The 281,869-nt window shown below is 30.0% G+C and overlaps 41 protein-coding genes, 4 long non-coding RNA genes and 1 other non-coding gene across 90 annotated transcripts in view; 20 read left to right on the top strand and 26 right to left on the bottom strand.

Moving 5' to 3' along the window:
- The window catches only part of LOC122513568, an 84,258-nt gene extending 82,400 nt beyond the window's left edge, over positions 1-1,858 (bottom strand). For 3 of the 12 annotated variants that reach the window (XM_043629973.1, XM_043629975.1, XM_043629972.1), the window contains exons 1-2: positions 1,532-1,858; positions 837-960 (exon numbers count right to left, since the gene is read on the bottom strand). In XM_043629973.1, coding sequence (XP_043485908.1) covers positions 837-960; positions 1,532-1,600 — 193 coding nt within the window. In that variant the 5' untranslated portion in view covers positions 1,601-1,858. The remainder of the gene's footprint in view (positions 1-836; positions 961-1,531) is intronic. The other 9 variants (XR_006302786.1, XM_043629976.1, XR_006302780.1 and 6 more) reach the window with 8 other exon arrangements.
- A 227-nt stretch (positions 1,859-2,085) lies between these two features.
- On the top strand, positions 2,086-5,720 carry LOC122513564 (conserved oligomeric Golgi complex subunit 7). The gene is made up of 11 exons (XM_043629970.1): positions 2,086-2,231; positions 2,596-2,685; positions 2,900-3,085; positions 3,169-3,300; positions 3,378-3,561; positions 3,645-3,838; positions 3,904-4,443; positions 4,518-4,638; positions 4,728-4,901; positions 4,978-5,433; positions 5,510-5,720. Exons 1-11 carry the CDS (start codon positions 2,229-2,231, stop codon positions 5,680-5,682), a joined length of 2,253 nt encoding a protein of 750 aa, XP_043485905.1. The 5' UTR covers positions 2,086-2,228; the 3' UTR covers positions 5,683-5,720.
- LOC122513566 lies at positions 2,203-3,788 on the bottom strand. Its single transcript, XR_006302777.1, has 2 exons — positions 3,633-3,788; positions 2,203-2,413 (listed from the first exon to the last, which is right to left on the bottom strand). It is a non-coding gene; the product is annotated as an uncharacterized LOC122513566 (long non-coding RNA).
- Positions 5,721-5,813: 93 nt separating the features above from the next.
- On the bottom strand, positions 5,814-11,264 carry LOC122513565 (condensin-2 complex subunit G2-like). Its single transcript, XM_043629971.1, has 16 exons — positions 11,074-11,264; positions 10,785-10,913; positions 10,433-10,579; positions 10,200-10,316; positions 9,957-10,124; positions 9,515-9,817; positions 9,243-9,419; positions 8,837-9,163; positions 8,407-8,713; positions 8,132-8,331; positions 7,803-8,039; positions 7,398-7,723; positions 6,944-7,295; positions 6,579-6,863; positions 6,359-6,495; positions 5,814-6,125 (listed from the first exon to the last, which is right to left on the bottom strand). The coding sequence occupies exons 1-16, from the start codon at positions 11,164-11,166 to the stop codon at positions 6,071-6,073; spliced, it is 3,360 nt and encodes a 1,119-aa protein (XP_043485906.1). The 5' UTR covers positions 11,167-11,264; the 3' UTR covers positions 5,814-6,070.
- Positions 11,265-12,000: 736 nt separating this feature from the next.
- On the bottom strand, positions 12,001-15,072 carry LOC122513231 (zinc finger protein 613-like). The gene is made up of 5 exons (XM_043629497.1): positions 13,732-15,072; positions 13,577-13,662; positions 13,183-13,498; positions 12,763-12,866; positions 12,001-12,690 (listed from the first exon to the last, which is right to left on the bottom strand). The coding sequence occupies exons 1-5, from the start codon at positions 14,960-14,962 to the stop codon at positions 12,019-12,021; spliced, it is 2,409 nt and encodes an 802-aa protein (XP_043485432.1). The 5' UTR covers positions 14,963-15,072; the 3' UTR covers positions 12,001-12,018.
- A 480-nt stretch (positions 15,073-15,552) lies between these two features.
- Positions 15,553-16,429, bottom strand: LOC122526772 (follicle cell protein 3C-1). Its single transcript, XM_043650305.1, has 4 exons — positions 16,338-16,429; positions 15,977-16,251; positions 15,811-15,882; positions 15,553-15,685 (listed from the first exon to the last, which is right to left on the bottom strand). Exons 2-4 carry the CDS (start codon positions 16,241-16,243, stop codon positions 15,575-15,577), a joined length of 450 nt encoding a protein of 149 aa, XP_043506240.1. The 5' UTR covers positions 16,244-16,251; positions 16,338-16,429; the 3' UTR covers positions 15,553-15,574.
- A 6-nt stretch (positions 16,430-16,435) lies between these two features.
- Positions 16,436-18,007, bottom strand: LOC122513223. Its single transcript, XM_043629486.1, has 4 exons — positions 17,752-18,007; positions 17,505-17,672; positions 17,151-17,425; positions 16,436-17,068 (listed from the first exon to the last, which is right to left on the bottom strand). Exons 1-4 carry the CDS (start codon positions 17,858-17,860, stop codon positions 16,583-16,585), a joined length of 1,038 nt encoding a protein of 345 aa, XP_043485421.1. The 5' UTR covers positions 17,861-18,007; the 3' UTR covers positions 16,436-16,582.
- Positions 18,008-18,277: 270 nt separating this feature from the next.
- On the top strand, positions 18,278-21,873 carry LOC122513379 (dolichyl-diphosphooligosaccharide--protein glycosyltransferase subunit STT3B). Of its 3 annotated transcripts, none has more exons than XM_043629699.1 (7): positions 18,278-18,831; positions 19,025-19,723; positions 19,831-20,141; positions 20,218-20,755; positions 20,836-21,297; positions 21,387-21,477; positions 21,616-21,873. In XM_043629699.1, the coding sequence occupies exons 1-7, from the start codon at positions 18,611-18,613 to the stop codon at positions 21,634-21,636; spliced, it is 2,343 nt and encodes a 780-aa protein (XP_043485634.1). In that variant the 5' UTR covers positions 18,278-18,610; the 3' UTR covers positions 21,637-21,873. The 3 variants fall into 3 exon arrangements, with proteins under 3 accessions (XP_043485634.1, XP_043485633.1, XP_043485632.1); XM_043629698.1 differs by having other exon boundaries at positions 21,610-21,873; XM_043629697.1 differs by having other exon boundaries at positions 18,279-18,831; positions 21,646-21,873.
- A 3,820-nt stretch (positions 21,874-25,693) lies between these two features.
- Positions 25,694-27,590, top strand: LOC122513291 (INO80 complex subunit D). The gene is made up of 2 exons (XM_043629575.1): positions 25,694-27,259; positions 27,358-27,590. Exons 1-2 carry the CDS (start codon positions 25,906-25,908, stop codon positions 27,522-27,524), a joined length of 1,521 nt encoding a protein of 506 aa, XP_043485510.1. The 5' UTR covers positions 25,694-25,905; the 3' UTR covers positions 27,525-27,590.
- Positions 27,591-31,076: 3,486 nt separating this feature from the next.
- On the bottom strand, positions 31,077-33,506 carry LOC122513289. 3 transcript variants are annotated; one of them, XM_043629573.1, is made up of 7 exons: positions 33,378-33,506; positions 33,157-33,289; positions 32,572-33,076; positions 32,158-32,361; positions 31,772-31,992; positions 31,424-31,665; positions 31,077-31,324 (listed from the first exon to the last, which is right to left on the bottom strand). In XM_043629573.1, exons 1-6 carry the CDS (start codon positions 33,431-33,433, stop codon positions 31,444-31,446), a joined length of 1,341 nt encoding a protein of 446 aa, XP_043485508.1. In that variant the 5' UTR covers positions 33,434-33,506; the 3' UTR covers positions 31,077-31,324; positions 31,424-31,443. The 3 variants fall into 3 exon arrangements, with proteins under 3 accessions (XP_043485508.1, XP_043485507.1, XP_043485509.1); XM_043629574.1 differs by having other exon boundaries at positions 31,210-31,247; XM_043629572.1 differs by having other exon boundaries at positions 31,077-31,665.
- A 365-nt stretch (positions 33,507-33,871) lies between these two features.
- LOC122513449 (39S ribosomal protein L9, mitochondrial) lies at positions 33,872-34,971 on the bottom strand. The gene is made up of 2 exons (XM_043629808.1): positions 34,709-34,971; positions 33,872-34,621 (listed from the first exon to the last, which is right to left on the bottom strand). Exons 1-2 carry the CDS (start codon positions 34,832-34,834, stop codon positions 33,923-33,925), a joined length of 825 nt encoding a protein of 274 aa, XP_043485743.1. The 5' UTR covers positions 34,835-34,971; the 3' UTR covers positions 33,872-33,922.
- A 100-nt stretch (positions 34,972-35,071) lies between these two features.
- LOC122513447 (HSPB1-associated protein 1) lies at positions 35,072-36,705 on the top strand. The gene is made up of 4 exons (XM_043629806.1): positions 35,072-35,378; positions 35,483-35,769; positions 35,861-36,242; positions 36,334-36,705. The coding sequence occupies exons 1-4, from the start codon at positions 35,175-35,177 to the stop codon at positions 36,691-36,693; spliced, it is 1,233 nt and encodes a 410-aa protein (XP_043485741.1). The 5' UTR covers positions 35,072-35,174; the 3' UTR covers positions 36,694-36,705.
- LOC122513448 (THO complex subunit 3) lies at positions 36,554-37,957 on the bottom strand. The gene is made up of 2 exons (XM_043629807.1): positions 37,597-37,957; positions 36,554-37,513 (listed from the first exon to the last, which is right to left on the bottom strand). Exons 1-2 carry the CDS (start codon positions 37,780-37,782, stop codon positions 36,731-36,733), a joined length of 969 nt encoding a protein of 322 aa, XP_043485742.1. The 5' UTR covers positions 37,783-37,957; the 3' UTR covers positions 36,554-36,730.
- Positions 37,958-38,393: 436 nt separating this feature from the next.
- LOC122513477 (protein king tubby) lies at positions 38,394-40,819 on the top strand. 3 transcript variants are annotated; one of them, XM_043629859.1, is made up of 8 exons: positions 38,394-38,645; positions 38,762-38,906; positions 38,981-39,073; positions 39,154-39,326; positions 39,445-39,612; positions 39,679-40,024; positions 40,122-40,274; positions 40,367-40,819. In XM_043629859.1, the coding sequence occupies exons 1-8, from the start codon at positions 38,604-38,606 to the stop codon at positions 40,498-40,500; spliced, it is 1,254 nt and encodes a 417-aa protein (XP_043485794.1). In that variant the 5' UTR covers positions 38,394-38,603; the 3' UTR covers positions 40,501-40,819. The 3 variants fall into 3 exon arrangements, with proteins under 3 accessions (XP_043485794.1, XP_043485793.1, XP_043485795.1); XM_043629858.1 differs by having other exon boundaries at positions 38,395-38,645; positions 39,151-39,326; XM_043629860.1 differs by having other exon boundaries at positions 38,398-38,645; positions 38,762-38,897; positions 39,151-39,326.
- LOC122513479 lies at positions 38,917-40,020 on the bottom strand. The gene is made up of 2 exons (XR_006302762.1): positions 39,959-40,020; positions 38,917-38,992 (listed from the first exon to the last, which is right to left on the bottom strand). It is a non-coding gene; the product is annotated as an uncharacterized LOC122513479 (long non-coding RNA).
- A 4,931-nt stretch (positions 40,820-45,750) lies between the features above and the next one.
- LOC122513453 (putative uncharacterized protein DDB_G0277255) lies at positions 45,751-49,708 on the bottom strand. The gene is made up of 7 exons (XM_043629809.1): positions 49,247-49,708; positions 48,859-48,959; positions 48,633-48,784; positions 46,690-48,499; positions 46,375-46,605; positions 46,238-46,287; positions 45,751-46,126 (listed from the first exon to the last, which is right to left on the bottom strand). The coding sequence occupies exons 1-7, from the start codon at positions 49,369-49,371 to the stop codon at positions 45,923-45,925; spliced, it is 2,673 nt and encodes an 890-aa protein (XP_043485744.1). The 5' UTR covers positions 49,372-49,708; the 3' UTR covers positions 45,751-45,922.
- An 84-nt stretch (positions 49,709-49,792) lies between these two features.
- Positions 49,793-52,367, top strand: LOC122513454 (zinc finger protein 761-like). Of its 2 annotated transcripts, none has more exons than XM_043629811.1 (3): positions 49,793-49,964; positions 50,119-50,244; positions 50,325-52,367. In XM_043629811.1, exons 1-3 carry the CDS (start codon positions 49,881-49,883, stop codon positions 51,954-51,956), a joined length of 1,842 nt encoding a protein of 613 aa, XP_043485746.1. In that variant the 5' UTR covers positions 49,793-49,880; the 3' UTR covers positions 51,957-52,367. The 2 variants fall into 2 exon arrangements, with proteins under 2 accessions (XP_043485746.1, XP_043485745.1); XM_043629810.1 differs by having other exon boundaries at positions 49,793-50,033; positions 50,325-52,366.
- A 16,317-nt stretch (positions 52,368-68,684) lies between these two features.
- On the bottom strand, positions 68,685-70,810 carry LOC122513600 (ornithine aminotransferase, mitochondrial-like). The gene is made up of 5 exons (XM_043630019.1): positions 70,157-70,810; positions 69,744-70,048; positions 69,423-69,623; positions 69,134-69,359; positions 68,685-68,991 (listed from the first exon to the last, which is right to left on the bottom strand). Exons 1-5 carry the CDS (start codon positions 70,536-70,538, stop codon positions 68,828-68,830), a joined length of 1,278 nt encoding a protein of 425 aa, XP_043485954.1. The 5' UTR covers positions 70,539-70,810; the 3' UTR covers positions 68,685-68,827.
- On the top strand, positions 68,940-73,561 carry LOC122513604. Its single transcript, XR_006302798.1, has 3 exons — positions 68,940-69,029; positions 69,122-69,196; positions 73,421-73,561. It is a non-coding gene; the product is annotated as an uncharacterized LOC122513604 (long non-coding RNA).
- On the bottom strand, positions 72,424-75,278 carry LOC122513599 (ornithine aminotransferase, mitochondrial-like). 3 transcript variants are annotated; one of them, XM_043630016.1, is made up of 5 exons: positions 75,168-75,278; positions 74,594-74,702; positions 74,175-74,479; positions 73,386-73,716; positions 72,424-73,155 (listed from the first exon to the last, which is right to left on the bottom strand). In XM_043630016.1, exons 2-5 carry the CDS (start codon positions 74,669-74,671, stop codon positions 72,562-72,564), a joined length of 1,308 nt encoding a protein of 435 aa, XP_043485951.1. In that variant the 5' UTR covers positions 74,672-74,702; positions 75,168-75,278; the 3' UTR covers positions 72,424-72,561. The 3 variants fall into 3 exon arrangements, with proteins under 3 accessions (XP_043485951.1, XP_043485950.1, XP_043485952.1); XM_043630015.1 differs by lacking the exon at positions 75,168-75,278 and adding an exon at positions 74,890-75,152; XM_043630017.1 differs by lacking the exon at positions 75,168-75,278 and adding an exon at positions 75,062-75,138.
- Positions 75,279-76,344: 1,066 nt separating this feature from the next.
- LOC122513602 (cell division cycle-associated protein 7-like) lies at positions 76,345-77,930 on the top strand. The gene is made up of 3 exons (XM_043630022.1): positions 76,345-76,526; positions 76,727-77,473; positions 77,605-77,930. Exons 1-3 carry the CDS (start codon positions 76,473-76,475, stop codon positions 77,791-77,793), a joined length of 990 nt encoding a protein of 329 aa, XP_043485957.1. The 5' UTR covers positions 76,345-76,472; the 3' UTR covers positions 77,794-77,930.
- LOC122513601 (methyltransferase-like protein 25) lies at positions 77,416-79,575 on the bottom strand. 2 transcript variants are annotated; one of them, XM_043630021.1, is made up of 5 exons: positions 78,960-79,575; positions 78,503-78,854; positions 78,279-78,376; positions 77,951-78,180; positions 77,416-77,501 (listed from the first exon to the last, which is right to left on the bottom strand). In XM_043630021.1, the coding sequence occupies exons 1-5, from the start codon at positions 79,536-79,538 to the stop codon at positions 77,498-77,500; spliced, it is 1,263 nt and encodes a 420-aa protein (XP_043485956.1). In that variant the 5' UTR covers positions 79,539-79,575; the 3' UTR covers positions 77,416-77,497. The 2 variants fall into 2 exon arrangements, with proteins under 2 accessions (XP_043485956.1, XP_043485955.1); XM_043630020.1 differs by lacking the exon at positions 77,416-77,501 and having other exon boundaries at positions 77,821-78,180.
- Position 79,576: 1 nt separating this feature from the next.
- On the bottom strand, positions 79,577-80,311 carry LOC122513603. Its single transcript, XM_043630023.1, has 2 exons — positions 80,101-80,311; positions 79,577-80,021 (listed from the first exon to the last, which is right to left on the bottom strand). The coding sequence occupies exon 2, from the start codon at positions 80,004-80,006 to the stop codon at positions 79,599-79,601; it is 408 nt and encodes a 135-aa protein (XP_043485958.1). The 5' UTR covers positions 80,007-80,021; positions 80,101-80,311; the 3' UTR covers positions 79,577-79,598.
- Positions 80,312-80,715: 404 nt separating this feature from the next.
- Positions 80,716-82,847, bottom strand: LOC122513598 (eukaryotic initiation factor 4A-III). Its single transcript, XM_043630014.1, has 5 exons — positions 82,598-82,847; positions 81,870-82,205; positions 81,556-81,778; positions 81,203-81,457; positions 80,716-81,095 (listed from the first exon to the last, which is right to left on the bottom strand). Exons 1-5 carry the CDS (start codon positions 82,740-82,742, stop codon positions 80,843-80,845), a joined length of 1,212 nt encoding a protein of 403 aa, XP_043485949.1. The 5' UTR covers positions 82,743-82,847; the 3' UTR covers positions 80,716-80,842.
- A 479-nt stretch (positions 82,848-83,326) lies between these two features.
- Positions 83,327-85,028, bottom strand: LOC122513596 (meiotic nuclear division protein 1 homolog). The gene is made up of 5 exons (XM_043630013.1): positions 84,532-85,028; positions 83,963-84,402; positions 83,781-83,886; positions 83,547-83,693; positions 83,327-83,488 (listed from the first exon to the last, which is right to left on the bottom strand). The coding sequence occupies exons 2-5, from the start codon at positions 84,187-84,189 to the stop codon at positions 83,351-83,353; spliced, it is 618 nt and encodes a 205-aa protein (XP_043485948.1). The 5' UTR covers positions 84,190-84,402; positions 84,532-85,028; the 3' UTR covers positions 83,327-83,350.
- Positions 85,029-88,109: 3,081 nt separating this feature from the next.
- Positions 88,110-91,642, top strand: LOC122513593 (Hermansky-Pudlak syndrome 5 protein homolog). Its single transcript, XM_043630006.1, has 6 exons — positions 88,110-88,332; positions 88,523-88,633; positions 88,723-88,956; positions 89,092-91,010; positions 91,114-91,231; positions 91,301-91,642. The coding sequence occupies exons 1-6, from the start codon at positions 88,246-88,248 to the stop codon at positions 91,556-91,558; spliced, it is 2,727 nt and encodes a 908-aa protein (XP_043485941.1). The 5' UTR covers positions 88,110-88,245; the 3' UTR covers positions 91,559-91,642.
- A 5,487-nt stretch (positions 91,643-97,129) lies between these two features.
- On the bottom strand, positions 97,130-110,711 carry LOC122513594 (cleavage and polyadenylation specificity factor subunit 6). 4 transcript variants are annotated; one of them, XM_043630008.1, is made up of 13 exons: positions 110,565-110,711; positions 107,370-107,466; positions 107,125-107,278; positions 106,017-106,241; positions 105,699-105,926; positions 105,117-105,602; positions 104,359-104,485; positions 104,006-104,119; positions 103,230-103,507; positions 102,852-103,149; positions 102,452-102,716; positions 99,541-99,621; positions 97,130-98,300 (listed from the first exon to the last, which is right to left on the bottom strand). In XM_043630008.1, the coding sequence occupies exons 3-13, from the start codon at positions 107,179-107,181 to the stop codon at positions 98,132-98,134; spliced, it is 2,328 nt and encodes a 775-aa protein (XP_043485943.1). In that variant the 5' UTR covers positions 107,182-107,278; positions 107,370-107,466; positions 110,565-110,711; the 3' UTR covers positions 97,130-98,131. The 4 variants fall into 4 exon arrangements, with proteins under 4 accessions (XP_043485943.1, XP_043485942.1, XP_043485945.1 ...); XM_043630007.1 differs by lacking the exon at positions 110,565-110,711 and having other exon boundaries at positions 107,370-107,577; XM_043630010.1 differs by lacking the exons at positions 104,006-104,119; positions 110,565-110,711 and having other exon boundaries at positions 107,370-107,577.
- LOC122513595 (vacuolar protein sorting-associated protein 33A) lies at positions 107,680-110,327 on the top strand. 2 transcript variants are annotated; one of them, XM_043630012.1, is made up of 9 exons: positions 107,680-108,049; positions 108,127-108,323; positions 108,402-108,886; positions 108,969-109,089; positions 109,147-109,307; positions 109,380-109,574; positions 109,662-109,925; positions 110,004-110,126; positions 110,196-110,327. In XM_043630012.1, the coding sequence occupies exons 1-9, from the start codon at positions 107,945-107,947 to the stop codon at positions 110,282-110,284; spliced, it is 1,740 nt and encodes a 579-aa protein (XP_043485947.1). In that variant the 5' UTR covers positions 107,680-107,944; the 3' UTR covers positions 110,285-110,327. The 2 variants fall into 2 exon arrangements, with proteins under 2 accessions (XP_043485947.1, XP_043485946.1); XM_043630011.1 differs by having other exon boundaries at positions 109,380-109,925.
- A 436-nt stretch (positions 110,712-111,147) lies between the features above and the next one.
- On the top strand, positions 111,148-117,041 carry LOC122513395 (serine/threonine-protein kinase Tao). Of its 4 annotated transcripts, none has more exons than XM_043629725.1 (12): positions 111,148-111,429; positions 112,802-113,270; positions 113,352-113,700; positions 113,800-113,975; positions 114,132-114,294; positions 114,382-114,731; positions 114,803-115,048; positions 115,155-115,382; positions 115,456-115,695; positions 115,779-116,036; positions 116,161-116,417; positions 116,776-117,041. In XM_043629725.1, the coding sequence occupies exons 2-12, from the start codon at positions 112,965-112,967 to the stop codon at positions 116,894-116,896; spliced, it is 2,694 nt and encodes an 897-aa protein (XP_043485660.1). In that variant the 5' UTR covers positions 111,148-111,429; positions 112,802-112,964; the 3' UTR covers positions 116,897-117,041. The 4 variants fall into 4 exon arrangements, with proteins under 4 accessions (XP_043485660.1, XP_043485657.1, XP_043485658.1 ...); XM_043629722.1 differs by having other exon boundaries at positions 112,798-113,270; XM_043629723.1 differs by having other exon boundaries at positions 111,148-111,480; positions 112,798-113,270.
- Positions 117,042-123,603: 6,562 nt separating this feature from the next.
- Positions 123,604-125,480, bottom strand: LOC122513361 (protein NipSnap). 2 transcript variants are annotated; one of them, XM_043629681.1, is made up of 6 exons: positions 125,245-125,480; positions 124,959-125,171; positions 124,610-124,789; positions 124,214-124,382; positions 123,840-124,107; positions 123,604-123,769 (listed from the first exon to the last, which is right to left on the bottom strand). In XM_043629681.1, the coding sequence occupies exons 2-6, from the start codon at positions 125,039-125,041 to the stop codon at positions 123,621-123,623; spliced, it is 849 nt and encodes a 282-aa protein (XP_043485616.1). In that variant the 5' UTR covers positions 125,042-125,171; positions 125,245-125,480; the 3' UTR covers positions 123,604-123,620. The 2 variants fall into 2 exon arrangements, with proteins under 2 accessions (XP_043485616.1, XP_043485617.1); XM_043629682.1 differs by having other exon boundaries at positions 124,959-125,162.
- A 1,101-nt stretch (positions 125,481-126,581) lies between these two features.
- On the top strand, positions 126,582-131,031 carry LOC122513365 (microprocessor complex subunit DGCR8). Of its 4 annotated transcripts, none has more exons than XM_043629687.1 (7): positions 126,582-126,673; positions 127,813-128,269; positions 128,665-128,748; positions 128,836-129,220; positions 129,312-129,589; positions 129,878-130,311; positions 130,399-131,031. In XM_043629687.1, exons 2-7 carry the CDS (start codon positions 127,813-127,815, stop codon positions 130,729-130,731), a joined length of 1,971 nt encoding a protein of 656 aa, XP_043485622.1. In that variant the 5' UTR covers positions 126,582-126,673; the 3' UTR covers positions 130,732-131,031. The 4 variants fall into 4 exon arrangements, with proteins under 4 accessions (XP_043485622.1, XP_043485621.1, XP_043485623.1 ...); XM_043629686.1 differs by having other exon boundaries at positions 127,803-128,269; XM_043629688.1 differs by having other exon boundaries at positions 126,598-126,716; positions 127,803-128,269.
- A 3,178-nt stretch (positions 131,032-134,209) lies between these two features.
- LOC122513364 (RILP-like protein homolog) lies at positions 134,210-137,079 on the bottom strand. 3 transcript variants are annotated; one of them, XM_043629683.1, is made up of 7 exons: positions 136,832-137,079; positions 136,118-136,469; positions 135,884-136,025; positions 135,660-135,787; positions 135,153-135,523; positions 134,957-135,055; positions 134,210-134,855 (listed from the first exon to the last, which is right to left on the bottom strand). In XM_043629683.1, the coding sequence occupies exons 2-7, from the start codon at positions 136,427-136,429 to the stop codon at positions 134,732-134,734; spliced, it is 1,176 nt and encodes a 391-aa protein (XP_043485618.1). In that variant the 5' UTR covers positions 136,430-136,469; positions 136,832-137,079; the 3' UTR covers positions 134,210-134,731. The 3 variants fall into 3 exon arrangements, with proteins under 3 accessions (XP_043485618.1, XP_043485619.1, XP_043485620.1); XM_043629684.1 differs by having other exon boundaries at positions 135,893-136,025; XM_043629685.1 differs by having other exon boundaries at positions 135,905-136,025.
- Positions 137,080-137,188: 109 nt separating this feature from the next.
- On the top strand, positions 137,189-138,560 carry LOC122526661 (ribonuclease P protein subunit p29). Its single transcript, XM_043650179.1, has 4 exons — positions 137,189-137,287; positions 137,396-137,535; positions 137,655-138,045; positions 138,170-138,560. Exons 1-4 carry the CDS (start codon positions 137,263-137,265, stop codon positions 138,304-138,306), a joined length of 693 nt encoding a protein of 230 aa, XP_043506114.1. The 5' UTR covers positions 137,189-137,262; the 3' UTR covers positions 138,307-138,560.
- Positions 138,561-141,973: 3,413 nt separating this feature from the next.
- LOC122526660 (clathrin heavy chain) lies at positions 141,974-149,897 on the bottom strand. The gene is made up of 15 exons (XM_043650178.1): positions 149,741-149,897; positions 148,348-148,555; positions 147,148-148,106; positions 146,632-147,066; positions 146,062-146,515; positions 145,638-145,957; positions 145,274-145,539; positions 144,959-145,193; positions 144,501-144,883; positions 144,109-144,406; positions 143,579-144,019; positions 142,907-143,469; positions 142,510-142,732; positions 142,341-142,416; positions 141,974-142,176 (listed from the first exon to the last, which is right to left on the bottom strand). The coding sequence occupies exons 1-15, from the start codon at positions 149,780-149,782 to the stop codon at positions 142,043-142,045; spliced, it is 5,037 nt and encodes a 1,678-aa protein (XP_043506113.1). The 5' UTR covers positions 149,783-149,897; the 3' UTR covers positions 141,974-142,042.
- A 1,198-nt stretch (positions 149,898-151,095) lies between these two features.
- Positions 151,096-152,363, bottom strand: LOC122513443 (60S acidic ribosomal protein P2). The gene is made up of 4 exons (XM_043629792.1): positions 152,256-152,363; positions 151,581-151,753; positions 151,388-151,486; positions 151,096-151,290 (listed from the first exon to the last, which is right to left on the bottom strand). Exons 2-4 carry the CDS (start codon positions 151,750-151,752, stop codon positions 151,220-151,222), a joined length of 342 nt encoding a protein of 113 aa, XP_043485727.1. The 5' UTR covers position 151,753; positions 152,256-152,363; the 3' UTR covers positions 151,096-151,219.
- On the bottom strand, positions 151,820-151,894 carry LOC122513640. Its single transcript, XR_006302817.1, has one exon. It is a non-coding gene; the product is annotated as a small nucleolar RNA Me28S-Am982 (small nucleolar RNA).
- Positions 152,364-152,536: 173 nt separating the features above from the next.
- Positions 152,537-155,116, top strand: LOC122513503 (39S ribosomal protein L44, mitochondrial). The gene is made up of 6 exons (XM_043629899.1): positions 152,537-152,718; positions 152,821-153,187; positions 153,283-153,367; positions 153,462-153,765; positions 153,841-153,971; positions 154,280-155,116. The coding sequence occupies exons 1-5, from the start codon at positions 152,649-152,651 to the stop codon at positions 153,960-153,962; spliced, it is 948 nt and encodes a 315-aa protein (XP_043485834.1). The 5' UTR covers positions 152,537-152,648; the 3' UTR covers positions 153,963-153,971; positions 154,280-155,116.
- A 7,840-nt stretch (positions 155,117-162,956) lies between these two features.
- LOC122513504 lies at positions 162,957-177,589 on the top strand. 3 transcript variants are annotated; one of them, XR_006302770.1, is made up of 2 exons: positions 162,957-163,208; positions 177,528-177,589. It is a non-coding gene; the product is annotated as an uncharacterized LOC122513504 (long non-coding RNA). The 3 variants fall into 3 exon arrangements; XR_006302772.1 differs by lacking the exon at positions 162,957-163,208 and adding an exon at positions 164,672-165,158; XR_006302771.1 differs by lacking the exon at positions 162,957-163,208 and adding an exon at positions 164,672-165,168.
- Positions 177,590-178,032: 443 nt separating this feature from the next.
- LOC122513499 lies at positions 178,033-225,275 on the top strand. Of its 4 annotated transcripts, XM_043629891.1 has the most exons (17): positions 178,033-178,605; positions 181,904-182,204; positions 192,192-193,074; positions 196,092-196,547; positions 196,684-196,986; positions 197,093-197,512; positions 197,777-198,133; positions 198,227-198,503; positions 198,729-199,029; positions 200,775-201,031; positions 218,624-218,941; positions 219,068-219,447; positions 219,611-219,895; positions 220,307-220,757; positions 220,862-223,110; positions 223,226-223,422; positions 223,562-225,275. In XM_043629891.1, the coding sequence occupies exons 2-17, from the start codon at positions 181,924-181,926 to the stop codon at positions 224,742-224,744; spliced, it is 8,598 nt and encodes a 2,865-aa protein (XP_043485826.1). In that variant the 5' UTR covers positions 178,033-178,605; positions 181,904-181,923; the 3' UTR covers positions 224,745-225,275. The 4 variants fall into 4 exon arrangements, with proteins under 4 accessions (XP_043485826.1, XP_043485824.1, XP_043485825.1 ...); XM_043629889.1 differs by having other exon boundaries at positions 198,227-199,029; positions 220,310-220,757; XM_043629890.1 differs by having other exon boundaries at positions 198,227-199,029; positions 223,592-225,275.
- A 9,421-nt stretch (positions 225,276-234,696) lies between these two features.
- Positions 234,697-241,664, bottom strand: LOC122513501 (rhomboid-related protein 2-like). Of its 4 annotated transcripts, none has more exons than XM_043629896.1 (5): positions 241,588-241,664; positions 236,013-236,091; positions 235,748-235,936; positions 235,339-235,664; positions 234,697-235,243 (listed from the first exon to the last, which is right to left on the bottom strand). In XM_043629896.1, exons 2-5 carry the CDS (start codon positions 236,070-236,072, stop codon positions 234,730-234,732), a joined length of 1,089 nt encoding a protein of 362 aa, XP_043485831.1. In that variant the 5' UTR covers positions 236,073-236,091; positions 241,588-241,664; the 3' UTR covers positions 234,697-234,729. The 4 variants fall into 4 exon arrangements, with proteins under 4 accessions (XP_043485831.1, XP_043485829.1, XP_043485828.1 ...); XM_043629894.1 differs by lacking the exon at positions 241,588-241,664 and adding an exon at positions 240,440-241,172; XM_043629893.1 differs by lacking the exon at positions 241,588-241,664 and adding an exon at positions 236,711-237,442.
- On the top strand, positions 238,348-242,042 carry LOC122513502 (Meckel syndrome type 1 protein-like). The gene is made up of 4 exons (XM_043629897.1): positions 238,348-238,839; positions 239,705-240,404; positions 241,083-241,438; positions 241,559-242,042. The coding sequence occupies exons 1-4, from the start codon at positions 238,763-238,765 to the stop codon at positions 241,962-241,964; spliced, it is 1,539 nt and encodes a 512-aa protein (XP_043485832.1). The 5' UTR covers positions 238,348-238,762; the 3' UTR covers positions 241,965-242,042.
- Positions 242,043-242,391: 349 nt separating this feature from the next.
- Positions 242,392-247,921, top strand: LOC122513500 (PAX-interacting protein 1-like). The gene is made up of 9 exons (XM_043629892.1): positions 242,392-242,621; positions 242,849-243,033; positions 243,143-245,757; positions 245,853-246,297; positions 246,406-246,590; positions 246,698-246,939; positions 247,034-247,303; positions 247,398-247,602; positions 247,681-247,921. The coding sequence occupies exons 1-9, from the start codon at positions 242,526-242,528 to the stop codon at positions 247,755-247,757; spliced, it is 4,320 nt and encodes a 1,439-aa protein (XP_043485827.1). The 5' UTR covers positions 242,392-242,525; the 3' UTR covers positions 247,758-247,921.
- A 2,490-nt stretch (positions 247,922-250,411) lies between these two features.
- On the bottom strand, positions 250,412-253,123 carry LOC122513366 (serine protease gd-like). The gene is made up of 5 exons (XM_043629690.1): positions 252,516-253,123; positions 252,106-252,271; positions 251,398-251,958; positions 250,912-251,285; positions 250,412-250,683 (listed from the first exon to the last, which is right to left on the bottom strand). Exons 1-5 carry the CDS (start codon positions 252,732-252,734, stop codon positions 250,414-250,416), a joined length of 1,590 nt encoding a protein of 529 aa, XP_043485625.1. The 5' UTR covers positions 252,735-253,123; the 3' UTR covers positions 250,412-250,413.
- A 2,951-nt stretch (positions 253,124-256,074) lies between these two features.
- Positions 256,075-256,846, top strand: LOC122513221 (mitochondrial transcription rescue factor 1). The gene is made up of 4 exons (XM_043629485.1): positions 256,075-256,128; positions 256,234-256,385; positions 256,472-256,544; positions 256,643-256,846. The coding sequence occupies exons 1-4, from the start codon at positions 256,075-256,077 to the stop codon at positions 256,811-256,813; spliced, it is 450 nt and encodes a 149-aa protein (XP_043485420.1). The 3' UTR covers positions 256,814-256,846.
- A 40-nt stretch (positions 256,847-256,886) lies between these two features.
- LOC122513390 (kinetochore-associated protein 1) lies at positions 256,887-265,815 on the bottom strand. Of its 2 annotated transcripts, none has more exons than XM_043629718.1 (32): positions 265,584-265,815; positions 265,255-265,496; positions 265,048-265,161; positions 264,723-264,849; positions 264,500-264,648; positions 264,205-264,401; positions 263,652-264,115; positions 263,384-263,581; positions 262,901-263,319; positions 262,667-262,835; positions 262,512-262,607; positions 262,255-262,446; positions 262,050-262,180; positions 261,859-261,964; positions 261,515-261,755; positions 261,295-261,439; positions 261,069-261,220; positions 260,745-260,975; positions 260,622-260,665; positions 260,263-260,537; positions 260,039-260,193; positions 259,759-259,962; positions 259,553-259,668; positions 259,360-259,469; positions 259,154-259,275; positions 258,790-259,065; positions 258,623-258,714; positions 258,166-258,530; positions 257,894-258,082; positions 257,571-257,802; positions 257,103-257,489; positions 256,887-257,006 (listed from the first exon to the last, which is right to left on the bottom strand). In XM_043629718.1, exons 1-32 carry the CDS (start codon positions 265,719-265,721, stop codon positions 256,959-256,961), a joined length of 6,126 nt encoding a protein of 2,041 aa, XP_043485653.1. In that variant the 5' UTR covers positions 265,722-265,815; the 3' UTR covers positions 256,887-256,958. The 2 variants fall into 2 exon arrangements, with proteins under 2 accessions (XP_043485653.1, XP_043485654.1); XM_043629719.1 differs by having other exon boundaries at positions 260,263-260,534.
- Positions 265,816-266,057: 242 nt separating this feature from the next.
- On the top strand, positions 266,058-268,672 carry LOC122513389 (BTB/POZ domain-containing protein 17). Of its 2 annotated transcripts, none has more exons than XM_043629717.1 (4): positions 266,058-266,393; positions 266,495-266,713; positions 266,816-266,956; positions 267,192-268,672. In XM_043629717.1, the coding sequence occupies exons 2-4, from the start codon at positions 266,615-266,617 to the stop codon at positions 268,452-268,454; spliced, it is 1,503 nt and encodes a 500-aa protein (XP_043485652.1). In that variant the 5' UTR covers positions 266,058-266,393; positions 266,495-266,614; the 3' UTR covers positions 268,455-268,672. The 2 variants fall into 2 exon arrangements, with proteins under 2 accessions (XP_043485652.1, XP_043485651.1); XM_043629716.1 differs by having other exon boundaries at positions 266,059-266,393; positions 266,495-266,734.
- The last annotated feature ends 13,197 nt before the right edge of the window (positions 268,673-281,869 follow it).

The following is a 281,869-nucleotide window of genomic DNA, read 5'->3' as shown; positions in this document are numbered from 1 at the left end:
ATATTATGTATATAAATAATTTCGAAGGAAAAATTTAGTAACCGTAACGGGTGTACGATTTTAAAGTACACTCACTGTATATATATATATATATATATGTATGAATGTATATGCATTGCATTACGAAGAAAAGAGGCAAATCGAAATATCAAATATTCACGAAGGCGAATTGCGGAGGAAATATGGCAGCAAGAAGAAGAAGAAGAAGAAGAAGAGGACGACGAATGGTTGGTTGGTCGTTCGTCAATTTCGTTTGCACCGAGCTAAAAGAAAAAGAAACCCCCTCGCCGCCCCCGACCCCCCTCAGAAAAAGAAAGAAAGAGAGAGAGAGAGAGAGAGATAAAAGAAAAATATGAAGAAGACGAAGCAAAGAAAATAAGAAAAATAGAAAATCAACGTCGGAGACAAAGTAGTCGACTTTCATCCTTTAATTTCCCTCTTCCTCCCCCCACCACAACTCCTCTTCTTCCCCCACCTCCTACCATACCCGCCTTGACTCATTCAACCTCCCCCCCCACCTCTCACTCTCTCTCTCTCTCTCTCTCGAGCATCTATCCTCCTCCTCCTCCCACCTTTCGAAATTAGCCAGGTAAAGTGAGAAAGAGCGAGAGGGGTGCTTTTTCCTTATTTCGGATGCGGCCGTCAGCCAATTTCGGGGCAAAATTCCAAGTTCCAACTGTTGCGCAAACCGCGAAGGCGCAAACTCAACCTTGGGGGCGTGGCAATTGGCAAAGGGCGCGGAAGCGCCCGATATCACGCTGCATTTTATTTCTTTCTCTCTCTCCCACACACACACACACACGTACGCATGCATGCATGCATTTATGCATTTTTACCCTCTCCAATGATCCGCTTTTCCCCTTGTTTCAATCGAAAGAGAAAGAGGGAAAAAAATAAAGAAGAAGAAGAAGGAGAGAGAGAGAGAGATGATCCACCAAAATAATGAGATGAATCAAGCTGCTAAAATAAAAAGAAAAACCACATAAATAAGCTGATCATATTAAAAAAAAAAAAAATGGGCAAGAATAATTATTATACGCCATTCCTCCTCCGCATAATAATAATAATAATAATGATGATAAAATGAAAAGCACAAATAATCTAACATTTCAATAAAACATTTTCACGATGATCCATTTAATTAGTTTTGATTAAATTTCACCTTTCGTAACAATAGTAATTTAAATATTATTAATTATTAATTTCGATTATTAATTGATTTTGTCTTCCATCTTTCTTCCTCCCTTCCTCCTTCCCACCCTAACCTCTTTCTTATAAATTAAATACGATTCTAACCTAGAAAAAAAAAGAAGAAAAGAAAAGAAAAGAAACAATAAATAATTCTATTTCATTTGATTCTCGTCAAAAATGAATACATATAATGAAAGAAATGACACGAATTACACGGAACAATGAATAATTATTGAAATTATTTTCTACAATGTGACACAATGACACGATTACAAAATGACGAGATGACAAATGACAAAAAGATTGATTTATTATTTTTTGAATTTTGTTATTACTTTACCTGCTTTTCACGAGCTTTTCTCCAATTACGATATCGTATGAAAAGGTGAGAAATGCATACGGCATCCATGAACACAAACAATTATTATATATACATATATATATATATATATGTATTTTTTGTTCTTACGAATGCACACGTTACGTCGTCGTCATCGTCGTCATCGTTGACGTTGCAACAACGAACAACGACACACCACGACGACGACACAACGTTGACCCACGTAGTACATTTTAACAACGATGAGGAACCATTCATTTCAAAAATTATTTAAATAATTTCAATACCCACGACATGTGTGTTATGCTAAATAATAAATTCCATTTTAAATTTCTACTATAATAATAATAATAACAATAATAATAATAATAAAAGTAGTAATAAATAATTTGGAAAAAAATATCTAAAATATTACAATATATGTATATATGAGAAATGAAAGGGAGGGGAGGGGGTAGAAAAGTGTAAAAACGAAACAAATTAAATTCTAACCTTGCTAATCTCTTTCTCTATTTCTACCTCTTTCTCTCGTTGAAGTTTCTATATTTCTTTCTCTCTTTCTCTTTTTCTCTCTCTTTTTTGTCTTTCTCGTATTTTAAATAAACACACACTTTTTAAGGTTATTTAAATCGAACAATTCCGAATAGCAATACGTTTTACTTGTGTGTCAGAATACCTCCGGAAGTTCTTATGCGTTATGGTAAGCTCAGCTGGTAAATTCGAATAGTTTTTTTTTTCTATCTCTCTCTTTCTTTTTTTCTTTTAAACGAAACACGAGAAACAATAATTAACTATACGCGGTAACTGTTTAAAAACTTTATCTTCCTGTCTCTCTCATTCCCATTTCTGTTCCACTTTTCCCCCTCTCTTTCTATCTTACACCTACATCAAAATATTTCCATTTTAATATTAATTCTAACCTCAGATTTGTTTATATATATATATATATTATATATCACGTATTATAATATATTTCATTATGATATAATAAACAGATAATATAAGCGTTTAATGTCTAAACTTAAATTTGACAATTCTAACGACTTGACATTTAACGTCTACAGGATGTCTCCGCATTCTCTGAGGATACGTTTGATGCCAAAGAATGGATCAACAAAACATTCAAATCCAACGAAGCTCAAGAGAACAAAGATGTAAATTTTGGTCACATTAATAATTCTAATCTTGTTTTATTTCATTGTAAAGTTAACTTTGGATTTTTACAAATTTTTGGAATAAAATATTTGGTCTCGATAACATTTTTGAAAAATTATTTATAATTGAAAAGTCAACGATAAATTAATTCACTTCTATGTTCTCATCTTTAAATCATTCTTTATCTCAATGGTATTTTTATATTTTTGTTAGGCGTTCGTATCTTCTTTGGTAATGAAACTACAACTGTACGTACAACAAGTTAACAGCGCATTGGAAGAAACTAGTCAATCGGTTTTGTCTAGTTTACCTAGGGTTCTCCGAGACAGTCAATTATTGCAACAAGAAGCTTTAGCGTTAAAAGAAAAAATGGCTTCGGTTAAACAAGAAATCGCTAAGGTTTTTAATACATTATCCTTTCTTACTGTTAACATCATACTTCATAATTTTATAAAATTGATAACATCAAATTGATTTAATAGGTAGAAGAATGTACAGTATCTTCTATAGAATCTTTAGAAAGATTGGATAGAATAAAAACTCAACTGGAAACAGCCAAACGCGGGCTACACGAAGCAGATAATTGGAGTGCTTTAGCGAACGATGTAGAAGAAGTATGAATATTGATTTAATATTTAAAAGTACTTGGTATAATCATTCTAATTTATTCAAAATACTTTTATGATTATAGGTATTTGAATCGGGAGATATCGAGGTCATTGCTAGCAAATTATTCAGTATGCAAAAATCATTAGCCATGCTTATCAATGTTGTAGATTTTGAAGATAAAAAGCTTCAATTAGAAGGTTTAAAAAATAGATTAGAAGCCATGGCTAGTCCTAAACTTGTGCAAGCTTTTAACACAGGAAATTTAGGTATGTATATTTTTTAATATATTCTATAAATAAAACTTTGTTAATAATAATATTTTAGAAAATAATCTTACTTGAATTTATAGACCAATCGAAAGTTTACGTGGAGATTTTCAACAAAATGGAAAGGTTGCCTCAACTTCTTAAATATTATCACAATTGTTTGAAAATGTCATTGGGACAGGAATGGAGACAAACCATCGAGTTGGCACAGGATGAAAATTTAACGTACTGGTTGCACACCTATTATGATAAACTATTAACTACTTGGCACGAACAAGTAAGCATAAATTATTTACCATTAATTGCAGTTAATATTTAAATAAATGTTATATAATTTTATAGGTAAAATGGTGTCAACAAGTGTTTCCAAACACATCTATCGAAATTCTTATTAACGTGTATGCTGATTTATTAAGAAGTTTGGATCCGAGTATATTAGAATGCATAGAATCATTATTGAAACAATATTCCAATGCTATGCAATTATCGTTACTGTTGGAACTTAAACAACTTACTAGACATTTTGCGGTAAACATAAGCGGAGCTATAGAAATGTTGTCTTCGATGAAATCAATCAATCGTAATATTTCTGGCAATGAAACAACAACTAATACAAAAACATTTGTTCAACATGTAACATCTTTGGCACAAGCAATATATGCACCTTATGTTCCATACGTCATGAAGTATAAAACTTACGAAGTTGCACAATTGGAACAACAGCTTCAATCAATGGATTTATTACACGATGATCTTAGCGAAACCATCAATTCTTTGTCATTTAGTATTTCCAGAATTATTACTTATGCTCACGAAGCTAATAAACGATGTAAACTGTTCACCGATGGCTGTGGTTATCCAGGTTTACTTAAAGCCTTAAACGTACGTTTATTGTTTCCCTCATAATCTAATAAGAACACAATACACAAAGATAATTAAATTATTATTTTACACAGATATATTTTGATAAATATATTATTAAATATCAAACAACGATACGACAATTGGAGAGGAAAAAAGTTAAACAGGAAGATTGGAACTTATTCCAAATGTGTCTTACCTTAATGCAAAGTATAGGTAATATTTTTTCAAATAATTATTAATATAATATTTTCAATACAAATACTTTCTTTCGAAAGAGGTTTCTACATTTTCTTTTTCTGTAGGAGAATTTCTGGGACAAGTGCATCAATTTGAAAAATCTTTGGTTATCGATATAATCGAATCTAATAATAAATTATTAAGTCACACAACGGGTCCTTTCAACCAGTATAAAAAATTACTTCTTGAACCTGCCGGACAAACAGAATTAGAACAACTTGTCGCTTCGTTTCAAAAAGGTAATACAACGAATAATTTTAATTGTAAAATTGTATGTAATTATCATACGTATAATGAAATATATTTTATTTACAGAGGATAAAACTATTCTCGACTCGATAATAAAACCGATTCATAAACTTTGCTCCGATTTACATCATGCGACTTACGAAGTGATTTTTGCGCCAATTTTTTCTCAATTACTCTTAGTACAAAAAGCACCAGCTTGGTCAGGAGATGTAAATAAAATGCATCTTAGTACGGATCTACCAGATTATAGTTTTGCACCTCAAGAATACATCACACAAGTCGGTCAATATCTGATGACGCTTCCTCAACATTTGGAACCATTTTTATTGAGAGATAATCCAAGTTTAACATTGGCATTGAAAGCAGCTGATCCACAGTACGCTCAAGGATCAACGGAATCTGGTTTTACCGGTATTCTGTTGGATATCATTGCTAGAGGAACTTGTCAAATGTTTCATGATCAAACATTAGCCATTGGTCAGTTAAATTCTGCTGCTTGCAAACAACTTGCTACGGATATAGGTGAGTACGATTAAACACAATTACATTGTTCAAGCTAGAAAGTTAAATATTAATTGGATTAATCCATGTCTTTTAGATTATCTTGGAAACGTCTTGGAGGAGCTTGGTCTTTCGTTATCAGAGAATCTGCAACATACATCATTGTTATTAAGATTACCTCCAGAAGAATATCAAAATGGTAGTTCTGGTTGTAATGCTCGTGTCGTTGCTGCGGTTAGACAAATGAGAAATATTACTTCTTCTGGTTAACGATATTATGAAATGCATAATGAATTAAATCGTTTTTATAAAAACACTATACCTTATCATCATTAAAATCAAATATATACGTATTCATAAACGTATTGGTAATTATTGTTTTGGATGCAATCAAGATGATATTTACATTCCAAAGAAACATTTATTTATATTAAAATAAAGTAAAAACAGAGTATGTGTGCCGTTGACGATTATTCTTCGTAATTATTTTACGATGATGAATGTTTTAAGGATGTATTAATTAAAATATTTTTATTCGTAGAAAATTCTTAATGAATTATAAAAATATTCATCGTAGTTAATATTCTATATTGAACAAAGATGAACATAAAATTATTTTATATATATATATTTCTTTGTTGGTTTTTTTTCTTTTTTCTTAGAAATTACTTTCTATCGTATTAATGATTGCTTTTATTGCGTCGACAATAAATCTGTAAAAATATCTATCATTATGATTGGTACTATTAATATTAATATACAGCATAAGGCAGCTAACTTGATTATCTCAAATAAATTTTAAATTCTACGAGTAATTATGTGATTGTGTTTGTCCTATCAAAATTTCATATCTACTTATTTAAATAATTAAAAAAAAAAATATCTTAAATCAAATGAAGTGCCTCAAGCTGCATAAAACATGATAATAATACATTAAATACGACACCTATTATGGACGGTAAGATCACATCGTTTTTCGTATTTTAACTTAATTACGTTCGTAACGTCTTGTAATTTTTTCATGGATTTAATTGGCAAATTAAACATTTCATTTATTATCAGTAACGTCGAAAGTATATTGACCTGTAACATAAAATAAATATTTTTAACAATATGATAACAAAACATGTTATCAAATATATGAAATATATCAAATAAATATTTACTTCTTTGTAATGTATTACAGCTTGTTTAATAGAAAATAAACACGCATCTTGATATTTTTTAACATACAACGTTAACTTTAAAATCTTATCAGCAAGATATGGAAATTTAATTTTCAATATATCCATAGAATGTTCGTTAGCATTGTCATTGATTTCTTTACTTATATTATCGATAGCTGTATTTAATATGATAGTCAAATACATAGCGTGCATTTCTGGATCACTGTACGTAGACTCAACGGTTTCAAAGTATTTTTCTATTACCAGAGCGAATATTTCAAAATTCTAAAACAAATAGTAGAATTAAATAAATAAAATATATAAACGTGCAAGAAAGAAGAAATGAATTCAAGTGATAATCTTACATTTGTATACGAAATTATAACATCTTCTGAATATTTATTTAAAGATATCATAACAGCGGATAATAACTTTGGTAGAATAGTATTTAATAAATTAGAATCTTTATTGTCGTATTGAATTTTATTTAAATTTAATAAAGCTATGATCGCTTTAAAAGCATCTTCCAGAAAAATTATACCAACGGATGTTATAACAGTTTTCAAATAAAGGATTATAATTTTGGAACATATCTTTGTAGACAGTTGACACTCGTTTATCAACGAATTGCATACATTAATGACTATCTTTAATATAATTATAGGAAACGTATGTGTTTTATGTTTCTCCATCGCAGGCATTTGCGATATCACTTTCCTGTACAAAAAATTAATATATATATATATATATTTCTTGTTTATTTTTATATAATTTAAAAATTAAAATTTATTATAAATCAATAAACATTTAAATTCATACTCTTCGATCCATAATAATATATTTTGAAAACCCTCAGAAATATCGTAAACGTCAATTTTCGATAAAATAAATATCATCGATAAATAATCATTGAAAAGATCGATGAAAACATTTTCGTCCATTAAATTATTCAATTTATCCGAATATTTTAATCTACTTTCCACGTGACGTAGTATAACACGTAAATCATTCCAGATGTTTACTAAGTCTTCATAATAATTAGTTAACAATTCTTCTTGGAAATCGATATTCAATAATTGTTTAAGTATTTTTACACTTAACGTTATTGTTCGTTCTTGTTCTTTAATAACATTATTATTGCTTTCCTATATAATATATAAGAAACATTTATATATTTTTAATTATTTAAATAAATAAAATTTTAATCATTTAAATATTACTAACTTGTTCTTCTGTCGTTGCATTTGTACATTTTCTTATAAATTCTTTTAATAACGTAAAAATCATATCGACTTTGTTCCATTTCATTAACGTATATAAAATTGTGACCAACATATCATCGGAAATATTAGGATTCGATAATTGTTTTATAACAGTTGTACAAATATCATTTGGATTGTTCATCGTTGTAACAGGAACGAATGAAAGTAAAAATAAAATGGACTCGTTGAAAATCGATTTCTAAAACAATTTCTTTTTTTAAATATGTAACACAATAAACAAAATCATAATTTTATTTTAATTATAAATTAAAAAATAAAATTCACATATACCTGTATACCATAAGAACAAACAATTTGTGGAAGAATATTCGTAAGTACTCGTTGCAAGTCTTTCCCTTCTTCTTTGTCAAAGTATTCTTGTGTAAAATTTTGTTTATTTGCGTACAGTATTATAGAAATTACTTCGAGTAATATTTTAATCGATTCGGATGCATCAACTTCATCGTTAACTATATCTTCGATAGATTTACCTAAAGAAATAAATATTATTGTGATTTGTTAATCGCATTGATGGTAAAACATAATAATGAAATTAATGTTTATACCATTGCGTGATTTATGATTGTTCCTTTTAAATCTTTTATTAGGCTTAGTGTTAGTTTCATCGTCGTCATTCAACAAACTATTAATTTGTTTTTCGATTTTCATTAATATAATATTTATAAGTTTACAAGCGTCATTCCAATGAATGATATGCTTAGAATAAAAAAGAAATTTTCTTGTTGCTGTTATGTTTTTTGCTCCGATATAGATGATTTCTTTGATAACATTGTCGTTATTTAAATTATGCAGTTTTATCCGCAAACACAATAATTTGATTAATTGTTGTAACAGTTTTTGCTCCTCAGTATCCTAATTAAATAATAAAATATTTGTTTAAATAATAAAATAATTAAATAATGAAATATTTGTTTGTGATTGTTTCCAATAGAAATTGTTGTGACCAACTCGTTTTTATTATATGAATTAATTTACCTCAATACATTTTAATAACGTATTTATATTAATAATATCCGAAACCAAAATGCCGATATTATTTTCAAGATGGACGAGAAGTTTATTAAAACATTTGATTACGTTTGTTTCAGCGTAATTAATATTATTAGCAAAATTACTTAATAAACTTTGTAAACTCTTATGAGAATGTTTATTGGATACCATTTGTTTAATACCGTTTAAGATATTCAATTTAATTTCAGAAGATGATTTGCTTAGCATATGATACGATAAAATATCTAGCCAATGTTTAGTAATTTTGGGTGGTATTTCTTTCCAATATTTTTCCAATATTTTACAAGTAATCTGCAATTAAATAAATAAATAAATAAATTATTATTTAACATTTAAAGTATCGACGTATATGTGTGTAAAAATTACATACATTAATAGCTATAAGACACACTTGTAGATCAGTATCTTTCAAAAGATAAGAAATAGCTTTCGAGTAATGTTGGAAGATATTTATATTATTCTTGCTTCGTGTTAAACGTATCGGTTGCACCGAAAGAATAATAAACAAAACTTCAGCCGCGTTGCATCTGACACAAGATCCGGATGCCTGAAATCAAATAAACACGCAACACCGAAAATACAATCGTTAGAATAATTTATAAAAATGATCATTACAGTCAATCAATTTAAAGGAATTTTTACCTTCAAATGTTCCCACAATAAACTATTGTATTGATCGTGCAACATTTCTTTGATCGCATTACTTTTATAACTATGTAAAGCTTCTAAGAATACGAGTAAATTTGTTCCAAGTTTATCTCGTCCTATAAAATCTCTACGCGATCTTAGACAATGGAAGATAATATTTTTTAAACATTTATCGACTATCATTTTTTTATTTTTATTCTTTGCACCCAACCATGCATCAGCATACAAATTTGCATATTCTTTAATCACCTTGGATTCAGCTTTTTCAAGTACCGCTTTAACATTATTATGAATTCCCTGGAAATACAATATTGTTGGAATTATATCAAATAAATGTAATATATATCAAAGGTTCTCAAAGCGTGAACCTATATGAGGCCACAAAATTTGTAACCAAATTTTATAGCATACATTCTAAATCAATATAATATTATACCGTTATGAATTCTTCTCCTAGCGTAAATAATTTTAACAAAATAGCTCTTCCTTCCTGCATGGAAATAATGTTTGTATTCTGAGACAATTCTACCAATATTTGTATATCCTTGTTATGCTTTATCAAACTTAGCGCAGATCTTATTTTATATAATCGTTTGACATGTTGCTAAAAATACGATACCAATTAATTATACGAAAATTTTTCAATTTTATACATTTGATCGTATTATTTATAAATTACCGATGAAATTTTGGATTTTATAATCAAATGTTTGATAACATTTATTATTACTTTTTCTTTCCATATCATATTAGATTTCCACCAACTTTCTAAAAGATGAGATATTTCATCTTTTATCTTAAAAATGAATTATTTATTAATGAAAAGTGATAAAATATGAATGAATGTTTACATTATCATTTTTTAATACATTATATAATCATTATTTGTATGAATTAAAAAATATAACAAACCTTTGTATTATTTATTTTCGGTAATATGACCGAATGAAGTATTAAGACAATTTCTAGCAATACGTTTGGAAAAAATGTTTTTTGTAGCAACGTTTCCAAAGCCATTGCCGTTATTATGCGTATCAAATTTAATGCTTCTTGTTTATCCTAACAATAAATTTCAAATTTAATTATTTGTATATTAGTATCTTCCACTACGCAACTATATCTCAAAAATGGTAATACAAGTAATGATTATTAATAAACCTTGAAACCACTTAGTATATCTAATCGTATAAATGATTAAGTTTAAAATTTTATTTTTAAGAATAGCAATGCTAACATTGATAGATTTATAATATAGTATTCATACCTTGGAATGTTCGTTATCCGATTGTAATATAAAATTCTTTTGTATTTTTAATAATATAACTTTCACATGATACCATAATTCACATAACTCTTCTTCAGTCAGTATCGTTATATTCTTAATATTAAATTTCTGTAAAAAAAGAAACATCAAATATTTATCATAACGACAAGAAATAATATTCAAAATAAGTGCGTACCAAGATGATATAAAAATTTTGTGTTAAGAATAAAATAAATCTCACATATCTATAAAATATAGTCATTTAAATATAATAATGATATGAACAAACCATTTTATCACATAGAGCGGACACATCACAACCTCTGGTTTTTAAAATGCGGAACAATATTTTCTCACGCATTATAATATGTTGGCAGGACATTTTTCACATATAACAAAACTCATATAACAACAAAATTAATATTAATATCTAATTTTGCAACATTCATTAAAAATTACCAAAATTATCAATATTATCAAATAAACTTCTTTTTTTTTCTGATGGTATTTATATTATTTTTCTTTAACTTTTATAACATAAACATTATATATAAAATAACATATATATATTTAACATAATCTTTCACATTTAGATAAATATATAATCCATTTTTATCACCCATACCGCTTCAACAATCTATTTTTATATGCACTTACTATGATGACAATAATAAAACATACAACTAAACATATTAACCTCAAAGTTTTACGCATTATATATAACATATACAAAAATACGACACCAGCGCAGTCTGTTGTTGACATCACCAAGTACTTCAACAATAAAGGGTTAAAGGTGCAACCACGATTCAAGGACGTGCATATTAACAAAATGATCCATCCAAAGTACCGAGAATGTATAAAATTATACTTAATTTCAATTAAATATAAAATCATTGCAATTCTCTTAAAATAGAAGGCTCACTGATAAAGTGAGACAGAGAACATTATTTTGTCCATTGTACGCAGGTATTCTGCGCACGCGGTTAAATATGAAACAGAGTGAATCGTATAATCATTGTATTCAAACATAAAAATAGAATAAAATATATGAATATAAATGTTCTGATCAAAATTTAAATAACATTAATAATTATCATATTCTTAATCTATAATATATTCAATAAATAAATCTTCATTTTTAATTAATCTAATAACACTTTTGTTTTTATTAATGAACTACCATTAAAAAGTGTAATTTATATTATCAATTCTAAAACATTTCTATCATATTTTATTTCTTACCTATACTATAAAGTAATTGTTTCAATGACTCTTCATTTATTGTTTCAAAGGAACATCTGATATTATTATCAGTCGTATACGTTTCTTCTACACCCGCTTGAATTATATTTTCGTTAATAGTTTCCGAAAGATGTCTAAAGTTACTGAATAAAGACTGCGACACATCTTTTGATATCGGAGAAGAGAGTCGCAGATGTTCCATTCCAGATGTAGGCGACGATAAATCGTTTTCTAATGGTGACATTACCAAGGAAAAAAAATCTGTAGGTTCTTGTACGTTATTCCTGTTATTTGACAATAATTTGTCCGTATTATTGGTAGAACTTTCCGAATCAAGATTTTTGGAATTCTCCGAATTCCATGCATCTTCGCTTGAATTTTTATTCGTCTCCTTTGGTTTTATAAAATTAGCTTCTTGTTCGCTTTGTAGATCCGATTCTCTCGTTAAAACAGTTTGGCCTTGAGCATTTATTATAAGAACGAATTTGTTATCCTTATCGTTAATACCATTCAGTATTTGTTTTATTTGTTGTGGAGAATTAGTTTCTTGCAATTGATTAGATTCGTTGCAAATTTCTTGGGTCAGGGTTGAAACTATTTCGTTCGATTGAGGTTGAGAATTGGATGGTTGTATCGGACATTTATGCGTTCGTTGACTCACCTAAATAATTTTAATCAAATATATAATTTACAATAATCTAATATTATCAGTTATATATTTTATATTATTTACTTTGTATCTGAAACTTTTTCCACACATGGTGCAAGTGTAAGGCATAACGCCTGTATGAATTCTACGGTGTACTAGATAAGACACACGTTGTCGAAAACATTTTCCTATTAAAAAAATGAAAATACAATTATATATAACATTTGTCTTGTCAAATCAATAATATATATAGTATAGTAAAATATCATTTAAAATATAACATAAACATAAATTAACAGATAAAACTTTACCTTTAATTTGTTAACTCATGCATCACACTGTAATGTTATAGATACAATGTGAATAAAATGACCCATAATTAGATTGTTAGTAAAAACTGTAAATAGTAAAGCATATTATATTGATAATAGTTTATAAATTTTATAAAAAATACAAATTATTCAAAACAAGCAAAATAGATTATCGCATTTATCATATATTTACCACAAGTTTCACAGGCAAAAGGTTTTTCTCCTGTATGAATTCGTTCATGATTATGCAACGTAGAAAGTTCTTTAAAAGATCTACCACAAGTAGTGCACATATGTGGTTTGTCATCTTTATGATATAATCTATGTTTATGATATGATTGTTGAAAAGTAAACGTTTTATCGCAGATGTTACATTTATACGGCATCTCACCCGAATGTAATCTTTTATGCTTTTTCAAGAAATACTTTGTTGTAAACATTTTACTACAAACGTCGCATTCCCATTGTTTTCCTTCGTGCGTTTTCAAATGTTGTATAACGTGCTGTTCCTGTTCAATTAATACGAAAGAATTAAATATTTATTTTTATTAAAATCACATATTTTGAATTTTGATAATAATACTTACTTTTTTAAAATTTTTTCCACAAGTAGGACAATTGTATCCATTGTTATTAATTCCTACCGACGTGTCTCCATCCTTTGATAAAAAACCTGTATAATATTACGATAAGCAAACGTTTGCTAGATAAACAATAAACTGAAAATTAAACAAACGTTTACCCCAATTGTGACCGATGTGTGCGACTCTCATGTGTATCATTAAACTGCCGCGCATTTTAAAAACCTTCGAACACAAATGGCACGAATAACTTTTTAACAAGTTATCATTAGTAGGATTTAAATTTTGTTCATCGACCATGTGAACTAATTGTTTATGCAAAAGAAGAATATTACTATCTATAAAGTGGAATCCACATATATTACACCTTTCAGTCTTTTCCTTTAACAGCTTAACATTTGATATTATTTTTTCACCATTTACATTCTGATCTGATTTAACATCGATGATAGAATCAATCAATGTATTCTTATGATCATTTGAATGTTCTTTATTATTAATTTCTAATGGTAAAACATTAACATTATCATTCACTGTCATAACATTTGGAAAACTGATTATTAAATTATTTTTCAAATTATAATCATCGTTATTAATTTCTGTTTGCTTTAAAACGGTATCACGAGTTTCGTCAGTTTCTCCCAATGAATCTTTTTTCGTCATGGAATGTTGATTACAAACTTGTTGAGACAAATTTTCTATCCAAACATCTTCCAATTTGTTAGTTTCTCTCCGTTGTAAATTTTCTTCTTGTACATTGTTACCTTTGTAACAATCTTCCAAGCAATTTCTTTTCGACAACTCGCTAATAACTGTTGAAGAATCATCATGCGTTTCTATAAATAATCTATCATTTTCTTTACTATAAAAACATTCGTTTGTACTTGTATTAGGATAAATTTGTTCCGATATATGTAGAATTTGGGAACCCTTGTTAAACGACCCATCGGTTTGTACTTTAGTCAGAGAATTCATAGTCGACGTTTTATTAATACTATTTGAAATAGTGCAACATGATTGCATTGTGTGATCGATATCACAACAATTTTTACTTTTATTCTTTTTAATGAATCCTTGACCGGTGTCAACAGGTTCTTTGCGTAATACATTCCAATTGTGAATGATGCTTTTAACTTGAACATTAGGATTACTGATCTCGTTATTGTCTACGTTAATATTAATAGGTTTCGATAATTGTATGGAATTATCATTAATATTAATGGTATGTCCAAATAGATGTATAGTCAATTTATCTATACCAACTAATACTTCATTACAAACTGGACACATTAGCGGTCTAGTAGCAACGCTTACAAGTCCTGCTCGTAAAGCGTCCAAAGTTAGAAAACCAGGCTGAGAACATAAAGGACACGCTAAAAGACGAGCACACATATTTTTAAGCTTTGCGGTACCAAATATCAAAGCGTTTTTAAATTTAATCTCTTATTTTATTGCATTATATTTCATATCATCGTATTCATTCAAGTATTCATTTTATTATTGTTTACATAAATATTTTACTGTATATTAATTTTTACTACCTTTGATCATTCACTTTATTCTTTTTTTCATAAAAAGAATGTATAAATATAAAACATACAATTAAAATATAATACACATTAATCAATTCATTAAGCTTAAGATTAATGTTGTTTACTAGTGACACTGTTATTGGGGTTATATTTCCACTTGTGAGTATTGCAAAAAGAACAAGAATTCTTTAAAGCTGAATTATGATTTAACAATGCATTTTAAATAAAAATAGTCTATTTAATGAGCTATCCATTTATAAAATCCAGGACAGAATGTTATAACTCAATTCCTAAATATAGATGCACAGTATTTCAGGTATTTATGTTGAATTCTTCTGCTTTGAAGGAGTTAGGTTATATATAGATAAAAGGCGGGAAATTTAAAAATAATATCTAGGAATATAAAAAGATTGATTAGAAAATATTATAATTAAATATGTACATATATATATATATATAAATATTATATTAATTAATTGATAGGACACTTATACGAAATTCCATCTTTGCAACAATACTTTTTACCACTCGTTAAATTCGTATTAATCCATTTATTTTTACAATTTTGTATGAAGAGAGATGCCTGTATTAAATAAAAATTTATTTTTAATATACTTGTATATCTTTTTTTAATACAATATAACTATGTAGTATTATTTTATTTATTCTATTAATATAATAATGATATTAAGCAAATATATTACTTACTTTTTCTTTTAAACAATCACGATCTAACGCAGCACAAAGTAAATTTGAACTGTTTGGAAGATGTTTTATGATCTGTAATATGAATAAGTAACATACCAGTTTAATATAATTTATATGTGTTTACATAAACATTAATTATATCTTAAAAACAATTTTATCAACTCACCATCTCGAGACATTTATTAATACATTGTTTGTTTCCATAAGGAGTGCAAGGAAACGAATCGGACTGTTCATGAAGAAGAACCGGATTGCCCGTAGGCTGTTCTTTTGTACCTTTTTTAAATTGTCCACTTAAAAATACACCGCAAACACATCCAACTGGTTTTTCAAACGTTGATGAGTCTAGATGATTATTGTTATTTACATCTATATCTTTTTTTGTGTAAACAGTCGATGCGCATAGAATAATAAGAATAAATTTTAAATACATTTCAAACACTATAACAAAAGATTTATATTAGGTATATTATAATTAATTTGTTTTAATTATTAAAAGAATTATATTTATATATATCCATCTCTACCTTTTTATATTACCAAAGTCTGATAAAAGATTGAGATTTGTTCTACGTGCCAACGAAAGTATATCAATTGTAAATGTTGCAACATATAAAGGGTGGTATTGCTAGCTAAGCGAAATTTGTTTATATTTTTACAAAATTGCACATACAATAAGACCTACTTTCAATCGAACGATTAATTCGAATGTAAAATGTAAATAATTGTTTTTATTGATTTCTTCTTAAATATTTTTACATATATAAATGAATTAATTAACATTATCCTTATTTGATTTCATAATTAATTTAGCTTCGCCCTTAAGAACTACTTGATCACCATTAGCAATTAACGTATATTCGCATTTAATAATTTTACGCACAGATATTATTTGTACTATTATTTCTACTGTATCACCGACATAGCAAGAATTAGGATATTTAAGAGTTTGTTCAGTAACGATTGTACCTGGGCCTGGTAATTTTGTACCAAGTACACCTGACACTAAACCATTAAGCAAAGCTCCATGAACAATATTTTTATCTGAAGTAATATGAATAGGATTATAATCACTGGTCAATTGTGCGAAACTCAAAACATCGCTGTTGGTTATAGTTTTAGAAATCGATACACGATCTCCAACTTTTAAACTGATAGAACGTATCTTTGCAGGTGGAGTCTTTGTACAATACTTTTTTATATTACGGTAGAAAAATGAAATTCGTGACATAATCGTATTTTGAATAGAAATATCATTAAATATAGATTACAATAAATTTATTATTAATAATAAATATTCTATCTAATTGTAAATAAATTTGTTATGGATGTACTAGTCATTTTTTGTCCTTGGTCTTTTCGATATTATGTTCTTGACAATAATCGGTTAAAAATATAACAGCTAAATTTTTAATACGAGTATTCGTGCTATTAGAAAAATCTTGCATACGTTTAACAATGGTCGATGAAAGTATATCGTCTTTAGATTCAGGTGTAATTAAAAACATTAATGTTGTAATCGATGATAGTATAATTCCTTCATCATGAGAATTAAGTAATAATGATACTAATGGAATGCCCTGATTGCGTAAGATATACGCTTTGTTTATTGGATCTGAAAAGTGGAGATTGTTTGCATTATTGTGTAAATGAATAATGTAATCAATGTTACGTTCAAATGCATAATACATTACCTAAGCATAAATTACAAATACCTCCTATAGCAAAGCGTACAAAAGTAGTGTTATCTTCTGATAATATATGAAGAAATAAATCTATTACCTTAAGTTGTCTTAAATAATCATAGTTAACAGGATCGTATGCAAAATTAACCAAATTTGCTAACACTTGCTGCTTTGCATCTAATCAAAAAATTATATATATATATATATATTATATGAATACTAATCGAGATTGACATAATTAAAAACTTTTGTTTACCTTTAGACGAGGTCGATTTAAATTCATTAATTAAAAGTTTTAAAAAATCGTATCTGCCAACGCCATTTTGTCCGGTACGATGTAATAATTTTTCTTTTGTTGAAAACATTAAATATTTTAATACTAATCAATATTTATATAATAAATATTTGTCCATAGTATCATGTGTACATTTGTAGAATACAGGAGAAAGTACATGTACACACATAAATATAAATATTTTCTTTCTAATCTAATTTGGGGTCAAATCATAATCTAGCAATCGTAATCCTCGTATTGTGATTGGTTAGTAGAAAGTAATAAACTTGTAAACAATGACTAAGAATAATGATCTATAATATGATTGGCTAATAAAAAATAATTTCCATAGAATCAATCAAATTATTAAAATAATGTTATAAATGCAATAATATAATTTCAGTTTACAATAAAATATAATCGTTACATCATTGGTGGAACAAGAATATAATATAACGAGTGCATCGAGAAGTTAAAGGCGTATCTAGAACGATATTAATGTCATAAAAAAGAAATAATATTTGAACGTGCCGCCATTTTCATAATCTGTTCGAAGTGAGCATAAGGTTTCGTTGTGGAAGACATGATTAACACGTAGCCGGCGTTTGACGTGTCCTAGCCTCCTAATCTAGGCTCATAGTGGTTTAATAATTTCTTGCAAGCAGTGTCTTATAAGTTTTGCAACGTGCTGTGTGCTGAAGAATAGTAAGTGCATGTCTGCATGCTTCTGACGAGAAGTTAGCAATTAAAAGTGTGAAAAAAAAAAAAAGAAAGGAGAAAAAGGAAAAAAGAAAATATGCATTAATAGGAGCATTTAATTTCACTGAAAGAAATACACACAATGTTGCCGAATAAATCGTCTACGACAAATACGAAAAAAATTATGTTTCCCGATAAGAAAACAACTACCAAGCAAATGAAAACTTCAACGTTAACCAATGCCGCCGGTCTTAGTTCTTTGATTATTTTTACAGTATTATTACTTGCTTGGATAGCTGGTTTTGCGTCCAGATTATTTGCAGTAATACGGTTCGAAAGTATTATACACGAGTTTGATCCTTGGTATGTTAATTTCTTTTTTAAAAATATGTGTTTTAACTATCTTTATATATTATTTACAAATATGTTGATTATATTTTTGAAGATAAGATAATATTTCGTGTATATAATTACAAAATAAAACTATATTATTCGTATATTAATTTAATATCGATACACTGTGAAAATGTTTCTAACTGTTGTTCATCGATAACAGGTTCAATTATAGAGCAACAGCATACATGGTACAACATGGATTTTATAACTTTTTGAATTGGTTCGATGAAAGGGCATGGTACCCTTTAGGACGTATTGTAGGGGGAACAGTATATCCTGGACTTATGATAACATCTGGAACTATACATTACATCTTACACTCTTTAAATATTCCCATACACATAAGGGATATTTGTGTGTTCTTAGCACCAGTTTTTAGTGGCCTTACTGCCATTTCTACTTATTTATTAACTAAAGAAATATGGAGCGCTGGTGCTGGATTATTTGCTGCGTGTTTCATTGCCATCGTACCAGGTTACATATCAAGATCGGTAGCTGGAAGTTACGACAACGAGGGAATAGCGATATTTGCTTTACAAATAACTTATTATCTTTGGGTTAAATCAGTTAAAACTGGATCAATATTTTGGGCATCCATGACTGCTCTGTCATATTTTTATATGGTGTCTGCTTGGGGTGGATACGTTTTCATTATTAATCTGATACCATTTCATGTATTCGCATTGTTGGTTATGAATCGATTTAGTAATCGTTTGTTCACGAGTTATACCACGTTTTATATTTTGGGACTTTTGTTGAGTATGCAAATACCATTTGTTGGTTTCCAGCCGATCAGAACGTCTGAACATATGGCTGCGAGTGGCGTGTTTGGTTTACTGATTTTCTTAGCTACACTCAGGTATTTATAAAAATTATTTAACGATCTATGTTTTCATGATTTTAATAATTCATGATATTATACCATTAAGAAGAAGAAAAGAAGAAATAAATATTCTTTTTCAACAGGTATTTACGAACCGTACTGACAAAGTCTGAGATGAAATATTTTAGTGGTGTAGTAGCGGTAACAGCGGTTGTACTCCTACTTATTCTGATTGTACTAACTTATACTGGTATTGTTGCACCTTGGAGTGGAAGATTTTATTCCCTGTGGGATACGGGTTACGCAAAAATACATATACCTATAATAGCGTCAGTTTCCGAACATCAACCTACTACTTGGTTCAGTTTCTTTTTTGATTTACACGTTCTTGTTACAACATTCCCTGTTGGGCTTTGGTACTGCATTAAACATATAAATGATGAAAGAGTATTTGGTAAGTATCTCTATATTAATTACATTTAAATTAAACAACAATATTAACAAAGGAAAAAATTCATTATATATTTCAGTTATATTGTATGCCATAAGTGCCGTCTATTTCGCTGGAGTAATGGTGAGACTCATGCTTACGTTAACTCCAGTCGTATGTATGTTAGCTGGCATAGCATTCAGTGGACTATTAGAATTATTCTTGAAAGAGGAATGTAGAGATGGTAATGATAGAATTGAAGGTAGCGAAGAAGAAAGCGAAGAAGAGAGAGAAAGAAGTCCAGGCAGAGCATTGTACGACAAAGCTGGAAAACTTAGAAGAATGAAACACGAAAGACCTAAGGACGCCGGTGATGGATTAGGCGACAGTCTTAGAAATAGTGTCATCATTGGTGTATTAATATTATTAATGATGTTCACTGTGCATTGTACTTGGGTTACAAGTAATGCATATTCTAGTCCTTCAATCGTATTAGCATCTTATAGCAATGATGGTGGTAGAGCTATTCTGGATGATTTTAGGGAAGCTTATTACTGGTTAGCACAAAATACACCTAACGATGCTAGAGTTATGAGCTGGTGGGATTATGGTTATCAAATAGCTGGAATGGCTAACAGGTAAGAGAGTTAAAGTTATCATATATACATGATTTGAATATTTTTAATTAATATAATATTTGAATTTTTTATTTGTATAGAACTACGCTCGTGGATAATAATACATGGAATAATTCCCATATAGCTTTGGTCGGTAAAGCAATGAGCTCTAATGAAAGTGCTGCTTATGAGATTATGACATCCTTAGATGTAGATTATGTATTAATTATTTTTGGTGGTATGATTGGTTATTCCGGTGACGATGTCAATAAATTCTTATGGATGATACGAATAGCCGAAGGCGAACATCCTCAAGATATTCGTGAAAGTGATTACTTCACGGAAAAGGGAGAGTTCAGAGTCGATTCGGAAGGATCTCCTACTTTATTGAATTCTTTAATGTACAAGTTAAGTTATTATAGATTTGGTGAAGTTAAAATTGACTACAGGTCACCTTCCGGCTATGATCGTACTCGCAATGCTGAAATTGGAAATAAAAATTTCCAATTAACTTATTTGGAAGAGGCTTATACCACCGAACATTGGCTCGTTAGGATTTACAGGTAATTTTATTCTTTTAAATATTTCTAAATATATAAATAAATAAATAAATTAATTAATTAATTAATACAATTATTTCATCGGATAACAGGGTGAAGAAACCAGATGAATTTAATAGACCCAGGATTCCAATTGCGGACAGAGTTATAGCTCGTCGAGCAAATTCATATATTAGCAAAAAGGTTAGTATTATCGTAAAGCGATAAGATTATTATTATATAAATAGAAAGAAAGATAATATTAATTTTTGGTATATTATTAATCGTATCGTTTGACGTTCTTACTGTATTACATTAATGAATCTGGAAATCTAGTTGAAGTTATGGGGGGTTAAACATTAAATGTTTCAGACTGCACGGCGTAAGAAAGGTTTCATTAAAGGCCGGCCAGTAGTTATTAAAGGACAAAAACCTTTAAAGAAAACGACGTAACAAATGTATAATACTTATCCTATAACAGATTTCAAATACAACTTTTGTAACAGCAACAGAATTACCGTCCCTTGGGTCTACCACAAACTATAGTCTAAAAGTGTGAATTAGTACCATCAAAGGATTTGTTCGAAGAATAATGAAAAAGAAAAGAGAGATAGAGAGAATGAAAGAAAAAGAAACAGAAAAAGTAAAAAAAAAAAGAGAAAGAGAGAGAAAGATTTTATTTCAATGTTTCAGAACATCACAAAAAAAAAGAATTATTTTATTATTAATTATTTTTCAAAGAAAGTTCCATTATAGTCTTTATGATGATTGTCTAATGTAATATGGCACTTCGCATAATAGTATATATCATATATAAGTTTATTTCACCTAATTCATTGCAACATAGAATGATTACACATTATTCAAATAAATACCACTGTGTATATATACTAAGTGTATTTCTAATAATATATTTTAGGTACACTGATAGTAGATACTTTTTGAAATCATTGTAATGAAGATTCTCATTACAATAATTAAATATTATTCTTTAATTAATTGGATTTATCTGAAATTGTATTCGCATACAAACCCACACATACACATATATATTATATATATTGAATATTTTCTAATTAATTCAATGATTGTGCTTAGATTCATTTATATATATATATATATACGTTTTCTTTATAATTAAATATCAATGATAATTTTATTGGAAAAAAAAAAAAATTAATTTATCGTACAGGTTTGTATTGCATTGTGTACTCAATTTAGGTTACATTTTAATGAAAGAGAAATACAACAACAAAAGTTTATGAATAAAAAAATGAGTTTTACTGGTTGTTAAATTGTTAAAAAAAAAAGAAATCAATGGGTTTAAAAACACATGTCACAAATACGGTAATCCAGTTTGTTAAATGGTACATTGTTGAACAAAACGTTTGTAATAACATAGTCTTGTTGTTTACAAGCATGGTGTTGTAAATCTTACAATTTTTTCTTGTATTCTGTACGCAGGACCTAAGAATACAATGGTTAATGATTTATTTGAAATAATATTGATATGTTCTTATATCCATTTTACATAATGCTAAGTTTCAACTTATAAATATTACCACATTATTCTTAGGTCTCTGTAAATGTTTATTTATCGCATGCAATTTTTTCCTTTTTCCCTCACTGATTATATTTATTTTTAATAGAAACATTTATATTTATATTTATATATAGGATACAATTTTGTGAAGAAATAACTGGGATACTCTGTATATTAATATCTTCTTTTTTTTTTTTTTTTTGATAAATTCTAATTATTATTAATATTTGTAAATTTATGACAAAATTTTCAATGTTTTTTTTTTTTTAATAATTATTAACTATCAAATATAACGTTAATAATTTATATATAAGATAAAATTAATTAAATATTGAAAATATTTTTTATCTGTCAAAATCAGCTGATTAGTAAATACACACATATATATATATACAAATACTAAATTAATATATGTATGTATATATATATATGTATGTATGTAAATCAAAATAATAACTAGTTAAATATAAAACGAATTTAAATATTATCTTATATGTAATTATAATTTATATTTAATTCGATATATTTAATTCCCTAATATATTTACATAAAATATTTAAAAAAAAATCAGACATAATTAAAAAAAGATAAAAAATATATATTAACGATAATTTAATTAGAACAATACTTTGTAACATTTAATTTAAATTCTTTTTTATTCCAGCTTCGATTTGTTTTATTTATTTTTAAATAAAACAAAAAAGAATGAAAATTGTTTCAAAAATATACCGCAATTTTATTATTATTATTATTATTGTATTCATATTAAAGGTCCGTTCGATGCAAGTATATAAATTTATATTTTTCTTATTATTAAACGTGACGCATAAAATAAAATAAAGTAAAATTAGAAAAAAGCTTTGTTATCTTAACTATAATCGATTAGAATTAATTTGAATGTGAAAAATAGTAAAAAAAAACTAAGAAAATAAGAGAGAGAAATCATTTTTTTAAATCTCATTACTGTAATATCATTAAAGGTTAACCTACTAGAAGATACCAACGTAAGAAAGATTGCTATAACATTTAGATTATTATTTAAATATAAAATTTGACGCACATAAACACACACGCATTAAACATATATATATATATATGTGTGTGTGTGTATTTTTATTAGATAAAAGAAGTAAAACAAAAGAAAGAAATATCAAAAAGAAAATAAAAGAATGAAGGATTCATTCGAAAGAAACAAAAGAAAATATATATTCGATTGTTAGGTTATGTTAGACTAAGTAACAATGAAGTAAACATTCTTGTAAGTTAATCGAATATTAAACGAATAATCTAATATTAACATAGTAATATTAGCAATGTAAAAATAAGTAATCATTGGGCATAAACAAAGGACGCTGATACGTCGAGTTTGGGAGTAATATAATAATCATTTTCATGGATTATTCGTAACAAAGATAGTTTCGTATACGCGTTGATCGCCATTTTGCTTCTCTCACATCTGACATGTCTTTTCTAATGTTATTATCGATGAATATTATTATTCGTGGGTGAGAAAATTATATAAAAAGAAAAATCATTTGTTTAATAGTGTAACACGTATATAAGAAGAAAGCTCAAGTTTATTACGATTGGACGATATATGGTCTATCATCATCATCATTATTATTAGAGATAATAATAATTCGCACGGTACTTAACGATATTTCGATCTAACTTAAATATACGTTAAAAAAGCCCCCCTTACGAGCTTAAGGAACCACTAGATAGATAGAAAGAAGAAAAAGAAATAAACAAATATATATATATATATATATATTTATATACACACACACACACACACACATATATATATGTATATATATGTATAAGATATTTAACGTGCGCAATCGAAGTTTAATTAATAAGTTTTTCTTTTTGTTTCCTTTTTTTTACGTTAAATATGTAAACGAAGAAGATCGATTCAATGATACATATATAGATTCTTTCTTTCTTTTTTCCCTTCTTTTTCTCTCTATCTATCTTTCTCTCTCTCTTTCTCTTTCTCTTTCTCTCTCTCTCTCTTTTACGATTTCTTATAAACAACAGTTGAAAATTCATTTTCTACGGTGTTGCTCGATCGTTTGTCAATGGAAGTAAGAGGGCCGAACATAACCAAATATTGTTGACCTCCAACATTGTGTGTGCATCTACTGGTTAATATGCCATCACTGAGGAAAATAATACTGTTATTAATATGATTATTAAGTAGCCGAATATTATTCGTTATTCTTATTACAATATTGTGTATATTATATTGATGGAACGTTTTCTTTGCAATTGTTTCAACATTCGTAAACATTTTTTATTTCTCAGTAACATATTACTGATATGTAAAACAAGGGTTTGTTTTTACACTCTCATTTCAATTATGAATTATTCTTATTGAAATCTAATATTGATATCGTTAACGTTATGTACATCCTTCAATCTAAATTCAAAACAGAGTAGCAAGATTGTTAATGTAATTGTTAAATCAAATATTTTGTCCAAGTAACTTTGTTGTTATGGTTATCGGTAAAGTAATGTGTGCATCATCGGTGACATTTAAATCAATTTTATTTGATTATAATTTGATTGTATATTAAAATATGCGTACCATGACGGTTGTATCTATCCGTATGTATAAATATATATATTAACGATTAAGTAGACAATTAAGTATCTTAGGTAAAAATATTAACACGGTTAAATAACCTTGCGGACTATTTTCCAAATTGTAAGATACCTTTTTTTATTACTCAAATTTCTTTGCACGTAGTAAAACAAACATAATTGTCTTAGCGCTGATGTATTATAAAAAGGTTTTTAAAACCTAATTGTAAAGAAGAAGAAGAAAGAAGAAAGAAAGAAAGAAAGAAAGAAAAAAAAAGCCATAACTGTGATGTAATTTAAATGAATTTAGTTATAATCTTTTTTATATATATTCAGTATTATTTACAATAATAAAAAGTGTACATATGCGTTTAGAGTTTTGGTATATGGCATAGAAAAATAAGAGTTCTTTTAGATAGAGATAAGGAAGAAATTTTAATAATCGCTTGGAAATAATTTGATAATGCGGATAGAATGCATTGTAATAAGAACGGCAATCAATGAAGGTCCCAACGTCAGGAAACTCAAACATGGACAATAAATTGAAGTTTTCAGATCGTTTAAAGGCTTTATTGAAAACGGAAGCGCATCAGGATGTTGATCCGTATATTTTTAGTGAACCGGAACCATTTGGTAGCGCGGCATCCGGAAGAAACTGTACAGTAGTTACTAATAAAAGTTCTCAAGTGATGCAAAATTGTAGAAAAAGTAAAGGGAAATGTATAAAAGAAAGGACAAAATTAACGGCCATACCAAGTGCAGGATATAGAACTGTTGCAGATAGAAGGACAGACTTGAACGTGGATTACGGTGTTGGCAGAAGCATAGATCAAAAATATTCTAATATAGTTCAAAGTAAACGACGACACATAGAAAATTTGCAACGGCTGAGGTCAAGGAGACTGAATCGGGACCACACGTTGCTGTATTATCCCAAAGCGGGTGACGAAATATCAGATAGCGAATCGAGCGGAGACGAGATGACAGTTTATCAACGCCATTGGTTCCCAGGAGACACGAGTACAGAATTAAATCGTTCTGCAAGATTGTCCCAATTAAGATCTCAGTTAAGACGACGTTTAATGCAGTTAAATAGAAGTGATGCTGACTCTGAAATACTTTTACGTGAACGTGCGAGGTGTTTATTGGAAGCTGCTTACAAGGATCCAACATCTACGGCTAGAGCTTTAGGTAATTTGCCAGGAACTAGCAAAATAATAGATGGACCACTTTTGGTAGGTGGACAATGCGGTGCGGAGGGATGTCAACAAATATCTTTACCTTGCACTCGTCATTGTTCTCGGCACATTATGTTAAATGGAGATCAACTTTTGTTTGAACATTGCACTGCCAAATTTAGTGACAACACACAGTGTTGCATTCCTGTGTTTGACGTAGCGCACGAATTACCGCTTTGTCCTGAACACGCCAGAAAGAGGGATAATTATAATCGTAAGGCTCAAGAATCCAAACCAAAGAAAGCAAGGAAAAAACCGGCATCTCCTACGATCCCAAGGCCTAAGCCTAAATCAAGGCCAAAGAAGAAGAGGCGACCTCCCGCTAATAAATTAGAGACCAAAGGTACATTAGCGCACGAAGAGAATCATTACCTGAGCCAAATGAACTCTAGTGAAAGTCATATCAAGACTTTGAATAATATGAGCGTTACTCAAGGAAGCTCTAACTCTTCTAACTTAAACTTAGGATTGGGTTTGAGTTCTCTCGGACTAGGAGGAGGTCTGAAAGTCGAGTTAAGCGATCACGAAGTATTTGCTTCTCTTGATCCATCCGAACACGACTTTGGAAACGTACTCAACACTTTACCTCCGGATGCGTTTAATGATTTATTTATTGGTAATTATTATTTCATTATATATAATAGGGAAAACAAAAATAAAAACAATGAAAGAACAATTATAATAATACTTGTATATAACTATTTTTTTGTTTAGAAAGTAGAAACGGTGAATATGAGCCGTCAAGAGAGGAGGAGGAAGAATTGGAAAGAGCGTTAGAAGCAGTGGACAAAGATGTTCGTAATTTAGAAAGAATGGGACAAACACATGGACTTTTAGAGCCAGCTTTACTAGCCCAACTTATGTCAGACATAGCTTCGTAGCCCCACCTACATTAACATTATAATAATCAGAAAAATAAAATTCGCGTGTGTTCCTTATGATGTAGAGAAAGAGAAAGAAAGAAAGAGAACGAGCATGAGAACGAAAACGAAAACGAGAACGAGAACGAAAACGAAAACGAGAACGAGAACGAGAAAGAGAAAGAGAAAGAAAAAGAGAAAAGAAACAAGAAAACAAGAAAAGAGAGATACTTTTCTTGCGTGTCTGTGCCGCTGTTGCTGCTGCTGTTACTGCTGCCGCTGTTACATGTTAACTCGTGACTCACTGACTTCTTATCGTATGCAGTTGCACATGTTTACAAGACATTGGCAGGGATCGATTATACATAATATAGAATGTGAAAGAAGAGAAAAAAAAATAGTAAAAACTTTTACCAATTTAAAATGATGGACATTAGGTAACACATGGCTAGATTTAATGTCATGTACGACGTATATACGTGCTTGTAAATGTTTAAGAATTCCATTATTATTTTTTTTTCCTTTTTTTTTCACTTTCCAATTAAATATCTAATTAAGAATCGTCGTTCATAGTATTCAAAAGTTGTAGCATATATTTGCAGCTTGCTATGAACATTAACGAAATAAAAATTCTTCTTGTTTTTTTTATTTTTCTTTTTTTTTTTTTTTTTATTTTATTTTTTATTTAAATCAACGAAGATTTATTTCGGGCGCTAAGAAAACTACTTTAGCAATTAAATTAAATTTCGTTTAAATTTATTTTTCATTTAAAATACTACGGGCAATGAAGAGATATGCAACAAACGAAATATAACACTTTAATAATTGACACTATCAGCATTCAGGATATGCAATATTATTCAAAATAATGCAAACGAAAAAAAAAAAAACAAATATCAAGGTATATATATATTCTCTTTTATATATGTCACACACATTTAGAATTTTATTATAATTAGACGTTATGTATTAATAGAGAGACCTATTTCACGATCATCTATTTTTCTCTTTCTATTTTGTTACATTTTACTTAATTTCTTCATTTCTATTTATACGTATTTTATTTTTATCTTCTTTTAGTTTAAAAAAAAAAAAAAACAATCTAAACTAATTGTAAGTTAAACTAAATTTCATCAATTTACTTTTTACTATCCTAAATGATTCGATAAAGAAAGACAAATTTGTGTTCCAATATATCAAATTTTGTCATGATTAAATATAAATTAAGCAAATAAACGCATTCAAGTGCGTTAAAATTAATTTACAAAATTTTCTTCAATTAATTTTTCTTTTCATATTAGTAATTATTGCGTTATGATCGATTCACAAAATTTCTATATCCTTTTAGTGTTTTTATTAATCATTTTCTTAAAAAAAAACAAAAATATACTTATATATATATATATATGTATATGTATATAATAATATATATACTATATATATATATATATATAAAATGTAACTTAAAAAAAAAAGATCTAGATATAATGTCGTCGTCGTATTAAAAAATAAAAATAAACAAAAAGAAAAAAAAATGATATTTATGTAAAATACACAAGAACATTTTTTATGAAAATTTTGAGATAGCGCATTTGCATTTCTAATTGTAATTATGCTATAAATTATTACATGTTGGTGATTTTAACTTATTTGCTACTAGTGGTGTTACTCGCATATCTGTGAAATACAGATTTACATCAAGATTCTGTAATTGGCATGAAAAATAAGTTCCAAGTTGTAGTTGAAATTTCTTCACGGTAGCAAATGTGTTAATCCAAATCATTTACATTTTTAATTTATAGTTGTATCGGTTTGTAAAATATTAAATTATTAATGACAAATCTAAGATCTTTTTTGCCAAGTTTTCGTTAACGATCAAGTAATGTTATATTAGTATATCGAAAAAAGAAAAAAAAAAGAAAAAAAAAAAGAAAATGATCTCTCGATTAGTGTATGAACAAAACTGTTTAACTTTTTTTTTCTCTTTTTTTTTTTTTTTAAAATAATAAATTATATCCAAACACCTTGTGCGTATGAAACGTATAAAACAACTACAACTTGACAGGGATACGACTGAATTTATATAAAAGTTCACGATATAAATCTATTAACGATTACTTACGTTTCTTTTTTTTTTAATTATTTTTTTTTTATCTCATCGATTGTTTGTCACAATTATTCATCAAAGTAATCGTGAATAATACTAAAATAATACGTAAACATTATGATCGATACCGTTATTTTATCCATTTTGTAATATATTCATGTAGACAAATATTCAGTGATAAGTAGCTGTAAGAAATGAGTAAAAAACCGAAGATGATCTGAAAGAGTTTCATTTTTAATACCGTTCATTATATATATATAAGCGTAAAGTTAATATTTTGCAATCGATATAGAAAACAGGACACGCGTTAGAATTATTTCATTAATCGAACGAGGACAAAAGTAATTGTTCTTTTCTTCATTATTTTGGGATATTTAATGTTGTATATAATAATAATAATGATAATGATGATAATAATAATAATAATAATAATAATAATTTTTCAGTCGAGGCACAGATTCTGACAGTAAGACTAGATTACTGCTATTATGAAATATTTAAGAGAGTTATGTACTGCCATTTTATTGCTATTACAAAAATATCATAACTCGATATAAAAATATGCAATGCATAGTCAAATATATTTGATCGTAGCCGCATCATTGAGAAAAATGATAGATTACAAATGATCATAGTTTTAATACATATCGATAATTAAGTGCGATGTGAGAATTAAACGTATGAAATTTTTCACGCATTACTACAGTTAATAGTTATTGCTAAAAACATTCATCGCTGAATGTAAGTACAAGAACAGTTTATATAAATTTTGCTTGAAAGAAAGGAAGGAAGGAAAAAAAAAAAGAAGAATAATCTAGTTTTTATTATCAAAATCTTAGTGCCAAATATTTGACTAATAAGGTAATTAACTTGTTTTTTGCCTTTTAAATGTGCGTGTCACTTGTTCGAAAATGAATTATAATTCGCAAAAAATGATGTCACACTTTCAAAGTATAACGTTAGTTTTGAAAGAAATGAATTATTACAAAACCCATTTGCAAAAAGATATTAGTATAAACAATCTCGTATATATATATATATATAAATAAATGAAACTATTTAAATATTTGCAGTTTGAACAGCCCTCCTCCGGTATTGGAAATAAATTAATGTCAACTATTATTACTACGTAGAACATTAGGAATTAGGTATACATATATATATATAGTGATTATTTATGAAAAAGGACAATGCAAAATTTAATCAAAGAAAGAAAGAAAAAAAATAATGCATTGCTTCGAGTGTATCTATATGTGACTCATTGTAAAATATCAACATTATTACTCTTGACTAGACATTATCAATTATAATAAGCATATTTTTTACATTGTCTTAAAATACTCAGTTTATCTGAACCCATTCACTTTTATCCTCTATTGGTGTGATATATAAAGCATTTTTTAAAGATTAAATATATATATACGATGTATGTAAATTCATTGGATTTACATAATAGCTGGATAACATTTTTATCAGTATTCTGTTTAATTATACAGGGTGTCCTGTAACTGGTGGTGTGGTCTGGTAGTCTTTTTTTTCTTTTTTTTTTATATTTAACTAGCATAATCATTTTTATTTATTATCGTAAAACACAAGTAATTCAAAGTAATTTTGTTAATTTATTTTCTATTTGCCTCCTACGAAATATATGTAGAGTTTTTCAATATAATATTATTTTCGCGATTACAACTATTACATTGATAATAAATTAGAACTGAAATATAACAAGTAATTGAACTATTTGATTAAATAATTTTTATTTGTAATGCTATCAAAAAAGTTAACGTAATATTTGTTAAGAAAGTTTATTTACCAAATCATTTCAGTTGGTTTTCATTCAATTTGATTTCTAGTAGTAGTCGTTGTAATAGAATATGTATCCATTGATTTAGTATGAATCTCTAATTGTCTAATAATCCATTTTTTCCTAGCATCTTCACGAACTTTAGAATATTTTTTAGACGACTTCTCTATTCTTTTCGCTTGGAATACTTCTGTCGTTAACATGGATTCTAATCCAAAAGAAGGCATTCTAATAATATTTTCATCATATTCCTGTTTATAATATAAATTCAATTATATTATTTTGTTTCTTATATACGAGATCGACGCAAGGAATTGAAAAGTTATAGTGTAAATATAATTAAAAAATAAACCATACCGAACTATCTTGTATTAATTTATCGGATACGCTGATCTTGCTTTTTTCAACGTCGTTAGAATTTTCTGATTCGATTAGCATTAACATTAAATCATAATTGGATCTTTCTTGTCCAAGTATGCCTATTTTAATTCCAAGTTTGGGCAACATCTCTTCATCAATAAGTAATGCGTTGTGTAAGTAATCGATTCGTGGATCGCTTCTATCAACGTCTATCATTCCTACGTAGTAAAATAAAAATAAATTAATCGTGCTTAAATTAAGTTTTATTTTTTTTCTTTAAATTTCTCGATTAATTAAAATAATACTATTTTTAATATATTATTTTAGTACGAACCAAATTCAATCCGACACATTAACACGAATAATACTTACAAATGTATTACCTAATGATAATACTTTGAAATTACATTCGGAATAAATTAAATCCTCTATTAAAGGAGAATTTTTAAGTAATTTTCTTTTAGATTGTATTCGTGGACCATGTAGTACAAAAATATCACTTTCTAACATATCTTTAATGGTATAACCAGTTCTTCTTTCCGCAGTGTTATAGACTTCAGTTCTAAGTAGTCTATGTAATTCTGATTCTACATAAATACACATATATCAATAAGCGTAATAATAAACACAGAGAAAGAAAGAGAGAGAGAGAGAGAGAAAAGAGAGTAAAACACAATAAAAAATAATATAAAGTTGTATTTTGTACTGTAACACAATAGACACATATTTTTCATCGATCATGTTTCTAAGTTATTGAATAAATATAATTGTGTTTTTAATAATGTAACATAACTTACCAATTAAGTGAAAGTATTTACGATGTAAAGCTATCCATACAACACGATGAGATATATGAATTAGCATTTCAAATATTCTTAAATCTTTTTCTCCTTGCGACTGTGTCACACTCGCTTTCTTTTTCCCGCTTACCATATGATGATATCGTACAGTATCCTGACAACCTACTATTAAATCTGCATACTCTTTACTCAACATACATCGTAAAGTATGTAATTCATCTGCGTATTTAATTCTATGCCCACCCGCTAACGGATTAGGAATTTTTTTCAAAGTAGCCACTCGTTCTTCTGTTAACTTTTCCCATATTTCTATATAATATTGAAAATATATTATAAGTGCTCTTAAGAAATGATCAACGACTGGCAAGTGAAAAAAATTTATGAATTTAACGCTGACTGGACTGGCAAGTAAAAACATTACAAGATCTTTAATGTCTTGCAAAATGATAACGTCTGGCTCATTGGGAGCTACTTTACGTAAATAATATTTTTTAAATCTTATCTGTAAAATATTTTCTTTTTAATTATACACATCGATATTAATTTTATTTTACTTATTATCTATAGCTATTATTTTATTACTTTCTGACTTGGATTCAACGTTTCATGAAAATTTAAAATCAAATAATCATGGGGACAATAAATTTCTGATGTATCTATTATTTCAGATTTTATTGCACGTCCTTTTATTTGTTCATCATCTGTTTGTTGTATTCTGCAAAATATATAGAAATGAATTACAAACTATAATACAGATAATTAAAAATAATAATTGATCTAAGATTAATATAATATTCTTTTACCCTGGCAACATTAAACCCTCAGATATTTCATCCCACATAAATTGTTTATCATCCATAATTAAATGAATTAGTTATTAAAAATAATTATATAAAAATCATTCATACATTTTTAGAGGTTAATATTGTAAATACAAATAAACTTGACAATAGGGATGATATATTTTTGAAGTTATAAGAGAGTAAAATTATATTGATTACTAGAGAGTTCAAATGATGTGTGTGTGTATATCCTTAAACACAATTGATGCGTTTATATACATAGTGTTCCTATATTTTTGTTTATAACATTTTCCCAGTGTATTCTTGATAAAATTTTGTGAAAAGAAACTGAGACATCTCGTATAAATCTACCTTTGCTTTTAATATTACAAATAGTGTCTATAAATAATTAATGAAATGATCTAAATATTATTAATTAAAAAAGAATTTATAAAATCTTTCTCTTTTATACATAATATATTCAATCATATTTATATAAATAAATAAATTATTAATGAATTAATATAATAAATTTATTAACAAGTAAATCTACAGATAGATATATTTTACATTAAATTTTGTTGATTACGTGGTAAAGGCAAAGAATCTAATATTGGTTTATCTTCTGGGAAAATAGGATCGTTCAAATATTTCCAAAAGTCTTTTACATATATACGATCCTTTTCCAAAGAAGGCAAATGGTGGATATTACACCTAACTTTAACTTGTTCACTATCATTAATTGTTACGATAACATAAAATTGTTTTCCTTCGATGGACATATCGGGTCCAGATATTGGTTTTTCTGGCAATGTTATAGCTTCTTCTGGTACATGAAATTGTGCTTTACGGAAGGCTACTCTGATGTGCCACTTTTCTAAAGTCCATGGGACTTCTGGCGATAACGATACGGATAACTTAAACGTTGATAAAAATTCTATTGTTCTTCTTGTTATCAAAGGAAGTTTAGATTCCTCATCGTCATTTTTTACAATATATTTTTCAATATTTTCTTCAGTCGCATATACTCCTAATTTAGGTAAGATTACATCATTATAAGCTTTCTCAGGTTTTAGAGAAACGATTTGTCCTTTAACACCAATGTCTTTTACATTAGATGTTAATATCAATTGGATTGGTACATGTTTTGTAGTTTCAACATGCTTTACTAAATCGTAAATAAAGTACTTTTGTCGAAGAATTTTCTTTCTTCCACACTTTTTATTAAGTGGTGGTTTATTCCTTCTTTTTAAAATAAAAGTATTCTGAAAATAAATATTATATATTTAATATATAGTTCATATAAAACGTAGATTATAAAACATATAAATAATATTTAAATAAATGAATACCCTTGTTTGCTGATAAAATAAATCTTTAGTATTATTCTGTGATAAGACATTTGTTGTGGTCGTGTTAACAATTGGTTTAATTAGTGTCTTTAATTGAGTTGCACAAAAACTTATTGATCTTAACATTTTATTTGATTTTTATTTCATAAAAATTCAACTAGAAAAGTGCATAATTATTTTACAAATTTAGGGTTATATTTTAATCAATAGTATCTCCCTCTACAGAACAAACTAGGTACCAAGTTTGTCGTACGCCACCTGGTATTCAAATGTGTAACTAAAATTCTAAACTAACCTTACATTTAAAAAAAAACAAATTGCATTATAAATTTATTTAATCGTATATTAATTAAACGACACGATATGTGTTATATTGCAAATAATATTAATAGTATTAAAGTTATTAATGTAAAGGTCCTTTGTTTATATAACTTATGTGAAATATAAAAAAGAAAGGTTATTTACAATGGAAAAGATTAATATGCCAAATGAAGAAACTTTGAAAAAAGTTATTTTTGATTTGCAAGAACCAGTAGTGTTTAATAATATTTTACAAGATGACAATGGCAAATTTATATGGAAATTATTACAATGGAATTTATTAGAACTCGGTAACAAATTTGGTGATATGAAATTACCATTTCGCGTTGGATATAATTCCAAATCAATGGTATCTGTCATTCACTTTTTATTATATAAATTCATATTTAAAAATTGACAACACATTTGTTAGGAAAATATAATTTATATATTTTATTTATATATATTTTATAGCATCCACAATGGGAAAAACAATGTCGTATTAAAACAATGACATTCACTGAATTTTTAGAAAAATCCAATTCCTCTGTCGATAATAATAAATGGTATTATTTTGATTACAAATATATGCATGAATGGATACAGGATAAGCCTGACTTACTTAATTCCTTCAATTGGCATAGATTTGGTATTGAAAAAGATGGTCATGACTCTACGCTTTGGATTGGAAACAAAGGAGCACACACTAATTGTCATTTCGATTCTTACGGATGTAATTTAGTAGCACAAATTCATGGCAGGTGTATACAAATATTCTATCATAATATATTTTATAATTTAAATCTTTTTATCCTTAGGTAATCATTTTTTTTTTTATATATAAAATTATAGAAAACAATGGATATTGTTGCCGCCAAATTGTACCAATGAACTTCATCCTACAAGAGTACCATACGAAGAATCAACGATATACAGCGAGTTCAATTTTTTTTCTCCAACTATTGTAGAAGAAGAATCGATATTAAAACTCTCAGGAAAAGTTAAATCTATTGTACTTGAAGCGGGGGATGTTTTATTAGTTCCAAAAGGTTGGTGGCATTACGTAGAATCCTTGAATTTGACTGTAAGCGTCAATATATGGTTACCTCTACAGACAGACAACGAATCACGCCTTAAAGAAGCGCTTGTTCAATTAATTATTAACAGAATCGGTAAAAAAGTATGTGACAATCTTGAGGAAACATACTGTTCTCTTTCTCAAAGTATGAAGATTGTAAGTTTTCAACTTAAAATATAGTTATATTATAATTTTATCCTTTTATAGTACTTGTATTAATAATATCTTTTTTCTTTATTATTATTAGTTGGAGAATTCTCTGTTAGAATGTAAAAAGACTGATACCGAAAATATATCAGATAGAAAAAGAGTCAAGCAAATGGTATGGACTGCTGAAGAATTATCTTTACAATATCCATACTTTGTTAAATTGCTTCCTAATTTGGAGCAATCTGAATTACAAGATTTATTAAAATTGAAAAGGGAAAGATTTTTAACAAACATTAACGAGATGCAGGAAACAAATATATCTGCACCCACGACTTCTTTTAATGAAACAGAATTATTCTCTCAATTATCAAAAGACGTTGTCAATACATTTTGTCATCCAGAGATTATTGATAAAGTAGCAGAATTACTTTTAAAAACTCGTTATGGAAATCAATAAAGTTATTAATTATAAAAATCATATAAAAATATCCGAATCAGTCATTAGCAAATCCATAGACTTTTAAACTACCAGCATCTCTTTTCCTATCGTACGTGTCTTTGTCGTCACAGGCATAAGCAAGTAAATATTGTTTTGGATGCCACGCGACTGTAAATGTAGCAGCTTCAACTGGAATATCAGCAATCTTCTCTCCAGTTTCAACCTCACCAATATCTATAACTAAATCTTCCGATGCCGCTGCTAATAATTGTCCATCATAAGAAAAAGATATAGTCCTCACCGGCCATTCTAATCTTGAGAAAGTTCTTAAACAACACAATTCATCGGCATCCCATAAAGACACTAAAGCATCTGCAGAGCCAGTCGCAAAGTAACGTCCAGTCGGATCAAATTCGATACATATACATGTTCCTGGATGCGCCTTTATAACATGTAACAATTCTAATTCTGGATAGCTAAGAATATGTACACAGCCTTGTCCATTGGTTAAATAAAATGTATCCGAATCTTTATTCCATGAGATCTCGTTAACTTCAAAATTAAATTGTTCTTCCGCGCGTATTTTCATAACTCTAGCATCGATGAACGTTACAAGATCCTCCTTGTTTCCAACAGCTATGGTATTACCATCTGGTGACCAAGATATGTTGATATTTTCTCCTCTAGTACTAATATTAGCAGTACACTTTTGAGTTCTTGTATCCCAAATGCGTACTGTCTTATCACCGCTTGCGGTTGACAATAATTCTGGGCAGAATGCGTGCCAACATAATTGATCGACGCTACCACCATGTCCTCTAAAAGTTATTTCTTGTTTCTATAATAGAATAATATTTATATTGAGACATATATTTTCTTTCTAATCTTTCTAATCTTTTATAACCAATACTTAGTGCTTACTAGTCGGTCTGGTCCAAGTGAAAATATACAAACAGATTTGTCAAAAGAACCCGAAGCTAATAATTTTCCATCGCAACTCCAACCAACACTGTGTACTTTAGCTGAATGACTTTGTTGTTCTCTAATTTTGTTATGTGATTTAAAATAATTTATTAATTCTTCTACACGTGGATTAAAAGTCGCCATGTTTGTTTATAAATTCATTCAGCCAATCAAAGATATTCATTGACTTGAATCGACAAAAATCGAAGTTTACCGGTCAAATAACAGTGAAAACTAACCCTTCTGATAAGTCTAGTCAATATTGAAGTGAACAAAGTATTCATTATTATTATTAAATCACATATGTATATAAATATTTATATCTATATCCATATATATATATATACATACATATATAAATGTATATATATAGATTGAGATTCTAATTATATTGATTATATATTATTAGGTTAGGAAAGTGTTTTTTTATAGTTAGAGAACAACCCATGAAGTCTAGATAGAAGGAGAACGAACGCAGTGTTATAAATGTGTCTACGTACATGTAGCATGAAAGGATGATTTCTATTGCCATTAGAGAGCGCGTCGATTCGACGGGTCAAATTTTTCAAATATGTAGTTGCACCATACACAACACACCCTAAAAAAACAACACACACACACGTACTAAAATTTGAACTCCCGAACACCACCGCCGCCCTTGTGGAGAATTATTGTACCCGATGTTTCCTCATTTTTAATGACACAAATTCAACGAGAACGCGTATCGCATTCGTTCTCCTTATATCTAGGTTTCGTGGAACGACCAATCACAAAGAATGACTCGTTAATGTTTTCAATCTCAAAGACAAATCATAAGTAGAATTATACGGGTTGGTTGCCTAGGTACCGTCAAGACGTGTAATATGTTTTAACGTAAACAAACCTCATTTAGAGAAGTTTCATTGTGTTCGAGAGAATAAAAAGTCATTTGTTTATGACAATTAATAACTTTGATAAGCAATAAAATGACATCACTTGATTTAAGACAACAGAAGCTTGAACAACAGGTGTGACTTAATAACATTTCAAATAATTTTATGTATGCATATATACATACACATTATGTATATATATGTATTTCGATAACATAATGATGATTAATAAATAAAATGTTTTATTTTAGAGATTATTAATTGCACAAAAAATGAAACAAAAAAGACAAAGTGGTGCTGGTGGTATGGTCCAGGCATCGAATATATCCACTACGCAACTTACAAGTCACAACATGAAATGGATTAATCCTAATAAAGAACTTCATGGTAAAATTGGTATTTAGAATCATTTTAAACGTCATTTTTATTTCATTCGAACACAAGTATATATTGAACTTCAATTTTGCTAGGATACGATGGACCTTTGCATTTCACGATGTCCCAAGCAAATCCAGATATTGGAACGTTTTCGGAAAACAAACCAATAGAAACAGAAATTAGTGGTAACATTTGTAATTATGTATGATATCGACATCCTATTTCTAAAGTTTTAATTGAAACAACGATATTTACTTCTTAGAAGCAAGCTCCGAAATAGCTTTTTATGAAGGTACAGAAGCTAAAGAGTGCGCTGATGAAGAATCTTCTCTGATAGAATTGCATTCTCCTTCTGAATCTCTGCCATGTACTTCGCCTCTTAAAATAGCACCATCAGAAGTAACTCGTACACTTATCAGTAGAGACAATCATTCTACTGTATGTATATCGATGATTAATTATTAGAATATAATTCAATAAGTTTTCTTTGCATATTATATTTACGTAGTTACCTCTTTGTATGCTTTATTATTAATAAATCATTTCTTTAATTCAGAGTCCAGAACTAGAAGGCAATGTGGAAGGAAATGTAGAACAATTTGTATTGCAACCGGCAAATAAAAAAATGCATTACAAATGTCGCATAACGCGTGATAAAAAAGGTATGGATCGTGGTCTATATCCAACATATTTTTTACATCTTGAACGTGACTACGGGAAAAAGGTTTGTACATTCTTAAATCTATTGAATAAATTATCGAATTTGTTTTACTTATAAATATTATTTTAGGTATTTTTATTGGCCGGTCGCAAGAGGAAGAAAAGTACGACAAGTAATTATTTAATTTCAACGGATCCCACAGATCTTTCAAGAGGTGGCGAATCTTATATAGGAAAATTAAGATCCAATCTTCTTGGTACACAATTTACCGTTTACGATAATGGATATTCATTAATGAAAGATTGCAAGAGAGATGAACGCTTTAATCCACGACAAGAATTAGCTGCAGTAGTTTATGACACTAACGTCTTAGGATTTAAAGGTCCACGAAAAATGACTGTTATCATACCTGGAATGACTCCTGACCAGAAACGAGTTGAAATTTGTCCACGCGATGAAACGGAAACATTACTTGGTATATAATCAATTATATTATTATACAATAGACAAAATTCTTTGATAAGTTATTCAAAAAACGAATTGATAAAATATTTATGTTATTATTATTCCAGAACGTTGGAAAATGAAAAATATGGACAATTTAATAGAATTACATAACAAAACTCCTGTATGGAACGATGATACGCAATCGTATGTGTTGAATTTTCATGGTCGTGTTACACAAGCATCTGTTAAAAATTTTCAAGTTGTACATGATAGTGATGGTTAGTTTAATATAAAATAAATCTTCTAAAATTTTCTTTATTCTATGTGTATTGGATATTATATGTATTTGTATTGTATTTTTATTTTATAGTGGACTATGTTGTTATGCAATTTGGACGTATAGCCGAAGATGTCTTTACAATGGATTATAGGTTCCCACTTTGTACACTTCAAGCTTTTGCTATCGCTTTGAGTAGTTTCGATAGTAAACTAGCATGCGAGTAAAGGAATGATATATCTATTTGAAAAATCTAAAGAGGATTTAAGAATTCGAACCAAAGTTATAAATATAACAAAGTCACAAGGGAAACCTTTTTCAGAGCTTGCGTAATATAAAAGCAATAAAGCAAATTGGCTTTGTTTATATTTCGTATATAATATTTATAATCGAAGCGAGAAATAGGAAAGAAACGAACAAATAAGAATTTTGTGTATTTAAACGACAGTTGTTTGTGCACATTTGAAATGTTTTTTTATAAAGTGATAGACTACGTTACTATACTTGAAAAAGTATGAATATAAACAAGAAGAAGAAGAAGAAGAAGAAAGAATAATCTAATAGAACAAATAATATAATAAGGGAATGAAAATCAAGTTATGCCTTAATTCAATGATTCAATTGTGATCAGTATACATACAGGATGTCTGAGGTTTTCCCTGCCAAACGATGTCAGCGTATTCTATATACGAAAATTAAGAAAAAAAATCAATGTACATTCACAATAACGTGAAACAAGTTCATTTCGTTTAACAGCGGTGTGTCAGATTTGCATTTGTAAACTAAAACAGTCAGTTGATTGAACAAGAAATTAGATAATTTACAATTTGTGTCATCAATTTTTAACTAAGTTTATATAGCATTATTTTCTTATTTTCGTGGATAGAATACGTTGACATCGTTTGGTAGGGAAAACCTCAGACACCTTATATATATATTAATATAAATATATCTAACAATTATGTTGCTGTCTATATCTAAGACAAAAAGTTTATATAAATAGACAATCAAAATTAAAAAAAAAAAAAAAACATACAAAAAAAACATATTTCGGTGCTAACTTGATAAATATTCACCGTATATAAGAGTTGTTTTATATCTATAATTAAAAGAAAAACAAGAAAACAAAAAAAAATACAAAAGAAGAAGACTTAACAAAGAAGAAGAAGAAAAAGAAAAAGAAAGATAAAATAATGAACTAGAAACTGTGTGTTCAAGCTTTTCTATCTATATACACAGTATATAAAATCTTTTTCTTTTCTTTGAATAATCATATAAACAAATTTATTGGAACGTTCTTCTCTGCATTTAAGTTAGAACTAATTAATATATTGATATTTAGATAAAAATATCAAACGTGTTACTCTCTTTCATATTATAATTAAATTCTTAATCTTTTATAAAGATTATTAATATTGTAATAGGGGAAAAAAAACAAACAACAGTTCAAATACTTTTACTACTGCCTCTGATTAGTTAAACAAATTTGCTTTTTTTTAAATGAGTGTATAACACGTAATTTATAATAATAATCACATATATCACGAATACTAGAAGTTATTCAAACTGAGGTATCTTGACACGTTTGCGGACGTAAATGCTATAGCGAACGTGTTAAGAAGAAAAAATAAAAGAAAATAAAAACAATTCACAATTAGCTTTGTAAATGAATGCACAGTAGTATGCTTTAATTATTAACGTTAACTTTTTAATTATGACTTTTAATGTGTACCTGAAGTAAGATCTGTATAAAAAAAAAAAAGAAAAATAATTAACATTAATTTATAATCTAATATTTAATATTTAATTATTTTATATATTTTAATTTAATGAATACATAAGTTTTTCATTGCATTTGTTTCTTACTTCAATATGAAATAGTAGTATTGCACAGTGTTGATGTTAAAGAAAATGTAAAAATACGTTTATTATGCAATAGTTAAGAAACTAAAATACAGTACAGTGGTACTCCATTTATATGAGAAAAAAAAAAAAAATATATATATATATATAATTAATAGAAACAAGTTAGTTAATACCGATGTAAACTTTTGATAAATATTTACTTCCTTGCTCGATAAAATTTTGTAAAATGCATTTACGTTAAATTTGGACAATAATACGTCATACGATGATAGTATTTAAATCTCTCATAAATATTTTAAATCATCGAATAATATATATATATATATAAATATATATTATCACACAATTGGAAACTTTTTTTATTATATTTAATCAAACATTTTAATCACATACATAACGATATTTAATTATACTTTAAAGTATTGTCGATCAATATTAATTTGTTTAGCAAAGTATAATGACAAGCGGATCCCTATGCTGTACTGTATATTAGAATGAATAATAATACAGTGACTGTGTGATTATTTAAATGATTTAATATTGTGCCTTCATGTTCAATATATTACATATACATATATATATATATATATATATACGTATATATATGTATATGTATAGTTAAACACACATACAATTTGTATTAAGATTATACACGGTATAACAATTCAAACACAAATCTAGCTGATCGAGTGATCTATCATATTATTATAATATCAGATATTTATTATTCGATGTGATGCGTATTTCTAAATTATTAACTACGAGAAGAAAATAAAAATAATCTCTCCATTATTATATGCTTATCTTTTATGAATTATAACTTTGCTAGGTAGAACTCAAGTACACAACATATGAGAAACCGGAAGCAATTTGTATTCTAATAATCACATAAGAAAAAATATTTAAAAAATAATAATACATATACATACATATATATATATATATATATATATATATATATATAAACACATACATATATGTTTGTATCAAAGTCGAGCGTGTTAAAATATATTTTGCAATAATATAACTAACAGTATTATTAAAATGAAATCAAACAATTTTACCGAATTATTACGATATGATTATATATATCATACGTTAAGAATAATATAGTCTGTGAATTGTATATCATATTATCTAGAAATGTCATTTTATATATATAAACTAAAGAACAAAGAAAAAAAGAACAAGAAAATCCTTTTTTGTATTACCTTTTTACATTAACAAGTCTTTTGTATCATCGTTAACTAAGGCCAAATGAGTTTTTAGTATTTAAACTTTAGATGAGATATATGAACAAATATTCGCTATAAGTATTAATCTGTTATATTATAATGGAAGAAACACAAAATGTTATTGAGTTATTCAAACATTTAGTATAACACGATATAAAACATAACACATGAATTGTTTTATCTAGAATTAATTATATTTTCTTTGCTAATTATATTTATTATTTTTTCTATAACATAAATCTGATTGCAAAAAAAGAGAACGGAGGAGTTTTATTTTAATTATTATTTAATGTACGATAAATTATAATTTTGATGTAAAAATTATGTAAAAATAAATATTTGCTGTGCGTTATAAAGAATATTGTCTATGCATATGTTGAGAAAGAAAATTTTAATTGAAAAAAAGAAAAAAAAAAGAAATAATATTCAAATAAAAACAAGACGTAACATTATAACTTTATCGCATCATTATAATAATAATAGAACGGTTTTGAATAATGTATATATACAGTATTTATTATCACAAATTATATATTAAAAAAAAAAACACATTAGTACGAGATTACTTATAGCATTATTAAAAAAGGCAGTAAAGACATGACAAATTACCTAGCCGTACTTGATTATCATGTCATATCATATCATATCATAAGTATATATATATATATATATATATATATATATAACAAATGTTTTATTAATACAATAATATAATCAAGGCACTTAAGGTCTAGTTAGTTGATATTCAGTCACTAGTTTTTCTTTTTATTATTAAAGTTTGAGTTTCAAAGCATAGGAAATTTGTAATAAAAAAATATATATATATATAATTATGTATATAAATGTATATAATAGGACACGCACACGCGCACACAAATTTTTGAACAAAATTAATAATTAATCTTAACGAAATATAAACAAAAATTTAACAATTCTTATTTATTTCTTTTAGTTTTCTTTCTTTTTTTTTTTCTTTTTTTATTGATCGCAATAAGTGTACACATGTTGTTAGTTTTTCAATTTTTAAAAAGCGCTCCTACTTATGCGTTATTTAATTAATCAAAGTATACAAATCGTACTCTTGACAAAAGTGATATGAATTATTTTTAGTTTATATTTTTTTTCGCTTACGTTTATGATATATTTTTTAAGAATATTTTTACTTATTTTTTTTTTTTTTCAATTTTAATTGTTGGATAAAGGATCACATGCAACGTATGCATATTTATTGGGAAAAATTATTAGGACGGATATTGAAAAATATATTTTCTCTCTTTTAACGTGTCTTGTCTGTGTTTTTTCTTTTTTTTTGTTAAAATACTAATTTGTATAGATTCATTCGAAGAATACTTTGTATATATATCATCTGTGATAAAATTGTAATCCTTTATCCAAGAAGTTACCATTAATATGCAGCAGAAGATTTGTTTATAAAGATATAGATTAAAATTAATAGAGAAAAGAAATATATATATATATATAGTAAACAAACAATTAGTCATTGTATCATAAAATTGAATAATTATTTCTATGGTATGTATACATATATATGAAACAAATTCAGATAATTATTAACAAATCTGACGTTCTTTTTTCTTTTCTTTCTTGTTATTTTTTTTGGCAACAGTATAATATACATTTTTATTCTTTTTAATATTTTTGAAATTATAATATATTCAACCGTAAGATATTTAATATTAAAGACATATATATATATATTAAAGAAACTTATAAAGTAATTTACAAGTAGCAAGATTTATCATTAAAAATATGTTATCAATTAGACGTCGAGAAAGTGATCATGTAAACGAAAATTTGCAACAAAAGACAAAAATATAAATAAAATAAAAAGGAAACACAAAAGCAATATTCACCATGTAACAATAGCATAAATGATATAGAGCATGAATTGTTATAATAAAAAAATTAAAAAAAGTAGAAAGCATAAATGGTAATTAATGTTTTTTGTTACTTTTGTCATTATTATTTATATTAGTAGTATTTTTGCATTATTATTAATATTAATATTAATATTAGTATTAATGTTATTATAATTATTATTATTATTATTATTATTACTATTATTATTATAGACTGTTTATTGTGTTTTTGTTGTTGTTGTAAATATTTGTATAAAAAATTATCTTACTATTTCCTAATAGCAAATATATAATATATATAACACTTCTGCGAATGAATATACATATACAATATATAAAATCTTGTTGAAAAATCCCAATTAAACGCAAATTTAAATACGTATTGATGATATGTGTTATATATGTATATGTATATAAAGATTGAACAGGAACCTAACTTCTTCCAGAAACTCGATAATACTGAATTTGTTAATTATAAATTAAATGATTTTACTTATTTTTAATGGAAAAAATTATTTTTTTTTTCTTTTTATTTTTCAATATTATTTTGTGCACGAATGATCGTAGTAATAATTCCTTTTTCTTTTCAAAATGAAAATGTTTACGTTTATATATATATATATATGTATAATATTGCCATTGCAATTCCTTTTTAATTATATTTAGTTTCACAAATAACCTTTCTTTAAATCACCTTGAGTAGTAGTAGTTTTAACGTTTGGCCTTACAAATCTAATTGTAAGAGCTGGTATGCGAGACTGAGGTCTGGGTATACCACTTGCTACACTGGCTGGTTTATTTCCAGTATTCCAGTTACTCGGCTGTCGAAGCCTAGTTTTAGTTTCTGTTGTATTAGTTAATTTATTTGTTGTCTAAAATATCATACAATAACTTTGTTAATATAGAAACAGATAATTTGATTAAATTATTTATTATTAACCGTTTGAGTCTCAATGTTAAACAGTTAAAATATTATAATTTACCTGTTTCACAAGACCAACCGCATTCTCTTGTTCTTTCTCTTCCAAATGACCTTAAATGATGGACAAAAAAGTATTATCGAACTTTTCCTTACGTTGTAAAATGAAATTTTAATATATAAATATAATGTTTTATTTACTCGAAATTTTATGTTCTCCGTTGTTATTTATAGCTTGACTAGATCCAGTTGGACTTATTATCGGAGAGCTAGTCTTAACCGTTGAATCTATACTAAGCGGTGAACTAGAATTGCTTTCAGTTTCCTCAACATGATTTTTTGAAATTGGTGAAGGTAAATCTTTTAAGTCATCGACCCAATTATTACGTAAAATTTGTTTCTTTGGTTTTGGTGTTGATTGATGTTTAGTACCTAATTAAATGAAACAATTGTCACAAATTATAGTTTTGCTTATAATTGTTTAATCTATTCATCGTATAGTTTAAGTATATTTACCTTCTTGCATATATACAATTTGAGACAACTGTTCCATATTCGTTGTACATACATTGTATGAATTATGACTACTGTCAGAACACATACTAAGTCTATCGTCTAAATCAGGAGCACTATGTGCACTTTGAGTACTATCTATACTTTCAGTAGAACCTCCGGAATTTGGCTTTTGAAACGTAGTGTTTATATCAACGTGTGGCAATCTCTGTTCCGAGCCACTTCTTAATTTTCCTAATGAATACGATTTAGTAGTCATCGGTTTGGCTATACTTTCCATCGTATTAATGCATGTACCTTTGACTTGTCTGACATTAGGTAAATACGAATATCCAGTAGCATTGATAGTTTTCATCGGATTCGATAATAAATTAGGATTAGAGTTTTGCAAGAATTGTGGCAGTTTGGATAATTTTTTAGGCGCATGTAATTTTTTCTTAGGTGCCTTGGAAATTGGTTTACAAAAGGTCTCGTCTATGTTACTAGGCGGCAACGATTGCTCTACAGTTTCTATATTACTCTTTCCATTGATGTTAGCAGATTTTTTAGTAAAAGTATAAAACTTACGATTCTGTGTATCTTTTTGCGTACACGTTGTTACTATATTACAATCGGACAATTCTTTTTTACTATTAGATTGATCCTTCGAAGGTTGCTTTCTGTAAGTATTGTACTTATTTTCTATAGGAATATTACTTTTCTGTATAATATTCGAGTCATAAGTAACGTTAATATTTTCATTAGTTTTCGGTTGAGATTCATCAGGAGTATTACTGTAGACAGAATGTAGTTTGTATTTTCCGCTACGTTGAATCTCCGTTAATAATTCTCTTCTTAAAGAAGGAATTTCTTCCGGTGGTAAACTCGTAGGATTCATACACGTCGATTGATACTGATTAATATTCTTATTCATACTTGTGAATGTTGAATTTAGTAAATTTTCTTGTTTAGACGAATGATTAGTATACGAAACAGGTATTTGTGGTATCGAATCTATACAATTGTTTTGCACAGGTAACATTGTACTGTCAGAACATTTCGTGGCAGTTTCTTCCACGTTAGAACTAACATGAATATTTTGTTTGCAAGAGTCAAATGTATTTGTAACGGTCATTGCAGGTGCAACTTTCTTTTCCTCTTTCACATCAACGCATTGATATGTAGTATCTAGTGAATTCCTAGGTTCATTACTTTCCGATTTAATCACTGTGACATTAAGATCACTTAGATTTGTATACGTGGAAGACAAAGCATTCTCATTCATCTTTTCTATCTCCGAATTTACCAAAGTGGACGACGTATTATTATGAATATCTGTAATACCAGTATCCTTAATATTCATTTTTTCAATATTTGTTGGCTCGATAGTAAACGTATTATTTATAGACATTTTACTTTTGTCTTTATTCTTTACTATAGTCTTATCGTTGAATTTTGATATAAATGTTGTTTCCAAATTAACTTTTGGGTTTTTAATTTTGATAAATTGACATTTATCCATCGTTGGATAGGATAAAGTTTCTGAATTGATACCACTGTCATAGTCAGTGTTATATGTATTATCATTATTCATTGATATGATAGATGAATATAAAACAGATGGATGAGAAACGTTCATTAATGCATCCCCAAAATCTGGTTCTCCTAAATTTATAAACGAATCAATTCCTTTGGATTGGGACATATTTATAAAAGCTTCCATACTTTCTTGTCCCGATGTAATTAAACCATCATCGGGATTGTAACGATTAGCTCCCATTGTTCCTTTTAACATAAATGGTATACCTTCTTTCTTATCATTAGTTTTATTAGTCTGTGTATTAAAAATAATAAATATTATGTAGATCGTATTTACAATTGATAAAATTTATGATTGAATCTTTAACGGTTAGAGTCATCAACGATGAAGTATCAACTTATAATTATTATAATTATCGAAAACTTACGCTTTGATACAAATTGTGAAATTCTTTGTCCCTAATTTTACATGCATTTTGTAAATGAGGAGGTAATGCTTCCATGATAGATTCAAAACTCATTCTGGTATTCCGTTTTTTAGGCCTTGTAAATGTTCTCGTATCCGTAAACCTTTTAGTAGCTAAAGCCAAATATAATGAATTATAAATAACGAGAAATGAAATTAAGAAAATAAGATGGTAGAGTAGGAATTACTGGTAGGAGTATTTTGAGAACTTATTTCTGAGGAATTCCTCAACCAGGCGTGTAAGTCATGCACTGTAGTCTCTGAAGAGCACTCCACAGGTTCCAATAACCTGACATAACAAATGTTTAACATTTTTATAAACAACTATTAACATTCGTTTATGAATTAAAATATAAAATGTAGAATATAAATAAATTAAAAAAAAAATAATCATTATTTTAAGAACGTTCCATTAGAATATAAATATATAACATTCTTCTAAAATTAAATCTACTCTTTGATGAGATAAAAATACAATTCTTAAGAAAATAAGGAAACGTGAATGTAAAAAAAAAAAAGAAAAGAAAAAAAAAATAATTTGTGATAACTACAATTAAATAATTTAATATTTCTTACCATCTATCAGTGTCGCTAAAATCAAAGTTTGACACGTCAATGGTATCATCGTATTGAATATTAATCGTTTCATCGTGATATTGTTTTTCCACGTTATCAATAACTTCCAACTTTCGTTCTGACATATTCTATTTCAATCACAAAGTTAAAAATATATAGGGACTGGCATTTTACTGTTATCAATTCTCTTTATCAATGAAGAAGAAATGTAAACTTATTTAACAAACAATTATTAATCGTATCTGTTACTTTTTACAACCTTATTTAACGTATCATTTTTTCTTTTCAATTTACAATAAATAATAGAGATTCTTTAAAAAATTAACTTCGATATTGTTGATTGCCAACAAAAAAACACAGAGAGACAGATATATAGACGTAGGAACTTCGGTACGTTACATTTGGCTTACTTTTACAAGATCCCTAAATCACATTATTAAACCACGTTTACACGTAATCACGATTTTATGTTTTAATTGCATTTCTATGTGTCTCGATCGTGCTGTCATCTGTCGAGTTTTTTAATAACTTTTTGACAGTTTTCAAAACAATTATGGCGGCATAACCTCAAACTAGTTGACAATTGACGTGTATTTTTATTGTGATATTGTTTTATTTAAAAATAAAATCAAATATGTTTATAGTAACTAAAGAAATTGATGGAGAAAATATTAGCAAGCTGTGTCGTACGTGTTTACGAGAGGACGGTGATAAAATGGTTTGTTTGTTCGTCGGACCAGCAGGTTCTTCTCTTGCTGCCAAACTCAGATCTTTATCTTGTTTAGAAGTAAATCAATATAATCTTACAATTTTCCTATTTTACATATTTTTTATTTCTATATTTTGCCTTATTTATATTTTTTCTTTTTCAGGTTTGGCAGGGTGACGGATTACCAGAAAAAATGTGTGACAGATGCGTTACCAGAGCAGAATCTGCACTTTTGTACCGAGAACAATGTAGAGCAGCTGATAGGGCTTTAAGACAAGCTGCTTTAAAAGTATTATTTTATTATTATACTTTTTAATTTATTTATTTACAATATCAAAAAATCATATATGTTTTTGTTTTATTTATTAGGTTTCTGGTTTAACTTCTTACGCTACTGTATCTGGTTGCAAATTGTATCAACAGAGCCAAGGTTTTATGCCAGTACAGAACTCTCATAAAACTTTAAAGTGCATAGAATGCGGAGCTGTTTTTATGAGTTATCAAGAATTGTGCGCTCACAGTAGACTGCATTTACCTTTCGTACAAGAAAATATTCCCGTTGAACATATGCACATCATAGAGTCTCAAAATACGTATCTTAATTTCAGCCATTTGAATCCTAACATTTCTAATGACGGTATACAGAATACTCAATTATCACCATTAATTACATCTAATGTAATGCATATGATGTCGATGAACGAGGATGGTTCTAGCAGAGCAGCTTGTGCTCTACATTGTTCTCTCTGTAATCATACATTTACTAATAGAACGCAATTAATTTGTCATAATATAGCACATACTACAGAAAATATTGATATATCCTATGACAACGAGAATATAGACATTTGCGAGAATTCTAATCAATTGCCACAAAATTTGAGCTATGAAAGATCCATTAATTCCGTTGATAATTCCGTTGAAAATTTATCTTACCAAAGACCAAACGTGGATAATAATCAAATGCAGAATTTAAACTTTCCAGACAATATACAACTCGATGATGTTCGAGAGAATGATACGCAACGTGTTCAGAATATAATGCATTCAGAAAACGATGTCACAAATTTGCATAATTTACAATATGCTAAAGCACAGAATATCGAAACAGAAAGACATATCTTAAACAATTATCAATCTTGTTCATCCGATTCTGATTATAAGGAAAAACTTGATTCAAAGGAATTATCTAATTCGTATTTAAAAAAATACAAATGTAAATTGTGTACTAAAATATTCAGTCAGAAATCTAAATTACTCGCACATCAGGTATCTCATAGTGATCAAAAACCATACAAGTGTCACAGTTGTGAAAAAGCTTATGCATCTAAAAGTAAATTAAACGCGCATATGAGACTTCATACTAAAAAAAATGTACATTTATGCAAATTGTGTAACAAAGTATTTACGTATCCGTCTTATCTCGAAGAACATATGAAAACTCATAACAAGATATATAATAATGATTCCAAAAAAGTATTACAACTCGAAGGATTCCAATGTAATACTTGCAAGAAACGATTTAGATTGATAAAAAATTTAAAAGCGCATGAAAAACTGCATACAGGGAAAGATCTTATTCAATGTGAGATATGCGATAAACGGTTTAGTCAAAACTACAATTTGAAAGTACATTTGCAAACGCATAAGTCGATAAAAATGCATAAATGCGAATATTGTAACAAATGTTTCACGCAGAAGGGTAATTTGGTGGAACACTTGAGAATTCATACTAAGATAAAACCATTCGAGTGTAAATTATGTGGCAAAACATTTTCTCAATCGAGTCATCTTAAAAATCACGAAGCTTCGCACGTTTCTCTGAGACAACATCAATGTCGATTATGTGGTAAACGTTTTAAATTGGCTAATCATTTAAAAAGACATTTAAATCTGCATACGGGAACTAAAACGTACAAGTGCGAGCAATGCAATCAAATGTTTTCTCAGGCTTTCAGTTTAACAAGACATATGAAGAGGCACAGCGATACTCACATTTAATTGTATTATAAAAAAAAATTATTTATAAAAAAAAAGTATATCGCAATATTATAATATATCATTCTTTAAAGTATACATATAATAAAATATCTTCGTACAACGAACGGATTCATATATTACTAACACCATATCGGTAATAGTAGTACTCTATCTTTATCTTATCGACTGTCGGAAGTTGTAGTTTTGTACTTTTTTAAAATCGACCGTCGGTAATAGTAGATTCCTATTTTGAAAATACCGGCCGCTGTTAATGGCAGTTTCTACTTTAATAATAATGACCATCAGTAACCTAAATATACAATATTACCAGCATTAAAAAGTTGGCATAGAACCACAACAGCTGAAAAAAATAAATAAGTGCATTTAACTGCTATCTATTTGCTAATTCAAAATCCATAATTGCTAACTTTTTTAATTATTATATAATAATAGTATATGACACATACTTTAATGGTACATATAGTATAGTTATATTGTAATATAGAATTTTATATAATTATATTTAATTTTTAATATATAAACATGTGTGTGCCTTCAGAAATGCATTTAAATATATATATTTTAAAATGATGCAATTTAAGACAATCAAATAAAAAAGAATCCAAAAGGTTTGATGATAAATCCAACGATGATCACCTGTAACAAAAAGAAGACTATATTAATCATAGAATCAAGAGATACAATAGCCTGACATATAAGTGGTCCAATTCGCAGATGCACTTTTCAATTGAATCCTTTATTTACTTTTTATCAAATCTCTAATTACCGTTGCAATAAAATTAAATTTAAACGCGTGATTTTACATTTATATAAAATAAATAAAAATAATAAAAAAAATAAAAATAATAAAAATATGAATACTAAGTTACTAAAAAAAAATAATATCTATTAATTATTATGAAAGAAATACTTTTAAACTGCATTATATAGAAAAGAAAACTTGCAAATTTAATAAAATACGATCAAAGTGAAAAATTTTAAAGACGAAACAAGAAAAGAGAAATTACTGTAATATTTACCGAACGTTATTTAAGCTTCAAAATTTAATAATACAAAAATTGTAATATTTTTGACTCTAACTAAACACATATGCATCTTTTGGACGATATGGCACACAGATTTGATGTGCCAAGGAGATGGAATGGTCCATCATCTCCAATTACAACTACAAATTAATGACGAGCAAGAATGTAATATAATAAAATATAAAATATGACTAGAAAGCTATTCTCGAAAAGTTCTAACTTGTCGTTGAACCTTTGAAAATAACTCAATAGTCTATGTAGTTGCCCTCTTCAGCCACAATTAAGTGGGGGCCTCTTCGGCAATTAGCCTCTTCGGCATTTAGCCTCTTCTTTCTTCAACCCTGAAAACTGCATTGGACATTTTCAACGTGCAAGAAAGATAAGATATCTCATATCTTTTTTTGCAAATTAACTTTTATTTCGTTATGATTCTAATATGGGATTATGAAAAAATTAATTTATATTTAATGTTAATTATATTCAAGCTCGTATAATTATGGATGAACTTAGAGTTCATTGCATAATATTACACGAGCACATTTAATCAAACGTCCAAGCAGATAATTACAATCGATGACCTAATAACACGTCGCACTTTTAATATCAAATAACAAAATTCAATTGAAATTTAATAATGCAACAAATGTAATTCATTTTCTTGCAATATTTTCATTTCATTCATTTGTTATATTGAACTATATCAAATATTTTTCATTATAAGAGAAAATCACTATTGTGCGAAGTGCTAATCTTAAAACTAAGTATCAAATTCATCAAAGTATTTGCGAGTTTGTTCGAGACTATCTCGTTCGAGATAGAATCGATATAGAACTGAATCTTTCAAATCGTTGCAAATCCCTTTGATTCATGATACATAAAGAAGATTACAGAACAGTCACAAAATAAATTTACAAAGCAAGCATATTAGAATAAATAAAAAAAAATTTTTTGTAACAGTTCTGTATAAACCAGGCGGCGGAATTTCCACTCCGGAGTGGAAACAAACCTCGTGCCTTTCCTGGGTCCTACCTACTTAAAATTAAAGTTATCACATTCGCTCAAAGAGGTATGCTACCTGCCTGCCAATTACCCATATTTAAAAAGAGCAAATACACATACGTACCCACCCACCCACTCCACGATTCTCTCACATACCACCAGGGTGCAAAAGCCTAAACTAGAGAGCATGCCCCGGGGCACCTCCGACACCCTAGTTCAACCACGTTTTCTAAACTTATATTCTAAAGGTATACGTACTGATTGCTGTAATCGGCTACCAAGGCTAGTAATCATTGCATAAAAAACTACAACAAAAATACAAGTATACACTAGTATATATGCATACTAGTAATATACGAGTATATCAAAGTTTCCACAAATAAATGCGGTAACTCTACTATGCAAAACGATTGTTAAAAAAAAAAAAGTTCGTATCGTACACGTGACTCTACAAGTTATTTTTATTCAATAACTTTAAAACATAATAAGCGCGGGGTATTACGTGTCGCGAAACGATGTACAATGCACACACCTAAACGCACACACAGGTGCAACGTACACCGTGCAATCACTAGCACAATGACAGCCGCCAATAGGGGGAAAAACTTAAAACTAAACCTATACTAATTGTTTCTCACCTATACGAGTAGCACCTGGGCACTGGCATAGATGAGAACGCAGAAAGTATAGGGGGGAGAAACGGGAGATTAGTATATTAGAAGCTGAAAATCCTGATCTAAAAAATATGATTAAAAACACATATATACATAAGACATAAATACATTTTTATAGAAATTTATCTAAGCGGCTAAGGACTCTACAATTTATTTGATAAATATTAACTTTTAATATCTTTTAATATCTTTTAATATATTTTAATATATTTAAAAACCTCGGACGACTCCTTTCATTAAGTTGGCTGTTCTAATAAAAGAACTGGGCTTTGAGCCACCACTTAACTGCTAGAATCTATCCGTCGCGAATGAGTTTGTTTTCTTGCTCATTTAATTGTAATATCGAAGTATCGATATATCGAAATTAATCGCGATTAGATAAACTAAGTACGGAGCAATGCATGTAAGACATTTATTACATGCTTTTCTGGACGAAAACGAGTAAATTAATGCTCGGTTTCGCCACTACTAACCACGAACAAAACACGTAATAAAAAAGAAAGTGCATTAATTGATTGCACTGTTAATTAAATGAATTTAATCGATGAGACAAGAAAACCTATCCTGAACTAATATAAAATATACAATACAATATACAATATAATATACAATTTTCATGAGTAACTCCTAGAAAGGAATTACTCATGTGCTCGTCACTAATTTATTTAAATAATTACAACCAGTAACTCGTGCCGATTAGGACCTTTCATCCTCGACATGATTGAGCACCGGAGGGACTTTAAATTTTAACTCACGGCATAAGAAGTTCTACGATGGCTCCAAAACACTCCTACTTCGCAGCAAGTATTGTAGAATGCGAGTATCGAAGATCCATCGAAGATCCATCGAAGATCCATCGAAGATCCATCGAAGATCCATCGAAGATCCATCGAAGATCCATCGAAGATCCACCGAAGATCCATCGAAGATCCATCGAAGATCCATCGAAGATCCATCGAAGATCCATCGAAGATCCATCGAAGAATTCATTCCACATCTTTGATAAGGTAGAAAGTCCGTCGTCATATCTGTAAAATAAAATAGAACAAAACGATAAGTTATTTGCAATATAATCCAAAATCATATCAAATAAAATCGAATAAAATGTAAATAAAAATAGATACTTACAATGCATTCCAATGGGATGAAATTCAATTGCACCATGGCGATGCACCTCGCGTGAATCTAAAAACGCGGTATAAACGAAAATAAGAAACTATAGATGAGTTTCTTATCGCGAAACCGAAATTTTATTATACGTCGAACAACACTGATTCTAATTCGCGTGTGATTTTAATTTACTATACGCCCGATCACTGATTCTACACAACTAATTCAAAGACTGCTTTGCACACAGTCAATGCAAGTAGAAAAATCTTCATTGATGCACTGATTCTAATACGCGAACAGTCTGTGCGACTGTTTAAAGATAAAAATACAACTTTACTCGAACAAACTCTAATGCAATTACTGCCTTGGTCGCAGTTAATTTAATATATATATTTCAAAAATTGTTCGCGAACGCGACGGAATTGAAATTAACGAACGAACGTGCTTCTAATCCGTGATTTTAATTATATTTAACGATACAACACTCCCGTATATTGCTTCGCGCACGATGCAATGCACGAACACTTGCAACACTTCACAAACACAATTCACAAACACTTCCAACACTGATATATTCCCATGATGTTCTGAAACAGAAATAAAAACAAAATTATAAATATCATTGTTGTAAGTAAAAAAATTATTATAATTATTGAGAAAGTGTTTAAAATAAAAATTGACTTACGTTTATTCTTCATTGATGAATGCACGATGGGTATCCTACCCTTAGGATGACGATGAGCACACGTTTAAACCGAATAAAAGAAACTTACGGAGTTTCTTAACCGAGCAAACGAAACTTTAACATGCGACGATCAACACTGACTTTACTTTCCGATTCTTTTGTATTTTATTTTTACGATGCAACACACGAGTACCTCATTGCCTACGCGCTCGATTGCAATGATGTTCTGAAACAGAAAAAGAAAAAGAACAATTAATTCATCGTCGTATAAAAACCATTAAAGTTATCATAGAAACGTTTAATAGGAAAATATACTTACTTTTAGTCTTCATTGATGACTGCAGGATGGGTATCCTACCCTTAGGATGACGATGAATAAAATAAAATTAAAAAAACTCTGAAAAGCTGAAACATACTAAAAAGATTATAGAACAATATATCCTGTGAATCATTCCTGAAGGCATTGCACACTTTTAAAGATATTTTATCATAAAGAATCAATATAAATTCAAGCAATATTAATTGCCTTTATCTCACTACTTGTATAAAATTACATATAAAGTATTTAATATCAGTAAAAATTGTTAATAAAAATCGATAACGTTATATATATATATATATAGTTTAATACGTCACGTCGTTAGATCTTAGCTCGTTGAAGGACTGATCAGGAATGAACACGTAACCGCGTCCTTCATGTCGAACGTTCGGCTGTCTTCGTTTTGTTTTCGGCTGTCTTCGTTTCTTCTGTTCTCACTTCGAGAAATTCCTGGAATATACGTACACATTCGTTATTGCCCGTAGATAGAATATTTTGTTTTCTTATTTCTCTCTCTCTCTCTCTCTCTCTCTCTCTCTCTCTCTCTCTCTCTCACTTTCGTTCTCACTCTTTGTATACATTTCTGTATGGTTTAAAAAAAAGAATAACGCTTACCTCGATGAATATGAAGATAAAAAAGAGTAAACACAATTGTTAGACTGAGTATATGTATTCCTGCTGGACTCTCTCTAATGCTCGGTACCTAAAAAAGGAAAAAAAAAGATTACATTAGTATAACATAAAGAAAATCAAAATATGAGTGTATGTGTACGAGCTACCTATACTTATGATATATGCTGTATGTGTGTGTATGTTACAGGAATCGAATTTAATACGAAATACGATCTTTGAATAGATAATTATGAAAAATAATTAATTAGAGCATCATTAGAGATGGTAGTAATTATCGATACCATGAAAAAACTGGAAATTAGAAGAAATATTGTTAAGTAACATTGGTGAGATTTGGCGGGATATCGAGATATATCGATGTTATATTCTCACAGATATCTATCGAACTTTTCAATATTTCGTTTTGAAAACTCACGTATGGAAATCTTGCTTATAGCTATCGTTTGATATATAATAGAAAGGTGTAAAATACTTTTCAATTACCTGAGTTAAACGAGATGACAGGTATACAAAATGGTGGTCGTCGCTGTGACGTAGCCGCAAAGAAACGAAGCGACATCTGAGACGACATCATGGCTGCTTCAGAATGTTACATTTTTTTCATCTATCATAGAAAAATATCGAATAGTTAAAAATAGGATATAGGAACATAAGAATTGTCGAAATATATACTTTATTAATCCAAACAATGAAAATTGAACATTATAAGTCGATATCCATAGAAATGATGCCGTAAAACAAGATATATATATCATTGCGTAGAAAAATGCATACCAATGTACATGGAATTTTTTTCTACGCAAATATTCTTTATCCTCGACATTATCGTAATCTTTCGATTATATCATTTGGAAGTCATTTGCTAGAAGAATCTATTAGTATATAGGAAGATTATTTACGTTAGAAAATATTTTTTAATTACCTGAGATTAACGGGACGACGTAGCATCCGTCCGATCTCCAGCACCGACGCCGCGAAAAGGAAGAAGAATGATCAGCAAAGAGCCCTGATTGGCTGATAATTATTGCAGAGATAAGTGACCAATCAGAAATTCCCAATTATCATATAGAAATTCACGCACACAAGCTTCCTTGTCACACGTACGTAACTCGGCTTTCTTCATGACCACGCTAGTCAAGCTAGATATGATAATTAATAAAAAATTTATTCTATTTTCTATTTAAGGTACAAGTATCTTGTTAATATTTAAAAAATAACGAAAAGAATAAAGACAATATGCACTATAAACCTTATCACACCGCACAGAAGAACATACATAATTTATTTATTACATCAATTAAATATCAATTTATTATCAATTATAATTATCTAATTATTAATCCAAATAATAATTATTCTTATCTAATTTATTTTTCTATTAGGTGTATACGTTCCTTGTTAATATTCAAAAAATAACGAATAAAATAAAGACAATATACACTAAAAACTTTATCACATGGCAACGTTCTGATTTAAACATTCCTTCAATTTTATGTAATAGTTTAAACTAATATACATTTGTTTTAACATCCCTGTGCAATGATGACTTTGGATAATAAATTTTTATCCAGAAAAATATTACATTAAAATTATTTTATATTCAAAGTATATTAATAAGTATGTAATGTTTAAACCAGTACATATGTGTTTAAACAATATGAAATATAAAGAGATTGCATTAGAATATTAAAATAATTGTTAAATAATCGGTAGGAATGTCTATTGTTGTCTAAAAGCTAGGAATATATGACGTATGTACCGTCCCCTTCGAAATCCACCGTTGAAATGAGACGTTGTCCTCTATGAAAGTACTTTTATTAAACGTTGTTTATCTGACTTTCCTAACGTTGCGCATGTGTATAAAGGGTGTCATACATCTAATACATAATCTTTAAGATTGTAACGTTCTTATTTTAGTATTCTTTTAATTTTTGTGTAATTATTTTAGTGCTCCTGCGCAGTGAGGACTTCGAGGGTAAAATTTAGCTGCAATATAAGAAAAGTGCATTAGTACATTAAAATAATTGTTAATAAATACGTAATGTACACGTATATGTAAATGAAAAAAGAAAGTACATTTCTCTAAACAATTATACAACCAATCTATTCAAACAATTAATAAACAATATACTAATGGAAAATGTGAATTATTAAAGTTTACCATTATGATAGAAGAAAGCTGAGGTGTTTGTTCGTTTAAAAACTATAAAAAAATTGCCCATTTTCATTTTACAATCTTGTAAGTTCTTCTTTTATGTATGTACTTGATACATAAAACAATAAGAAAGCCTAATAGATGCTGTGCTTTTCCAAATCTTCAAATACTTGCAAATCTACAAATCATAAGATTCTATTAATAAAGTATCAGCCAAACTGAACGAGCTATATATGTATATGTATGATTTTTGTATAAGATGTCACTCTCTCTTTCTCTTTCTCCTTCTCATACTTTTTATATTACTATTCTTTATGTTATAAAAGAAAAGAGATAAACTTACCACAACTGATATCAATATAAAAAAGTAAACACAATTATTATTTAGATAGAAAAGTAAACACAATTAGACTGACAATGTGTATATGTATTCATGCTGTATTCTACCAATGTTTGGAAACCTAAAAAAAAATATTAATTAACATAGCATTGGTATAATATAAAATAACATAACAATGGTATAATATTAAGAATATTAAATATATAAGTGTTTATTATACGTGTAACACTTTCCTTGTTAAAATATTTTAAAAACAACGTGTAGAATAAGGACAATATACACTAAAAACTTTAAGAAACTGTACAGAAAAACACAATTGTATAGAAAAGAAACCACGTTGTAGATATATTAAAACAATTGAAATAAAGCACTGTAACCATCCTTAAAGAATTAAAATAACAAGAATCTTTCCATATCGATACAGAATAGGGAATTTATACTTTCATAGTTGGCATGAGAGATGTCAATTGTTTGTTTCAATATATTTAATTCTTTAAGGATGGCTATATGCTTTATGTCATTTGTTTTAAAGATTTCTATAACATGGTTTCTTATCTATACGATTATGTTTCTCTGTGCAATGTGATATCAATTGTTTTAAGTTAAGTTAAGTTTTAAGTTGGTAGAATACAGCATGAATACATACACTCATCGTCAGTCTAATTGTGATTACTTTTCTATCTAAATAATAATTGTGTTTACTTTTTTATATTGATATCAGTTGTGGTAAGTTTATCTCTTTTCTTTTATAACATAAAGAATAGTAATATAAAAGAAGGAGAAAGAGAAGAGAGAGAGTGACATCTTATACAAAAATCATACATATACATATATAGCTCGTTCAGTTTGGCTGATACTTTATTAATAGAATCTTATGATTTGTAGATTTGCAAGTATTTGAAGATTTGGAAAAGCACAGCATCTATTAGGCTTTCTTATTGTTTTATGTATCAAGTACATACATAAAAGAAGAACTTACAAGATTGTAAAATGAAAATGGGCAATTTTTTTATAGTTTTTAAACGAACAAACACCTCAGCTTTCTTCTATCATAATGGTAAACTTTAATAATTCACATTTTCCATTAGTATATTGTTTATTAATTGTTTGAATAGATTGGTTGTATAATTGTTTAGAGAAATGTACTTTCTTTTTTCATTTACATATACGTGTACATTACGTATTTATTAACAATTATTTTAATGTACTAATGCACTTTTCTTATATTGCAGCTAAATTTACCCTCGAAGTCCTCACTGCGCAGGAGCACTAAATAATTACACAAAATTAAAAGAATACTAAAATAAGAACGTTACAATCTTAAAGATTATGTATTAGATGTATGACACCCTTTATACACATGCGCAACGTTAGGAAAGTCAGATAAACAACGTTTAATAAAAGTACTTTCATAGAGGACAACGTCTCATTTCAACGGTGGATTTCGAAGGGGACGGTACATACGTCATATATTCCTAGCTTTTAGACAACAATAGACATTCCTACCGATTATTTAACAATTATTTTAATATTCTAATGCAATCTCTTTATATTTCATATTGTTTAAACACATATGTACTGGTTTAAACATTACATACTTATTAATATACTTTGAATATAAAATAATTTTAATGTAATATTTTTCTGGATAAAAATTTTATTATCCAAAGTCATCATTGCACAGGGATGTTAAAACAAATGTATATTAGTTTAAACTATTACATAAAAATTGAAGGAATGTTTAAATCAGAACGTTGCCATGTGATAAAGTTTTTAGTGTATATTGTCTTTATTTTATTCGTTATTTTTTGAATATTAACAAGGAACGTATACACCTAATAGAAAAATAAATTAGATAAGAATAATTATTATTTGGATTAATAATTAGATAATTATAATTGATAATAAAATTGATATTTAATTGATGTAATAAATAAATTATGTATGTTCTTCTGTGCGGTGTGATAAGGTTTATAGTGCATATTGTCTTTATTCTTTTCGTTATTTTTTAAATATTAACAAGATACTTGTACCTTAAATAGAAAAATAGAATAAATTTTTTATTAATTAATAAATAAATTATCATATCTAGCTTGACTAGCGTGGTCATGAAGAAAGCCGAGTTACGTACGTGTGACAAGGAAGCTTGTGTGCGTGAATTTCTATATGATAATTGGGAATTTCTGATTGGTCACTTATCTCTGCAATAATTATCAGCCAATCAGGGCTCTTTGCTGATCATTCTTCTTCCTTTTCGCGGCGTCGGTGCTGGAGATCGGACGGATGCTACGTCGTCCCGTTAATCTCAGGTAATTAAAAAATATTTTCTAACGTAAATAATCTTCCTATATACTAATAGATTCTTCTAGCAAATGACTTCCAAATGATATAATCGAAAGATTACGATAATGTCGAGGATAAAGAATATTTGCGTAGAAAAAAATTCCATGTACATTGGTATGCATTTTTCTACGCAATGATATATATATCTTGTTTTACGGCATCATTTCTATGGATATCGACTTATAATGTTCAATTTTCATTGTTTGGATTAATAAAGTATATATTTCGACAATTCTTATGTTCCTATATCCTATTTTTAACTATTCGATATTTTTCTATGATAGATGGAAAAAATGTAACATTCTGAAGCAGCCATGATGTCGTCTCAGATGTCGCTTCGTTTCTTTGCGGCTACGTCACAGCGACGACCACCATTTTGTATACCTGTCATCTCGTTTAACTCAGGTAATTGAAAAGTATTTTACACCTTTCTATTATATATCAAACGATAGCTATAAGCAAGATTTCCATACGTGAGTATTTTCAAAACGAAATATTGAAAAGTTCGATAGATATCTGTGAGAATATAACATCGATATATCTCGATATCCCGCCAAATCTCACCAATGTTACTTAACAATATTTCTTCTAATTTCCAGTTTTTTTCATGGTATCGATAATTACTACCATCTCTAATGATGCTCTAATTAATTATTTTTCATAATTATCTATTCAAAGATCGTATTTCGTATTAAATTCGATTCCTGTAACATACACACACATACAAGCATATATTCATAAGTATAAGTAGTTCGTACACATACACTCATATTTTTGATTTTCTTTATGTTATACTAATGTAATCTTTTTTTTTCCTTTTTTAGGTACCGAGCATTAGGAGAGAGTCCAGCAGGAATACATATACTCAGTCTAACAATTGTGTTTACTCTTTTTTATCTTCATATTCATCGAGGTAAGCGTTATTCTTTTTTTTAAACCATACAGAAATGTATACAAAGAGTGAGAACGAAAGTGAGAGAGAGAGAGAGAGAGAGAGAGAGAGAGAGAGAGAGAGAGAGAGAGAAAATAAGAAAACAAAATATTCTATCTACGGGCAATAACGAATGTGTACGTATATTCCAGGAATTTCTCGAAGTGAGAACAGAAGAAACGAAGACAGCCGAAAACAAAACGAAGACAGCCGAACGTTCGACATGAAGGACGCGGTTACGTGTTCATTCCTGATCAGTCCTTCAACGAGCTAAGATCTAACGAACATGACGTATTAAACTATTATATATATATATATAACGTTATCGATTTTTATTAACAATTTTTACTGATATTAAATACTTTATATGTAATTTTATACAAGTAGTGAGATAAAGGCAATTAATATTGCTTGAATTTATATTGATTCTTTATGATAAAATATCTTTAAAAGTGTGCAATGCCTTCAGGAATGATTCACAGGATATATTGTTCTATAATCTTTTTAGTATGTTTCAGCTTTTCTCAGAGTTTTTTTTAATTTTATTTTATTCATCGTCATCCTAAGGGTAGGATACCCATCCTGCAGTCATCAATGAAGACTAAAAGTAAGTATATTTTCCTATTAAACGTTTCTATGATAACTTTAATGGTTTTTTATACGACGATGACATTAATTGTTCTTTTTCTTTTTCTGTTTCAGAACATCATTGCAATCGAGCGCGTAGGCAATGAGGTACTCGTGTGTTGCATCGTAAAAATAAAATACAAAAGAATCGGAAAGTAAAGTCAGTGTTGATCGTCGCATGTTAAAGTTTCGTTTGCTCGGTTAAGAAACTCCGTAAGTTTCTTTTATTCGGTTTAAACGTGTGCTCATCGTCATCCTAAGGGTAGGATACCCATCGTGCATTCATCAATGAAGAATAAACGTAAGTCAATTTTTATTTTAAACACTTTCTCAATAATTATAATAATTTTTTTACTTACAACAATGATATTTATAATTTTGTTTTTATTTCTGTTTCAGATCATCATGGGAATATATCAGTGTTGGAAGTGTTTGTGAATTGTGTTTGTGAAGTGTTGCAAGTGTTCGTGCATTGCTATCGTGCGCGAAGCAATATACGGGAGTGTTGTATCGTTAAATATAATTAAAATCACGGATTAGAAGCACGTTCGTTCGTTAATTTCAATTCCGTCGCGTTCGCGAACATTTTTGAAATATATATATTAAATTAACTGCGACCAAGGCAGTAATTGCATTAGAGTTTGTTCGAGTAAAGTTGTATTTTTATCTTTAAACAGTCGCACAGACTGTTCGCGTATTAGAATCAGTGCATCAATGAAGATTTTTCTACTTGCATTGACTGTGTGCAAAGCAGTCTTTGAATTAGTTGTGTAGAATCAGTGATCGGGCGTATAGTAAATTAAAATCAACGCGAATTAGAATCAGTGTTGTTCGACGTATAATAAAATTTCGGTTTCGCGATAAGAAACTCATCTATAGTTTCTTATTTTCGTTTATACCGCGTTTTTAGATTCACGCGAGGTGCATCGCCATGGTGCAATTGAATTTCATCCCATTGGAATGCATTGTAAGTATCTATTTTTATTTACATTTTATTCGATTTTATTTATATGATTTTGGATTATATTGCAAATAACTTATCGTTTTGTTCTATTTTATTTTACAGATATGACGACGGACTTTCTACCTTATCAAAGATGTGGAATGAATTCTTCGATGGATCTTCGATGGATCTTCGATGGATCTTCGATGGATCTTCGATGGATCTTCGATGGATCTTCGTGGATCTTCGATGGATCTTCGATGGATCTTCGATGGATCTTCGATGGATCTTCGATGGATCTTCGATGGATCTTCGATGGATCTTCGATACTCGCATTCTACAATACTTGCTGCGAAGTAGGAGTGTTTTGGAGCCATCGTAGAACTTCTTATGCCGTGAGTTAAAATTTAAAGTCCCTCCGGTGCTCAATCATGTCGAGGATGAAAGGTCCTAATCGGCACGAGTTACTGGTTGTAATTATTTAAATAAATTAGTGACGAGCACATGAGTAATTCCTTTCTAGGAGTTACTCATGAAAATTGTATATTATATTGTATATTGTATTGTATATTTTATATTAGTTCAGGATAGGTTTTCTTGTCTCATCGATTAAATTCATTTAATTAACAGTGCAATCAATTAATGCACTTTCTTTTTTATTACGTGTTTTGTTCGTGGTTAGTAGTGGCGAAACCGAGCATTAATTTACTCGTTTTCGTCCAGAAAAGCATGTAATAAATGTCTTACATGCATTGCTCCGTACTTAGTTTATCTAATCGCGATTAATTTCGATATATCGATACTTCGATATTACAATTAAATGAGCAAGAAAACAAACTCATTCGCGACGGATAGATTCTAGCAGTTAAGTGGTGGCTCAAAGCCCAGTTCTTTTATTAGAACAGCCAACTTAATGAAAGGAGTCGTCCGAGGTTTTTAAATATATTAAAATATATTAAAAGATATTAAAAGATATTAAAAGTTAATATTTATCAAATAAATTGTAGAGTCCTTAGCCGCTTAGATAAATTTCTATAAAAATGTATTTATGTCTTATGTATATGTGTTTTTAATCATATTTTTTAGATCAGGATTTTCAGCTTCTAATATACTAATCTCCCGTTTCTCCCCCCTATACTTTCTGCGTTCTCATCTATGCCGTGCCCAGGTGCTACTCGTATAGGTGAGAAACAATATAGGTTTAGTTTTAAGTTTTTCCCCCTATTGGCGGCTGTCATTGTGCTAGTGATTGCACGGTGTACGTTGCACCTGTGTGTGCGTTTAGGTGTGTGCATTGTACATCGTTTCGCGACACGTAATACCGCGCTTATTATTTTTAAAGTTATTGAATAAAAATAACTTGTAGAGTCACGTGTACGATACGAACTTTTTTTTTTTTTAACAATCGTTTTGCATAGTAGAGTTACCGCATTTATTTGTGGAAACTTTGATATACTCGTATATTACTAGTATGCATATATACTAGTGTATACTTGTATTTTTGTTGTAGTTTTTTATGCAATGATTACTAGCCTTGGTAGCCGATTACAGCAATCAGTACGTATACCTTTAGAATATAAGTTTAGAAAACGTGGTTGAACTAGGGTGTCGGAGGTGCCCCGGGGCATGCTCTCTAGTTTAGGCTTTTGCACCCTGGTGGTATGTGAGAGAATCGTGGAGTGGGTGGGTGGGTACGTATGTGTATTTGCTCTTTTTAAATATGGGTAATTGGCAGGCAGGTAGCATACCTCTTTGAGCGAATGTGATAACTTTAATTTTAAGTAGGTAGGACCCAGGAAAGGCACGAGGTTTGTTTCCACTCCGGAGTGGAAATTCCGCCGCCTGGTTTATACAGAACTGTTACAAAAATTTTTTTTTATTTATTCTAATATGCTTGCTTTGTAAATTTATTTTGTGACTGTTCTGTAATCTTCTTTATGTATCATGAATCAAAGGGATTTGCAACGATTTGAAAGATTCAGTTCTATATCGATTCTATCTCGAACGAGATAGTCTCGAACAAACTCGCAAATACTTTGATGAATTTGATACTTAGTTTTAAGATTAGCACTTCGCACAATAGTGATTTTCTCTTATAATGAAAAATATTTGATATAGTTCAATATAACAAATGAATGAAATGAAAATATTGCAAGAAAATGAATTACATTTGTTGCATTATTAAATTTCAATTGAATTTTGTTATTTGATATTAAAAGTGCGACGTGTTATTAGGTCATCGATTGTAATTATCTGCTTGGACGTTTGATTAAATGTGCTCGTGTAATATTATGCAATGAACTCTAAGTTCATCCATAATTATACGAGCTTGAATATAATTAACATTAAATATAAATTAATTTTTTCATAATCCCATATTAGAATCATAACGAAATAAAAGTTAATTTGCAAAAAAAGATATGAGATATCTTATCTTTCTTGCACGTTGAAAATGTCCAATGCAGTTTTCAGGGTTGAAGAAAGAAGAGGCTAAATGCCGAAGAGGCTAATTGCCGAAGAGGCCCCCACTTAATTGTGGCTGAAGAGGGCAACTACATAGACTATTGAGTTATTTTCAAAGGTTCAACGACAAGTTAGAACTTTTCGAGAATAGCTTTCTAGTCATATTTTATATTTTATTATATTACATTCTTGCTCGTCATTAATTTGTAGTTGTAATTGGAGATGATGGACCATTCCATCTCCTTGGCACATCAAATCTGTGTGCCATATCGTCCAAAAGATGCATATGTGTTTAGTTAGAGTCAAAAATATTACAATTTTTGTATTATTAAATTTTGAAGCTTAAATAACGTTCGGTAAATATTACAGTAATTTCTCTTTTCTTGTTTCGTCTTTAAAATTTTTCACTTTGATCGTATTTTATTAAATTTGCAAGTTTTCTTTTCTATATAATGCAGTTTAAAAGTATTTCTTTCATAATAATTAATATAATAGATATTATTTTTTTTTAGTAACTTAGTATTCATATTTTATTATTTTTATTTTTTTATTTTTTTTATTATTTTTATTTATTTTATATAAATGTAAAATCACGCGTTTAAATTTAATTTTATTGCAACGGTAATTAGAGATTTGATAAAAAGTAAATAAAGGATTCAATTGAAAAGTGCATCTGCGAATTGGACCACTTATATGTCAGGCTATTGTATCTCTTGATTCTATGATTAATATAGTCTTCTTTTTGTTACAGGTGATCATCGTTGGATTTATCATCAAACCTTTTGGATTCTTTTTTATTTGATTGTCTTAAATTGCATCATTTTAAAATATATATTTAAATGCATTTCTGAAGGCACACACATGTTTATATATTAAAAATTAAATATAATTATATAAAATTCTATATTACAATATAACTATACTATATGTACCATTAAAGTATGTGTCATATACTATTATTATATAATAATTAAAAAAGTTAGCAATTATGGATTTTGAATTAGCAAATAGATAGCAGTTAAATGCACTTATTATTTTTTTCAGCTGTTGTGGTTCTATGCCAACTTTTTAATGCTGGTAATATTGTATATTTAGGTTACTGATGGTCATTATTATTAAAGTAGAAACTGCCATTAACAGCGGCCGGTATTTTCAAAATAGGAATCTACTATTACCGACGGTCGATTTTAAAAAAGTACAAAACTACAACTTCCGACAGTCGATAAGATAAAGATAGAGTACTACTATTACCGATATCGCCCTAGCGATAATAATCGTCTTCATAGTCATTTAAATTTAAGTGAATTGTTAAAGTTTAAGTATTTAGAATATATTTTTTATAAAAATTATAATTTAATCATTAAGGAATCTTTACGTAAAACATACGAACTTTCTTTATATACGGCTGATAATTTCAAAACATTTAGCTAGTAAAGTACTGCTCTTACATACGGTAACTGTTTAATGATAGACTTCGTGTAACTTCTATTTCATTTTATTATTATTATATCGCGACAGTTCAAAAAAATCATCGATTTTACTTGAATTTAATTCAGATGCACTCCTCGTTTTCATTTTCTTCTTCAGTATTTAAACTTTTCTCTCTTTAATTAAACAGTCTCTATTAAAAATTTTGTAGCGTTGTTGTAAGAATATGTAAACCTTCTTCAAGTTGACCAGGTGTAATGGTCAATGGTGGTGATATTCTTATTATCTGGCCATGCGCAGGTCTTGTTAATAAACCTGCGTCACGTAATTTCAAACAAATATCCCAACCCTCCGCCATGTCTATGAACAAACACATAAATAATGGGTTATTTAAGATGGTATGTTTAAATGTCGACTAGTTAACTTTAACAGAGTATTTTACTTCACTGTTTCTCATAATTTTCATATATGATTTTTTTGATATTAAAAGATAAGGGAATACCTTTATTGATAAGAAGACCAGCTAACAAGCCACGTCCTCTGAATTCCACGGCAATATCTTTCGGTAATTTACTCAATTCATTTTTCAATACTTCGCCTAATTTTTTAGCATTCTCTGCGAGATTTTCTTCTTCCAAAATTTTGACCGCTTCCAATGCTACTTTGTTACCTAAAGGACTACCGCCAAAAGTGCTACCGTGACAACCAGCTTCGAAGCACATCATTATCTATAACAATATTATTATTTATACTAATTCATTATCGTACATTTCATTGTTTTATAAATTTACCTCGTCGTTTGCCAGGACACCAGAAACTGGATACATCCCACCAGAAAGTGCTTTTCCTAGAATCATAATATCTGGTTTTTGATTTTCGTGATCTACCGCCATACGTTTCCCAGTTCTGCAAAGTCCGGTTTGTACTTCATCAGCGATCCACAAAACATTGTATTTCGTACACAAGTCTCTAACACCTTTTAAGTATCCATCCTGTAGAAGACAAATGTTCAAATATTCCAGAATAAATCTTGTCAGAGTATTTCATTACCAAGTTATTCAAAATCGATTAGGGATAATGTTTTGAAAATAGGAACAATAACGTTAACATACATGGGGTATAACGACACCAGCTTCTCCTTGAATTGGTTCCATCATGAAACCAACAACGTTTGGATCCTCTTTGAATTTGTTTTCGAGTGCTGTTAAATCGTTGTACGGTACTTTGTCAAAGAGTGGCATGTAGGGTCCAAAATCATTGAAACAATTGGGGTCAGTTGATGCCGATAATGCTGCTAATGATCGGCCCCAAAAATTACCTTTCGCAAAGACAATTGTTCCTTTTTGATTTGGGACTTTTTTTACTCTGTATCCCCATCGTCTTGCAAGTTTAATAGCCGTATCACCACCTTCAACTCCTATAAATATTTATATACAATTTATCCAAATTCTACATTACATATAGACACTTCAAAAATCATCTAATTTAATTGAATATTATTAGAACAATCGGGAGTTATTGTTACCTGTATTCATCGGTATGAATCTATCATAGCCAATTAATTTTGTTAAATATTCTCCTAATTCTCCATGCGGCTCTGTATAAAAAGCTCTCGAAGTATGAGTTAATTTTGCAGCTTGTTCATTCATAACTTTGACTAGACGTGGATGACAGTGTCCTTGATTGACTGTCGAGAAACCGGCTAAAAAGTCGAGATAACGTTTCCCATCGTTGTCCCATAGATAAACACCCTCGCCTTTGGTGAGTACAACGGGAAGTGGCTTAAAATGTCTTGCAGCGTATTTATTGTCACGTTCAATTATTTCTTTGCTACTTAAAAACCTTCTCTCTTGATCGTATCTCTTCTTCGTTACCATAGTAAAAATCCTTTGTCTTAGAGATTGCATATTTTATATTTGTTGATTTATATTTATTTATTTTGTTCTTTACGTTTTGTATTTCAGTGTTACGTACAAATGAATAATTAAATAACTGGTACAATAATGAAATTATTTTCTTAATTAATCACTTCACTGTAGATCAAATAGGGGTATACATTAATAATGAAAATAATAATGTGAAGAATCTGTAAGTTATCAACTAGAAATGCAGCGAGATGCTTTCTAAACGAAATACATTAAATGTTCCATCATTTATATGGATGAAACGTTATGGGGTGGGGAGAAGAAGCTTATTTACTTATAACTTGTTTTTATACTTTGTTGTATACTTGTTTGCAATTTAAAAGAAAAGAGGGGATTTATAATAAACATATCACAAATAGATCTATACTTATTTACATAAAAAAGAATAGACTTAAGCCTAACTGATAATGAACCTTTGTTTTACAAAGGCGCCAGTGGTCTAAAGTAAACTCCAAACAATATAATCTTACGTTTTTAAATCTTTCAATGTCATCAAATAAGACTTGCATTATTATATATCTTCAATTTTCCCCATCAATCATTTAAATAAAATAATAAATAAAAAATATATTAGATACAAATTATATTCTCAATTATGAAATGGAATATAGCCGTTCAAAATAATAATTAAAAATTATCATTTGTTTTTTTTTTAATAAAATATCGTAAAAATAACGCATAAATGTTCGACACAGTATTTTAACTTCATTTTCTTTTTAATTATCATTTTGCAATTAATTGTTTTAAATATCTTATTAAGTCACACAATTCAGGTACATCATATTATAGTTAAATTCTTTTTTCCATTGGTAACAATCTGGTGTTAAAAAAATGATTGAAAATTTGTAAGATCACCCTATTAATATTTCTTTCTAAAAAAAGATTAAATAAACTTTTATAATACAATTTATTGTACGCATCTAATTTGCTTTTTAAAATTCTATATAATTAATAATAACGTTTGTTTATATATAACAAATAAATAAATAAGAATTTTTATAGAGCTATCCTATATATTTCAGATTTTCAAAAAGAAAAAACAAATCTTACTAATAATGTAAAGTAAAGATATGATACCAAACAAGATGATAATAAACTTGTTGTGACTTTATACAATCAAATATTTAACATTTCCTTATCTCTTATCAGTCATTCCCTCAAATTGCAGGTAAAGTTTAAGTGGTGTAATTCTCGAGGTAAAGTACATTTAAATACTTTAACAATTCCACGTGTTTTTGTCGTAGTAAAATAATTTGAATAATTATTAAAAAATATAAAAAAAGAAATAAGGAAAACAAAATTATTAATATAAACATACAGTGTTGTTCTTGTACTCAATGAATTTGAAATTACTTAACAAAGTTTCTTTCTACGTATCTAAATATACATATAATAATCTTTTTCCTTCTTCCTCCCTTCACTCTCTCTCTTTCTCTTATTTTTTCAATATTTTTATTATCTTACAAGAATACAAAGCTATCAATTTCATAATAAGTTGTCTTATCTCTCTTACGAGTTATTAATAAACCAAAGTATAATAATAAGCATTTAAAAGATTAATACGTCTTTCTAAAGATAATAGGAAAGTCAATTACAGTGTTGCGAAAGTATAAACGTGAATTTAATTATTCTTCATTTGAAAATAAATTTGTTTGCAATTAATCATAATTATTAAATTATATCAGTATTTTGTAAATATCAAGTTGACACTTATGATGAAATACATTGAGATAATGTTAACGTTGTTTAACAGAGAGAAAGAAAAAGAGAGAGAGTAGAAAATTTATCTCTGTTATATTTTTGATAGGTGCTGATAACAGGATATATGTTTAGTGAAAATAAGTAATTCAAATGTTAAAGAAAATAGTTCGTTTCATCCAACTATATTACAAATCATATACAATAAGTGTGAGTGTGTGCGTCTGTATGAGTGTCTGTACAAATAGTTCCAAAGTAAGTGTGACCTATTATTAAAAAAATAACAAAAAATAAAGAAGAAGATAGATTACTGTTTGTACTTGAGTATTGTTCGTGAAATAATTTCTGAACACTCTTTTATCTGTGGTTCAGTGATAACCAAAGGTGGTGCCAGTCTAATGATATGACCGTGCGTTGGTTTAGCTAGAAGACCCTCATCCTTTAATTTCATACATATTTCCATAGCATCGATTTTTTTATTAATTACAATAGCGTTTAACAATCCTTTGCCTCTGACCAACGTGACAATATCTTTAGGAAGTTTATTAAGTTCATTTCTCAAAACTTGACCAAGTTTTTCAGCATTTTCCGCTAATTTTTCATCCTCGAGTACTTGCAAAGCTTCCAATGCTATTTTACAACCCAAAGGATTACCACCGTAAGTTGAACCATGCTCTCCAGGTTTTATGGTCAACATTATAGAATCGTTTGATAAGATACCCGATACCGGATAAAATCCACCTGATAATGCTTTTCCAAGAATTAATATATCAGGTTTTACATTCTCGTGATCGACAGCCAATCGTTTCCCTGTTCTTCCTAAGCCTGTTTGAACTTCGTCTGCTATCCATAGAACGTTGTATTTTGTACAAAGTTCTCTAACACCTTTCAGGTAACCGTTCTTGAAAATAAAATACATAAAAATGAAGATATATATCAGGATTTAGCGAATTATTATTACAATTATTTTTCCAGTATCAATAACAAAATCATTTCTACGTTTTGTCGAATCCAAATCCGATTGTTTCTAACTTGCAATACTATTCATTTCATTCATTAATAATACAACAGAATTTGATGTTAAAAATTGATCGTAATCTTTAACAATAATACTTTGATTTTATTTCTTACCTGCGGTACTACAACACCTGCTTCACCCTGAATAGGTTCAACCATAAATGCACAAACGTTTGGATCAGCAAGTGCTTCTTCAAGAGCAACCAAATTATCATATGGTACTAACTCAAAACCCGGCATGAATGGACCAAACCCACTATAACTACTAGGATCAGTACTCGAAGATATTGCACTCATTGTTCTTCCCCAAAAATTACCTTCAGCGAAAATAATTTTTCCTTGATATTGTGGTATCTTTTTGACCGTGTATCCCCATCTTCGTGCTAATTTACATGCAATTTCTCCTCCCTCTACTCCGGTATTCATTGGCAACCATTTGTCATATCTGTAAATAATTATAATTCATTAACATATATGTGCCTATAATTATGAAAGTGGTCTAAGTCATATATATTTCTTGTTTCGAGATATTTAAAGGATTACATTTGAACATTAAATGAATTCTATATAATATTGAAATAACAAACACTATCTAACAGTTCATTTTTGACAATATCGTGAAAATTACATTGAATTAATTTAGTTTAAAATAATGTGGTGTGAAATAACTAATAAACTTATTTTTTTTTAATTTTGACTTAGACCACTTTCATAATTATGGGCACGTATATTTATTTTAATTCAAATTTAACTGCAAGTTATTCCAAATATTTCAATTGAAATGAAATACTTTGTGAAATATTCGTTTATTATTTGAAATCCCCAAAAAAGAAATAGAGATTATAGAAGATTGAAGAAATATTTTCACATATTGTTGATTTCTATTCGATGAATAATACGTACCCGAACAATTTAGTAATATATTCCTCGAATTCACCTAAAACGTCTGTGTAAAAAGCTCTAGAAGCTAGCGTTAAAAGTTTTCCTTGTTCTATCATTGTCTTGTAAATTCTTGGATGACAATGGCCTTGATTAACAGCCGAATAAGCGCTTAAAAAATCGTAATATCTTTTTCCCTCGACGTCCCACATGTAAACTCCTTCACCTTTACAAAGGGCTACTGTTAAAGGATGATAATTGTGTGCGCCATATTTTGACTCCCGTTCAAATACTTGCTGGGATGTAATACTTTTTGGATATTGCACTGTCTAAAAAAAAACAAATTTAAAAAAGAAATAATTAATAAAATTACATCCACTCTCCTGCATCTCGTTCATTTATTTTTTGTATATATTTTATCATAAGAAAGTAGCGTGACTTACTTGTTTACGTATTTTTAACAAATTGGATGCAAAAGAAACGCGAAAACTTCCATGTGCCATTCTTATCAAAGATTTCATTATTGAATTGTTTGAATATCAAATTGAAATACTGCAATTTAAAAATAATCAAAATATTATAAAATGAATACATCAATGAATACATTTGATTTGTAATTCAAGATATTAAATTATTAAATATAAAACATTCGACTTTTAGGGCAAGTCAATAATAATAAATAAAATAAATAATAAAAAGAAAAATATACTATATAACAGTAGACAGTGTTTTCGATTACTTTCAATTACTGAAGCAATACAATTTAAATTCTGTAAGAATATATTTTATATCTTCAAATATCTTTTATTCAAAAAAGATATAGAAAGTAATTTGTAAAAGATCACTCGTGAAGGATGCACTAAAAAAATTTCTTCCAATCGAATTAAATTAAATGAAATACTTCTTAATACATTCGTTTAAATGTCTTTGATGTACACGTTCAAGAGATAGAACAGAACTGTGTGTTAGTATTTTATAATGATTGCTGTTACTTCTCTACTTGTTCACTCGTCTTACACGTCATATTGTAGATAAGAAAATCTCCTTCGAGTTTTCGTAGATAATAGTTAAAAAAGTAGATTTATAATTGTATTCGTTTATTTTCATTTATAATTCTCCATCTCTTTCCTGCAATTTGAAATATTAAATGTAAACAATTATTATTTCATAAGCATTTCATATATATATATATATAAATATATATTTATCATAAATAAAGAATAAAAAATAAACAATCGAGTATCTATGTTAATATTTGTAATTTTTTTCAACTGATATCTTATCAATTTTTTGATTACGATGTTAATTCGATGTAGATTTTTATTTTAAAATACATCAGACGAGCACGTGGCTATTTGCTTGTTTTAATTTGAATTTAAATAAGAATTCACAATGATTTAATAATATAATTAATTATTATTTTACTTACTTTTTATAAATTATATATATATATATATATATATATATATATATATATATATGTATATTCATGAAAAACCATCGTGGAAATTAATGTATAAATAAATATTGTTCCTGCCTGAATAGAAAATAAATTACAATAAATACATTTTATGGAGGGTACAGGTAAGGAAAATCATCTCATGGGTGGTGAAAATTTGAAAAAGTGTCCTCCTGCGTATGCTATAAATAACAGTTTAAAAACCTTCCAGAATGGCACTGGTGTAGAAAAAGGGTATGGTATGAATATAGCAATTGTAGACGAATTGAAATATGCGAAGCTTTTCTTTCCTTGTTTATTTCTCAATCCTACTCCAATAATATTTGGCGCTTTTTTTTAAATTTTACCCTGATGCTAATGTGGCGCCACCCTAATTTAATTCATTTTACCCCTACCCTCCATAATACGTTCACTAAATCAATTTGAAGTTGTAGATTAATCACGTGCATCGTTTATAATTGTGAAGTAAACTGAATTACGTATTATATTTGAATGGACCAATGAGAACGAGTGATACTTTAAATATAGGAAATGCAAATGTCATTTATATTTATTTTCTATAATATTTAATAATTATTTAAAATTCAGATATTGATATTAAATATTTATTTTTATGAATAATTAATTAAATTTGTAATTTTTACAAAAGTTCTATCGACAATCTTGATTATATGATATATTAGAATATCTAGTAATATTTTCTATTACAAAAATGAATAATTGTTAGGTAATTTAGTGTTTTTTATTGGTATCTCTGGCAAAAGGTGTTTTAAGCAGAACAGTGAAGTAGTATCTTCTGTTGAAAAGAGATAAAAATAGAATAAATTAGACAATAAATTAATTGTAAATATTTATATGAAAATATGAGTGATTATGATGCTCTTCGAGAACAAAATATTGCTAAAAGAAAAGCGATTGTAAGTAAAAGAAAAATGTTCTTATTTTGTATAAAATATTATGATACTTTAAATTCTAAATTTCCAAATATAATATTATTTAACTTTAGATTATAAAAATAAATAGCTATCAAATATATCATCATTTTTTGATCGAATAATGAATTTTTGATAATTAAGTGAATTAAAAAAAGAAAATAAAAAGTATCGTTTTATTATAGTTTGCAGAATTTTTCAACGAAGTAAATAAAATAAAAGAGGAAGAGAAATCTATCGAAAAAGAAAGTAGAGTAAAAAAAAATAATGAAAATGAGCCACCAAGTAAAAGACGAAAGTTAATTTATAACGATAAGAAGGATGATACATTTAAAAGTAAACTACGTTTGGAATTTCGTAAAGAATATAATACCAGAAGTAGAGCGAAAGTTGGTGCAAAAGTTAGTGCAAATGACACATTAAATGATTCAGATAATAATGAAAATACAGAATTAACCAAAAAGAGAAAACATAAGCTTAGAGTTTTATTTCCTTGGGCTAAACCTTTTCAAAGGAGTATCGATTTAATGAAAATAGGAGTCTGCGATGTAGATGAAGAAGAAGAAGAAAGCGAAGATGAAACTGATGACGAAGAAAAAGAATATAACTATAATAATAATTTATTATTATCACCCGAAAGACCTAAAAGAAAGAAAAAAACTTTCAAAATATCCAAAGCTCCATATGATCCCAATAGTATACCCTCCGTAGATGAAGTAACACAAGAAATGATCGACAATGTTGCTAAGCGTAGTACAGAGAAAGAGTATAATAAAGCTAATGGTACCTGTTGCCATCAATGTAGACAAAAAACTCTGGATACAAAAACAATTTGTAGATCAGGTGAATGTATTGGCACCAGGGGTCAGTTTTGTGGGCCTTGTTTACAAGGAAGATACGGAGAAGATGTGGTAAAAGCCTTGAAAGATCCCGTAAGTTAATTTGGTGTGCCATTTTTATCTAGTTAAATATAATAAATATGAAACATTACGTTTATATGTGTGTGTGTGTGCGTGTGTGTGCTAGCATATGAAATTATTTTTTTTGTATTTCTTTCTTTTAGAAATGGGCTTGCCCTCCTTGTCGAGGTTTATGTAATTGTAGTATATGTAGAACAAAAAATGGTTTACAACCGACAGGAATTTTATTGCCTATAGTACACGAAGAAGGATATTCATCAGTGATGGATTATTTGCAATCAGTTGAAGAGGAAAATAATGGTGACGATGATGATGATGATGATAATAAATAAATTGTTTTCATAAAGTACAAAATGAGATTTAAGTTAAGTATAATCATATACGTGTATTTTTTTATAAGGCAATAATCAAGCAATCTATCATTCAATCATTTTAATTATTTTCAATAATAAAAATTTGATAAAGTTTATTAATCAAAAATAATTTTACCTGACAGAAACTATTGCATACTGTCTCGGTGATAAAACAGGATTAAACAATCGTAAAATAAAAGACTTTGAACATTTCATACTATTTTGCAAATATACTATTCTATCTAATATAATTGCTGCCTCCAACACAGGGCTTATGTATATTCGCAACATTTGGAAGAGATTCAATTTTAATTTTAAATTTATATGAGACTGGTAGAGTTGTTCTAAAATTTCATTTGGCGGTATCTAAATAAAAAAAGGAAAAATATATTTTAATACATTTTTACACATAATCCACTTGTTATAATAGCATATTAAATAGACGTTCCTCGAATAATTATTACCTTTTTTATATCAATTCCAATTTTAAGTAATGCCCATTTGGCATAAGTTGGAAAATCACTTAAAGGTCCTCCACGTCCTATTTTAACATTATTTAAATCTGAAAACAATTTTATTTATTATAATATACAAAAATTAGTTACATATACAAGATATTTTTCAAAGTTTGATTGTATATATATAATTTAATCATAATTAATTATATTAATTATATCGACATTTTTACCCATAGAATGTAAAAGTACTTGTAACAATGCTCTGTAAAATAACGATGGGGATAACGATTTGGTTTCTTTAGTTCTTTCTATACATTGTTGCGCCAACATTCTAGCATTCCGAGAAAATTTAATTCTTTTGCTAAACGATTCATTGACTAAGTGATAACAACAAGGTACAAAACAAATGATTTTGAAATTGTCGTTATGCAGGAAGACTTTCATAAGAGAATGAGCTAAAGATCCACAAGTGTGCAGTCCGGTTAAAATTAAATTATTCTTTAAATTCCAATTTGGAAAATTTATGTTAACCATTTTATTGTAATCCGTGTTGTCGTCAATTTTTGCGACTATGTATTTGACCTGTAGAAAAAGGAAAGAAAAATAAACAAACAAAAGATTAAATGCACTAACAAAGATTACAAAAAAATGGGGTAATTTATTTATATATTTTTTTTTTAATAATACCGAAGATGAACTTTGCTTTCCCACTTTCTTCATTTTTTCTGTTCGATGAACTGCTCCTTTGTGGCAAAGATCTGATGAATCAATTGCGAGTACAGGTAGTTTGTAATTTTCTGATAAATATGTAGACAAATAGGCCTTTCCAGCACCGGCATCTATTACTAAACTTTCAGTTGACTTTGCTATATGTCCAATTACACGACCAAGTGTTTCCACTTCGTGAAATTTTTTTTCGCTCATAAATTCAGCATCTTTGTTATTTGTTTCAACATTAAATTCTTCATTATCCAGATTTAAGTTTAAGAATTCTGGAATATCTTTATAATTCGATATCATTGGACATGACTGCAAAGACAACGACTTAGTCATTTGTATAAATTCATTTAATTGACTAAAGTTTTCATTTTCTTTCCAAATATCGTTCATCGTTTGAATGTTTTCGAGTTCTAATTTTAATAACTCTGGTAAACATTTGTCCCACAATTTATGGCTGATAAAGTCGACCAAATGGCAATCGATTAGTTGTTGGTATAAATTTAAAAAATCTATTATTTTACAAAAATGTTCCTCGTAATGAATCATCTTGTAAAATAATTTTTAATAATCAATATATATATATATATAAAAATCAATAAAATTGATTTAATAATCAAGAAAGTTAATTTCTGGATGTACGCGCTTTAATTTAGCTAAAGAACAAAATTTAAAATATTTGTATTTAATATCATCCAATGTCTTTAAAATATCGATAGTATCATCGTTGTGTTTAGGAAAACTATAAATATTAGTTAAAATTTCTTTAGCCAAAGATATTATTTTTTCATTTGTTGTATTATTACTTTGCAAGTATTGTTCTAAAACACCACAATAATAACCTAATTGAGCAGCGACTATAGTTGCTCTGTGATATCCGAGATGATATCCTTTTAATAATTTATTTCTTCCACTTTGATACCCATCCGCATAAGCAGATTCTTGTGCTTTATCTTCAGCAAATAATAATTTTTCAAAAACTTCATTAACATCAAAGTCCTCCTTTCCTTCAGCCATAATCACGATTAACCTCTAAAGTAATAATTAATGTTAAAATTATATAAATTTATACTAAATTTTTCTATTAACAATAATGATTAATATTATTTACCTTGTAAATTCAATATTTTATGTTTTATGAGGTATAATTCTTCTGTATTTTATAAAAGAAAACATTGAAGAATACACAGTATCTAAATTCTTCATAATATTCATTTGAATATTATAAAGTATAACTCTTCTCGATTTTTATGTTTATTCATTTACTATATTTCTAAGATTTACGATTGCAACGACAGATATAGACAAAATATAAACTATAATGCAAACAAGACAAACCAAAATGTCCCTATAGCATCGGTGCATCGGTGCATCGAGACACGTGGTAAAAAATTAAATTAAAATACAAGGATCGAATGTTTTCACATTCTTATGGAATATAAAATTATATTTGGAATAAAAATGCGTATTATTTTACTATTATTTTATTAACATTTATTAACAGTAACGTTTTTATCAAAATAAAAATGTATATACATTGATGATACTCTTATTACACTTTCATATATATACGAATAGTGTACACGTACACATTTTTACTTTTATTACCACTTAATTATTTAATTTTATTTTTTTGTTAATAATTTATATTTCTTTTTTCTTTTTTCTTCTTATTATACGTTCCACTTGCAATACCAATGAAGGTTTAACTTCTTTTTTCATCTCATCTTAATATTCATATTTCATCGATTGAAATTATTTCTTTCCTTAAAAAAATGACTTGTTGCTCCACTTAATAAGGGAGGAAAATAAAAAGAAAAGAAAATAATATTAATCGAATATGTTAATATAACTTAAATTAAATCAGCCACGTTCATAGGCATTTCATCGATTTGCGTTGAATAATATTGTTCGATATCTCTCAAGATTCTGATATCATCGGTTTTGACAAAGTTAATTGACACACCCTTACGACCAAATCGACCTGAACGACCTATTCTATGAATATACAATTCACGATTATTTGGTAAGTCATAATTAATAACAAGAGATACTTGTTGAACATCTATTCCTCTAGCCCAAACGTCTGTTGTGATTAAAACTCGACTGCAAGAATAAATGAGAATGAAATTAATACCAAAATTTAAACGTAATGAAATAACAAATTATTATTATTATTATTATTATTATTATTTATAATCAACGTTTTTTACCTTTGTCCAGAACGAAATTCTTTCATAATATTATCTCTTTCTTTTTGAGGCATATCACCGTGCATAGAACAAACTGTAAAATTAGCTTCCCTCATCTTCTCCGTCAGCCAATCGACTTTACGTTTTGTATTACAAAATATAACTGCTTGAGTAATTGTTAATGTGTCATATAAGTCGCAAAGAGTATCGAACTTCCATTCTTCTCGTTCGACGGCGACAAAAAATTGTTTTATCCCTTCTAGAGTCAACTCGTCACTGTTGGAAATAAATTTATCAAATTTAGTTTCTATATAGTATATAAACGTATAAAATATTATAATAATAATAATAATAATAATAATATATATATTTACCGTTTTACAAGAATGCGAATTGGGTCTGTCATAAATTTACTGGTCATCTCAAGAATTTCGTGGGGTAAAGTAGCAGACACTAGTACGACTTGTGTTGCTGGTGGTAGGTAACGGTAAACATCATAAATTTGTTCTTTGAAACCTTTGTTAAGCATTTCGTCAGACTCGTCCAGTACCAACATTTTAATCGCTCTGGTACGTAATACTCTTCTTTTAATCATGTCTTTAAAAAAACATAAGTATTTTTTACAATTGAAATATATGCAAGTATAATAAGGAAATGTTAAATGATCAATGTCGATAAGTTTACGTACCAAATACTCTTCCAGGTGTACCCGATACTACGTGTTGACCATAATCAAGTTTCCTAATATCTTCGCCAAGATTTGTACCTCCAATGCACGCGTGGCATTGTACATTCATAAAATCACCCAATGCAAGGATTACTTTTTGTATTTGCGTAGCCAGTTCTCGTGTTGGCGAAAGGACAAGTACTTGTGTTTCTCGTACTTCTGTATCCAAAGATTGTAGTATAGCAATTGAAAATGTAGCAGTTTTTCCTGTTCCAGATTGTGCTTGTGCTATCACATCTCTGCCTTGCATTATAGGTCTTATTGATCTTTGTTGAATAGCTGATGGTTTTTCGAAACCTATAAGAGGTAAACATTAATTATATTATTTGATATAAATACAAAAAATATTTTCTACATTTTGTTTACATAATATTGTGTAAATCTTTTGCAAATATTTGAGTCAAGTTTTTTAAAATTTAAATATATAAAGATTGTTATTATTCAGAATTAAAAGCGGTTAATGTATGTAATTTGAAGGTTAGCACATGCTAAACTCTTAATCTATTAAATCATGTAAGACACATGATGCAATTTACGATCCAAACATTATAAACACGTCTCCTACTCATGGCGAATTTTATGGATAAAATATAAGTGTCAAATATAGCATCGTTTTTAATAGGCAATCTCGGTGCATCAAATTCTAGTACAAAGAGTTAAATTTCGAAAAATGTAAATAAATATATTACCGTATGCATAAATTCCTCTTAATAATTCTTCCCGAAGGTTCATATTATCAAAAGTAGGAATAACCTCGACATCTTCGCTCGTTTCGAATTCGACATTTGATAAATCTTCTGCCTGAGCAATACGACGCGATTTTACTTCAGCCATTTTGGAACGTTATGAACTTAACCAAGTAAAATACTGTTTACGTCGTAAGATCTAAATGTATACTGATTGCATCTTAATTTTTTAAAATTTATTACTGTAGTCCGCGAGAGGCGTGATCATCGCGTGCACTTCGTCGCTCATTGATTGGTGGAATAAATGCGAGTGGTGGTGCAACCATTGCATACTTCCACGCCGTTGATTCGTTGGTAGAATAGAGATGAAACTATTGTAGCAAATAGAAAACTTGTGCATCCACTGCATACGTTCACGTTGATTGGTTGATAGAATAGAAAGTGAAACTATTTTAGCAAATAGAAAACTTCTGCGAGCGTATTACGATATTGAATATTCGTACAAAATATCTATAAATTAATACTTTATTTTTAATAAACATTATAACTGCATTATAGAATTCTTTTTTTTCTCACTGATACGAAATTTGTACAATTTTAATTTTTTTTTTTTTTATAATCTTATTAAAATAAATTCAGAAAAGAATTCTTGATGAATAGTGGGCAGATTTTTATACAAAAATAAAAAAATAATGCCAACTTTAATTACAAAAATATAAAAATATGAATATCTTGGCTGTAATATGTAAATTTACTTCACTCCTTATAATCCAGATCATCGGGGATACCAAATTGTTTATTGAGATCCGCTTCTGCTATACCAAATTTTTGTTTGCACCAACTTTGAATGGAAAAGATATTATCTGTCCATACATTTGTTCCCTCTTTGAACATCTGATGAAAATAACTTGATTATTTTCTTTATTTAACTAATAAATATGAATTTGCATACCTGTGCTCTTTTAGCCATCTTTGCAATCACTTCTGGATCGATATCGCTGAGTTTAGCGATTTGATTTTTAAGTTCATTTTCTTTCTCTCTTAATAATTGTATTTGTTGTAATAAATTTCGTCTCTCTTCTGTATCTTCTCTACCAGCCTAAATATTCCATTATCAAACGAATGAAACATTAATCATCCAATTAATTTACAAAAAATTGTAAATTACATTAAACGTACGTTTTACCTGTTCTTTTATACATTCTTCTTTCAACTTTTGCAGCTTGAATTCTGCTTCGACTATTCTTTTAGTCGCATATGCTATCCTACTTTCTACAGCAGTTATGTTCTCTCTAAAATAATATTTTTAATTTTTAACGTTATAATAATTTGAAATGTTTCATATATCTCTCATCAATGTGTTCTTACCCAGGAAATGTCCAAAAATATACAGAAGTTCCAATTTTGTCGGTTCTAACTAATCCATCGTCTACTAACGTTTGAAGAACATCTTTAACAGTTTGAGCAACGATACCTTTTTCCTTAGGTGCAATTTTTTCTATTTCCTTTAACGTAAAGAATTCTTTTCTCTCATAAAATATTTGAAGCATTCTCGCTCGTTTTTCATCCAAAGTTAAACCTTTTCTCTTTGACATTATTCTTTATGCTATATAAAAATAATTACACTGTGACAATCAAATATAACTATGTTACAATTTCTTTTACATTGAAACAAAACACTTGTTTGAAGACAAATATTTATAATTCAAGATTTGAACTAAAAGTACTTATTTATATTTGTACAGTTATCTTGTAAACGTTAAAGCTCAAGTGGATGATCTTTTGGATCAAATATCATTTCCCATGACCTGAAAAAAATTATATGATTAAAATGAATATAAATCAAAATTTTATTTTAATTTTCATTATTCAAATATTCATTAAAATGGCGCTAAAAATGTATAAATTAAGGTTATCAATATATTCTTGCATCCTACCTTTTTGAAAATAAAGATTATAATTAACATGAATATATTATTACGTTTTTAAAGTTACACATATTCCATTTCATGTATTAACAATTAAAATACGAATAAATTAATATATAAATCACACTCGAAAATGTCAATTGATCTTAATAATGTTTCGATTATGTTTGTTACTTTTGAGTGGGAAATTTGAATTAATATTTCTGCAGTAATTCAAACATGTAAAACGTTCTTCTTTATTTTAATAGACATTTATAAATTAGAAAACATAGAAACTATATATTGTGTACACTGTGTAATATATAGTAAAGATAAATATAATAGAAATTATGTCACTTATAAATAAAATTAGTTAGTTATTTTTTACTAGAATTATTTATCACAAATTCCGCGTGATGGCGCTAGGTTGAATCTAATATGTCATGTCGCCTATCTAATCTTTATATTATCACAGTCACATACAATTCAAAATATATATTCAACATAAAAACTTTTAATATATAAAAACAATATTGATTTTATATATAAATAAAAAGAAGATATGAATTTTATTTATATATGATTAATAAAATGATTAATCTTTTTTACATTACATTCATTTATCTATTTAAAATAAAAGTATTATTGATTACATATAGTTAATAAAAAAAATTTGACCTCTAATATATATATTGTCTCATAGTATTTAATGACAGTTAGAAAAGTTTAGTCTTTCTTCGTTAATATATTTAATTCTAAGTGAGAATAATAGATAACTCTGTGAAATAATAGTAATAATAATTTAAAAAAAAAAAGAAAAGAAATTAATTAAAATTGAAGACAAATATTTTTGAAAGTGGCGTGTATTCTGAACAAATTCGGTTGTTTTTCTTTTTTTTATTTGTGAACGATAAATTAATATTTTTGTTAATAATAATGCCTGGACAACATAAACGTTCGAAATCAGCGTCATCCACGTCAAGAACATTATATTTCGATAAAAACGATGCGAAAAGTTTGATCGAGAAAAAATACGGTATGTGTCGTTCGTTCGATGATTTGTATTACGAAGAATACATCGAATCAGGTCCATTGGCTAAATCGGAAAAATCCAAAAATTTCTTATTCAAATTAATTTCTAACTTTGATAAGAAAAATAAATATAAATCATCCGGAGAAAAGGACGCTAATGACGAATTTTTCAAACAATCATTCATGAAAACTTCCATACCAAGAATAATGTCCCATTATCATGATTCATCCAATAAACCTATTCAACCTAAGGTATTGACTTATGATAAAATAGATAAAATATTGTCGAACAAGAAACCGTTTTTATCCAAAAGATATACAGAAATGTTTGAAAGAACAGATGAATTCGATGATTCTTTTTTAAACGAAGACTCGGTTTCACCTATCGCTTATAAAATCAACGAAAACAAGAAAGAAAATTGGGAGAATACGAATGAACAATGGGGTGAAACTGTAGTTAACAAAAAATCCAAGAAAACCTTCAAAGAAATGTTAAGCAATTTGATGAGAATTAATAAAAATGTAAATAAACATAAAGACGAGAAAACTCAAGTTTATAATAAATATGAAATGGATTATCAGATATACAATTTGCCAGTTATACCAAGAGTAATACAAATGGTCTCCAATGATGATAAAAATAAGGATAAAGATAATATTGATGTAAGATATCATACGTATATATATTATTATTATTAATATATTACAAGATTTTGTTGTTATTGTCTATTAATATAATTCATAATGTTAATGTATTAATATATATTAAATTGGTCAATAAATCCATGCAGTTTTTTGTAGTTAATTTATTTACAAGTAGAAAAAATCGCATGTACTTATTGGCCAACCCAACATTTCTATTTAAAAAAAAAAAACCCTAGACATGCAGTTGTGCAATCTCAAAGATAAAAAAAAATTACCTAACAGAATTTCGAAGAAGAATGATTCATTTATTAAATCAGCTAAGAACTTTTATTTCATCTAATTACTTTTGATCTATCTCTTTAATATATATTAAATATAAAAATATCATTAATATAATATATATATGTATTAATAATTATTATAATAATATTATAGATGAATCGGAGTGCTACGATTCGGCCGATTTACGGTATCAAAAGAAATCAAACGACACCAGTGAAATCACCTAAAACTTTTCTATCAAAAGATATAACTCTAGATAAGAAAATTCCCAATAATAATAATGAAATGTTATCGAACGAAAAATACGGCGAAAATCTGATCAAACCGTCAGCAATTAAAGAATTGGCCAAACAATTTATATTAAATTCTCCACGACTCTATCACCAACAATTTCCACCCCTACCCCCAGATCACGATAAATTTCCAAATGAAAACGAGCTCCCTAATCAAAACAAGCCCCTTAATCAAAATAAGCCCCCTAATCAAAACAAGCCCCCTAATCAAAACAAGCCCCCTAATCAAAACAAGCCCCCTAATCAAAACAAGCCCCTTAATCAAAACAAGCACCAAACCGGAAACACAGATCTGAACCAACCGGAACATCCAACCCAGTACGACATTCAAAAAATTCATGTGGATCTTTGTAAATTAGTTTTAAATCAATGCAGAATAGAGAAAAATTCTGGTCATCTGAGACCATACTTCAGCGGACACAATGAAGTTCAAACGACAAAATCTGATGGCAATAAGATTGTGGAACGGATAACTCAAAACATGATTTGCGATTGCAACTCGCTACCCATTAACCAATTAAAAATATATAATGCTTCGAATAATATTTTATCTTCTAAAAAAGAACATGCGTAGACTAAATATTTTATTCACAAAAACAAACAACAAGAATAACAAAAAAAAAAGACAATGTATATATCTTTAATTTAATTTATTATAATGTATTTGTTGTTCGCATGGGTTCAAATATTGTCACTAAAAGAAATGGTGGGAAAATTCAAATTTCGTTTCTTCGGAATTTTGAAATAGTTCAACAAAATTATTCTATTTAAACAAATAACACATATTGTATACATATTTCAACTAATTTAATATTTGACTAATTCATAATCATGATTGTTATGAATTATATCGGAAAAACATTCCAATTCTTAGCTATTATTATTATTATAGAAAACATTGAATTTTATATAAGAGATTAGTTTTTGTGCATATGATATGACTTATTATTTTAAAAATTATGTTTAGTTTTTTTTTACTTTATTTAGAAATATTTAAAAAAATAAGGCATGTGTAACTATGTATAAGTAATTCTTACATTTATAAATTCTGCAATAATCTAAAACAACAAAAAGACACTAAAGAAAGAAATTTAAAGACTTTTTTTACTATTTTAATTTTAAAATATAAATCTTTTTATTTTTATATTATACAAAATTTATACTTTGCTGTTAAATATTTGTTTATTGATTATAATTTATAACAAATATGAATCTACTTAGATGGATAATTAAATGTAAAATTAATAAATAATATTTATTAAATATTTATATTAATATACATTTTATTAAAAACTTTTTATATCTATATATATATAAGGTTATGTATATATATGTATATATGAGTTTAACCAATGACGTTTAATATACATCATAGGAAGATAAAAGTGAAATTGTGTTTCTAGATTAAAGACCTTTTTGTTTTTTTTTCTAATTAACATCTATTACATTAGAAAGAGTATAATATTATTAAACAAAAAACATTGCTTAGATTATGCAGGAATTTTCTCATATATTGTCAGAATGCGAAGAAATAAATCGAGTGTTACACAAGCCTATAAATTCGACACAAAGAATTAAGGTAAAACTATTGTTTGTAATAATATATTTCAATTTATATGTAATAATATTAGATTAATAAAAATATTCTTTGCATGATCACACTTTGTTAATAATAGTTGATCTTTCTTATTTATATGTTAAAGGTTAGGTTTATCTTTCTTGAATATTTTTAGTTTTATCATATGAAAAAATATTGATATATTTTACAGTACACATGCCTTAATGTTTCACAAAATTATATTATACTTGGATCAACCAGTGGGAGCATCTACCTTTTTAACCGAGAACCATGTGCCTTTCAACAATTAATACCTTTATCGGTAACCCTTCATATCAATAATATTTGAAATCTATTAAATCTGATTGTATAATGCCATACGTTTAATATTATTTATCGTCTTATTTTTAGGAAGGTATTGTTTCTCTTGTTTCTATATCACCCGACGAAAAAACCATAGCGTTAGCCACTACGCGTGGAATTGTGTGTTTGGTTACTTTAAAGCCGACTATTAAATTAGTTGCAACATCTAACGAACATGCTTATGAAAAGATTACATGCCTATGTTGGAACGATAATAGTTCAGAAATATATGTCGGTGATGGTACGGGCAAAGTTTCTGTTATCATATTATCTGTTTTCACAGTAAGTCTTTTATTTATCTGTGATCGATGATTTATAAAGATATTTATACTTGTAATCAAGCGCGTTATTTATTTGTAATATTACAGAATTTGAGTTAATTCGTTTATAAGATATAGTTTATTTAAATTGTTTCAGGTTAATGGAATGTTTCAGTCACCATCCCATATATTAATGAATTTGGAATCTAGTATTGTACAGTTAAATTTTTCTTCCTCTCTTTTATTGATATCAACTTTAACACGTTGCTACATATGTGATACAGTCCATGAACAATATAAACAAATAGGTAATAAAGGAAGAAATGGAGAATTTGGTGCATGCTTTTATAAAATGTCTGTTGAACAAAATGTTAAAACTTCGACTGTTAAAAAAGGACAAGATCTTGGCAGAAAGAAAAGTTCGTTCAGTCTCATATCAGAAAGTAATAGCGACATGTCAGAATTAACTTCAATGAAAATTTTTTGCGCCCGACCTAGTTCAAGATTTTGGGAAATATCTGCTAACGGTGTGGTATTAAAAACTCATCAATTCAAAGAATTATTAGCCGTACCACCGATGAAAATTCATAGGATAATAAAGCAAGAATTAGAACAAAGAAAGAATATTAATCAAACATGGACATCGCAATCAATCAATTTTCCTCAATTATTTGTTATCGCTTCTAAGTATTTGTTTTCTTATACGTTTAATGGCTTATATATTCTTGATCCTGTGAATCCAAATATAGTACTATGGAATAATGAATTTACAAATATAACTATGGCAGATGTCATAGACAATAAAATCTATTTGATGATCTCCGATAATGAGTTTCATTGTTTAACACTTTATACGCTTGATGAATTAATATTGCACTTGTATTATACTAACCAGTATTATGATTGTCTAGAAACATGTATTACATACAAATCTCAACTATCGAAATTAATTAACGATCAAAATATAGGTGACATCTACAATATTGAAACGAATCAAAGACAAAAATTAGAGAATGATGAAATATCAGTATTATTGCAACCATTAATTTCTATATTGAAATCAAATTTAAATCTTAATCCTATCAAATTAGAATCTGGCATTGTCGTAGTCAACTCAGGAAACATGAAAACAAAATTTACCGAAGATCAACAAAATAAATTAACAACGCATCAACAAATATCATCATCTTCTGAATCTATTATTCAAATATCCTCTGTACAAAATACATCATCGAAAATTAACAATATATTAGAAATAAACTCCGACTTGTCGTTAAATGAAAATTTAATAAGAAAGATACAAAATGATATCGAAACTGTATGTACATTATCTAGCAGCATAAACACCTCAACAACTGAGAAAGAGGTTGAAAAGTTTATTCTTGACATACGCAAGGAAATGGACAATATAGAACATTTACAAAAAACTATACCTCAGTATAAAGATTTGGCATATGATATAATACAAAATGCCAAAATTAATTGTATCAAAACATTTTTAACAAATGTATCGATAGAGTTATTACGTACTACAATGAATGCCATCATTACAGATCATTTTATGGGTGCTTTCGTTCTTATAAATATATTTAATTATAATGAATGTACCTGCGGTTTTCCATTACCAACGGATCGTCAAATAAAAGAGCCTAGCTTTCTAGAAATTGGCAAAACTCTTTTAGACAAATTTGTAAATAAAAGTACAGACAAATGTATATATTTATGTAACAGAGTACCTTATATGTGGAGAGAATATATAACTTTATACATGAAACAACAATATGCCATAGAAGATATACTAAATCAATGCCTTTTAACTGGAGACAGCGTTACATTGTCAATTATTTTACCTACATTGGATGCAAACCAATGGAAATTGATTACAAAGTATCTCAAAATAATGAACGACAAAAAGTGTATCTCTTGCGAACAATTAATAACGTTAAAAACTAACATTTCATCTATCAATTGGAACGGAATAATATTAGAAGTTATGAAGAAGGATGGTCCGGATACAGCTATGGTGTTTTTAAAAAAATTAGAAACATTAATACCTTTTCAAACATTTGACAAAAGGTATGCGGCAATGTTATTCTCAATATCATTATGTTTTCATATAGAAAAAAACTTCTTATTTAAAAATCTATTTTTCATCTTCTCCTCCTTCTCTTTCCTACAGTATATTTCAGTCTTTTATATTTTCGAAAATTTTACATCATCACGGCTTGCAATTGGCAGTAGATTTTAACAAATGCAATTCCGATGTACATGGATACAATACAATGTGTTCCAAAAAGGTAATTAAACTTTCATTATTTCATATAAAATATGTATATAATAATAATATATAATATATTATTTTACAGATTAAAGATCAATTAATAGAGGTATTAAAAAAAGATATAGCACGAATCGATAATAAAAATATATTAAGTACTGGTGCTCATCATTGGGGAATGCAATATAAATCTAAGAATAAGTCATTGACGTGTCCGTGTTGCACACTTTCTCTCCAAACATCGGTTCTCTTAGATAACAATGGTATAGCAATTTTTCCTTGCGGTCATACATATCATGTCGTTTGTATGATAGAAAAGAAACTCAGTAAATGTAATCTCCACTGATAATAGATAAGACAAAAAAAACAAATATATATATATATATATAGGTACATATATACGACGTATACACAAAATAAGTAAAATAAAAGAAACATATATATATATAAAAATATTAAACAACTTTTTCGTACATTCTATCAAATATTAATACTATTATATGTGCTGAAATATTAACGATGACAGCACGTACGCTATGATAATAGGGAAGACCGTACAAAATGCGTATAATATACTCTTTGAACTTAAAACAGAGTATCTAAAAAGACTGTGTATATCATAATGTGTTTATTATAATTTAATATAATTTTCTTTTACTATTTTTTTTTCTATTGTTTCTCCCCCTTCTCTCTTTCTCTTTCTCTTTTTCTCTGAAAAAATTTATCTTATACATATTTACATATCGTATAACAAAGAATCTTTTCACATGTTTAATAATATCTTTAATAATATAATATATTCATGTATATATATATATATATTTCATAATCATCACAGATACATCAGTCTTTCTTTTTTTTTTTTTTAAGTTTGTTTATACAGTGTGCAGGATTTATAAGAATAACATATATATTTTATTCTAAAATATAATATTAATTCTTTTGAACTTACCTTATTTTATAATTTGTGCTATTTTGTCTCTTACATGATATTTAGAAAGAAAAATATTATATAATAAAAACAAAGTCCTGTAAATATTACTTTTTTTATCTTTGTATATATATATATATATGTATGTGTATGTGTGTGTGTGTGTTTGTAATGTTTCCTTAATTATTTTTCTATTTGAATAATAAACCTAATAAAAAATATTTCTTAAAAATTGTTCCTCTTAAATTTACTTCATTCAATATAACACTGTCGTATCTATAATACACACGATTTGTTATTTTATACATTTATAATTTGAATATTATTATAAATTACATTAATCGTGTCTCAATTATTATTTAATATTATTGCTAGAACGCAATCTTCATATAAATATTATTGCAATTCGTTATATAAAATGAAGAAAATAAAAGAAATTGTTTATATATAAAAATAAAGTATTAACATTTCTTTTGTATAAATATATAGCTACAATTATGTATAATTGAAGTAATTATATTTGATTTTTAATGCAAGTAAAATACTGCAAATATATATTTGTGTGTGTGAGTGTGTATGTGTATGCGTGTGTGAAATTTCTTATAAGAATTATTAATATATGTATATTTATATATATACGTATATAAAATATATCAGATTGATTATTATTTAACGTAAAGCTTGTAACATTGTATTAGATTAAATATTTTTAATACTGTCATTCTGAGATCAAATTTGACTAGAAAATTTAACTTCTATAGTTGACTTTGCTTTTTTTTTTGAGATACTTAACAAATTAAGTGTGCGAAGACTTTTTTGTTGAGCTTTTCATTTAGACCACGATGATCTATCAGTCATAGAAAAATACAAGAACGTAGGCCATTGATGACCAACGTGGCCTGAATGAAAAGTCTAAGGTCGACTATAGAGATCAACATAACATTTAATGTGTTAAATACTATATATATATATAACACACACACTGGATACTTATTACATGATAAAAAAATATACACGATAAAAACAATATTTTAAATATCCCATTCCTTTTTGCATTATGATGTAACAAAATGAAAGATCGCTTTATTCATTTTATAAACGTGTAAAAAGAAAAGAAAAATATTGAATATATAATAAATATGTTTTTTTTGCAAATTGGAATGGAAAAATTTAACTTATCGTTATGAAGAGTATGATAATCTCATGCATAATTTGTGTATATTATATCATGTTGTGTGTGTGTGTGTGTTTGTGTAATACCATTATTATATTTCTGTTGTTCTTTCTTTAAATAATATAATAAATTATAATATCATTGCTTTTTGCTGTGGTCTGTTCGTCTTATGATGATAATAAATATATAACAAATGGAAAAATTCTAAATAGAATTATAGTAAAATAAAAGAAATATAATATATAATAGAACAAGATCGTAACAAATATTAGACCACAAAGAAAAACTAAATTGTTGTTGATAAAATATATGATATATATATATATATATATCATATATTTTATGATATATATTTTAGATATATATATATATCTACACAAAGAGAGCGACTGTGATTAGTTATTAAGTTTACAGTATATAAGAAATGAAATATACTATTATCATTTCTTTTTATTGTTGTTATTGTTATCGCTATGTCATTAAATGCATTTAAAACTAATTTATAATTTATATATAAACATAGCTGCTTTTGATACGTAACTTACCCTCTTAATTCCACATACAATCGTCCAGTGAAAACTTCACTGGAAAATCTATTAAATTTATCTAATGGGAGATATTCATATACGCATATAAATATATACAAACAAATAAAAGATTCTTTAGAAAAAAGAATCGAAAAACACTATGCGACATTGTATGGTGGGCGTAATAATAATAATAATAATAATAATAATAATAATAATAACAATAAATAATAATAATAATAATAATAATAATAATAATAATAATAATAATAATAATAATGATGATAGCAGCTGAGAAAAGTTATGTAGTTACATCTTAATAATAGCGTAATATGCACATATCAAATAATAAAAAGTATACATAGAGAGAAATGGACATAGAGATGAGAAGAGAATATGAACGAATCATTGCAATTTAGAATAAAAAAAACCAACTACTTTGAACAAACAAATGCGCATAATATGCAAACTTTTCTATACGTGACCATGTTAATTAGTTATTTTCTTGACGATGATGATAATAATAATAAATACTCTATCAAAATAAAAAATATTGTACAATTAAATTCATACATTAATCAATATCGACTGTATATTGTCATACGTGCATTACTCTAGTCCGACATATGTGTTTATGTAATTGATAACTCTTTTAAAGTTTCTTTTTCTTAATATAGAAAAAATGTTCTCTAACGTTTAATACTCTTTCTTTGTATGTTGCAAGCGCATTAATAATATATATACTTATTAATATAAATGTAATATATATATATATATCTCATACAATTCATAGAATGAGATATATGACGATAAAATGGCATTAATAATCAAAAATAGAATATACATGTATAATCATCGTTATGATTTTACCATGCACTAAATATTATTTATTTCATTTATACGAGTTGGAATAATATGAACCTATTAGAAAATATTAATAGAACACACTTAAAGACACACATTTTCTAATTACCTGCAAGACAAATAGTACTAGGTAAAATCGGAAATATAAATTAATTTAAGCAACATAATATTATGTATATATATATAGATATACTTATTGATCGAATTTCATAGAAGTTGATCAAAAGCTTGCAATATTGCAGGAATCATAAATATTCATAATGTATATGAATCTTCTAATACAATGAGTATTTTAAAATAAATGTTAAGAAGATAATCTCACTTTTGTACAAAATATTTTGTTTATATAACAACTAAAAAATGAAAATTATAAATTTATATTATTTTCATTCTCTTAAAAAAAAAACAAAAAAACAATATCAATATCGATTATGTTCTTGCACTTTTATTTTAAAAATTGCAAGATTTGAAAAATTAAACGTGTCTGCTTTATTATCTGCTACATTTTAACTTCAATGTTTCAACTATATATTATATAATTATTGATATATGTAAATATATATATCGTTTCTTTGAAAAATAAAATTATCCAAAATTCTTTACAAATCCCTAAAACAATATATGTTGTAATATAAAATTAAACATTTTTTAACATTATCTCATTATATATTAAATTTCCTATAATTTCTCTTTATATTCAAAAATTAACTATACCAAATTATTTATGGAAAAAATAATATGAAAGTTTACTTTTTAATATAAAAAAAAAAGAAAAGCGATGAAAGTATTCGTATGAATATTTCAAGTCTACTTAATAGATCTACTTAATAGACCGTTCGTTTTCTCTGACAATTTGCTTCAATAAAGGCACTGATAATGAGTGAAACTCATTGGAAAAATGTTCTATTTTAAAGTTTCTCTTTCATTACTTCATTAGAGAAGAATGTCTAATAAATTTGATGGTATTAAAGCTATTTGTGATATGTTTTCCTTTGATAATCATATACTTATAGTCAAATTGCCACTTACGCAAACAAGTTTTTTCAATCGATTACAATAAATTATACTTTTTTGTCATTGTTTCATCCTTTACGTTAAAATGAAAATAGTTATAGACAATAAGACTATCAGTAGAGTAGTACCTCATGCATGATTTTCTACTTAATTTAAAGAATACGTAGTCTATATAACTGTATACGGAACAACACATCAATAAATGTCTATAAATGAAAATGTGACATGCATTATTATATCAATTAACATATTTTTGTTCTTTTTTTTTTTCCTTCTTTAAATTATAACATAAAAGGTCAGGATACTGTTGGTTGGTGTGCTTACAGGATTAATTACACCCTCTCTTAATACTTTGTGAGAATTTTTTACATTCGTTAATTGCAAAAAAGAAAAATATTAATATATATATTCATGTATATTATTATTTTAATTAATACAAATATGTTCGTAAAAAGTAACACGTTATATGTATATAATATTAAATAAAAGATAAATTCTCACAAAGTTGAAATAACGCGATATATATGTATATATATTTATAAATACAGATGTCTTGTAACAGGTGATACAAGCGAGTAGGGATTGATTCTACATGATCAAATGAATTGAGAACATAGAATAAAATTTGTTCATATAAGATTTTGCATTTGATTCGATTTCAGACATACACAAATTTTGGTTCTACTTTTATACTTATAAAACAAGTCTTTTAGTTTTCAAAATTGCAAGCTTAATCGAATACATGCTTACTCGACAAATATTAAAACTTATCTTTTTTAAAAATACAGATTTTTATAAATAAATTCTATTCCACATTTTCAACTTAGTTTTTCATATAGAACCATTCTTTGCTCGCTTGTATCTATCAGTTACAACACAACACCCTGCATATATAAATGCGCATAAAATGCCTTAAAAAACAGCGCAACATATTTAATAAAGTATATAGTTTGATTTTTCTTATAAAATGAAAAGATCACTAATTATTCTTAACTCTTGTAGTTAATACTCAAAAAAATGTGAAGATTTCTTTTCAACGAGATAATGTATGTATGCATGTGTACCGTGTGCTGCATATTTATTTAATCTTATTAAGGCAATAGTTGATATAAAAATCAATCTATCTATCTCTCTCTTTCTTTCTTTCTTTCTCTCTCTCTCTCGCTCTCTCTTAAAAAATAACATAAACTATTTATTATAACAGACGGTGAGATGTGTGTGTGGTTAGAGCGCTTTGAGATTATATATATATACATATATATATATATATAGATATATATATGTATGTATATATATATATAATTAGAAGGATTTTTTCTTCTATAAAACCACAAGAAACAGAAAAAATAACAACATTTTAGGATATTGCGTGTACAGATGAATAAAGTAGACATATTGAGTAGTATATATTTTTGAAAGCGTATATATGTATTATTTTAAGATACAATCTTGCATCGTGTTGTTTGTTGTTGCCAGAAGATCGATGTATTTCACACAAGATGTCTTCCTTCTTCCCAGAGCTCTGAGCCAGCACTTGCGTATGAAACATTTTAATAGGTAATGTCTGTTCTATCTCTCTCGTTTCATTTCTAGTTTAGCATCAATAAAGTCATATATATATATATTTTTATATATATTTGAAAATACCTATTTCATCAATTTAATAATATTGCCAATCAATAATAAAGCACCGACACATCGTCTCGATTAAAAATCTAAAGTTTTTTTTTTTGCTTTTTTAAAACTACATACATATTTTCCTTATACACTTATAATTCTAATTACACATATGTTTATATTTACGTGTATTATCATCTTACAATATGCTTATTACGTAAAAGAAGAATAAGAATAAGAAGAAGAGATGAAGAAGAAGAAGAAGAAGAAGAAGAAGAAGAAACGTAAGTTAGAATCAATATAAGATAATTCTACTGAATATTAATATATGATGAGAGGATTTGTATCCTTATTATTTTCATTTTTTTTTTATCTTTTTTCTTTTCTTTTTTTAATTATTTTTTCTTAATAATATTTTTTTTTCTTTTGTATCTTTAAACTGAAGTATAATAAACACACGAATATCTCGTAAATCATATTTTTTCACTGTGTCTCTATTAGGAAAAATTGAATGCAAAAAATGTTATCATCTATCTGTATATCTTTGTTTCCTACTAAACAACACATTGTCAACATCTTTTACGAATCTTGTATGGTGAACACACACACAGAGTAGTAGTGCGTTAATCTTAATTACAAGCTGCGTACTTCCTCTTAACTTTTATTTGTTTCATATTTTTTTTATCCTCTTTCTTTTTAAATTGAACAAGACTACGTTGAGGGTCACAATGTTATGTGTTATATAGTTATCGTTCCCACTATAATTATATTATCCTTTCTCTTCAAACCCGTTTAATGTCTTGAACGATGCGAAGAATCTCCTCTTTCATCACGCCGATCTCTTTCTCGTTCACGTTCTCGCTCACGTTCTGGTTCTCTTTCACGTTCAGATGGTCTTCGGCTTGATTCTCGTTCTCGTTCTCTGTCTCGTTCACGTTCTCTGTAGCGATCGTCATAATACCTACACAGGACACGTCAGCCAAATTATCTTATTTTAATGTTGAGCCTATATCTTACGTCTCTTCGTACATCGCTAGTTTTATCAAACATTAACACACACTCTCACTCTTTCTTTCTTTCTTTCTTTCTTTCGTTCCCTCTCTCTCTTTATCTATCTACGTTATAAATTACATTGATTATCCTCTGACCGAGTGAGTTACAAAAAAATATTTAAACAAACTTCCTGAATATTAATCGCACGCTTTTTTTCTCATATATATATGTGTGTCTCTGTTATACATTTATACTTTTTTTTCTTTTTTTATCCTATAACAAAAAACAAATATATAAATATATATATATATATGTATATGAATGATAAATATATATATATAAATAACAAATATATAAATATATATATATGTATACATATATCAAAGTATTATATAATGCATACATAAGATTTCAATGATTAATTTTTTCAAAGAAAAAAAAATATAAACAAAAACAAAGAAATCGGAGTAAATAATATTGTGCGAAAATAATCATTTTCAATGGATTATCTGAAATATATATATATTTGATAATTCATTAAAAACTAATCACATTTTGTTGTTGTCTTCACTTTAACGATACATATTTGATAAGAAAAAAAGAAAAAAAAAAAGGAAAAAAAAAAGGAAAGCTTTTTAAAATAAATAATTACTTGTAAATGAAAAAAAGGAAATAAATTGTTCTCTTGTTTTTGCATACATCTTTCGGTTAATTTCATTTGATAATTAAACAGGAGAGAGGTATACCCATACCCGTTAACAAAATATAATAAGTGGAAAAATAATAGAAGAGTACGTAATAATAATAATCATAATAATAACAATAATAATAATAACAATAATAATAACAATAATAATAATAATAATGTACATTTGAAATGTACATCGAATATATATATTGTTTTTTTTATATTATATTATAAACATGCTATTGTCATGTTGCAGGTATACTTCAAATTTATTATTTAATAATCATAGTCCATGAAATATTTTTATTATGCTTTTTAATTTCGTTAAATGGTAATATATGTAAGTTACAAGTTATTAATTATATGGCATCGCATGTAATATGCTTTGTCTATATTCGTTTAAGTTTCATGTATTGTTTTACTAACAATTACTGACAATATGTATTTCTTTTTGTTGTGATACATAAGACTTTTTGTTTTATTTACATGCATTCATTTTAAGAAAAAAAAAGTAGATTACCTAGACGCCTTGGAAGACGAGACGGGAGCCGCCTCTGGCGGTTCTTCTTTTACTCTCGGCCTGGCTGACTGACGTGTCGTACTAATGGAAAATGCATATTTTGTGTTATGATTTTTTAAATACTATTTTACCAGGCTTCTAATTTGTTAGAAGATAATATATTAACTAAAATTTCTACTTTAATTTTATATGTAAATATATATACATATGTATGTATATATACATACATATATATATATATATATATATATTTAATTATTTCATATTTAAAAATTTAAAATAAAGTCTATGTAAAATAAAATATAAATAAAGTTTATATATATATATATATATATATTTTTTTTTTTTATAGTATTTTAATATAAAATACTCTTATTCTATTTTATATTACGACGACGTGTAGGATCATATTCTTAATACATATATTTGCATGCTAGATAAATTATTTTCTATAATATTTCAATAAAAATGAAATTAAATATATCATCGGTGCTTATAACCGATATAATCAAAATTAAAATTTGTATGAAAATTTTTCTTTTAATTAAATAAAAAGAAAAAAAAAGAGAAAAAAAAAGAAGGAATCTAAGACTGCTGTAAATATCTTAATTACTCAATGATATTCTCTTTTTGACAAATTGCAGAATACGCAAAAAAAAAATAAGTATAATTAATAAACATATTTTTCTGAAGTTCTTATTTTTTAATATCGAATATTATTGCTCGTACGATAAATTTTCATTTCAATAATTTTATACAGAATCTTGATAAACGCTAAATTAAAAATGCCTAGACGTGTTAATAAATACATTTTATCTAAAAATATATATTTAATCGTATAATTAAAATGAAGACGAAAATAAAAATCATTTTCATAATCATTTTGTAAATGTATGTACATTGGATGTATATATATATTATATAATAAATAAAATCCTCTTTATAATTTTTATGTGTGCGAACTAATATAAAACCTTCTACGTATTTCACATACGTACTTAATGATTAAATTCAAAAAAATAAATTCGTTAAATAATATAATAATAGCTTCGGTTGCATCGAACAATTATAAATAATAAATATATATATATATTTCTATAAGAAATATTCTTTTGCGTTAAACATATTTTATGTTTATTACTCTAAAATCGATAAGAGAGAAGTTTATACATTTATATCAAAATATATATCTTACCAAGAATTACTATCATGAATGTGGTATATAGATTACTTCTTTTTTTTTTTCACCACATTATTAAATTTATATATATATATATATATACATATATATATTTTTACTACACAACAGTGCTAATATTTCACATATTTCTTTTTTGTCTTTTTTTGTTTTTTTAATGACACTATCGAACGATGTGAAATAATAACATTAAAAGTAGGAATTAAAATCATCGGATTTTCTATACACACAGAATTAAATATGAAATATTTCAAATTCCTATTATTTGCACATTCAATGATTTTCCTATCGACAATGTATGAATATTTAATATTTTATAATAACATAGAAAAAAAAAACAAATAGAAAAACAATGTTTTTTTTTCTCTCCTATAAACGTAAATTAATTTCAAATGGATGTTCTAATGGTTTCTTTTACATTCAAATGAAGAAGTAACAAATTTTTGATTCCTAACTTGGTCATGTGTGTGTATATATATATGTATATATATTGTTTAGTAACTTAATACTAATTATATATTACAGTTTATGTGTTCTGTACTGTCTCATTTGTATATACCATTGGTATATAATAAGAAAATTCATTATCGACAAGTATCGATTATCCAATACAAGCTAAAAAATTATTTTGTACTATCAAATTCAGGCTGTTGATATATCTCTCATTATTTTTTAATAATATGTCTCTAAATGTTAATGATTTTATTTATAATAATATGTGATTTTATATATGTGTTTCTGTTAAGAAAATGATAAATAAATAAAATAAATTACATTTTAACCAGCCAGAATTTGAACACATGTGCGATGATGCATTTTTAGGATATTTTCAATCCTAATTGTATTGAATAATATTCGATTCTATTATAATTGAGCATATAATAATATTTGTACGCTCGACAACGAACGCATTTAATACGAGATAAGTTCGCAAATGCTGAAAATTCATTCGTTCAAAATATTAACACTGACTTATAAAAAAGTCATTGTGTGCAAAATTATCAATATAACGTATTAATATATTATATGTCTATAAAATACAATTAAATGCTAAGTTTCTTCTAAGTTTTTTTTTCATTTTCACATTTGTATTGATAACTTATAGAAACTTTTTCAAATCGATTCTTTACATACGTGTCCATTATTCGCGTGTAAAATATATAACACACACGTAATAATATTATTTAATTTTAAGAGATTTTAAATAATTAAAAATTTGACTTTTTTCAATCTATAATAAATAAACCCGCTATATTGAATTTAATCATAATGAATATGGTTCTCTCATGTATTATAAACTCGCAATGCAGCTTAAATGAAATTTTTAAACATAGAATTAATTAATAATGCCTTCCTAAACGATGATAAATAGTAATATTAGAGTAAAATCATAATTTGAAGAGCAAGAATACTCTTTTTCTTATTATTCTAGAAACGATCATAATTCCAAATATATATCAACGTATATAGTTAGGTTTGTTGCTTAAGATGTATATGTTGTGTTTTGCACACGAGTTTTTATACATTTTAGTTGTACTGTGCATACTCTCTTGGTATATGAAAGATGGTTTGCGAGTTGATCAAATTTTTGTTGTTCTATTTCTTTAGTGTTTCTTTTTTAACCAAGTTATTTCAAATATTACATGCTATAATTAATTTTCCAATACAAATTTGGAAGATAAATAATTTTGCTGTAAAATAATGCTCTCTTACCTTTCTTCTCTGCTTCTTTCTCTGTATTCTCGATCTCTTTCTCGATCACGCTCTCTTTCTCTGCTGCGTGATCTTTCTCGAGGATACGGCTCACTATAATAACGTTCCCTATCACGGTCACGATCTCGTTCTCTTTCACGATCACGTTCTCTATCCCGTTCTCTCTCTCTATCTCTGCTACGTTCTCTGTATTCTCTATCGCGACTTCTAGATCGTTCACGGCGTCTTCTATGACTGCGATCTCTCTCACGTGAACGAGAACGTTCTAAAAAGAAGAAGAAAAATAAATCAATTTATTTTGTTTAACATTGTTATATATACGTTTATAATAATCGATGAAAACAATATCACGTAGTTTCTTGCTTTAATTAATTAATATAAAATATTGTATATTACTCACCTCTACGTGCAGAACCATAACTCTTAGTTTCAACACCCCGTAGAGTATCCTGTAGCGAACTGATTAATATTTTGCATCTATCATCTGCAGCTACCTTAGATTGTTTAATTAAGGAAATAGCAGTGACTAAGGTTTCAATGGCGCTGGCGTATTCTCCTGCTGCAGCATCCGATACTGCTCTAGCTATGGCAGAAGATGAGACCGTTCTATTGCGTCCCATTATTTCTTCAAATTCCTGATCAGTGAGTGGAGGAGGACCCTCGGGACGATGATCAGGCCCTGGTGCACCATAAGGTGGCTGAAAGTTCATTTAAATGTAGATAGATTAATATATGTTTTCTGAAAAGTATAAATATTTTATAATTAAATAAATTATACCTGTGCTGCGGGTGGCCCATAGCCATGAGGGGGTACATGCGGTGGTCCATGCGGTGGACCATGGGGTTGCCCATGAGGTGGCCCATGAGGAGGTCCATGAGGTGGCCCATGAGGAGGACCATGAGGAGGACCAGGAGGTCCTGGAGGATGTTGCCCGGGATGTTGATGAGGTCCTTGTGGGAAGAATGCAGGATTAACATGTGGTGCTGGTCCTCCTGGTGGTCCTTGAGGTGGGCCCTGAGGTGGACCTCCGTGTCCAGGAGGAGGGCCGCCTGGACCTGGTAATATTCCATATTAATATTCTTTTTAAGATATATAGGGATATATTATTAATTTCTATACACTTCTGGGAGGATTTATATATATATATATATGCCTTTCCATCGTTTACTACATTTCTAATTTTTATATATTACCCTAATATCTTCTTCTTTAGTTAATTACATCAAATTGTATTTGTTAAAACATTCATGTTATTAATGTAACTTTCTGTAAAAAAGAAAATAAAATAAAGTAAAAGTAATAGAAAATATCTCTATTGCACAAAACAAAATATAAATATAATTAATTAAATAAATGATATTATTAAATTAATTGTATAAATTTAACTATATAACTATTTGATAATAAGTGATATTAAGTATACAATTGTTTGAAACACCTTGTATCTCAATGTGCATGTTAAAAATGAATATTTCCCTCAATATCATGCACTACTATAATAACTAATAAAGAATGATTTAAATAATACTTTATGAACATTTCAAAACTCTCACCACCCATAGAACCTGGAGGAGGTCCTCTCTGTGGTGGCCCTTGGCCAGGTTGCGGGCCTTGCATATGTTGATGCTGAGGGAAACCTGGTGGTCCCTGAGGCCCATGATGCATTCCTATGCACATTCAATAATTTTGTCAGCATAAATTTTCGAAAAGAAAAAAAAAAACAAATAAATAAAAAGTAAAAAAATAATAACTTTCTATATTGAGAATAAAACAAATGTGATATATTCTCTCTCTCTCAACGCTATATTTATATTTTTATTAAAAATATAAATAAAGCATATAAGTCCAAGATGTTTCAAATTTCTAATCGTTATTGCTATTTCTTTTAATATAATAATTTACAAACCTGGTGGTCTATTCCATTCTGGTCGTGGCTGAGCACCTCTAGGATCACCTGGAGGTCCTCCAGGATGTCCAGGTGGTCCACGAGGAGGACCCTGACCAGGAGGTCCAGGTGGACCACCATGGAATTGCTGGATAAAAATACAAAAATAATTTTATTTTATATATAAAAACCAAATAAATATATATACACTCATGCAAGTATACTAATCTTGAGAATTTATTATCTAAGACAATTATGTATTATGTACCAATTTCATATACATAATAGCCTTCATATACTCTGATCCTACTTTAAAAAATTTAATTGTTTCTTTTTCTAATTGCTTTTTTTTCTCAATGAAATAGATAAAACAAAAGAACTTCGTTACAAATGACCTGCAATATATAAGATAACTGATTTCTGAAACGTCTTTAGTACAATTTTATTCGTAATGTTGAACATGTAACTGCACAAGGTATTGAAACTTATATGACAATTTAATTTTAAACCATCTTCTAACACCAAAATAAAAACTAGAACTTTGCAGAATTTAAATTTATTTGTTTATGCATTATATTCTATGCTTTATAAGAATATTCGTTAAAGAAACTATTGATAACGATATACAAGAACCATGCTAGCTGTTAAAAATGTATATTGACGAGAATTCTTTTTTATATAAATCCATATTATATATTATTTTAAATGCATATATACTTAGGGAAAACTGTACAGTATCTTTATTACATCTCATGCTAAAGATTTTTATAACGACGTACCATGCCTGGTGGTCTATGCTGACCAGGTCCTGGTCCTGGAGGCCCTTGTTGCGGTGGACCACCAGGTCCACTTGGACCCCTCGGTGGTCCTGGTGGACCATTTGGTCTGGGACCATTCCATGGTGCTTGCTGATACCCTGGTGGAGGAGGGCCTTGATTAGGATGTCCAGGTAAAGGATGATGCGGTCCAGGACCGGGACCCATAGGTGGTCCATGCATTCGAGGTGGTCCTTGTTGACCAGGTCCACCTGGCCCTCCAGGTGGGCCCATACCTGGTGGTGGCATCCTTTGCGGTCTGACACCTTGTGGAGGTCCCATCATTATTCTAGGACCATGATTTTGTTGCGAATGTTGAGGATGTTGTGGATGTTGTGGGTGTTGTTGATGAGGTGGCATAGGTGGTTGGTGTTGATGCGGATTATGAGGACGTTGACTCTGACTTTGCTGAGGAGCAGGCGCTGGTCGTGTCTTGCACTGAGATTCAAACTGTAAATATAACAAAATCCACATTCATTATATAGACTTTATTTTATTAAACTTTTTAACTTTAATCTCAGTTAATTAATGCATCATGTTATCTACCTGATTAAGAGCTTGCTTAGTTGGAAATGTTACAACCGGATTCTGACCGTGTAATTCTTTTTTAGGTAATCTTTCCATGCATATTCTCATGCTTTGTTCTGAACCCAGAGAAATTACGCAAAAACCTTTGGACTGTCCATTAGCTCTATTTTCAAAGAACTTTACTTCTACAAAATCAGATACGCCAATACTTTGAACTGCATCGGTTATGTCTTGGTCGCTCGTCCACTGTGAAAATAAAATTAAACTTAATTTTTATAATCTAATAATTATTTGAATAAATATACATTTAATATATAAGTATATTGTGTTATATACCCAAGTTAAATTGCCAACATATAGTTGATGACGTCTTCCTATTTGATTAGGTTGAATGTTGTTACCAAGCTGATGATAGGGTGCATTCCCATTAGTTTCTTCGTTGGTCGATGTTGTGTCCCCACCTCCATCGCCAGCATTACCACTGGAAACACCTCCATTTCCACCAGCCGGTGCTGCGATTACATCATCGTACAAATCCACACCATCACCAGCAAATTCATCCTAAAGCATATTCAAAAAGAGAAAGAAATATTAAATAACATTATACATATAAATGACAATACATGTATTACATTTTACCATATAATAAAAGCATATCTCTGGCAGCCATGGAATTACTCGATTTAAATACAAAAAACTTAGCGTTGTGACAAATTAGATAGAAATTTCTTATTCGGATGTAATACGAATGAACACTTGATAAAAAGAAACAAAATGAAACAAAAAAAGAAAAAAAAAAGAAAGAAATCTTTTCTCAATGATATAAGAAAAAAAAAGGTTTATATTATTAAATACATGAAATATATGTATCGTTAGATTAGAACATGCAGTGCAAATGCAGTGCTCCATAAAACATAAAAATAGTATATAATCGAAGTGGAAATAGATACTACGACATTAATTGCCTTACCGCTAACACCATTTTGATTATTCCTGGTGGAAACCTCTATTAACTCTCGTATTTGTTCTAGGTCCCGAAAGTTTATAACGCGGTGTACACAATACGCACTATTTATGTAACGTAGATTAACAATAAATGGTTTTTTTAATGACTACAGTTTATTCGATTTATCCGATTGCTTTAACACAAAAGTAAATACACGATAATACTTTGAGAGTTTATATTTTCGGTTTAGAATGAAGACTTCGTCGAGCGATCGTTAACATCGCCTCCTCCATGACGCCGAAACACTTCGAAATTATACTAAACGCGTGGTACATATACGTGTATATACATATATAGTATGCATGTATAATTTTTGCCTTTTCCTTTTAAATAATCACTATCGACTATCGATATTTTAAAAAATAATATTCACCCCCCTTAATAATTACGTATAATTATACAAACTTTGTATTATTATCTAAGATAAGATCGAATTACCTGCGCGAAATCTTGCTCGAGATCATCGGCGTACAAATCAATGTCACCGTCCGCCATTTTACCGACGCTAACTGCACCGCCAAGCTCATCAATTTCCTTCCTCGATTTTAAGAGGTTAGTACTCGAACGCCCTCTTATATCGTTAAAAGGCGCTCTAAAATCACAAGTTAACAAATACATTTTTCATTGGCAGATAGATGTTTAAAAAAAAAGAATAATAATAAAATTAGTGACTAAATTATTACCTAGGTTAATTCAAATTATCCTTTTTATCGACACAATTCTTAGTAATGAGAATGCATAATCTAAACGTGTGAACTTTTTTTCTTGCTACAGAATAATCTATAACAATAATCGAAAGAACAGAGTTAATAGAAGTGCATACTTTGCTCTCGTTCGTGAAATAAGAATCTCCTATAAGCACAGTTATTATAAACACAGTTATTAGTAGTCAACTTAAAAATAAACTCGATATCGCGAATTTTAAATTTTCACTTACCAGATGTCGTTCTCTAACTTCGGATATTAACGAATCAGAATTCAGCTTTTTCGATGTAACATTTTATCGATCCGACGTAAGATCGACCAATAAAAATAAAGTAAACGAAAATAAACTAACCGCATTGGTCGAAAATTTGATCATCTAAAAATAAGTAAGAATGGGTTTAAAGTTATTTTTATGAGATTCTCTCAGTGAATGTGTATAACCTTAAATTTGACTGTCGATATACATCTGTCAAAATATTAGAAATGAATTGATATTAATGATTTCACGATACGTTTAGTTATATATAATTAGATATTAAAATAAATATTTATAATGTCTTCGACACATTTGTCAAGTGGAAGATTAAATGTCGCTCTTATACAAGAACAAGCAAGAAAACAATTATTACATTTACTTGAACAATGCGATGGTACAAAGGTAATATAATTACTGACAGTATGATTAATATTTAATTATCTTATTTTCTATGTGTACAATCTATTCTATTTTGACAGGCAATTATTTGGGACCAGTCATTGGCTGACCCAATTGGACTTGTCGCAAAATATAATTTATTAGAGGAGCACGATGTTGTCAAAATGTATCCGTTATGCGGTGGAACTTTATCAATACCATCCAATATCACAAATATTATATTTATAACAAGACCACAATTAGCTTTGATGGATTTAGTTGCTGACAATGTACACGGGTATACATTATTTTATAAATTTCAATGATTTTATATCGATATCTATATTACATTTATAATACCTGTTTATTTTAACAGAGAAGAAGGGAGAAGGCCTCGTAAAGAATTTCATTTATTTTTTGTACCTAGAAAAAGTTTGTTATGTCAAAAGAAACTTCAAAACCGAGGTGTCTTTGGCAGTTTTACATTAATAGAAGAATTCAAATGCGATTTATTTCCATTTGACAGCGATCTTCTTTCAATGGAACTTAACGAATCATTCAAAGAATTTTATTTGGAAAATGATCCTACTTGTTTGTATCAAGTAGCGCAAGCTATTCAAGGTTTACAAAAATTGTATGGAAAAATTTCAAAGGTTACAGGTAGAGGACCTGCTGCTGCCAAAGTATGCGAATTATTAGAACGATTAAATCGTGAAGAAGAAGATAATAAAATGAATGTATTACAACCGACACCTATCGAACATTTATTGTTATTAGATAGATCTGTTGATTTATTATCACCTTTAGTCACTCAGTTAACTTATGAAGGCTTAATAGATGAAATATTTGGGATAAAATATAGTAAAGTATTTTTTATAAATTACTCGTTATTTATAAAAATTTTTTTTTTCGTATACGTCAATGTTAAACAAATAAATTTCAGATACGGTACAGTTACCTGCTAAAAAGTTTCATGACACCGAAGACTCTCCAACTGTAATGTCTCTCAATGAGAAGGAACAAATTATACTTAACTCTGGAGAGGAATTATTTGCAGAAATTAGGTAAATACTAAGATTATCTATTCCTTGACATAACATTTATATTTTCCTCATTTATAGAGATAAAAATTTTAATGGAGTAGGTCCAGTTCTTAGTAAAAAAGCTAAAGTTATATCATCGCAATTTGACGAACGACACGGAGATAAAAGTGTTCAAGAAATAAAACAATTTGTTGCTAAACTACCGCATATGTTGGCAACAAAACAATCTTTGGCGAGGCGTAAGTTATTCGAAATAGAGCATTAAAAGTCTGTAACATTATTAAAAATAACATAGTATGTTTCTTTGATAGATACAACGATAGCAGAAATGATAAAAGAAGTAACTGATTCTAACAGTTTTCTAGAATCATTGCAAATTGAACAAGAATTATTAAACTGTATAGATACAGACAAACCTAATTCATACATAGAAGATTTAATAGCTCAACAACAACCATTGCTCCAAGTCCTTCGCCTTCTTTGTATACAATCGTTAACAAATTCTGGTTTGAAACCTAAATTATTAGATTATTATAAAAGAGAAATAATACAAACATATGGATATCAAAATTTACCAACATTATTAAATTTAGAAAAAGTTGGTTTATTGAAAACGCAACAATCTACGCGCCAATACACCGTATTGAGAAAAGCATTACGTTTAACGGTAGAAGATGAAAGCGAAATAACACCCAAAGATATTAGTTATGTCCATTCGATATATGCACCTCTTAGTATTAGATTGGCGGAACAATTGGTTCAACCAATTGGTTGGCAAGGATTAAATGACGTAATGGGTTTATTACCAGGACCTACGGTATCAAATGTTTCGCATAATTTAGCATCAGCAGGAAGAAGTATGAACATTTTATCGCTCGTGTGTGTGGAAGTAGAATATTATATTAACAAAATAATAATAAATTTTTTTTTAATAGGAAATTCAATTACCAGTGAAGACTCTAACTCAGATCTACCAAAATTAATATTAGTATTCTTTATTGGAGGATGCACATTTGCTGAAATATCAGCTTTACGATTCTTATCTCAACAAGAAGATTGTAAGTATTACATTAAACAATAAAACTTGTATACCATAGAAATAAATATCTCAATTAACTTTCTTTTAGTAAACGTCGAATTTATCGTGGGAACGACTAAGTTAATTAATGGTAATACATTCCTTTCATCATTGATGGAAAATATGGAACAAAGTTGATTTGATAAGCGATAAATAAATCTTTCTATATATCCACCCCAAACAAACGTGTCATATATACATATATATATATATAATATATGCATCTATTAATAGATTTAATGAAATCGCAGGTATATAAATTAAATATAAAAGAAAGAAAGAAAACAAATTTAAATACATATGAGCCTCTAATAATGGAAATAATAAAAATATCGAAAATTTCATTATTTTTACAACCTATAAAAGCTCCATCGATTTGAATAATAAACGTTCAAAATAATATAAAATGTGTACTAACCGTATATTACGTTGAGTGTATATTATGATCACAGAAGCAGAGATAGATAGAATGACTCGTGAATATTTTGTGGGTATTTACGATCGGTGAATGTTTCCAAAGCACGAGACGAGACGAACAACGGATTTGAATTCGTTAACCGACGGGGACGTAGATGCTTATCTATGAAAGAAAATCTAAAGAGAGAGAGAGAGAGAGAGAAGAAATATTACCGACATTTCACACTTACCGACAGAGCTAGTAACTTAGTAATTAATTCAAAAGTCTGCCAACGTAGAGCGCCACAGATCATCGACAGACGGCTCGACAGTCGTAACAGAACACGACGGTATAGGAAAGCGAAAAGGCGTGTAAAAATAATTTCACTAATAATTCCTATCAATCTATAGAAAAAAAAACAACCTTATTGTGTCGTGTCGTGTATAATTAATCTCGATATTCATTGTAATTTAAACTTGTCGCTTTCCTGGTGCATCACGCGCGTGTGTGTGTGTGCTGTGTGTGTACGTGTGTATATATACGTGCGTGCATATCTCTATATATATATATGTATATATATATATAACATACATACATATATATATTATATACATACATATACATATATATATACATATATATATATATATACGTGCGTGCGTGCGTATGTACGTTTGCGTGACACGTACGGGGCGTGTACGTCGTTTTCCGGGGTGCGGTGCATTTCTCATAGGAACCGAAAGATCTCTCACACGGATCAACGAAATCTTAAATATGTTTGATGGATCATCCTTAATAAGAAAACTAAGCTGCCTGGATTGAAGTGTAATTTTTCTTTAAGTTGCGCGCATGCCTCCGTGCTCCTCGCTCGCTCGCCATTTTGGAGGTGAATATTATTTTTTACCCTCTTTGCGTTTAGCTAGGAAAGAGTGAGTGAGTAAGTGAATGAGAAAGAAAGAAAGAAAGAAAGAAAGAGTGAGTGAGAAAGAGAAAGAAAGAAAGAAGGAAATAAAGAAAGAGAGAAAGAGAAAGAGAAAGAAAGAGATCGTTCGTGAACTTGAACTGCATTTCGCCGGGAAGCACAGTTCCTCGTCCAGGACACGGGGATGTCATTCGACCAATGTGGACGCGCGATTATTTCTTCTTCTCTTCGATTACAGTGACGACGACGACGACGACAACTACACTACTTAGAGGAGGACAATCTTCCTCTGGGACTCCTCACCAATTCCTCGTCTGCTGTCTCTTTCTTTCGTCTTTTTCTTATTCATTTTCTTATCCTCTCGTCTTTCTCATTCTCTCTCTCTCTCTCTTTCTCTATCCCTCTTTTTCCTCTCTCTCTCTCTCTTTCTCACACACATACACATACACACACCTACCCACTTCCCTTCTCTCTCTCTCTCTCTCTTTCTCCTTCTCTCTATCTCATTCTCTTTCTTTTTTCTTCTTTCCCTATCTTTTTCTGCGTTCGATGGTTCGCGTTCGCTCGCTCCGACGCGATCCTCCCGAATGAGAAAAAAGACCCAACCCTCCTTACCACCCGCATTTTACATCTGCGAATTTAACGTCTAAACATTCTTAATCATTATTCTATTTAATTGCTCGATCAACAACCCGATAACACACACCCCCTCTCCTCCTCGTTATTTCCATTCTTTATTATCGCTGGACTTCCCTTACCCCCCTCTTCCATCCTTCGTCTCCTCCTTCTACACCCTGACCCGACCCCCCCATCTTCCTCCTTCCCGAAAAGAAGAAGAAAAGAAAAGAAAAGAAAAAAAAAAAAATTTTCTTCACCGATTTCACGTGCGAGCGCAGAGAATGCGCGTTCTCGACATACCACTTCGACCGCCTTAGGTTCACCATTCCCCTTGCCTTAAAAGTAAACCCTTTTCCGGCGATTCGTATTCTTAAGAAGGATTCTCGAATAATACGTGTTGTGTTTGCATGATCAACAAGGATGATAATCATTACAATGATAGGTTTTTTTTATTTTTTTTTTTATTGTAGTACTACGATAGAGTCATGACAATTTTTTTGATATTTAACTTCATAGGTCTTTTCTTTTTTTTCTTTTTTTTTTCCTGTAAATGCGTCTTGATTGTTCCACGAAGAGCGCATACATTTCAACGGGTTGCTTCGGTCTAATTTTTTCTGATTCCTTGTTGGTCCTGTTCAATGAGATTTAAAGATCATTATTGTAAAGTGTCTTCTTGGGGGGTTTTTTTTTTTTGTTTGTTTCTTTCTTTTTCAGATAGAATGTTATACCTGGGAATGGATTGACAGAGAATTGCGAGGGTTTTGAAGGAATTTGTATTTTATTTGATTATCTAATAAGAGCGAAATAGAGAGAGAAAGAGGAGACGGCACAACGTAAGGAGAAATAGGCCTCGGCCATTTAATAGATTAAATTTGTCTACTATGCCAGCCGTTTCAAGACCCGGTAGCCTTAAAGATCCAGAGATAGCTGAATTATTTGAGAAAAATGATCCGGAGAAAATATTTGAAGACCTTAGGGAAATTGGACATGGTAGCTTTGGAGCTGTCTATTATGCCCGATGTCTGGTTACCAAAGAAATTGTTGCTATTAAGAAAATGTCATATTTGGGAAAACAAACGGTTGAAAAGTGGCAGGATATTCTTAAAGAAATTCGTTTTCTTAAGCAACTCAATCACCCAAATACCATAGAATATAAGGGTTGTTACCTCAGGGACCATACTGCCTGGGTACGAGATATTTAAATGATTTTAAATTATTAGACATTTGATGTTTATATTCTATCGTTAACACATGCTTTCTTTCTATAGTTGGTGATGGAATATTGTCTTGGATCTGCGTCAGACATTATAGAGGTACATAAAAGACCTTTAAAGGAAGATGAAATAGCAGCAATCTGCGAAGGTGTCTTACGTGGTTTACATTATCTACATTCTCTTGGAAGAATTCATAGAGATGTTAAAGCTGGTAATATTCTTCTTACCGAAAATGGTACTGTCAAGTTGGCTGATTTTGGTTCGGCTAGTATTAAATGTCCAGCTAATAGTTTCGTTGGAACCCCATATTGGATGGCACCAGAAGTGATATTAGCTATGGACGAAGGGCAATATGATGGTAAAGTTGACGTATGGTCGTTAGGAATTACATGCATCGAACTAGGTTTGTTTAATTGAATTTTTTAATTCTTCTTCTTCTTCTTCTTCTTAATACTTTATAATATAAATATACTAAGTTTTATATGTTTAATTATTATTTCAGCTGAAAGAAAGCCTCCTTACTTTAATATGAATGCTATGAGCGCTTTGTATCATATTGCACAAAATGACACTCCTGCTTTGAACTCGCCAGATTGGACAGATGTTTTTCGACATTTTGTTGAAGTTTGTCTTACAAAAAGTCCTAATGATAGACCAACATCTGGTACACTTTTGTCTGTACGTTATTTCTATATTATTAATATACAATAATCTAATTGATTAGATATTTAAATAATAGTCTATATAAACTTTTCATCTTGATAGTTTTTATTATAAAACAAAAACGTACTGTTGTCTAGTTTATCATCTTCTTATAGATTATTTATTTTACAGCATCAGTTTGTAACGAGAACACGCTCTCCGCAAGTTCTAATAGATTTGATTCAAAGAACTAAAGCTGCTGTTAGAGAACTAGATAATTTAAATTATCGCAAGATGAAAAAGATTTTGATGATAGACGCGTGTGAAACTGAAAGTACAGTTGGGGATGCAGATGGTATGCATATTATCATCATCGATATCATTATAATCAATTTATTTTATACTTTTAAATTTATAATAATGTTAAATTTTAATTACACAGATACTCCTGACGAACAAACTGGTGGTGATAGTAGTAAAAGTAATTCAATTACCTCAGAACATTCGATTCATTCAATGGGAGTATCAGCGAGTTCTCAAAGTTCCTCCACAAACAGCTTACCACTGCCTAATGCAGATTCCAATGATTATTCCACTGGTTCTGTTAGAAATCGACATAAAATAACAACTGGTGGTGTCACCGCTAATCTGCTAGAACATGGTGCCAATAATTTTGCAACCATTAGAACAACATCGATCGTGACTAAACAACAGAAGGAACATATGCAAGAAGAGATGCATGAACAAATGAGTGGTTATAAGAGGATGAGGAGAGAACATCAAGGAGCTTTGGTAAGTTTTTAAATAATATTTCTATTCGATATTTTTAATGTTTAAATCTTATGATTTTATTTTATTCATAGGTCAAATTGGAAGAACGTTGTAAAATGGAAATGGAATCCCATAAACAATTATTAGATAAGGAATACGAAACGTTGTTGCAACAATTTAGTAAAGAATTGGAGAAATTACAACTTAGGCATCTTCAAGAATTGGAACGTAAACTTAAACAGAACCAAAATGCAGAGAAGAAATTACATAAAGAAATTACATGTAGACAAGAAGCGGACCGTAAAGCTCTTGAAGCTCAACAGAAACGAGAGTACAAAGTAATAATATCATTTAAGATTTTAAAATCAATTTTTATTCAAGATTCTATATTAATTGATTATTATTATTATTATTATTATTATTATTATTATTATTATTCTATAGGCATACAAAGAAAGATGGAAAAAAGAACTTTCTCAGGACGAAGTAACACCAAAGCGACAAAGGGATGCTACTCTTCAAAGTCAAAAAGATAATTTAAGACAAATGGAGGCACAGGAAGAACAACGCTTAGCTAGAGGACAAAGAGAATATCTTGATCTTGAGATTCGTAAATTTAGAAGAAAAAAGTTGCTCATCTTTCATAGTCTTGAACAAGAGCTTTTACGTGAAGTTAGTATATAGGTCATTGTTTATGTTTAATAATGATTTAATTGATTGTATTATTTTTAAATTTATATTTTAGGAATTGAACAAAAGGCAACAACAATTAGAGCAAGCGCATGCCATGCTGCTACGGCATCATGAAAAGACTCAAGAATTAGAATACAGACAACAAAGAGCGGTACATGCTCTTAGAGAAGATCAAGTTCTTAGACAGCATGCTACCGAACTTTGTAATCAACAGGATTATATGCAACGGGCTGAACGTGATTTACGTAAGAAGCATGCACTTGAACTGAAGCAGCAGCCAAAGAGTCTTAAAGTAAGAAATATCTCACGTATATAGAATTTATTTCTATATATAAATATAATATACTTAATTTTAATATTAATCGTTTTTTTTAGCAAAAAGAAATGCAAGTTCGCAAGCAGTTTAGGGAAACTTGTAAGATACAGACTAGACAGTATAAGGCATTAAAAGCACAGATATTGCAAACAACTCCAAAGGATGAACAGAAATCAGTTATTAAGAAATTAAAGGAAGAACAGAGGCGAAAACTTGCACTTCTAGGTGATCAATATGAGCAGAGTATTGCTGAAATGCTTCAGAAACAAACCATACGATTAGACGAATCGCAAGAAGTCCAGTGTCATAATCTTAAGGTTGAATATTTTATTAAATACCTCGTATTTATTCGTTAACATCTTAAAATTCATCAAAATTAACTAAACTCCGTTGAAGTTTTGTGCAACTTTAATTAAAGATATAATCGATCATTTTTAACAGGAAAGATTAAATTACGAATTAGAGATTTTGATCGCGTATCAATCTAAAAACAAAATGCAAGCCGAAGCGCAGAGGAATCGTGAACGACGTGAATTGGAAGATCGTGTATCAGTGAGACGAGCTTTACTCGAACAAAAAATGGAACTCGAAACGCAAGAATTTCTTCGCGAGCGCAGCGAACGAATACGTTTGTTACACGAAAGGCAAGAACGCGAATTACAACAATTCGACGACGAAAGTGCAAGAATAGGATTCAGGTAAATATTTAATCAACATATTTACTTTTCTCTAACATTTTATCTATTTAAATATACTAAAATTGAATATCTTTAAGCTTATTATTAACTCATTTTTTAATATTTCTTGCATTTATATGCAACAAGCGAGAGAGAGTTTTAATTTCAATCGTAGTAATATATCATTATTCGCAGATATGAGCCAGCGATTACAAAAGTAGTCATTTTTAAATTATAATATATAAATATATATCGAAAGAAAAAATCTATAACTGAGAGATTACTTTTGTAATCACCAACTCATTAATAAACTTTATTTATTCTAATAATTCATTAGATTTATATTATATCGTTATCTATATGGTGAAATAATTTTCAGTGCTCTGGCGATAGCAGAAGCATCAAAAGAATCATATCCAGATGATGAAAGCCTTAGCGGCTCAATGTTAAGTCTGGCTCACAGTAATAGCTCTACATCCTTCCCCCCTAATAGTCTTTAATTTTAATTATATTAATAGAATATGTATGTATGTGTGTGTGTCTGCCTGTAGTAAGTACATAATGAGTCTGCCGATCTATAGTTCTATGACTTATACAGATGAAACAGTGGTTGGGCTCATTGCGTGCATTAATTCAAACCTAAAAGAAAAGAAAAAATAATAATTAATAAGATTTTTAGGATTGGAAATGTGTATTGGACTGAAGTTTAATCTATTTGGATATACTTCTTTATTATCGAAATGTCAACACAGAAGCTAGCTCTTGGTTTGAAGAAATATTCCTTCATATTGAAGGAAAATTTAAATGCTTTTTACAGCATTGTAATTATTAATCTCATCCTCTATATCATATTTAAAACAAACAAAAAAATATAATAATAATATTAATAATATTAATAATATTAATAATAATAATATTAATAATAATAATAATAATAATAATAATAATAATATTAATAATAATAATGATAATATAAAAAAAAAAAAAGAATAACATCGGAAAGAAGCAATAAAAATTTATCCGACACTCTCTCTCGATGTCTCTTATAAATTAAATAAATGAAGAAAGAATTTTGAACGATTTCAATTCTTTTGGACTTTTTTTTTACATATTGTTGTTTTCATTAAATTTATACGACTCGATTTGTTAGAGAGAAAAGAAATTTTTTAAATTTTATTCATTTATTATAATGAATATATATATATATTGACCGTAATTAAAAAAAAAAAAAAAAGAGAAAAAAACTAAAATAAAGAAAAGAAAAAAGTTAATAATAAGGCCGAGCTTTATTGTATGAAAATTGAGAATTCATTAATGAAGATAATTTTTAATTTTTATTTTATAAAAGTGATGATTTAACACATAAAAAAAAAAAGAATTAAAACGAAAACATTGTTGACAATATTAAAAGCTGAATACGAAAACTTATTGATATCGAGTTTACATTACTTCCAAACATTTATAGTTATTATAGTAAGATATTATTATATAAAAAGGACTATATTTTATTTTCTTTTGTCGCAATAATATTTGCTTGTCGAATTAAAAAAAAAAGAAAAAAAGAATCATTCTTTGTGTTACAGGTTAGTATCATATTTATATAAAAATAAGAGATAAAACTAAATTTGTGTAATCTACGTATTGTAATACATATATTATCAAATTTTTACCCGAGTAATACCGATGCGAATGACACATTAAAAATAGTTTCCTTAAATATTAAATTCATTTAATATAATAACATATATAGATATATTAAAAATATTGTTTCCAACAATACCGATGCTATTTCATCATTTCATGTTTATTTTCTTATTACCGTCTCTTGAAAAATAATAAATAAACAAAAGAATTTATGATTATTAATTGTTAATTTTCGTTAGATGGAAAAATATACTAAGTAAAAATATATTTCGATAAGTAAAATATATATCAAAACTGCCAATGATATCCAAATTTTTGTTTATACATATATATATATATACATACGTGTATATCTTTTATTAGATCCACACATCGTGTTTGTTAATAAGTAATTGGATTTTTTACTACGCTAGAATGTGCACTACTTTTTTTTTGGTTTATTATATTTCCTTTTTTTTTCTTCTATTTCTCTTTCTCTTTTTCTCTTTCTCTTTTTCTCTTTCTCTTTTTCTCTTTCTCTTTTTCTCTTTCTCTTTTTTATACCTTCTAGAGAAAAGAAAAACAAACTTTATAATTCATTTATTATTATTAACGTTGCTTGTGATTGTGATATTTAGATCTTATATAGCATAGTATTCCTTATAGTATGCAGTTTCATCCAGTACACATTCCAGTTCTATACTCGTATATCATATTGTGTTTTATGTTTCCGTTTTATTACGCCTTGTGTACCTTTGTGTTTTATACATCTTGTATCCGACTATCAAAATGTTCAATCCGTGTTCAGCTGATTGTGACTGTTTTCTCTAAAAGAGAAATAATTCAAGATGTGTTATTGTTTACAGTATTGCACACGTATAATATATTATTTTATGCAAGAAGAAGAAGAAGAAGAAGAAGAAGTAAGAAAAGAAAAGAAAAGAAAAAACAAAATTAAAATATTATATCATCGTATTTTATAGTTTTTATCGAGGAAATATTTGTAAAAGAAAGAAATTTTACACAAGCTTCTTACAATTATGTTCTCGATAAAAATAAGAAAAATAATCAAATTGTTAGTTAGAAGCTTAGCGCTTCTTTTTAATAGGAAAGTTTGTGCACCGAATGTCAAGTAATTGGGGGATATCGAATCAAAGATAAATAATTAAAAATTAATGTAAATAAAGTACTCTCATTGAACATTGGATACAATGAAAACTGATAATGTGATAGAAATGAAATCTTATGAAAAAGAGGAAGAGGAGACGTTCGTGCATGTTGATTTAGAAAATTATATATTCTTTAAAAGATCATTTAACGAATACTTTTTGAAATAATATTATGTTACGTATACGTTTTTATACTTGTTATACATTTATCGCTTTCGCTAATAAAAGAGGAAAGAAAAATTTAGAATTATATTTTAATAAAGTTATAGCTTTAATTTTTAAAGATTGTAGACTTTTGATCTAAAAATTTTTTTTTTTTAATTTGTAAATCAAAATCCAGGACTACAACACTATCAATATTTCTGTTGCATTATTTTTATACGAGAGATATAATCAATATATATATAATAATAATACTAATAATAATAATAATAATAATAATTATAAGCCGTCGTAGTTTTGCGTGCCATATTAAAGTATGTGCAAAATTTATGAAATATTTTTTTATGTTTGTGACGTTCAAAAAATTAAATTCATTACTCAATGCTCTTACGTTAAAAAAAAAACTATGTACGGTGTATTTGTTGACTGTTGATATCTTTAATATACAAAATAACAAAACATTCCAGTTTTCATTGCACAAATACAATTTTCATAACGAGAAATAAATTATATGAACAAAAGAAAAACATAATACATTGATAATCTTTTATTAATCATCATGATATATATATATACTATGGATTTAAAGAAGAAATACATGTTTTCGACATCGATTAATGAAAACTATCACAATCAACTGAAATTTTGTCTATATATAAACGAACCACCACGTGTAAATATATTCTCTCTCACATACTACTACGTAAATGATAATTTAAATGTATATGAACGGAACATTGTGTAATTCTTCCTTGTATTATTAGAAGAAAGAAAGAAAGATAGAAAGAAAGAAAAGAAAAAAAATGCCTGAATTCTTTCGACAGACATTTTTGTTGGATTCTAGCAAATTATTATTATTAAAAAGTAAATACGTATATCGCAGAGACTAATAGAGATTGTTCGTGCTACATATTTAAATCTTGTAGAATACTTCGAATATGTAAGCAAAGTATGACAATTTTTTTTGATTTATGACAAAATCATAAATATGTCGCAGATAGGTATATATATATATTCTAAAATATTTCTAACTAGATCTTATAAAGAAGAATCTTTTCTTTTTTCTTCTGTTTTAGCAGTAAATAATAAAAAATAAAACTGTAAGTAGTGATTGTTTTAGTTTATAATTAAAGATTATACTTAAATAAAAATAACAATCAATATATGTACAGGGTGATTGACATGAAATAGATTACCCGAATAACTTGCATCTTCTTAACAATAGAAAACAAAACTACATCAAATCATATTTATTCTTTTTTGAGGGTCACATTAATTCATGTCGTAAATTTTGTCTTATAGATTAGATAGAGTTAAAGGAAATACAAAGGTCAACTTTGGTTTTTTAAATGGAACGATATAGTTTTTTTTCATTTATACTCTAATAGGGCATTTAAAAATGAATACTGCAGTTTATTATGAAGATCATTTCAGGTCAGTTAAGGTCCATCTATGATGGAAAATAAATTTTGTCGTATTTTTTCATTTAAAAAAATGATTTTGTGCATACTGTATCATATTTAAAAAAATCATATATTTCTCTATTTAATATAATAATAATCGCAGTATACACACACACACATACACACACACACTTGTTTAATAATTTTATTTTAGAATCTGATTTATAAAGAAGCATTTAGTTGATAGTAATACTTAAAACTCATGAGCTTTAATAATAAAAAAAGAAATAAGATTAAGTCGTATTATGTGTAATGGCATTTAGAATAATGTCGCATTAATTCATTTTGTTCTTTTTTTAAACCTCAGAATTTTAAATAATAAGTTCTATTTTTTTGTTTGTTTGTTTTGACGTTTCTTTCAAAATTATTCTAGCAATAAATTGTTGTTATATTCTTCAAATATCGTAGCACGAGTTTTCTCTCCGAGTCAATTTATACGTACGTACTGAAAAAATAATTTTCTTTTTTTCTTTTAGTGCCGTAATCTCATTTTAATCTACCCAATTATTTTATATAATATAGTTTTCGATATTTTGTAAATACTTTCAAATTATAACGCTAAAAGAAAAGAAAATTCTATGCGAGCAGTGACATAGACTATTAATCATAAGCATATCATTATCAAATATAATTATTATTTAACATTTATGAAAAGCTTGTCTCTTCTTACTTATATCTCTTTAATTGTGATCATTAAGTTTCGACAGTCACACGACATGTTCGCTGCTCAATTTTGAAAATGTAATATTTTAAAAGTTGATACCAATGTTCTAGCATTAAGTTATATACAGGACACACCCTGTATTTTTATATATATATATATATTATCTTATTATTAATTGACACTATAAGTAATGCTTCTATATAAGGAAAAACTTAGCAGCGAATACTTTAAATACAATTTTGGCTTTAACTAGGTAAAATATAATTGTTATTTTTAATAACGTACTTGTTAATTGATTACGCAGTGTTGTAAAAATAAACAAAAAATAAGATATCCATAAATTGCGAAGAGAACGGATGATATAGTAATAGTCACTTCAAGAAGTACGATATAATGGCATTAGATTTAATTAAACATTATGGAAATTAATCTTAAAATCTTGATCATAGATCAGACGATAATCGTATATTATTACTATTACTACTATTATTATTATTCTATTGCACAATCCTGTGCAACACTATTTACAATTAAACAAAATTCTATTGTCATTCTTGTTACATCTCCAAATGATATTTTTATTCTTGAAACAATACAATGATTAATTTTAGTTAAAGCGATGTAATCAAATATTATACCAATTCTTTATATACAAAAACCGTCCATCTCTATTCTTTTAAATAATCAATGTCAATTTCACATAATTCCAAAAAATGTTATATAACAATATTATACGTGTACAGCGTCGGTAAATATTAAATTCTAAATTTAAGACAAAAAAATATTTGACGATAAAATGAAAAACCAGGAAAAAAAGAAAATATAATTATAATTTATTTATCTAATCATTTATTAATGCTCTTAGTTTAGACTCGTGAAGTGGCTTCTACTATAAAACATTACGTTCCTTTATAAAGATTTTTCTGTGTACATTTATAGAAAAAATAATCGAATTGATTTCCAAACTAAAATATAAGATTTTTTCGTTTTCCAAAAACTTCTTTTAAAAATACATCAGCATTGTAAAGTTATTGACAGATCTTATCTTCCAGAACAATATAATACAACAATGCGTCGTACGAATAAAATATGTAAAAATATATTTCATTGTATAACAACAGATCTAAAAAACTAACTAACGTACACTAACGAATGTACATTTAATGCAATAAGTTTTAATAAAATGATCATTATTGATCGCGCATATTCCTTTCTTCTTTCTTTTCTTTTCATCTATACTGATAATTCGATTAAAAATGAAATTAAAATATCGATAATAGAATAGATAAAACAATGCTGGTGTCTATAAAACCATTTCGACTCATATTTTGTATACAGCATCATCAATATTTAAATGAATAAACAAACGATTAATAAACGTATCAAAGTGCTCGAAACGTATAATAATAATATCGTATAAGGATAGACATATAATTTTGTATGTTATCATTTTGATTATTTTGCTATTATATTACCTTTCAATCATTATCTATTAATATTAAATATCAATATATGTTTTCATATTATACGGAAGCATTACATGAATAACTTATACAATTCTATCACATTAAACGGTGAAAAGAAATTTGTAATGAAAGAACGATTTAATTTGATTCCCTTCATTATTGAACTTTTATTAAAAATAAAATGATTTTCTATAAATTTCATTTTATGTTTTACATGTAATAAAATTTAGAAAAATACATTGTATAAATGTAAACGAAATAAAAACAAACAAAATATTTCAATATAATAACAAATGCATAAGAAAATTAATTTTCATTGTTATAAGCACGATAGAAATGTTAAATAAGAAAATAAAATAAAACAATATAAATTCCGATGTAATAAGAGTAATTACTGTATAATTCGTCTATACATAAGTGTTGCGCTTCAACTGATAATTGATAAAATATAATAACTTGCATTTAATTATAGCGATATAATTATAGAATTTGAATTAGTAGCAAAAAATACATTCTGCCAGTTATAATACAACAAAACATTGTAGCATTCAACGGTATGGCGCATATAGATTATTACATTATAACAAATGTTTGTTTTTTTACATTATTACATTGATATAGATAAGTATTAATAAGTGATATTATACAAATGCATTGGTATTTGCAAGAATGATAGTTTATTGTGTCGGTGAAAAAGTAGTTGGGCTTAATATGCGACAATGCATTTCTCTGATAAGAGGTACAGTGTATGCAACGCATTGATCCCACCCAGGTGATCTCCATGCACTTTCGCGAGTATCTTTTCGTGATTGAAGATCTTTATAGCCTGAAAATAAATAAAATAAATTATATTTCCGATTCGAAATAAATTATCCAGGATCCTCCTTTAAACTTACACCAAATGTGATGAACATTGTACAGTCTGCCAATTTGTGAAAAATATCCAGCGAATGGTTCATCGTTGTTACGACGAAAATTAATAGCCTTAGCCCAATTGTTACCCCATTCGATCATCGTACCAGGTTTCAAACTGTAACTTCGTATTTCATATATGTTTGGACCTTTACGTTTTTCTAAAGGTGGCCAATAACTAAATGCCAACAAGTATTGTAAATGACGAGATCTCAAATAATTACCACGTTCCTTGAGTAAGCGCTGATAACTCTGACAATTAAATAAAATAAAACCAAGGTACATATATATCAAAAAATAATTATTAAATATTTTTTTAAAGTAATATTAATTAAGGTAAATAGAAACGATATAATACCTCGTCTTTGGAAAGTAAAAATTGTGCATAATCAATTTGTTCATATCCACCAGTATATTGCCAGAGATGCAGAGCTTGATCCAAGTCACCGACAGCGACCGTCCAAGATCCAACCAATTCGCATTTAAGATCGGTTTTTTTTGAATGTATAAAATTGACATTTTCTTCGCTGGAAATATAATTCAATGGTAAGATCGCATTATGTTTATTTGTTTTATTAAAGACTTATTTGTTAATATTAAAATAATATAATCTTAAAATATAAATAAACAATGAAATATAAAATATATATAATACTTATAAATATTTTATACGATATAAAATAACTCACAAATGGTGATCGGTAAAAAGTATGATAATGAGTCATTAGTTCGAAAGGTCGATGGATGGACTTACTAGTTAGTTAAATATTTATCGATGGAATCAGGACGGATATTATGCGTATGTAAAGCATAAATCACATCCTTGTCAGAAAGCATTCGCGAATGGGATTCCTTGGTTGGTTCGATCTTTCTTACCAAAAGTTTGCTTATCCATCTTTTACTATCCTGTCTTACCAATGACCTTGCCAGAGACCTAAAACATATGATATATGTTGGCTGTTTTGAAAGTATCTTTTTATTCAAACATTTAATCAAAATGAAAAATCAAATTGCGAATTAGATTACAATCGATATCAATATCATTGATTTATTATTTTAGTTTTATCGTTAAATAAATAATCTTGTTATATATATAGTTATACCGGATGTTAATAAACAATGATGTTTTTGGTTTGTCGATAACCGTGACCTGCACGGTTCTGAATCTTCTCAAAACGGCAGCCATTCTTATTGGATCCTCGAAAATAGATATCCACCAGTTTGCATCCAATAAACTTGATTATTATGCTTGTTTAACCTTGTAGTTAAACACGACTCGTTAACGATAATACACTCCGTGAGGCCGCCTAAATACGCTGTTGATTTAGTTTTATTCATAATCTCCATTCGTGATGGTTTCTTTCTACACGGAATGACTGCTGAACTTACGGCCATCGAAATTCTCGCTATCTGATTTATGTTCCTCTCTTATATTCCACGTTTCCTTTCTCTTTCTTTCTTTATTTATTATAATAGTTCTTTCTCTTTCTTGCTAACTTGCTTGCTTGCTTGTTTGTTTGCTTCCTCGCTTGTTTGCTTGCTTTCCTTTCACTCTTATAGCGCGTGCGCCTATCTTCTGCCTAAGTAGGAGCTTGTTATTTACTTTTAACTCTTTTTATATATGTATACATTCTATATATACATTCTATATATACATACTCTTATAATAATCTGATCTAGAGAGAAGGAGAGAGAGAGAATGTATGAATTCAAAGTGGGGAGAATCATATCTCTCATATTACCCCACTTCTTTTCTAAATTTCTTTAACAATTGTTCTTTCACATTTTCTACACTGCATCAATGGTGTTAATATTCTGCAGCTACATTACATGTAGAATAAATATCTGTATTCTACAGTTAATATTCTACAGCGATTTTTAAATATGAATTTTAAACGCTGAACAAGATTCCCATTTCCTTCTTCAATTATTAGGTTGTCTGAAACTAAGATTATGTAAGAGGTACAAATTAATACATGCAATTAGTGCAGTACATATTTATTTTAATTTGTTTATCATACTTAGTCTGATAATGTTTGGATTATTATTCATTTTAAAAATGAATTTTTATCAATTACACATTAAATTATTATTCACATCTTTTTTTTTCTTCTTTTGTTTGATATCATTAAACAATCTGAAAAGTTAAAAAAGGTTATATTATGAGGATCTAAAATTAACAAATATATATAATTAGAACAGTATTTTTATAATTTGTTTTATATTTATTTTTAATGTATCTTACCACAAGCAATTTTGAGAGATTATTTTCACAAATTAATAAGCTTTGTTAACAAATTTATAAATATAATTTATAAATATAAATAATAAAATATATATATTGGATTCTCTATGTTCAAGATTTTAGTTATTTAAATTTGACCGGGAATTTTTTACTACTACGTTAGTTATTGACGATCAAATTTTTAAAGAGGAAACTTATAATTAAATTCCTTTCGATAAATAAAAATATTGAAATAATGTTCTTTTCATAGAGAAAGAATTCTTGAATATTTATTTTCTTTAAGAATATTAATTTATTTAAAATAATTATTTTATGTAAAACCTTAAACCGAATTTATAACATAAGAATTAACCAATCAGATTACTATAATATGTAAGATTAAATTTCCTCTTTTATGTTCTAACCAATCAGATTGTTTGAATACTAAAGTCAAATTGTCTTCTTTTCCAATGAAAGTCAATTAAAAGAAAAAATTATTATACTACAGGCGTAGTCAGTATGTAAAATTTCTTTTCGTGGATCAGTTGCCTTGTTCGATTGTCGACGCCTAGTTAAAGGGGGGATTAAAACAGGGTATAGATTCTGAGTGTTTTTTTGAATACATTTTGTAACATACGTAAATATTGTTAATAATTAATGATAAGTACTAAACATGACATGATAATAAGTATTTACATAATTCCTCGTGCTTGGAATAATATATAGTAAAACTATATTTTTCTTCATAAAAAAATAAAATTATTATTATTATTATTATTATTATTATTTTATTATTATTATTATTATTATAATTATTATTATTATTATTAATATTATTATTATTATTATTATTATTATCATTATTATTACTTTTCTATAAACACAATTTCATAATAACATATTTCTTATCAAAGATATAAAAAGTATAAAAATTAACATATGCAAAAAGATATATAAAAGATCTAAATTATATATTTTCCTTGAAACTATTCTAATTACAATCTTGCAAATATGTAAGTATATTTTATTTGGATTTGAGAATTTTGTATAGTATTATCTTTAATATTTCAGTCAGGAAGAAAGAAAACGAATACTTAATTTTGTTTATACACACACGTATATATATATATATATATATGTATATATATATATATTTACATTTATATAGTATCGGATATAGATTTTGTATTTAAGTCGAATTAAAACTCTAATATTTATTATCAGCCCGCAACCCCAGTTAGTAACAGGTTCAATTTTTTAATGTTGTCCTTGTCTAGCTGTGGGGCTAGTGAACTGATATAATACCTTCAATTATACCTTGATCGTCTCTACTCTAATTATAAGAAACAACTATTTCATATGCAATATACCGTTTGGATATAAAACAGGCCCCAAACTGCTAACACTAATGCAAATGTCCAATTTTCGTTGCCATTTTTCAAATGGTTTCAAATCGATTGGACTTTGGCCTCATTGGTGAAAGTGGTGCGGCCACGCAACAAGCTTGATACTTAGAAGAATGTTACGTTTGGAAGTTATCGTTAGGCTTTAAAACTAATCATTATATCGTTGTTAATTCTTTTGATTTTTAATTTTAAAATATTGTTTATATAATCAAAGATAATATGATCTTTTTACACGCCAAACAAATATCCAAGTAGTATCTTTTTTTATTTTCTTTTATTTTCCATTAACACAATGTATTTATACTTAAAAATTATAGTCTTTCGCAGATGTCTTTTTCAATGGATATCGATAAGGAAGAAAACAGTACCGAAGAGTTCCAATCGGAGATGCAAAGCAACACCGACAAACCAGATTTCATGGATACGAGCTATCAAGAAAAGGACGATGTTCTGTATATCGTGGATACTGCTCCAAGTATTGAGTCTAACATTGATCATAACAGTCATGACAAAATCTTTGATCAAAGTCAATGCAGCGATGCAATGGAAGAAGACAATGTTCATCTTATTAATGCTACGATTGAAGCGGTTAATGGTTTGGAGAGCCAAGAAGTTGAATCTAATGCTGATGATATTGTAACTAATGATGATTTAAGACAATTCGATGTGTTGGATGATCTAGAACGACATCCCGATCAAAATTGTTCAGACATGGACTCCGATACTAACGAGAGCATGGATTCGGAAGTTCCAGATGAAGAAATCGAAGCTATGCTCGAAGAAGGTAATTTTATGAATTATTTGTTCTTTTATTATAAATCAAATTATGTTCAAAATAAAACGAAATAATGATTATTATGTTTTGTAATGATCGTTACTTCTGTATCATTTTCAAATCAGAATTAATGAGACAAAATAAGAAGTATCAGATATTTTATATACGATATAAAAAAAGAAATATAAATATAAATTTTTGTGGATATTTCAAAATTCGCGTAATTAATTAAAATATTAAAAAGAAATGTGCAATTGTGTGCAAAATATAAACGTTTATATCTTGCATCGTAACGGATATTAGTTAATAACAACAGGAGGAAGTAAGATTACTTCTTTTTGTACTTCTGATACAGATCATGTGCTGCTGCCAAGTACCTTTTTTAGTTAAGTATTATGTATTAGGTTTGCCAGAAGAATTTAAAGGGAAAAGGAAAGACAAGAAAGATAGTATGCCGTACGAAGAAAAGGAGAAACTTGTTTTAGATGGTAAGAGATGAAATTTCATAAAATAAAGTAAATTTATTAATATAATAATAATAATAATAATAATGAGATGAATATTATTTCTTTTAGAAATTGGACACAATCATTTTGATGTCTTGCCTGAAGGATGGGTACAAGTAACGCATAATAGCGGAATGCCATTATATTTACATAAACAAAGTAGAGTTTGTACATTAGCCAAACCATATTTTCTTGGTCCAGGAAGTGTAAGAAAGCACGAAGTACCTGTTAGTGCTATACCTTGTCTTCAATATAGAAGAGCATTACACGAAGAGGAAGAAGAAAAAAAGAAAGAAAAAGATCGTGAACCTTCGGCAGAAGTTTGTAGTCTACCAAGTGCAAAAATAGAAACCATTCAAGAAAATCGTGCAGCTCATTCGTTAGACAGCGAACAACTTAGAAATTATTGTCAATCGCTTTTCCGTTTTAAAGCTATCAAAGTTATGAGGTTTCAGTAAGTGAATTTTTAATCTAATTCTTCATTTATTTATTTATTTATTCATTATCAGAAATTTGTGTTAACACAATCGAATATAATTTTGTAGGTCGTGGTCAGCTAGAAGGAAATTTACGAAAAACAAAAAACATCGCAAACAATTGGAACGTCCAACTCTACCCGATGGTACCAAGTTAATAACATTTCCAGTAACAAGTTCAGGGATGACAGGAAATAGTGGTAATATAACAGGAGAAGATAGTGGCGCGCAACGGCCGTCTAAACATTGGATAATGAATCCTTCTGGGAAGAGTTATGTTTGTATACTTCACGAATACGTGCAACACGCGTTAAAGAAACAACCTACGTACAAATTTAAAGAACTAGGTATAATATTATTATATATAATATGTATATAATTAACCCTTCGTCGAGAAATGATGGATTTTATTAATGCTGAAAAATGTTATTAGTTATTCAATATGGTTTCTAGAATATTATCATCTAATTGTTTATATTTTGTTATTTATAATTTTAATTTAAAAGTAAATATAGTTTATCAAACATTGGAAGGGGGCCACCATGCCGATGTTGGGTTAATATTTAATAATTTTTTCATTACTTTTATTTATAACTATTTCTATTATATATTTGAAACAATAATATTAATTACAGAAAATGCAGCAACACCGTATTCTGCAGTAGTCTGCATCAACGACATGGAATATGGAAGTGGTTTTGGTAGTAGTAAAAAACAAGCTAAAGCTAATGCAGCGCGTAAAACTCTTGAAATTTTGATTCCTCAAATGAGAGATAAGATTTCTGGAGAGAATGGTGACAATGGTTCTGGTAATTCTAGTCGTACGATTAAAGCATCAAGAGGTAATTCCGATGCGGATTTATCATTTTTCGATGAGATTACAATAACGGATCCACGGGTGGCAGAATTTTGTGCTAAAACAACCGAACCATCTCCTCATGCAATATTAATTACTTGTCTTCAAAGGAATTATGGTTTGGGGGATATGCACATTAATTATTCTGTTAATACATTGAAACACCAACGTAATGAGTTTACTATGCGCGTTGGAAAACACGAGGCCACAGTTGTAAGTATTTAAACAGCAACAACAACAACAAATAAAGAAAAGAAAAACCGTAAAAATATGAATATTAATATATAAACATTTCTTTAGGTATGTCGTAACAAGAAAGATGGAAAGCAAAGAGCGGCGCAAGCAATTTTAAAATTAATGCATCCCCACATTCAATCCTGGGGCTCGTTGTTAAGATTGTACGGATCGCGTAGCGTTAAATCATTTAAAGAAAAGAAACAATTAGAACAAGAGATAACATTGTTGCAAGGAAAAGCAGCAGTTAATCAACCGAATCATGCAATATTAGGTAAACTTAGACACGAAATGCGTAAACTAGCCGAACAACATAAAGCTATTCAACCTATCGGTAAATTTGTACCATTAGATTTGCCAACAGGTTCTTCAGCTAATTTAAATAATGTAGATTTGTAACGTTACTAGTCAAATTTTAGGAGAATCTTAATCGAAAATCATGTTTAGCAAAAAAGAATTAAAAAGGAAATACATTAGATGAAACGATCATCTAAATGTATTATCAGGAATGCGTGTACAAGTTAACAGTTCTTGTATTATAAACAAATATGTTATTTACACATACTTATATCATTTTTTTTATAAGTATCATTTTTAACATAAACTATTGAATCTTTACTTAGCACATATGTAGTTTATATACATTTTGGCAATGTTTTTTTTTTTTTATATACATAAAACAGTATTATTAATAACAAAAAAGAAAAACAAAAGAAAGAAAGAAACAACTGGGTTTTTTATATTTCTATTGTAACAAATATGTTAAATATAAAAAAACATGTTTCATAAGTACGGGCACATTAAAAATAAAAACGCTAGTCATCGTCAATGATGGTGTAAAAAGTTCGAGTAATACACAATTAATTTAAATATTTTAAATAAAATATAAAAAATATAAATCACAGCGCAATATTTATGAAAAATCAATTTTTTGATTTGATAACAAATTAATAGAAAACGATGAGAGAAAATGAAACTCAATTTGACATACGACAGATAATAATTAATAATTATTAATTAATAGTTATAAAAATAAATGAATATTAAATCGTTCAAATATCGAAAGAAATAATATTCTTACGCAAGCACGTGTCGAACAATGCGAATTGTTTAAAGGTAAACGGCCGAACTGTTAACTGACTCGAATGTTTACAAAAAAAAGTAAACATGCGTATAGAAATAAGGAAATTCGTTGTTCGATCATTTCAGTCGTCCTGTAACCGTTGCCGAGACACGTATTACTATTCCGTCACGCGATAATTCGACAGATCATTAATTTATTTAACAAATTTATTCTTTTATTGTATAAATACCATTTCATTATATTTTTTATCGGAAAACATATGTGACGCGTCGACAATTGTTCACAAAAGTTCTTTTAATTCGTCATCTTGCAAAGAGGTAACACGTTATTAAACGAATTTATTTTTTTTAATCAAATAAATCTATATTTTTTAATATTTTCATTATAAAATGTAATCAATAGACAATCGATTGATCAATTAGTTTTTATCCAAATTTTCTACTTAAATTTATTTTATTAATCAAATATAGAAAACATAAATTTCTTAGTACTTTTATATTAAAAGATAAAAAAAGAAATAATCACAGATCAAAAAATGAAATGATTGTTATATTATAACAAGGCTTTAATATAGGAATTCATTGTTTTCTTATACAATTTTTAATCATTCTTAATTGCTTGTTAGTGTGTTAATATATTATGTTAAAGAATCATTATCTGTGTTAATGTTGAATAATACTACTTTAATAAGCTCAAAACTTTTCAGCCCTCCTCGTTGTAGTATTCAAAACATTTTAGTCCTTTTCATTTTTCATCGTAGTCAATCGAATAATCAATCGTTCATTTTTCAAACGAATTTATTCTTCTGTAAGATCAAATTTATTATATTTTTTGTTATACATATTTTTGTCCTAAAACTTAGTAGAAAAAGCATTCAGCGTGTTAAAAAATATCTTTCCTTCAATGTATTCGTAAAGAATCAACAAATGATCGATCTGTATGTTTCTTTGTAACAGTGTTGTGTCAAAGTTTTCTTATTGTTAGTCCGTGGACTATTTTTTCTTTCGCAAACATTTTGGGGGCCAAAAAAGTATAGATAATCAAAAAGTCAATTAATGTCGCATCAAAAATTAATGCATACTCAAGTTTAAGAATGCCATAACATCATACAATAGCAGCCTATATAAAACGTTTTAATTATTCAATTAGTTTGACATAGATGTTTATTTAAATTTTTATTTAAAAAAAAAGAATTAATTTAGCAGGGTTTGCCACCAGTTGCGCTTGCACGTATCATAAGTATCACCGTTAGATATAAATGCAAATAACATAATAATATTTGAAATTCATACAAAATTTCAATTTTTGTTTGTTCTTGAAATCCTTTCGATTACGATGAATACTAATTTTGATACTATTATAAGGAACCATGAATTAGATATAATAAATGGACAATGAATAATTAATATCTATTTATAACGCAATAATATATAGCTAGGTTTTTTTAATCAATAATCTTTTGGCTCTTTTAAGGTTGATATATATATATATATGTGTGTATATATATATTCTTTTTTAAATGTAAACATTATATAATTATCATCTACTTTATACATATTAACAAATGCCATAAGAGTATTGTATAAATGACTATAGATTAAATTACATTCAACCACGTGTTCTAATTTTCAAGTTGTATGTATGTATATATATATATCAGATATATTAAATACTATACTTTTCAAAAAATGTTATACACAGGTTTTTCATCATATTTATTCCATATACAGACAGTACTGTAACTATGATTTTATATATATATATATATATATTAAAATACTTCTGAATATACAAAATGTTTTATAATACGTGGGACCCAATTCACGATTAAACAAAGGACTCAAAAAAGTTTATACACGAACACGTATTTTATTTATTTAGTTTTATACTCATTTGAAAATAATTGTATATTTTACATCCGTATAATCAATGATACGACTGCAAGCTTGGATATTAAACAGTGGATGATCATTTCAAGTATCTTCTACAAAACTAAACAATAGCCAATTTTATTGAAATGCAAAAATGTTTATATAAATTCTTTTCATTGTTTTTGTATCCCCTGTTCGCTCCTGAAATTTGTCCCAATTATTACAAAACACCCTGCACATATGCAATACCAATTACTTCGTTATTATACTATCGTATAATCTATATGTTTATAAAATGTTTCTTTTACAAATAATAAATATAATAATAATAATAATAAAAATTATAATATAATAAACGTTAGATTATATATAAAACAATCATAGTATAGTGCATATTTACAAAATGTTAAATAAAAGTGCATAGTGTATATGTTACATGTATAACACCGCTACATTTAAACATGTAATGGCACAAAATGTACGTTCTGATTTTCATAATTCTCTTAGTTAATAATATATCAGTGCTAATTATAGATATGTAATTGAAAGATACTTTAACATCCCCGCTGCGTTGTATTCAAGAAGTGCAATCTTTTTTTCTACGCGTCGAATATCTCTAATAAATGTCCATAACTTTTAACGCATCTCTACATAGAAAAAAAAACACAAAAATAAGATAAATAATCGAACACGAATAAAATACTTGGCGCGTGTGTGCATGTTATAAAAAGGAAAAAAAAAATTATATATATATATATATTTAAAACACATTTAAAGAACTAAACTTTGGAAGCAAATTATATTAAATAGTATATAAATCTAAACATATATATATATATATATATATATATGAAGTAAATGAAAATTGTAGAAGATGAAATTTGTTTCTCGTTGATTGAATTCTTATTAAATATTTTTGATGTTTGGATATCGTGTGACAGAAAAATAATGACTATAAAATCGAGCCGTGTAATAAATATATCAATGTAATGCTATAGTTTCTTTTTATAAAGAAAAAGAAATGGAGAGAGAAAATTGGATTTAAAGCTTATTCTCATTTACGTATCACTAAGTATCAAATTACTCAAGTTATTCAATTAAATTTCGCTTTGAAAAGATTAATTATCATTATTTTTTTGTTACATAATTATTATGTATGCATGTCTATCAAAAAACTAACTAATTTCTAAATGATTATGTTACTATCACTTACTTTGTTCTCAATAGTTATATAATAATTATAATAATAATAATAATAATAATCATCAATGATTAAATTAATAATATATATATATATATATCATGACGATTAAAGAAATCTCTAGATTTATAAATGATTTTCTTCTTATTTTTTGTATACGTTAAGTATGAGGAAATCTTTTATCTAATTTTTGAAAATTTGTTGTATAGTCGTTCTTCGTATCGAATGATTTTAAAAAATACATTACATAGATTCATCACAGGTGCTATTACTGGATAGTGCCATTTTTGAAAGACTGGAAAGACTTCGTCGCGGGCTACTACCTCCCAAAAAGCTGCTACTTGACTCGGAAAAGATTTTTCTGAAACTGTAAAGATCAATCGAAGATAGAATACGCGATTAAGTATATGAAAGAAATTCAATGAAATTTTATATTTATGATATACGAAATTATAAATGTATGCGTACAATTTACGAATACCAGACTCAGATGATTTTTTCCAAGGTGCATCATCTGGTTCGTATGGAAGAGGACCTTGTACGGGTGCATCTTTGTCATCTATAGGTCTGTAAAAATAATTAAGAAAGTCATACAAGTTTATCAAAAAAAAAAATCAACGATATAAATAATAATATTTGAAATTAAATAACACGACTAACGTACACTTCTGGTTTTGGTCGATAATATTCTAACTCGTCTTCTAAATCGGATACTCTTGCTTTCAATTCATTTCTTTCATGCAATATCTCTTTTAATTCAGCGGTTGTAAATCTTGGCCTATCCGGATCGTCCAGATCATAAACAGCTTTATTCGTTAAATCGGGACACCCTTGGGATTTAGATAAATCTTCGTTTTCCTTCTTAGCCAATCCAAGTCTACCTCTCAGTTGTATTAATTCCCGATTTTGATCTTGCAATTGCGCTAAAAAATCTGCCCTCTCTTCTACAAGACCACGCGCTTGCATCTGTGCTTGACGTTGCTTCCGCTTTAATTCTCTTCCTACGACACCTAATTTCTCGACTTGTGATGTTAACTAAAAGAAAAAAATTGTCAAGAAATTAAAAAAACATAAAAGAAAAAGAAAAAGAGAAAAAAGAAAAAAGAAAGAAGATTCACAAAAGTGATAGATTATTAGATTCATAGTATAAATCGATAATTGATGCTTTTACATTTTCTATTTCTAGATTTTTTTGCGTTAATTCTCTATCCCTTGCTCTAATTTGATCCCGTTGTTTATCTATCATAGATCTTAAATGTTGTAAAACAGAAACGTCCACCTCTTGGCTAGCCGTAAAACCTACAAATAATAATGCATGTAATTGTCATAATGAAATTAATACGGCATACTTAAATATAAGATATTATTAGCAGTTATGGGGTAAGTGGTTAGTACTTTGTTTACCGCTGTACTGACTATCACTTTCAGATTCCCGTAGAGCTTCTGCCAATCGTCTATTCTCTTCTTGCAATCTTGTTACCATCCCAACTAAATCTCGTGATTCTTGTCTCCAATGTTCTTCGATCTGCTCTAATTCCTAATTTAAAATTAAGATTAAAAAGATCAGATTGTTGTTTCTTTAAATTATACTCGTACAAATACGCATTTATGTATATACATAATAATTACTTTTTCAAATCGTTGTCTATCCTCTGCTTTACCAATTTTATCGCTCTCAAGTTGAATTATTTTAGCCCTTAATTCTTGAACTATAGTATTTTCCCTTTCATTTCTAACGGCTAGATTTTCAAGCAATTCTAACGCGTTTATTACTTTCGGCATTAAATTAGTTACAGACTCAACGCCAAATAGATCTATTAGTTTCTCGCACTCCTTTCCTATTTCTGAGGCAACATCGTAGACATCTACTACGGAGACGTCTGATACCACATAATATTCTTCCATTGTAGAATTTTGATTGGGCTTTAGACAAAAAGGCATGGAATAATACTTTTAATGAAAATAGTTTCCTTACATATACCTAATAACAAACAAAAACATAAACAGGATATTTTTTAAATACGTAGTTTGAAAATAAAATTTCATTTTTTTTTTTTCTCTATGCATGCTTTTTTTAAAGAGATACATTTAAATGCAACGATATTGAAAATTATTTTTTAAATACAAGTAGTAGAGATCAATTGCAAGACCTTCATACATTTTTGTCATATTTAATTGGAACATAATCAAACGTTCATTCTATAACAATAAATTATTTGAAATAATAAATTAAATTGACGATTGTCATATAAAGTTTTGTTTTACTTCATGAGTTAATCAAAATTATTCTTAATCGACGAAACGTGATATAAGAAAGATAATTATTTTTACATTTATACGTACACGAAATAATTGTGTAACGTTATTTTATTCCTAATTTTATTTTTTATTGCAAAAACATAATTTGTATCTTTTCTCAAGAGAACAAAGAATATTTCAATTCAACAAGTATAGTAATTCGGTATTCTGCACTTGATGACTAACGTATGTAGTGTCAGTTTCTTTTTTTATATGAACTGTCTAATCCAAGATCTAAACTTGAGCATGACGAGGTTAAATCTTTTATCGCGCTTATCTTCCGATTCTTCTGATTGGTTAATTCTTTCGAGAGTATCGATGTAGACATAATCGATATTATCGCGATTATTTTCATATTTATTTATCTTGGGTTGGCAGCATTGAATCGGATCCATATTTTTTTTCTTTATGTTGGTATGTTGTGTGCGTAATGAATCGAACGTTTGAATAAACTCGAAAGGATTTTTATAATAAATATGACAAAAATGGAGAAGGAATCTCGTAAGTAGTGAAATAATCTAATAAAGATTTAAATTAAAATAGATATATGAATATAAATGTATATCAATTTAATATTTATTATAATATTTATTTTATGTTTGTTTGTAGGTAATGTTTGTTTACCCTTATCGGTAAATTTAACAAAAAGTGTTACAACCGATAAAAATAATGAAAAATTTATCTTATCCTTCCTACAAAACCTATTACCACCCGCGGATAGGAAAAATATTGCGGACGAATTGAGAAAGGTTTTAAAATTTATATTATTTTTTTATAGATATAACCTAAAAATTGTCTCTATATGACACTTGTAATATTTGCAGTTAAACTTAATTATTTTCTATGTTTTTTCTCTTGTAATATTTAGAATTATATATTTAGTAAAATTAAATCTAAAACCAAGAAAAATATTAAATTGAGAAAAAAATATTTAACCTCGAGAAAACGGATAGCACTTGGATTGGGTAAAATTATTAATAAAAGGGGTTTCAAATATACAGATTTATTGCCGCTTCATGAATTATGGTTGAAATATATACAGAGCGCTTTGGGTGATAATTTTTCTTTCAATGCGTCTTATAAACCAACCGATAACAATTGGGAGACAATTAATAATCAATTAATAAAAGCCGATTTTCATGGTGCTAAAATTGCGGTAGTTAAATCTAAATGTCCTAGTTTGGTCGGTATTAATGGTATTATCGTGCAAGATACTAAGAATACTTTCAGAGTATGCTGTACAGATGATGTCATTCGCAGTGAGTGTTGATATATTATATTTTTATTAGTGAATAATTAATAGTATTGTTATTAGAATACTAATCGTGTTTTATCGTTACAATGTCTTATAATGAATGAACATATTTTATTTCCTTATTGTAGCTTTACCAAAGGAATCTATAGTAATAAATGTTTACTTACACAAACTAACGCTGCAAATATATGGGAAACAGTTGTCCGTAAGACCTATTGAAAGAACAGTTAAAAAATTTAAAAACGTATGTACCTTGACATTATAAATAAGCTCCAAAGGTGTATATACAATGCATCAAAAAGTATGCACGAATTATAGAGAAATCGTTCTCGTTAAAACAATACTTGAAGCAATTTTGTATAATTTGATCTCCATTTAAAAATATATGATATAATAAATATACATATGTGTAAATATGTATATAATTATTTTTATAGAAAATTAGGCATAAAACAGACATGTTCACAAAAACATCTATTATAATAGCTGTTACAATAATAAGTTATTAAAATACTTGAAGCGTGAGCATTATATTTCTACATTTCAACTATTTTTTGTTCTTTCTTTCTTTCAGAGAACATATTCATGTATCTAATAAATAATATATTCTATATTTTACTAATTCAATTTTTTTTTTTATTATTTTTATTTTTATTTTTTTCATTTAAATTTCATATCTATATATATTCTACTAAAATGTATAATTTTTAAATATACATAATAATGATTAGCCCATGCCACTGTTATGCGCTATGAGCAAAATAATAAGGCAATTTTTTAATAAAGATTGCTTTTCATTTAAAGTATCATCTCATCATCATCGTCATCGTATGAACCTTTTCTCATTTGCCACAAAATTACAATTCCATTGGATTTTTTCTTTTTTTTTTTGGCGCATGGACTTTTATATCATTTGTTACAGTTAGAATTATTTTATTTTTTTTTTCTTATACCATTCACTCTGATATAGAATATGATATATAATATGTATATATATATATATATATATATACTACTTACATGTTACATTGAATTAGCATTACAGTATATAATTATATATATATATATATAATTATTAACCAATCTTATTTTCAATTCAGTATATTCAATACTCGATCAAAATGAATAATAGTAATAGTAGTAATAATAATAATAATAATAATAATAGAATGTTATGATACTAATACTATAATAATCCCCCATTCTAGTTAGCACGTTAAATAAACATATGAAATGATATATAATTTGTATACAATTTAATTGGAACCATTAATTTTTAGAAATGTGTTAGATGTTCTCATTCGTATAACTGATCGACTTATGTTAGATACTTAACGCATCTTCCTAAATGTTTAGATATCAAGCGAAAGTTATACAATCATCGAATTGTAAATAAAGAAAAGAGTAATATCTTATTGTTAATATTAATTAACATTTAAATACATTACATCATCTCTCTCTTCAATATTTAATCTTTTAGATATCTTCTCCGAGAACTTTCGCTTAATATCTTCTATGAGTATATAACGAGTAAGTTTTTTTTCTTTTTAAGATATTACAATGATAATCTTAATGATTTATGAAACGCAAAGAATGTCGGAACCGTGAGATGTCTTATGTCGTTGAAATAGATCTTTCAGGAACATACAAACATATATTAAGATGTATCAGAAATACAGATGCATAGAAATAGATTAGAATTCACATATTATACATTTAATCGGATATTAATTGTTTTTTTTTTTGTACATACAACAAAAGTCAATCTCAACAAGTTTAATATGCCATGATTAATTATTGAAATTATTTTAACTACATTATATATATCCTTGCGATCTCGTTTAAAAAACTATACTCATCACACGTTCTCTCTCTCTCTCTCTTTTGTTTCTTCAATTAATTATAAATATACTACGAGTGTAACAATATATAAATTGAATATTTAAATAAAATTTTCAAAAAAGTACTGTGATGATAATAGTAAATAGTAATCTTTCCATGCATGGGGAATAAGTAAAAAGAAGAAAAATCTGTTTAAAAACTTGGCAATTCACGCGACGAATAAAGAAATAATATCGGCTTAATTGTATTTTTTTTTTTTCCTTTTTTTTTTTTTTTGTTTTACTATTATACTTCGCGTCGCATACATAAACACATCGACGATTTTAATTTTCTATATCCTTCGTGTATTATTATTTATTACCATCTTTCTCGGCCAGAAATAAAAATGTTTGTATATAATAATAATAGTAATGATAATATTAATAAACAGATATGTTAATATACAATCGAATAAATATATATGTCGATACATCAATATGATAATGAGACATTTTACAAAGAAATATTTTATATAATAGGATTATAACAACAGAAATGAATTTTTGTTGTAATTTTTATACAGATTGATCTTCATTTTTATTTAGGCAATATTATAAAGCTTTTCTTCTGCGTCTTATTATACAGGGTGTCCTATAACCAGTGGTACAACAGTTGTAACATCAGTTACAAGATATCCTGTATTTATATATATTACTCGCTACACATACAATATGTATATCTTCAAATATCTCATAGCGCTGTTACATCCAGGCAATCATAATTGTATTTTAAGTTTCCTTTTATTTTTTCTTTTAATAATTATATATATATATGTGTGTATGTGTGTGTGTGTTTGGTAATATATCCTACTATTATAATGATGTATCGGGCAACTTCTTTCTAATTATTTAAGAAAGAAATAAAGGAAAAAAGAAATAGAAGAAACATTATTATTATTATTATTATGTGTATAATAAATTAAAATTTATATTTCCAATTATTTAAATAGCAATGCTTTTTCGAATAATAATAATAATAATAATAATAATAATAATAATAATAATAATAATAAACTGGGAACAATATACGACACATCAACAATTGACCGTTCTTGGAATCGTTAACTTAACAAGAGTATAAAATTGGCTTTAAAAAATAATAATAATAATAATAATAATAATAATAATAATAATAATAATAATAAAAAAATTATATATGATTCAGCACATGCTCTTCGCATTAATGTATAATTTTTATATAATCAAAGGAAGCACTTCGTAGTGCAATAGAAGAAAGAAATTCAATAAATACAAATTTATAGTACAGTTACAACGTAATATAAAGAAGAGGCCGTATATATATATATATAAACGTAATAATTAATTAGTGTGTATAAACTAAATTGTACAACGTTTCCAATACATCCATCAAATTATTTTTTTTTCTTTTTTTTTATCTCCTTGCTTTTTTTTTTTCCTTTTTTTTTTCCTTCAACATAGTATACAACGCTTTGTTAAGTTATACTATACGTTGTGTTATGTATATTTATTAATAACATGAAACAATATTGATAATAATGAACTATAATAGAGAACGGACGATATGATATTTAAAAAATATTTTTCTACCATATCGTACATATATTTGTCATTGTAATATTTTCTTTAAAATATTTCTATTCAATTAATACTTCATTAGTTTGCTATATATGGGGTGCTTCTTTTCTTATATTTAAAAAAAATCAAACTGGGTTGTTTCTTTTTAATAATCCGGTTAATGGTAATACATTTAACAATTTTTAAGAAAATGTGTTTTACAAGATTTAATATAAACAGTAGAACGATTGAAAATAATTATTGCGCATTCGCGCTTATTATTTTCATTGTGTTACAATGAGATTTCAATACAACAGTATTTTTTTTTTTTCCTCCTTCTCCTACTCCTCCTTCTTCTTCTTCTACTACAACACTTTTTTTTCTTTTTCGTTTTTCTGAATTTTTTTTTTAATACATGTTTGTTTATATGTTTGTATGTTTTATTTGCTTGTTTGTATGTTTGTTTGTTTGTTTTTCAGCAATTAATTATGACTACAATCTAATAAAATAATCTTGTTTTACCTAAATTTTATAGAAAAGTAGACTTTGTTGATCTGCTTTGTTTGATACATTGCATAGTATATCTCACATACCATACCCTTGATAAGCGGCTGCAGCAGGTGCGTACACACTTTGTGGAGGTGTAGCGTATACATTTTGAGGTGCATAACCAGGTGCCATCATACCAGGTCCAGCAGTTAACATCAGTTGAGGCTCCGCTAAAAATTCATTGAAATATCGATGATGATTATTAAAATATTATAATCAATACTTTCGAATAAGTTCCAGACTATGATTAGAATTTCTTTTCAATGTAAATCGTTTAACGAACGTATTAATACAAATTTCTTTTATTAAAATTTCATTTCTTTAATATACTTACGCATGATCATAGGTTTATGTTCCTGATGATCAGTTTCTTCAATACGACGGCTTTCTGCTTCTTCCAATTTATCGACCTATGAGACATATTATTAAAGGATAAACGATTAGATATTTGTAAAATATAAATGTATATGTGTATCGTAATAATGATTACAAATTACCTTTACCTTAGTAATATATTCACGTGCTACTTGAATAAGATATGGCATGGCGAAAGATAATATACGATGTCTCCACGCTAATTCTAAGATAACATCTGGATGAAGCAAATCGTAACAGTGGAATAAACATGCTGCGAAACAGTCTTTTGAGCCTCTTTCCAAAAACCATTCTAATAATGCTTCAGCAACTTCAGCATCTCGAGATTCCGCAGCATACTCCATAGCATCCCTGTTGATACATAATACAATTATGTTATTATCGACAATTCGTAAAATGAAAAAAAAAAATACAAATTCGATATTTCTTTTCAATTAGTTGCAGTGAATTAAAAAAAAAGCGTTGCGCAATGTGAAGATTTTAATGAATTTTAGTTTAGCACACTTGCCGGCAAATAATACTTGCCTGAATAATCTATCTTTTTTACAAAGCTCTACAGATTGTTTCCACCGGTTATTTCCTTTGTATAAATACGCAGCAATTCTTCTGAACTCGATTAATTCATGCTTTTCCAATTGTTGCGCCAACGCAATATTATCAAAATTATCAAACGCATCTATCGACGTTCTCAGACCCTGATAATCCTCTTCGTCTATGAGCAAGCCATTTAAAGCCTCGTTAATTGCTTTGTTATTAAGTGCTTGAACAGATCTCAAATAAGGTTTCACTAATTGCAAATGTCCAGTCCTAGTGAAATATGCGACTGCTCTTGTGTGATCCATACGTGGTGCGAGTACAAGCAGTATATCATTTAGCAGCAGTGGTTTATACTCAACATAAAATTGTATAGCTTTATAATACAGTTCAACATTTGCCACTTTAGTAATTACATCTTTGAAGTGTCCTTCACGCCAAGCTTCTGTAGGATGTTGCATCATCGCTAACACTGCATTATCGTATTCTTCATATTTGTCATATAAAAATACAAGCTCTGCCCATAAATGTGCTTGTTCGGCTGCACGTAGAACCTTTTGATTAATTAAAAAAAAAGAAAAACATTTTTTTTATCCTTCATCATCCTTATAGATAAAATGTTACTTTTTTTTCTATTATAAATAAATTAATTAACATTAATACCTTTGGTATATTAACACGCGACCAAAATAGTTCAAGATGTTCTCTCATTCTTTGAGGTTTGTATTTACTATACAATATGGCTAATTCGGTAAACATTCCCATGTGTGCTCTTTCCAATCCTAAGGCAGCTTCCAAGAGATTAATCAATTCTTCAAAATGTCCTCTGTCTTGATAATAATTGATTAAATCCTCTAACTCATCAGCATGTACAACAATGTGTAATCCACACATTTGTGCTAATCTAAATTCACCGCTGTCTACGCAAGCGAAACAAACTTCTTTCCATGTACGAGTGGAGTTTGCTTTGCGAGCACTATCAACGGCACCTTGAAATTCTTTCAAATGAACTAATGTTATAGCTAATCGAGCAAAGTTTGATACATTGTTATACAAAAGTTTTGCCGCTTCATACATTTTGTCATCGAAACATCTATCGCCAATCTGTAATAATAAATATTTTAAATCAATGAAAATAATGTGTAATCGATAATATATATTATAATTCGAATCACAATGAATATCTTTGATACCTTTTGTATATCGGCATGATTAGGCCCGGAAATAAATTCTTCCAAATCGGCAAGTCTGTTGGTACGAGCGTACGCATAAATTAATTCACTTTCGATGAAAGATTCGCGTGCTTTTTTACGTGCCATTTGTAAATAGCGAACCAAATCTTCCCAATGAGAAGTACGATGAGCAGTTTCTACTACATCGACATAAGCTGATGGATCATCGGCTTTGATGAAACTATCGATAGCTTCTTTAACTAAACCCTGTTGTAATTGTGCTTTAGCTAATTGCGACCAAACGGCAGGTTCGTTACATCTTTAAGAAAATAAATAATATAAATGAAAAACATTCAAGAATGAGAAATGAATATTATTTATAATTATGTATTACTTTATATAATTTAATTTACCTCTCCGCAAATTCATATGCTCTATCAAGATTGTTAACTTGTTCGATAAGAACTTGTATAGCCGACGTATTAACATCGAACTTTTTAAATATCGCAAAAGCTTCCTCATAAAGTTCATTGTTAATAGCAATATTTGCTATATCGGGTGCATCATAATTATCCAAACGATTGATGTATTCCATAACGCGTGTACGATCAGCCTTTATTGCCGTCAAAATCAATAGATTTTGTAAATTACGATGATCACTGAATACACTGCTATCGAGTACTATCTTTTCAAGAAGTTCTATTAATTCGTTTGGCAAATCGGCTGTCATGAATGCTTTTACTGTGACCGATATATCTTCTGGATCTTGGGTCTCCGATAATGCTGTTTGAACGATCTATATAACAAAAATAATAATAAATTAATAATAATATAATTAAGAAAATATTGATACATGTAACATTTTACAAACCTGATCGATCAAAGGTCTCTTGTACGGATTACCCTCTAAAAGAACTTCAGCCCAGAGATCGGGATCTCTACGTCTTACCAAATATCTTGCTTCACTTTTGAAAAGACTGTTCTCATTACACACGCTTATTAATTCTCTATCGCATTGGCCACGTTCATAAGCGATACAAGCTAAATGTGGATCACGTTTTTCGCAATATTTACCCACTACTCTGCTATCGTAAAACTGATTTTCTCTATAAAAAAACAACAAATATAAATCGAATGAAAAATAAAAGTAAATAATACTCTCATTCGTATCGTATATATAACTTACTTGAGGAATCTTTCAGGATTATTATTACTATCGATGTAGATCTTAGCCAATGCGTTATGAGTTGCAGGTTCTACGCATCCTTCGTGAACACGAGATTCCAACCACGGCAATAATAATTTCAATCGGTTTCGTTTCTCAACTTCTTCTACTAGCTCGTCTGTAGAAAATTGTCCTCGCACGACAAGAATTAAATTTTTAATTATATCTTCTGAACAATCAACGTCTAACAAACCACCTACTACAACAGGTAAACGTGATGGATTCACCTGAAATCAAAGAAACATTTAAATTTAATATAAAAGTATTATATTATATGATTTAAAACAAACATTTAAATCGTCGTGTGTGAAACAATTTAACTTACTTTCTGAACATATATTTCTATGTATTTTTGTAAGTTGTTTCGATAAAGATATAAGACTAGGTCATGAACAAAGTCAAACCGATCGCAAACGATAATCAAAGGTAACTGATCTGGTAACTTGGCCTCTTTCAAAAAGTTTTTAACACGTTCGGGACTATAACAATTACTTTCCCTGCATATACGTTCGACTTCTTTTATTTGATTTGTTTTACATGCCGCTTGTATATATTTGAAATGTACTTCTTGATCCTGACTGAAATTCACTATCGATCCCAAGAAATAAAACAATCCTTCGTAAGATTTGAAACTCTCGAACAAATCTGAAAATATATATGTAGTAGTAATTAAATGAATTATTTGATTTTTGAATGAACCGTCAAACAAATTAATCCATTTAGATTATTTTTTTAATAAATGTACATACCTATCAGCGCTTTAGTTGTTAACTGTTCGTGATACTTCGTTGCAATTTGAATACAAATTTGTAAGTTTTGTCTTATATTTGCGGTTAACATAGCTTTTAAACATTCAAGAGAATCTTCTACGGACAATGTACCAAAAAATCCTACAAGCCAATCGGGTGATAATAAATGTGTATGAACAACCGCTCTTTTGATGTCGTACAAATCAGTATAATGTTCTAAAGCACGTTGTAATAGACCAGCTTTCTCGCATAATTGTGCAACATGCGCTCTATCGTAGTGAGTAAACATTTGATTTCCTAAAATAGCATCGGCTACTTGCGGAGCAGACATTAGATTCATTTCCAGGAGGCGTGTTTGTAAAGCTCCTTCGCTTGGTCGATTATTTTTAAGTGCATCTAATAAAAATGCTGTACATTGCTGAACCATATTTTGCTCCATAAATATATCTACAATCTACAACAAATGATTTTCAAATAAATGACAAATAAATGAATAATTTTAATATCAAATAGAATTAGTATAAAAGAAATCATGTTAAACACATTAAAATAGTAAAAGAAAAAACTTACTTGATTAATATCAGCTAACGGCTCCGCGTCTTGAACCAACATTTGTGCAAATGCTACACCTTGGTCGGGATTAATTCTCATTAGATTTCTTAAAAGAAATATATAATCTGGAGTATAAGAAACCTTTTTAGCGTATAGAACGATCTTTTGAAATTGGCCAGTCTCGGCAAAGCATTGTATAACTTTATTGGGTACGTTAGCCCTTAAGTAAACACTTAAAGCAAGAGTAGGATCAGCTTGTTTAACCAGATCTCCCAATTCTTCGCTGCATTCCAATTTATCTTCTTTCAACCATTTTTCAAGAAGTTGTTTGCGACCCTGTACCAACACAGGTCTACATAATTCTAATGATTCGTATTTATTCAATTGTCCTTGATCTAATAGAATTCCAAAATATTGAAGTAGCGGCGAAGTTTGTCCTTGCGTAGCAGGAACCTAAAAAAAAAAGAATTGAAATGTTTTATCGTTGAAAATAATGAAAACGATAAATTAAAAGATTTCGTTATGTATATTCACCTGTTGGAATCGTTGAATAGTCGCAGGAGTTCTTAGAATTCCTTTAGGAGCGTTAGCAGCAACTTTGGCAGCTTCCGCGTATTGTCCATTTTGAAATAGCATATTAAATTTTCGTACAAATAAATCTTCCGCACCGGACAAATTGTTCCTGACTGCCATCCTCAAAGCCAATTCAGGATTTTGTAGTACACCATTAATATATGGAATGATATTCTCTTCGTCCACGGATACGGATAAAACTTGACCTTTACGATTAACACCGATGATACCACCGGAAGCTTCGTGAGGTGCCGTAACAAAAATGGTCTCTCCCGAGATTCGATTCATAAATATACAGATCGCTGATTCGATATCGTACATATGTATATAACCATATTTAGTGATTAAATAAATGACATCGTATTTTGAGCTAACTTGCATAGCGACAGGAAAATCGTTTCCCGCTTCAGGTGGGAAAAATACATCTACTGCTTTTTTGGGAAATGGTTGATTTCCAGCCGGAGGTTGCCCTACTTCTATAATATGTAGTTTTGCACCTTGTACCGTTCTAACGGCAAAACAAAATAGGTTACTAGGTTCCGGATTTCCTTCCATTTTAAATTGAGCAAATGCAGCAGCGTGTCCTTCAATAGGTTGAGAACATTTCCTATCTACGGAGTATAGTTGCATTGCGCCAACTACTCTGTTATGTTGCGCAGAAATACCAATTAATAATAACCAGGTCTGTTTTGGATCTGTTCTGTAATTAATTATTTGACATCCATTCAAAGACGAATGACGTTCAAACATCTTAGTGGGCGTCGAATCTCCTTCCATCGACCAATGATAAACTGCACTTTCGGTAACTAGTGCTAAAGTGTTTATAGATATCCACTTCCAAAAAACTACGTCTTCTGTCATAGTATGAGCTTTCATCTTTGATTTCATTTCAATATTAAATATTTGAAATGTTTTTACAGCTGATTTAAAAATTGAAAATTAATATTTATTAATAAAATAATGTATTACGATGTCAAAGTTTGTCAACACGTTACTCATCGGCAGTGAATTAAATGAATATATGCATAAATATTGGTCAATTTAAATTAGAATTCATCGATAATACTAAACTGGTTTACTTATTAATTGATTGCCAATAAGTAAAGTGTTAATAAGAAGAAAACATAAATATTAAATTGAATTTGATTATAATATTGTTACCTTTAAGTGCGATAACTTTGCTCGCAGGATTCATGATAACGGAATCGGCAGAGATAGGTCTTCTAGTAGGATTTGTAGAATCGTTCATATCGATAATAACTACCTGGGAAGTATCGCCAACTTTTTCTCTAACGCATATAAATTTATCCGATTCCATAGTGAGTGTATTGAAGCTGGCATTGCTCGCATTGATTCCAACAGCTGTGAGCTACAAAAACAATACTAATCGTTACTCGATAAATACTATTAACATCATTTTAATATAAAATTTATTTGCATTGATCTCCAACAGTAGTGGTGGGAGCCTAGATAACGATATCTCATACTAATCTTTACTCGATAAATACTATTCGTACAATTTTAACATTAAAATTCTTGCAACATTATTTCAAACAATAGAAAAAAAGAAAAATAAGAGATTTATAGAAAAAAGTTCATTGTGCAATTTAGAGAATTGTAATATTTCTATCTTATGATGACCCACATAACGAATTAAAAATGTGCAGAAATTTAAAAAAAGTGATAATGAAATAATGAAATATTACTAGTTATCTTGAAAATAGTGTAAAATATCAAAATATCTGTAAAAAAAAAAAAAAAGAGGAAAGGAAGATAGGAAGATAGGAAGGAAGGGAGGGAGGAAGGGAAAAGGTACATTTAAAAGAGAATACAAAAAAACACATTGATAGTTTTAAAGGTTGGAAACGGAAGGAGGAAGGGGCGTCGTACGTGTCGAGTAGTAGACGTGGCCCTTGCCTCTTTTACATCGGCGTACTATTAGCAATAATCGATCTATTCTTTCGAAGTTCGATTGGGTCTCGTAGTAAGAGATAACCTTATTTCAACTAAAAAAAGAAGGAAAGGAAGAGAAAAAATTTCCCCCAAAAAATAATCCCCATCTTTTTTTCGGTATCATCATTCGTTGGAAAAAAAAAAAGAGTCGAATAAAAATCGGGAAAAAAAATTTGGAAAAAAGATAAATCGTTAATATGCGTCGTTAAATTAAGAATATATTTTACATATATAATACGTTCTATATAATATATATACATATATATAATAAGAAAAGATCAAACGAGTATCTAATGATATACCTGTCAAATTAACGTCATTTCTAATACTATTTTTTTCCTTACTTCCGTTTTCGATGATTAAAATTGTGTCAATGACAAAAAATACAATGTATATGTTTTTTTTTTTTTAATACAAATTATAACAAAATGAAAAATAGGAGAGGGGGAAGGGAAGGGAAGGGAAGGGAAATAAAACGAGGTAAAAGATAATCAATGGATCAACGTATTCGTTGATACGTGAATTATACGTTGTAACGAAAATTGAAAGAAATAAAAGAGAGAGAGAGAGAAAAAAGAAGAAGAAGAAACAGGTCACTTACCTGAAGATGTTCCTGAAACCTTATGGGTAGTAGCTGCGTCATTTTTACGAGATTACTTTTATCCGACGAATTTATTTCCCCCCCGAGAGAATAATCAATTTAATATATATATATATATTAATTATATATATATATATGTATCCTCCTCTTCCTCTTACTATATCCTCCGTGCGTGTGTATGCGTGTGTTACTTTTTTTTTTTCTTTCTTCTTCCCGGATAACTTTCTTTTTTATCCCCCTAATATTAATTTATCGTGACAATCGAACAATGGCCGATCGAATTATAATAATAATAATAATAATAATAATTAAACGTCTATTTACAATGGTCGTTGTTTTCCCCGGTTACTTGAAAACGTATCCGTTTGAGAGATATTTTTTTTTTCTCTTTCTTTCTTTATTTCTTTTTTTCTTTTTTTTTCTTTTTTTAAATTCTCGAAAGGCGAAAAAATAGTATTCCTCGATGAACCATAAGAGCGCAGAAAACTGACTCAACTGACGCAAAGCGAATGCCGTCACTACTCGCCGCTGACACCCATCATGGCCGCTGACTAAAGCGAGCCGCCCCCCTTACAACCAGAAATAGTTCCCCAAAAGCGGAAGTATAACTTCCTAGACCCCTCGCTATCGAATTGAATTATATTTCTTGTTTAAATCGACGATAATTTTTAACAACGATTCTTAATTTCCCCCCTTCTTCTTCCTTTCCTTTTTCTTATTCTTCTTCTTCTTCTTCTTCTTACAACGAGATTTAATAACTAACTTTTTCTTAGATTTCTTTTTTCCCCTTTTTTTATTCCTATTCTCTACGAACTAATTCGCGAAACGATACTTCGATAGGATTATTATGATTATTATCGAATTTAAATGTTCTATCGTACTAGCGTACTAGCGCAAGAATACAAGCCCATCGGATTCTGTTCCGTGCTTCGAACACCACCCCCTTCCTTTACTTCAGACCGTTACCCTCACTCTATCTCTATCTCTGTCTTTTTCCTTTTAGTTTCCACCATCTTTGTTACTCGTTCTGAGAGAGATAGCGCCATATGCATGTGCTGCTCTCTTATCAAACGTTGATATTAATTTCAACTAAAGTTAACCTCACCTTTTGTTTTATTACTAGAGAAAAATTCACTAGAAATGTACTATATATGTATATAAATTTTCTTTTTGTACTTCATTGATTTACTTACGCAAGTTTTGTACATAAATTTAAAGTTATTATTATCTCAATCCTAAAGTCAATTCAAACTTTTCTTAAGATTTAATAGCAATATTAGGTAATAACCAAATCAAATTATTACTAGATGCAAATCTTTGATCAGTTTGAATTGAGGATTTAATAAATATTGAAGTTTAGCAAATTAAAAACAGGATTTATTCAACAGCAGTATATCTAAATGGTCAGAATACAAATAATTTGTACAATTTCATTAGTCAGCTGTTGAGAATCTGTTTTTTTTGTCCTTGTTCTTATTTTTAATCGAAAAGACCAAAACCCATGTCATCGTCTTCCGATTCAGATTCTTCCTTAGCTGGTTTCTTCTCCTCTGTTACAATGAAATAGAAATATATAAATATTAGCATAAGCATTAACACAAATTAGTATGAATATTACATGTTAATTATAAAATTTTAGGATTATACCTTTCTTTTCTTCAGCTGGCGCAGCAGCTGCAGCTCCAGGTGCAGCTGCGGCTGCAGGAGCAGCACCACCGACTGGTAAAGCGGACAACTTTTCACTACCTTTAAATAATTGATAGCATATAAAGGTATAGAATATTTCATTAGTTATTATATGAGGTGATGATTCCAGTTGATTGAAAAGTATCGGTTTTACCTTGAGCTATAACATCATCGATGGATTTCCCATTGAGTTCGTTGATAACTTTTTTCAATTTTTCATTGTCAGCTTCGATACCAACTGAAGAAAGAATCTTTTCTATGTCGTTTTGGCTGGGAGATGTTTTGCCTCCGAGCACAGCTAAAAGATAAGCGGCCACGTAACGCATTCTGAAACATATATTTTCTTATACAAACATATATCCTATATTGTTTACAAATATTAAGATTAAGAATTATTATTCTCAGTTAAAAAAGTTACCATCACAATACTCAGTCGAAAGATGGTGAATGTTTTAATCATCATAACAATTATTGAAATATTTTAATGTGTGTGTGTGACTTATAAATATTAAAAAAATAATATTTTTAATTGAATACAAATAAAACTTGAAAGTTTCATCAACTAAATAACTAATTGTTGCCAAAACACTATTATTATCACTGAACTAATTTATTATTTCTTTCATAAATACTCGCGTTGCATGTGTGCAACGTAATATAACTGAAAAAAAGTATCAAACAATATCTACAAATAATAATTTTAATCCATGAATATTATTTAGTGTCTGGATTATATAGTTTATGAATTATGTATCAGTAATAATATTAGTGTAAATTTATAATAATCTATAATAATCTATAATAATCTATAATAATTTATAATTCTTACTTTTAAGTCTTACGACACGAAACGTGGTATTCGCTAAAATGAACGTAACAATCTGATCGCCACAAGAGCAAACCTTCGTGAGACCAATCAAACGGAAGCGGGTTTTTATGTATTCTAAAATTCTCGAGATCAATTATTTCCGGTTTAATAAAACATTTAATATTCGACCAATCTCTGTAAAGAATGAAATAAATATCAGCCAATCAAATTCGAGTGAGTTTCCAAATATTACTAGTGCTGACCTCTAGGTAACAATACAAACAGCCAATGAGCAACCGGAATTAGGTGCATGTAACTAAAATGCAACAATAACAGTACACATAGATTATTAAAGGTTATAAAAATTTAATTCTATAGTTAATTATAAAGGATTTGATTAGTTAAATAATAAAAATGAATGCTGTGCGTTTACTGACAAAAACGTTTGCTCTCAACAGATGTTACAGACCGGTACAATTTGAAAGTCAGTAATTAATTCCTTTAATTGTTTTTCAATAAAAATTGATGTTTATATATTGTAATGTTTATTTATATATTTACTAAATGAATTTAATTATTATTTTAGCTAGAAGATTTATAAAACGATATATTTCTCCTACGCAAATGGAAATTACAAGGAGAAAAAGAAAATTAGGTCCTCAACCAGAACCTATTCGTAGTACTTTTTACGAATGGAACAGAGATAGTGAACTTTACTCGTTTAACGCCAGACTCAGTGAAAAATTTGACACTTCGTTGTTAGACCAAGCATTTATTCATAGATCTTATGTTATCAAAGAAGAAGAAAATCAGAAACTACAAGGAATACAGGATCCTAAACTTGACATAAGCGATAACAAAGAGCTTATAGAGAATGGAAGAATGTTTGTTTCTAAAGTCGTACAAAAATATTTGCGTGAAAATTTACCTAATTTACCGGACGATGGTATTATGTACGTTTAAAATATTTCCTAATATTCTCGTATCATTTTTTCTTTTTACTGTAGCATCAATATTACCGTTATAATTATATTTTTATCGTACACAGGAGTATACACAATTATCTTTTAAGCGAAGAATGTTTGGCCAATGCTTCTATACACATCGGAACCAAAGATTTAATAGTAACTGCGGTATGCATTTGTAAAATCTATAAACTTTTATCAGAAGATCAGGTATTATAATTACGCAGTGATCTTGTTATTAATAATTAGATTGTAATTTTAGGAACATCCTGTTTTAAAGGAAACATTAGCTAATACATTTCTCGCGCTTGCAGCAGCTCTTGTCGAAAGTGTAGATGCCAATCATGCTGCAATATTTGTTCGTGACTTTTTAATAACGATATTGGCGGATAAAGAATTACCTAGTGTATGGATTCCGAGCAATCCTTTACAAGAACTAAACGATCTTCTTTCGAAAGAAGGTAGAGGCCTTGCGGAACCAAGAATTATTGGAGAAGCTGGAGTGAATACTCTTTTAGCTTCGTATCACGTTGCCGTTTATTCAGATAAACAATGTTTAGGCATCGGTGAGTACTTACGTTTTGAAAATAATTGATTATACATAAAGAATATTTTTTGAAATTGTTTTCTTATATATCAAGGATGTGGCGTGACTGTCAACGAAGCTAAAGAAGTCGCTGCAATAGATGCTTTATGCAAAATATATGGATTAACAGATTCTAGTAAACCGATAAGATTTAATAAAGCTATTGAAATGGAGTAGCAATAGATGGTATGATATTAATTTTTTAAGCGGTAATTTAAAATAATTTAAAAAAAAATACATATATATATATATATATATATAAATAAATAAATAATTAAAAAGAGAACAGATGTTATTTTAAATCGTATGTTTAATTATTTATATTACAAATTAACATTAATATTGTTTTTCTCATCTTATTTTTGAATTTGTGCGCCAATAGCGTGTTAGGGATACCAAACTAAAAAAGAATCAAAGAATTCCCTAGTACTTTTTTAGTTAATTTTTTTTCGTAGTTGGCACTGATATTTTTGTAAATAACTTTAAATTTCTAGTTATTAATTCTACACGCTGATTGGTTCGTTCCGGATTGGCTAGAAGTAATGACAACTGAGAATTCTCTAGGAACGTCATCTACCATGAAAATAATTAATCAGAACATTTAAAAATACGTTGGCAAATCTAAAATGCATGTGAACCATAGTATAAGACAAGAAGAGGAATGTGTAATTAACTCATTGTTCTGCTGACTAATGAACGTTCCTGCATTGGAAAATTTCGTCGAAGATTTTTTGTCGATAATGATGAAATCCAGCTAAAAGGAAAATGTACAAAATAGTTTCGTTTACGTTGATTGATAATTACATCAAAAGTTCAATTAAGAGAGAGAGAAAGGGAACAAAATATCTAATTACAAATATAATCATCATAAGAACAAAAACACTAGAGAAATATAATTTAAAGAAAAAATAGTTTATTCATTAAATTCATTATCAAAGAAACGTGTTATCGGTGAATAAATATCATATAAATACGTATTAAATAAAAAATAATAATAATAAATCTTGCGATTTTTTTTAATCATGAAAATCGAGGAGAGCAATAGCGTGACGTAGCGTGAATAATGACTATACTAACATATGTATATATATATATATATATATATATGTATACGTATAACAAACATACTCTTATGCGATTAGTGGGTTGGGCACGCATACATATATATACACACACATATATATATATATATATTTATACAATGTATACATACTTTTATTCATATATACATTCATAATTTACCAATGACAATTAAACGTGATTCTTTCTTTTTCACGCGTTGAAATCATATGAATTGTAAGAAAACAAAATGGCGGCAATTACTTCAAAAATAATTTGTTCAAAAATCTTTCTTACCTTTTAATATTAATAATAATCATTATTTATAGATAGTTAAGAAAGTTCTTAAATAAATGTATATTATAGTTTATTTTTGTTATTTCAACTGAAGTATATTTTGATCGTTTCTATTCTTATATTTTAGGAGTAGTGTACGTGGTGTACATATACAATATATATATATATATATATACAATATATATATGTACACCACGTTATATTCAAAACCCTACGTTATTTTAGTGACGTGATTCTTTAATAAATAGGATAAAAAAAAAGAAATAAGGAAAGAAAAAGAGAAAGATCGTGAAATGTATTTAAAAATCAGTATAGTCTTTTCTCTAAAGTATTCAGATGGATGAATTCCATTCGTCTTTCCGAACGTGAAAACATTCCATTCTTCGTGTCTTTTCTTTCGTTATATGCAATAGAATACATATCTACATATGCGCTAATACATACACATAAACGCAATCTTATGTTACCTACACCATACATACACACACACACACATTCTTTTATAGTTGAATAAACGACGAATGCATACGAACGACATTTAATAAGCAAACTTTTACTTCTAACAATAAATCGATATTTATAATCGATATCTTTATATAAACCGTAGCAAAATTTTGAAAAAAAAAAAAAAAAAACACAAAACAAAATTTTAGTTCCCTAACGTAATTTTTTTTCAAATCATCGATACTTCCAACGTACAACGCAATCATAAATATAAATAAGTAATATAGATTAATTTTTGGAAGAAATAAAAGTTAACCCAAATGAAGAAAAAAAATGAAGAACAATTTTATTGTTCATTAAAAAGTAACATAATTAACTTTCGTATACCCCTAATTACAAATTATAATATTTACAAGTATAATAACATTAAGCATACACCTAAATTCTTTCATTTCCAATAGAATTTTCTCTCAAATGATATTTTCTAACTTTAATATCGATATAAAGAGTTGAAAAAAAAAAAGAAAAGAAAAAAATAAAAATAGGAAAAAGATCGTATCACTTTCTCTCTCGCGAGTAAAACATTAAAACGTGACTTTTACCGGAGTCGCAATAGGGAATAGATGAATATGTAGCGCGAAAAAGATTAAAGATTAAATATAATAATCTTTAAACAAAAATATTAATCTATATATATATATGCACGTTTAAAATATTATCTATATGCATACAAACAAATGCTTATATATACAATCATATATATATATATATATATATACACTGTATTATATGTGTGTGTATGTTTTTTTTTTTCTATATCGGTCGCACAAGTATAATATTGATTATTTATGATCCATTCTATCCCCTTTAAGATGGTTCATCCTTGTCCCCGTCCACGCTCCACCTCTATATAACTAACCACCACTACTATCGCGTGTATCCCCTCTCCTTCTCTCATTCTATGTGTTTCTCTCTCTCACTCTCTCTTACTATATACCCCCACTCCTGAGCACTTTCTTTGCCGTTCACTCCCACATTCGTTGTTCGTCCGTCCGTTCGTTCGTTCGTTCGTACGTTCCTACGTTCCTTCGTTCCTTCGTTCCTTCGTTCCTCGTTCCTCGTTCCTTCCTTCCTTCCTTCCTTCGTATTTACGTATATACATACATGGTTAGATATATATATATATATACGCACACACACGTGTGTGTGTAGAGAAAGAGAGGGAGAAATAACTCACACATAGATTGTAAAGCGTGCGCATATACGCGCATATTATCCCCCTACTCGCTCTATTCCTGCGTGTAACGACTCAATGGTGCTGCCACACCCTTTCGCCGTTCAGTAATAATCACTGCCATTGTTTCGGTGGTTCCTCATATATATATCTTACAAATTTTTCCATACTTTACAAAACCCAATATCCAATTTCAATATCTAATTTTAGGTTATACGTAATCAAACATATTCGTCGTACTATCGATAGAAAAAGAATAGAAAGAAAAACAAAAAATTATAATAAAGAAAGACGCAAATAAAAATTTATTTATATTAAAAAACAAAAATGAAAACAAATGTATGATAAATCGTTAAGAGAAAACGTACATAACCTAGTAAATACACGAAAGAAGAAAACAATCATTCTATTTGAACAGGATTGTTAATGGTGGTGGTGGTGTTGTTGTAGGATCCCTCGATGTCTACGCCCTTGTTATATTCTCTATGTATGCGAGACTCGTTCTATCTCTCTCTCTCTCTCTCTTTTACTAACTTCATATACATCTAGTACATATATATAGAACACGGTATTACTCTCTCTCCCTCGTACCTTCTCACTCTACTTTCTGATTTTCTTTCTCGTTCCAACTAATTTTCATTCTTTTTATCATCTATACCGGCGTAACTCGTGCGCCCGCCTGATGTTTCACATCAAAACGAATTTAAAGTCCTATTGGTAAAAGAGAGAGAGAGAGAGAGAGAAACGGGTTACAAGTTCGTATGGATTTAACCACTTTTGAATTTCCCGCTTTTTTTTGGGGGGGGGGCCCTCCTCTTTCGCGCACTCGTGATTCGTCGTTTTACAATTAGAAAAAAAACACACCGGTTGTTATCATCATCATCATCATTCGTGGACTTTGTAAATCATATTTCTTCGAATCAAAACACGTGAACGACGATATTATTTAATCGTAGATTTATCGATTAGCTTGATAATTTTTATTTTCACGGTAATCGCAGGTGAGTGCTTGGCCGGCAGATGGGGGGGACCGAAGGGGGGAGGGGGCAAGAGATTTTCATTTAAAATTTCAACGAGAAAAAGACCACGCAAGCGAGATTTACGTTTTGCGAAACGGTAAACACGCGTTTTCGTAGAGATATGCGTGTAACTTCACTTGTACATACGCGAATTATAGATCACGGTCTCTCAAGGGCAATCCGGCTAATTTAGATCAGAGGGCTCACTCCCCTCCCCCTCCCCCTGCCCTCTCCTCCACCTCCTCCTCCTGCTTTTCCATCACCGCCACCACCACCACCACTACCACCGCCACCTCCTCTTCTGTTGTATGATATTGCGTTATTTTTTTCTGTGTGTTTTCTTTTTCCTTTTTTTTTTGAAAGAGATTATCGCGTTTAGAAGATTTTTTTTTTTTTTTCTTTGCATCTTTTTCGATAAAAAGATCGCCCGCCTCTTGCGTTATCTATTTTTCTTTTTTTTTTTTTTTTTTTCTTTACTCGAGATTCGCGAACGAGATCTAGTATTATACGGGATTATGTTTCGTGTGTGTCTGCTTTTTTACATTATATTTCTTTTTTTTATTATTTTATATTATTTTTTTATGCGTATAATTGCATATACCCAGTGTGTATTACGTATGTATGTATGGATGTATGTATAAATGTATAAATGTATTGTTGCAAGCTTAGGTGTAGGAGAAAGATCGGTTGATAAGAAACAGAGAGCTGATAAGAAAGTAAATATATGTAAACAAATTAATATACGTACACGAAGAGTTAAACGAGTGTGTGTGTATGCGTGTACACGCATAGTAAATGTTGGTATAATACGTTTCGTTTCGTTTGATTATTTTTTAAATAAATTATTGAGCGTACTTTTTAATGTTGTTGTTGTTGTTGTTGTGTTTTGTTATAAATTATTTAAGGCTTTTATCGTAATCGTAATTAATTCATTAAAAATTACCGATCTAAGAAATAATATATTATAAAAACCCGGATATCTCGCGAGAGAATATTATTATTATTATTATTATAATAATAATAATTATAATTATTATTATTTAACGACCGGGAAACGTATCATGCTTATTTATTTTTTCGCAGTGTCATATCCAACTTTAATTCGTCGACGCCATTTGTAATCATTACTACTACTGAGTACACACACGGGTCTAGGGTGTTTATTAAATTCATTATTCTTTTCAACATTTTTTTTTTATTTCATTCTTTCTTTTTTTCTTACTTACTTACTTACTTACTTACTTACTTACTTTCTTTTTATTTATTTTTCCTTATCCTACGGGATAGTACGATTTATCATACATTTTCACGCTAGCTTACTTAACAGATATCTTATCGAAAAGTATTATTAATTCTTAAAAATATATGCATGATTTTATACATTCGTATATACATATGTTTGTGTGTATGTATGCATGTTTCTAATAATAATTTTCTCTCTCTCTCTCTCTCTTTTTGTTATCTCCCACCACAAGCAATTATTTTAACATCAAAAAAAAACAAAAAAAGAAAGAATCTTCAATATTTCCTAAATTTTTTTCTACACTTTTATTTATTCTACGATAATAAATATCTAACAAATTCGTATATAATTTCGTTAACATTATCGTGAAGAATATTATCGTTTATAGTATATGCCATGGCGGCATATTCAAAGAAACCTAACTCTCATCTTTTTAACTAAAGAGAGAGAAAGAGAGAGAGAGAGACAGACTTTATGACCCTAACGCAAATATAAAAATGAAAAATATTGAAGGACGGTTATACGCATACATACATATATATATATATATGTGTGTGTGTGTGTACATACTTTTTAAAGAGTAAAGTCATTCTTCTTTTTTAAAAAAAAAACGAAAATGAAGCCAAAGAAGAAGAAGAAGAAGAAGCAATAATCAAATGTTAAAATATAAAAAAAGGTGATGAGAGAGAGAAAGAGAGAGAGAGAGAACATCCTGAGAGCGGCCATTTTATCTCGCGAGTTTTATCGTATCATACATATATGTATAAATGTATAAGTCGATTGTTTTGCAGAAATGTCGAAAGATGGAGATAGAGAATGAGTGAGAGCGAGTGAACGAATGACTAACATAAGAGAGAGAGAGAGAGAGGATGAGAGGGGGAGGGAAGTTGAGTGAGAAGAAAGAGAGAGAGAGAGAGAGAGAGAAAGAAAGAGGATTCCAATGGCGAAGTTGAAATTTGGCGGATCTTTGGATCTTCGTACCGTCTTGCGTTCAGTTTCTCCGCCTCCTCCTCTTCCTCCTCCTCCTTTTTCTCCACCTCCTCCACACTCTCCCCTTCCCATCTCAGTCAACCTTCTCGCTCTCCAGTCTCCACTGGCTTGGCAAAACGGGATTCTTTCCTTCTCCGGTTCGCCGCCGTTCTCCATACACGCTCGACGCTTTCTACGTGTATTGGTGGATTGTCTGCCGTCCGTGAAGCCTTCCCCGCGACGTTGCCATGTCCACGTAACGCGCCGTTGCCATTTTCTATCGTTACGCCATCTCCCTCTTTTTCGCTTCTACTATACCCCCCCTCTCTTTCTTTCTTTCTACCCCTCTCCTGCCACCCCACCCCTGAGGCCCTTTCTCCTTCCCTCTCACTCATTCGCTTCGTCTTTCTCTTTCTTTCTTTCCATATCTTTCTATCTTCTTCTCGCTCATTCGTTCTCTATATTCGCTTTTTCTTCTTCTCGTTCACCAACTTACCCACTCCCTTTCTCTTTCTTTCTCTCTCTCTCTCTTTTCTTTCCTTCTCGCTCACTCTACAACCAGGTCCAATCATCCAGCACCCCTCTTCTTCCAACAACGGTCGCATCCCCTCCTCCGCTCCTCTTGCAGCCCTTCGCGCCCTACCGCCAGGCAGCAGCAACCAGCCAACTTGCTTATACCCGCTGCAGTGCCGTATCTATTACCTTAGGAACCCTTACCAATTCTTTACTTCAATTTCATTTTTCCTTTTTTTTCTTCTTCTTTTCAAAATATGAAATTGTTCGATGCGCGATATTTACAGGCGTTTTGTTTTTCTTATTTCCTCCGTTAGATATAATTTTGTACATTTGGGGATATGAAATTATTTTAACCTTTTTAGGTTAAAGATTGTTAAGCTGATCTCGTACGAAACTTCGAATGCATCGTTCTCTTTAACGGTATATATTTTAACTCGGATACGAACTAAGGAATATTAAATTACGTTAGTTTATCTTTCTTCCGTAAAATAAATGGATGGAAAAGAGGAGGGATTGGGATAGAAAAATAGAGACACGTTTGTATCTTTTTTTTTTCTCTTCTTTAAAAGTTATTTCAAATCTCAAGGATGAATTTTTAGAGTGTAGAAAGATTACTTGAGATCGTAAGGAGGAGTGTTCACTTAGGATTACTTTTGATCGTTACTAAAGAAAGAGAAAGATAAATACACAGATAGAGAGAGAGAGAGAGAGAGAAAGAGAGACGCATAGAATACAGAACGTACAGCCGGAAATGCATTGAAAGTGATGAAGATGAATCCATGTGTGCGAATCAATTGTTGAATTCTAAATGATTGAATCGTATTGATCGTGATAAAAGCAATGAGCACCTACTAAACGAATACCATTCGCCTAATGTTATTCAAATAAATATGTATAATGATGTTTCATTTCTTTCAATAGGAATATATCATTGTGTGTGTATCAGTTTAACCTTTGCATAGTATAGAATTGGTATCAGAATATAACGTAAATAAATATACACATATGCATGTGTGTGTGTGTGTGCATGTGCAAGCACATGCATTCTTAGAATATGTAAATAAATAAAAATTTATTGAAGCATTTATAAAAAAAGAAAGAAAAAAAAATATAAAAGAAGTAGATGCAGCGTCTGTAAATAAAATTCCTTCCTATGGTACACACTTCCATTATTCGCGAATATTCGATTTTGTCGAATCGGTTCCATGATGCATAACGTGATATGCGGAAAATATCACGTTGAAGAGAATCTTGCGAGCAGTTGGTAGTTCTTCTTCGTGGACCATAGTGCGGCATCTTGCTCGACTTTGTCCCGTCTACTTTAAGTCGGGAAGATCTTTACAGAATTTAGTAGAATTACCGTTCTTATCGTTCCTATATATATATATATATAATATACAAACATAATAGAAAATCCTACGAATAAATAAATTCTATAAATCATATAAATAAATACAATAACAAATTTTAACGAACAAACAATCAACAACGTTCAAACATAAAATAATAAAATATAAACTAAGTATCATATATTTATATATCAAGAGAGAGAGAAAAATGTAATATGTAAGTTTAACAAGAAAGAAAGAAAGAAAGAAAGAGATAGTTTTAACGAAGAGCAAAGGAGGGGCGATTGAAACGCCACTAGTAGATACGGGCTTGACCTGACGCAGTCCTCTCTCTCCCCCCCAGGGGCTCCCTCGTTCACGCTACACCGCTAGTCGGTCGTGCCCCTCTCCCAGCAGGCTTCCCCTCTCCTCTACCGTAGATATCGCGAGTCTGTCTCTGTTAGGCATACGAATCGTACGAAGCGTCTGGAGTGTATCGTTCTTTCTCTAACTCGGTCGTATTCGGTGTTAGTCGGTTATATTCGATGTTACTCGGTTAAACTCGGTAGGGCTCGGTCGGGTTCCTCTTTACACGCGACTCGTTGCTTGGCCTGACTCTTTCTCTCTCTCTCTCTCGCTCGGTGTTGGTCGTAAATGGTTGGACGCGCATGCGCGAGCTGGCATATCTTTCTCTCTCTCAGTTAAAACCCCTAGGATCGGTACGTCCCTGTCCTCTCGCGACCCCACCTACCAGCGACACGAAAACTCTTAGCCCCCCGGCCCTCCATCCTTGCTGATATCCATCCCCTTTCCCCTAACGTCTCCCTGATTCCGCCTTGCCTGGCTGGCAGCCTGTGCCGTCCGTCCTTACGTCCGTCCGTCCGCCGTTTGGTAGGATCTATGCTTGTGTCGGTGGATTTCGTGACGTTAACCTGGCGGCCCTGAAAACGTCGTCGTTCGCGGACCGATCGTGCGTTTTCGACTGTGCCCTTACGACGTCTGCCCGTCGGTGTGTGATACGCGCACTAGTGTAACTCTATTTCTCTTTTCGTTTCTTTTTTTTTCATTTCACATTTTCTCTTCTTTCATCATCGTTGTCATCGTCGTCCTCGTCCTCGTCCTCGTCCTCGTCGTGTATTAGTATTCGTAATCGTTATTACCTAAGAATCATTCTCGTCGTTTTAATCTCATTATCATCGTCATCGTCGTCATCGTCATCGTCGTCATCAATTTTGTGTGTGAACGCATATGCGGTAGCAGCAGCCAATTGGACTAAACCAGAGATATATTATACACAAGATATGGTTTAACAGGGTAAGGAAGGAAGGAAGGAATGATGGAATGATGGAATGAAAGAAGGAACGATGAAGAGAGGAATATAAATGTGGCGTGATGGTGATGATGAATAACGCCACGTTACTGCAAAAAAACAACCGCGTCGTTGTCGTCTTCTTCTTCTTCTTCATCTTCTTTTTCATCATCTTTTGATTACTGCAGTACACCCACAACAGAAGATTGTGTACCCAGTGTAACTATTTTGTGTTCCAAGCCCTTTTCCTCCTCCCCCTTCCTCCTCCCCCGTCGCGAATATTACATCCATTTACAATCCTAGTTACAAACACCTATCGGCTCAACCTGTTATTATTATTATTATTATTATATTTAATTTCATTACCGACGGTTCAACGAATTCTTTTCCAAATACGAAATATCATCAAAACTTATTTCTCTCGCTTTCACCGCGTCGTTATTATGTGCTTTGTCTCTCTCTCTCTCTCTCTCTTTCTTTCTCTCTCTCTCTAGTTCTCTCTCACTCTCTCTTACTCGGTCTTGCTCGTTCGTTCTCCTTTACCACCCCCTCTCTTCCCCCTCCTTCTCCACCTCCTTCACCACCACCACCACCTCTTCCTCCACTGTGTTCATCTTTCTCTCTTTCTTATATTACTTTATTATTTATCTTTCCTTTTCTTTTTTTTTTATTGTATTTTTTTGTTTTATTCTTTACACAACAAATACGGAATGTGTTCATTCATCGTATTATACCCAGTCCTCTTCCTTCTTCCTTTTATTTTTGTTCCTCGATGCAATTATGCAAATAACGAATGGCAAAGAGACAAAGAAGAGAGAGTGAGAGAGATAATATATATGTAAAATAAAAATCGAAGTTCTCTTTAAAAATTGTGAGTGAACGTGTGCAAGAAAGAGAAGCATATACCGTGTGTGTATGTGTGTGTGTGTGAGTGTGAGAGAGAGATAGAGAGAGCGGGTGGAAAATCGTGAAACACGGAATACGAGAAACGCTTGCTCTCCTCGTATGTTTTTCTTTCTCTTTCTTTTTACTGCACCTGCACCTGCAGCTCTAAACCTAAAACGAATCGTTTATAGTTTACTTTTGATAGTCTAATCATAAAAATGTTTGATCTATAGCACGACGACGGAATAATATTACTTGTACTTTAGACAATCCTTTCGATGATAAAAGATAAGAATATCACGATAATTTGTTCGTAATATAGGTTATATTACGCGTTCTCTAGTGAATTTCTCGGACCGCCGTCGGTGTAGTTCGTTGTCGTTCGTCAATCGTCGTTGTTCACAAATTCCGCGTTTATAAAGGACTCATCTCTCGAGGATTGGTGGAAAGGGTTTGCAGAATTGTGTATTCGTCTGGACTACTCTCGTTCGTTCCTTCGTTCCTTCGTTCATCACAATTCGGTTCTGTTGTTTGCTTCTATTTTGGTTGGTTTTTTTTTTCTTTTTCTAGTAAATTAGATAATTCTGGTATCTTTTAGATAATCCGTTACTTTACGATATATACACACAATATATTGCATATATTATATCTGTATATATGTGTGTGCGTGCGTGTGCGTGTATATTTATTGCGCGTGTATGTATTATATTCCAGTTCGTCCAGTTAACTAAACTATAGACAAAACACAAGTTTTCATCTAACTTCGTCGCGTTGTGTTGCATATTATTCAAACAAAATTGTCAGAGTGTTTTCCTACAACGAAAGAAGGAAGGAAGAAAGGGTCGATTGAAATATGTCGTGTTTACGTGATCAACAAAACTACTGTTGTTTTGCTGCTGTTACTACTGATTCTTTCAAAAGTTACCGACCGAGGAAGAGGAACTAGTGTTGTTCTTATTGTTTTCGTGTGACAACAACAAAAAAAAGAATAAAAGAAAGAAAGAAAGAAGGTAAAAGGAATGATGCATCTTCGATCGTTACCCTCATATAAAGGATTCTAACCTAACAAGGTTGTTACAGGTGCGTTTAATAATTCTTGGAAAAAGGATACTCTACCACTCCTTAAAACTTCATCGTGGCTATAGTTCTTTTTTTCTTTCTTCCTTTCTTTCTTCTTCTTCTTATTCTTTTTGTAATCCTTCATTCAAAAATGATACTGAAGAAAACGTAGACCCTAGGGAAAAAAGAGAAACACTAAGGATAATAACGTAAACTTCTGCACCGATTCGTCTGAATCGACAAAGCATCAGAGACACACGCCGAATTCTGAGGTAGTTGACCTACAGAAAAACAGAGAGAGAGAGAGAAATGAGAGGATACCTTGGAAAAGGAAAGAAGAAAGAAATGAAGAAACCGATAGATAGAAAAAGATAGATACAGATAGAAGATAAAGAAGAGACACCCGTCTTGTTCTTCTTCCTCTCCTTCATGGCCGTTAAGACGAGAGAAACTTTCGAAGAGGAATACGTTTGAGAAGCAAACCCGAAATAGAGAGGACTATTAATAGTTCACGATATCTTCTTCTTCTTCTTCTTCTTCTTCTAATACTTCTGGATCCCGTCTCGTGTGAACTTGAAGAGAAATACTGGAACGCAGTGTGTGGTCGTCTTTACGAACAAAAATCCGTACGTAGTATTATTATTATTATTATCATCATATCATAATAATCATCATCATCATCATTATTATTATTATTGCATCCATATATATATACACACATACATTCTCTTTCGTTATTATACCAAAAGGAATGCCATATTGTAATACACTTGATAATAAGAAAAAGTAAAAAAGAGAGATAGAAATAAATAAATAAATAAATAAATAAATAAATAAATAAATAAATGAAGAAAGAAAGAGTATATGAGAAAGAGAAAGAAACAGAACTTCTTCATCATATTCCTCTCATCATTGTACCGTCGTCGTCGTCGTCGTCGTCGTCGTCCTCGTCGTCGTCATCGTCATCCCCGTTGCTTTTTCCCCCCCTCCACCACCACCACCACCACAACCACACTTCTTTAATATCTTCCTCTCACCGCGCAACGCAATGCAGCGCCTTGCCGTTTGTGAATCCCCCACTCTTTCTAATCCGCGCCGTTTGTGAATCCCCCCACTCTTTCTATTCCGCGCCGTTTGTGAATCCCCCCTCTTTCTATTCCGCGCTAACTTTATCCCCACCATTAGCAGTGTTACCAGTCACGTTCTCTTCTGATTCGCCGCCGTCACTAGCACCGCCGCCGCCATTGCCCGCCATCCACCACCTTTTCGTAGCCGTTGGCTCGACGACGATGACGACGACGACGACGACGACGAAGACGAAGACGACGATACGAATTCTCGTGGAATGTCGTCCGAGTTTACGAGGAAAATCGTCGGTCAAGCCGACGGCAATTCCTCTATCTTACGTTTCTTATTCTTATTCTTCTTATTCTTGTTCTTATTGTTGATATTCTTGTTCGAACTTTTACTATTCCTCTATCTATCTATGTCTCTCTCCCTCCCTCCCTCCCTTTCTTTCTCTCCCTCTCTTTCTCTCTTTCCTTCGTTACTTGATATTTATTTTGATTTCATTCGATTTGATTTGTTTTTTGTTTTTTTGTTTTTTGAGGTTATAACATTTTAAAATTTAATATCATAACCTTTTAGATTTTTAATACATTGACCGGTTATAAAATACGTTTAGCATATACATGAGATAGTTATGTAATTATTTAAATTTAATATTACATAAATTTATTTATGATGTAGTAATAACATTTATTATAGTATCTTTAATAGGGATTTTTTATATACATATATATGTATATATTTTTTGATGGCATCTACTTTTAAGAATCGTTAGATTTAATATTATTTATTAGTTGTGTTTTATTTTTAATTTTATTATTACCAATTTTCTGTTATAATTAGTAATATTGTAATCTTTAATTTATTCAATAATTTTGATGTAATAATACAAACATTTATTTGGTATAAAGTTTGAGATCAGGGAAATTAATGTTTAACATAGTTTTGGCATTAGTGTTGTACATTTCTTTTTATAATACCGCCATTTTAGGATGAATTGATATAGAAAAATAAACTAACTAGGGAGTTTGTTGTTCGCAGACAAAATTATAGTAGACATAAGAGTTATTTAATTAAAAAGATGCCATATTATTGATAGATCGTTTGATCTATTTGAGTTTAGGTTTAGTTCAAATATAATAAGGGAATGAAAAAGTTGTACAGTTGTTGTGTAATCATGTAATTAATGAAAGGGCGAGAAATTTGATTGAAATTTAAAAAGAATGATTGTCTCTAAGTTCGAGTATATTTAATTAGATTTTTCATACGCTGATGATGAAAAATTTTATCGTTAATAATATCCGTTAATAATAATAGATTTTGAATATTTTTCTACAATATGCTTTTTTTTATTAAATACTTTATTATTATAGTTCTCGTTCTCGATTCTCGTGTTGTTTGTATTTTTTTTTAATTAGTTTTTCGAGCTAGTAGAAAGTGTTAATTTCGTAACAACGAAGGACAAATATAAGCGAGATAGGAATTTTTATTGAAAAAGCATTGAGAGCATTGTCGAGTGCATATTTTCCATTCGTTGTGTTGCGCATTAATACAAATTCGATTCGAATAATATACTACACTTGAGATTGAATGATTTTCAACGATAGTAACAATAACAAATATTTATTCACATTTATTTCGACATTTTTTCGTAGCTTCTTTTTTTATTTGTTTTTAGTTTAAACCTTATGTAGAATATGTAATAAATTTTTTATATGTTATTACATATATAATTTAAAACTATTGTCTGCATTACTAATAAGAAGTAAACATATTGTTGCTATTTATTTTTTAAATTAACTAACACTCGTATGAAAAATTTGATTTTAATTAGATATTTTTATTACTGCCATTAAAGTATAATTAAAAAATTTAATTAATTATTTATAATGTAATTATTGTACTTTATAATTATATACAAACATTTACTATATCAATATATTTTTTAATATACGATATATACAGTCTTATTAAATTTTGAAATTAATTAATGTAATAATTAAATATATATAGTTACGACTTATTATAGTAAATTAGAAAATGACGAAAGCTTAAAGAGATATAATGAAGAGAGATAGAGAGAGAAGATATTATTTCATAACTGTGCATTACTATCAATAGCATGTTATCGAAGTTCTCTTTCTCTCTTTCTCTCTTGTAGTAAACTAACGAAGATAATTATGATTCCGAGGTCAGAAAGATGAAGAGAGAGTATAATTTTATTCTTGAAATACCATTCTCTCTCCCTCTTTCTCTCTCCCTCTTTCTTTTTTTCTCTTTTTTTATGACATCTCATTTATTTCTTATTAATCATTCGTTTAAGATGAACGTTCTTTTAAGAATTTCCAATAATTTAACGATTGAACATCTTCAACTCGAAACTATTAACCTCCGATGTTGAATAATTTCGTCATCGATATAAAAATAAAAATAAAAATAAATAAAAAAGAAAATGGTCTTTTTCTTCTTTATTTATTTCCGATGATTTAATTATAAAATCATATATGGATTCTTTTCGTTTTATAACCGGCCGCCATTTTCGTTTTTGAATAAACCAATGAAACAAAAGATTCCCGATGAATGGTCATTTCGTTATCGAATTAACCAATTGAGAGAAAAGTGACCGGTAGCCATTTTATTTCATGCAAAATGGTGCGGAACTTCGTTTGGATTATTTTCTTTTTTTATCGGGGGATTATTGTTTAATAAGAAGTAAATTTATCGTTAATTCTTTTGAAAAATGTTGTTGACATATAAATTTTAATGTTTTTTTCCGTAAGACGATAATATTATAACGATCTTCATTTATTTTCCTTTCACATGTCCAACTCTGTTGTATCCAAATAGGAATGACCACGTTGAATTAAAATGTTAGCTAGAGCTCGTCGTCGTTCTAGCTACTTCCGCTTTAAAAACTAGCAGTTATATACCACGTTTATAGTTTTCCGTTAGCGACGGGACCCTCCGCCGTCGGCAACACCATAAGAAGAAAGAAATAGAGAAAAATACCCAACGAAATTCAATGCAACTTTTTTTTTTAGTTTTCATACAAAGTACAAATACTACTCCAAACGACCCATAGAATGTTTGTAATCTTCCGTTTCTCTATAATTGCAAACATTATTATTATTATTGTTATTATTATTATAATTATTATTGCACACGGTTATTATTACATAACCATCCAATCAAAAAGTACCATTGTAGTCATTTATTATGATTTATCTTGAAGAAACTTCTTTTGATCAAACATTAATTTAAGCCTAATCTTTTTCGTAGAAATATATATATATATATATGTATTTATTTTTTATTATTCAATGATCAGGATATTAAATCAAAACATTCAACGTTACAATTTTCATAGAGAATTTTTTGTTTGTTTTAATTTTATATTTTATTTCACTTCTTCACGACAAATACTATATATTACTACTCGTATTTATTTTTATTTAATAGAAAAATAGTTGAATTTAACAGTTTGAGATTTAGACTGGAGATAGAATAAAAGAATTAAACAGTGTTTTAAGATTAGATAAAATTCGAAATAATTTTCTTTCAAAATGGCGCCACACGAAATCCTTACAACGCAATCTGGATATTGTACAACAGTTATAACTGTAGACATTTATTTAGTTTTTATATTCTTATTCACTACCACTAACGGTTTAGAAATAAGCATAATAGCATTTTTTTTTTACTATCTTCCATTCTTTCTTTCTTTCTTTCTTTCTTTTTCTCAGAGATAAAAAGCAGAGTTCTTACATGAACTCGTACGACTTCTCAGCGTCTATTATTTCCTTTCCTCGGTTTACCTCCTATTCTCATTCTAATTTCTTATTCTTATTTGCAAGTTTTTCTACGTAGACCCCGTCGGCGGCGTTGGTCGGTTGAAACTATTCCAATAATGAAATATATTCTAATATTTTAATTTTAAATTAGGAAGATTATGCATAACGAAATATTTATAGAACGTATTTATTTAGATAAAATTTCGTTCTACAATCAGCCGCCATTTTCTTTTTTGAACAAACCAATGAAATAAAAGATTGGTAGTGGGGGAGGGGGTCAGTTTATTTCTTATACGAAATGGCGTACCTTCAACTTCTTTTCTCAGTTTTACAGTTTTAATGAAAGATTTTTAAAAAGTATTAAACCTTTGTATCGAGTTTATTCGTAAAATTTCTATCGATTAATATTTGGAAAAAATAATAATACATTTTTTTCACTTAATCGTCAAGAATTTTCTGATTAGCCAATACGAATACTATCCACCATTTTGTTACCAGATGAAACTTCTTCACGTTGATTTTGTTAAAAATATATTTTATATATTCCAAAATATTAATCTGTACGAACATTGTGAGTGAAAAATTGAATACATGTGTGTGTGTATATGTTACGTATTATACTTGACATGTGAACTAAAATATTGAGATATACAAATGAGCAGTCTTGTTTCAACATATATATTTTCTTGAATTCGTTGGCTTTCTTCAATTCATACTGGCGCTCAACAACGTTGGCTACAGTAAAGGTTGGCCTCGTTCCACCTGAGTATGCACCATATGTCTCTCTCTCTATCTTTCTATTTCCCTTTGTACATTTCTATATTCATATATTGCTAGCTAGTGCATAGATTATATGTAATCTATGTGCGTGCATATATATACATTAATATAATTAAAAAAAAAAAAAAAAAAATATAAAAAAATTACTAATTAAATAATACGTGTAACAAAAATAATATAATTTAACATAATTAAGATTCATATGTGTGTGCGTATACAAAATCAAAAAAAAGAAAATCATTTATATAATTTAAATATTTTTGTTGAAATATAACCTAACCTATATATAATATTACATATAAAACGTCCATATTGAAATTTTAGAAGACGCGTATATATATGTAGTAGTAGTATGTATGTGTATAACATAGTATAATATTTATTTACAATTTATCATAATGACTATACTTTTTCAATGAAAAATTATCGAGATAGGTTCGTGAAAAGTTGGAATTTTCGGTGAATCTCATTCGTTAGTAACGTTATGTGTGTTCGGTAATATTCGGCTCGGTTCGGTTCGGTTAGTCTCCGGGCGTACCTTGAATGATACACCGTAGTGGTTATCGGTAGGGGTGGTGGGGGGAACGGCGTATAGCAGAAGATGGATTGATAGAATGAGAGGAGTGGGGGGAAGCTCAGTACGGGCACACGTAGCAGCACGATGAGAAACAATCGGATGATGATGATGATGATGATGACGACGACGGTGGTTCGTGATCCGTCCAGGAAGTAAAACATATTCGCGAGAAAAATTCTTGGGTTTTTCTTCGTTTTCTTTTTTCTTTATTATTCTTACTTAGTTATTTTCCTCATTAATAAATTGGTCATCGAATATGGAAAAGTTTTGCTACTTGCATATTGGACACACACACACACACACATATATTTCCTTTTTATGTAATCTGTGCCTCTCCTTTTTTGAATTGCAACTATGCACGTGTAGTACGTGATTCTACGAATCCATATGTATGATTATAAATATATATAATAAATGTCATAGATGTAACTGGAATCCAACAGAAGCCAAAACAGCAATAACGAACGTAGCAGTCGCAAAACGAAAAGAGATACATTTAATTCCTTTCCTCTGTGTGTGTGTGTGTGTGTGTGTATTTGTTGTCCTTGTTTATATCTCACTTTGTTGATATATATGCATATGAACCTGTTTCATGGTCTCCTCCTCCTCTCTCAATTTTTCCTTTCAATTTCTTTCATTTTTCTTTTATTTATCTTTCATTTCTATATTATGAACATTAATGTAAAGAATTATCGTAAGTGCATTACACAAAAAGAAACATTTATAAACTTACATGTATTATTCCGTACAAAATAGTAAAACAAAAAAAAAACAAATATGGCGATTCATTTGTCATTCGTCTGTTTATTTGTCTGCTGTCTGTCTGTCCGTCCGTCTGTCTGTATTTCTGCACACTTTCTTATCACGTTGATCTTGAATTTTAAATTTAAACTCGTTCGAATAAATATTTACTGAATATGTGCGTATTATTTGTATGTGTGTGAGTGTGTGTGTGTATGTGTATGCGCGCGCGCGCGATTCTCTTTGTATCTTTCTTTATCTTTCTGTTATTTTCTTTTATTTTCTTTTCTTTTTTTTTTGTTTTATTGTACGTAATTTTCCACATAGGAAAAAGTTAAAAACGTTTAGAAATGCACGTGGAATCGATTGAACGATGGGGGAGGGGATAAATGAAATGGTTCTTAAAACGAGATGAGAGGAGGGGGGCAGGGTGGTTGCGAAAAGGGGAATGTTAGTATTGCAAAGGGATAAAGTTTATCGAGGGGGTGGAATAATATATAGGATTTCTCTCTTCGTTGATCGAATACCACCACCACCACTACCACCACCGCTATCTCTCGTAACAACTTTTTCTTCGAACATTTGGAAATTCTTTTACGGTTTCTTTTTTATTCTTTTTTACGGTTTTATATCGAAACATTCTAACGGATTCTTAGGGGTATACCGACACACGAGGAGTGGGGAGGGGTGGGAGAGATATAAAATGTGGGTAGAACATTTATTTTATTTTTTTTTTTCTCATGGAATTTCATCGATTTACGAAGCTTTTTTTATAATAAAAAATCGAGAGAGAGAGAGAGATTCTTCTTCTTTGGTCGCGATTCGGAGCACCGTTAAATGTAATTTTTTTTAAAACAATTTTTGATGGTAAATAATTCCAGAAATCGTTCGTCTCCGCAATATCCAATCGTATTAAATATAATACTTATCGTAATGTTATTCTTTTTTCAATGTTAAAAAGAAAGATTCTCAAAACGGCGGATTCGGTGCACCGTAAGATAGAAAGAGAGAGAGAACATTTGAATAAAAAGCAAGGAAAAAAAAGATGGCCGCTTTTCGTATGCGTCAAAGGAGGGAACGAGCGGAACGGAACGGAACGGAACGAACGAAACGAACGAAACGAACCACCGAGTTGTATGTGTATATGTGTTATTTTATTTCTTTTTTCTTTTTTTTTTTTTTTTCTTATTTTCTTTGCATACTGTTTGAGTTACCGAGAGGAAAAAGAATATATGAAAAAGAAGAAGAAGAGAATACGACTACGTCGATACGTTGAAAAGAGATAGAAGATAATACGATGCAGTATGTAGATGTATGTGTGTGTGAATGAATATATGTGAACAAGGACGAAGAGGTCACAGAGTAAGAAGAAGAAGAAGAAAGAGGATCGTTTGTAATAATAGTTAGTAGTGGTGTTGAATGGATAAGTCCATGTTCCTCACAGTGAGGGATTGGAGGGGGTGTCGCACAGTAAAAACGAAGGGAAAAATTTGATAGTATTGGTGACCATGCGTGATGGTGGTGGTGGTGGTGTGGTGTAGTTCAAAACGCAAGGACTGCGTCGTCTCGACAAACTCCAGGCAAAGCTTCTCAGAAGGGTGAGAAGAAGGAAGGGAGGGAGGGAGGAAGGGGGCCAGTGTGCTTGCACCACGCTTGTTTACTTTAAGCCAACCAATGGAGGAGGACTAGGGGAATATCTTTCTTGGCTCGTTGTATCTTCTGTTGTACTCTCTTTCTTTTTTCCCCCCTGTCTTCCCTCTCCTCTCTTTCTTTCCTTCTCGAAGACTCCTTCGAGTATATGTGTTGTTTGATTTTTATTTTGTATTTTTTGAACCACAGTACAACGGCTATCTGTATTTTCTGTTTTTTCATTAAAAACTTTGCAAATAAATTTTGAGTAAAATCGTTATCGATAATAGCGAAAGGATTCGCTTTCCTATTCGAGATTCGTAATACATTTTTTTGTAACATATATGCTTAAATCAAATATTATATTTCTTATAATATAGTTAACGATTATTCTATTTCCTTTTAATATTCATTCTCGTAACGCATGCAAGATCGTAGAGGGGACAATCTCGATTGATTCGTTGAAAAATAAATGAGAAATCTAGTTTCTTTTTTCTTTCGCAAACTTAGAAATTAACAGATCAATTTTTATTGGTCGAGTTTCCCGCCATTTTTTCTTTTCCTTATGCTGCTTAACCTCTTATGTTAAAGGAGAAGAAACTTACATTAGTAATGTTACACTGCTGTTACTACTAGCTACACATTTAGATGTTCGTCGTCATCGTGTCGGCAGATGCTTCCTCGTACCATCGTTCCCACTGTTCAACAGATCGATCGACCTCTTTACTTCTCTGTGTATTTCAATGTATGTATGTATGTATGTATGAATGTATGTATGTATGTGTTTGATTCTGTGTGCGTGGTGAACTGTGTTCATACACGACCAGCAAGAATAAAACGTGTTTCTCTAATGAAAAATATTTTATGTTTACAATTAATGCGCTTTTTTTTGTCGACAATAATTTGTATGCGTGTGTATGTGTTATTTTTGTCTGTTTTTTTTTTGTTTTTGGAACACCAAAGTATAAAAAGTGTGTCTTCGGATTCAAAATACGTTGTTCTCACGTTCCCTTTTTCTTGTTTTATTCTGTTTTTGGTTCAGTTGTTTCTCTCTCTCTCTCTTTTTTTTCGAAATAAAGTCGTATCCATTAGAATCGCTTAGTTTTGAAGAGGTTAGAGCAAGAAAAAAGGAGGAAAGGAGAGAAAGAAAGAGAGAGAGAGAGAGACTTTTAAACTTGTCGACTTCCTAGCCGAGTTTTATCGAGGTTGAGTTGACATTCTTTTGAGTGTAATTATTTACTCTTTCTCTCTCTTCTTTCTTTTTTCTTGTTATATAAATTATTCATATTACCTTTTTCTGAATAATATGTTATATTAAAATGTAATCGGCGTAATAATTTGATTAATAAATACACATCTTTCTCGAATTATAACCTAATCTTGAATTTTACGAGGGAACCGGCGGCCATGTTGGAATATTTAAAAAATTCACCCCCCCCCCAAAACATAACCTAAATATTGAATTTCCTTTTATTTCTTTCGACGATATTATTAATAATTAATGATAGTAATTGATTTTAATAATTAATCATCGTTTTAATCAGAGTTAAAATCATCCATTCTCGCGAATAATAATTAATATACAAAATATAATATTGAAATGAGAGAAAAAATATATATATATATATATATTTCCGGGATAAAACTGCATTACCGATCGAACATTTTTCTTTTTTTTTTTTCTTTTTTTTTATAAACCATCTTTTTAATCGTTGTTGCTAACTAATTTATCCTAAGAGTAAAAGCGAGATAGAAAGAGGGTACACGATGAACATTATATAAAGAGAAAAGTGTACTCTCAGGACTCTGTGCACTGTCTGGGTATTAATTAACAAGTACCGAAGCTCAGTTCACTGTACCGAGTGACCTTGCGTTTAGCGCGCTTGCGTGTGAAATGTATAAACGATGCGATTAGACGATGAACGCGTTCGTAATTAGACTGATTAGACGTTCATTTTCTTTTTTTTTTTTTTTTTATTTTTCTCTCTCTCTCTCTCTCATTCTCTCTTGCGTTGTATAGTCATCATTTACATACATATCATAGGTTAACCTATTTAACATACACCGACTTACATCAGCAACACGTATCTTGTACACTTTTTTTTCTTTTTTCTAAATATGATTGCAATTTATGAAATATTATACTTATTTTGTTTTTTTTAATCTTTCGATTTGTTACAGGAATGGGAATAAAATCGAAGGACGGGAGAATAATTATTGGCCGAAGGATTATATTTCGAGGATGAAAATATGACGACACACTTCTCTCTTCTTTCTATCTCTCCTTACGAAGATTAGAAGAAATTTTCAAGATGGTCGAGTGGATTGTTTAAAAAACAAATAAATACGAGAGAGAAGAAGAAGATATATATATTTGTTTGATTGAAATATAATAATTATATATCCGATCGAGTAATATCGGAATAAAATGAAAGAATTAGTAACGGAAAAGTAGAAAATAAATATTGTTCGAATTGTATGACGGAGATGACATTTTCAACAGGGGAGGATTTTTTTCCTTTTTTTTTTATGTTTTTTTTTTAAAGGGTTGTCGTAGAAAAGAAAGTGAAATTATCACGAAATAATAAAAAGAAGGAACGAACAAAAGGAACAGACAGAGAGAGTCCTGCCGAAATGTGACGCCGCGTTTGATCCATCCCTTCATTTTCCTCCCCCCCTCATACCCTCACCCCCTCCTATTCGTATATATATATAGAGTAGTCCAAAAGTTCTGAAGTAATTTTATAAATCAATGAAGCATTTCAATTGTAAATCGTTTAGAAACTTTTTGGGCTCACCCTGTATAGAGAAGAAGATTGAATTACAAAAAGGTCAAAGAATCCTGAAGGCTGCAGCATCTTCCTTTCCTTTCTCTATATATATATAGGGTGGGACATTTAAAAAGGAACATTCTAGACTTTTTTCTTTTATTCGTGAAAAAAGAAAATGTACGAGGAAGAAAGTAAAAATATTTGAAAGAATCCAACTAGTAAATAGTAGTAGAGCAGCTGAAATAAGATAAATTTCTTTTCATTGTTATTTTATAATTTTGTTCCAAATAAAATTTGTAATAAATTTTAGTTATAAGAGGAGAGAATGTTTCTGCCCTAACGCAGCATGCATGCATAGTGTGTCATCGTTCGTCAAGGAAAACTATAAACAGTTCAGGAATACTTTTTAGGTTAGGATTTTGAAAAGAAAATTTTTCTTCAAAGATCCCGAACAGATTGTCGAATGGTGGCTGACGGGCAGTTGGTCTTGAGTCCCAAAAAGATCAAAATAAATTATAGTGGTCTATAGTGGTGGGTTGAAAAGTTTAGGAAATGTGGTGGTGGGGGTTTCAGCTGGGTTTGAAACGGGTTTTTCTCGTAGATGGTTTTAGAAAGAAAGAAAGAAAGAAAGGAAAAGTTGAAAGAAATCGTTGGGATTTAATGGAGGAGGAAGACCTTGGGAAGGTTGGTGGTGGTGGTGGTGGCGGTTAAAAATTGTTGTTCAGGAAATAAAGATGGAATTTTGTTAGGAAATCGTTGAAAAATTTGTTTAGGGAATTTATTAGGATAGAAAATGAATGCTTAAAATAAGAAAAGTTTTGTTTAATATTAAGGAAGTATAAATTTTGAGGTTATGTTAATAACTTGTATGGCGTATCTCAATCATAGAAAGGTGTTGTTGTTCCAATTGAAATATCCCATCCTGTATATACAAACTTAATTCCAATTATAGGAAAGTAGAAAGATTAAATGAGAGATTGATTTTTTACTTCTTGGTTTATTTTTTTTATTTTTTTCCTTTAGAAATCATTGGCGGAGGTGACGGATGCGGTGGAAAAAGAAGAAGGAAAGCTCAAATACGGAAATAAAGGAATAAAACTAGTGGAAAATAAAACGATGCTAGGTGCGGTAGTAGTAGTAGTAGTATTAGTGTCGACGATGATGACGATGACAATGGTTATTAATACGTGACACACAGTGCAGGGTCTCGCGTGTTGGTGTGCCCGCGGGTTTCAAGTGTGCACGAGTGTGTAGAAGTGAAGAAGAAAATCACATCTATATGCACACACACCCATATATATATATATATATAAGAAAAGGGGTGAACGTACAGTGAGTGTTGTAATTGAAGTGACAAACAAAAAAAAAGAAAGAAAAGGAAAAGGAAAATAGAATATTAAAATAATAACTAATATTAATATAATAATATTAATAGTAATAATAATATCTATATAACAATTATAATAATTATAATAATAATAATAGTAATAATAATATTAATTATTACAACTACAAATTAATGATAAAAAGGGAGGGTGTCGTTCGATGTGAAAAAAGAAAAAAATAAATTAATTAATTTGATTATAAAAAAATAAAAGACGGCGGTGTAGAGGATAAATGCAATGGAGTAGCTTGTGCGGGTTTTTTTTTCAAAAAAAGTGAAGATTGTAAAAAAGAAAAAAGAAAAGAAGAAAGGAAATAATAAGAAATATAATTAAAGAAATTCTTCATCGTCGTGTGCAGCAAGCAGTAGAAGAAGCAGCAACAGCAGCAGCAGCAACAGGATTGGTGGAAATAAGAAGAACGGGCAGGAGGAGGAGGGGGTGGTGTGTATAAGCGCGTACATATGTATAATACGTGCGCGTATGAGTGCGTGATCGCGCGCGTACACGTACATAATTTTCACTCGAGACTCAAACGGTGAATTATATATTACCGACTACGCGATTTTTCGTTTGGTTTGTTCGTCGTCGTCGTTGTTGTTGTTGTTGTTGTTGTTTATAATTTCGGCCGAAGGAAAATTAAAGCCGCCGGCCAAATTTGCGCGGAGAAATTCGAAGGAGATCCGCCGGACTGCCTTCCACAGCTGACGTCATTACCGGTGAGCAATCAAACTAACCTCAATTTGTTATTTTGAAGGTTTTTTTCTCTCCCTCCATATTTAATATCCGCCATCTTGAATTTATTCGAATTCAAGTGGTACATGAAAATATTATCGAGTAAAGGTATATATATTTAATAAAATATAATTTAAAATAACACACAATATTGTTGTGTTATATTAATATATTATTATTATTATTATTATTATTTATTTATTGAGATAAACAACGATATCATATAAATATTATCAACTATATATATATATATATATATATATATATGTTTCTCTCAGTTAACAATTAGAATCAATAGCTTCTCCGATAATGGCGGATACAAAAATCTGGATGAAATGTAATCGCATTGTGTGTACGTTGGAATGTGTGTGTTTGTGTAACGCGTGCGCGCGCGTGTACGTACATACGTACGTACGTGTGTTCAATGTGTTTGTTACAACACTTGTTGCATAAACATGGGGATAGATATCACGCCTCGAGGATAGATAATTATTATCTGTAAATGTATAAAAGGACGAGAGAAAATATAAACAGCTGTTTCAGGTTGCATCTCTGTCTCTCTCTCTCTCTCTCTCTCTCTCTCTCTTTGTATAAAATTTTCTCGACTTATCGATAATATAAATTGTGTCGTCACCTTATATTCTTTTACTAATATTACATTCAATAGTTTGATATCGACGATCGATAACTCTTAATGAATAAGATTAGAACGTTAAAGGAAAAAAAAGAAAATAATAATAAAAAAAAAAACATGAAACATAAGAACTCATTAACAATACCAACCTTCGTCATTAAAAAAATGAATCATTCTCATAATTTTTTTTTTATTCTTTTTATCTATCATCCTAATCGATGATTCACAAGCTGATTAAAAAAGAATAAAAATAGTATAACGATTGCAAACTATCGCTAAAATAGAAATAGAAATAAAAAGAATATTGTTGTTTTCATTTATTTCTCTTCCGCGTTATTTGTTTTTATTTTTTTAGGGAGAGGGGGCTTGGGGGAGGGAGTTATTGTAATCTATGCTAATAGGAAATTTGTCATAATTCTTTTTTTCTATTTTTTCTTTCGACCCATGAATAAATTAGTCATTATTATTCTATTTTATTGTCACATTATTGGTTTTTCTTATGTGCAAATATACTTGATACTTTCCTAGACAATTTTTGTTTAATATTCAATAGTATTACATGTACTGTGTGTGTATGAATTTTTCCTGCATCCGTCAAGTGTGTGTGTGTATTTCAAAATAATTGATTTTGAAAAATTATTTAATATATATATATATATATATATATGTGTATTTATTATATCAACTTGGTCATTGTAAAATTTTGTTACCATATATAAAAAATATCTTTTATGCAGATACACACACACACACAATATATATATCTATATATATATACAATTGTAAGTGCAAGTTGGTTAAACACGTTCGTCGTAGGTGTTTCTGAGTTAAATAGTATGAATCATATATATATATATATATATGTATAGATATATATAGTTGTATTCATTGTGATGATGGTGCAGCTCAGTGCAAGTTGGTGCATTCACCTCGGGCTAGTAGTTCTGCTTTAATCCAAGAGCCATACCCTTTTCATATAGATATAATATTTTTACATATGTATGTGTATGTTCATACATATATATATATAGATACTAAATGTACACGTCATAGAAATCTCAACGAGTACACATATTTTTTCTCATCTTCCTATTTAACCATATTTATCGGTTTTTTTTAAACAATATAATATAAAACGGATGATTATTCAAACACCGCTTATATTTTTTAATCTTGCCAACACAATCCCTGCAAAATATATACAGGGTGTACTAAAAGTATTATTATATTTTTCCAAACTTATCTATCACAAATTATTATTACCCACAATTTTGAATATTATATAATAATACCTTTATTGCAATTGACTCATCGTTACATATTATATTATCAAAAAATATTAATTATTTCTTTTTAACTATAATTGTAACATATGTTAAGTATTGTATGTTTAAAGTGACTCTATTACAAAATTTACACAACGATGATTAGTATATTATTGCACGACTCATGACAAACATTTATTTCTTTTTTTAAACGATGACTATGATGATATATATATATATATGTGTGTGTATGTTTAATGTATGCGTGTGTGCAGGTGCGAGTTTCACTTTTTAAATTATGGACTATATACGTTTTAAATATTTCGGTTCTTGTTAGACGTTTTTTTTTATCACCATTCTATTTTTATTTGTTTGTTTGTTTTTCTTTTTCCTAATCTTACACCCCTTCACCCCAGCCCACCTCCCTCATCCTCATTGCTTTTATCTTTTTGACTATTTGTTCTATAGTCACGTCAATTATACATCACGTCGTCAAACACATTGGAATTTGTTAACTATTTAAGATTAGTAGTATTTCTCACGATGTTGTTCAATGCTGCAATGCAGCAGTCCTTGCTGCTGCATTACAACAAGCAAGAAGGCAGGCAACTTTGTGAACGTGCACGCATCACACACATCCTTCTATCTCTCTTTTTCTTCCTTTTTAAACTCTTTCTACATTCCCCTACTCACCGCCATTTTGTAAGTCCGAGCGCGCGCAATTCAACTTCCTGGAAAAAAGAATACTTTGATGAATGTATAATTTCGTGTGTGTTTGTTCGTATCCATGATCTTTGATAATTTGTTGCTACTTTTTAATTGTATAAGATTTTTAAAAAGATTTTATTCTTTTTTTTATACGTAATATATATATATTTTGGTATAGTATAATATGACTGTATTGTATTACTATATATTGCAATTAATATACTATAGTATACTGAATAAATATACATACATATTTTGGTATAATATAATATACTAAATTTATTATCGTAGTATACTATATTGTATTATTATATATTGCAATTAATATACTATAGTATACTGAATAAATATACATACATATTTTGGTATAATATAATATACTAAATTTATTATCGTAGTATACTATATTGTATTATTATATATTGCAATTAATATACTATAGTATACTGAATAAATATACATACATATTTTGGTATAATATAATATAGTAAATTTATTATCGTAATATACTGTATTGTATTATTATATATTGCAATTAATTTACTATATTGTATCATTGCATATTGCAATTAATATACTATAGTTATAATGAAGTGTAACAATATAAAATATATATTTTATAGAATACTAGATTATTATAATTAATAAAGTTTTCTTGTAATCGGTCTGTTTCAGTACATAATGCGCTAGGGGTGATGGAGACAGTGGGCAAACAGGTCCAGGTAGTGAGTGGACTGGGGGTGGGGGGCCCAGTGGGCCCGGTCGGCCCAGTAGGGGGAGACCTGCACCACCATCACCATCCTCACCCCCATTCGCATCCACCGCACCCGCACTCCCACCCCCACGGTCATCCCCATGGGAGTCACGGGCATTCGCTTGTTGGCGGTACGTCGACCCCTGGTAGGGCTCAGGCTCAACCAGCGGTTTCGCATAACCAGCATTTGCCTCCGAGATCCACCCCCGTACAAATGCACAGGTATGCCAACATGAGATGAATTATTAAACATATCTCCAATTACATTTTTTTCTTTTCTTTTTTACAAAACGCTAATCCAAACAATGTTCATTTTTTTTATCTAATCATAAATTATTTATACGTAGACCAAGTATAAAACTCTAATTAGAGTTTTAACTAAAGTTTCTTCTTCTTCTACTACTTCTTCTTCTTCTTCTTCTCGTTTTACGAAAAGATTCGTTAACCCGTTTATAAACTTAGTTTCTATTTGGAATGTTAAATCTTCTAACTTTGAATACCAAAAGATCACGGTCATGGTCACACAGTCACGGTCGTGGCATTAATTAATTGATGAGTATAAATTCTGGATATTAGATTCGTTGAAATTCCAAATGAAAATGTTCAATAACATTGACAAGGTATTAAATTCCTAAAAAGGGTTAATTGTTTTAACTCTTTTATCAACACTATCGTTAAATCAAAGGAGTAATCTGTACAGACTAGGGTGTGTTAGTGGTAGTCAAATCCGTGCGACCTTGAAACGAAAAAGTTCAAGCGGAGTCTGTGCCGACACACGATGAGAGTGAGTGAGTGAGTGACTGAGTGACTGACTGACTGACTGTGTGTGTGTGTGTTTGTATGTGTGTCTGCTGAGAAAGAGATAGCAGTAGAGTTTAGGCGCCACTCGACATACGATTAGAGTATATATTCACATGTTGCAACTATTAACAATTCAATGCATAATAATAAATTTAGCGATGACTGCAATAAGGCCTCCCTTGTTAAATTTACAAACGCTAAACATATTCACGTACGTGTTAACTTAGAATGTTCATCAAAAATCTTTTTCTATCTACGCACTTGGCTAAATTTCGTAAACTTCTGTCGCATTACCAAACATTATTTTCGCTATTATATAGTAATCTTTAGTTTCTTACATGTGTTACACACAACTGTACATACACATGTACATGTGTAACGCACATACATTTAAATCAGTGAGATAGAAAGAGAAAGATAGATAGAATTAAATTTTGTTTGAATTGTGACCTCGAGATTTAGGATTTGAAAAAGGGTAAAGGGTGGGAAAGAGAGAGAGAGAGAGAGAGAGAGAGAGAGAGAGAGAAAGAGAGAGGAAGGCTGATGTAGCAGGAAGAAGTGGAAGATAGAAAGAGATGGCGCTTGATATTGGTGGAGGGGAACAAAGATGGTGGCAACGGAGGAGTAATGGGGGATAAGTAGTGGGGGGTCTAGGGAAAAAGAGAAACGAGCTATGCCGAGTGAAGCCGAACCTAACCGAACGAAGCGTCGAGCAAGCTCGACCTAACTTTTAACTATTCCAACAACGAATATACGTGTGTGTATGTACGATGTATGAATGTGTGTGTGTGTTGCATGTTGCTGCGTATGTGCGTCGTTGTTGCGCGTGTTGCGCATGCGCGCAATGTTTTCTCGCTGCTACTGCTACCTGTCGATTCTAACCTCAAACGTCAACGTGTGCAACGTTGATCTTTCATTTCGCGTGTTAAATTCTGAATTAAAATTTTGTAACTCGCGCGTTTTTTGTTATTGCATTTATTGCAGGACCGCGATAGGACAGGGATAAAAACATTTAAAGAATGCGGAGGGTGGGGGGAGCGGGAGAAAAACGAGGAGGTTAACTTTTAGGTTAACCAAAAATAGAGGAAGTTCTCTCTCTCTCTTTTTCTCTCTATTGCAAGTTGTTTTGTGATTAAGAAAAAATAATAAAAATATAAAAAAGAAAATACAGTAAAGTTTATAAAGTGAGGGAAAATAAAGGAAGAGGAATTGGCTTAAGCTTTAGTGTAGAGTTGGTGGATAAAACATACACATATATTCCATTCTATTGGGCGATGCGCCAGGAAAGAGAAGAGAACAGTCGCGAAAAGAGGTGGAAAGGGATCTTTCAAAGAGTCGAGGTTATGACTCGACCCGATGAAGTAAGTCACACGCGGTTTATTTTCATTCTTACCGATTCCTTCGGTAAGAACATTTTCCTAGATTTATAGTAACTTTAGAAAAATAAGTGGTTAGGTCTTACCTATAAATGAAATTTATATCCTTAGGATTATATTTAAATACAATAATACTTTGTCTTTTTATAAACAACAAAGATTAAAATATCTTAAGTCGAGGAATCTATTACGAAAGATAAAGAAAGCGACGGAAATCGCGAAGCTTTTTTCCTTCCGCATTTTTTTTCTTTTTACAGATCAGAAGAAACTCTTATTTAAATATCTGTAAAGTACTTAAAAACCACCAAACGAAATACGACCCGTTCTTTTTCTTATTTCTTTTTCTTTAAAACGTGTTTCCTTGAAAACATGAGAACGTGATTTTCGAAAAAAAGAAAACAAAGAATAAAATTCTAATCGTCTACTGACCAACGTAGTCATAAAATTTATATTCCGTGAGAGTTGCGCATGCGCGGAACTAATGAAACTCGAAGACGCGGGAAAAGATTCAGATATTGAAATAAAGAGAAAAAGAGATAATTAGATACATAGGATAAATAAAAGAAACAGGATGTTTTTCTTTCTCTTTATAGAAAGACAGAAAGAAGAAGAAAAAAACTAAAAAGAAAGAAAGAAAGAAAGAAAGAGTAACGAACGATTCTTTATCTCCTTTATGACGCGCATCTTTCACTATCATGTGTATTTAATATACGTATATATGTGCTTATTTGGTGAGACTGCCATTGTATGTGTGTGTGTGTGTGTTCGTTCAAGAATGTATATGTATGTTGGTATATAGGAGTATGCGTGCATGAATATTGTGGAGGAGAAGCAGACCGTCTGGCTGGCTTGCGTGGGAAAAGCACGAGGAAGGAGTGGGAGGAGTGAGGAGGGGCCCTGACGATAGAATCAGAGGGGTGGGGAAAGGGATAGATAGGTTTGTGGGGTGGGGGTAGAAGCGTGACGAAGACGAGGATGAGACATGATAACGGTTCGATTCGATCGTTCCTCTTTCTCTTCTCCTGTCCGTTACTATCTTCGTTCCCCTTGATATATATTTACAATATATGTTACATACATACCAAATTTATTTAAAGAAAAAATAGATAAAGAGAAAAATCAATTTCAATTGAAAATAGAATGAATGCTATGTTGTGTATACGCTTCTTCTTATCAATTATTTCAAATGTTTTTCTGGACTGGTGGTAATGGAAGATTTTCAAATATGAATGAGAACATTTTAACGTACAATTTTGAATTGGGGTTTTTTTTTTTTTTATAAACGTATTATTGTGATTTAAGTATATGATCGATATAACGAATAAATTAGAATTATGTAAGGTGATGTGTGTGTTCATGAATTTTCTCACGATAATTATTTATTTATTCTTTTTCTGTATTGGCATATTAAACGCATGGAAGAATCTTTTATAGATTCGTAATTAGGTTTATTTTGTTTTATTTTTAGCAAGGTCTGTTGGTATAGGTCATGTTATGGGTTAGTAGTATGGTAATATAATTAGAAATTGTAATTAATTAAAACGAGTTCCGTGAATATTTCCGCCGCAACCATTGGTGCCATTATTTAAAAACGATGCAACAATAATACAAATACACAAGCGCGCGTGTATATGTGTATATATATATATATTTATGTAACGTGTAAAAAAAAATGTATATTAACGAGGCATTTCTCGGTAGGGTTATAAATACGGGCGTTGATCCGTCGAACAGAACGGGCATACATTTTAAAAATATCTCCATCTCTTTTTTTCTTTCTTTTAATTTATAGTAGTAGGCCTGTGGGTTTGTAGGAATTCGCAAAGATCTTATTCTATATATATATATACATACATACATATTATTTATACCGGCAATTTCATTTATAATTCGACGTAATCTTTAATTAAATCAACAAAATTGATCAATATAAAATCTTTGTTTATATTATTACTTAAAAATAAAAATAAAAAAATGTATTTCAATTTGAAATCGTAAAGTTTGATGTACATATTGAAATTGAAATTGAATCTAATTGAATCGAATTGAATTGAATTGAAATGAAATGAAATGAAATGAAATGAAATGTGCATCCAATTTTAATGAAACACACTGTATACGTGTTCTTCCTCTGCTCTGATAATCTACACAAGAAAAGAAAATATAAAAAGGTAGATAAAAAGAAAGATAGAAAGTCTATACGAGTTATCGTGTGTAAGAGTTAGAGAAAGAGAGAGAAAATATCCAGTAATAGTTTAAAAGAAAGATGGCGGTAATCGAGAAAACGTCGGCCATTCTGACCGTAACAAGACAGGAGGTTAATGGTGCGATTTTATTGAAAGCCATTTCAACGAAGATTCTAAAGAAAAATCATTTTCATGAATATATATTCAAATAGATTTTCATTACTTCCTTTCTTTTCTTGTTTCTCTTATAATTTATTGTTATTCCTTGCTTTTTTTCTCTCCCCCTTCTCCCCCTCCAACTTTTTATTTTGTATTCGTAATGGCCGTAAAAATGGCGGACGAAAATAGTAATGGCGGAATAGTGAAAAATTAAAAAGAAAAATAAAAACACGATAATTGAATAAAATGATCGTAGACACAGTTTGTGATATTTCTTTACTTATCGACTTGACTATAAGCGTGTACTACGTGGTTGTTTAAAAGTAGGCGAGTAAACATGCTAGTGGGAAGAGAACAGGAGGAGGAATAGGAAGGGGGGAAGGTATAATTGGTCACATGCAAGGAGGAGTAGTTTGATAGAGATTACTTCATCTTCCACTTTTGTTCTTTTCCTGGTAAATGCATTCCGATGTGTGTTAAGTATCTTAGAAGTGTAATATAATATTATAATCTTAAAAGTTACTAGATGATAATATACAAATTAGCCAATTAGCTTCTTTTTAGTCCTTAGCTTAATTTGAAATCAATACTCTTTCCGATTGGTTAAAAAATCCAGCAACTATTTGTTGAATTTGATTGGTGGATACGTTAGGCGTCTTCTCATTGGTCGAATCTACGTAATTAAATAAATCAAATATCGACAATATTGATTTGGAAATAAGATTATCCAATAAATCTTATTTTAAAACGTGTGGGATGAATCGAAATAAGTAAAGGTCTAGATAAAATAGGCTATGAAGAAATTTGCGGAAGTGCGATGATGGCGAAAGGGGTCTTGAAAACTAACTAATGCAGGGAAAAGGTTACACATGTATTATTGCTGCTTCTGTTGGTGTGCTGCTGCTATTGGTAGATTATATACTACTGTGTTCCATGTGTGTATTTGTGAATTGAACACAGACACACACACATATATATATATATAGACAGAAAGGCATGCAAGCAAGCAAGCAAAGTAAGTTTGAAAGCAAGACGAAAATGCGTGGTCGTTTGTGTGTCCCTGGAACTTCCGGCTTACATTCATACTCTCTCACGCGTTATATACGTTGAAAACTTCTTGATACAAAGCAGAGCGTGCGCGGAGAGTAACAGCAATAGCAACAGCAACAGCAGCAGCAGCAGCACCAGCTTTATCGACTTTAGTTCGCACAAACAAGTCCGCGAACCAGGTGAAGCATGTGCAAAGGTCTTAAGACTTCGTTTCTTGAGTCTACGCCTTAAAACTTTTTCTTCCTAGCAGGGTTTCTCAACCTAATTGTTTATTTTCGATAATAGCCATTTTTTAATTACACCCCTGGAACTAAAATTTATTTTTTAATTTTGCATAGGGAAACTTTTTAATTTGTTTTTTATTTGTATAGATTATGTGTTTAGTATTGTATAATACTAATGGGTGGGCTTTATTACTTCTGTTTTTTTTATAATATTTGTATAGATACTCTGAAGGAAAAACAAGGTTATAAAGGGTTGAATATATTTCTTCTATTCAAAGTTTTATCCTACTCTCTCTTTCTAATATAAAAGAAGTTAACTTTCTAATCACTTCTCGAAGCCATTCGATTTTATTTCTCTCTAATTTACGAGAATTAACTTGAAAACACGTTTTAACCTAACTTCGTAGTTTTCTTCTTTCCGATTGGTCAGATTAGTTAACTCCTTGTTGAATTCTATTGGTGTGCATGTTATACGTCTTCCCATTGGTCGAACTTTCATCTCTCTATTTTATTTATCTTCTTACTCTTTTCCTATTAATAGAAAATGGTGTTCGAATGGATTTTTAACCCATACTTCAGGAGCGTATATCATAGAAGTATCATGAAAAGATAAAAAAAAAATAAAATTCATTTAACTTTTAATTGTAAATTATATTATCGAAGGTTATAGGTTAAAATTTTGTAGGGCAACATTGGTTATATTTAGATGACCCTTTTATACGTAAATAATACGTGCAATATCAGATATTGTCTATTTAATATTAAAAATGTTCGAACTATCTTTTTCTATTTCGGCCATCTTTATTTCTGTCTTTTTATCTTTCTTCTACCCTGTAACAAATTAATCTCTCACGTAACTTTATAAATACATAGAATGTCGACGTTGACCCCAAATGCCAATTTAGTTCAATTCCCTTTTTACGTTTTACTTCTTCTTCTTCTTTTTCTTATCTTATTTCATAAATTTTATTCCAGGAGAGATATTTCCAAGTACACGTTGGTAAGGTTGAAAGTAGTCAACCGTAAAAACGTTTATCGATCGTTGCAAGTCAGGTTAAACGATAGGGATCGATTTGAAACATTTCTAAGTCGACGAACTATAGAAAGATCTTTTATTTATCTGTTTTATTTTATCATACTTAGGAAAAAGAAAGAAACGGAGAAATATATATAATATTATATATACAACTATATTTTCCTCTATAAAATAGATTAGACATATTAAAACATAACTCAATTCATTTTTATCTTTTTCCTTAAATAGAATAATTTTACATTTCTTTTTTTAAATCATACACATTATAACTTAAAAAAAAAAAGAAGGAATATATATTCTACTAACCTGCACAATGAAATTTCTTTCTCACAAAGAGAATTATTACATAGATATGATTAAGAATTCATATACATATATATATATATATACATATAAAAGTTTTCCTAAAAGAGTTTCGGAAGGTACGATGAAGTTTCATTTACGAGCACGTTCCTCATTCTCACAGAGGTGTCCCGTTTTATGTAAGCTGCATGGCCTGCGTCTACGCTTGTATGCAACGTTACATAGAGGAGAGGTCTATCGATCCTAACGCGTCTCCCTTATTTACCCCCCCCTCTTCTCACTCTCTCTCTTTCTCCCTCTTTCCCCTTCCCTTCACTTTCCTTCCCTTCCCTCCTCCCTATTTCCCTCTATCTATCTCTCTTTTTCTTTCTTGCAAGCTCGTTCCGCGCGTCCTGCTTCTTGGTGAACTATATATACGTGTATATATATGTATATGTGTGTATATGTGTGTATATAGCACGGTACAGCTGTGTTTGAGTTTTCCTATTTTCATGTCCACGTTTCGCTTTCTTCTCAGTATCGATCAACCAAAGCCAGTTCGTCCTCAACTAAGGAAGAACTAACTCGACGTTACCCATAAATTCCCCCATAAGACGACTACCACCCCTCGAGCACACTCGATAGAAAAGTTTTCTCATGCACGGCGGCATCATTCCGTCGAATGGATTTAATATGATTTTTTTTTCTTTTTTTTTTTTTAAATTAAATTAAAATTCATATAAACTTTCCCATAAGGATTCATATTATCGAATACGATTTTTCCATCTATATGATTTCTACGTGGAACGTGTTTTTATGGTAATTGTATTTGTTAAATATATGTTGTGTTTTGTCGTAATCATGGTGATTTTTTTTATTTCGTTGTTTGAAGAAGACCGACGAGTGTTTTAAGAGTCTAGGGATAAATTGTTGGAATGTTTTTCCTTGTCCCTGTCTGTTCTAGGGATATGACTGACCATAGGTTGATTGTCGTCTCTCTCTCTCTCTCTCTCTCTGAGGCTCATTAGAAAAAGAAAGAATAAACATAGTAGGAACGTATATCAAAGAATAGTAGTGGGGGGTTGTGTTAGAGGTAGGAGGGGGTCACTGACCGTTACGTCATCAAGCAACCATGGACTAGAGAAGACCATCCGTTGACCGATCGCTAATTTTGATAATGTGTTGGAATTTTAATATTATATACATGTGTGTATATTCGAAATAACATTCGTAGAAACTTAAATATTATATGTATGGAAATTTTTATGAATATCAATAAGAGAGAAGTTGCACAATACTAATTAATAAACATGGATATGCATACAAAATGTATATTTTATAATTTATATAAATTGTTTTTCGTTATAAAAGGTGTGTGTTTTTTTTTTCTTATTTAATTATTATATAAATACAATTTTTAAATAATGCATATAACGGAAACAAAATGTAATAATCTCAAATACCTTTTTAGAAATCGGCAAAAATAAGTAATCTTATCACGAGTTAGATATTTTTGTATATATAAAATATTAATCTTTTTTTTGTTTTTAAACGATGAAAAGCATTTCTCATAATATTCCTCTCCGTCTATCTCGTTTTTTGATATCGTCACTTTTTTATAAGTCGAATTCTCAAGGTCAAAGGATGACTCACTTCCAGTAAATCGCGTTGATGGGTCAGTAATACGAAGAATGTTATGCGTTGCATCTGTCGTGTCCGAATTTATCTCATATATAACCGGACGTCGCTTTTAAACTTCTTAGAGATATATATATATATATATCTTTCTCTTTCTTTCTAACACAAACTAAACTATATATATATATAGTAATCTCTCTGCGAATAAGTTACATGAGTCATAGAGAAAATAGATTCATTTATACATAAGTTTATTTAAATGTATAATTATATGTAGATAGGTTTTGAATAGAATATGGCCGCCGTAGTAGTGTTTATATAAACACGTATAAATATATTCTCATTAAAGTAATATTTCTCTGGAGAGGAGGAGACGCAGCTGTTTAGAACAGAAAAGCGCATTCACCTTATCATCAGCGACAAGAATATGGTGGTAGTATTGTATTAATCGTAGCTGTGTTTGTGCGTTTATATGTCCCCCCTTTTTTAAGCGCATGCGCAATAAAAAAGTTGAGTATTACGGGTATGCGTTCGTCGCTTCGTACGGAGCATGCGCAGAACGATAATCTCCGCCTCGCCACGTGCTGCATATACGGCGTCCATCATCATTCGCAATACCACGAGTGGGAACCAATAGCAACGCTTTATCACGAATCGTCATTTCTTTGAATATTCTCATTGGTTATATTTACTTCCACTACTTTACCACCACAATTTTAACTTCAGTTTTTCTTATGTATATATATATATATACATGTTTTTTTCTTATAATAGAATATTCTTGTTTCTATAAAAGAAATAGATATAGTAATTTGAATGACAATTATTTTGATTCATCCTTTATTTAAATACAAAAAAATATGCATATGTATTTTTTGTCTAGTTGTTAATTTTTTGTTTACACTTATTCCTGGTAAGGATAATAGTTTCTCCTAATCATTTTTGTTTTTGATATATAAAAGTAAAAAAGGATCTCGTGACGTATAATTATACGATAGGAAAAATCAAAATAGTTTCTCTTATGTTTAGAAAGTCGTCAGTGAGAACGTTAATTGATTAGATGTATATAGATATCGGTAAAGAAGTTTGGAAATGTATCTAATTTGTTGGATTATAAATGAACAAGTTTAGAGTTATTTTGATTGTGAGTTAACTATTATAGTAAAGTTATATTTGTGGAAGGGGAAAATACTGTGCGTTGTGTAACATAGGGAAATCGTTCCTAATGTCTATATTTAATAGTCATTATTTAGAAATAGTGTATTTATAAGATTAAATGCTATATGCTAACTAATGTCTAACAATAATTCATTTAAAACTACTATTTTAAACAACACGTTAGATGATCTCATACATTACCTAACCTAAAAACACATCTTTCTCAAAACATTAATCATAGTTAAGAACTTGAAAAAAAGATAAAAGAAACTATTCTAACAAAGAACCTTCACTCGTAGGCCGACGCAGAATTACGTGAACATCAAAAGCAGCAGTAGTCCGGTGTCACCGAGAACTGCCGGCGCAGGAACGTCGTATGTACAAGGCGGTGCAGCAGCGGCATCGTCAGCGGCTGCTGCAACGGGAGGAAGCGGTGCCACGAGCTCGGGTGCATCAGGTCCATCGAATAGCAGCAATAGTAGCGGCGGCGGCGGCGGCAATAGTGGTAGTGGTGGTGGGGGCAGCATTAGCGTAGTTGGCGGTGGTGGCAGCACCGTCAACGCTGTTGTGGTTGGAGGAGGAGGTGGAGGAGTGAGCGTGGTAGCGCAGCCTGGCGGAGGAAGTGGGAACAGCGGGAATGGCGGCAACTGTTCGGTTGTTGGAGGAGGAGGAGGAGGAAGTGGCAGTAGTAGTAGTAGTAACAGTAATAACACCGGTGGAAATGTCAGTGGTGTTAGTGGTGTATCAGGGTCCAGTGGGAATCCAAATGGTGGTGGTGGGATTGGAGGTGTTGGAAGTGGTGGAGGTGGAGGTGGTAGCGGTACTGGCGGCGGCGGTGGTGCTGGTCCACCAACCGGTTACGTTGCTTTACCAATACCAGGTGGTGGTTTACGATACATCCATCCTTATCCACAAACTTCATCGTCGGTGTCCTCTGGCTCGGTAGTATCATCGGTTTCAGCAACTTCAGCAGCAGCCGTAGCTGCGGTAGCCAACTCGGCATCAGCAGTTGCAGCCGCAGCCGCTGTTGCAGCTGCAGCTGCGGCTGCTGCTGCTGCTGGTACTGTACCACCAACTTCTGTACCAGCAACTGCATCAACTGCTAGCATCAGTCAAACACCACCGCCTCCTACGGGAACCGGATATGTTCCGAGGGATGCCTATCGTGGCCCCACTACAAACGTAGGTATTTTCTCCCATCGAGAATATGCCGTCTTATGTTTTTGTTTTTCCTCCAACTTTTTTTTAGGCTCTTACAACAAAGAGATATTCTTTATCTCTCTTTCTTCTCTCTTTCTTCTCTCTCTATTTCTCTAGTTTTTATTGTAACGCGAATATCTGTCTCTATAGTATTTTCTGCTAAACTTCGAACTTGAAAAGAATTTTAAAAATGCCCGCCTTTTTCATTCGCCATGTTTGCCCACCAATTTTCAAATTCTTTTCGATTTCCCGCAACTTTAGTATCGATTCTCGATTATTTGAAGAGCTTTGTTAAGAAGCAATAGTATGATTAACATTATTGCGCGTTTCCGTATGACCAGGGCTTCATTTTCGTCTGACGCCCGGTATTTGTTTGATATCTTTCAACGCAATACCGACATTGTATAGCCGGCATTTGTCTAATATTTTACACGTGGTGTAGATAGTATTGCGGAATTAGTTAAAGTTTGTTCATTTTTCATTTTCTTTGAAATAAACGACGAAATATAGTGAGAATAATGAATTTTAGAGAGTTCATCGATTTGTTCAATATTTTTCAAGAATATTCGCATGATTTATTCGATTCGGTGATCGAATATTACAAAAAATATCCTAATCGTCCACGTCTCAGTATGGAAGACATACTGGATACTAGACAAGCTTCACTTTTAATAACTCAATGGTGTGTAATATATAAAACAAAACCCACAGTTATTGAATTTATTAACAGTGAAGCTAATCAACCAGTTAATCCTAGGAAAGTAAATTATCCAGAGTATTTTTCTTCTATTCTATCATCTCATGATAATTATTTCAATATTTCAAATAAAATATCCAAGATGGATTCTAATTTTCTATCACTTAAGGTATCTACTAATCAATTATATTATTTAATTTAATAAATAGAAATTATATTTTACTATTTTATTACCATTTGTTATCTTATTGTCTACTTAAGATGATAATATCGCTCCCTCTAAAAGAAAAGGAACACGTGTATACATAAAATTAGTTACGATCACTTCATCGACTTCATGGTAATTGTGCATTTATGGTTAACCAAACTAACTGCAACATGAAACATTCTACGTATGCATCCGTAAGGAAATATAAAATATAAAAGATATACTTGGATGTAAGCATAAATGTACACGTCTACCACAGTTATGGTCCTGTCCTTGACTTTCACCGTGCGTGGGTCTCCTCTCTTTCTATTTTTTCTCCTCCTCTTTCTCATTGACAATCCAGTCAGTTCTTTCACGCAATCATTTTAATATTCTCCAAATGAAAGTATTCGTAAAAACTATACTGTAATAATCAAATCATTGTAAATCATTGTCATTTTAATTGCGAAGAATTTATCTATTATATCATTTATATTTGTTTAGGAATTCTACGTTGCATTAATGCTCTTGTTAAATTATTTTACTTGTACGAAACTCAACGGTATAATTTTGCATTAATTTCCTGATAAAATATTTTTGAAATCAATCTATCAGTATGAGTCACATTGTTAGACTTATTTATAGTTATTACATACTAGATTAAGGCTTTATCAATGCTAAAAATAAAATATCGCTAGAAAATATTTGAAAAAATTTATGATGGAACAGGAGTTGGCGTAGGCGAGTGAAAGTTGCATTGATCTAATCGTACGGTGTGTGTATTACTTGGTACACATGTATATATATACAGGATGTCCTGTAATTAGTGGTACAAGCAATAAACTAAGTTGAAAACGTAGAATCAAATTTGTTAGTATATAATTTTGTTTTTGAAAAAAGTAAAATATACAAAATTATTTAAGTATGCGGATACTCAATTGAGCTTGCAACTCTGACTGAAACTAAAAGTCTTATACGATAAGCGTAAGAATAGAATCTATGAAATAAGTATAATCATATTAACAATGTTTGTAAATATATTAAGAAACCCAAACCCTGAAATATTCGATAGTAAGATAAGAAAATACATGGAATTAAAACTGAATGGAGCTCTTGTTTACTCGACAAATTTTCAAACTTATTTCTCGAATACAAAGTCATATAAAAATAAATTTTATTCTATATTTTCCACTTAGCGTTTAATATATAAACAATCACTGTTTGCTTGTTCCACCAGTCAGAGTGTACCTTGTATTTATAGATTTACGATACTCATATCGAATAGAAGAATTTAATCAGTTTTCTCTTCGTTTCCTAGCATTGTGTGTAAAGTCGCTAGCATATCGTTCTGGTTGTTATTGTCAAGAATTATATTAAGTGACGTTGATGAAAGACAAAATAATATATAGTAATGATTTTAATTGTTTATAAATATATATCCAATTATCTTATCTTCCTTCCTGGTATTGTTTAAAAAAGGAAACGAAGAAAAAAGAAATATACTAAAGATGGAATTAGAAACTAGTAGCAAGTGAGATAAGTAGTATGACCTTTGTTAAAAAAGTTATAATAATCGTCGATTTCCAGGGACACGCGACTCACATCATTCGTAGGTATAATCGGCAATGTGCCCTCTCTTGAACGGGGTCATCGATTTTCTTGAAATAGTTTATGCACGAGGATAGGATACTCGAGAGAAAGAGAAAGAGAAAGAGAAAGAAAAAGACAGAGATATTATAAACGCAATAGATAAAAGAAGAATATACGATCCGTAAATACAGATAAATTAACGTGATTAATTAAACTCTACGATATTCCAAAAATTGGTCCAATTATATTCGAATTACTTATTACTCTAAATTACTACCTCTCAAAAGAATACCAAATTTTAGTTCGAATGGATTGGTTCGAGCCACCTAATAGATTTGTTTACAACTCTTCGTCCGTGAGTCATTTGAAAGTTCCATTTACAAATCTTATAATAATAATAATAATAATAATTCGGCTACAGCCAAAATAAAAAAAATACACCCCCATTTCTTTTTTTTACTTAAGAAAAAAATAATAATAAGCGAATTAATAGGAAATATTAAATATTGAAATATTGTTTTTAAGGTGAACGAGAGGATTGCTATAAGCGTTAGCAGTAGTCCATTGTCGCAAGTTGGATTGGGTGTTGGCGTAGTAGCCGGTGAATATGGAGCAGGTAGTATTAATAGTGGTATGGGAAGTGGTAGAGGAGAAAGACCAAGGATGTCCTTGTTGTCATCGGCATCGGTTGCCCCAGCACAAACACCGCCTGTGGGATCGGATTATCATATGCCAAGTGCCAGGAATCCAAGAGTAGGCCTTATACCCGTTCAAACGGATCAGTATTGTAGTCGTACTGCCGTCGAAATGACAACTTTGCAAGAAGCCCCGCCTTTCAAAAAGATACGCCTTGGTCCACCAACTCAGGTTCAAATACAATCACAATCTCAGTCACGATGTCAGAGTCTTCCACCAACCGATGCTTGCATCAAACAAGAACACGTTGTACCCTTGCAACAACCGTTGAGGATAGACACAAGGGTTTGTATATTTTGTTTTAATTTATTTTAAAATAAATTATTTTCATTTTTACAAGTATAATCCATTCGTATTAAGATAAGATCCTCATATGTTTTGGTAATATAGATCTGATTGTTTATTTTGTTGTTACGAACAGCCTGCCACAGGTGCGTATACACCTCAAACGGAAGCGATCTCCCCAACGCTTCCAGAGACCAATACGCAAGAAGATGCACAGTTCCGAAGTACAAAGGATGATCTTCTTCAGCAGATTGGTAAAGTTGATCGGGAAATTGCCAAGAGGGAATCCCAGATCAGTAAACTTCGGAAAAAGCTTAAGGAATTGGAGGAGACTGCTAATAAACCTTTGGAGGCTAGCGGTCTTAAGCGACAAATAGAAGAACAGTCGCAACAACCAAAGCATCAATCACTGGCACAGAAAATTTATGCTGAAAATAGAGTAAGAATATTTCTTTTTTCCACATGGTTATTATTCAAGGTGTATCTTAAGTTATCCTAAATGGTTTCTATAAATAATATTTATATATTATTGTGTGTAATTGTAGAGAAAAGGGGAAGAAGCGCATAGACTTTTAGAAAGATTGGGTCCTAAGGTAGAGTTGCCATTGTATAATCAACCATCGGATACTAGTGTTTATCAAGAAAATCGTACGAGGCATCAATCTTGTATGAGAGCGAGATTAATAGGAAGATTAAGAAGGGAACATGCTGAGAGAGCGTCTCTTCACAGGCAGCAGTCTCAATCTTACGCCATTCTCGTTCAAGAGTGGCATCGAAAGGTTGAACGATTGGAAGCAAATCCGAAAAAAAAATCTAAAGAAGCGAAGAATCGTGAATTTTTCGAAAAAGTATTCCCTGAATTAAGAAAGCAAAGGGAAGATAAAGAACGTTTCAACAGGGTTGGTGCTCGTGTTAAAAGCGAAGCTGATCTTGAAGAAATTATGGACGGTCTTCAAGAGCAAGAGGTATTATTTTATACTATATAATTGTTATCGTAATTAAAAAAAGAATTTAAAAAAATAAATAAAATGTAATATTGGTACTACACTGTCGGTAATTTACCGACGAGGTTCGACGATCGCGCCATCTGTTAGTACGCTAACGTACTTGTATTGAAATAAATAATTCTTTATCGACCTTTCTTTTTTTAAATTTAAAATTTGTTTAAATTATAAATGTAATGTATAAAAGAGATGAATAAAAGTAATAATGTTTATTAAATATTACAGATGGAAGACAAGAAGATGCGTTCGTACGCAGTCATACCACCTCTACTTTTGGATACCAAGCAACGAAGGATCGCATTTCAAAATCGTAATGGTTTACTCCAATTAGAGGAACTTGAAGCTTTACATAGTGAAAGAAAATTAATAAACGTATGGAGTTCGCTGGAGCACGAATTGTTCAAAGAGAAATATTTGCAACATCCGAAGAATTTCGGTGCGATAGCACAATCCTTGGAACACAAGTCTGTTCCAGATTGTGTGCATCATTACTACCTCACTAAGAAAGCTGAAAATTATAAACGATTGCTACGAAGATCTCGACAACGGACACGCAGTTCTCGTAACAATCCTAATAATAAGGTAATATACGTAGACAACAACAATCATTATTTTATCTATTGTTATTTTGAATAAATGAAAATATTAATAAACATAATAAAATATATTTAATAGGTAAATAATAGTAGTTCTACTATTGGACCTATCGACATATTGACAACGGGAGTTACCACAAGGCTGCAACGTGAGCAGCAACAAAAGACGCAGGAAAATCCTCAGAATAATAATGCAGCAGCAACATCATCATCATCAACAACATCATCATCATCATCAACGACAACAACAACAACAACAACAGCAGCAGCAGCAGCAACAGCAACAACAACAACAACATCATCATCTACGGCGACAACAACGACAACTACATCATCAACGTCGAGTATATCAACTGGTACAACTACTACAGCGTCCTCATCATCATCGTCAACAAGTACGTCGTCGTCGTCGTCGTCATCATTGTCGTCGTCAACGTCGACGACAACTACGACTGCGGCATCGACGACGACGACCACGACGACGACGACGACGACGACTGCTACGACGACGACGATGACAGGTGCTCAGGGTTCTCTGATTATGAGCACGAATATGTCTTCTACTGATTCTGTTACGACAGCAACGACAACGTTAACAACACCATCCACCATCACCATCACCACCAACAACAACACGGCGACGATAGCAACTGCGACGACTTCTACGACGACTACATCCCTAAATTCAATCCTGATGTCGATTTTCTCATCGACGACTACTACGACTGCGACTACACCGGCTAATACGAAGGATAATAAAGAAATTGGTAAAGAAAACAAGGAGAACAAAGGGGATAACAAGGACTCGCATATTGTTAAAGTCGAAGTTAAAGAAGAATCTAGCACGGATAATAATCCTACGAATAAGGACGTCAAAGTCATGTACGTATATTTTTATTTTTTATTATTATTATATTTTCTTATAATAATCTAATGATTGTGTTACGTTAATATTTTATTACTGAATTTCTTGGGGTTTGATTTACGTCAGGGGATTACGTTAACTTTCAATTATTTATTCTATCAATTGTTATCAGTTGAAAGATCGTGTAATGCTTATATTCCCTCATAGAGAAATAATTATATTATTATTATTTATACTTATTATATTAAAACACGTATTTACTTATAGAGAATAATTCAGAATTTGGGAACAGAAAAAACCTCTGTAGCAATATAAAAATCATTACAAATAATTATTGGATGTACAGTAACGTTTGAACAATCCCAATTTCATTTTGTTTTATTTTCTTTTATTTTTTTTTTTACAACTATGGGATCTGTTCATAACATGGGATGGATGATTCGAGTAAAATTGGAAAGAAAAGTAGATGGATGATTGTTGGAATAGGATTTATTTTTCAATTCGTATTGCTCCAATTGATTCTGATTTCTATAAAAGCCGGATGGCCTGATTGAATGAGTCGTTTCCATTGGGTGAAAGATATTCAATGTGCAAACAAAGCCTCACTTCCCCCGTACTCTCCTCATACTCTCGTCTTCTTCCTGATCCTCCTCCTCCCTCAGGCTCCCTCCCTCCCTCCCCCGTTTCCTTCTCATTCGGGAAATCACTCAGAATTCGATATGGTCGTCTCTTTCTGAATTTCATACGATGATAACTAAAAATGCTTTCACTTTTTAATCCGTGGGTGCATATTTAATGTTAAATTATACACACTCATATATATACGTGTGTACGCATACACACACATATACATATAAAAGCTTGTTTTAATCCAATCACGATCTTTCAACTATTGCATTAATATATCACAAAAAGTTAACTCGTGGGAAGGAGGATGAGGGGTGGTGGTGGGGGTGGAGGTGAATTTACGTAATAATATTCAGTCAAAGAAACGAATTTACATTATGGAAGTTTAATCGATAGGAGAGTGGGGGGAGGGGGAGGGGGAGGGGGAGGCATTTGAGGAGTATCTAGGGGGGACGCAGAGGTAAAAAGGGTACCTAGGAGGTTGGTAGTAGTAGTAGGGATAAGTGGAGTTTGGTGAAAGGTGGGAGGAGGAGGGGTAGTTCAGTGGAGGAGTGATGGCAATAGGATGATAGATTTAAGGGTGAGAAGGGAGAGAATGATAGAGGTAGAAGCAGAACAGTTATTAGCAGATTGTAATGCTAATCAATGGTTAACTGGTTAGTGGATTATATTTACTCAACTACCATCCATCGTCATAATTGAATTGATCATATTAGAAATTTCACACACATAATCCCCCTTTACTGTTCGGAATGATTGAAAGACGATACTTCAAGGAATGGTAGACCGGTTTGGCGTACACCAAATATTTTCAAGTTTTAACTGAGATTTCACATCGATTCCTATAGGAATCAATATTTTCTATTTATTTTGTTAGAAAATTCTAAACAATACAAACCCTCTTCGATGTTTGATATTAACAAACAATGGAGGTGGGGTGGGGTGGGGTGGTGGGATTTGTTAAATCAAACAATTTTGGATATTCGGTGTAGGGTGTTTCAAATAATTTTCTAAGGGAAATTGTTGTAAGTTAAATTCTATTTGGGAGCGGGGGAAGGGGGGTGGAATAATCGTCATGTAAGTTCTACTATGCAATAATAATAATGATATTTAATTTTTGTTTTGTTTTCTTTAGAATGGAAGGTAAAAACACGTTGTCGTCAGGATCAGCAGCGTGCTCGTTAAGCGTCAACACCACCAATGTACCTGCCATGCAGTCCGAGTTTAAGGATACGGGTAAAAAGAAAACGAGTTGTAGGGAAACAACCAGTGGTAGTAGTAGTAGTGGTATTAATACGGCAGCTACTAGTAGGATTAAGGATAAGAAAAAAGAAAATCATGCCAATCCAATGGAAACCAGTGACGAAGAAGCACAATCCACGGATATCATTGGTGAGTACATTCAATTGTGGTTTTTCTTTTTTTTTCTATACCGTGCGTTTTCTATATTCGCATAATATGTTTGCTTCTTTTCTTTTCTTTCTTTCTTTCTTTGTGGGTTTTTTTTTCTTTTTTTTTTCTTTTTCTTTTTTTGGGTTACAAAGTTACGAGATCAACCTGGAACAGTCGTCGAAATCGTTTTATATCCTTGTAATGAAATATTATATATGAAATAATTATTAAACGTAAACGAGAATGTGTTCTTCCTCAGAACACTGAGAATATTTGTTATCGGTAATTGTTTTTTCTTTCTTTCTTTTCTCTTTTAAATAATACTTCTTGTTGTTCTTCATTTTTATTATTAACTTATGAAACTTTTATTTTATTTTATATTTTATTTTATATTATATTTTATTTTATATTGTGTTATTATTATATTATATATTATGTTTAATTTGAAATGTGTTCAATATTCGGAGCGGTTAAATTGTTAAATCGTTTTTTTTTATTTTAAACGATATATACGGCGTGTTTTTTTTTTTTTTTGTAATCGTACTAAATATTTTTATATAATTGCGTTCTCGGTATTTTTTGTTATTGTTATTCAATTAAATTCAATGAAATTTTTAATTGTTGTACGATATCTCTCTCATTATTTATTATATATTATTGACAAATATTTTATTTATTTATTAATACAAGTATATATATATATATCTGTCGAATTTATTTTCAATTAATCAGTTATAACTGGTGGTTGTATTATGTGTGATCTGACTTGTTTGTAAAGTGTTTAAACTAAATTATTTACAAGTCAATTACAATTAAATGATTAATTCATTACCATAATTGCAATATTTTTGATCTTCTATGTTATATCATCATCATTGTTAAATAATTATAAATTGCATAATTATAACGGTTTGGAACCAACCACACCACCCCAATATTATTATTATTATTATCATCATTATTATTATTATTATTATTATTATTATTATTATTATTAATATTAATATTGTATCAACGTTATAAGAAATTTTTCCGATAGAATTAATTTATCTATGGGGGAAAACAATAATGCTATTAATTATTAATATAAACAATGAATTGATTATGATTGAAAGAAACTAACGAACTATATATATATATTTTTTTTTTAACACTCACATTCTTCTCTTACTCACACACTCCACATATACACACACACACACACAGACGTGTCACAGATTTTGATAATTTTTCCTTTTTTTTTTTTGTTTCTTTTTCTTTTTCTTTTAGTGGACACGAAGAATATAAATGTATATTGCTTAATTTATTATTATAATAATAATAGTTATTACTTTTTCATATTTTAAATTGATTTCTAAAGGACTGGTTTGTATCAAGAACACAGAGACAACAAATCCTTGAAGTGTTCATTCGTGATTAATGGGGGGTGTTGGTGTATCATCGACAACAGTAGGTTGGGTGATAGATTCTTGATCATTGAAGTTAACAACATCATCTCTGTTGTTAACCCTAGGATGATTATTATCTTCTACATTAGCGTGACACAATTTTCTATGCTTGTGTACGAAATAATAACTTGGAAATTTGCATCCGCATATTTTGCAGGGATAATATTGTACGTTCAAATCCAATAATCTGACTTCCCTTCTGTTTCTCGTGGCACCACCATCTTGACGATTTCTTTCAGTAGTACCAGTCGTAGTAGTCGTGGTAGTTGTCGTAGTTGGCGGTGTTGTTTCATTGTTGGAAGATGATCTGGTTGGTAACAAATGTCTTTTAGCATGTTTTCTATAACAGTATTGAGATTTGAAAGTATGCCTGCAGTAACCGCAACTATAATTGCCAGTTGTGGTGTTGGTGTTGGTTGAATCATTTGTTTGAGAATTGACCATAGGATCTATGGGACAATTTCGTATTCTCGTAGTTGGTGTTGGTGTTGTTGTCGTTGTCGTCAACATGGAACTTCTGCTACCACCGTTCTCATCGTTCTCCAATGGTGGTCTAATCGTTTCCTCGATGCAATGCCTTTGCAAACGTGCTTGTTGGGATAACGCGTAATTTTCGTTTAACACGCGATGGAATTTAACTGGACCATCGCAACAGGCAACGTCGTAAACCACGGATAAAACACTGCTGTTGGAAGACGAAGGATCGTTACTATTGTTCGTGTTGGTATTATTGTTGTTGTTTTGATTATTATTATTGTTGTTGTTGTTGTTGTTATGGTTATTATTGGGTATTCGATTTTTTCGTCTATGGGATGGCCGACGTTCACCGCGACCATCCATTTCAGTTATGGTCAAACTACTTTTAGGTGTGTTATCGGTGTTGTTGTTGATTATTCTCGAGTTAGGTGAGTTTCCAATCGAATTTGAATTTTCGTTGGATCGTCTACGTTGGTTAATTGTTGTCGTTGCAATTGTAGTTGTTTCTGCTGTTGTCGTGGTTGTTGTGCTGCTGCCGATGGTGGTGGTAGTTGTTGCCGTTGTCGTTGTCGAACTTGCGTCAATTATACGAGATGATGATGATGATTCTTGTTTGAAATGAACGACATCTCTTCGATCGATTGGCTGATTATTATTCATTTTCTTTCCACGTCGGGAAGATGACGGTGAAGGTGATCGCGATAAAGATGAGGAACGGGACACTGCCGATGGGGAGGATGACCTCGATGCGAATGCATTGAACGCTGCTGCAGCTGCAGCTGCTGCCGCTGCCGCTGCTGCTGCTGCTGCTGCATTAGCGTACGGAAGAGAAGAAACTGGTGAAATAGTTTCCGGTGTTGTCGATCTCGAATGGGATCGGGATTTGACGTTGATCGTTCTTTTGTTTAATTGTCGCGTTGGCGAGGATCTCGGTGATCTTGAAAGGTCTCTGTTGGTCGAGCTAAAAAAAAATTCATTTTCATATAACATTTGTTTAAACATCGGGAAAGAATCGGGAAAGATAATCTAAGTAAAATGATGGCTAACCTGTAATGCGTGCTAGACGATGGTTCTTGAGTTTCCTGAGTACTTAAATTGGGAATGACCGATAAGTTAGGTGAAACGGATGGTGGGATTAGGACAGTAGTTGGTTGCATTTGAGGTAAATGCGGTGGTAGACCGACGGATGTTGGTGCTGTCGCGGTGGAAGGATAAATTGAGCTCGTTTGAGGCCAACACAAAGGTGGTCCCAATACCAATCTATTTGGTATCGGTCTGAGTATACTTCCAGGGCCTGAATTAGATGTGGACGTTGATGTAGAAACTGGTGGTATTGGTATGGGTGTTGGTAAAGGAGGGGGTGCTCTTAATCTGAGTAAAGCAGCTCTGCATTGTTCCAATGCACCAGGCATATGCAACAAATGAGTTGCCAATAGTACACTGTAGACATTGTCCAATGTTACTTCCAATCTACCCGTGTACATGTAATTTAACAACGGGGCAAATGCTTCTCCACCTGAAACATCAAACGTGTTTCCTATTTTATCACCGATCAAATGTTATATACCACGCATTTTCATTGAAATCATCACCACTGATTATGTAAATTACCGATTGAAGATACTGAAACAGAAGTAACCGGTTGTTGTCTCCCATGTTGTCCACCTAAACCAACACTTGCCGAGCTACTCGACGAATTCAATCCGGCACAAGTGCCGGCAAAGTTTGGTGGCCCATTATTCGAACTGTTGGCTGCTGCGCTAGCTAGCAAAGCCTTCAAATAACCACTGTGTGCAGCTAGAATACCCTTGTGTGCAATGAACTGATGTTCACCCTCGTTACCAACTCTGATCACTGTGTCGGGCGGTGAAAGTGTTTCTTGCAAACGATTGTAATTGTCCGCCGCGTTATCGTCACCGAACCAAGCTCTGTACAAACTGTACATCCTGATAATTATTTCCAAAAATCTTCGATTCCTCCTAAATTATTATTTCGAACAATTCGTCAAAACATTTTCCCGAAGAAGAAATTCACTCTCGATTAAATATTCTCCACGCACCATGGTTATTAATTATTATTATTATTTCATTCCGATTGATATTTAAAGAACAATTATTCATCACTGTTAATAATACGAATAATCAAAAATTCTTCTCCCCGTCTCCTTTCTTTGATGATCGTAATGAAAATTTCGGCAAACGAATGATCGGAATCATGAAAAGAAGAAACCCCTTTTTATCTAACCCCCACCCTACCGGAACGATTTGAAATTAAACAACAAAACAAAAACAAATATAAAACACTTGACAACGAGACGATTATTAAAGAAGAATTAATAAAAGCCCCGTATCCTCGATTGATAATAGGAAAACGATAAGAGAAAACAACAGCACCAGTAGTAGAAGAGAAGTGGTAGCGACGGGGATCACGGTTCTCCGTGATTTGAACGCCAGAGTTGGATAGCAGGATTGTCGTTTCCACCTCCATCGAACCTATCAGCTTACCCTTTCCTCTACCACCTTGTCCTCGCTGTCTCCACCTCGTTATTATTGTCGTAGTACAGGTTAACAGATATTTCCAGTTGTCTGTGTGTGCGCGCGCGTGTGTGTTTGTATGTGTTTGCGTGCGTGTACATGCCTAGTTATGGGGGTGTGTATGTTGGATATAAATGTGTCCGATTTGCGCTAGCTTTTTCTGTATCAAGCCCTCCCCCCTCAGGCCTCCCGTGTTCCCCCAGAAAGTTTCATCCTGCGCGTTGGTTCGTAGGAACCCCACCAGTCATCGCACGCCGTGCCCCAACCCTCCAGCTATGAAGATCCGCCCCCGAGTAGTGCAGATTGGATGTTCTCCTGTCTGCCACGGTCATGGTACACCACCAAGTGTGTTGCACGTGCGCCGACGACTCATTTCCTCTCATCACATTCCCTCTCTCTCTCTCTCAATCTATCTCTCTGTGTTTTTCTCTGTGTCTACCTGTGGGGGGGTCCTCTCTGACTGTTCTGAACCCTTCTCGATCTTTCGAACCAGGTTTCTTCGATTTGATCGTTCCATCTGTTTCTTGAACTTTAAGAAAAAATAAAAACGAAATCCTAATTTTGTTTAATTCGATCAGATTCCAATAGGGGAAGGAGAGGGGGGGGAAGAAGACATAATAAGAAACCTCTTGTCTTATTGGGTTGACAATTTTTCTTAATATTGTACGAAGTATTTATTATTATTCATTTCTATCGACATTTTTAGAATCCCGTTGTTAACGGGAATGTGGAATATGGTCGAGTGTTAATGGTATAAGGGTAATTTTGTTCTTTAAAACGACTGAAATGTTTATACATCCATGACTGGTGGTGGTGGTGGTGTACGATTGTTGAAAGAGGTAAAGAAGTACTCGTAAAAATATACACTCGGTGGAAAAGAAAGAGAAAGAGAGAAAGAAGAGGTAGGACTAGATGAGAAGAAGAAGAAGAAGAGATGAAAAGAGAAGAGAAGAGAGTGTTTTTTGGGTAACTTCAAGTGTGCAGCCTTTTTTGGGGGGATGCGTCTTTTACCGTTCGTTCTCTCCTCTCTACTACTCTTCTCTTCATCTTTCTCTTTTCTTTTTTTTATCTTTTTCCTATCATCATCGTCATCTCATCTCTTTCTCCTACTTTTCTTTCTTTTTTTTCTTTTTTTCATTTCTTCTCTCTTTTCCTATCGGGGGTCTATCTTTCAACCCAGGTTTGGTCTCTGATGTTTTTCATTAAATTAACTCACGGCACGACGAGAGTACCAGCAGGATGGGAGAGTGAGGGAAGGGGTGAGGAGGAGGAGGAGGAGTGAGTATTCCTTCTCTTCTCCTGGGGTGTTTGCATAATATCGTTTATAATTCACGTTGCGCTGAATCCCACTTTATTCTGCCTCATACCCCGCATAGGTGTAGGTTTCTCGTTTACTTTTTCTTTCTTTCTCTTTCTCTCTTTCCACAACCCTCGACTACTACTACTACCCTTCTTTTGCGACGAGGTTTTACGTAGTACTCTCTTCCCACCCCCAACCCCCAACCCCACCCTTCATTCCTGTACGCTCGTGCCGGCCGTTCTTCTTCGTAGTTCGGTAGAAAAGAGAAATTAAGCGGTTCATATAAAATCGTTGGGTTGGATGGGTTGGTGTATTGCTGCTGCTGCTGCTACTAGAAGGGGTTTGGGGGTTGGGGGTTGGTTGGGGGTTCGGGGTTTCACAGTAGTACTCCTCCGTACTCTTTTACAAATACCAAGATTTATTTTTATTTAGTCGTTAGGACTAGTCGATAGACAACCTGGACAAAGTTTGCAGGACAGTTAACATTATATCTATTTAATATAAACAAATCTATCGATATCGATATATATCGAAGATAAAATCGATGATGCGTCGTACATCATTCTTGTTTGTTGTTCAATTACTGTGTTTTAAGAAAATATCATCGAACAAATATCGTTTATATTAAATTCAGCTTGAATTGATATAGACGACGAGTATACTCGTCGCGAATAAAATGCTGTGTCTCCCCACCCCCATCATTCCCCTTAGTGTTTCCGTTTTATCGTATCATTTTGGACGACACAATTTGGGTATACACTTTTCAAAGAAATATTGTGGTAGAATGAGGGAGGATGCTAGTGACGGTGGGGTAGTGGGGTGGGGTGAGGGGGTCATCATCACGGTTAACTGCCTGTGGTTATTAAGAGGTATTTAAAAGCTTGATCTTTTTGTTTGTTCCTGAAAGAGGAAGATAGGAGTGGGGGGGAAGTAGTGGGGGTTGTTATAGTATGCGAAAGAATAATGGTTGGGTAATTATTAATGTTGGTATTATATTGAAAGAGATTTGTTGAGCTAGCGCAAATATGTTAAACACAAGAAGAAGAAAAAAAGAAACAACAACAACAACAACAATACACGAAAAAAACTATGTTGCAGTTTATTCTCGGATAATAATTTGAATGGGAACGATTCACGAATAGTTCATTTTTTATCGGGATTCCTATACTAGCCCCTCCCACCCACCCCCTTTCTATCCCTCACCCCCGACAAGTATAATTCCTTTGTAGAGCGTATAAATCACCTACACAGATATACATATACATACATACAAGTAGTTCATGCCATTCGGATGCCTAAGTTTCTCATTCTCTTTCTATTTTTTTTTTCTTTCTTTTTTTTTTTGTACTTTTTTACTAACAACGAGAAGGAGAAGAAGAAGAAGAGTATCCCGACAAAAGGGCTCAGAATTTCTAAAACAGTCCTCTAATAGGGAAAGTCGTCGACGGGAAAGCATGCCATGATTGCTGATGCCACCACACCATCACTATTACTATCACCACCATCACCACCACCACCACCACCACCAACCATCGGTGGCGCATAAACAAACGGGAATTGCCCAACGAGAGAGGAGAATCCGTCGCCGGTTGAGTTTTGAACGGAATATACAACGATTACGCACATTTCCCAGGAGGCCAAAGAGCTTCAAATCGAAGCTAACACAGACGCTAAACCCTCCCCCTCACCACCCCACCCCTCCTCCTCCTTTTTCCTTCTCCTCTTCCTACCCTTCTCGTACTAACGTGTTTCCTTTTCCATCTTCCTCGTACCAACTATTACTACTACTATTACTACTATTACTACCTTTATCATCAGCACCACCACTACTATTAACGACAACCAATACTATCATCACCACCACTTTATAACCCACTCTTTCGTAACGAATGTACTCTATTGGGGTATGGGGATTATTGGGGGTTGGAGGTTAGGGTATGGAAAGCTTAACTAGTTCTTGTCATCGTGAATCGTTTTTATTTATTTTCTTATTCATTGATTTTGATTTGTATTAGGTTAGGTTAGGTAGGTGTGTTTGTGGTGGATTTTAAGAATGGAAAAATACATTGGTCAGGATATTATTGAATATTTAATATATTCGTATAATAAACTTTCTTATACGATTGCTCTCTAGTAGAAAATATTAATATCCCTAGGTAACACATTATTATCCAATAAGAAATGTTTTTTAAAATTTCGAGAGGTTAGGGTCATATCATTGTTAACTAATCTTTGAACGATTTTTGGTTAGGGAAATGATGAACTTCTAGGAAATGATATAATAAAGATAAAACTTATATTATTAATAGACATTCAATAAAATTTCATATATGATTATCAATATAAATATTGGTATCCCTAGGTACACCATATCATTACCCAATAAAAAATATTAGTATATCTCTAGATACATTACATCATTACCTAACCAAAAATATTATTATATCCCTAGATACATGACGTCATTACCTAACCAAAAATATTAGTATATCCCTAGGTACTACGTCATTATCCAATAAAAACTATGAAAATTTCGACACGTTGGGATGAAATCATATCATAATTCTTGATCTTTGCTTAAGAAAATAGTAAGATTATAAAAATGTGAGTAGAATAATAGAGAGAAAAATAGTTGATAGGAAGAAATAAGAGGAAAAGAAGAAGAAGAAGAAGAAGAAGAAAAAGAAAAGGAAAAAGAAATAGAAAAGGAAAAAGAAATAGGATACTGCTACTACTACTACAACAAAACCATCACCATCACCATCACCATAACCAGCAGTAGCAGCAGCTTCTTGAATCTCAGAGTGAAAGAACCCTCTCGACGTCGGTTTAATGCTTCAAGCTCGGTCGAGACAACCTGAGCAAACACTTTCCGCGATATTACCAGGATCTCGCGCGGCCTTCCTTCCTTCCTTCCACTCTCAAGAGTTTGCTTCTTCACTCCCACGCTTTCAACTGCTATCTCAACGTTATCATTCCCCCTTTACACCCCTCCTCCTCCTCCTACTGCTTCTTCTTTTTTCTTTTTTTTTTCTGGTTCTTTTTTTTTTTTACCTTCCCTTGTAAGATAATAAATACACTTGCTCGTTCATTCCTCGTACGTTATTTCAATCCAGTACCTATTACTAATATACTATTTCTCAAGAATATTCAAGAATCAATTTCTCTTCTTTTGATGGTAAAAAATAAATTTCTTGATGAATATTTATAATCATTTCTAAATTATCAAATGCAATTCCAATTGGTGGTAATTCCAGTTGTTGTAATGCAAAAGAAACTTTGACTGATTGATGACAATAGGAGAGAACCAATTGCAAGATTTGTATATTGAAAACAAAATCCGTAACGAAGAAGAGAATAGGTGGTGGTGGTGGTGGTGGTGGTAATTGTGAAATGATGAGGGTGGCTGGAATTGTTATAAAAAAAAAAAAGAAAAAACACAGAAAAACAAAACAAAAAGATTTCTAAAACAATCGTAAAAAGGTGTGCTTAACGATCAGAATTGATATCACGATTAGCCCAAATTAAGTATAGTAAATAAAAAGCAGTAGAAAGAAAAAAAATAAGAAGGGTGAGGTGGTAGGGGGGGTAGTAAAAGCCATGTGCCACGCTGTGAAAAGGAGTCAACGTTGAACTGGTATATTGGTGTTGGTTGATTGTCAAATATATAGGGGTAGGTGATGTACTGGTGATGGTATTGCTGCTACTGCAGGTCGTGGTGATGTTAGTGGGGCTAGTGGTGGTGGTAATGATGGTGGTGGTGGTGAAGAAGTGGGGAAAGGGGAACGGGAAGAAGAGGAGGGTTGGTTGGATTGGTTGGTTGGATTGGTTGGGTTGGTTGGTTGGTTGGTTGGTTGGATATCATCGTTGGCCTGCAATTCCGCGCGCGCTTGGCACTAGCTAATTAGCGTCTTGATTTACTTAATCCCAATTAATACCTTGGCTACCTGCAACAGTACTCGCGCACAGTTATCTCTCGATCTATCTATCTCTATCTGACTCACACACTCACTCATTCATTCTATGTGTGTTTCCCTGTGCATTAGACTGCGCACGGTTTAATTCGGCACGAACACGAGCGCGTTTTCGTTCTGCAAATACTCGGATTATTCACGTATGGCTGCACATCGTACGGTTAATATATCCTTCTCCTATCTAATATATATATATATATATATTTATATACATATATTTCTTTAGCATAGCTTAACGACGAATCATTTACTTTTATTCGTTAATTTTCGTTAATGCAGTATTATCTTCGTTAAATAATTTTTTATCTCTTCTGTTCTCTTCTCTCTTTTCGTCTTCGTCTTACAATTGGTGGGTTCTACCCCCCACCCTTTTTTCTATCGTCCAATACCAATTGAAAGAAATACCGGGAAAATTTGATCGACTTGTTTGACGAAGAACAAAAAAAAATATACATATATATATATATTATTATTAATTTACATTGATACCAACAAGAAAATTTATGTATAATTTGGATTCACGACGTGTCTCTCTCTGTGTGTATGGGTAGAAAAAAAAACCCCATACAACGTATCCTATTGATATATATATATATATTATACTATAGGGATTTGTTCAAATCCTATAAAAGACCACCTTAACTACGAGGAGGAATATTTGCCAACCGATGACTGAGTTTTTTTTTTTTTCTTCTTTTTTCTTTTTTCTTTTTTTTTTTGGATCGTATCATCGTCTGTTCGTATCATATCTCTCTTTCAATTTACGTTAAAACGAATCGTTATTCCTGGGTTTTCGAAACGTTGCCGATGAAACGACGGTCGGTTCACTCCGCGATGTATATTTGCATCGTGCAAATACCACGAGTGGTGGTGGTGGTGGTGGTTGTGGTGGTGGTGGTGTAGGTAAGGGGTGGGGGGATTTTTAAAAGAAGAGAGAGAAAGAAAAAATAAAATTATACCTACGTTTTCGAATCTCGAAACCGTAGGAAAAACGTGTTAACGTTCAGAGAAAGATTTGGGGAGGGGGTGGTATGGAGGGGGGAGTAACAATAGAAAATTCAATAATTTATATAAATGTATATCTCTCAATTACTATATACCTTTATAATTTATTATAATATAATATATATGGATTATTATTATTATTCCAACGCACACGCCAACATTCTCGATTGTTCATATATTTTTTCTCCCCCTCCCTACGAATTTTTATTATTTTATCATATAAAATTTTTATTTTGTGTTATATATTTTCTTTTCCTTTATTTTTTTTTGTTTTTGTTTATCGGAAAAAAATACGTTCGACGATTGTGTTTACCCGCAAAAGTCCTTTTCGTTAGTAGTAATCTTGCAAAGAGGGGTAGTAGTTATAACGTTATATAATGAATTTATTCTTTCGTCAAATAAATCCGTTCTTGTTTTTTTAATACTTTCATTAAATATATAAAGGTAATTGATAAACAATCGATTAATTCAACGTGTGCGTTCATCGAGTTTTTTTTTAACCCTCCATCAACACCGTGAGGTGGGGTGGTGGTGATGGTCTTGCCATGCCGAGAGAATAACTATTTTTATTTTTATTATAAAATTATAAATAATATATTATTAAACTATATATCAGATAAAATGTTCTCTAGAAATCCTAACGAAAGTGTTAATAAATTTTGTTAGATTTGTTTAAATAACAATAACATTAAAAAAAGCAAATAATCCCTCGTCGTACCCCGCGGTGTTAGTAAAAATCTACCATACCGACGGAGTAATTCGAAAATATCTTTTTTTCCCTAAATGAATCGACAAATGATCGATCCCTCAAACTTAATTCTCTTTTATACATTTATTTGTAAGAAAAATCTACTCTTTGGTGTTTCAAAAAAGGAAGAGCAGGATGATCATCGATAAAACGAGTAAACAAAAAAGAAATTTTAATTTTTTCTAACCTCACTTTCCAACGTGAGTCAAAATTTAATTCCAAATTCAATATTTCACGATGAGAATTGATTCTCTTTTTATGTAAGAACTAATTGATCATATTATTAAACAAAATTTAATTAACAACAAAAAAACACCAAGAGACATCATCATTCTTCATTGTAATTATTACAAATCTTGTTGTATAATATATAGATGATTGTTTTCTCAGTCGGTAATCGAGAGGAGTTAGGGTTTTCTTCCTTCTACCATATCAGGGGTTGTCTCTTGGAAACCACCCCTCTTCAATTGACAGATGTTGTTTGCACAATAAGCAGACCAGAATCCGGCGGGGCAAGTTGATCGGTCCAAGAGCACACCACCACCACCACCACCACCACCACCATCAACTTCATCCCCGATCCCCGATCCCCACCATCATCCCCAATAGAGAGAAGGGGGAGTAGAAACAACCCCTATTTACAGGATCCCGTTTAATGCTTACAATCAAGATATCATCGATGATCACATGGGGTTGACCTATACCCAAGTAAATCTAGCAAAACATAAGCTAACTAACTCTGACTGTTAATTAGGTTGCCTGTAATAAATTAATAATTCATCTATCCTTAATTATAAACACCTGCCCATACATACCCCTCCTCCTCTCCCTCAATTTATTATTAATAATTAACCAGCTTAATTAATTGACTTTTTTTTTTGGCATTCTATAATATAATCGATACCACCAATTAATAATTATTAATCCCCATCAGGAGGTATTTGTCGAGCAAATTTCAACCGAACTGATGTTAGAGTATCTTACGCACACACACACACACACAAATAAAAAAAAACAAAACTGAACGTATGATCGGGGTGATCATTTGAGTTGGGTGGTGGTGGGTGGTTGGTTGGAGATTTAAAGTGTCTTATTTATATTTTCCAGTGATCCTCCCTCCTCAGCATTTCATTTGTATCGATGCAGTAACTTGATAGCTTGCTAACTTGCTAGCTTGCTTGCTTGCTTGCTTGCTTGCTTGCTTGCTTGCCTGTGTCGATTCGGAGAAGAATACTACTACTACCTGCTTGATGTTTGCTTTTAATCATTTTTGCCGGAGCCTGGCGAAACGTAAATCTCATAAATACATAAATACAAAAACGGGTGTATAGCCTCCGGCGAATCAGCGACGTTAGCACGATCCATCCCCCCCTTCTCCACTTCACCAGTGTATTCCTCCTCCAACCACCCCCTTCGTCCCAATCCCTACTCTCACAGATCCATTTCCACCTCCTCCTGTATTCCAACCGTCCATTCCAACCCCAACCCCCAAAACCCTCGAATATAAAGTGCTTCCTTCAAACGGCCCCTGTTTCCTCACGCATCCAGGGGTGAAACGTAAATTATCGTTGATTTCTTCTCTCTACATTCGCGACGATTGATTAGGGAAAATATAACAAGAGAAATCCGATTCTAAATCATGCGTTTTATTATCTATCATTATTCCTGATTATTATTTAATATTATTATTATTATTATTCGTATCTCCAATGTTTTTCAATGCACCTTTGTTAAAGCTTTGTCATCTAACTTTTCAACTTTTCTAAGTTAACAACAAATAAAAAGGAAAAGAATAATCTTAAGCCAAGATGGGGTGGGGGTGGGAATGGAAGGTCGAGAAAAATTGTCAGGCCATTTGATATTCAGTGCATTAAATAAATATGATTACGTGTACCACCGGTGGTACATACGGCATGGAACGTGTTAAACGTTATTTAGGAATCTAATAGGAGATTATGGGAATTATTAATTAGGCGTATTAATTATGATCATCCACTTGCAATTGGACAATGATGATATTAATTTGTTGTCTAACTCGTTCTAGTTGTATTATTGTTATTTTCTCTTACATGCACTTACACATGTACGCACACACACGTGTATATGATAGTCACGTGTATAGTGAATGATCAAAGAGAATATTTTATAAACTAGATCAACGAAAATGCCTGTTCTTGTTTAGTATCTAGAATCGTTTGGTTATTAGCCTCGAGAATATCTCTCCACCCACCACCACCACCCCTTTTCCACCCCTATCAAATACGTTACACATATACACAAAAGCTTCCCTTTTCTAATATCCCCTTTTCCTAATTGTTGGTCAGAGTTATTTCGAATCGATTCTCACGTAAATTGTCACTGAGACTTGCATTACAAAGTGAAATTGATTGGTACTGTTGTTTTATTTTTTTTTTTGTTAGATGTATTCATAAAAATTCTGAATGGTTCGATTATTATGAAAAGATTTGATTAAACTGATTTAATTGGGTTACATAAGATTGTATTTATATTCAATCAATTATCATTATTGTTACTTCAGGATTTGATAATAATAATAATAATAATAATAATAATCTAAGGGTTAATTAAATTCTATCAGAATGATTATTATATCTAAATTATTATCAATTGATTTTAGAAAACAATATTCTAAACATGATTCCTTATTAAATAATTTCACAATTATATCAAAAATACATTTATACCTTAACGTCAAATAAATCTAACTCAAGAATAAAGAAATGAAATCAATAACAACAATAATAATATCAAAAAGGATGATTTAAACAAAAGAAATAATATTATAAATATATTTATCGATCGATAAAGTTAACGACAAAAAAGAAAAGAAAAAACTACCTGGCGTGTATTATTATTAATCGAAGTCAAAGAGATTAAACTGAATTAGAGATAAGTGGAACGTTAAAAGAGAGAAGAAAATAAAATCAAATGGTGGTAGGGGTGGATGGTGGTGGTGGTGGTGGTTTGATAGAATGGGAACGGGCAAGCACAGATCCAGGATGATAATAAAGAGTATGGTAGGTGAGGGAGAGGAGGAAGAGGGGGTGGGCTTGGAGGATGAAGAAGAAGGGTATAACCTCTCTAACTTTAGTGGTTCCCTTTGTGAAACATTTAAAGTGCGTCCCTTGGTCCTCTCGGCAGCAAGCCGGCTTAATTAGCGCTTGGATAATATGTCTCATACTCTCGTTTGCTACATTTTACATATATAGATACAATACTTCTATCTTTCTCTCTCTTTCTTACTTTTTATTTTATTTCCCACCCCCCACCCCACCCCTTTCATTTCTTTTTTTCCTTCTTTTTCCTGTGGTTTATCACTCGAACTCTGTACTATGCCTATATACTTAATCCCTGGTATACACACACACATATACAACCATATATATATATATATATGAGTAAGGGGTTGGGTTTGGGGTAGGTGGTGGTAGGTGTGTGTGTATGTGTCTTTCTCTCATCTTTCGAGTTTGAGGGGGCTTTTGTTTCGCGGCCTTCGACCGTGAGATAATTCCTCCTCTGGTGAGATAGAAAGAGATAGGAAAAGGAAACTCAACGTTAATGTCGACCCTTTTCTTCTATCTGTCTCCTCCTCCTCTTTCTCTTCCTCCTCCTCCTCCTCCTTCTCCTCTTCCTCCCTTCTTCTACTCATCCCTTTTCTCTCTTGGGCATTGCTATTCTCTTTCTCTTTCTCTTTCTCTTCTGCGTACTTTGTATAATTTTGTTCCACATTACTTATACCAATTTAAAATCTCTTTGTCTTCTTGTACTCAACTGGCGGCAGAAATTGTACCGAAACATTTCTGTTCTCTCTTCTCTTCTCTTTCTTTCTTGTAATTCTCTTCTTCCTTTTCTTCATCTCCTTCTTCTTTTTTGCTCTTTCATTGGCCAACCAACAACACCCTCTTTTTTCATTCCTATCCTCTTTTATTTTATTTTTTTTTTTTTATTTTTACATACCAGTAATATATAAATACTTTTGTCGAAAGGAAAACATCTTAAATGTTTCAACACAACGGTGTGTGTCCTCTGATATTCTTTTTTTCCCCTAATAAAATCTAATTGTTTTATCATTTTTTTTCTGTTCAATTCCTCATGGTACATCTCTTCATCGGGATCAAATTAAAATGTAAATATTACAAATCAATTGAACGTGTGTAAAAGTTCATCATAAAACAATCAACCGATCACCCACCACCCTCTCTCCTCCCAATAGTCAAAAATTTTTAGGGATCCACAGATTGTACGCGTACACAGGGAACAATTTGTTCTCCATTAAATCTGTCACGTCTTTCAAATCCAAGGGAAATCGCATTAATAATTATTGTTAGCTTCATAATTAGCAATGACACACCGACAGATGAAATGGCTGGAAGGGTAATTAGGAATTGGGTTGGGAGGGGGAAGGATACAATGATCATCATCATCATCATCATCATCATCATCATCGTACAGAGAGAGAAGAATGATGGGGGTAGGGGGTGTGGGGGGGAGGAATACACAAATGCCATAGGAAGAATCGTCACACAGAATTCACATCCATGTCGATTGTTAATACTCGGATTCTATCTGTTCATATCTCAACGTATCCTCCCCCAATCCTGTACTGCCATTAGATAGGTGGGGGGGATATGTGTATGTGTGTGTGTGATAGTATACGACAATGATTGACAGTTAGTCCCTAGAGTGAAAGGATAATTCAGTAGGTTGCCTCGTTCGTTTCATGTACGACCAATAATCCGTTTCAAAACTGGCCGTCGATTTTCAAACGATGAGATTGTTGGGGTATTGGTATTGGTATTGTTATTGGTGTTGGTGTTTGGTGGGGTTGGGTGTACCAGCAGGTTTTCAAAAGGCCCCAGGTATTCCCTAAGCTAATTGGGATTGACTTTGTCATTAGTTAACTAGAAAAGAGATGGAAATAGAGGAACGATTAAGAATGATTACTAACAACAAATGGAATATCTTCTCTGTATGTATGTAATGAAATATATAAATATAATTAAAGAATTGACATATTTTTCTGAGACCATAGATCCATTCTATTGATGATCATTATTGTTCTTATATTAATTAGACTAATCATTTCCAAAAAACCAAAACAAAGAAAAGTGAAATAATTCAAAGTTGATGTTGAAGTTGTCCCTCAATCACAGGGTTTTATTGAAGGAAGTATGTACTACAAGGAAAATAGATCATAATATAGTCATTAGAATTTATTATTTGATTGTTTGACGATCGCGAGAAGAAATTTCCTTTTTCCCCAGGAAGAAGACTGCAATCCTGACTCCGGGTTATGTATGTTTTTTTTCTTCTTCTTCTTCTTCTTCTTCCTTTTACCTACTCCTCCCCTCCTCCTCCTTCTTTTTCAACTCTAGCAAGGCGACTCTCTTCTCTCTCTCTTTCTCTTTAACTACTCAGCTCGCTCTGACCGAAGGGAGGAAGAACTTTTTAATTGGGCACCCTTAATTAGTTAACCAGCGAAGTCTCGGTAATTATTCTGTTTCTCGCTCTCGGGTATCGTGCGGTTACTTTTCTCTACCTACTCATATACCTCTACCTACCTACCCCTATCATCTACCCAACCCCCACAACCACCCCCAAACCCCTAGCCTATCTTTTTCCCTCTCTTCCCACCACCACCACCACCACCACCATTTTCCTTTCCTTCCTTCACACACACACACATACACATATTTCTTCTTGCTCTCTCCCTCTCCTCTCCTCCCTTACTCGAATTTCTACCCCTCGTAGTATGCCGACGATGATTAGCGATATTTACTCAACTTTATGCCCAATGAATGCGAAGATACGAGCAAAGAAACGCATTAGATTCGATTACTGGTGTTTTGATATGGATGTGTTACTAATTGTCTGATATCATTTTATATTATCTCTTATCCAAGCTTTCAGTTAAATAATTGGGAAACATTTTTATTATTAAATCTTACTATTAGAAATTTAAAAAAGGGGAAGACCCTTGACAAGTTGATCAAAACTTGTAACAGTTGGAAAAATGGTAACAGTGTTGATGTTGTTGTTGTCAATCAATGCATTTGATTTGTTGTTTCGAAATTTTATTTTGCAGAAGGTGGTAGACAAATAGGACCTCACGCATGTACAGTTTGTCAAGACGTTGTTGAAGGAAACACCCAGAGTCGTGCATTACCACGTAGCCAAGCTTCCCAGTACGGTTTAAGGGAGGATCAAGTACCACCAGGTGCAAGAGTATGTAATACCTGCAGATGCAAAGCCGTTAGAGGACGTTATACGGCCTGTCCATTGCCTGGTTGTCCTAATCTCAATAATAGTAGTTCCAAAACCAGAGTTAAACGATTACGCGCACTTCCAGCCAAATGGCTTGACTTACCAGCTGAAATTAGAGAACAAATTATTCAAGAATTTCGTAAGTATATCATCTTCTAACATTCACGTATTTATTTTATATATTCTGTTCTATTTGTTGTTGTTGTTGTTGTTGTTGTTGTTGTTGTATTCATTAAGTTTGAATATAATTTTGGAATTTTTGCAGAGATACCCAGTAGCACTACCAAGTGTTGTTCGGCATGTTTCAATCGAATATCAAGAAGATTGGCATCACATTTAACCGGTGGTGGTACAGACATTTCTGAGGATGGTACAGATTCCTTGGCAAGACAATGGACCGATGAAGAATTGGATCAATTGAAAAGGGCATTGCGCGAGCACGGCACCAATTGGTCAAAAGTTGCTGACAAAATTCCGGGAAAAACTAATCACCAGTGCAAAAATTATTATTTTACTTATCGGAAAAAGTATTGCTTGGATCAAATAGTAGCCGAATATTATCAATCTTTGGGCGAAGAAAGAAGACCGTGTTTAACCGATGAAGAAGAAAGCGGTAGCAGTACGAGTAGTTGCGACGAATTAGCTGTAAATATCTGTTCCTCCCTTTTTCTTTTTCTTATCTTTTATATATTCGTCAGTTGTTGTATGTGTAAAAATCTCAAATAATACTAACAAATATAATTAAATGCGATATTTATTTTGTTGAATCTTGATTCAATTCATTCATTCATTCATTCAATTCATTCAGGTGCATGATTCGAGTGACACGGCAAGTGCTGGTAGTCCAGCTAACAATGTAACCGGCAGTACAACAGCACAAACAACATCCTCAACGTCGTCAACATTGCCTATTACGTTTGCACAATCAATAGATTCTAAAATTGGGGAGAAACTAACAGAAATAGCTGTTGTTTCTTTGATTCCACCGGTTAGCATTGGATCATCTCAACAATCCTCGGCCAGTGGAGGTGGTGGTGGTAGTGGTGCTATCGTATCGACGGGCAATAGAGAAGATTACGATAGTTCTGCCACGGTAAGATGGCACTAAAAAGTTTTAGATCTTCATAGAAAGAAAAAAATAACCAATTGCAATTTAATGTTTTTTTTTTAAATTTTATATAAAAGTATTAAATGCTTTTTATACTACGATTAGTAGTAGTGTTTGTATAAAATATTAACTTGAGTAGTTTTTATCAGTTCTGTTTATCTATTTTATTTTGCTGTTTATTACAGGGTGAAACCAAAAATGATTTATTGACAAGATTTTATCTTATCGTTAATTTTATAATGTGTGGAAAAAGTTTGCCTTAAAAATTTGACATAAAAAAAAAAAAAAAGGGGGGTTCTTGAAACTTTGGATCCACCCTGGATTATATATTAGATAGAAAAATATGATCTTTTATCAAGATAGGGCCGTCTGATAGAGGTTCGATGATTGTTTCAGGAGACAGCGGACGAAGGTCAGGGTGGTGCAGATTTGGACAATAACAGTGTTGTTGTGACACTGACTACTGCCAGCAATAACAATTCATCATTGCAACAACATCCGCAGGCACCACCGGTAGTGCATTCGCCGCCATCAACTAAGAGTAGTAATAACAATCCTCTAACAGTGAAAGATCTCATGTTAGGCGTGATAGAGATGCAACTGAAAAGAAATCCGAATAGTCCAGCTGGTACCGGTGATTTATCGATGCCCGTTAATTCCGGTACACCGACGATATCGAGTATTTTACAATCGGATCATTTGGATAATCACCCTCTTTTTCATCGTGATTTCAATCAGAGTATCATGAAAGCTACGATGACAAGCCGAGAGCCAAATTTGGCAACGCTTTCTGTAGTATCGGGTCCTCATCACAGTCACCGTTCTGCACCGAGTCCTCAGCAAATTGGTAAGTTTGATATAAATATTAAGAAAACATTGCGAAAGTTGGTAATTTGGATTGAAAAACAATTGATACGATTATTTTATTTTATTTTATTTTATTTTGTGTAGGTCAAATGCAAGCAACTATCACTCCTTGTCCACCTACAACGCTTAGTAGTCAAAGTTCATCATCGGATATGTTACCTAAGGAAGGCCTAGTCGTGATGCAAGTACAACAAGCATTACGTGAGACCGAGGGTACCCTCGACTTGAGTATCAAAAAGCCAAGACAACAACAAGAATACAATCACACGATGCAAACTATTCATAAACCATCAACAGTAACAATTTATCGTTCGGAACCACCTCTTGGTTCTTTTTATCATCCGCACCCTCATCCCGATCAAGGACGAGGAGCTAAGAGTCCTTTGATTTATGCATCCTCGCCTAGACCGCAGGCTCCTCTAACACCGAAAATGAACAAAGTATCCGTACCACCACCTCTTCCAAAATTATCACCGAAGTTAAGCAGCATTGGAACGGCTACTCATAAAGGTGGATCCATCACACATGGTACGCCAGTCTCGAGTGCACGTTACGAGGGTTTGCTAAGACAAATGACACCTCCTGGTAATCCGAGTAGTGGTGTGAGTACTGCAAACGTACCAACTGGTGGTGGTGGTTCGGTGGTGAACACTTCGGGAAGTCAAGGTCCGAAAGAAGCTGGTTCGATAACTCAAGGTACACCGGTTCATCCGTTCACGGTAGAAAAACGTCCATCGATGTACGATTATCGTACCATTCGACACTCACCCGTGACCACTGGAAACGTTCCTGGACAAGGCCAGGTTCAGCCAGCGGCAGCCACTGTAGTGGTAACTCATAGCAATCAATATAATTCTTACTCGAGTCGACCACCACCAAGTTACACGATGGAACAACAATTGTCCTCGAGACAGTTGATCATGAACGATTACATAACCAGCCAACAAATGCACGCTCGTAGTCGTGGCAGCAGCGGCACCTCGGAAACCACGGCTAAGAACGAGTCACCTTCGACACTTTACTTTCCCAGTACACCACCACCTCAAACGCACACGCAAAATCGTCAAGGTGTCATACAGAGGCATAACACGCAGAAACCGATGCATTATGCACCACCCCCGCCTGGATTAGAAGCGTTCTCGAGTCTGGTAGATGTTGCGGTGCAACAACCGAGTCTTCCAGTTCCACATCCCCATAGTCATTCTGCTTCGGGCAGTGGTGGCCACGAAGGATTAGGAAAAACAATGGCGGATAGATTGTTAGCCGATCGATTCGTCGATAACAACAGGGTATTCCGCGAACAAGAGATACGCATGCAAGAACATCGTATGGCGATCCAACAACAGCATCAAGTTGAACACAGAATGGCTCTTGCGCATCATCATCAACGTGACAGAGAAAGGGAACGAGATTTGGTTCATTTACGTGAAAAGGAAGAACATAGGTTGCAAAGAGCAGAAAATGAATATCATTTGGAACAACGTTTGGCTGTTCAGCAACATCATCTACGCGAGAAAGAGATCCAACAGGAACACCGTTTGATCCAACAACGCGAGAAAGAAATCCAACACGTAGATCATAGATTATCGGCACAGCAAAGGGAAAAAGAGATACAACACGCGGAACAACATCGTATGTCCGTTCATCAACACAGAGAAAAAGAAATACACCAACAAATGGCAGCGGCTGCGGCTCAAAGGGAGAAAGAACATCAGGAGCATCGTTTGAGCGTTCAACAACGAGAAAAGGAAATACAACAGCAACAACAAGAAAGGCTTGCTATGCATCAACAAAGGGAGAAAGAAATTCAACAACAGCAACACGCGGAACATCGTTTGGCTATGCAACAACAAAGGGAACGAGACTTGGCTCATTTGCATCAACAACAACAGCAACAACAACAACAAATACAACAGCACATTCAACAACAGCATCGCTTGGAAGCCGAGAGACGACACATGGCTCAATTGTATCGCGACCAACAGCAGCAACAACAACAACAACAGCAACAGCAACAACAGCAGCAACAAATAGACAGGGAATCCTCGAGATTATTGAGCAGCGGATTTTCACAATCCTCGAGACTTCAACAACCACAGCAACAACCATCCCAACAGTCATCCCAACAACCATCCCAGCAACAATCGCAATCGTCCTCCCGTCAACAAAATCAATCCTCTAATCAACAACAAAACGAAACTTCGTCAACTTTGACTGCAGCTAGTTTGATAGATGCCATTATAACGCACCAGATCAATCAGAGCGTAGAGAATGCTGGAGGACGCGCAGTGTCCAATAATCAACCTACTCGACCAGGCGATCGACTATTCCAAGTAAGACAATAATACAAATATTCAATAATAATAAATTAATTCTGTAATAATTATTATTAAATAATTATTCACATAAGTATATGTGCAGAACTAGAAAAGTACAATATCTTTCCAGGAATTCCATCTAGAGACGCAGACAGAACCTAACGGTATGGTACACAGTCCAGTCGGTGAGGGAAGAGGAAACAGCGGAGCAGGCGGTGGAAGTGGCAGCGGAAGTGGAAACAAGGCTATTACTCTAGGGGAACATGTCGATCACATTGTAACCAAGGATTACGGGCCTCCGCATTCTTCGTATAGATCTTATACTGGGTAAGAATCTTCTTTGAAAGAAAACTTATCGAAATACAATCGAATAAAAAGTAAATATTATTGTTGTGTTGTATAATATGCAAACGTTATATTCAAAAAAGAAACAATAATAATAATAATAAAAATCATAAAAAACTAGAGTCTCTGTACGGTTTCCCTCGTACGATAGATATCAAATTTCGGAGGAACAATGGAAGTTGCGGAAAGGAAACGAAGCTGACTCCGTGAAGGCTGGTGACGAACGACAGATAATACGAGTTGCTCAACAACAATCCCAGCAGCAGCAGCAACAACAGCAACAACAACAGCAGCAGCAGCAACAGCAACAACAACAGCAGCAGCAACAACAACAACAGCAACAGCAGCAACAGCAACAACAACAGCAGCAACAACAACAACAACAGCAGCAGCAGCAACAACAGCAACAGCAACAACAACAATCCTCATCCTCGGTGGGGAAGCAACAGTTTCATTCCGTCGAACCGGTCTCTCCTCCGGAAGCTAACACGAATCATTACGGGCGTCGCTTCTACGAAACGAGCACTGCCACCTCAACTTCCGGTACACCCTCTAACAAACCACACCTGTCTCCACTGGACTACGTTAAGAATAAAATCGTGGAGGTGATGCGTACGTCCGAAGATGATAAACCTGGATCAACGGGAGGCGGAGGAGGAGAAAGAGAAAGAGAAAGAGAAAGAAACGGTGGAGGAAGCGGCGGAGGAGGAGGAGGTAGTGGTGGAGGAAGCGGAGGTGGTTCGAGTGGTACCGTTGGTGGTAATACTGGAGGTTCCACCGGTGGTGGTGGTGGTGGTAGTGGTGGTTGTGGTGGTGGTGGTGTTGTCGGTAACGGTGGTACATGTGGTGTAGTAAGTAGTGCTGCTGGGGGAGTTGTTAACAGCGGCACTGGTAGTGGTGGTAGTGGAGGTGGTGGTATTGGTGGTAGTGGTAGTGGTAACAGTGGCAGTGGTAGTGTCGTTACCGGTAATAACCCTGTATCCGGTCCTGGAAATTCATCGACCGTTGAAAAAGACGATAAATCCAATATGAACGTCGATAGTCCTGCTAACAGCGAAATGATAGTCGACGATACATCCAACAAACAAGCCCAACAACAATCAGCTAATCAAGCTACCCCAGCTCCGCCAGCTCCCACTACTACTTTTTATCCGTTCAGTGCATTGGGTGTTCACACTGGACCACCTCCAGCACCTCCACCTCCAACCTCGGTCTCGTCTGCCGTATCCAAATCCGAACAGATGCAACCGGAACCAGCACCTTTGCTTTCCGCGCAATACGAGCCACTTTCGGACGAAGATTGATAGTCTGTTGTTAATACTTTTTTAGTTAAGGGCAAGTCGGAACGCCATGACGCTTCTTTTACTAGGATATCGAGACGGTGTCGTAATCATTTTCGACATGTACGAATTGGATAGGACACGTGTATAGATTGCATACATATGTTAAACACACAACACAACACACACACACACACACACACACACACACTCATACACTGTCGGACGATAGAAATTAGCCCTTCTTTTTCTTATTTTTTATGCCTTTCTTTCTTTCTTTCTTTCTTTCTTGCATATTTTGTTCGTTTTAATTGACTCAAAATATCCGTGAGCGACCAATTAAGGACTCTACTTAATTTTTCTTTTTCTTTTTCTTTACATCTCTCATCTTATTTTCCTCTTTCTCCTTCATTTTTTGTTTATATATATATATATATATATATAAATTTGTCATGAAATGTATACTTTGTAACGAAATGACAACACAGGGGTGCGTTTTAAATAAATTAGTAAAGAGAGGAAACAACACGCGACGTGTGTTTCATTTTTTATATATAAAAAAATTCAATTATTATTATATTATTATATATTATATATCTTTTCTTTTCTTTTCTTTTCTTTTTTTTTTAATTCGAACGTCATTCCCATTGTTGCTACACTCATCTCGTTGCAGATGGCGATGTTGCAAATGATAAATAAAAAAAAAAAATAAATTAGCGAAACGTTTTCTTTTTTTTTCATACGACAATTAATAATATCGTCTTTCAAAGGATTTCGATAAATATATTTTTTTGTTTAATTGTAAGTAAAAAAAAAAAACCTATTTCTTTATTGTGTCCTTGCGTGTTTTTTGACGATGCGTAATAAAATTGCGATAATTATTATTAAGGACAGAGAGGAGAGAGTGAGTCAAACGAATTAGAAGAAAAAAAAAATAATATTCATTTCATGATTTACATCGTATAAGAAGAGAACAATAATCAATGGTATTTGAAATATTTATTTGCAAATGTAAACGTTTTATAAGGATACCTTCGAATAATAATATGTAACGTTAATCATTGGAGAACGAATTCCTTTGATTTGAAAAGAAAGAAAAGGTAAAAAAGAAGAAATAAGATTATCAAATGAATGACTAATTTGATAGCTATTTTTTTCAAAACAACAAGTGTTACATTACCGAAATTACAAAATGTCCAACGATCATTGTTAATGTGTTGTAAATCATGAAATTAATTTTCTTTTCTTTTTTTTTCCTTCTATTTCTTTAAACTCAATCAATTGCCATACATTATTGGGTACGTGTACATATAAAATTACTATTACTATTATTATTGTTATAAATATTATTATTATTATCGTAATTAAAGATATAAAAATTAATATATGTGATTTAAGGATTATATCTATTATTACAAATTTCTAATAGTTTTAAAGGAAGACATTTTTAAAAACATTCATTATGTATTATAATTTCCTATTCATAAATATATACATATGTATATATATATATATGTACACATGTATATGCTTTAACAATACATATTATATATATATATATATATATATATTTATATATAATATATATAATACATTAATATATTATTTAATTTTCAAAACTGCAACAAATCGTTAAAGTTTTGTTTGTTTAAAAATGACGAAAATGCGTCCAGCATCAAGGACTCCATTTTGATTTTACATTAAAAAAACAAACCTCCCCTGTGTGAGCCGTTTATTATTGATATCAAATATTGTTATAAACGATTTAAAAAAAAATGACGCCTCCTCGTAACTGTAAGCCCAAAAGAGTGCGTGTGTAAAATAATCAATTGGATCATTTTCGTACAATCTCTTTTCTTTTCTTTTCTTTTCTTTCTTTTTTTTACATTCATCTTTCTTTCTCGCCATCTTTTTTAATTCCTTTACTTCCCATCTTCTCTCTTTTATTAAATTTCACTTTGTGACAAATTTTTTAAAATTTTAAATAAAACAAACTCGTCCAAAAATGCGAGATGCAAATTATAATACTAATAATAATAATAATAATATAATAATAATAATAATAACAATAGTAGTAATAATAATAATAATGAAACGACCTCGTGAAGAGAAAAAAAAGAATGTCATGGCTAGCCCTGAAATTAAAAAACAAAAAAAAGAAAATAGAGTTCGTTAGAAATACACACACACGCAAACGCTTTTTTGTACATAAACGATTAATTAATATACACATATATTATTAATAAATAAATGAATAAATAAATAAAAATAAATATGTATATTAATTAAAAGTATCGTTTAAAAAACGTAAAATGGAAATAGTCTGAAATGAAGAAAAAAGAAAAAAAACGGTAGAACTGTAGGAAGAAGAGGAGGAAGGGGGGCAGAAGGAGGAGGAGGAGGAGGAGGAGGAGGTGGAGGAGGTGGTGGGCGCGCGTGCGAGTGATTTTTATTTCGAATGTGAATATCTATGGATGTGTCCTGGGAATTTTAATAATGATTCGATTAAACTAAAAAAAAAAAAACATAACAAAAGAAAATGAAAAAAACCTGTTAATATATATATGTATATACAATATACAATACATAATGCATAGGCAAACAACAAACAAACAAACATATACATATATATATATATAAAATAAATCAAGTACGAATTGTATTAGCCTGTAGTAGTGTGCGATTTAAACAAACAAAAAAATGAGAAAAAAAAAAATAGAAAAGAAAAAAGATGAACATAATTTTCTCCGGTGAACATAATTATTGTACGGTTAAATTGTGATTATTAATTCGAATTACGATGCAATTTATTAGCACGGAAAGTAAGAGAGAGTGAAAGTGTGCGTGTGTGCGTGTGCGTGTGTGAGAGAAAGAGAGAGAAAGAGTGTAAGAGGGGGAGACCGCCATTTTGTTTTGACTTTAAATGGAGAGAGTCAAAAGAAAATATAATTAAATAAATAAATAAATAAATATATACAATAATACGAGAAAAAGATTATCCATAATAAAAAAGAAAAAAAAAAAAACTAATATACCATCAAATATTATTAACATCTCCATCTCTTTGATTAGAAGAGAAAGACGAGAGTATAAGAAAAGAAATAAATTAAAAATGAGAAAAAGGAGAGGAGTTTTAAAAAGAAGAAGAAGAAAAAGTATAAATTGGAAGAAGGGACGATAAAAAAAAGAAAAAAAAAAAATAAGAAAAATTGTGTAACTCTTAAAAAACTGTTGTACATAATACATACTATTAATTTCTAAGCCGAGCAATTAGTTATTATACATATATTGATGATGGCTAGTTTTAATTGTAATATGCTATTATTAATTATTATTATTATTATTATTATTATGATTATAATTATTATTATTAATTATTATTAATTGATTAATAAGTCTAGGTTTATTAGTGTATAAGTGACGTAGATAGCATTTAGGGGTTTAGAATGCAACCACGAACTGACTAGGGAAAGAGTATTTTGTTTCTTTTTTTTTTTTTTTCCCGATAATAATACTACGTTCTCGTATTTAATAAGAATAATTTATAACTATATATGTATAAATACTGTTCACACAGACACAATCCTCTTACATACAAAATAATTACTACTAAAAACAAAGTTGAAACAAAAACCTCTGGTATATGTGCTGATTTTAATTTCATTCTCAATTATTATTATTAAAAATAATATTAAAAAACAACCCGAATATATACGCTCTGACTATCAAAATACATGATTATTATTATTATTATATATCTTTATTATTATTATTATTATTATTATTAATGACTATGTGGGATATAGAAAAAAAAACATATATATATATATATATATATATGCAGACACAAACACACACACACACACACCCATACAAAAATGAGTTTGTATATGTTAAATATATTAACGTATATAACTCTTATTAACATTCATTATAAATATTATATAAACTATTATACTTTCATTGAGACATGCGACGCCATAACACGAAGACTTTTTATACAGCCTAATTTTATATTTATACATATATAAAAATACATACACACATACACGCCCACCCCATACACCATCCATTAACTTCATTTGTGCGTTCTGCGCTTTCGTTCAGCTATATTATATTATTTTTCTCGATAAACTCAAAAAAAAAAAAAAAAAAAAAAGAAAAAGAAGTAATTCAAAATCGTAAATTGTAACATATTTAATTAGCTACAATTAATTATCCAAAACCAGAAATAAACGTGAATATTCATTATTTAAAATGAACAAAAATGACATGAACACAAGTTGTTGCTTCTAAAATACTATTATTATTATTATTAGTATTATTATTTTTGTCAGATGAAATAGAGACACTCTCAAAAATAATTCTAATTTTAAACTCGTTTGAATTTTACCGCGCGGAACGAGTCGTAGAGACGCGCCATTATTGCTACTGCTTCGATCAAAAGATCAACCATTTTTCTTGTGTTCAAAATGTAACGAAGAAGTTTTCTAATTATTATTATTTTATTATTATTATTATTATTATTATTATTATTATATTATTATTATTATTATTGTTATTATTATAATTATTATTACTATTATTATTATTATTAATAATATACTCTTGTATCTGTATATCTATATATATATTATTTTAGGCAGCTGAATTTTAATTAATTTACTAACTAATTTTTGTATTAAAAACTTTGTATGATAATTGTAAATAATTCTTTTTTTCTTTTCTTTTTCTTTTTTTCTTCGATAAACGTTTAGACAAAACACGCCAGTGAGGGGTATGATCTTTTCGCGCAGTAAAAGAAACAAAAAATGAAATGTTAATTGGAATCAATTATTTCGAATTTACAAGGGTTTCATTAGAGAGAAAATATTTCGATTATTTTCAAGATATAGTTATAAATAAAAAAAATAATATAAAAATAATAAAGAAAGAGAAAAAATGAGACAGAGAGAAACTGTGTAATCGAGTAATCGCGAATAAGAGAGTAAAAATATTCGTTGAAATACGTCTTCCTATTATTCTTGTCGCCATTTTTTATTTCTATCATTATCATTATCATTTTCATTTTTATTATTATTATTTTTATTATTATTATTATTATTATTATTATTATTATTATTATTATTATTATTATTGTTATTATTTTTATTTAAATAAAAATAATTACGAAAACACAATGGAAAGATCGTTTTGAAAGGGGGGAAATTAAAAAGAAAAAAACCATCTTCATCGATTTACGTTGATAAAAAGTTATATCTTCGCACGGTAAAGTAAAACAACTCTCTCACTGTAGGGAATAGCACCAAATAATAATAATAAATAAAAACAAAAAGAAATATATACAAAAAAAAAAAATAGATCGCCAGCAACGAGATTATTATTTCGAACGAGGACAGCAATGAAAAGAATAGAAGGAGGAGGAGGAGGAGGAGGAGGTAGGAGGGAGAGTCTATTACAAATAATAATATTTCGAAAAGGTTCGATAATAAAATAAAAAAAAAAAGAAAATCATTCATTTAAATTTACAAATGTTTTTTTTTGCAAAAACAATATATTACATTTAAATAAACCACGAAATAATTGTGCAAAATGAAATTCAACGACGAGTACGTAAAAAAAAAAAATAATTCGCGTTCAAGTTTCTCGCATCGAATATGTTAAAGAGAATTTTCCAACTTCGAATGAAAATAAAAATAAAATAATAATAATAATAATAAAAAGGGGGAAATGAAATATATAATGAAAGAAGGAAGGAAAAAAAATAAAAATAAATCAATCATATAAAACACATCGACCGATGGGGGAGGGGAGGGAGGAGTCGTAATTAATAAAAGTATGTAAAAGTAAGATAATTGATGATTGTCAGTGTAAAGCATACGCTTATTATTATTATCATTATTACTATTATTATATAATTATTATTATTATTATTATTATTATAAATATTATTATTACTACTACTACTACTACTACTACTACTACTACTACTACTACTACTACTACTACTACTACTACTACTACTACTACTACTCTACTACTACTATATAATTACTATTATTATTAACAATAACGATTATTCTGTCGACGTTTATGTGTGGAAAGAAAAAAAAAAATCGTATAAAAATACGCACGTACTATAAATGAAAAGATAATTGAGGAAAAAGAAAAAAAAGAAGAAGGGAAAAAATGTCTGTGTTTGTGTGTGTGTGTGTGTGTGTGTATGATTCATATTAGAGATCATGTTAAAAATGAAATTTACGTGCGATGTACGAATATTAATTTGGTATTTTAAAAAACACGCATACACATATACACGTGTACGGGGAAAATATGAAATATCTTTGTTCCGCTGTGATTGGTGGAGAAAAATAACTTGTGTAATGGCGGGAAAAATTAAATTGAGATGTACCTACTCGTTCGTAATGGGAAAAAGAAAGAAAAATAAAAAGAGAAAATGAAAATTAAAATGAAAACTAATCGAAGAAAAGGGAAGAAAACAAATAATACGACATCAAAATCGGTCGATGTCATCTACTCTGTCGCCTATCATCATTGTCATCATAATCATAATCATCATCATCATCATCATCATTACGAGATTATCTGTTTAAATTTAAACAAAACAAAAAAAAAAAGGGCAGGAAGTCCTTGTTGTATATACATATATAAATATATAAATAAATATATATATAAAATATATAAACCTATAAAAATAATACATATATAAAATATGAATAAAAATAAGAAGAAGAAGAAGAAAAAAAAGAAGAAGAAGAGGAAGACAAAAAGTCGAGGTACTCAAATCTCAGTTCCCTCCTGACTATACTTGTATCATAATTAATAAAAAATAAAAGTAAAAGATTAACCTAACGAAACAAAAGAAAAAAGAAAAGAAAAGAAATGTGAAGAACGTTGAGTACGAAGCTTAAAAAGATCGCATAAGGATTTACGAAGCTTTTAAAAATAATATTACCCATTAATATTGCTACTACTACCAACTTACTATAATAAATAACAAATACAACAACCACAACACAACCATAACTGCAAGAAAAAGAAGAAGAAGAAGAAGAATACAACAAGAAAATAAATCAATAGCGATTATTATCTAAGGATACAACGCTATTTATTAAAATGCGAATTATTATTAAAATGATCATTGATAATACACGAAGAAAATAAATAAAATAAACAAATAAGCAGATTATTACAATTAATAGCGAGCGAAAGCATACCATGCCTACAGTAAAAAATAAAAGTAAAATAAAAGTAAAGTAAAATAAAATTAAAGTAAAGTAAAGTAAAATAAAGTAAAGTAAAGTAAAGTAAAGTAAAGTAAAGTAAAATAAAGTAAAATAAAATAAAAATAAAACTACACGTGTAGCATACACGATAATAATATTATTATCAAAATAGTTCAATGTAAATTGTTATTTTTGTTGAAATAAAAATCACCTCCGTTATAACGATGAGCATAACCTTGTTGGCCTTTAATTTTACTCGATCATCCATATTCTTGTTCTTATATTTATATATATATTCGTATATTGTACATATACTTGCGATTAATTACGATGATATCGATAATTTTCCACGTGAAATTTAAAAAACTAACATTCCACCAATTTTACGCGGCAAAGTTCAAAACCGACGTTCCGATTGTTTAATGCGCCAAATTCAAAACCGACGTTCCGATTGTTTAACGCGCCAAATTCAAAACTAACAATCCGATTATTTAACGCGCCAAATTCAAAACTTAAATTATTAACGTTTGATAAATAGTTGATATAAATTTGATGGTCTAAATAATAAATAATATGTTCGATATAAATTAAGCTTTAAATATTCTCGAGATTAACATTTTCTGCAAGAATGCCTTGATTTTTCTATTGCCTATATATAACAAAATAATCCTATATAAATAACTTTCTTATATTAAATATAAGTAATTTCATAATGAACGTGTTTAAAATACGTCATTGATATTGAATAATTTAATTTTTATCTCGATCATCTTTAATATTACAATAATTTGTATATGATTTTTTTCTTTTTTTATATAATTTCATTTATTATATTTTATAAAAATAAATGTGTATCCAATATACACTATCATTATTATTAGTAATAATATTTTAGAACAAATATATACTTAAATTATAAATATACAACCATAATATGTAGTATCATTGTTTATTTCACACAAATAAAGTGTGTGTGCATGTATATATAACTGTATTTCATAGCTCTTGCTATTATAGTTGTACAGTACTAATAATGTCCAAGTTTAAGATAACATTTTTTGTTTTTTGTTCATTGAGTGACCAAAGTCTGATATTTTGTCTTAAATTGTATAGTTTTAACAAAAAATTACTACACGTCTGCATTATTACATCGTCATAAGATTAAATTTAATTATACACCAAAGTATTTACTTATCTTTCTTTTTGTTTTAATAATAATTGCATTGAGAGTAAGGCACAAGACAGTTCTAGTCAATAATACAAAATTTTAATACGAAGAATAACGAAAAATAATTGATTGAATTATTGACATTGTTGGAATACAATATCAAATCTTATTTCATTTCATCTTTTTCTTTTTCTTTTTTGTACGACAACGAAAAGTGTAATTATCCTGACGCATAATAAACTATAACTTAATTATGACTTTATAATTTTTGGTTCGGTTGTAAATATTACCGTGTCAACATATATAGGAGACCCTGTATATAATATTAATAATTAAATTATTAATACTACGTAGTCATACATATAAACTGATATAATGAATTATCATTATTATCTATATATATATATAAAAAAAAAAAATGAAATACTCTTATGCGCTACATGTGCGTAGTAATAAAAGAAAATAATAGTTGCTTATTTTTTTTTTTTTTTTTTAAATTCAGGTACATCAAGGTAACGAATCAGAAGCCAATGAAATAAAAAAAATATTTGTATGTAATTTTGAAACGTTAGCCTATAGTAATATTATTATAGTAAATCAAAAAAAAAATTATAAATATTACTATATATATATGATGGTAGCACCTATTGCGTGCACGTACTATCATATTTCTTTTAAACTAACTTCAGTTTACGTATAAATCAACAAAACATGGATTATATTATATGTATATATATAAAAAAGAAGAAAACAAAAAAGTAATACTGCACCTCTTGCTTTAAATTATAATAATCAAGTTCGTATATTCATACATATCGTACGATATAATATACCAAATGAATAATTTACATTTTTATAGAAGTTAGAAAATATTTGTGTACGCGTAAAAATCCAAAAGTAATGAAACGTTTATACAACCACTATATGCATTTATATATATATATATATAAATATACATTGTGCGTATTGAAACGGAAGAGGTAGCACTCATTTACATGTGCAAAATGAAAAATTAATTGTAGAGAGAGAAAGAAAAAGAGATAAATAATGTAATCACACAATACGCAATAGGAAATTGATAATGATAGTAAATTATTACTTGTTTTGCAATGCCCATAATGCATTGTATATCACAGTACATCTTGTAATTGTGTGTATCGATCTTAAATGATATTATATAAATAGATATACACATACATATATATATATATATTATCATAATTCAGCAAGTTATTAAAGCAAATTAGTTTTCTTTATAAATACGTTTGTGTTTTCATCGCATACGTTCTTTGATTAATGCTTTAAGCATTAAACAAGACACAGTTTAATAGTAAAATTATAAAATATTCTTTTTTGCGTAAAATTCCATTTAAAAAAGAATTCCTTTTTTTATACGCAATAAGTAAGTGTGTCTCCTTAATTTGTACTGATTCTCGATAAGGCACGTTCTTGGAACAATTCATTTTAAATTACAATATTACGATATTCATTTGATGTATATATATATATATATGTAAAAAAAAACGAAAAAAGAAAAAAAAACAAAAAGAAAAGAAAAATAAAAACGAACACTATTATCTATTTTTTGTAACTATTACGAATAATACGAAGGATATAAAATATTCCACAAAATAGCTGCCGTCATGAGAATTGTGTATGTAACAATACTGACCCACCAAATAACCTTTTCCCAAGTTCTAACTTCCAGGTTACGAAGGACATTAATACCGACAAGAAGTCCGGCTAAAGCACCAGCCAAATGAGCTACGTATCCAATTTGATTGTCTACGTCTACTTCAACGTAACGACTGTATATCGCTTGACCTACGTCAACTACGGCTATAACAAGGAACACTACTGACTGAAGGCCAGCAAATTCCATTTCTGACCAATTCATCAATATCGTTGCTACGTGTGCAGTAATTAGTGCGTATACACCACCGGATGCTCCTGCTAAATAAACAGTAGGATCTGAAACCGACGTTCCAAGAGATCCAGCTATCACTCCCGCTATGTAGATGATTAATACTCTCCACCATTTATGAACCATTTCCAGTGGTATACCCAGCATTATTTGAACGAACAAATTAACGACCAAATGAAGAATTCTAAGTAATAAAATCAAGATATTCGTTTCTTACATTGTATAATGTCTTTTGTTAATTATTTCATTCATTTTAATAGATATTAGAAGAGAACTTACCCAACGTGTACGAACATATACGTCACATACCTCCATGCTTGGTATCTTTTGTGCGGATTATAAATAAATAAAGTAGCTGCTGGCCCGTCCATGGAAAGTGACTTATGTTCTATAACGTCGTATAAAAATAAAATAATCTCTATTATTGATATGGTTATCATCGCCACCGCCGGTGGCCTACAACTATATTCCTCTTCGTATTGTCCATCTGGATAATCGGTAGAGGATTGAGAATACTGGGCAGCGGTTGGTCTTTGAGGCACCATCGAATGTACATAACGTTGTACGAGATGACCAAAAACTCCTTGCATATCTTTTCTATGAATCTAAATCGCAAACAAATCTAATTGAAAATGTTCTTTTTTCTATTGGAAAACATAAATAAATCTAATTAAGAATATAACCATACCATAGCAATGAATTCTGGATATTCTAAGTAACCAGAATCATCCAAATCTGCTTTACGCATTATTATATGAACTACATTGGCAGGAATATCGTTGGTATACGCAGAACCTCGTATCATAGCCTTCAACTCCTGATATGAGATCTTACCGTCACCATCTAGGTCATATTTTTCAAAGATACCTTTCCAATGCTGAAATTCATCATCGTACAAATAAATAAAACAACTTAGATAGAAATATTTCTTAATAATATAAATTGTATCTTACGCTTTCGTTATACTGTAAAGGAATAGTTATTGCGCTCTCTCCTTCTTGATTGGTCGCCATTCTAATCAATTTGAAACTTCTAAACGAGAAAAAACAAAAATTAATATAACGATATCGATCGAATGAAATCATTTCAATACGATACGATCAATCATTCGTATAAATTTTTTAATAACAAGATCGAAGAAAAATATTCTCTTCCTATTGTAAATATAAATATTTAGAATAAATTCGCGTGATGGAAAGAAAAAAAAAAAAGAACAAAAAAAGAAAAGTAATAATTGAGATATATATACATATGGTATCCTTTTTTTTGGTTTTCTTTTTTTTGTTAAATAAAAATGATACCTCCAGGTGTATGTAAAAAGTTGCACAGAGGTGTGAATTGTTCAGTAACGACTCATCGACACAATAAGTGGAACTCAAAAAACGATTTGAGTCAATGATATCACTCACTTCGATGAAATATTTATATTGTCTATCTCTTATCAATTTTATAGAGAATACACACAGATATGTAGAAAGAGAAAGAAAAACAAAAAAAAACTGAGAGAGAGAGAGAGAGAGAAAAAGAGAAGGAAACAACGATGACGAGTACAACGATGACTTAACTAAGAAATATGATTTCATCCAAAATTAAAAATCCATTAAAAACTTTTCTAATGATAAACCTAAATTAAAGATAATATGATAATTACCTGTGAGGTGTCAGTAACCCTGAGACGTGGCAAAGAACAACAATATCTTCAAACTGTACTCCCAAATTAAATTTCATTCATCATTTTCAATAAAAAAGAAGAAGAAGTAGAAGAAGAAGGAAGAATTTTTCATAGAAAATAACTTCAAATGATAAAGAACAATTTTCTTCTTAAGTATAATAATCCAAATCACAAATAAGAGGAGAAGAAACGTTCGAATGTTAACACACATAAACCAGGTGCAAACACTATAGTAATCACAATTCTACACCAGCATTGGTATTATCGGAGAATACGGTTTATTCGATTTGGCCTTCGACAGGTGTATCTAATAAAAACTCTCATCTTTTTTCTTCTTTCTTTTTTTTTTTGGTGTTTATTATTATTATTATTATACTTCATAGACGATAGAATGAGAGAAGAAAACCTTTTTTTTTTCTTTCTTTCTACGAATTTTCAAATGTTACACAACCTCTTAGGAAAAGAAAAAGAAGAACAAGAAGAAAAAAAACATAAAAATAAATTACCGAAAATGATCTTTTTTTTTTCAATATGATCGATATGGTCTTTTTAAGAACATAAAGGTGTGCACAAGGTGTAACACGTTAGATAGGTAAACTCATGATTTCTTTATAGTGCACGAGTTCAAGTTTAGAGGGAGTAAACATAACACGGAAATGCATTTTTCTTTTTTTTTTCTTTATAAGTATAAATTAAATTTGTTTTGTTTTTTCTATTAATTATTATTATTATTATTATTATTATTATTATTATTGTTATTTGATAATAATTATTTTGTATTCTCTTTGCAGTTGTTGTTTTGATTTCACCGTTTGTTCGTATTACAAATTGACTTATGTGAAATTAATGAATAAAATAAAAGATACGAGGAAAAAAAAAGAATGCAATTAATTAAAAATCATTAAAAGGATATTCATTTGGTTTAATTTTGTATTATTCGTGAAGACTATTTCAAGATAATCTGTCGTAAAATGTAGAAAAGCAACGGTAAAGGTCCCCATTGGCAAAAGGAATGCAGTCAATTTAAAACCGGTTTTAATGCCGATTCTCATATATTTTTTTTTTCCTTTCTTTTTTTCTTTTTTTCTTTTTTTATTTTCTTAACTTCTTCTCACGAAACACACAAGAAAATTCTTACGTTTTTTGCAAATAAATATTTAACGATAATAACATTGTAAATAGTTATACGCGTGTATCTGCTGCATATCCGATTGACCAATCAAAATGATGGAATTTAAATTTTAAAAAATGTATGCACGTGATTTATTTTTTTAAATATTATTTAAATGACCAACAATAAAACAATTTTCTTATTTATTTTTGTTATAATGTCAGAATAAACAAGTTTAATATACGTATTTAATATACGTATTCGAATCTATTAATGAATTACAATTGAAAACTGGTTTTCTTATTATTTACCAAGCAAAGAAAATAGAAGATAATAATGAAACACGTTTTAACAGGAAAAATGAAAAAAATAATATTTTATTTTTTAATATACGTCATTTGTAATAGCAGAAATAATATTTCATGTTTATTTCTTTAATAACTGTGATAAAGTGGTAATTCCCTAATTATTGTTCATTTTTTAACATAGTATTTATATCACAATAATTACAGTCTTTAGTAACTATTTTTGATTTACGTAGTTTTACGTATTACGAATATTTTTTCCCAGCATTTTGTTATTAAAATATTATTTGAATTAATTGAAATTTAATTTAAAAATAATTTGATGTTAATTATAGTAAACATGATGAAAATGATCTAGAGACAAACGGAAATATGCATTTTGTTAAAGATTGCAACACCAGGAAATAAAATGAAAAATTTACATCACGAATGTGTGAATCACCTATCTTTATTTTGATTATTACGTTGCTAAGCAACGATTAGGATACTTTGTTTCCTACTTCCTTCATTACGTCTATAGTTGTTTTTTTTTTCTATACTAAATTGTGTAAGAAAGTGAAGGAAAAAAAATTCCAATTTAAATATTATTTTTTCCATGATTTTATAAAAATCAATATGACGGATATTCAGGAAAGAAAAAAAATTGCTGCAAGTTATCGAGTTAAGGAACCTATACGTAATTTTAAGATTAGGTATAATATACATATATACCTAATTTCTCATTTATATAAACATACACAAATGTACATTTATATTTATATGCATGTGTGTGTAATTATTTATGCATGCGTTCGATTGGTCAATATATAAATGGCGCGAATATTTAATATTTATTATTGAAATAAAATAACACTATATATAGTGTATTTTAATATATTTATAATTAATTAAATGATACTAAATTATATTCACATATAAAATATTAAAAATTCTTATATTTTTTATTGACCAATCAAATGTTCATTAATGTATGTTTTTCCAAGAATAATTAATAATACACCTAACAACAATTTATTTAGATTGTTATGTTACATCGTTACATTCGTCCATAGGACACATTCCCTGTTGGCCTTGAAATTTGAAAGGATTTTATCAAGGATATTATATGATGTCTAAATGATTAGACCTAATACACGCACTTATATATATATATACGAATTATAAATTTATATACTTTTTTTTTTCTCCGATTGCGAAAAAACAAAATATATATAATAATTATCAACTTCGTGCTTGTGTTGTAAAAAGGAATGGAACGTTTTTGGATAATGAAATTCTTGAAATAATTTTCGTTTACGTAGATACATACTTTTCTTTTTTTCTTTTTTTTAACAAAAAAAGAAAAAACGTAAAAGTTTATCTTTGTAATTAAATGTGGAACGAAAAAATATATGTTTGATTTTTAAAGGAAAATGAAATAGTATGTTTGAGAAAAGATTAAACAGAAACCTTGAAAGTTAACAGAAGCCATCTGGTTTGGAGATAGAAATCACGTATATTTTATATACTCTGAATCAGTATTTATGTAGTATTTTGATGGTACGTTTATTGTTACAGAGTTAGAGTCGCCCAACAGAAATCTTTGCTAGCCGACTTATTTGATACGGAGAACGATACAAGAGATTCTAATTATTTGGAAGAAGAAGAACGTATTTTTAGATGGCAAGAAAAGATCTTCAGTCCGTTCGAGATAGAATTTTACAAAGACGAAAACAACTGCGTTAACGATTATCAAAAAAAATATCACCAACTGGTAATGGAAAAAAATTTGCAAGGTTCGCATTTGTACAGTTACACGGAAACAGATTCGTATTATCCCAATGAAAATTTGCTTACTAAGCCTTACCAATCCTATTTGTCGTTTAAAAATCAATCTGCGTTACCCAAAGTGCTTAATCGTAAACCTTTTTCACTGAGATATAATAAAAATGTTATCGATGATAGAATCACGGATACCAGGATACGTTCTAATCATTATTTTTATATGGAACGTAGTACCATGTATATATTACTCGATTTAAGTAGAAAAAATAAGTCTGATTTGTTTCATTCGTCTGATCTCGAAATGGAAACGCTACTATGCAAAATAACATACGACAAAGTAAATAATATTTTAACCATGTATCCTGATTTTACTTCTGACCAATCTTACACGCTTACAACGGATAGCGGTATTAAATACGATTATTGGATAGAACATTATTCTGAAATTCAATCTACATCGGAATTGGAAGAACAACGTGAAGAATTACGACAAGTATGTATGATTATTTAATTATTAATAGTACGTACCCCACATAGGAAATTTCTGATATTTGTCTGATCATTCTTTGCGGATAAGACATTTTGTCGATATATACTAAATTTATTTATTTATTTATTTTTAATACTCCCAGTTTTTGCACTGTTTAATACTCAAATCTTTAATACTCTTATAAAATTGCACGAAGAGGTGCATACATTTTTTAGTTCACTGATACTATAATTAATTCACTAAAATTAATTTATTTCTTTGTCGACACTTTTGTATCAATCGATTAAAAAATTTTAATTTTTTAATTAAAGTCCTCATGTTCTAAAAATATTGTAGAAACGATGTTAAGTTTATTGTAGATAGAATTTACTTAGATGATCGACCATGTTAACCAGTAGATTGTTTAAGTTTGACTGACTTCGATATTTCTTTGAATGTTCCCTTCCAACACTTTCTTTCACTAATATAAATTTTCTTAGTGTTGGATCATGTATAAACTGGAGAAGGGGTATAACCCACACACATACATATTACTGTTTATATCTTTCTAAACTGACATCATTACTTGACTCATGCTTATAAAAAAAATCTATGTATGGGTATCCTGTAACTGATGGTATAAGCGAACTGGGGTGTGATTCTACGTGAAAGCTAAAATACTAATATTTTAATATTTTTTAGGAAATACAAAAACTGATGTTGTACAAAGCTGCAGATATACCAAACGAAATAGAATTAACAGTACCAAACATATTGCAAATCTTTTTAAATCTAAACATCGTTTCCGCTTACAATTTTACTTATGACGGTTTATTCATAACTTATTATATCGTTTTACCTAAAGATTGGAGTACCAAACAAAAAGAAAGATTAGTTGGAAGAACGCAAAAGTGTCGTATCAAAGATAAAACTGCTTACTTTGATTATATTATGGATATATTATTGGATTTGCATTTAAATGTTTTAACTAAAAATGCAGCTATTACCAAGTGGCCGTCTTTATTAATATGTGTAGCATCTCTCGATAGTTGGACTAGGTATGTATTAACAAATTTTAAACATTGTTAATGGATGCAAAATAACAATAGGTGATTACAGTCACCGGTAAGACACTCAGAATGTACAATAAATAATATATGAAATTAATTTGAATATAGATATCGCATAGAAGGGTATGGAGTAGTACCTATATCGTTGTTGCCAGGTACACACGAATTAAATATACCCACTTGGAGACCAGCTGGAGATATCGTTGACTCTCTTCGTAGATTTTTTACCGGTGGTACTTATGAACTGGAAGATATCACACATTGCGGTATTCCATTGATGCACGACAGTGCGTTGTTGGACAAATCTAATTTAAATGTTGTATCAAGCGGTTACGTTAAAATAAATCTTAACATTGTTCATCGATATAACGTCGATAAGACTACGACAAATTTTCAAAGTAAATATCTTGATAGAAATAACGTTGATGCACTTATGAATAACGTTGAAAATGTCTTAGAACAATTTAAGGCTGCTAGAGAACGTATGCTACAAATAAGAAATAATGATTTATGACTTTGTTTAATAATCTTAGAATCAATAAATGTATAAACATATGTGCGCATTGAAAAGTACATATAAAAATAGGTTAAAAATTTGTTATTTTGATAAAATAATTAATGAATAATTAAAAATAATGATTAATAATGAAATATTATAAATAAATGTAAAACTGCGTACATTGAAATGTTAAAAAATCTATTGAAACTATTACAAGACCCAAAATAAGGAAATTTGGTGAATTAGGTTAATAGACTTAACCCAGAAAAAAATTAACCGCACAAGAGAGACCTTGCAAGGTTTTTCTGTGGTTGTTATCTATTTTTCGTGGTTACCAACAGTGGTAAACTACTATCTTGAACGACGGTGGCTCTATAGCGTTGCATTAGATGCATTATATAGTTTCCTTTCTCAGTATAAGACATAACCTAACAATCATAATAATAACAAAAGCGTCGCGGCTAACTATTGTTATCAAATATCGCGTAGTCATATTTTAATTAAATGCTTCGTGTATCCTAAGTGCAATATGTAAAATATAAGTAATAATTTACTTTATAGAAGAATTTGATTAAAATGGGCGATATTAGAGCCGGTCTTGAGGAATTAAAACTCGACAGTGCTCTGTTTGCCAATGTTAAATACTACGTCAGTGGTGAAGGAGAATCTAAAGTATGTAATCGTTCTGATATTTTTATCATTATTATTATGTACGAACTAACCTATCGAATTTTTTTTATTTCGATATATTTAGCTCGATCCATAATTGCGATCTATTGGTCTACATTTTGTACAATTTTGTCTAAATTGGAATATATCTATTTAAAGGTTATGATATATTCGCGTGTTATCGATGCTGTTCAAATAGTTAATTAAACAGATCATTTAAATACTTATAGATCTTAAACTTATTGCAAGAAGGTGGAGCTGAGAGATCCAACTATCTCAGTGATTTTGTAACGCACTTAATAGCTGGCTATGAAGCCCTTGAAAATGATATATCTGTGGCCAAGGATCTTTATGAAATACCAGCGGTTACACAGAATTGGATTCTATTATCTGTTAAATGTAATAAACTTTTACCGTATCCTTTTACATTGAGTTAGTATTCTAACATCGGTATTATAATCTTATAAAAAACAAACAAAACTATTTACGTATTAGATTTTTTCTTAATTTTAATACGCAAATAGAACACGTTATTTTTCCCCAGAAGACAATCAATTGTTTTCCAATGTACGAGCATGCATATCCCAAGTAAGTCGAGCAGACAGTAAAATACTTTGGGCAATAATAACTTTACAAGGTGGCAAATGCCAGTTACGTTTAGATAGATATTGTACGCATTTGATAACTGGAAAACCTTCTGGATTGAAGTATGATGCTGCAATGAGACATCATATTCACATTGTTACTCCTGATTGGGTGACTGAATGTTATAAAAAGGTTGCCCTTGTTAACGAGATAGAGTATCATCCAAGATTGCTTATTTATCCATCCCCAAATACCTCAACAGCAATGATTACTGGGTTCATGGATGAAGATACTGAGAATAGCGCTGCTCAAGAAGAACAGGACAGAACAAAGGCAGTATTGGAACAATTAAAACAACGTATGCCTTGGAATCAACCAAGTCCACCTGTATCTTCTAATGTGTTACAAGTGCACAACAATGCTAATCATACTGCAACGACTGCGACATATCCGAATAATGGGCAAAATGCAATTAGTTTGCAGCAACAGCAGCAACCTCAGCAGCAACCTCAGCAGCAACCTCAGCAGCAGCCTCAGCAGCAACAACAGCAACAGCATCTTTCACGTTCTGTTCCTTCCACAAGCTTATCTAATGCACCTCCGAATGTTCCTTCCATGTCAGATCAAAATATTATCAATCAAACTAATTGGATGCCTCAAGCTTCCCAAGCGAATAATATTTCCCAAACGAAAGGGATCTCGCCACAAATGCAACAAGATTTGGCTCCACAACAGCAGCAACAAATAAATATCCAACATCAAATGATACAGCAACAACATCAGCAACAGATGCAACAAACATACACACAGCAAACACTTTTGAATCAAACCCAACCTCCTCCACAATTACCACCTCAACAACAACAATTAAACCAGCAAACATTAATTCAACAACAACAACAACAGCCAATAAATTCACAGTTATCTCAGCATCAGCTTACACCTCAGCAGCCATTATTGGTTCAGCAAAAACAAATAAATCAACATCAGTTGCTGTCGCAGCAGCAACAAATAAATCAACAGCAGCAACAGCAACAACAACAACAGCAGCAGCAACAACAACAACAACAGCAACAACAACAACAACAGCAACAGCAGCAGCAGCAACAACAACAACAGCAGCAACAACAACATTTGCCTCAACAGCCACAGCAAATTCCTGTGCAGCAACAATCGCAACAGCTGCAATTAACGTCTCAGCAACAACAAATTGTTTTGCAGCAGTTGCCTTCTCAGCAGCAACTTAATGCACAACATCAGCTGAATCAACAACAACCGGGACCACCTCAACAAATGACAAATGATCAAAGACAACAACTTATTATATTACAACAGCAGCAGCAACAACAAAAAATACATCAAATATCACAACAGTTGCAACAATCTGTGCCTCAAAGTTCGCAACAATTTGTTATAAGAGATGGTCAGTTACAACAACAACCACAGAATCAACAATTAATAGGCCCAAATCAACAAGGTTTTATAGTTCAAAGAGATGCACAATGGCAACAGCAACAGCAACAATATCACTTGCAGTTGCAAAGGCAACAACAACAACAGCAAATCGGTCCGCAAAGACCTGGAGGACAGTGGGCTCAGCAACCACCTCAACAACCAAGACAATTGATTCAGCTAGATGCTGAAACGCATCAGCAATTGCAACAAATGGATCCTCAGCAAAGAGCGCAATTTATTCAAAAGATTCAAAAGCAACGAAATCTATTATATCAAAGACAAATACAAAACCGTCAGGCCCAACAAGGCCCTCATATAGCTGTTATAAGAAGTTCTGGGAAACCAGGACAACCGAGCGGTTTACAATGGATTCAACAGCCACGTCCACAAATGATGAGACCACAAATAGCACAACCACCAGGACAAAAGCCTGTGCATCCAGGTGTACAGCCTCCTGCTTTAACACCTATCAATTCTTCTAATCAAGTCATAGTACAGACTGGACAAAATATACAAGCAGCTCCGCCTGCTCAAGCAGGACAAGCATTTCAACCGAATCAAACTTTAACGTCTCAGCAAATAGCACAGCTGCATTTGCAAAAACAACAAATAGTGAGACTACAACATTTGCAACAGTTGCAACAGCAGCAACAACAACAACAGCAACAACAACAACAACAACAACAGCAACAACAACAACAACAGCAACAACAACAGCAGCAACAGCAACAGCAGCAACAACCACAGGGAGCTCAGCAAGAACCACCATTAACGCCTTTAACTAATAATACACAAATTTCTCCAGATCAACAGCTTGTTAATGCTAAAACTAAGACTGCTTTAGCAAATATGTTAACCAATAGATTGCAAGGTGGTGCAGCAGAAGGTAGCGCTGCTGGCCAGTTACGATTGATGACTGCACAACATAGACCACCACCTCCGCCTTCTCAAGATCCACAACTATTAGCAGCATATCAAAGAAGAACCTTAGGGAACATAACGAATGGTGCACCAGCCGGTGCTCCTATGAAAATGCAATATGCTTCTGTTATGCAACAACCTAAAGCTCAGTTTTATGGGCATAATCCAAATTTAAAACGTAAGCATATATTATTATTTCTTTTATCAATTATATCTTCATAATTTTTTTGTATATAAACTAACTGCTAATGGGGGTCGTTTTTATATTTCCAGTTCCACCAAATTTATTTTTATTGGGTTGTATTTTTGTAATCGTCGAATACGACGTTCAACGTCCAAATGAAGTATTAGTTTGGAAACAAGTGATTGAAAAATACGGAGGAGAAGTAGAACCGCAATATTGTGGTCGTGCTACACACGTTTTAGCAATTACACAAAAGCATCCAACAGTGGTACAAGCATTACGCGAAGGAAGACGTTGCGTTAGTGCTTATTGGCTATCTGATGTTGTTAACAAACAACAAGTACTACCTCCATGGCATGCATTGCATTTTCCAACTCCTTATGGTTTAAACGAACTTCCGTGCACTAAACAAATTGTATCGTTATCCGGATTTGAAGGAGAGGAACGAACTAAAGTTAAATATATGTTGGAAGCGTTAGGTGCCAAACTTACGAGTTACTTTTCCAGACATAATACATTACTCGTATGTAAAAGGTAATATTTCTTAAATTATAACACATATACAACGTAAAATATTAAATTAATTCAAAGTCTTATGATTGAAAATAAATTTCTTTTTTATATCTTCCAATAAAATTTCAGACCAGATGGACAAAAGTATAAAAAGGCACGCGAATGGCAAACCGCAGTAGTAAATGCGCAATGGTTAACAGATTTTCTCTGCGGGGTGATTGGCACGTCGCATCAATTGGATGCTCCTAAATACCAACAATTTAGTCTTGGTAATCCATTTAGATTGGATTATTCATTAGTTCCACACATTATGGGTAAGTAAAATAAAAAAATATCTTACGTTTAATATACGACAATTATTTTCGTTAATTTACTTAAAATTATTAGAATAATTGTATATGTTCGATATTATTTTTCACAGCTGCATGGAAAGTACCGATTAATATCACCCAAGAATCTTACGACAAAGTCCAACAAGTTGGACAGGGTCCAAATTCTATAAGAAAGTCTAAAAAGCCTCGTTTGGATGTATCCCAATTAAACAAGGATCCGCATCTGTTAGGTTTAGACGAACCGATAGTTGTTAGTAATCCAGATCCTCCTCCACCAGATAAACAACCGAAGATATTATTTTCTGGTATTAATCCTAGAAAACACGCCAAGGTATAATAATATTATAAAATCAAATTTAATTTATATATAATTCGTATTTTAATTATTAACCATGGTTAATATTAAAAATAATGAAATTATATAGAGAATTCGAGAATTGGGGGGTGCTCTAGCAGCAACCTGGCAAGATGCAACGCATCTTGTAATGTCCGCACCGATACGTACGGTCAAACTATTGTGTTGCCTTTCAAGATGTAAATTTATTGTTACCCTACAATGGTTACTCGATTGTTCGGCAAAAAATACTTTCTTGGACGAGAGTGGATATCTTCTCGGGGATGTGGAATTTGAAAATAATTTTAATTGTAATATAGAAAAGGTCTTAGCAAGTCCTAATCGGGGTACAGTACTTAAGGTAAGAAATACAGAAATACAACAAATAATATCATTGGCAAACATTAATTAGAGATATTTCCAATCGTTCACATTTTGTCCGTCTTTTAATTTAGGGAAAGATATTTTACGTGACACCTAGTGTTATCCCATCTCCATCAGCTATAGCAGAAATAATTGAAAGCGCGGGTGGTGTAATGGAGAAAACAAGAAGATCTCTTACCCAAATACAAGAAATGAACAGTACCAAATTAAATTACATTATTGTAACTCATGAAAATGATCTTCATCTTCTTACCGATGTTTTACAAGCTAATATCAGTGAGTAATAATATTTAAAGATAACTAATTCAATGATTATTGATGACGTATGCGATTAAAACATCTCATATTTTCTAGGCGTGTTCAGTGCAGAAATTGTCTTAGGAGCAGTCGCAAGACAATATTTCCAAGTGGATGCAACAAATCAATCATAAAATCTATAGCAGTTTAAAAAAAAAAATATATATATAAACTGCATATTTTACACCCTGTCAGGACATATTTTAAATCACATCTATGAGTTATTTTCTTCAAGGATAGAGGATTTTACTTACATTCTTAAATGGGACAATAAAGAGCATAGTTTTATGATAAAAAAGACATTCTTTTTCATATTCATGTGTAACATATATTATATGTTACCATTCCTTTATTATTATAGTTATAATTCTCCCTATTACGGGTTTGTGGAATCTTAACAAAATCTTTTCGCATATTCTATGCCTCTCTTTGGGGTCAACAGCACACGGTGTTTTAAAATGGTTACCCATTCAAGAATTTAAACCGTGCCCATCGTCGTTTAACTTTAGTGATCCAACGGGAACTAGTTTTTTCAACGAGGTGAAGCTGTTGACCTATTTTATTATTATTATTATTATTATTATTATTATTATTATTAAGTTATATACTACATTTACTATTATAATTCATGTGTATTTTTAATCATTCGCTTTACTGAATTACTTTATAATAATCAAATAAACACGCTTTTTTTTTTTGCTTTAAGATTTAAAAATGATAAATTAGTATATAAGTTAATAGAATAATAGAGATTGTTATTAGTTTTAGGAATGGTAACATATATTTTTTTATTTACTTCCATTATATATTACCTTAAAACATTTTATTAATTCTATCATTGGAAAACTATAAATCTATTTTATATATTGTAAACATAACATCACTTATGTATACATACGTATATGTACATACATATATATGCATGTACATATATATATATATATATATACATATTTTAGGATTAATAATTAAAATGATTATAATAGATTATTATTATATATTATTATTATTATAAGTGATAATTCGCAAAAGAGAGAGAAGGATGGTCTTCTTTCTTTTTGCGTATATATATATATATATACAGAAAAAGAAAAAACAGAAAAAGTACTTAATAATAAAACAAGTATGTTATTTCGCTAAATCTGTCTATAAAAAAATGTATATTTTGTAATAAATTGATCTTTTTAATGTATATAAATAATGGTAACAATCATTGATGACCTTAGACACAATTGAAGTATATTTCTTAAATAATTTTTTTCTTTTTTTAAAAACTCACATATTGATTAATAATATACCGTACAATTGAAATGAATGAATATTTTTTTTTAATAAATATATATTTTTTACACGTTGCAATTTTTAAAAAAGAAAGAAATTATTTAAATCAACGGTATTTATAAATTTGTTTCACTATTTCTATTTACATGGAGCGAGCCATTTAAATACTACTCTCGAACTAAGTAAATTTCGACGTTTTTCTCAAATACCAATAGAAATCGAGATTTTCGGGTGATCAGTTTGAAATGACTCACCAGATATAAATGTCTACAATTGGTCAATCTCTTGTCGCAAAATATTCGAAAATGTAAGCGGAAAACATGATAATAGAGGAAATAACGAAAGATAGTTCACGTTGTAAACGCTAGATGGCAGCAGTGCAAGGTTTTGACAGTTATGCATATTTAAATTATTTATTTTTCAATAATTAGGAATTTTTTATGAACTTTTATAATTTTAAATGATTTCTAAAAGTCTATAGAATATGTCGAACATCTAAATGTTTATAATTTATGCCTGGAAGTTGAATAAAAAATATTTGGATCAATGACGAAATACGCTAATATGTCATGACGCTTTTTTTAAAAATAATGTATTTTTAAGCAAATTTTATGAACTTTTATGATTTTAAACTATTTTCAAGAGTCTATAGAATATGTCAAACATCTAAATGTTTATAATTTATATTTGGAAGTTATATAAATTAATTTTTTAAAGCGACCAATATAGGATAATATGTCATGTCGCTTATTTTAAAAATAATGTATTTTGAAGCATATTCTATGAACTTTTATAATTTTAAATGATTTCTAAGAGTCTATAGAATATGTCGAGCATCTAAAAGTTTATAATTTATGTCTGGAAGTTATATAAATTAATTTTTTAATATGTGATCAATATCTGTGATGTTGGGCGTCTATTAATAACTTATTGGTTAATAACCAACCAATGAGCGTTCTAGTTGTGGGACCGCCCATACTCTTGCCGGATATCTCTTGTACCTCTTGTATCATCATGCTTTCCTATTACAATTCTCTCAATTTTGCGACGAGAGAAACTAATTTTAATACTTTTATACCGAGTGGGAAATTTCAAAATGATCATCAGAAAATCTGAATTTCTATGGGAAATTGAAAAAAACGTTAAAATTTTGATTCGAGGGTGGCATTTAAATACCTCTAACAGTATATTCAGATATAATGAATGTAATATTAGATACACATTAATTAATATTATCAGAATTGTGTTGATCTTTTTACTCTGAAATCAACGACACATGAGTTAATAAAAATGAACTATTTGTTGAGAAATAAATTAATTACAATTGTCGATTAATAATTTAATGATTCAATAATATATATATACATAAAAAAAATAAAAAAAATACCTAAAAAAAACTAGGCAAAATAAATTAATAAATATATTCATCTGAAATTGAAAAAGATAATTGTTAAATGAGTATACAATATGTTTGAAATAAATATTTCCTAAATAATGAACATGACAATTTCAAGAAGAAATCTGTAAACGAATCCAGTCTCTATATTTTGCTAGGTCAACGTAAACAACATAATTTTTGAGATCACACGACATGGAAATATTATCTAAAATGGAACGCGAAACAGCACCACGTAAATAATAACGTCCATCATTTCTACGTATTACCAAACCACTTCCACTGTCACCGTTACATGGTCCACTACCATTTTTAGAACCAGCACACAAGGTACGATTGGATGTAAGACTGATAAATCCTACATTACTCCATAAACAATCCTCCTAGATAAAATATAAAATACATTAATTCAAATACCATATATACGTATACCAAAAATGATTTAAATAATATTCAAATATTTATTAATGTTATATATCTAATTTGTTAATTCAAATACCATATATACATACATCAAAAGATCAATGAAATAATATTCAAATAATTATCATTATTATATCCAATTATCGTTATTGCGGTATTCCATTTTTCTAATTAATTTGTTTTCTTACCTGAGAAACGATAGGTACAACAGCCTGTCGAGGTACATTAGAAAATTGACCAAATTCATCTTTACCCCAGCCTATAACGTATCCATCGAATCCAACGATATCTCGTAAATCGTCTGATCCAGTCCATAAACAAATCGGTTTAATGGATATAGAAAATTCAACTGTTTCGCGTAATATCATAACAGCAAGATCAGCATCAGCTGATTGATCATAATTGAGTTCACCCTTGTAATCTGGATGTACTTTGTATTCTTTAATTTCTCGCGTGATCGAACCTTTTTCTCTCTCATCCCACAAACGATAATGACCTAATGAGGCAAGCATGGTATTGGCTGGTAAGACCAAGTTATTCGACGATCTCGTACAATGTGCCACTGTTATCGATAAAACAAAATCTCATTTGTAAATCTAATTTGAAAGAATTTCAACAACCGATTGGTCATTGAATAATAATCATTAATTCAAAGTTATTAAGGAATATCGTACCTGTAATAATGTGTTTATTGGTGACCAGAGTACCGGTACATTGAAATTCCCTATTTAACTTAACAATAAAGATAGCAACCAACCAAGGCCATTGGTTTGGTTTAGTCTCAACACCTGCAGCTATCAAAGGATTACTATTTGTATTCAGTACATTTTCCTGGCCACATTCCTCGTAGTTGTTAGGATTTAAAAACGATGATGGTGGTTCTCTTGACGGTGGTGGCATTGATGGTTGTAATGGTTTGGGTTTCAAGTATGGTCTTGATGATGGTGGAAGCATCGATGGTTGTAATGGTTTGGATTCTAAGTATGGTCTTGATGGTGGTAGCATTGATGGTTGTAATGGTTTGGATTCCAAGTATGGTCTTGATGATGGTAGCATTGATGGTTGTAATGGTTTGGATTCTAAGTATGGTCGTTCAGGTTGATCGAATGATAGAATAAAATTATTGAAATTCGGTCGTTCATCACGATTGTTACCAGAATTAGCGGAAGTAAGTAATGCTCTTGGTGGAAAGAGCGTGTGTTCCAAAGCAATCGAAGTTACGATTCGTCCTGATGCTAAAATTAATAAATCTTTAAATGGTTTGCATTTACAAATTTGGATTGTATTATTTGTTGATGATATTTTGATAGTACGAAGTATCATTATACGGATTAATTGTTGTTGATTATAAAAACAATAAAAAAAAGAACAAAAATCCTTACCACGTGGACCACTGCAATATAATTGCCCATTGAACCATAGGTTTGTTAAAACGGGTAATGGTTCTGCTACTGGAAAGCGAACTACGTATAATAATGGTCTACCTTGTTGAATGTCTCTCACTGTTTCCTCTTTTGATCGTGCCAATTCTAATTGGCCTATGTATTTCTAAAAAAATAAAAAATAAAAAATCAAATATATCTATCATCAACAATTTGTATTAATTTATGAAACAATTAATGTCTTTTCACGAAAGCCATTTCAACAAAATAAAACACAACGACAAATTATATATTAATATTATATTATAATAAATTATAATCAATTATTGTTATTTTTTTCTCCCCCCATTTGTATTTAAAATAAAACAAAATTATATATAATATATATATATATTAAATAATATAATTACCGAAGGTAACGAGGCGGCCAAACTAAATTCTATTTTCAAATGTAAATCCGTGTGTTTTGGCGGCGAGTATATTATCACCTGTCCCATGATCTCTCGACGATTGTTCCAAAAATAACGAAAGTAATTAGGGCAAGGTGATTGAACGGCCGAAACTTTGGAGGATAATAAAATTGATAAATAAATCAATGATATACATCTTCCGATAGAATCGTTGAACATTTTGTCAAATGTTGTGGAGAGGGGGACTGACTGGGGGGAGGGTGGTGGGGCCTTCTTCTTATTTGACACTATTCACATTACGTACAAAATATCTTTTAATGTCCACTATAAAACACACGATGAGATATTTAAACGTGGATTATATTTTCTTTGTTTTTTTATTTAAATATACCACACCCTGTACAATTATTATTTCACTCGTAGAACAACAACAACAAAGTAAACAATTTTCTTACCCCTTGCTGGAGGGGGTGGGGCCCGATATATTTTATTATAATTAATATTTTCAAAACCGATCACGACATATTTGTATGCGATTTGATGTTGATCATCTGCTTGTCAAACGAACAATGATTTAAATATTACTGTACACGCAGAATAATATCTTCCTTCTCTCTCTCTCTCTCTCTCTTTCTCTCTCTCTTTGTCTCCTTCTCATTATTTATTTTTTTATTCTTACTCTTTGAAATCGGACAAAAACAAAAATATCTTTATCGGAAATAATTTCTTTTTTCTTTTCACTTTAATTGAATTATTTTTTTGTTTATTAATATTATTTAATAATTAAAAAAATTAGAATTAGAAAGAAAGAAGGGGGGAGTGAGAGAGAGAAAGAGAGAGAAAGAGTGGGGGGAAAAGAGAAGAAAAAAAAGAATGGAAAGAATTTTCTTCCTCGTTTTTTCTTTCCTTTTCTTTCTTGTTTTTTTATTATTATTATTATTATTATTATTATTATTATTTAAAGTAACAACGGGGATTTTTAAAGCTTTCAATTATCTGACTCATTATTTTTCCAACATTTTATTTACGTCATAGAATAGTATACGTAAAATACCAAGTATGATCTTAAAAAATCTGAGACTTTCTTTATCGGGGAGGGAATAATAAATTATTCGCGTTATTGTACTTCCTTATCTTCTTTTTTTTTTTTCTTTTTAGATTTTTATTTATATTTTTCCTCGTACTAATATTAATTGGAAGATATTCCGATCTGTTCGTGTAAGGTGTTAACGTTGTTGTTGTTGTTGTTGTTGTTGTTGTTATTATTATTATTATTCATTAAAAATTGATTATAATTTATTTGGAATTATTTATTCGTCGATTTTTAACAATATTTTTACTTCCGTACGATCTTCAATTGTTTCGTTATAAATCTTGGGGAATACCATAATAAAATCATACGTGAAATCATAATTTGTCATTCATGTGAGTCACAATAGGGCGACAAACGATAGATGATGATCAATCATCATCCTTAAAAATAAAAAAATAAAAAAAAAATAAATCTAATTGTATTATGGTAATACAAATATTTTTTTTTTGTTTGAAATGCAAGTAAGGAAAAAAATATTCATTTTACTTAGTTAGAATTGACTGTTAATCAATTTTTTCCTGGTGTCGCTAGTATTACAATTATTTTCATTTCTTTCTTTTTATTCTTTTTTTTTTCTTTTTTTTTTTCATATTTTCGTACATAAAAGTAACGCATACGAACGATCAATAATAATTCTTCGAGTATAGATAATTGTAAAAAATAAATTTTTTCAATAAATTATACAACTACGTTTATATTGTTATTTATATTTAATAGCACGCAATTTTCATTTTCTTCATGGATTGCTGATAAGTTTTATACATTTTTCCAAGGTTATATGCGTCACTTTAACTTAAATGTCTCCTACTCTTTTTCTTTTTCTTTTTTTAAAATCTTATTCTAATATTATTTCTCACATAAGTAGTTAATAAGAAAAATTATTGACAAATGGATATAAATTCTTAATCCTTTTTGCTTTTTTTTTTTTCTTTTATACTTCTTCTAAAATAATTTTTCATTATAAATAATTAAGAGTAATTATTCTTTGACGGTTTAGAATGCGATTTGTATGTCAATTAATTCTAATTTCATTAGAATTCTTCTTGCAACGGTATGCCGGTGCGTTTATTTTATTTTAACGCTTTACGAAACGACGAAGGCATCTTTTTTATTCCACGCAAACAATAAGAATTTAATTAGACGCTATAATAGAATGATTTTTTTCTTCTATTTCATACACGATTACTCACCCTACATACGTGTATTTTTATTTATTAATTTATTCATTTAATGTGGTTAGAATAATTCAATATTTTTGTTATATTCTTCCATGTAACTGTAATATATATAAATTAATAAATACATAATTGCAATCATTCTGCATATGTTATTAATTTATGTAAATTTCATCTATATAATTTTTGTTATGTTAGTATATTGTATTATTGATGTGTTGCGTATTAAAATAAACATGAGTAAATGATTTAATGATACTACTCGTCACCGAATTACCATATTATGTAAAATTACATTACTTCGAGAATGAATGATACTCATATCAGTATGCTTGAGAATATTTTTACGAATCTTCTTTTTTAAATCCGAATGATTTCCCGCGTTATTTTCATCCTTTCTTTGACAACTATTTATTTCATTTATTTCATTATTAAACTTCTTTTTTAATATCACGATTAACAAATTTGAACATAATTAATAAATTAAATAGCTAAGAATATATTATTAAACGAATTATTTATTAATTAACAACATTATTGAATTTAAAAGATAATTAGTTTACTTTCAAATTCAAATTAAAAAAATGTTGTCTTAATTCTGATTGGTTCATAGAACTAATACGTCATCCAATGCATTTTCAAAGAAATGCACATGCAGTTTTTCTTATTCGATATGCTAATTATTAATTATGCAAATCTTGCATAAGAAAAATATTAACAGTTTTCATTTAAAATTAAAATAACTGTGTACTACGGTAAATATTTAAATAAGAAATATTCGCAGAAAAACGATACCATTTTTGTTAGAATCATTCTACCAATCACAGCAAAGTATGAATGACGACAAATATCGTTTTCATAAACAAATACATTATATTTCCCTTTTGATTTTTTAATTATATTTATCATAGTGATATTTCAACAGATATTATTTTTAGAATACATATATATGTGTGTATTAAAATATATAAAAGAATATTATACAATTCATGTTATACAATAATTATTTTATAGGTTAAAAACACTGTTAGAAAAAGAGAGTCAGTATATTTATAGTATACATGATATTGTAAATATTTTATATTTGAGATAACCATCCAGTGCTATTTTGTAATAAATAAATAAATGAATAAATAAATAGATGTCTAACAAAATGAATAAAGTTCTTAATATTCTTGTTAGACGATCAATATTACAAAGCACTCGTTTGCTGTGTTCTAGTCATTATCAAATAAAACTTAATTATCATGTTAATAATGATATTTTGATGAACAATTCTTTAAAAAATGGAATGAATTGTTCTATTATTAAAAGATTTAAGCATAAGAAAAAAAGTTCAACAAAGGTAATTTAAAAACTGTTGTTTATATTTGTATAGATAAATGCACACATATACATATATATAAATTGCATTAATCAATTTTAAAAAATGTTTCATCGCATTTGTCAGAGAGAACAAGTGGATTCAGATGAAGATGAAGATGAAGATGAAATGAATCTCGATTTGGATGAATCGCATTCTAAAAGTAAAATATTAGATATAAAAGTGAATTCATTACGCTTAGATGCAGTCATCAAGGGTGGTGCTGGTATGACACGCAAGTAAGGAAGCTTATATTCTTAACGATAATAATGTATGATTAAAAGAAACAAACAAATTCTAAAATTGATGTTACGTTAAAATATAGAAAAGTAGAGGAAGCCTTTTACGAAAGTAAAATTCGCATTAATGGGAAAAAAGTAATGAAAATATCTACGGAGGTAATACTTGTTAATCTAAATAATATATCAAATACATATAAATTATTGTTAATAGTAAAAAAATAATGTATTTATATATATATATTTTTATATCGCAGGTCAAACTCGACGATGAAATTGACATTATTGTTAATCGACCTCTCGATAACTTGAATCAATTGATAGTGTCTCGAATAAAAATTTTATCTATAAGTGCAATATCTGGTGCTATTAGAATTAAAGTATGTAGAGATAAAAATTTATTAATAGATGAATATCCTAATTCATAAAAAATGTATTAAAAAGAAAACTAAATTTCACATTAGAATATGTAATAAGTTATTTAAATGTATCATTCTCTTGTTATACCTAAATAAAAAAATGAATAAAAAGAAGAAGAAATATACATTTTAAAAAATATAAACGATTATGTTACTACTGTGATACCTCTTTCGTTAAATTTTGTTTTAATATTGTAATACACTGAAAAAGAAATAAAAATCAACATAGTTAATTGGCAAAAAGATATAACTTATTATACTAGATTAAATAATCAAATATCTAGATATTTGTACTTACATATGGAATTCCAAGTATTCCCTTTGACGACAAATTATTCAAATCATCGATAATATTTTGCACATTTGAGAAAGATTTGATACGGGTGAAAACAAATTGTTTATCGACAGTACTTAAATATGGTAAGAAAGCGACTGCTAAATGTGGTTGTTGAGTTATAAAGCAATAATTTAAAATATCATTGAATTTTAGCTCGTATGTAACAGGACACGAATACAAAAGACAGAATGCAGTTATGCAAGCATCTATTTGTTCCGAGGATGGTTTTATATCCATTTTACTGAATGGTTCTACTATAACAACTTGCCATGCCAATTTATATCCTTTACATGTTGTAATGATACTTGTTCTACTTATTCGTGGTAAAATTTCCATCAATTCAATTACCTGAAGGATAAACATTTAATGATATTATAGATTATTGTAATATTAAATAGATATAATAATTAAATGCAACATCTTTTTTACCATGACTAATCTAGTCATTTCCATTAAACATTTATCCCAAATAGCGCAGTCATTTATATTGTAATCCGTACAAATGTCTGCAATTAAAGTCAAAGCTTGTCGAGAATGATATTGAGTGTTTAATAACATTTGTACAAGTTCGTGTTTAGAACTTGTTTCGAACGTGGTTATATCGTATCCTAATCCTAATGTTTCCAATTTGCTTACATATTTCAAAATTTTTGTATATTGTCTGTAAAATGATACGTAAAAGATCATGATACATTTTTAAATATATCAAAATAAATATGAATGAATGTATTATCTATACGATTGAGTTATACCTAACAGTTGATATTTCTCGTTTTGTTAAGTCCTGTAAAGTCGTTGGATCTGTGATTGATTGCAAAATGTCCAATGCTCTGTATCGCATTTCAGTATTATAATCATTTTCAGGATTTCCACCAAAACCAATGTCTATTAGAAAATGTATCGACAAATCAACATTTCCGTGTTGAAGCATGTAACAAGCTCTGTAAAAAAATTAATAATAAATAGATAAAATTATTCTAATTGAAATTAAATATGTTATTGAAATAAATATGTATATTACTACCTGCATAAATTAGTTTCAGAATTCAAACTGAGGTTTGCTCGATTTAAAGTAAAAAGTACATCCGTAACACTCTGATCGAATCCAACTTGTTCAATAGCATCTGGTTGTAACCATTCTTGAAGTAATTGGAAACGCAGTTTGACTAAATTCAAATTAAATAGATGACCTAAAGCATCAACGGCTGAATTGATATCAGGTCTAATATTTATTGCACTTTGATATCGTAATGGTATACTATCATCCATGTATAACGCATGAACTAACTCGCATGGATACGAAATCAAAGAGATATAATTTTCTTTTCCCAAACCGTGTGATCGTAATATATGCTCAGCTGTGAATCTTTCATATTTAAATTGAATTTTCTGCAATAAAGAAAGAATTACATTAATCAATAATACTTATACAAATATATTTATAATTTAGAGAAAGAAAAATAAAAAAGAAAGATATTTACTTCTAATAAACCTTCTTCGAAATTCGTCGATTGTTTAACTGCTAATTCAGCAAATTTAAAACATTGTTTTATCGCAGCTACTTGATCAGCACCTATTATTTTCAAAATATTTAACATTATATATTATTCATATAATATATTAATAATATGATTAATTATAAATATACCAGGAGGTGTGTAATTAACAACGTAATATAATGCAGCAGTTGCATAATATAACGCATCTGGTCCCATTCGTTCTATACACTTTAATACGTTTTGAAGGAAAATATTATTTTTAGGATAAATCGACCATTCCATAGTTTTTCTTCTGCTATTCAAAGGTCCCCATTCTTGAATGACTGCTTCCTTTATGGCTACAGTACATAATATATGCGGTTCTAATTTGATAATAGGTACGATAGTCAACCATTTTTCATAAGACTTCAAATTTAATTCAGATGCTATAATAAAAAAAGAAACAAATAAAATTATACTAAACAATTAATAAGTTTATTATTTGAAATATAATGCAGTCAAGAACTTTCTTACTTATTAGTTTCCAAATCTCAATTTTGGGTAAAAAAGGAAGCCTATATTCTGAAATAGCAGGTAACGATTTATATTCTGGACTAAGACGCACCCATTCTTCCTGCTCTACCAACGTAGGTTGTCTAGAAAAATAAAATAAAATACAATTTTCAATACCTGTATGTGTCTATATGTTTATACTAATTTTTATAACTTTTATTATTTACCCGCATCTAGTATAATTTTTTAAAAAACAAAAATAATTTCTCGTTTCACTGCTTTCTATTTCTGCCAGGTCCAATAAAATAATAAATGCTTCATAATGATAGAAATTAATCTGCGTTAAAAGAAAATAAACATAAGAGACACAGAACGGAGAGATATTAAATATTTAATCATTTTGTAATAGTAAAAACTTACTTCCGGCAATATACTCTTAGCGTATTGTTTGAATGTACTTTTCTCAATAATTTTGTTTACTACGGTAGTACACTTTGCTCTTAATTTATTTACCTCCTCTTCGGGAATTTGTAATTCTGTTGAATTGTTGTATATGAAAAAGATTCAGAAAATAAAATATTTCATTTAAAAAATTATTTTAATTATAAATATGTTTTAATATTTACCTCTTTCTCCATTGCAATAAGAAATTTTAAATGTTGGGTTCCAAGTATTTAATAATATTTTTAGATAAAGTTTCAAGCAATCGTCTACATCAAATCCAAAAGATTTACAAAAATCTTGAAGAATAGGAATCATGTTTTTATTATTGTTATTCATTAAACGTGTTAATATTTGTCTTTTCTTGTCGTTGTCGCTGCTAAAAATCTCTGTAAATAAATGTAGATATTTATACATTTATATTTTATTTAATACTTATAAAAAAAAAAAAGAAATTATATAAACCTCTATATGCAATGGAATAAGCAGTCAATCTTTGTGCCCAATAATGTAACATTTTAAACCATTTAACTGATTCCAATTGTGATTGATTTTGTTGTAAGCTAAAGTACTCGTAGGCTAATATCGAAACAGTACTATATTTTGCAAAATCCGTTAATCTAAAAGAATACAATTAATGTTTGTATTATTATTTTTAAAACTACTTTTTATATAATTATTATACTTACGACTTAGATGCTTCTTCATCGGATAACATAAAAAGACAGGCCAAACCCAGTTGTAAATCAAATTTAGGAGCATTTACAACTCTTTTCAATAAGTTTTGTATACTCTGCGATAACACAGATTTTAGTTTATTTAATATATTTTGTTCGATTCTCAACGAAAAACAAAAACTGAAGTATAATGTTTTAACTATATTGAATAACGCGTATTCCTTATGTATGGTAATAATGTTCCTCATTTTTATAAGCAAATCACTCAGCAATTCTTCTATTGTCTTCTGGATGTAATAACATAAAGTTTTTCAAAGTTTAAATTTATTAGAAATAATATAATATATATAAATAATTGTAATTGAAAGTACCTGCTCTTTAATCATATCTTCTTTAACTGTTTTTATTTTGTTCGCTATACGAGATAATATAAAATTGTTAATATATTATACATAACGTATAAAAACATTTTGATACTTTAAATTATTACTCACGCATAATTTTGAAGTTTGCATATTTTATAACAATAGATAATACATCTTTTATTACGGTAAAAAATAACGGTTCGAATGATATTACAAGATCATTGTACATCGTGTGTAATTTCAATTGCGATTTATGTATCTTTTCAGGATTTTCATTTATAGTACTTGTGTTATTTGTAGCTAAAGATTTCGAATATAAGTCTGCCAAATTATGATACTTAAGTATACATTCTATTTCACCTATAAAAACAAAAACGAAAACAATTCAATTAAAAGCTAGCGTGTTATTTTAAAAAAACAAACAATAAAATACAATACTTTTTAGACACTTACATCCAGTGCAATAGTTTAATGCGCATGCGCATAAACTTTTTATAATTTTTGCAGTTTCTACATTTAATTTTGTATTGTTTAAAGTTAATCTACATACATCCTTCACATATTTACACTCGTTTGCTGTTATGTCAACGTTTGATTTTTCAAATCTATAAAATAATAAAAAAAGATATATTTATGTATAATAAATTATTGTGTTCTAAATAATATTATATAAACTTACCCAGTTAAATGTTTTAATATGTCAAGATTTTGTGTATTTTCTAATAGTACAGAGATAACTTTCAGTCTCGGTAATTTCAAAATATCTCCAAGTTTAACAGCTTTTTTGTACGCGGTCATAGTAGATAAAGATTGCGCATTTACTTCTAAATTAACAATATTAATACATGAGTATCTTCATTTTCTGAACTACTAAATTATTTTATAAAATAATTTTTTACCATGATTCAAATTGGCGATACAAGTCTGTAATATTTTATCCTTTCCAATATACAATTCACCTAGCGGAACAATAATATTGAACTCTTTTTTAATTCGATATAAATCTTTAACTGCATCAATTCTTTTTGCGAAGCCTTGGTAATAGTATCGTTTAATTTTAGATTCCATTAACATTTCTTGTAATTTTGCATCGATCCAACTTAAACATTCAAAGTAATTTTCTATAGATTCAGGAACATCCTAAAAATAAATTTTATTAAAAATTAGCGAAGGAACACATGCTTCATGGGTTAAATCACAGTATAAGGATTTAACAATAATATTAATTCTTAGATATTGATACCTTTAAAGTAAAACTAGAAACGATATAATTAACGATTCTCTCACAGCAATAAAGGACAATATCATCTTCCAAATTGTTTAAAATTTGAAATGGTATATCAAAATTTCTGTAACACGATTAAATACTTTAATATCGAAAAAATATAAAAATGAATTAATCAATTAATTTTAATAATAATTTAATTCACTCACCCTCGAGTTAAATAATAATTAATACAAGACGATAATGCGTTTTTCCTTAATAACACATTATTCTTAGTTAATTCGTATAAATCGTTTATCATTTCTTTATGATTTTGTTTGATAATATAAAATATTAATTTCTAAAACACATAATTGAAATTATAAAATACACTTGCAGTTTTTTATACTATAATAAATAATATTATATACTAACATCGTTAATACCAATGTTCGCATAGCCATACTTCTTCAATATAAATTTTATTGGTACATAATCTCGTTCAATTTTAATTTTTGTCGATAAAGGATGTTCAAACTTTGTACTTATTTCTGCTAATTGTGATATAGTCTGACTCCATGGAATGGGTGCTTTTTTTAATATCTCTAATGTTATCTTAAGCCGATTCTATAAAATATAATTTTATTTTAATTTTTTCTATAATTATTATTTATAATTATTAATTAGTTTACCTCAATATCATGTACGAAAGGGATAACAACAGCGACTCTTCTTTCCCATTGAGCTTCTTCCCATGACCACCAATCTTTTGAATTATATATAAGTTTCTATAACATTGAAATATTATGATTAAATATTTAAATAATATATATATAATATTACTTACTTGGATATACGAAGAAAATACTACATCATTTTCTAAAGAATGATTAAGCATATACTGTTTTAAAAATTTGTTTATGAATTCTTGAATACCTTCGATTGGTATTTTATTCAATAACAAATGTATTACGTCTATCGGATCACCGATGTAAGAATTGATAGGCACCTTTATTCTGTAAACAATATTTTAATTCTATTTATTTAATTCTTTTGAAATTTTGTTATAACGATAACTTACCTATAATCAATTTTCAATAATTTTAAATCGTATAGACTCTGAACGATATGCATAAACAATTTGAATTTTGAGCTTTCATTAATATTTTCTTTATAAAAATATAGAGGTGGATTTTTATCGAATTTTAACAGAGCTAAAAATTTAGTAGCAAAATCGATGCCTATTTGAGGCCATTGTTCGGATTGAAAATTTTCCAAAGATATTATTTTTTGACAACCCCAAGTAATCATATCATCTATCGATGCAGGTAATAACGATAATAGAGAAGGCATAAAATTTGATAGCCATGCCCATAAAACGTTTAGAGAAATTTTATCTGGAATTATTCTAAGAATATTTCGTACTGTTTGAATCGATAAATTCTTTTCTATGTCTGGCAAATGTCTGGACCAAATTAAAGCTGCAGCTTCAAGTTCTCCCTATAAATAAATAAACATATTATTTTTCAAGTATAAGAAAATATGAAAATAACTTTTAGCTTACCTTACTCAAACGAATTTTACATTCTTCAAACAAGTCAGCTCGCGAAAAGCGTATCCATTCGTTTAAAGTTTGATCCAAGGTATATTCGTTAGTTATTAAAGTTTCGTAAAGTATTTCAAAAGTTTCTAATTTATGAACAGCGGTATTTATAGATTTAAGAAGATTTAACTGCTCGTTTTGTATCATGTTCATATTATCCTACAAGTATAACATAATTAATATTAAAATTACAATAAATTATTTATTTTATAAAGATTTCAAAGATTACCTTGTTATTATCGACAATTCTTTGTCTCGCGTATAAAAGTAATTTTTTCATCTGCTTGTAATCTATCATAAGAGCATTCGTGCAACATGTAATAATAAATTGCAAATCATTTATTTGATTTAATGTATTTATCAACACATCTAAATTAATTTGCTCCGATGTTTTTTTAGCCCAAGGATTAAGTTGTTCTACCAATAACATCGCTTTAGAAATATGAATACTTTCCAAAGTTAGATTGAACCTTTTAGCAAAACTCTCAGCCTCTTCGAATTGTCTTCTCTTTAATAATCTTTCCAAACAGAGGCTTGGCGCACTTTCTACTATACTTTTTATTCTAATCGTATCTGTGTATTTGCCATTGGTTATTCTTTCTATGAATAATATCGATCTGATAGATGAATTCAAAGTGTTTACTAAAGCTGTAGTCGAAGGTACATTTATTATTTCAAACTTTTCTTCAAGATCTGAAATGTTACAATGCACGTTTAAATTATTCCAAGTCTGGAATGTTTCTTTAAGGATAAAAAAGAAAAAAAAACAAGAAATCATTTACCAGGGAAAGAAACCAAACGTAAAGTTAATGCATCCTTATTTTCATTTTCTAATAAAAGTAAAATTTCCGAATAATTGTCGCTTTCGTCAATAATTAACATAAAATCTGATACTTTTTCTTTGTAAATTTGTTTACCGATTAATGTTTTAGTACAAACTATCCTCATAAAGTTATCTGTACATAAACATAACATTGCACTGGAATATATATAAAAAAATGTAAAGAATATTAGAAAATAATTATAATAAATAGAAAATAATATCGAGACGTTTGCAAAAACTTAGTTAAGACTTACTTGAGCTTTTTAAGAATTTGAATTTTTTTATAACTAAATGACAAAGTAGTCAAATTGCAAGAATTTTCACTTGGCCAAGTAAAGCATGTATCTTTTCCTATGAAAATAAAATTTGAAATATCTGATGAAACGGCTACCGCAGAAAATCTCTAAAAAATTAAGAAGATGTTAACATATTATTAGTCAACGCTCTATCACATCGATTAGATTTTTTTTATATTACCTCGTGCTGATCGGTTCCAGCAAATTCTATTTCAACTTGTAAACTTTTTTCAAATGTTTTCTGTGACTCTATATTTTCGTAATCAATTACATTGTTAGTTAATTCTTCGGTAGGAGGGAAAGTAATTCTGAAATGTGTTTGAATTTATATGAGACAATTCAAAAATAATAAATATGAGTCTTATTTATAATAAATCTTACAAGTCAAATGTGTAAAAAGCAAAACAAAGTATAGCAAAGAATACAGCAAGTATCTTAGCATGTTAAATCATAGAACACAAGGAGTTAAAGAGAAATTATAATTATTAGATCTTTCATTACAATACCTATGAATAACGCCTCTTCTATTAACGAGAATAACTTGCATTGAATCGTTATCATTTTCATCTAATAATATTTTCATAATATCCAAATGATTGTTCGTAATACGAAATGCATTTCTAAAAAAGAATAAGAAAAATAATTAAACTAATATCAATAATTGTATGATTAAAGTGTAAACTAATATTTTATACGATAATTGTTTTACTCACATAGAAAAAAGAATTCTAGCCTCTTCTATTAAGTGTAAACAAAAAAGCATTCCATTTTCTAATAAGACGTATAAAAATTCTTCATTTTTTGATATACAACAAGATGTTATTAAAAAATCAAAAGCAATATTTAGTAATATGTTTTGACATGTTTCGTCTTCGAATATTGTAATAGATTTATCTACCACTACACACAGTCGAGTATACTGAAGAAAAACTTGAATAGTTGGTTCATTTTGGATCTAATAAAAAAAAAATAAAATTAATAATATTATTTGTTAAAGAATCTTTGTAAAAAAATTAATAAAAATGTTTTAAATTTCGTTTACCTCTCCATCCGTTTGAATGGATGCAAGTGTGACAGTTTCATAAATGGATGTTTTACTTTCTACAACTTGTCTTTTTCCAAAATTAATAGTCTCATCTTCTGTATCAAAACCTGACAAAACCTTATTCCACAAAGCCATTTTATAACTGTTTTATAACTAAAACTATGAACACAACATTTTCATAATAATCATATAAACATATTAACACTATAATATATATATATGCGCACTTTAAATGTAATATTTTATTATTTGATTATTTTTCTGTACATATTTTTACAAATTGCAGTTAAAAACTTAAATAATTCAAAAATGTTCGCTCTATAGACAACATAAATTGAAATTTAGTATAGATGGCGTTGCTGTTTTACTAATTACCAATGCACCAATCAGATGATTAGACTTGCAATCATTCATTAATTACTAATGCACCAATCAGATGATTAGTATTGCAGTCATTCATTAATTACCAATGCACCAATCAGGTGATTAAATTTCCAATCGTTGATAACTATCAATGCGCCAATCAAATGATAAGATTTGATTGTAGATGGCACAGCTGTTCTATCCAATGTATTATCTGAATTATCATCACAAAGAGACGTAACAAATCTGATAAGACCTTTTAAAAATAATTGTCATTTTTGTTAGTAACTAATAATGTTGTAATAATTATTAAATTATTCAAATAACAATATTAGTAAGACAAAAAAATAATTATTGAAAAATAACAAAATTTAAAACCTAAAAAACTGTTTGAAAAAATTAACAAAAAGAAACATTGATATAATGGTTTAAAATTGAGAAACAGTGAGTTTGAAAATTTATATTAATTCAACTTTTAAAGATATGTTAAACGGATTTCAAGTTTTTTTTTTTTTATAATTAAAACATATAATCTTGAAATTTAGATGCAGTCAAATAACGTGAATAAATCACATGAACAAAAAGTAATGTATCATTAATTATTAAATTTTATACGGTGTAAAAAGAATAGCGAAAACTAAATAACAGTGAGGAGACATGTGCAGATGTTACGCAGTACATTTAGGTGGATGACAGGTTCTTCAAATATGGATTCCAATAAAGATAACGATGGTCTCACTATTAGTGAGATTAAAGATGAATCTGTAGGTTCCGATTCTATTGAGGTCAATAAATATTTTCATTAATCTTATATTTATTATTATTTTTTCTAATTTATATTTGTTATATTATGTGTATTTTATTAGGTGGATAATTCAAAAACAGTTTTATTAAAAATAGCAACGTTATATGCGGAACGTCTTATGAATGATATCTGTTTGGTCGTTGATGGAGTAGAATACCCGGCACATCGTCTTATTCTTTGTGCTTCTAGTGATGTTTTCCAAGTAAATATATCATTTATTTTTATCAACCCCTTGCACTATAATAATGCATGAATTTTATGATATATTTTATGACTCGAACGCAAATCCTATTCATGGTAAATTGTACAATCTAAATGTAAGAAACGAGAAATGATAGCATCAATTATATCACGCAGCTTCATGCATTAAATCATAGTACAAGGAGTAAATTATAATTTACAATACAATGGCATTAATCAATTTGTTTAAATTGTAGGTAATGTTAATGAGTCCGCAATGGAGTGAATCTCAAGAAAGTAGAGTAACGTTGCAAGAAACTCCTCAATGTGCACCTATATTTAGTGAATTTTTGCGATACTTATATACCGGTCAGATAAGAATTAATCATGGAGTAGTTCTCCCAATCTTATCGTTAGCAGATAAGTATAATGTTAAAGATTTAATATCGTTGTGCCTTGACTACATGCAAGATCATATCGCTTTGGCTGCAATACATGGCACATTGGTATCATGGTTACAATATACTTCTAATTGTGGTCATCAGGATATTACGCAGTCATGTCAAAATTTTATTAAATGGAATTTAGAATTAGTCGCCAAAACGTCGGACTTTGGGAACTTTGATCTTGATATTTTAGTGTCGATGTTACATCAAAGTAGTTTAGTTATAAAGGATGAGATGACACTTTATAAGTGCCTGGAATCGTGGTTAGTTCATCAGGCTAACAGATTAAAAAATCAATTGTCGCCGGATGATTTAGAAGCGACGTTGAAACAGTTGGTAGTTGCTGTTATGTCCCTGGTTAGATTTCCTATGATGTCACCTAGACAATTGGCGGAATTACTATTATCACCTTTAACTAAAAAGTACAAAGAATTTTTTGTTGAACGTATGTCTATAGGAATGTCTTTTCATTCTGGACAAATAGATAGAGTTAAAGAAGTTTGTTTGAATGAAGAAGATGGTTCTTTGTTATTCGAACCGAGACTTTACACCATCGACACTTGTAGTTCTTTGCTTACGATAGAAAATTTTCACGAATTACCTTCTTATCATACAAGGACGCTTGTCTTTTCCAGCCATTCCTGTCTGGCAGAATATGCTGGTGACAAGGCATGCGAATGGGTTGTTGATATTTATCCCAAAGGTGTTTGGTTTAAAAAGTTTTTCCTTATTGTTTGGCAAGGTACCGTTGAAATGCCAGAACATGTCAAACGTTCTGTTAGATTGTCTTTAACTTGTAAGGAACCACCAGTCAATGATGATACAGATATGAGAGTAAAGATAGGTGTTTTGATATATGGACTCCAAGATGGAGTTGAACATATTGCAAGAGTGACTGAAATTATACATAGATTTAGTACAAAAGAACGTGTTCTCAATCTGGACGATTTATTACCATTTGAAGAACTTAATCCTCGACTACGTACTATAACTGACAACACAGTATCACCATTCCTAGTTGGGCCCAACAAAGACATACTTAAATTACACATAGTCATTTCTCCAGCTAATTAATGTGTACGAATATTAATATTCTATTCTACTCTAAAACCATCAAAGGAAAAATAATATTTTCCCTTTCTCTCTCTCCCTATCTAAGAAAATATGTGTTCTTTGATATTATATAATTTCTTTTTCTTTATAAATTTAACGATTTTTTCATTCATGTTATTGATTGTTAAATGATGGGTGACCAATTAATTTAGGAAGTATTAAAAGTAAGATATTAAACGTATGATTTGTTATATTTTATGAATTATTGTAAGAGATCTTTTTTGTTTGTTTTATTTTTTAATTATATAACATAGGAAATACATTTTTTTAAAATATATTTTTAATAAGGAAAAAGAAATACTTAAATTAATATAATAATTTTTATCTATATTATATATAGTTATTTTATGTATTATATGTAACGAACACAGTAAAGTATATGAATACCTTACATATATATATATAATACACGTATGTAATTTATATGTGTAATATATATATATTAGTATTATTTAAGTTTCTTGTTTCAAAATATAATTTTCTATTAGATTATAATATTAGAAAAAGCAAACAAATAAGATAAAGAGAAGAGATAACTGCACAATTAAGAACTAAGTTTATTATGTGATTAAATCTGAAATCAATCGAGTATCAAAATTTTTAAATTAGAAATGAAAATATCATCGATGTACATAAATGTGTCAAAATAAATAAGGAAATAATTTTTAGATCATTCTCGAAAGACAAAATGCGATGGGGTATTTTAAAGCTTTACGAGAAGTAGTATATAAGAAATTAAATCCCTGACTGTTATGTAATGTTGGAAATTATATAATTAACTTCCTAACTGGTATTCCATATTCTTCATTCCCATTTTGCATGATAAGATTTTTCTCATTGAATTTATGTATAGATATAGATGTATTTAATGAACATCTGAACGTAAGACGAAAAGAAAGATTAATGTAATTGGAAGTTTGGAATTTTTTTACTGTAATTATTACACACCAATAAGTTTGCGATTAATAATTTTAAACGAATTACTTATGTAGAAAACTGCCTAAAAAAAAATAAATCACGTATATTAAATTAATTTTTAAAGGTATTACGATTATGTTAATTATATTAAAGATATAGTCATGTTAATCCTTTTAAAGAAACAAAGGTTCTAAACGAAACCCTTTACAATCTATTTTTACCTTGGTACATTTCTACAAATATTTAATGATATATTTGTTATAGAATTTAAAATAATTATATTTTATATTTAGTGTTCATATGTGTGCCTTCAGAAATGCACTTATACATATATTTTAAAAGGCAGAAATTTGAGCAGCTCAAAACGAAGAAAATCAAAAAGGTTTCATGTTAAATCCCACGATGATCCCCTGTAACAAAAAGAAGACTATATTAATGATAGAATCAAGTGATAAAATAGCCTGACATATAAGTCGTCCCATTCGCAGATGCATTTTTCAATTGAATTCTATATTTAATTGTACCAAAAATCTCTATCACCCGTTGCAATGAAATTAAATTTAAACGCGTGATTTTACATTTACATAAAATATATACAAAAAAAAAAAAAAAAAAGAAAGTACAAATATCAAGTTACTAAAAAAAATAATATCTAATAATTATTATGAAATACTTATAGAGAAAAGAAAAATTGTGCAAATTTAATAAAAAACGATCACAATAAAAAATTTTAAAAACGAAACAAGAAAAGAGAAATTACTGTAATATTTACCGAACGTTATTTAAACTTTAAAATTTAATAATACAAAAATTGTAATATTTCTGACTCTAACTAAACACATACGCATCTTTTGGACGATATGGCACACAGATTTGATGTGCCAAGGAGATGGAATGGTCCATCATCTCCAATTACAACTACAAATTAATGACGAGCAAGAATGTAATATAATAAAATATAAAATATGACTAGAAAGCTATTCTCGAAAGGTTCTAACTTGTCGTTGAACCTTTGAAAACAACTGAATAGTCTATGTAGTTGCCCTCTTCAGCCACAATTAAGTGGGGGCCTCTTCGGCCTAAGCCTCTTCTTTCTTCATCCCTGAAAACTGCATTGGAAATTTTCAACGTGCAAGAAAGATAAGATACCTCATATCTTTTTTTGCAAATTAACTTTTATTTCGTTTATGATTCTTTCTAATATGGAATTATGAAAAAATTAATTTAAATTTAATGTTAATTATATTCAAGCTCGTATAACCATGGATGAACTTAGAGTTCATTGCATAATATTACACGAGCACATTTAATCTAACGTCCAAGCAGATAATTACAATCGATGACCTAATAACACGTCGCACTTTTAATATCAAATAACAAAATTCAATTGAAATTTAATAATGCAACAAATGTAATGCATTTTCTTGCAATATTTTCATTTCATTCGTTTGTTATATTAAACTATATTACAAATATTTTTCATTATAAGAGAAAATCGCTATTGTGCGAAGTGCTAATCTCATAATACTTAAAACTAAGTATCAAATTCATCAAAGGCTTTGCCAATTTGATTCGACTCTATCTCGTTCGAGATAGAATCGAAAAAGAAATGGATCTTCCAAGTGGTTGCAAATGCCTCTATAAATTATGATACATACTCAATATTACAGAAGAGTCACAAAATAAATTTACAAAACAAGCATAATAGAATGAGATGATAAAATTTTGCAACAATTCTGTATAAACCAGGAGGCGGAATTTCCACTCCGGAGTGAAAGTAAGCCTAGTGCCTTTCCTGGGTCCTACCTACTTAAAATTAAAGTTTTGACATTCGCTCAAAGAAGTATGCTACCTGTCTGCCAATTACCCGTATTTAAAAAGAACAAATACACATACGTACCCACCCAATCACTCCACGATTCTCTCACATACCACCAGGGTGCAAAAGCCTAAACTAGAGAGCATGCCCCGGGGCACCTCCGACACCCTAGTTCAACCACGTTTTCTAAACTTATATGCTAAAGGGTATACGTACTGATTGCTGTAATCGTCTGCCAAGGCTAGTGATTATTGCAGAAAAAACTAAAGCAAAAATACAAGTATACACTAGTATATATGCATACTAGTAATATACGAGTATATCAAAGTTTCCACAAATAAATGCGGTAACTCTACTATGCAAAACGATTGTTAAAAAAAAAAAAAAGTTCGTATCGTACACGTGAATCTACGAGTTATTTTTATTCAATAACTTTAAAAAATAATAAGCGTGGTATTACGTGTCGCGAAACGATGTACAATGCACACACCTAAACGCACACACAGGTGCAACGTACACCGTGCAATCACTAGCACAATGACAGCCGCCAATAGGGGAAAAAACTTAAAACTAAACCTATACTAACCGTTTCTCACCTATACGAGTAGCACCTGGGCACAGGCATAGATGAGAACGCAGAAAGTATAGGGGGGAGAAACGGGAGATTAGTATATTAGAAGCTGAAAATCCTGATCTAAAAAATATGATTAAAAACACATATATACATAAGACATAAATACATTTTTATAGAAATTTATCTAAGCGGCTAAGGACTCTACAATTTATTTGATAAATATTAACTTTTAATATCTTTTAATATCTTTTAATATATTTTAATATATTTAAAAACCTCGGACGACTCCTTTCATTAAGTTGGCTGTTCTAATAAAAGAACTGGGCTTTGAGCCACCACTTAATTGCTAGAATCTATCCGTCGCGAATGTGTTTGTTTTCTTGCTCATTTATTTGTAATATCGAAGTATCGATATATCGAAATTAATCGAGATTAGATAAACTAAGTACGAAGCAATGCATGTAAGACATTTATCACATGCTTTTCTGGACGAAAACGAGTAAATTAATGCTCGGTTTCGCCACTACTAACCACGAACAAAACACGTAATAAAAAAGAAAGTGCATTAATTGATTGCACTGTTAATTAAATGAATTTAACCGATGAGACAAGAAAACCTATCCTGAACTAATATAAAATATACAATACAATATACAATATAATATACAATTTTCATGAGTAACTCCTAGAAAGGAATTACTCATGTGCTCGTCACTAATTTATTTAAATAATTACAACCAGTAACTCGTGCCGATTAGGACCTTTCATCCTCGACATGATTGAGCACCGGAGGGACTTTAAATTTTAACTCACGGAATAAGAAGTTCTACGATGGCTCCAAAACACTCCTACTTCGCAGCAAGTATTGTAGAATGCGAGTATCGAAGATCCATCGAAGATCCATCGAAGATCCATCGAAGATCCACCGAAGATCCATCGAAGATCCATCGAAGATCCATCGAAGATCCATCGAAGATCCATCGAAGATCCATCGAAGATCCATCGAAGATCCATCGAAGAATTCATTCCACATCTTTGATAAGGTAGAAAGTCCGTCGTCATATCTGTAAAATAAAATAGAACAAAACGATAAGTTATTTGCAATATAATCCAAAATCATATAAATAAAATCGAATAAAATGTAAATAAAAATAGATACTTACAATGCATTCCAATGGGATGAAATTCAATTGCACCATGGCGATGCACCTCGCGTGAATCTAAAAACGCGGTATAAACGAAAATAAGAAACTATAGATGAGTTTCTTATCGCGAAACCGAAATTTTATTATACGTCGAACAACACTGATTCTAATTCGCGAGTGATTTTAATTTACTATACGCCCGATCACTGATTCTACACAACTAATTCAAAGACTGCTTTGCACACAGTCAATGCAAGTAGAAAAATCTTCATTGATGCACCGATTCTAATACGCGAACAGTCTGTGCGACTGTTTAAAGATAAAAATACAACTTTACTCGAACAAACTCTAATGCAATTACTGCCTTGGTCGCAGTTAATTTAATATATATATTTCAAAAATTGTTCGCGAACGCGACGGAATTGAAATTAACGAACGAACGTGCTTCTAATCCGTGATTTTAATTATATTTAACGATACAACACTCCCGTATATTGCTTCGCGCACGATGCAATGCACGAACACTTGCAACACTTCACAAACACAATTCACTAACACTTCCAACACTGATATATTCCCATGATGTTCTGAAACAGAAATAAAAACAAAATTATAAATATCATTGTTGTAAGTAAAAAAATTATTATAATTATTGAGAAAGTGTTTAAAATAAAAATTGACTTACGTTTATTCTTCATTGATGAATGCACGATGGGTATCCTACCCTTAGGATGACGATGAGCACACGTTTAAACCGAATAAAAGAAACTAACGGAGTTTCTTAACCGAGCAAACGAAACTTTAACATGCGACGATCAACACTGACTTTACTTTCCGATTCTTTTGTATTTTATTTTTACGATGCAACACACGAGTACCTCATTGCCTACGCGCTCGATTGCAATGATGTTCTGAAACAGAAAAAGAAAAAGAACAATTAATATCATCGTCGTAATAAAAAACCATTAAAGTTATCATAGAAACGTTTAATAGGAAAATATACTTACTTTTAGTCTTCATTGATGACTGCAGGATGGGTATCCTACCCTTAGGATGACGATGAATAAAATAAAATTAAATAAAACTCTGAAAAGCTGAAACATACTAAAAAGATTATAGAACAATATATCCTGTGAATCATTCCTGAAGGCATTGCACACTTTTAAAGATATTTTATCATAAAGAATCAATATAAATTCAAGCAATATTAATTGCCTTTATCTCACTACTTGTATAAAATTACATATAAAGTATGTAATATCAGTAAAAATTGTTAATAAAAATCGATAACGTTATATATATATAATAGTTTAAACGTCACGTTAGTTAGATCTTAGCTCGTTGAAGGACTGATCAGGAATGAACACGTAACCGCGTCCTTCTTGTCGAACGTTCGGCTGTCTTCGTTTTGTTTTCGGCTGCCTTCGTTTCTTCTGTCTCACTTCGAGAAATTTCTGGAACATACGTACACATTCGTTATTGCCCGTAGATAGAATATTTTGTTTTTTTATTTTCTCTCTCTCTCTCTCTCTCTCTCTCACTTTCGTACTCACTCTTTTATGGTTTAAAAAAAAGAATAACGCTCACCTCGATGAATATGAAGATAAAAAAGAGTAAACACAATTGTTAGACTGAGTATATGTATTCTGCTGGACTCTCCTAATGCTCGGTACCTAAAAAAGGAAAAAAAAAGATTACATTAGTATAACATAAAGAAAATCAAATATATGAGTGTATGTGTACGAGCTATCTATACTTATGCATATATGATTGTATGTGTGTGTATGTGACAGGAATCGAATTCAATACGAAATACGATCTTTGAATACATAATTATGAAAAATAATTAATTAGAGCATCATTAAAGATGGTAGTAATTATCGATACCATGAAAAAAGCTGGAAATTAGAAGAAATATTGTTAAGTAACATTGGTGAGATTGGCGGGACGTCGAGATATATCGATGTTACATTCTCATAGATATCTATCGAACTTTTCGATATTTCGTTTTGAAAACACTCACGTATGAAAATCTTGTGTGTAGCTATCGTTTGATATATAATAGGAAGGTGTAAAATACTTTTCAATTACCTGAGTTAAACGAGATGACAGGTATACAAAATGGTGGTCGTCGCTGTGACGTAGCCGCAAAGAAACGAAGCGACATCTGAGACGACATCATGGCTGCTTTAGAATGTTACATTTTTTCCATCTATCATAGAAAAATATCGAATAGTTAAAAATAGGATATAGGAACATAAAAATTGTCGAAATATATACTTTATTAATCCAAACAATCAAAATTGAACATTATAAGTCGATATCCATAGAAATGATGCCGTAAAACAAGATATATATATCATTGCGTAGAAAAATGCATACCAATGTACATGGAATTTTTTTCTACGCAAATATTCTTTATCCTCGACATTATCGTAATCTTTCGATTATATCATTTGGAAGTCATTTGCTAGAAGAATCTATTAGTATATAGGAAGATTATTTACGTTAGAAAATATTTTTTAATTACCTGAGATTAACGGGACGACGTAGCATCCGTCCGATCTCCAGCACCGACGCCGCGAAAAGAAAGAAGAATGATCAGCAAAGAGCCCTGATTGGCTGATAATTATTGCAGAGATAAGTGACCAATCAGAAATTCCCAATTATCATATAGAAATTCACGCACACAAGCTTCCTTGTCACACGTACGTAACTCGGCTTTCTTCATGACCACGCTAGTCAAGCTAGACATGATAATTTATTTATTAAATAAATAAAAAATTTATTCTATTTTACTATTTAATGTACACGTATCTTGTTAATATTTAAAAAAAAACGAAAAGAATAAAGACAATATGCACTATAAACCTTATCACACCGCACAGAAGAACATACATAATTTATTTATTACATCAATTAAATATCAATTTTATTATCAATTATAATTATCTAATTATTAATCCAATTAATAATTATTTTTATCTAATTTATTTTTCTATTAGGTGTACACGTTTCTTGATAATATTTAAAAAATAAGGAATAAAATAAAGAGGTTATACAATAAAATCCGCACAGAAGAACACAATTGTATAGAAAAGAAACCGCGTTATAGAAATCTTTAAAACAAATGACATAAAGCACTGTAACCATCCTTAAAGAATTAAAATAACAAGAATTTTTCCATATCGATACAGAATATGGGAATTTATACTTTCATAGTTGGCATGAGAGATGTCAATTGTTTTCTTTCAATTTATTTTAATTCTTTAAGGATTTCTACAGTGCCTTATGTCAATTGTTTTAAAGATTTCTATAACGATGTTTCATCTCTATAAAAATGTGTTTTCCTCTGACATGCGATGTCAATTGTTTTAAAAATATCTGCAACGAGGTTTCTTTTCTATACGATTGTGTTCTTCTGTACAATGTGACAAAGTTTTTAGTGTATATTGTCTTTATTTTACACGTTATTTTTTAAATATTAACAACGTTTTACAAGTATACAAAAAACTCATACATTTAATTTTCTTTATATTATACCAATGCTATATTACTTTATATTTTTTTTTAGGTTTCCAAACATAGGTAGAATACAGCATGAATACATATACTCATTGTCAGTCTAATTGTGTTTACTTTTCTATCTAAATAATAATTGTGTTTACTTTTTTATATTGACATTAGTTGTGGTAAGTTTATCTCTTTTCTTTTATAACATAAAGAATAGTAATATAAAAAGTATGATAAGGGGAAAGAGAAAGAGAGAGTGACATCTTATACAAATATCATACATATACATATATAGCTCCTTCAGTTTGCTTGATACTTTACTAATAGAATCTTATGATTTTCAGACTTGCAAGTATTTGAAGATTTGGAAAAGCACAGCATCTATTAGGCTTTCTTATTGTTTTGTGTATCAAGTATATATATAAAAGAAGAGTTAACAAGATTTTAAAATGAATCCTGGCAATTTTTTTGGTATTTAAATGAGACAACACCTCAGCTTTCTTCTATCATAATGGTAAACTTTAATAATTCATATTTTCCATTAGTATATTGTTTATTAATTGTTTTAATATATTGGTTGTATAATTGTTTAGAGAAATGTACTTTCTTTTTTCATTTCCATATACGTGTACATTACGTATACATTAACAATTATTTTAATGCACTAATGCACTTTTCTTATATTGCAGCTAAATTTGACCCTCGAAGTCCTCACTGCGCAGGAGCACTAAAATAATTACACAAAAATTAAAAGAATACTAAAATAAGAACGTTACAATCTTAAAGATTATGTATTAGATGTATGACACCCTTTATACACATGCGCAACGTTAGGAAAGTCAGATAAACAACGTTTAATAAAAGTACTTTCATAGAGGACAAGAGCTCATTTCAACGGTGGATTTCGAAGGGGACGGTACATAGATCGTATATTCCTAGCTTTTAGACAACAATAGACATTCCTATCGATTATTTAACAATTATTTTAATATTCTAATGCAATCTCTTCATATTTCATATTGTTTAAACACATATGTACTGGTTTAAACATTACATACTTGTTAACATACTTTGAATATAAAATGATTTTAATGTAATATTTTTCTGGAAGAAAATCTTATTATACAAAGTCATCATTGTACAGGGATGTTAAAACAAATGTATATTAGTTTAGACAATTACATAAAAATTGAAGGAATGTTTATATCAAAACGTTGCAATGTGATTAAGTTTTTAGTGTATATTGTCTTTATCTTACTCGTTATTTTTTTAATATTACCAAGGAACGTTATACACTTAATAGAAAAATAAATTGGATAACAATAATTATTAATTGGATTAATAATTAAATAATTATAATAATTCATAAAATTTATATTTAATTGATGTAATAAATAAATTATGTATGTTCTTCTGTGCGGTGTGATAAGGTTTATAGTGCATATTGTCTTTATTCTTTTCGTTTTTTTTTAAATATTAACAAGATACGTGTACATTAAATAGTAAAATAGAATAAATTTTTTATTTATTTAATAAATAAATTATCATGTCTAGCTTGACTAGCGTGGTCATGAAGAAAGCCGAGTTACGTACGTGTGACAAGGAAGCTTGTGTGCGTGAATTTCTATATGATAATTGGGAATTTCTGATTGGTCACTTATCTCTGCAATAATTATCAGCCAATCAGGGCTCTTTGCTGATCATTCTTCTTTCTTTTCGCGGCGTCGGTGCTGGAGATCGGACGGATGCTACGTCGTCCCGTTAATCTCAGGTAATTAAAAAATATTTTCTAACGTAAATAATCTTCCTATATACTAATAGATTCTTCTAGCAAATGACTTCCAAATGATATAATCGAAAGATTACGATAATGTCGAGGATAAAGAATATTTGCGTAGAAAAAAATTCCATGTACATTGGTATGCATTTTTCTACGCAATGATATATATATCTTGTTTTACGGCATCATTTCTATGGATATCGACTTATAATGTTCAATTTTGATTGTTTGGATTAATAAGTATATATTTCGACAATTTTTATGTTCCTATATCCTATTTTTAACTATTCGATATTTTTCTATGATAGATGGAAAAAATGTAACATTCTAAGCAGCCATGATGTCGTCTCAGATGTCGCTTCGTTTCTTTGCGGCTACGTCACAGCGACGACCACCATTTTGTATACCTGTCATCTCGTTTAACTCAGGTAATTGAAAAGTATTTTACACCTTCCTATTATATCAAACGATAGCTACACACAAGATTTTCATACGTGAGTGTTTTCAAAACGAAATATCGAAAAGTTCGATAGATATCTATGAGAATGTAACATCGATATATCTCGACGTCCCGCCAATCTACCAATGTTACTTAACAATATTTCTTCTAATTTCCAGCTTTTTTCATGGTATCGATAATTACTACCATCTTAATGATGCTCTAATTAATTATTTTTCATAATTATGTATTCAAAGATCGTATTTCGTATTAAATTCGATTCCTGTCACATACACACACATACAATCATATATGCATAAGTATAGGTAGCTCGTACACATACACTCATATTTTGATTTTCTTTATGTTATACTAATGTAATCTTTTTTTTCCTTTTTTAGGTACCGAGCATTAGGAGAGTCCAGCAGAATACATATACTCAGTCTAACAATTGTGTTTACTCTTTTTTATCTTCATATTCATCGAGGTAAGCGTTATTCTTTTTTTTAAACCATACAGAAATGTATACAAAGAGTGAGAACGAAAGTGAGAGAGAGAGAGAGAGAGAGAGAGAGAGAAAAATAAGAAAACAAAATATTCTATCTACGGGCAATAACGAATGTGTACGTATATTCCAGGAATTTCTCGAAGTGAGAACAGAAGAAACGAAGACAGCCGAAAACAAAACGAAGACAGCCGAACGTTCGACATGAAGGACGCGGTTACGTGTTCATTCCTGATCAGTCCTTCAACGAGCTAAGATCTAACGAACGTGACGTATTAAACTATTATATATATACAAGCATCATTATTAAAATTAACATACTTTTACTTTCTAAATCTTTTAATTATTACTTTTTATGTCAATTTTAAAGATTATTACATTTTCTTTTTATATTATTGATTGTTTATGATAAAATATCTTTTAAGTGTATGCCTTCAGAATGATTCACAGGATATATTGTTCTATAATCTTTTTAGTATGTTTCAGCTTTTCAGAGTTTTATTTAATTTTATTTTATTCATCGTCATCCTAAGGGTAGGATACCCATCCTGCAGTCATCAATGAAGACTAAAAGTAAGTATATTTTCTATCAAATTTCTATAATAACTTCAATGGTTTTTTATTACGATGACATTAATTGTTCTTTTTCTTTTTCTGTTTCAGAACATCATTGCAATCGAGCGCGTAGGCAATGAGGTACTCGTGTGTTGCATCGTAAAAATAAAATACAAAAGAATCGGAAAGTAAAGTCAGTGTTGATCGTCGCATGTTAAAGTTTCGTTTGCTCGGTTAAGAAACTCCGTAAGTTTCTTTTATTCGGTTTAAACGTGTGCTCATCGTCATCCTAAGGGTAGGATACCCATCGTGCATTCATCAATGAAGAATAAACGTAAGTCAATTTTTATTTTAAACACTTTCTCAATAATTATAATAATTTTTTTACTTACAACAATGATATTTATAATTTTGTTTTTATTTCTGTTTCAGATCATCATGGGAATATATCAGTGTTGGAAGTGTTGTGAATTGTGTTTGTGAAGTGTTGCAAGTGTTCGTGCATTGCATCGTGCGCGAAGCAATATACGGGAGTGTTGTATCGTTAAATATAATTAAAATCACGGATTAGAAGCACGTTCGTTCGTTAATTTCAATTCCGTCGCGTTCGCGAACATTTTTGAAATATATATTAAATTAACTGCGACCAAGGCAGTAATTGCATTAGAGTTTGTTCGAGTAAAGTTGTATTTTTATCTTTAAACAGTCGCACAGACTGTTCGCGTATTAGAATCAGTGCATCAATGAAGATTTTTCTACTTGCATTGACTGTGTGCAAAGCAGTCTTTGAATTAGTTGTGTAGAATCAGTGATCGGGCGTATAGTAAATTAAAATCAAACGCGAATTAGAATCAGTGTTGTTCGCCGTATAATAAAATTTCGGTTTCGCGATAAGAAACTCATCTATAGTTTCTTATTTTCGTTTATACCGCGTTTTTAGATTCACGCGAGGTGCATCGCCATGGTGCAATTGAATTTCATCCCATTGGAATGCATTGTAAGTATCTATTTTTATTTACATTTTATTCGATTTTATTTTATATGATTTTGGATTATATTGCAAATAACTTATCGTTTTGTTCTATTTTATTTTACAGATATGACGACGGACTTTCTACCTTATCAAAGATGTGGAATGAATTCTTCGATGGATCTTCGATGGATCTTCGATGGATCTTCGATGGATCTTCGATGGATCTTCGATGGATCTTCGATGGATCTTCGATGGATCTTCGATGGATCTTCGGTGGATCTTCGATGGATCTTCGATGGATCTTCGATGGATCTTCGATACTCGCATTCTACAATACTTGCTGCGAAGTAGGAGTGTTTTGGAGCCATCGTAGAACTTCTTATGCCGTGAGTTAAAATTTAAAGTCCCTCCGGTGCTCAATCATGTCGAGGATGAAAGGTCCTAATCGGCACGAGTTACTGGTTGTAATTATTTAAATAAATTAGTGACGAGCACATGAGTAATTCCTTTCTAGGAGTTACTCATGAAAATTGTATATTATATTGTATATTGTATTGTATATTTTATATTAGTTCAGGATAGGTTTTCTTGTCTCATCGGTTAAATTCATTTAATTAACAGTGCAATCAATTAATGCACTTTCTTTTTTATTACGTGTTTTGTTCGTGGTTAGTAGTGGCGAAACCGAGCATTAATTTACTCGTTTTCGTCCAGAAAAGCATGTAATAAATGTCTTACATGCATTGCTTCGTACTTAGTTTATCTAATCTCGATTAATTTGATATATCGATACTTCGATATTAAATAAATGAGCAAGAAACAAACTCATTCGCGACGGATAGATTCTAGCAGTTAAGTGGTGGCTCAAAGCCCAGTTCTTTTATTAGAACAGCCAACTTAATGAAAGGAGTCGTCCGAGGTTTTTAAATATATTAAAATATATTAAAAGATATTAAAAGATATTAAAAGTTAATATTTATCAAATAAATTGTAGAGTCCTTAGCCGCTTAGATAAATTTCTATAAAAATGTATTTATGTCTTATGTTATATGTGTTTTTAATCATATTTTTTAGATCAGGATTTTCAGCTTCTAATATACTAATCTCCCGTTTCTCCCCCCTATACTTTCTGCGTTCTCATCTATGCCTGTGCCC

This window comes from Polistes fuscatus, unplaced genomic scaffold, assembly GCF_010416935.1.
Source record: "Polistes fuscatus isolate 324 unplaced genomic scaffold, CU_Pfus_HIC Scaffold12, whole genome shotgun sequence".
NCBI classification, from domain to species: domain Eukaryota; kingdom Metazoa; phylum Arthropoda; class Insecta; order Hymenoptera; family Vespidae; genus Polistes; species Polistes fuscatus.
Note: the sequence above shows the minus strand (reverse complement) of the source record. Positions and strands in the feature narration are given on the sequence as shown.

Excerpts from the sequence above, each read along its gene's own strand:
- LOC122513600 (XM_043630019.1), bottom strand. The coding sequence starts at position 70,538 with ATGCAATCTCTAAGACAAAGGATTTTTACTATGGTAACGAAGAAGAGA. Across the intron at positions 70,049-70,156 it reads ATTCATACCGATGAATACAG|GAGTTGAAGGTGGTGATACG; the intron begins GTAACAATAACT and ends AAATATTTATAG. Across the intron at positions 69,624-69,743 it reads CTGGTGTCGTTATACCCCAT|GATGGATACTTAAAAGGTGT; the intron begins GTATGTTAACGT and ends TGTCTTCTACAG.
- LOC122513500 (XM_043629892.1), top strand. The coding sequence starts at position 242,526 with ATGGGCGATATTAGAGCCGGTCTTGAGGAATTAAAACTCGACAGTGCT. Across the intron at positions 243,034-243,142 it reads AAATGTAATAAACTTTTACC|AACACGTTATTTTTCCCCAG; the intron begins GTATCCTTTTAC and ends ATACGCAAATAG. Across the intron at positions 245,758-245,852 it reads GCATAATCCAAATTTAAAAC|TTCCACCAAATTTATTTTTA; the intron begins GTAAGCATATAT and ends TTATATTTCCAG.
- LOC122513599 (XM_043630016.1), bottom strand. The coding sequence starts at position 74,671 with ATGAAATCTTTGATAAGAATGGCACATGGAAGTTTTCGCGTTTCTTTT. Across the intron at positions 73,717-74,174 it reads TATATTACTAAATTGTTCGG|ATATGACAAATGGTTGCCAA; the intron begins GTACGTATTATT and ends AATTATTTACAG. Across the intron at positions 73,156-73,385 it reads CAGGTGTTGTAGTACCGCAG|AACGGTTACCTGAAAGGTGT; the intron begins GTAAGAAATAAA and ends TTTATTTTCAAG.
- LOC122526660 (XM_043650178.1), bottom strand. The coding sequence starts at position 149,782 with ATGACGCAGCTACTACCCATAAGGTTTCAGGAACATCTTCAG. Across the intron at positions 146,516-146,631 it reads CGTTAGCTGATATTAATCAA|ATTGTAGATATATTTATGGA; the intron begins GTAAGTTTTTTC and ends CATTTGTTGTAG. Across the intron at positions 144,020-144,108 it reads ATCATGCCGATATACAAAAG|ATTGGCGATAGATGTTTCGA; the intron begins GTATCAAAGATA and ends TTATTATTACAG.
- LOC122513364 (XM_043629683.1), bottom strand. The coding sequence starts at position 136,429 with ATGCCTTTTTGTCTAAAGCCCAATCAAAATTCTACAATGGAAGAATAT. Across the intron at positions 135,788-135,883 it reads TCAGTACAGCGGTAAACAAA|GTTTTACGGCTAGCCAAGAG; the intron begins GTACTAACCACT and ends TATTATTTGTAG. Across the intron at positions 135,056-135,152 it reads TATCGACCAAAACCAGAAGT|ACCTATAGATGACAAAGATG; the intron begins GTACGTTAGTCG and ends TTATTTTTACAG.
- LOC122513593 (XM_043630006.1), top strand. The coding sequence starts at position 88,246 with ATGCAGGAATTTTCTCATATATTGTCAGAATGCGAAGAAATAAATCGA. Across the intron at positions 88,333-88,522 it reads ATTCGACACAAAGAATTAAG|TACACATGCCTTAATGTTTC; the intron begins GTAAAACTATTG and ends TATATTTTACAG. Across the intron at positions 88,634-88,722 it reads AACAATTAATACCTTTATCG|GAAGGTATTGTTTCTCTTGT; the intron begins GTAACCCTTCAT and ends TCTTATTTTTAG.
- LOC122513223 (XM_043629486.1), bottom strand. The coding sequence starts at position 17,860 with ATGTTTTCAACAAAAGAAAAATTATTACATCGTACCGGACAAAATGGC. Across the intron at positions 17,673-17,751 it reads TAAATCGACCTCGTCTAAAG|ATGCAAAGCAGCAAGTGTTA; the intron begins GTAAACAAAAGT and ends TTTTTTGATTAG. Across the intron at positions 17,069-17,150 it reads AAAAGACCAAGGACAAAAAA|AATGATATTTCTATTCAAAA; the intron begins TGACTAGTACAT and ends TAATCTATATTT.
- LOC122513390 (XM_043629718.1), bottom strand. The coding sequence starts at position 265,721 with ATGGCTTTGTGGAATAAGGTTTTGTCAGGTTTTGATACAGAAGATGAG. Across the intron at positions 264,850-265,047 it reads AGAAGAGGCGTTATTCATAG|AATTACTTTCCCTCCTACCG; the intron begins GTATTGTAATGA and ends AACACATTTCAG. Across the intron at positions 259,276-259,359 it reads AAAAATTATACTAGATGCGG|ACAACCTACGTTGGTAGAGC; the intron begins GTAAATAATAAA and ends TTATTTTTCTAG.
- LOC122513603 (XM_043630023.1), bottom strand. The coding sequence starts at position 80,006 with ATGGCTGAAGGAAAGGAGGACTTTGATGTTAATGAAGTTTTTGAAAAA.
- LOC122513389 (XM_043629716.1), top strand. The coding sequence starts at position 266,615 with ATGTTACGCAGTACATTTAGGTGGATGACAGGTTCTTCAAATATGGAT. Across the intron at positions 266,735-266,815 it reads TAGGTTCCGATTCTATTGAG|GTGGATAATTCAAAAACAGT; the intron begins GTCAATAAATAT and ends GTATTTTATTAG. Across the intron at positions 266,957-267,191 it reads CTTCTAGTGATGTTTTCCAA|GTAATGTTAATGAGTCCGCA; the intron begins GTAAATATATCA and ends TTTAAATTGTAG.
- LOC122513221 (XM_043629485.1), top strand. The coding sequence starts at position 256,075 with ATGAATTGTTCTATTATTAAAAGATTTAAGCATAAGAAAAAAAGTTCA. Across the intron at positions 256,129-256,233 it reads AGAAAAAAAGTTCAACAAAG|AGAGAACAAGTGGATTCAGA; the intron begins GTAATTTAAAAA and ends CGCATTTGTCAG. Across the intron at positions 256,545-256,642 it reads TAATGAAAATATCTACGGAG|GTCAAACTCGACGATGAAAT; the intron begins GTAATACTTGTT and ends TTTATATCGCAG.
- LOC122513453 (XM_043629809.1), bottom strand. The coding sequence starts at position 49,371 with ATGTCAGAACGAAAGTTGGAAGTTATTGATAACGTGGAAAAACAATAT. Across the intron at positions 46,606-46,689 it reads AATTGTATATATGCAAGAAG|GTACTAAACATCAATCAACA; the intron begins GTAAATATACTT and ends TCATTTAATTAG. Across the intron at positions 46,288-46,374 it reads CGGAGAACATAAAATTTCGA|GTCATTTGGAAGAGAAAGAA; the intron begins GTAAATAAAACA and ends CCATCATTTAAG.
- LOC122513598 (XM_043630014.1), bottom strand. The coding sequence starts at position 82,742 with ATGGCTGAAGTAAAATCGCGTCGTATTGCTCAGGCAGAAGATTTATCA. Across the intron at positions 82,206-82,597 it reads AAGAGGAATTTATGCATACG|GTTTCGAAAAACCATCAGCT; the intron begins GTAATATATTTA and ends TACCTCTTATAG. Across the intron at positions 81,779-81,869 it reads TACACCTGGAAGAGTATTTG|ACATGATTAAAAGAAGAGTA; the intron begins GTACGTAAACTT and ends GTTTTTTTAAAG.
- LOC122513454 (XM_043629810.1), top strand. The coding sequence starts at position 49,881 with ATGTTTATAGTAACTAAAGAAATTGATGGAGAAAATATTAGCAAGCTG. Across the intron at positions 50,034-50,118 it reads GATCTTTATCTTGTTTAGAA|GTTTGGCAGGGTGACGGATT; the intron begins GTAAATCAATAT and ends TTTCTTTTTCAG. Across the intron at positions 50,245-50,324 it reads TAAGACAAGCTGCTTTAAAA|GTTTCTGGTTTAACTTCTTA; the intron begins GTATTATTTTAT and ends TTTATTTATTAG.
- LOC122526661 (XM_043650179.1), top strand. The coding sequence starts at position 137,263 with ATGACAAAAATGGAGAAGGAATCTC. Across the intron at positions 137,536-137,654 it reads TTGCGGACGAATTGAGAAAG|AATTATATATTTAGTAAAAT; the intron begins GTTTTAAAATTT and ends TGTAATATTTAG. Across the intron at positions 138,046-138,169 it reads TACAGATGATGTCATTCGCA|CTTTACCAAAGGAATCTATA; the intron begins GTGAGTGTTGAT and ends TCCTTATTGTAG.
- LOC122513449 (XM_043629808.1), bottom strand. The coding sequence starts at position 34,834 with ATGTTAAGATCAATAAGTTTTTGTGCAACTCAATTAAAGACACTAATT. Across the intron at positions 34,622-34,708 it reads TATTTTATCAGCAAACAAGG|AATACTTTTATTTTAAAAAG; the intron begins GTATTCATTTAT and ends ATTTATTTTCAG.
- LOC122513366 (XM_043629690.1), bottom strand. The coding sequence starts at position 252,734 with ATGTTCAACGATTCTATCGGAAGATGTATATCATTGATTTATTTATCA. Across the intron at positions 252,272-252,515 it reads TGGCCGCCTCGTTACCTTCG|AAATACATAGGCCAATTAGA; the intron begins GTAATTATATTA and ends TTATTTTTTTAG. Across the intron at positions 251,959-252,105 it reads ATATTGCAGTGGTCCACGTG|CATCAGGACGAATCGTAACT; the intron begins GTAAGGATTTTT and ends TATTAATTTTAG.
- LOC122513291 (XM_043629575.1), top strand. The coding sequence starts at position 25,906 with ATGAAGGTCCCAACGTCAGGAAACTCAAACATGGACAATAAATTGAAG. Across the intron at positions 27,260-27,357 it reads GTTTAATGATTTATTTATTG|AAAGTAGAAACGGTGAATAT; the intron begins GTAATTATTATT and ends TTTTTTGTTTAG.
- LOC122513595 (XM_043630011.1), top strand. The coding sequence starts at position 107,945 with ATGTCTTCGACACATTTGTCAAGTGGAAGATTAAATGTCGCTCTTATA. Across the intron at positions 108,887-108,968 it reads AATATTTGGGATAAAATATA|ATACGGTACAGTTACCTGCT; the intron begins GTAAAGTATTTT and ends AATAAATTTCAG. Across the intron at positions 109,090-109,146 it reads GAATTATTTGCAGAAATTAG|AGATAAAAATTTTAATGGAG; the intron begins GTAAATACTAAG and ends CCTCATTTATAG.
- LOC122513601 (XM_043630021.1), bottom strand. The coding sequence starts at position 79,538 with ATGATTCATTACGAGGAACATTTTTGTAAAATAATAGATTTTTTAAAT. Across the intron at positions 78,855-78,959 it reads GAAAGCAAAGTTCATCTTCG|GTCAAATACATAGTCGCAAA; the intron begins GTATTATTAAAA and ends CTTTTTCTACAG. Across the intron at positions 78,377-78,502 it reads AGTACTTTTACATTCTATGG|ATTTAAATAATGTTAAAATA; the intron begins GTAAAAATGTCG and ends AATTGTTTTCAG.
- LOC122526772 (XM_043650305.1), bottom strand. The coding sequence starts at position 16,243 with ATGTATTTAAAATTTATTCTTATTATTCTATGCGCATCGACTGTTTAC. Across the intron at positions 15,883-15,976 it reads TTAATAAATGTCTCGAGATG|ATCATAAAACATCTTCCAAA; the intron begins GTGAGTTGATAA and ends TTCATATTACAG. Across the intron at positions 15,686-15,810 it reads GTGATTGTTTAAAAGAAAAA|GCATCTCTCTTCATACAAAA; the intron begins GTAAGTAATATA and ends TATTTAATACAG.
- LOC122513501 (XM_043629893.1), bottom strand. The coding sequence starts at position 236,787 with ATGAAATTTAATTTGGGAGTACAGTTTGAAGATATTGTTGTTCTTTGC. Across the intron at positions 236,092-236,710 it reads GGGTTACTGACACCTCACAG|AAGTTTCAAATTGATTAGAA; the intron begins GTAATTATCATA and ends TTTCTCGTTTAG. Across the intron at positions 235,244-235,338 it reads TATATGTTCGTACACGTTGG|AATTCTTCATTTGGTCGTTA; the intron begins GTAAGTTCTCTT and ends TTTATTACTTAG.
- LOC122513594 (XM_043630008.1), bottom strand. The coding sequence starts at position 107,181 with ATGGCGGACGGTGACATTGATTTGTACGCCGATGATCTCGAGCAAGAT. Across the intron at positions 99,622-102,451 it reads GAAAGAAGCAGAGAAGAAAG|TACGACACGTCAGTCAGCCA; the intron begins GTAAGAGAGCAT and ends ATTTTCCATTAG. Across the intron at positions 98,301-99,540 it reads TCGTCTTCCAAGGCGTCTAG|GTATTATGACGATCGCTACA; the intron begins GTAATCTACTTT and ends TGTCCTGTGTAG.
- LOC122513231 (XM_043629497.1), bottom strand. The coding sequence starts at position 14,962 with ATGTGTGCTCGTCTTTTAGCGTGTCCTTTATGTTCTCAGCCTGGTTTT. Across the intron at positions 12,867-13,182 it reads TTTTGCCTGTGAAACTTGTG|GAAAATGTTTTCGACAACGT; the intron begins GTAAATATATGA and ends TTTTTTTAATAG. Across the intron at positions 12,691-12,762 it reads GAAAAAGTTTCAGATACAAA|GTGAGTCAACGAACGCATAA; the intron begins GTAAATAATATA and ends AAAATTATTTAG.
- LOC122513499 (XM_043629887.1), top strand. The coding sequence starts at position 181,924 with ATGGAGACAGTGGGCAAACAGGTCCAGGTAGTGAGTGGACTGGGGGTG. Across the intron at positions 197,513-197,776 it reads ACGGTCTTCAAGAGCAAGAG|ATGGAAGACAAGAAGATGCG; the intron begins GTATTATTTTAT and ends TAAATATTACAG. Across the intron at positions 218,942-219,067 it reads ACAAATTATTCAAGAATTTC|AGATACCCAGTAGCACTACC; the intron begins GTAAGTATATCA and ends GAATTTTTGCAG.
- LOC122513502 (XM_043629897.1), top strand. The coding sequence starts at position 238,763 with ATGACGGATATTCAGGAAAGAAAAAAAATTGCTGCAAGTTATCGAGTT. Across the intron at positions 240,405-241,082 it reads AACGTGAAGAATTACGACAA|GAAATACAAAAACTGATGTT; the intron begins GTATGTATGATT and ends AATATTTTTTAG. Across the intron at positions 241,439-241,558 it reads TCTCTCGATAGTTGGACTAG|ATATCGCATAGAAGGGTATG; the intron begins GTATGTATTAAC and ends ATTTGAATATAG.
- LOC122513596 (XM_043630013.1), bottom strand. The coding sequence starts at position 84,189 with ATGTCAAAGAGAAAAGGTTTAACTTTGGATGAAAAACGAGCGAGAATG. Across the intron at positions 83,887-83,962 it reads TATTTTTGGACATTTCCTGG|AGAGAACATAACTGCTGTAG; the intron begins GTAAGAACACAT and ends ATATTATTTTAG. Across the intron at positions 83,694-83,780 it reads AAGAATGTATAAAAGAACAG|GCTGGTAGAGAAGATACAGA; the intron begins GTAAAACGTACG and ends TGGAATATTTAG.
- LOC122513565 (XM_043629971.1), bottom strand. The coding sequence starts at position 11,166 with ATGTCCTGCCAACATATTATAATGCGTGAGAAAATATTGTTCCGCATT. Across the intron at positions 8,332-8,406 it reads CAATCATAAATCACGCAATG|GTAAATCTATCGAAGATATA; the intron begins GTATAAACATTA and ends TTATTTCTTTAG. Across the intron at positions 7,724-7,802 it reads ATGCAACGACAGAAGAACAA|GAAAGCAATAATAATGTTAT; the intron begins GTTAGTAATATT and ends TATATTATATAG.
- LOC122513448 (XM_043629807.1), bottom strand. The coding sequence starts at position 37,782 with ATGGCGACTTTTAATCCACGTGTAGAAGAATTAATAAATTATTTTAAA. Across the intron at positions 37,514-37,596 it reads CACTTGGACCAGACCGACTA|AAACAAGAAATAACTTTTAG; the intron begins GTAAGCACTAAG and ends ATTCTATTATAG.
- LOC122513395 (XM_043629725.1), top strand. The coding sequence starts at position 112,965 with ATGCCAGCCGTTTCAAGACCCGGTAGCCTTAAAGATCCAGAGATAGCT. Across the intron at positions 113,976-114,131 it reads CATCTGGTACACTTTTGTCT|CATCAGTTTGTAACGAGAAC; the intron begins GTACGTTATTTC and ends TTTATTTTACAG. Across the intron at positions 115,049-115,154 it reads AACAGAAACGAGAGTACAAA|GCATACAAAGAAAGATGGAA; the intron begins GTAATAATATCA and ends ATTATTCTATAG.
- LOC122513602 (XM_043630022.1), top strand. The coding sequence starts at position 76,473 with ATGAGTGATTATGATGCTCTTCGAGAACAAAATATTGCTAAAAGAAAA. Across the intron at positions 76,527-76,726 it reads TTGCTAAAAGAAAAGCGATT|TTTGCAGAATTTTTCAACGA; the intron begins GTAAGTAAAAGA and ends GTTTTATTATAG. Across the intron at positions 77,474-77,604 it reads TAAAAGCCTTGAAAGATCCC|AAATGGGCTTGCCCTCCTTG; the intron begins GTAAGTTAATTT and ends TCTTTCTTTTAG.
- LOC122513443 (XM_043629792.1), bottom strand. The coding sequence starts at position 151,752 with ATGCGTTACGTGGCCGCTTATCTTTTAGCTGTGCTCGGAGGCAAAACA. Across the intron at positions 151,487-151,580 it reads CGATGATGTTATAGCTCAAG|GTAGTGAAAAGTTGTCCGCT; the intron begins GTAAAACCGATA and ends AATTATTTAAAG. Across the intron at positions 151,291-151,387 it reads GCCAGCTGAAGAAAAGAAAG|AGGAGAAGAAACCAGCTAAG; the intron begins GTATAATCCTAA and ends TCATTGTAACAG.
- LOC122513477 (XM_043629858.1), top strand. The coding sequence starts at position 38,604 with ATGACATCACTTGATTTAAGACAACAGAAGCTTGAACAACAG. Across the intron at positions 39,074-39,150 it reads AATAGAAACAGAAATTAGTG|AAGCAAGCTCCGAAATAGCT; the intron begins GTAACATTTGTA and ends TTTACTTCTTAG. Across the intron at positions 40,275-40,366 it reads AGTTGTACATGATAGTGATG|TGGACTATGTTGTTATGCAA; the intron begins GTTAGTTTAATA and ends TTTATTTTATAG.
- LOC122513503 (XM_043629899.1), top strand. The coding sequence starts at position 152,649 with ATGAATGCTGTGCGTTTACTGACAAAAACGTTTGCTCTCAACAGATGT. Across the intron at positions 152,719-152,820 it reads CAGACCGGTACAATTTGAAA|CTAGAAGATTTATAAAACGA; the intron begins GTCAGTAATTAA and ends TTATTATTTTAG. Across the intron at positions 153,766-153,840 it reads TAAACAATGTTTAGGCATCG|GATGTGGCGTGACTGTCAAC; the intron begins GTGAGTACTTAC and ends TTATATATCAAG.
- LOC122513361 (XM_043629681.1), bottom strand. The coding sequence starts at position 125,041 with ATGGCTGCCGTTTTGAGAAGATTCAGAACCGTGCAGGTCACGGTTATC. Across the intron at positions 124,383-124,609 it reads GATAAATATTTAACTAACTA|CGAAGAAAATGTCAATTTTA; the intron begins GTAAGTCCATCC and ends TTATATTTCCAG. Across the intron at positions 124,108-124,213 it reads TTTTACTTTCCAAAGACGAG|AGTTATCAGCGCTTACTCAA; the intron begins GTATTATATCGT and ends TTTAATTGTCAG.
- LOC122513564 (XM_043629970.1), top strand. Across the intron at positions 3,301-3,377 it reads TAGCGAACGATGTAGAAGAA|GTATTTGAATCGGGAGATAT; the intron begins GTATGAATATTG and ends TTATGATTATAG. Across the intron at positions 5,434-5,509 it reads ACAACTTGCTACGGATATAG|ATTATCTTGGAAACGTCTTG; the intron begins GTGAGTACGATT and ends CATGTCTTTTAG.
- LOC122513365 (XM_043629687.1), top strand. The coding sequence starts at position 127,813 with ATGTCTTTTTCAATGGATATCGATAAGGAAGAAAACAGTACCGAAGAG. Across the intron at positions 128,749-128,835 it reads GGAGAAACTTGTTTTAGATG|AAATTGGACACAATCATTTT; the intron begins GTAAGAGATGAA and ends TATTTCTTTTAG. Across the intron at positions 129,590-129,877 it reads GTACAAATTTAAAGAACTAG|AAAATGCAGCAACACCGTAT; the intron begins GTATAATATTAT and ends TATTAATTACAG.
- LOC122513447 (XM_043629806.1), top strand. The coding sequence starts at position 35,175 with ATGGAAAAGATTAATATGCCAAATGAAGAAACTTTGAAAAAAGTTATT. Across the intron at positions 35,770-35,860 it reads GTAGCACAAATTCATGGCAG|AAAACAATGGATATTGTTGC; the intron begins GTGTATACAAAT and ends ATAAAATTATAG. Across the intron at positions 36,243-36,333 it reads TTTCTCAAAGTATGAAGATT|TTGGAGAATTCTCTGTTAGA; the intron begins GTAAGTTTTCAA and ends TATTATTATTAG.
- LOC122513379 (XM_043629697.1), top strand. The coding sequence starts at position 18,611 with ATGTTGCCGAATAAATCGTCTACGACAAATACGAAAAAAATTATGTTT. Across the intron at positions 18,832-19,024 it reads ATACACGAGTTTGATCCTTG|GTTCAATTATAGAGCAACAG; the intron begins GTATGTTAATTT and ends CATCGATAACAG. Across the intron at positions 20,142-20,217 it reads AAATGATGAAAGAGTATTTG|TTATATTGTATGCCATAAGT; the intron begins GTAAGTATCTCT and ends TATATATTTCAG.
- LOC122513289 (XM_043629572.1), bottom strand. The coding sequence starts at position 33,433 with ATGGATGATAAACAATTTATGTGGGATGAAATATCTGAGGGTTTAATG. Across the intron at positions 33,077-33,156 it reads CGTTGAATCCAAGTCAGAAA|ATAAGATTTAAAAAATATTA; the intron begins GTAATAAAATAA and ends AATATTTTACAG. Across the intron at positions 31,993-32,157 it reads TTTCAAAGTATTATCATTAG|GAATGATAGACGTTGATAGA; the intron begins GTAATACATTTG and ends TTTACTACGTAG.